The following is a 211,873-nucleotide window of genomic DNA, read 5'->3' as shown; positions in this document are numbered from 1 at the left end:
TGTGAAAAGTAATCTGTGGCTGAATAATTTTGTGTAAAAATATACTCGTTCGATGAAGAATAGGGTATCCGGCTCGCTGACTTGGTCGGTGCATGTCATCGAACCCATTTGAGTGGATTGATGCTCATGATGTCAATTACTGGATTGTCTGATCAAGACTCGATTATTAACAGACCGCCATCATATAACCGTAATTTACTGTTCAAGCGGTGTTAAAACCAACTCCCTCACTTTAATTACATATTTTTTTTCTGGAATATTTTCAAAATAATAAAAATATTTTTAAACAAATTATTATATTACCACGAAAATGCCAAACCTATTAACAGAAGTTTCAATACAACAAAACAACATGCATATTAAAGAGAAACCCATACTGGTATTATAAGCAAAAACTCCGAGGTCTTGATGATGCATTAAAAAATATGTTATAAAAAATCTTAATTAAGTAATAGTAAATAATTTCATATTCTGTAAGGTTTACATGGCAACGATGTTTAGAATCGGATCAGAATTCTGGTATCCACATTTGTAGAGACACCAGGGTTTTACCGGGGGCAAAATATTGCGCCCTGTACGCATAACAATTATGAATGGACGCAAATAATATCCATTGGACACACAGGGATGTGGAAGCTGGGATGGTGTTCGATCCTTATATGGAAACGGGCTAAAGGGACAGCACTCTCATCAAGACCCTGACCTGGTGCGGGAAGTCGTGATCTTTAAATAATTAAATATAATCATTATGATTCAGATTATTGAAACAAAAAGCCACAAAAATACATTGTTGCAACATGTGTACATTTTATTTAAAAAGACATCAGGTTTGGCTGGTTTGAAGCTGACAAAATATCCCGTCTCTATACAAAATCATGGGCCTCATATTTCACGTTTATATACACACATAAAAGGGGCGGTCGGGTAGCCGTGATATTGCTGGAATATTGCTAAAAGCGGTGTAAAACCATACTCACTCACTCACTACACACAAACACAATCTTTACAATACATTTATACAGACAATAAATCAAGTTACCATTTTTTATTTTGGGATAGTGAGATATAGATGACAAAAGTGTTAATCTTTCTATGTTGTATCTTTCAAATATGTAGTTTTGGGCCAAATCATTCCATACACTGATGCCCAGAAAGTACAGGACCCCAGAAGAGCCTCAGTCCATCATGGTGTGCAGCCGCTGTCCAATGTACACCAGAAGCATGGCACACCGTGCTTCACAGTATGAGGTACAAAGTAATATTTTGACAATAAATAATCACACGATGTAAATACTATATGCAAATAATTTCTGTATTGAACTATTTTGTAGATCTATTATACTCTATATTGTAGCAAGATTGCCTTTTGGTGTAAAAGTGTAGTGTGGATGACATGTGAAAGAATAGTGTGAATGACATATAAAAGTATAGATCTTATACAATTTGTACACAGTTAACTGATGACATTTGTATTTAGGCACCCAGTGAGGGCGAAAGTAAGCATGTCATGCCTTACACAGCTGATGACTATAACCACCTACTTATACAATCACTTATAGTCAGTGTACATATTATTTTGACAAATTCATTTTAAAAAAATGTTTTATTTTTCAGGTCCCTCAATGATAATATTGAAGAAAATAAAAGCGACAAAACCCTTTCCATATTCGTAAGAAATCTCTGACAAAAACAGAGTCGGTTGAACGATTCTGACTAAATCATGAGCATGTGTTAATGAATCGCTATCAAATAGTGATAATACCAGGTGTGAGAGTATCCTGTCCCACTGGTGTCAGAAGAAATTCCTGGTGTTGAGATCCATTTTCATTGTGTGCAAATTGTGTTAATTCTCATGCAGAGCTACAAGTCATAAAATATTAGTGTGTCTTGTGAGGTACAGTGTAGGGCTGCAACGATACAGGAAGGTCACGATACGATACGCATATCGATATTCTGGTCACGATACGATACGTTTCTCGATACGCAGTGATACAAAAACAAGACTTAAAGCATGTCAAGATTGAACCTTTCATGATTTTGGAACAGTCAACAATATTTTATAATAACAAAAGATGTTAAGCTTCAAAGTGGAACTTTCTCTAACTTTCCTTCAAAACAATTCAAAGTTCAAACACCAGAAAATAATTAATGTATTTCACCAGTGATACAACTTCAAAGAATTTTTATGCAATGGTCGAAGAAATTGTAAATGAAATTATTGTTTTATCAGGAATAATATATTCCAATATCGTGTTACTTTAGTTGCAGCTTTTACTATATATGTATTTAAAATTACAAAAAAAGCGTAGCATTTTGGTACTGGTGATTCCTGTTGCAGGATATTTTTTACGTATGGAACAATTTGACCAGTCACCGTAGGGACATCCCGCGCGACATGTATTTTGATTGCGAAAATGTTATGTTGACATATATAAGCCAAATTGCCACAAATATGACTTTTAACGCGTCAAAGTATGGCATTTTTAATATATGTATCCATTGTTTAGCAACTAAAGTTCGTTTCAATGCGTCAAAAGCGGTAATCTGACCGTGGTTGCTGTATCTCTTCACACACGAGGACACCTAACTTAATGAAAACAATATAAAATGACATTTTGAATAAAATTAATAAAACATATTACAAACACATGTCCAGATATACAATGAACACGTTTTAATAAGAAGATAGTATAATGATGGTATTGAATTGCGTACTTTAGTTCGGTTTTGTTGACTGGTATTTCTATTGTTGTGTGCTTGCGGTGATCAGCTGATAATGTTTTTGAGTTGGGGAAAAACATCTGTCAGTCTAAAACCTGAGCTTATTAAAAATGTAAGTACGTTTTGGGAGCCATGCGTTACCGCGTGCTATAACCAAGTTAGCGGTTTATTGAAAGGCACAATAGCGAGGAAACACTGTACTTGAGATTTGCGTTCCGTATCGTGGCATATCGATGAATGGGCCCACGTTTATCGTATATCGTATCGTGGGTCAAGAATCGCGATGCATCGGAATATCGGTGTATCGTTTCACTCTTAGTACACTACTGTAGACAACAAGAGAACTGTGCTTTTGAAATAGTCAACCAATGCACAAACAAGTTGCCACTAAGCATTTAGCCAGTGCTTGTACTATTTACTTGAGTCTTTTCCCCCGGCCTTCGCCCTTGCCCAACACTCCCTCATCCAGCATCAGCCACCCTGTATTACAGACACTTATAAAATGAAGCAGCAAAGGCTGATTGTTTTCAGAGACCATGAAACAAGATTTCAATGAAAAACGTTTATTTTAGTGAGCATAGATAAAAACAGTACAAACATCAGATAGAAATTGTTCACGAATCACCTCGACAACACAAGATTGAATAACTCTAATTCTTCAACTATTTCAGCAAATCCAAATGTTAACCTCTTTTTTATGAGGTGTAGACAGATTCTGAAATGAAAAAGTGTCTTTTATTAGTCGCACAGTACAAAACATTACAAAAATATCATACCGTTTGAATATCATATTTTTGTCTTTCAATCTGCAGGGAAGCCTATAGAAGAAGCAACTTATATTGATGATATATGCATAATTTTTATACCATGTTAATAATTCAATAATGGCCAAAACTGTTTATAGTCTTCTATCATATTGATATGATGTGTTTATTACTATTGGTTTGAAGATTTCTTGAATTTATGTGGCCATGTTTCAATATCACTGATGTAATTTAATAACCTTACAAGGTACATATGTTTTCATGACCGTCTCGCTTATAAACATTTATGGTACTGGAGATTTATTTTACATGTCAGATTTGTTTGTTTTGCATGATAGATCTTCAAATGCATAATAAAATAAATTGATGAAAGCAAATCATATTATATTTTTTCTAAACTTTAGTTCAAGTGTTCATATAAAACAGGGTGGTGGCGTAGCCTTGTGGTTAAAGCATTTGATCGTCACGCCGAAGACCCAAGTTCGATTCGGGTTCGATTCCCCACATGGGTACAATGTGTGGAGCCCATTTGTGGTGTCCCCCGCTGTTATATTAGTGGAATATTGCCAAAAGCGGCGTAAAACACTACTCACACACTCATATAAAAAAATGAATGCAGATTTCATAAATCTGAACTTATTGAAGACCCAAAACCAACTTAATCTGAAACTGTTCCAGATGATTGCTGAAGGGAATAACACTTAATAATTATCATTATGATTTACCCATTCCTTGATTGTGGGGTTCTAACGTCATTCCTTTGGTACAAATACATCTGTTACCACCTTTCTTTAGAGTCACTGCATTACATTCATTAAGCAAAGAATTAAATCAAAGATTTCAGGGCATATTTTCATATGAAATATGAGTTATGGTTCATCTCTTACTGGTCCACTGGTGTAAGCAACTCATTGCAATAAGCCAACATACTGTATTTTGTTATGTAATTGAATTTGGATTACCCCATGATATAAGGTATGTTATCATGCGGTATGGTACTGGGGACCTATTCTTCCCCCGTCCAGCATAGTCAATAGTACTGGGGACCTATTCTTCCCCCGTCCAGCATAGTCAATAGTACTGGGGACCTATACTTCCTCCATCCAGCATAGTCAATAGTACTGGGGACCTATACTTCCTCCATCCAGCATAGTCAATAGTACTGGGGACCTATACTTTCCCCGTCCAACATAGTCAGTAGTACTGGGGACCTATACTTTCCCCCGGCCAGCATAGTCAGTAGTACTGTGGATCTATACTTTCCCCCGTCCAGCATAGTCAGTAGTACTGTGGATCTATACTTTCCCTCATCCAGCATAGTCAGTAGTACTGTGGACCTATACTTTCCCCCGTCCAGCATAGTCAGTAGTACTGTGGACCTATACTTTCCCCCGTCCAGCATAGTCAGTAGTACTGGGGACCTATACTTTCCCCCGTCCAACATAGTCAGTAGTACAGGGGACCTATACTTTCCCCCGTCTAACATAGTCAGTAGTACAGGGGACCTATACTTTCCCCCGTCCAACATAGTCAGTAGTACTGGGGACCTATACTTTCCCCCGTCCAACATAGTCAGTAGTACTGGGGACCTATACTTTCCCCCGTCCAGCATAGTCAGTAGTACTGGGGACCTATACTTTCCCCCGTCCAACATAGTCAGTAGTACTGGGGACCTATTCTTCCCCCGTCCAACATAGTCAGTAGTACTGTGGACCTATTCTTCCCCCGTCCAGCATAGTCAGTAGTACTGGGGACCTATACTTTCCCCCGTCTAACATAGTCAGTAGTACAGGGGACCTATTCTTCCCCCGTCCAGCATAGTCAGTAGTACTGGGGACCTATACTTTCCCCTGTCCAGCATAGTCAGGGGACCTGAACTTTCCGTTCCATGGGGATGCCGTGGATCAGCCCGTGGTGTCGTCTCCTGCGGTGAAGTTGGTTGAATTGATACAGGGGACCTCTTCTATCCCGGAATCCCTACAGAGAGACGTGGGCAGATACAGGGGACCTCTTCTATCCCGGAATCCCCACAGAGAGACATGGGCAGATACAGGGGACCTCTTCTATCCCGGAATCCCGACAGAGAGACAAGAGCAGATACAGGGGACCTCTTCTATCCCGGAATCCCGACAGAGAGACAAGAGCAGATACAGGGGACCTCTTCTATCCCAGAATCCCCACAGAGAGACAAGAGCAGATACAGGGGACCTCTTCCATCCCAGAATCCCAACAGAGAGACAAGAGCAGATACACGGGACCTCTTCTATCCTGGAATCCCCACAGAGAGACAAGAGCAGATACAGGGAACCTATTCTATCCCGGAATCTCCACAGAGAGACAAGAGCAGATACAGGGGACCTCTTCTATCCCGGAATCTCTACAGAGAGACAAGAGCAGATACACGGGACCTCTTCTATCCCGGAATCCCCACAGAGAGACAAGAGCAGATACACGGGACCTCTTCTATCCCGGAATCTCCACAGAGAGACAAGAGCAGATACAGGGGACCTCTTCTATCCCAGAATCCCCACAGAGAGACAAGAGCAGATACAGGGGACCTCTTCCATCCCAGAATCCCCACAGAGAGACAAGAGCAGATACACGGGACCTCTTCTATCCTGGAATCCCCACAGAGAGACAAGAGCAGATACAGGGAACCTATTCTATCCCGGAATCTCCACAGAGAGACAAGAGCAGATACAGGGGACCTCTTCTATCCCGGAATCTCTACAGAGAGACAAGAGCAGATACACGGGACCTCTTCTATCCCGGAATCCCCACAGAGAGACAAGAGCAGATACACGGGACCTCTTCTATCCCGGAATCTCCACAGAGAGACAAGAGCAGATACAGGGGACCTCTTCTATCCCGGAATCCCGACAGAGAGACAAGAGCAGATACAGGGGACCTCTTCTATCCCGGAATCCCTACAGAGAGACATGGTCAGATACAGGGGACCTCTTCTATCCCGGAATCCCGACAGAGAGACAAGAGCAGATACAGGGGACCTCTTCTATCCCGGAATCCCTACAGAGAGACATGGTCAGATACAGGGGACCTCTTCTATCCCTGTATCGCCACAGAGAGACAAGAGCAGATACAGGGGACCTCGTCTATCCCAGAATCCCGACAGAGAAACAAGAGCAGATACAGGGGACCTCTTCTATCTCGGAATCCCGACAGAGAGACAAGAGCAGATACAGGGGACCTCTTCTATCCCGGAATCCCGACAGAGAGACAAGAGCAGATACAGGGGACCTCTTCTATCCCGGAATCCCGACAGAGAGACAAGAGCAGATACAGGGAACTTATTCAATTCTGGAATCTCCACAGGGAGACATGGGCAGATACAGGGGACCTATTCTATCCCGGAATCTCCACAGAGAGACAAGAGCAGATACAGGGGACCTCTTCTATCCCGGAATCTCCACAGGGAGACAAGAGCAGATACAGGGGACCTCTTCTATCCCGGAATCTCCACAGAGAGACAAGAGCAGATACAGGGAACTTATTCAATTCTGGAATCTCCACAGGGAGACATGGGCAGATACAGGGGACCTATTCTATCCCGGAATCCCGACAGAGAGACAAGAGCAGATACAGGGAACTTATTCAATTCTGGAATCCCCACAGAGCGATCATATTTTAGAATAAGGAAAATTTAAGAGACGGGCGGGACGCATAGTTCCGATATTTCAGTTAGTATCGAAACAAATGCGCCAGCCAATAGTTGCTGGGGACCTATTCTAACCCGGATCTTCACGGGTCGGCATATAGGTTGCTGGGGACCTATTCTAACCCGGATCTTCACGGGTCAGCATATAGGTTGCTGAGGTCCTATTCTTAACCCGGATCTTCACGGGTCAGCATATAGGTTGCTGGGGACCTATTCTAACCCGGATCTTCACAGGTCGGCATATAGGTTGCTGGGGACCTATTCTAACCCGGATCTTAACGGGTCAGCATATAGGTTGCTGGGGACCTATTCTAACCCGGATCTTAACGGGTCAGCATATAGATTACTGGGGACCTATTCTAACCCGGATCTTAACGGGTCAGCATATAGATTACTGGGGACCTAATCTAACCCGGATCTTCACGGGTCAGCATATAGGTTGCTGGGGACGGGTCAGCATATAGGTTTCCGGGGACCTATTCTAACCCGGAAACCCCACAGGGTCAGCAAATAGCTAGCTAGGAACCTATTCTAACCGAAACCGCACGTGACAGCATTTAGATTGCTCGGGACCTATTCTAACCCGGAAACCCGACGTGTCAACATTTTGATTGTTCGTGGTTTGCCACAGTGGTAAACATCTTTATCATACAGCGAATGTTGTTATCGATGAGGTAATACAACACCAACTTGGAACAACTTTCAAGCTCCATACATCATAAAATTATTGGCAAATGTTTCCAAATACGTTTAGAAACGGGTTTCCGAAGCGTAGAGTGAGTGAGTGAGTTGGGTTTAACGCCGCTTTTAACAGTATTCCAGTTATATCGCGGCGTGTCAGCTTAATGTGGGAGAAAAGGCCGAAGTGATGCAGGTCTCAGACGTTTACCACTTCGGTGAAACCCACGAGCACGGGTATGGTGCTGACAAACCTAGAAACATAATCGGGGCGAACCGGGATTCGAAGACACAATCATAGGTTTCTGGCATGCCCAGGCGACGCAACTCTGCACAGCGAATCGCGGCGCCTTAGACGACTGGGCCACCCGTAGATGTTTCTGTTGTCAAACATAGCCTGTACGTCATTTGAAATATATTACATAACATATGGTAAATGGTCCTGATGTTACTTCAGTGAGTGTAATTACTTATTGATTGTATTAAGACTGCCATTATATGATTAAAAAAAGCCTGAATAATCTGGTGCGGTTCGTATCTTTAATAACACAATTATATTACTATATTAGGATACCCGTCTTCAGCAACGCATGCTTGTCGTGAAAGGCGACTAACGGGATCGGATAGTCCTGCACCATGACCGTAGAATATATTTATTTTATGAAAAAATAATAATCTAGAAATGCATACAAAAGCAAGTCTAGCCAGCTCAAGCTAGCTCTATCAGCAAAGGGAATTTTTTTTATTTTTAGAGTCAAGAAGGATATTGTGTAATATAAGATTTCAGAGACTAAATGTTAGTCTAGGGATCGGGTAATGAGGCTCAGTTCTGACCCGGATCATCACGGGGAATTGGACCATGCTATTAATATATGAGGAGACGATGGGCTGGAGTCATTGACCAGTGAGTACGTGAGGTGACTGTGACGCCGCCTTTAACAGTATTTAGTTATGTCACGGCGTGTCATAATTCAGCGGGAGGAGTGCGGTTAGCCTGTGAGTGAGTGAGTGAGTGAGTATGGTTTTACGCCGCTTTTAGCAATATTCCAGCAATATCACGGCGGGGGACACCAGAAAGTTAGCCTGTGATGTACATGTCTTATTGAGGTTTACATGCTGTGTTTCCTTATGGCAAATAACTAATATAGTTTTGTTTGTTTGGTTGATGTTTAACACCGCACTCAGCAATATTCCAGCTATATGACGGCTGTCTGTAAATAATCGAGTCTGGACCAGACAATCCACTGATTGATATCATTAGCATTGATCCACACAATTGGGATCGATGACATGCTTCAACCAAGTCAGCGAGCCTGACCACCCGATCCCGTTAGTCGCCTTTTACGACAAGCATAGTCGCCTTTTACGGCAAGCATGGGTTGCTGAAGACCTATTCTACCCCGGATGTTCACGGGTAGTGACCGGAGGGACGGGATACAAGCTGAGATAGGGTCTCGAGGTGTAGCTTGTACCCAGGACAGATGACGTCAGATAGATGAATGAGGAACCCAAAATGTGTCATGAGTCGGGTCAGGAAAGCCCTGTCTTGAAGGAGCCGAGATCTATGCTGATTTGCTACTTGGCAGTCACCATGGTCACGGACCAGATGGAGACGGGGGAAACTGATGACTGGGGCGGTTACCCTGGTGAACAACCATGGAGCAATGGAGATTCTGAAAGGAAGTACCCGGAACTCGTAACTACGGCCATTGACTGCAACTCGGCACATGCAGATACGCACCCTGAAGGTCGATGCTGAAGAGCAATTCTCTTTGTCGTAGTATTGATCGTAATTTCCGGACAGATTCCATCTGGAATTTTGGAGGACATATCAGGAAGTACTGGCTCAGGACCTTGAGATCTGTGATCAGTCTCATTTTGGTAGAATTCTTTTGGGGAACCAAGAACACCGGGGAGTAAAATCCCAAGCTGGTGTCTGTGTGTAGGAGTTCCCGAATGGGCTGCTTCTCTAATAAGGCCTTGGCGGCTATGTCGGCTGTGGCTAACTTGGCCCCTTCCAGGGGGAATCTGTGACCGGAGCGTTTGTTTGTTTGTTTGTTTGTTTGCTTGTTGTTTATTGCCGCACTCAGCAATATTCCAGCTATACGACGGCGGTCTGTAAATAATCGAGTCTGGACCAGTCAATCCAGTGATTGATATCATGAGCATCGATTCACGCAATTGGGATCGATGACATCCTTCAACCAAGTCAGCGAGCCTGACCCCCCGATCCCGTTAGTGACAGATGACGTATTGGATCCAGCAGTCAGCGCAATGAGTCCTCTGTTGTCTGCGAATTGCAATAGACCACCTCAATGCAATTATTTATATTTTTCACACTCACATACATACAACCCTGAATCAATCATACTATAGGGGCACGGGTGGCCCAGTCGCCTAAGGCGCTGCGATTCGCTGTGCAGAGTTGCGTCCCTTGGGCACGCCAGAAACCTATGATTGTGGATTCAAATCCCGGTTCGTCCCAATTATGTTTCTAGGTTTGTCAGCACCATACCCGTGCTCGTTGGTTTCATCGAAGTGGTAAACGTCGGAAACCTGCATCACTTCGGGCTTTTCTCCCACATTAAGCTGACACGCCGCGATATAACTGGAATACTGTTAAAAGCGGCGTTAAACCCAACTCACTCACTCACTCGCTGCATCAGGGAATAACATACTCTGAACATTCCGCATACTGCTATCAGTGAACTCGCTATGTTGTGAAGGGAGATTACCGGTAGGGATGTCATATTAGAACACGTCAACATCAACATCGTTGTACATGTAGCAGGGCGTGGAGTCATCCCACAGATGACATCCTTACCTTGTCAGCTTGCTGACGGGCTTAACCTCTATGGTCATGTGAACAAGGCGTCCGACCTCGGATCAGGTCTGCGGTTCGAATCCCATCACGGGTCTCGGAAATTTTATGGCCGCTACATACACATTAGTCATTTTATTTGAACAAAGAAATAGTTACTCATCGTGTGGTGTGATGCATATTCTTCCTATAAGATGTTTTGAAGTTTGAAATATGTATTCAGTACATTTTGGATGACAATCATTCAGTGTCCTAGAAAAAGAACCGATGTTGTTATCAATATCGATAGCTGTGTGGGGCATTTTGATCGCTCACGGCTAAAATAAAGCTGCCAAATTTCGCGTCACTGAACTTTATCTATGTACGATCAAATGAGTTTTCATTCGCAAGCAAAACAGAAACTAGGACAACATTGAGCACTTTTTGCTTTTTCAAACCAGTCTTTAATTTTTCACCATGGGGTTCAATCATGTATTACTCCGTTAAATTGCAAAGTCAGAGGTAGGCCCGGCTCCGCGCGACCGTAATTCTCACAAAGCGTTGATTTTTCGAAAAGGTGGGTGCAAAAATTAACTCGGCAACAAGGATTCCAGCGGTAATGTTGTGAATCACAAGGTTTTGGACGCAAGGAGATCTCGCGAGATCCGAGTTGTATACAACTCGACGCCGTGTGAATACCGAGTTGTAAACAACTTCAGTCCGTACAACTAATTGCATGCAACAAGTTGTACCAACCAGTTGTACCGTGTGAATGCCCCTTTAGTGAACGATATCGATGACGACACTGCTCCCACTCCTCGCGGAGAATCCGTATTTGCAAGGTTGCTCAAATAATAGGCCCAGCGACCTGAATGGAGAATAGAGAGGTTATGTATGCATATAGTCACAGTGAATCCCACCAGAGAGCCATATCAGCGTTCCTGGACAGAGCGACCGTGAAAAAGCCCTTGAAGTTCCAGCGATACATCTGTAGCCTGCCATTTCAAATTTGGTGAGTTTTGTTATTGTTTCAAGACCTCTGAACGGATTGAACCATTCGCTGGTTCCCGTGTACTCTTGACTATGCTGTCAATAGCCACCACTGATCGCCCAGGTGCAGTTATCTGCAGGCCGCCATGACACAGCGGGGTATTGCCGATTGCAGTGGTGTTCACCCTAGACTTACTCTCAGTCTCTGAAATACATAATTTTGATAGAAACAAGCAACTACATGTATATATTGTATAGGAGCCGCAGTGAGGTGCGAGAACCAGAACCTGGGTAAAATCTAGACTTGCTTTTATCACTTTAATAGAACTATAGCATTACAGTAAGGGCTAGGCGACAGGGAAAATTACATGATTCAGGAACTGCGAGACAGGCTAAGTTAACCTGTGGACTGAGTTATTGTGAAAGAGACTGTCACAAGATGCGCCTGTGCATGCAGAGTAGTGCGGATGTGAGCAGGCCACGCGTCAGCGCTCCTCTGCAATACGGGGAGAGTGGCTTTGAATATTATATAATCACCTCCAGCTCCAGCGATATAATCTCGACAGTGCCATATCAAAGTTTGTGAGTGTTGACATTGAAGAAGGGAGCCGACTGAGACTTTCGTAGTCCTGCACCATGACCGTGAAATATATTTATTTTATGAAAAAATAATAATCTAGAAACGCAGACAAAAGCAAGTCTAGCCAGCTCAAGCTAGCTCTATTCTATTCCACAGTCCTGCACCATGACCGTGGAATATATTTATTTTATGAAAAAAAATATATCGAGAAACGCATACAAAAGCAAGTCTAGCCAGCTCAAGCTAGCTCTATTATATTCCACAGTCCTGCACCAAGACCGTGGAATATATTTAATTCATGAAAAAAAATACAAACTAGAAACGCATACAAAAGCAAATCTAGCCAGCTCAAGCTAGCTCTATTCTGAAATCAGCATAGGGATTTTTATTTTATTTTTAGAGTCAAGAAGGATATTGTGTAATATAAGATTTCAGAGACTAAATGTTAGTCTAAGACTTTCGCTGCTCCCCGCGGTCACTACAGTCTCGATACCGACAGTCGTGGGGGACAGGTGGAGTAATGTGTCAGTTCTCGGTAGAAACTGAAAAAATTGAGACAGATTATCTCTGCTCCCACACAAGCCTTCTCAACACTTCAAGGGCAGATAATTCTTATAATAACGCTAAGCTGTCGTTCTTGCTCACTAGGGGCGGTCGGGTAGCCTGGTGGTTAAAGCGTTCGCTCGTCACGCCGAAGACCCGGGTTCGATTCCCGACATGGGTACAATGTGTGAAGCCCATTTCTGGTGTCCCCCGCCGTGATGTTGCTGGAATATTGCTAAAAGCGGCGTAAAACCATACTCGCTCACTCACTCTTGCTCACTAAAAAATGAGGTAGGGTGAGAATACTAAAATGTTACCAGTTTGTTATGTGTATTATATAAAATAGGTCAGGAAGGTGTTTACTTCATTGAGACCTCATTACGACTGCTGACGTCTCCATTGTGGCTCGGGGGCACGAGTTGCCCAGTCGTCTAAGGCGCCGCGATTCGCTGTGCAGTGTTGCGTCACTTTAGTCACGCCAGAAACCTATGATTGTGGGTTCGAATCCCGGTTCGCCCCAATTATGTTTCTAGGTTTGTCAGCACCATACCCGTGCTCGTTGGTTTCATCGAAGTGGTAAACGTCGGAAACCTGCATCACTTCGGGCTTTTCTCCCACATTAAGCTGACACGCCGCGATATAACTGGAATACTGTTAAAAGCGGCGTTAAACCCAACTCACTCACTCACTCGCTGCATCAGGGAATAACATACTCTGAACATTCCGCATACTGCTATCAGTGAACTCGCTATGTTGTGAAGGGAGATTACCGGTAGGGATGTCATATTAGAACACGTCAACATCAACATCGTTGTACATGTAGCAGGGCGTGGAGTCATCCCACAGATGACATCCTTACCTTGTCAGCTTGCTGACGGGCTTAACCTCTATGGTCATGTGAACAAGGCGTCCGACCTCGGATCAGGTCTGCGGTTCGAATCCCATCACGGGTCTCGGAAATTTTATGGCCGCTACATACACATTAGTCATTTTATTTGAACAAAGAAATAGTTACTCATCGTGTGGTGTGATGCATATTCTTCCTATAAGATGTTTTGAAGTTTGAAATATGTATTCAGTACATTTTGGATGACAATCATTCAGTGTCCTAGAAAAAGAACCGATGTTGTTATCAATATCGATAGCTGTGTGGGGCATTTTGATCGCTCACGGCTAAAATAAAGCTGCCAAATTTCGCGTCACTGAACTTTATCTATGTACGATCAAATGAGTTTTCATTCGCAAGCAAAACAGAAACTAGGACAACATTGAGCACTTTTTGCTTTTTCAAACCAGTCTTTAATTTTTCACCATGGGGTTCAATCATGTATTACTCCGTTAAATTGCAAAGTCAGAGGTAGGCCCGGCTCCGCGCGACCGTAATTCTCACAAAGCGTTGATTTTTCGAAAAGGTGGGTGCAAAAATTAACTCGGCAACAAGGATTCCAGCGGTAATGTTGTGAATCACAAGGTTTTGGACGCAAGGAGATCTCGCGAGATCCGAGTTGTATACAACTCGACGCCGTGTGAATACCGAGTTGTAAACAACTTCAGTCCGTACAACTAATTGCATGCAACAAGTTGTACCAACCAGTTGTACCGTGTGAATGCCCCTTTAGTGAACGATATCGATGACGACACTGCTCCCACTCCTCGCGGAGAATCCGTATTTGCAAGGTTGCTCAAATAATAGGCCCAGCGACCTGAATGGAGAATAGAGAGGTTATGTATGCATATAGTCACAGTGAATCCCACCAGAGAGCCATATCAGCGTTCCTGGACAGAGCGACCGTGAAAAAGCCCTTGAAGTTCCAGCGATACATCTGTAGCCTGCCATTTCAAATTTGGTGAGTTTTGTTATTGTTTCAAGACCTCTGAACGGATTGAACCATTCGCTGGTTCCCGTGTACTCTTGACTATGCTGTCAATAGCCACCACTGATCGCCCAGGTGCAGTTATCTGCAGGCCGCCATGACACAGCGGGGTATTGCCGATTGCAGTGGTGTTCACCCTAGACTTACTCTCAGTCTCTGAAATACATAATTTTGATAGAAACAAGCAACTACATGTATATATTGTATAGGAGCCGCAGTGAGGTGCGAGAACCAGAACCTGGGTAAAATCTAGACTTGCTTTTATCACTTTAATAGAACTATAGCATTACAGTAAGGGCTAGGCGACAGGGAAAATTACATGATTCAGGAACTGCGAGACAGGCTAAGTTAACCTGTGGACTGAGTTATTGTGAAAGAGACTGTCACAAGATGCGCCTGTGCATGCAGAGTAGTGCGGATGTGAGCAGGCCACGCGTCAGCGCTCCTCTGCAATACGGGGAGAGTGGCTTTGAATATTATATAATCACCTCCAGCTCCAGCGATATAATCTCGACAGTGCCATATCAAAGTTTGTGAGTGTTGACATTGAAGAAGGGAGCCGACTGAGACTTTCGTAGTCCTGCACCATGACCGTGAAATATATTTATTTTATGAAAAAATAATAATCTAGAAACGCAGACAAAAGCAAGTCTAGCCAGCTCAAGCTAGCTCTATTCTATTCCACAGTCCTGCACCATGACCGTGGAATATATTTATTTTATGAAAAAAAATATATCGAGAAACGCATACAAAAGCAAGTCTAGCCAGCTCAAGCTAGCTCTATTATATTCCACAGTCCTGCACCAAGACCGTGGAATATATTTAATTCATGAAAAAAAATACAAACTAGAAACGCATACAAAAGCAAATCTAGCCAGCTCAAGCTAGCTCTATTCTGAAATCAGCATAGGGATTTTTATTTTATTTTTAGAGTCAAGAAGGATATTGTGTAATATAAGATTTCAGAGACTAAATGTTAGTCTAAGACTTTCGCTGCTCCCCGCGGTCACTACAGTCTCGATACCGACAGTCGTGGGGGACAGGTGGAGTAATGTGTCAGTTCTCGGTAGAAACTGAAAAAATTGAGACAGATTATCTCTGCTCCCACACAAGCCTTCTCAACACTTCAAGGGCAGATAATTCTTATAATAACGCTAAGCTGTCGTTCTTGCTCACTAGGGGCGGTCGGGTAGCCTGGTGGTTAAAGCGTTCGCTCGTCACGCCGAAGACCCGGGTTCGATTCCCGACATGGGTACAATGTGTGAAGCCCATTTCTGGTGTCCCCCGCCGTGATGTTGCTGGAATATTGCTAAAAGCGGCGTAAAACCATACTCGCTCACTCACTCTTGCTCACTAAAAAATGAGGTAGGGTGAGAATACTAAAATGTTACCAGTTTGTTATGTGTATTATATAAAATAGGTCAGGAAGGTGTTTACTTCATTGAGACCTCATTACGACTGCTGACGTCTCCATTGTGGCTCGGGGGCACGAGTTGCCCAGTCGTCTAAGGCGCCGCGATTCGCTGTGCAGTGTTGCGTCACTTTAGTCACGCCAGAAACCTATGATTGTGGGTTCGAATCCCGGTTCGCCCCAATTATGTTTCTAGGTTTGTCAGCACCATACCCGTGCTCGTTGGTTTCATCGAAGTGGTAAACGTCGGAAACCTGCATCACTTCGGGCTTTTCTCCCACATTAAGCTGACACGCCGCGATATAACTGGAATACTGTTAAAAGCGGCGTTAAACCCAACTCACTCACTCACTCGCTGCATCAGGGAATAACATACTCTGAACATTCCGCATACTGCTATCAGTGAACTCGCTATGTTGTGAAGGGAGATTACCGGTAGGGATGTCATATTAGAACACGTCAACATCAACATCGTTGTACATGTAGCAGGGCGTGGAGTCATCCCACAAATGACATCCTTACCTTGTCAGCTTGCTGACGGGCTTAACCTCTATGGTCATGTGAACAAGGCGTCCGACCTCGGATCAGGTCTGCGGTTCGAATCCCATCACGGGTCTCGGAAATTTTATGGCCGCTACATACACATTAGTCATTTTATTTGAACAAAGAAATAGTTACTCATCGTGTGGTGTGATGCATATTCTTCCTATAAGATGTTTTGAAGTTTGAAATATGTATTCAGTACATTTTGGATGACAATCATTCAGTGTCCTAGAAAAAGAACCGATGTTGTTATCAATATCGATAGCTGTGTGGGGCATTTTGATCGCTCACGGCTAAAATAAAGCTGCCAAATTTCGCGTCACTGAACTTTATCTATGTACGATCAAATGAGTTTTCATTCGCAAGCAAAACAGAAACTAGGACAACATTGAGCACTTTTTGCTTTTTCAAACCAGTCTTTAATTTTTCACCATGGGGTTCAATCATGTATTACTCCGTTAAATTGCAAAGTCAGAGGTAGGCCCGGCTTCGCGCGACCGTAATTCTCACAAAGCGTTGATTTTTCGAAAAGGTGGGTGCAAAAATTAACTCGGCAACAAGGATTCCAGCGGTAATGTTGTGAATCACAAGGTTTTGGACGCAAGGAGATCTCGCGAGATCCGAGTTGTATACAACTCGACGCCGTGTGAATACCGAGTTGTAAACAACTTCAGTCCGTACAACTAATTGCATGCAACAAGTTGTACCAACCAGTTGTACCGTGTGAATGCCCCTTTAGTGAACGATATCGATGACGACACTGCTCCCATTCCTCGCGGAGAATCCGTATTTGCAAGGTTGCTCAAATAATAGGCCCAGCGACCTGAATGGAGGAGAATAGAGAGGTTATGTATGCATATAGTCACAGTGAATCCCACCAGAGAGCCATATCAGCGTTCCTGGACAGAGCGACCGTGAAAAAGCCCTTGAAGTTCCAGCGATACATCTGTAGCCTGCCATTTCAAAGTTGGTGAGTTTTGTTATTGTTTCAAGACCTCTGAACGGATTGAACCATTCGCTGGTTCCCGTGTACTCTTGACTATGCTGTCAATAGCCACCACTGATCGCCCAGGTGCAATTATCTGCAGGCCGCCATGACACAGCGGGGTATTGCCGATTGCAGTGGTGTTCACCCTAGACTTACTCTCAGTCTCTGAAATACATAATTTTGATAGAAACAAGCAACTACATGTATATATTGTATAGGAGCCGCAGTGAGGTGCGAGAACCAGAACCTGGGTAAAATCTAGACTTGCTTTTATCACTTTAATAGAACTATAGCATTACAGTAAGGGCTAGGCGACAGGGAAAATTACATGATTCAGGAACTGCGAGACAGGCTAAGTTAACCTGTGGACTGAGTTATTGTGAAAGAGACTGTCACAAGATGCGCCTGTGCATGCAGAGTAGTGCGGATGTGAGCAGGCCACGCGTCAGCGCTCCTCTGCAATACGGGGAGAGTGGCTTTGAATATTATATAATCACCTCCAGCTCCAGCGATATAATCTCGACAGTGCCATATCAAAGTTTGTGAGTGTTGACATTGAAGAAGGGAGCCGACTGAGACTTTCGTAGTCCTGCACCATGACCGTGAAATATATTTATTTTATGAAAAAATAATAATCTAGAAACGCAGACAAAAGCAAGTCTAGCCAGCTCAAGCTAGCTCTATTCTATTCCACAGTCCTGCACCATGACCGTGGAATATATTTATTTTATGAAAAAAAATATATCGAGAAACGCATACAAAAGCAAGTCTAGCCAGCTCAAGCTAGCTCTATTATATTCCACAGTCCTGCACCAAGACCGTGGAATATATTTAATTCATGAAAAAAAATACAAACTAGAAACGCATACAAAAGCAAATCTAGCCAGCTCAAGCTAGCTCTATTCTGAAATCAGCATAGGGATTTTTATTTTATTTTTAGAGTCAAGAAGGATATTGTGTAATATAAGATTTCAGAGACTAAATGTTAGTCTAAGACTTTCGCTGCTCCCCGCGGTCACTACAGTCTCGATACCGACAGTCGTGGGGGACAGGTGGAGTAATGTGTCAGTTCTCGGTAGAAACTGAAAAAATTGAGACAGATTATCTCTGCTCCCACACAAGCCTTCTCAACACTTCAAGGGCAGATAATTCTTATAATAACGCTAAGCTGTCGTTCTTGCTCACTAGGGGCGGTCGGGTAGCCTAGTGGTTAAAGCGTTCGCTCGTCACGCCGAAGACCCGGGTTCGAATCCCGACATGGGTACAATGTGTGAAGCCCATTTCTGGTGTCCCCCGCCGTGATATTGCTGAAATATTGCTAAAAGCGGCGTAAAACCAAACTCACTCACTCACTCACTCATGAGAGGAAGACGGACAAAGAAGACATGGGCGGACACGAGAGGAAGACAGACAAAGAAGACATGGGTGGGCACGAGGGGAAGACTGACAAAGAAGACATGGGTGGGCACGAGGGGAAGACGGACAGACAAAGAAGACATGGGTGGGCACGAGGGGAAGACGGACAAAGAAGACATGGGCGGACACGAGAGGAAGACAGACAAAGAAGACATGGGTGGGCACGAGGAGAAGACAGACAAAGAAGACATTGGCGGACACGAGAGGAAGACGGACAAAGAACACATGGGCGGGCACGAGAGGAAGACGGACAAAGAAGACATGGGCGGACACGAGAGGAAGACGGACAAAGAACACATGGGCGGACACGAGAGGAAGACGGACAAAGAACACATGGGCGGACACGAGAGGAAGACGGACAAAGAACACATGGGCGGACACGAGGGGAAGACGGACAAAGAACACATGGGCAGACACGAGGGGAAGACAGACAAAGAAGACATTGGCGGACACGAGAGGAAGACAGACAGACAAAGAAGACATGGGCAGACACGAGAGGAAGACAGACAAAGAACACATGGGCGGACACGAGAGGAAGACGGACAAAGAACACATGGGCGGACACGAGAGGAAGACGGACAAAGAACACATGGGCGGACACGAGGGGAAGACGGACAAAGAAGACATGGGCGGACACGAGAGGAAGACAGACAGACAAAGAAGACATGGGCAGACACGAGAGGAAGACAGACAGACAAAGAAGACATGGGCAGACACGAGAGGAAGAGAGACAAAGAAGACATGGGCGAACACGAGAGGAAGACCGACAAAGAAGACATGGGCGGACACGAGAGGAAGACGGACAAAGAAGACATGGGCGGACACGAGAGGAAGACGGACAAAGAAGACATGGGCGGACACGAGAGGAAGACAGACAGACAAAGAAGACATGGGCAGACACGAGAGGAAGACAGACAGACAAAGAAGACATGGGCAGACACGAGAGGAAGAGAGACAAAGAAGACATGGGCGAACACGAGAGGAAGACCGACAAAGAAGACATGGGCGGACACGAGAGGAAGACGGACAAAGAAGATACGGACAGACATGTGAGGAAGACAGACAGACAAAGAAGACATGGGCGGACACGAGAGGAAGACAGACAGACAAAGAAGACATGGGCAGACACGAGAGGAAGACAGACAGACAAAGAAGACATGGGCAGACACGAGAGGAAGACAGACAAAGAAGACATGGGCAGACACGAGAGGAAGACAGACAGACAAAGAAGACATGGGCAGACACGAGATGAAGACAGACAGACAAAGAAGACATGGGCAGACACGAGAGGAAGACAGACAGACAAAGAAGACATGGGCAGACACGAGATGAAGACAGACAGACAAAGAAGACATGGGCAGACACGAGAGGAAGACAGACAGACAAAGAAGACATGGGCAGACACGAGATGAAGACAGACAGACAAAGAAGACATCGGCGGACACGAGAGGAAGACAGACAGACAAAGAAGACACGATAAGAAATCGGAGAAAGACGGACAAGACAAGACAGACAGATGGACAGACGGAAGGACGAACAGGAGGCACACAAGGCAGATAAGAAGTATGTTCTCTTTTCTCATTGGTAAAGCAGATTACTATTGATATATTTTTATCTTCCGCAGAAACCAGAAGATGTTCTCTGAACTGCCATCCAGCCTCCTTTCCATCATCTTCGTGATTCTGACACCTGTATACAAAGTTCTTCAGGGCCTTCTTTGGAGAATTACAGGGGTCCAGTCTGCACGAGCAGCTACCAACACGTCCTATGAACGTGCCGTCCACGTGCAACACGTGTTTTGGAAAAGAAAAGTGTCTCATATGAAGCCTTCCGACACAAACGAATTCTGGACCACACACGAAAGGTTTGACCATCCCCGAATCCTCTTGGACCCGTCAATATCTCTGTATAACATCACATCAACAGAGGCTATATTTCTGAAGACAGACAAAGATGTAGATATCTACAGCTCAGACACACACCCTTTCATGAAGTGGGCCCAGGTTCTCAATGCTGAGAAAGTATACACGATTCCTCTTGTGGCCTTTCACCGTCTGGCGGACGAGACTGGGGATCCTCAGCTCCCCGTCATATGGGTCTCTAGCACTGGGCGCTGTGGCTCTACTCTACTCAGTCAGGTCTTTGAGCAGGTCCCAGGGACCATCGCCCTCGGAGAACCAGATGCCCTTACTTATATAACAGTGTTAAATAAGAGCGAAGCCGCCCCGGAAGAGGTCGTTCGAGGGCTGCTGCGGAGTGTCATCAGGCTGCAGTGTAAGACACTGCCAGGAGCTCAAAGAATTGTTCTGAAGGTCGCTGCCTTTACCTTCGCAGAGGTCAAGGACATTTGTGAAATGTTTCCTAAAATCAAGCACATGTTTCTTTACAGAGACAGTTTACCATATGCTGTTTCTACCAAGGGACTAACACAGTCTGAAATTAAAGGTAAAATATTTAAAGCCTTAATCGATTGTGATTTATTCGGGAGGTTCTTTCCGGGAGTTCGAAGGGATGTGTACACAACGATGACACGCATAGATCGCAATGACCATGACCTTGAGGACATTGCATCCAACTTGACTTTTGTTGGCCTATGGATGATATTGAGTGCGGCCATAATGGCGAGATACAAGGAGTTTAGAGAGAGTGGGATCCCTATATTTGCTCTAAAGTACGAAGACCTCCTGAAGGAGAAGGAAGGCATGGTTAAAGCCTTGTTCCAGAAATTAGATATACCAGGGAAGCATGTCTCAAAAGCTCTGGCTGCATTTGAAGTAGACTCACAACGAGGCTCGTCGATTAGCCGGAAGTCAACAGGATCCCGTTCTCCCCTGACACCACGAGAGATGTCTGACGGTAACATAGTTCTGGAGAGATATGGCTTCCCGAGATTCGGCGAGAGGATAGACCTGCCTGGGCGTCTAGAGCCCGCTGTTTATTAATACAAAACATGTCATTTTCGTCACTAATATATGGACCTTTTCGCAGCAGTTAACGAAGCAAGTCACCACCACAATTGTGGATAAACCATTTAAGTGTGTTTTGAGGCAGCATCTTTGGATTTTGAGGGTTTTTTTGAGGTTTTGAGGTGCGTCTTATATATCTAATCGTTTACTATACGCCACGTTCCTTCTATGACCCGACGGGTCGACCGAGTAGCCTAATGGTTGAAGCGCTCGCTCGTCACGCTGAAGACCCGGTTTCGATTCCCTACATGGGTTCTATGTGTGAAGCCCATTTCTAGTCTCCCCCGCCATGATATTGCTTGAATATTGCTCAAAGCGGCGTAAAACCACACTCACTCACTATGACTAGACCGCCTCCGTGGTTTAGTTGTAGAGCGTCCGCCCGGAGAGCGGAAGGTCGGGGCTTCGATACAGGGCCGCGTCACACCGAAGACCAATATATGGTATTTGTTGTTGGCATTCCATCGTATTCCAATTGCGTGGATCGATGCTCATGATGTCAATCACTGGATTGTCTGGCCCAGACTCGATTATTCAGCTGGAATATTGCGGAGAGCGGCATTAAACAAACAAACAAACAAACAAACAAACATCATTCCGGGAGTCAAGGTCTGCGTGCTGAGCAAGAAGTGATTCCAGTGATCATGCTTGTGTAACTGATATTGGCGTTTATATTTCTTATCGATTTTTTCGAAGTATTTCTTACTGCTTGGCAATTCTGCTTACAGATTTCCTTCATTTGATTTGTACCATAACATTTTAACCATTTCCTCTCCTGGGCCCACTTGCAAAGCGATCTTAGCGCTAAGATGATCGTAACTCCGATACTTTAACATAGGCTTACGACAGTCTAAGCGCTAAGATGATCGTAACTCCCATACTTTAACATAGGCTTACGACAGTCTAAGCGCTAAGATGATCGTAACTCCGATACTTCAACATAGGCTTACAACAGTCTAAGCGCTAAGATGATCGTAACTCCCATACTTTAACATAGGCTTACGACAGTCTAAGCGCTAAGATGATCGTAACTCCCATACTTTAACATAGGCTTACGATAGTCTAAGCGCTAAGATGATCGTTACTCCCATACTTTAACATAGGCTTACGATAGTCTAAGCGCTAAGATGATCGTAACTCCCATACTTTAACATAGGCTTACGATAGTCTAAGCGCTAAGATGATCGTAACTGCCATACTTTAACATAGGCTTACGGCAGTCTAAGCGCTAAGATGATCGTAACTCCAATATTTTAACCTAGGCTTACGACAGACTAAGCGCTAAGATGATCGTAACTGCCATACTTTAACATAGGCTTACGGCAGTCTAAGCGCTAAGATGATCGTAACTCCAATATTTTAACCTAGGCTTACGACAGACTAAGCGCTAAGATGATCGTAACTCCCATACTTTAACATAGGCTTACGAAAGTCTTAGCGCTAAGATCGCTTTGTGCAAGTGGACCCTGGACTCTATTCCAATGATCCTGCAAATCTTCATTCCGATATGGCTTAGGTTCTCGGCAGATAGATTCTCAGTCTTGTCCATTGCTAACATTACTACAGCTTCAGTGCTGTTACTTATTAGAAAATCACTGGGAAAATGTTCAAGTTTAAAACCGGGTTTATACATTAAATCTCTGTTGTTCCCGTCGTCAATGTCTTAAGTATTATTTTTCTTATTTAAATCCACTATACCTGAAAATGAAAGTCAACCTTCGGGATGGTGTGACGTGGAGTGAGTGAGTGAGTTTGGTTTTACGCCCAGCTATATCACGGCGGGGGACACTAGAAATGGGCTTCACACATTGTACCCATGTCGGGATTCGAACCCGGGTCTTCGGCGTGACGAGCGAACGCTTTAACCACTAGGCTACCCGACCGCCCCGGTGTGACGTGGAACTGGTGTAGGTCCAGTAGTGTCATGGCTGTTGGTGATTTATCCTGAAAGTTGAAAGAAGGGACACTGAAAGTCAGCAACCCAGTTTGTTTTGTTTGTTGTTTGACGCCGCACTCAGCAATATTCCAAGAAAATCATCGAGTCTTGACCAGACAATCCAGTGATTGACAACATGAGCATCGATCCACGCAATTGAGATCAATGATATGTATCAACCAAGTCAGCAAGCCTGACCACCCGATCCCATTAGTCGCCTCTAAGGACAAGCATAGTCTCTTTTTGCGGCAAGCATGGGTTGTTGCTGAAGTGTGCGAGTTGGGTTTAACGCTGCTTTGAACTGTATTCCAGTTGAAGCACGGTGTCCGCTTGATGTCGGAGGAAAACCTGAAGTGATGCAGGTCTCTGGCGCGTAGCACTTTGATGAAAACCAAGAGCATGGTTATGGTGTTGACAAATCCAGAAAGATTCGGGGCGAATGGGCAGTCGAACCAACGAGCACAGGTTTCCGGCGTGTCCAAGGGACGCAACTCTGCACAGCGAATCGCGACGCCTTAGACGACTGGGCCACCCGTGCCCCCTTTCCCTGATGCAGGGATCGCATATGCATAAATGACCGTCATGTAAGTTAAGTAATCAGAATCAATCTGAATTCAACAGCTTCTATTTGTTTTTATGTTCCCCTACTGTCCTTGGAATGGCAGACCAATGTCGTCGTCAGTGTGCGAGAGTCTGCGTCAGTCATGGCGTCACATTGAACGATTTCTGTTGACTTTTCCAAATAAGTATCAAATCATTAATTCCTCAATTCTTGCGACGATATAATCGCAATAATCTGAGCTAATGTATGCAACAAATTTACGACTGAATCTCTCCGAATAGTAGAAAATGTAAAGCTAGAAGTTTGCTTTTTATATTTTCAAACGAGAAGGCCCACTGGAAGGTTTTAGAGCACAGGGTTTGGTTTCATACTTGATTTCATTTGGACCGTTTGTATTGGAGACTTAGACAATTTGTCAACTCATTTTTTTATGGTATGAGTGAGTGAGTGAGTGAGTTGAGTTTAACGCCGCTTTTAACAGTATTCGAGTCATATCACGGCGTGGCAGCTTAATGTGGGAGGAAAGCCCGAAGTGATGCAGGTCTCAGACGTTTACCACTTCGGCGAATTGCTTCGCCTTGGGCGACTGGGCCGCCCGTGCCCCCAATCGAGTCTTGGAACAGGTGATCGTGTGATTGATACTGGTGAGGTGAAATTGGGTTTAACACACATACAGCGACGAGCGTGCGTGTTTGTGGGTGCCCTTGTACGGACAATGCCGGTGTTATAGTACTCCGGTTACATGTAACAGCGGCTTAAAAATTATCGAGTCTTGGGGGATGTTTGTTTGTTTGTTTTGTAACGCCGCACTCAACAATATTGCTGCTATATGACGGCGGTCTGTAAATAATCGAGTCTTGACCAGACCATCCAGTGATTGACATCATCAGCATCGATCCACGCAATTGGGATACGATGACATGCATCAACCAAGTCAGCGAGCCTAACCACTCGATCCGGTTAGTCGCCTCCTACAGCAAGCATGGGTTGCTGAAGACCTATTCTAACACAGGTCTTCACGGGTACTGAGATACCATGCTGCAGTTTAACGTATACAAGGATTTTGTGCAGACCAGTCCTTGTTTCATCCCGTTGATACTGAATTCCAGGCATGGTAACACGTACCATAGTTTAGTATGATGCGGCCGGGGATCGAACCCCCGACCTGCCGCTCTCCTGGCAGGCGCTCTCGCCACAAGACCACTGAGGCGGTCACTGATTGATACAAGTGACATTCAGACACTATAGGATCAGCCTATAGGACATCATGCCCCCTTAATTTGAACACTGAGAAGTACATAACGCCCTTGTGAGTGAGTGGGTAATGTTTTACGCCACTTTTAGCAATATCACGGCTGGGGACACCGGAAAATGGGCTTCACCCATTGTACCCGTGTGGGAAATCGAACGGCGTGACAAGATGAGGTTTGATGGGGTTTAACGTCGCGTCCAAGAGTATTGCACTTATATAGCGACGTACATGCACGTGTGTCTGGGTGGCTGGTCCGAACTAATGCGGGTTATATAGTGCTAGCCCACTGAGATACCATGTCGCAGTTTAAGAAGAATACCCCACTCATACACAGTTTACTGTCTTTTGGTATGACGGCGATGCGGTTCGAACCCACGATCTTCTCCTCTCTGGGCGAACGCTCTACCACTAGACCACGGAGGCGGACGGGTTGACGAGTCAACGCTTTAACCACTAGGTTATTCCACCTCACCAAATCTCTTGTGAAACTTGGAATAAGCTATAGTCCAGCTATATGAGGGCGACCTGTAAATAATCGAGCCTGGACCAGACAAACCATTCTGTCGCCTCTTACGACCAGCACGGGTTACTGAGGACCAATTCCAACCACAAGGTGAGGTGAAATTGGGTTTAACGTCGCGTCAACCAGTATACTCCGAGCTGACCAGTCCTTGTTTTAGCCCCTTAATGCCGAGCGCCAGACAGGGTAACAACAAGTACCATCTTTTAACGTCTTTTGGTATGACGCGGCTGGGGATCGAACCCCGGACCTTCAGCTCTGCCGGCGGACGCTCTACCACAAGACCTCGGAGGCAATTCCAACCACTAGGCTGGTTATAGCAAAGTGTGTAAGGCTTAACAGAGGGCATTAATCTTAGTATCCATGTTTCGTTTGAGATAAGCTAAGTAAATATAAATACAACAACAAAGACAAATTGCAAGCGATGTAGCTTGTTTACTGCCAGACAGGTGACACTACAGACTCAGGATAGGAAACCATGGTCTAAGGGAGGTAACCCATGGTCAAAGGGAGATAACCTCGCAGACAGATGCTTCAGATAAGATGGCGGGGCCTGGCATAAGGCAATGAACTCAGAGTAAATATAAATTTATATCTTAAAATGATGGCTATTAACATGTACAGTGAGTGAGTGAGTTAAAAGTTAAGATATAAACATAATGATGGATAAAAGAAGGCTAATATCTCACAAATAGCTTTGTCTAAAAGTATTAAACAAGATTAAATACAGGCTCAACAATGTCCATTGTAAAATGATTAAAACCAAAAATATAAAGTCAGAAACAGGATACCCAGTACTTCATATTTTCCCTATCAATGCGTATTTCCTTAACACAATTTCAATTCTTCAAACATGATTACTTGTCAACTTCTTTTAACCATTTTATCAAAATGTCTCTGTTCAATTTCGTTCCACTAAATGACAAACAGTTCCTCTGAAACTATATTTAATTCTTTCACTTTCCAAATTACATCTCAGATTCTACGAAACATGATTCAGTCATACAATTTCAATGGTGAAAAACGCCAACTCCTAACCGGTCCAGAAAACACTTTGGGTTATACAAAATGTTCAATATTACCATGTAATCTTGAGTTGTAGAGAACTAACATTTACATTTAGTTTTCCAAATTTCAAAGACAATTCTTCTTTATTCCTTCCAAGATGGACTTCCAATTTAACAAATTCACACCTCTAGGGTCAGTAAGCTGACCTTTCAGAACATGGAAGTCTTAACACAAGAGTGAAGTCAAAATCCACTGCAAGGACACACTAATTATCAGATTTCCACTGAGGGAAGGTTCTTGAAAAATCCACAAATTTTAAACGGTAATGAAAACATTAATTGATCAAAATAGAACTACTGTCTGTTTTTCTTGACAGTGTTGAAACACTGATGCAATTCCGATCATCAGAACCCAGAGTAATCTTGGAATCTCTAAATCCAGTGTTGTCCTCACATCCTATAATGGATGCGAGCTACATTTACTAAAACACAACCCTGTGTTGCCATGGTGACAAGACATTTTCAACCTTATCTGAGATGTGATGACAGTCAACTGACGACCATCATTACTTTAATCTGTAAAATCAGTTTGTTTTTTTATCTCAGGTAAGTTTTAATGAGAATAAAATTATAAAATAATTAAAAACTTTCCAAATGGTTTTAAACAAAGACAGACAACCTCATTGAATAGGTACCTCTTGGCGTAAAGTGGTAGGCTCCGCATTTTCATAGTTCATCTTTAAAAACCTTTCCTCAACACACACGTCAATATTTGACTGAAACAAGTCACACAGCATGACTGGGTGTATTCCACCTTAAGTACAGATGAATCTATGTCTGATTATCGACTTCCTGGAAATATAATGCTTGTTCTCCAGGTGCTGCTTGTCATACAGAAATTGCAATACCATTTTGCTAATCAAAATATATTCATGATCACATTTTTAAAAATCTTCATTAGCACACAACTTTATTCTAAAATCTGTTCATTCTAAAAACTGGTTGCTTGATGGGAGTCATCCCCACATATCAGGGGAATTTTATCCCAGTGGTCCAATAACAACCTTGGGCAACATCAGTTACCTTTCATGACACATCACAAAGCAATACAGGAATTCTCAACAATTTTTGGAAATTAGTAACGCTTCTAGACAACTCAAATATTTCTTAAGTATCTGAATCCGTTCAAATTTATTTTTTTTCACACTGAAAAAGGCACATTAGGAAATCAAATACATTATTCTTAAAAATGAAAATTTGACTTTATCTTCAAAAAATTTCAATATTGCATTGTCATTTCATAATTCAAAATCTCTACAACTGGAAAGGGCAAGGGCAAACGAGGTATTAATTGATGGAATTGTGAACTTCAATTTCGAATCTTTGAAAAACATTTTCCAGGATTTCAATACACTTTTATGAGACTTGTGAAAACTGTCTTTAAAGACATTGGCCCCAAACCAGATGAGAACATGAGGACAACACAACTGTATTGAAGTGCCGCACATTAGAGAAACGAAATTACAAATGTCCTTTATTGCGAGGACAAACCTGTTGTTTTGTGATGATCGAATCGGAAGCTTAGTGTAGCTGAAACCAAGTAGAATAGATAGTCTGTGAATAAGGGGCACTATTGTCTTAACCCTTGGCACTTCACACAGCAAACACGTTTTTCTGGGAATTGTACGATATGAAACAAAGGCAGAGGAATCATTGAGAAACCAAGGATACCGGAGACATTGAAATGCCCTTTGAAATGTAGGACTCCAATCTATGGCATGTGTCTTATCTATGGCCAGTTTGTGGCAGACATTGCAGCACTCTCCCTTTGCTATCATATTAAGTCTTCAGTTAAGAATGAAGATGGCGACATGAAAACAAAGTCGAATGTGTCAATATTCTTTGCTGTTGTAGGTTTGCCATGGGAAGAATTACCAATTAAAAAAAATGGCCACAACTTGTTAATCGGTCTCTGATCAGAGTCCTGCCATAGATGCTTGTCTTACATATACACCGAGAATACAACGAAACGCATCCTTCGGGAATCTAAAAACAAAAAACTTTCACTGTTCCGACCTTCCAAAATGGTCACATAATTGTATTTGAATTTTGAAAAGAAAGAAATTCAGTAATTTTCTGTGAAATAAAAATTACTTGGTGTTTATTGTACTGGTAAGTTTTTGTTTTTTCTTAATGAACATAAAATATGTTTTATTTGTCCAAATGTGAGAAAGCATTTTGACTATTAGGAAGATTGACCCACCAAAGCATGCGAGAAGAAACGATCACATATGGTCATGCTTTTATTTCATCAGTATGTATGCCTTAAATTAGTCCACGTCATACAACATAATATATCACCCTAGCCAAGCCCCATTCTAGAGAAAAGATTCTGTCATCAAATTTTAAAGTCGCCCACCCAATTGGTGTGAGAAAGGACAGATTGGGGTCACAGGTCAAGGACAGATTGTGGTCACAGGTCAAGGACAGATTGAGGGCGAAGGTCAAGCTACAAGTAGTGAACAAGTAGCAGCAACTAGGTCACATGACAATGTGCTGGGCGCGGTACAATCCACACAAGTCTGGGACTGCATGCATACATTGGTCAATCACAATCGACGGCAACTCAATAGCAGCGCATTTTTGGAGGACTATTGAAATATAACATAGGATCCTCGGCATTGTTCGAAAGTAATCTTAGAGGCAATGTATGGAAGTTACGATTATCTTAGTGCTGAGGCCATCTTGAGACTCTTAATGTATGGAAGTTACGATCATCTTAGTGCTGAGGCCATCCTGAGACTCTTAATGTATGGAAGTTACGATCATCTTAGCGCTGAGGCCATCCTGAGACTCTTAATGTAAGGGAGTTACGATCATCTTAGAGCTACGGCCATCTTCGTTAGGGCAAGGGATCCAAGATAAACAGACAGAGCCATTATTTAACCTGATATGCCCTATAACGCACGGACAGTCTGTCAGCCAAGGGAGACAACTCTACAGGTAGAGTTACCTCCCTTGGAGCCTTGGGATCAATGTCAGGGACAATCACAATTTTGAAACTTCTTTTGAAACATCTTCATTACCTTTTGACAACAATGTTACAGTTTCATTTCCACAAACATATAGAAAGGATCCAATACAGAGTTGAACTTCGTTCACAAAATGGCAGATTGAGAAATGTGTAAGGATGTATGCATGCTGACCCAGCTTGTTATGCTGCCCGACCCTGGTCTTGGCGTAACGCGACAATGTTTATGCAAATATGCGTGCTGATGGTCATGTTTGTCTGTCAACGATGTTGCACGACCTTGACCTGCTGCGGAGTGGCTGTGTATAAGGCTACGTTCCTAGCTACGACATTGGGAGACTATATACAAGTAGTAGGCAAACATCATCAACCTCCGCTTCGCGGAACCCTTCAGCTCCAAGCTTGCACAAATTTATTACGATTTTTGAGATGAGACGTAAGATAGACATCTAATACTGCAAGAAAGAGCACATTGTTTGTTGATGATTAATGAAAGTTGTTTTTTTCTGATTAAGGCAGTGCAATGAAATGTTTAAGCTAGGTTGAACCATAATGTTGGTTAATGTGCAGGGATTTATCCAGTTTCATCGACTTGATGATAAAAATGTTTCTTTGCTCTAAATTCAAAGATGTGTCTTGTCTTTGAAAATTATGGAAATTGTTGAAGAGATGTCACTGTGAATTTTATCATATAAGCTGAGAAACGCAAAGAATGACATTTCAATTGGGATTTTTGAAAAAAACAAATGGGAAAATTTACCAGATTTTACGAAAAAACAGTATCTCTGAAACATGAAAGACAAATCCCTGATAATAGAGACAGGAAAAGTAGAGGGAGATTTCACATCAAGCTTGGAACTAAACGCTTAACGGGAGCACAGATCATCACAGCGATGTCTGCCTACTGTAACATATTGTTTGCCTGGCACCTACTTGGGCCCAACCTTTCAATCTTAAATAATAAATAGTCACATTATAGCATACTTCAGTACCAATTTACACATTCTGTTTGTATCAAGCATAATATACAAGCAGTAGAATGACGGTCTTCCACACACAGGGGGACTGAGACCGTCATTCTTCAAACCCACACTTGCTGTCGGAGCCCTTCCTCTTTCCCCGACGGGATGCTCCGGTCGCAGGATGCTCCGGTCCTTATGTACACTATGTACAATTATATTGGAGGAACCGACCCCAGTGGTGACTAGCATATAAACGCTGTTCGGGAGTTGTCGCACTCTGAAGGATTATCATGTGGGGAGGTGCTGCAGCAGTCCATACCCTGCCCACACGAGAATATATACAATGAATGTGTGTCCAGCTTATAAATGAATCAATTGATTTGGCATTGGTCCGACATGTTTCTGTAAGTCGGGAAGACCTTTGTCTTCTTTCACAGCCTTTCTCCGTTCGTGGGGATTGTCTTGCCGTGAGGACCTCACTGCTGAATAACACTACACTCGGAAAGGGTGATGCCGTTCTGCTGGAACAATTCTACAAAATTTTGGCTGACACGTTTGTTGCATATGGGCACACTAAATGTCAGTATTGCCCGTCTTGGTGCACGCTGGTAATGTAAGGAATTTTTTGTCAGACTAACAATGTCACAGAATCTTCTTTTTCTCTTGCTTTACTCATTCAAGGCCAGCACAAGCCCGATCTGTTTGAGAGTCTGTGTCGGATATCCAGTCAAACCTGAACTGTCTGTTGGAGAGTCTTCGTCGGATATCCAGTCAAGCTTGATCTGTCTTTTGGAGAGTCCATGTCAAATATCCAGTCAAGCTTGATCTGTCTGTCGGCGAGTCCGTGTCGGATATCCAGTCAAGCCCGATCTGTCTGTTGGAGAGTCTTCGTCGGATATCCAGTCAAGCTTGATCTGTCTGTTGGAGAGTCCGCGGCAGATGTCCAGTCAAGCCCGATCTGTCTGTTGGAGAGTATGTGTCAGATATCCAGTCAAGCTTGATCTGTCTGTTGGAGAGTCCGTGTCAGATATATCCAGTCAAACCTGAACGGTCTGCAATAGTACGTGTCTGATATCCAGTCAAGCTTGATCTGTCTGTTGGAGAGTCCGTGTCGGATATATCCAGTCAAACCTGAACTGTATGTTGGAGAGTCCGTGTCGGATATCCAGTCAAGCTTGATCTGTCTGCGATAGTACGTGTCGGATATCCTGTCAATCTTGATCTGTCTGTTGGAGAGTCCGTGTCGGATATCCAGTCAAGCTTGATCTGTCTGTTGGAGAGTCCGTGTCGGATATATCCAGTCAAACCTGAACTGTCTGTTGGAGAGTCTTCGTGTGATATCCTGTCAATCTTGATCTGTCTGTTGGAGAGTCCGTGTCGGATATCCAGTCAAGCTTGATCTGTCTGTTGGAGAGTCCGCGGCAGATGTCCAGTCAAGCCCGATCTGTCTGTTGGAGAGTCCGTGTCGGATATCCAGTCAAGCTTGATCTGTCTGCGATAGTACGTGTCGGATAACCTGTCAATCTTGATCTGTCTGTTGGAGAGTCCGTGTCGGATATCCAGTGAAGCCTTATCTATCTGTTGGTGACAGTTCATGGTCAGATATCCAGTTCAAGAGGCATAAGCTCATCAGGGAGAGCTTGCTAGTTCCTTGTCATCACAGCCTGGACAGCACTGTTCAAGAATTTCCTGTGTTGCCACGAAGACATACGCAGCTCTCATTCACCGCATCAGTCCATAGCTCTGGTTCATCGCGTCAGTCCACAGCACTCTGTATATATTCCAAGACATATGCACAAAGAGGATCCCTGTCACTCAACTTAGAGCTTCTACAACTGCAACGGTAGAATCTCCATTCCCCACCATCGTCATGTGGAGGCCGCTTTGAGGCGCGATCCCAGAGGGGAGTCAACCCCACCCCATCCCACCTACAGATGGCACACTATACAAACACACCTAGTCTCTTGCCTGACGTTAATGGCTGGCCACAGGGCTCTGTTGAACGCACACCCCTACCATGGGCGACTCCTCCCCCCTCTCCCCGGCACCGCCAGTCCGGTTGTGCTGACCCGTAGGGTCATGACTGGTCAGGGATGTGGGAGCAGCCGTGGATGTTAAAGCGTAGGGGAAGGCTGAGGGGGGCCATCCTGCTTGTTGACTGAACTGTCCATATTGTCCTGGCGATGAAGGGTACCCGGCCAACTGCATGTTCACCGAGCCTAGTTGGGTGGCCTCGAGGCTGTTTCCGCTCGGATGATGATGAAGTGCGTGTACACTGCCGAGTTCACCTGAACCGGCTATGTTTGTAGCGGAAGACAATTCCGGTGGGGGCACGCCGCTGGGGGCGAAATTCGTGCGGGCACTGAAGCTACTTCTTTCTGGGTCTGAATAGAGTGTTCCGAGCATTAGATTCTGCTGGGACGTTCCGGTCGTCCCGCTGTGGACTGAGTGGCCAGACTGATGTAATGACGTGGTTGATGCCGACGATGAGGGTGAATGGTGATGATGCCGTTGATGTGAGTGGGAATGTGAATGCGACCCATTGCTATGGCGACCGTGGAGTTGGGATACCTCCGCACTGGCCCAGCTTGGCTGCTGTGCAAGTGGGTGATGGTGTGCAGCGTGGTGCGCGGTTGTCGTGACGACGGTCGGGCGGTGGTGGGGACTCTCACAATCCATAGTGGTGTAGCCTCCTCCTCCTCCTCCAGCTCCAGTCGGCGCCCCCTGGTGGTGAGCCGCGGAGTGGGATGACTGCAAGTGTAGATGTGGGTGGTGTTGGTGGGTGGGGTCCGACCGCGCCCGACCACTTGACTGGCTCAAACTCACTAGAAAGGAAGGAAACACAACATGGTTTAGATAATGATGCTGAACACAAGACAAACAGTACAGGACAATGAGAAGAGTTCCTGATAAACAGTTTCACCTCTGAGAACATTAACCTATGCAATGAGATTTAAAATAAATGTTTTGAGTTTTTGTGATAATTTGGGCAAAGAAATACCACTCAAATTTTGAAATGTGCTTAATAAATGACCAAAACAATCAAATCAAAAAAGACTATATTCGATTTCCAATCCAAATAAAAATTTAGAAAAAGAGTTACCTCCCTGTGACCAATGATCCTATCTTTTGTTATTACTCCCATAAAAGCATGAAAGTATAAAAACGTATCAATTTATCAAAATTGTTGCATGAGCATTGCACAACCATGTTAAAAACGTTTGATGTACCTTGGCAGAACAGTTCACAATGAACATCGTTGGATATAAGGTCAAAATGGAGGCGATCACTGACAAAATTTCGAAAACATTTCAATGTGACGTTGTCTGTTTATCAGGAACTTGTATGAAGGAAAAGAGTGGACCGTGGCGGCAGCAGAACAAAAGCATGAAGCAAAAAGTAGGAGTCAGTGTAAATTCTCTAACTTGCTATAAACTCACCATAACTATATCAGATCATGAATGCCATTACTTTGTGATTTTCTTCTATTTTCCTGAAAGAATATTTTCAATAGTTTTCACCAGGCCAGATATATATACCAAACATATACCAAAAGTTAAGCTCGTCAAATTTGTTAGAATAAATTACGTTATCATTTTGTTATTGTCAGAGAATTTGGTTTAAATAGTTCTACGAAGGGATTAACGTAATATAAGACATCGGAATCCAACGTGTTAACAGAGAAGACTACAACTTAAAATAAAAACACAGAAATGATGAGGACGGATACTTGGACGTGTTGATGAAAGGAATAATGGAAAGAAATGGAACTGCAGACAGTTGGTGTGACAGACAAAAAGTCTCAACATGGCATCACAAACGCAGAGCAATATCCTCACTTCTTACTAGGGCCGTTACGATTTACTCGCGTATACGGTGAATCAAACCGTATCCATTCATGAATTGAATTCGTTATTCGTGGCCACTAGAATCGAATATTTATGAATATGCAATCATGTGCATTTACATACCCTGTACCTAAAACATCCATAAGAACATATGATATGCATAGATTTCTTTAAAGACAACACTCTTATAATATTTAATTTGACAGGAATTTGGTCACTGGTCATTGTAGCATTTGAGCAGATACTAAGACTAAGTACCCAGACAAGTGCAGTATTTAAATGTATAATATAGATAATTAACAAACCATGTCAAATAGTTTATGTTGTTGTTGCCTCACTGAACATGCTGAATATAACAAATAATACATCAACTGCTGACTTATTATTGTATTCGTGAATTAATATTCGCAGGGTATGAAACTCCAAAAAATTTCAGCCAGACCACAGGACTGGCTAGCTGAAATACTTGCCAGCCCTGACCAAAACCTGCCTGCCCACTATAATCATATGTTTCTCAGGATAATTTAATTAAAAATATGAAAACTGATTGCTTGTAGCATAAGCGCATCGCTAAATGTTAGGTTGTCTAAAAGCTAACAGGGTTTTCTTTTTGGTTACATTTTATCATTCATCTTTACATGTGAATTAATGCTTACAATCGGGAAACATTTAGAATATTTTCACCTATGAAATATAACCCGACCGTCGGGCAGGGGGATTTGAAAATCTGACAGCCCGAGTTGAAATCAACCCGTCTCGGACGGTCGGGCAGGCAGGTATTTCGAACGCTGATATTCGTATTCGCTACCCTATATTCGTGATACGAATCGTATTCGCCTCATAGTGTATTCGTTGCAGCCCTACTTCTTACTTCATCTTTTCTTAACATTTACCAGGGGGCAATTGCTTGTTTGATCCGAAGTCTGAAGCAAATGTAAGTAAAAAGGCCCAAATTGGAACTAAAACGTTGCCAAGGCATGTTCTAATACCAAATGTTTTGGCTTTTCCGAGACTTGTGTTTCAGTGATAACAGAACCACACAACAAGGCAAGGCTTCAATGTTTAGCTTTACAAATGTTTGCATTGAATGAAATATCCAAATACTTTGAATTAAGAAAAGATACTGTTGTATTGATTGACTTGTCCTGCACTTATTGATTTGTACTGTGTATATTGATTGGTGCTGCATTTACCGATAGGTACTTCAATTATTGATTTGTACTTTATTTATTGATTGGTACTGTCTTTATTGATTCATATTGATTGATTTGTGCTTTATTTGTTGACTTGTATTTTAAATCCCCTGAAAAGGTAATACTGACAGATGGTTAACCTGAAGACCCATTAACTCCCCCCAAACTTAAGGAATCAAAGACTTTTATCTGACATAAAACTGCTCCGTAATAATTGCTGCATCAATATTTGGGATAACACTTTCTTAGTAAAGTACAGATTCTCATACTTTTTGGGGTTGAGTCCCATCCGGGATTCGAACCCACACTGCCAGAGTGAGGCACCTAATCGCCAGAAGGGGGAAAAAAAAGTACGAGAATCTGTACTTAACAAAGAAAGTGTTGTCCAAATAAATAATTTATTAAACACAAGGCATGGCAAGTCAGCAAGAACATTGGTCAATCTCTCCAGGAAATGACGCAATGTGTGTTGGACATATTCTCGAGTTGATCAGATATTAAAACTGCATTTGTGACACCGGTCTTGGAAGTAATTGTTAATAATTGTTTTAGCTGAAAGAGAAATACATGCAGAAACTATAAATTCTAATCCTGCGATGAAAACAGGCTGGAATTTGAATTAAATTTGAATTTTCTCAAATAACCGACTAAAACACACAAGCTCTAAAATGAGCTTGACAACGTCTGTTCCTAGCTTACAGCCAACACCAACGTTCCTACACCACTACATATCTTTCTCAAACACCTTGGAAATCTTGGAACAAATAAACCCAAAAGATGAAATGAAAATTCTGCTATGTTTCATTCTATCATTGGAAGCATAAATGAAGCATAAATTAATTAAAACCATACACTTAGCGTGTTAGACAAAAATATATATATCTAAACCATAAATTGACATGTTCTCCATTGTTTGTTAAAATAGGGGCACGGGTGCTCCAGTCATCTAAGGCATCACAACTGGCTATATACAGTTGCATCCCTTGGACGCACCAGAAATATATGATTTAGGATCGAATCCCGGTTCATCCCAATCATGTTTGTCAGTTACCGTTTCCGTGAGTTTCACAGAAGTGGTAAACGTCTGAGACCTGCATCACTTCAGGCTTTCCTCCCACATCCATCTGACACACTGTGATACAACTGGAATACTGCTAAAAGCAGCTAAACCCAACTCACTCACCCACCTAATTTATATTTGAATGAACATTAAGCACAAACATCTTGTTATTTGATTGTCCTTTAACAAAGTTTTCCCCAATAGGAAGGTAAAAACATTATATAAGAGGAAACGGAGGTTTGTCAAAGAGAAAAGAAATAAGTCATTGAAGACAAGCTATTTGATAAATCGGGAACAGAATTGCTGTGATGGTGAACACTTTCCCATTTATCAACCTTGTACCATCTAGCCATCGAAATTCATGTGGTGTGACAATCAACCAGATTTCAAGAATATATATATTTTTTAAATTTTCATTAAATGGCATTAAAGGAAACTCATAAACTTGTAATTTCAAAGTAGGTTGTGTTAGCTGTTCAGCTTTGAACCAAACATTTTGCAATTTTGATATAAACAGAAAGAGCCAGAGCAAGATTTGTAGTCGTGGGCAAGCCAACCAGAATCACACAACACTGTCTGTGGTGGGCGTGCCCTGGCAGGGAGGGGAGGGGAGGGGAGGGGAGGGGAGGGGAGGTCAAAGTATAGGTGTTGTGATTGCTACACTGTAGGAAACTGTACTCACATAACTGTCAACTGTATTCACATAACTGTATTCATATAACTGTCGATTGTATTCACGTAACTGCCAACCATATTCACATAACTGTCCCCTGTATTCACATAACTGCCAACTGTATTCACATAACTATCAACTGTATTCACATAACTGCCAACTGTATTCACATGTCAACTGTATTCAAGTAACTGTCAACTGTATTCACATAACTGTATTCATGTAACTGTCAACTGTATTCACATAACTGTATTCACATAACTGCCAACTGTATTCACATAACTGTATTCACATAACTGCAAACTGTATTCACATAGCTGTCAACTGTATTCACATAACTGCAAACTGTATTCACATAACTGTCAACTGTATTCACATAACTGTATTCATGTAACTGTCAACTGTATTCACATAACTGTATTCACATAACTGCCAACTGTATTCACATAACTGCAAACTGTATTCACATAACTGTATTCACATAACTGCAAACTGTATTCACATAACTGTCAACTGTATTCACATAACTGCCAACTGGATTCACATAACTGCAAACTGTATTCACATAACTGTCAACTGTATTCACATAACTGCCAACTGTATTCACATAACTGTATTCACATAACTGCCAACTATATTCACATAACTGTATTCACATAACTGCCAACTATATTCACATAACTGTATTCACATAACTGCCAAATGTATTCACATAACTGTATTCACAGAACTGCCACCTGTATTTACATAACTGCCAAATGTATTCACATAACTGTATTCACATAACTGCCAAATGTATTCACATAACTGCCAAATGTATTCACATAACTGTCAACTGTATTCACATAACTGTCAACTGTATTCACATAACTGCCACCTGTATTCACATAACTGCCACCTGTATTCACATAACTGTCAACTGTATTCACATAACTGCCAACTGTATTCACATAACTGTCAACTGTATTCACATAACTGCCAACTGTATTCACATAACTGTCAACTGTATTCACATAACTGCCACCTGTATTCACATAACTGCCACCTGTATTCACATAACTGTCAACTGTATTCACATAACTGTCAACTGTATTCACATAACTGCCAACTGTATTCACATAACTGTCAACTATATTCACATAAAAGTCAACTGTATTCACACAACTGTCACCTGTATTCACATGTCAGTCACTACTGTATTCATGTAACTATCGACTGTACAGTACAGAACTCAACAAGAATTTGCCATCACGGCAGCATAAAGCACAAAGCACAAAGGGATGGATATGTACTTCTATGTCTTCCTGTACAATGTCCCGACCAAAGAGGCAGTTGTATGAGCAGCATTGATGCAGAGTAAGTGAGGGAGCACTGCCTTCTTTACAGCTATCAGCCATAGTCAAGCCAATCATGGCGTCCTGTATATATTTGAGGCTCGGCCATAAAGACTTCTGGTTGACTGTATAAGCACGGTGCTTGCTGTTAGAGGTACGATGACCCAACAGGGCTTGATTTAAGGAAACTTGATAATACTTGCATGTGCATGTTGATATGAAAACTTAGTTGCACCAGAAATAACCAGGTTGTTGTGGAGAAAAGAAACGCTTAGTCAGACACAAATTTGAAAAAAATTTAACATGCACTTGGTGCATGTAGAAATAAATATTAGCCTTTTACAGCGTTAGAAATTGGCACTAGTCCTGTAGTCCTTACCAAACTGCCCAATAGTAAAGGTATCCTAAGGACTCGTAGAAATTGGCCCATTTTAAGGGTTTTGCTATATGTTATCATTATAAGGACTAGTGGACAAAAACTGTTAGTTTCTAACCCTGATAGGTTGCATTTTTGAAGAATTGGTTGTACAGGTGCAAATTTTAGATGGTTAAATCGAGCCCTGCACACTATCAAACAGCCCACACAGCTTCCAGCTCATTCTGGGATGAATGCAAATTTATCTGAAACATTAACCAGCCCGAATGGTTTATCATTTTTAAAGACACACCCCCTTCTACCTGCCCTCACAATACCTTTGGTTTCACATTCGAGTGAGTGAGTGAGTTGGGTTTCGTGTCGCTTATGTTTTCAATGAACAGTGGCGTGACAGGTGTATCTATTTTGCGTTCTTAAAACCTGCTACAAGTGATTAGAAGGGTTGCGTATTGGCAAAATACTTTTGTTGCGATATATTGGGAGACATATTGGGAGCTTAAGTGTTTGACAGTGAGAGCACAAGAAATCTCACTGGGGAGACATGGGTGAGGTCCTGGGGACCAATTCAGGGAGACAAGCATGAGGTACTGGGGACCACTGCTGGGAGACAAGCATGAGGTCCTGGGGACCAATTCAGGGAGACAAGCATGAGGTACTGGGGACCACTGCTGGGAGACAAGCATGAGGTACTGGGGACCACTGCTGGGAGACAAGCATGAGGTACTGGGGACCAATTCAGGGAGACAAGCATGAGGTACTGGGGACCACTGCTTGGAGACAAGCATGAGGTACTGGGGACCACTGCTGGGAGACAAGCATGAGGTACTGGGGACCACTGCTGGGAGACAAGCATGAGGTACTGGGGACCACTGCTGGGAGACAAGCATGAGGTACTGGGGACCACTGCTGGGAGACAAGCATGAGGTCCTGGGGACCAATTCAGGGAGACAAGCATGAGGTACTGGGGACCACTGCTGGGAGACAAGCATGAGGTACTGGGGACCACTGCTGCCTGGAAATCACTCCAGACCCAACATCTGACTTGATATGAGCATTATTCACATACATAAAGCTCTAAGTATCCGTCGAGGTGGTATCTCCCCAGACAGAATACCCTGTTACTTTCCTAATTCTGTGACTGTTTTCTGACAACAAAACAACCAATGCTATCATAGCATTCTGTTCCAGAATAGCCTTGTCAACACCTACACCCTCTCACACAAACCCCCCAGATGTGGGGGAAAAAAAGGGAAAATGAGGGAAAATGAGAGAAAAAGACAAAACAGAACTTTCACCTTTAAAAAAATAATTAAATTCAACAGGAAGAAAAACCCAAAACCAAATGGACCAACTTCCTAGACAACCCCTCTTAGTGCATGAACAGAAATTAACGAAATTCTATCAGCTGATTTTTTGTGGGTGTGTGAATTTAACCCAAAGATCAGCTGTTGATTAAATGTAAGATGAAAAGATCATATCTGAAAAATGCAAAAGACAACCCAAAAAGAACGGCCAGAAAGTGCCAACCCCTGCATCTGCATGTACTCTATAAATAAACTGAAAAAATACAAAAACAGCCTGCCTCTTATTCTCTGCACGCATTCCATGGGCTGCCTTAATGTGCATCTATTTTTAGCTCATGTGCATAGCAAGGGTTGAAGCCAGCATGGTCTATTTATAGACTGCATGCATAACGGACTGTGCCTGTTGGGGGCTGAGTTTATTGATTGTAATAGAAAACGATGGAGATGGTGACGTAAGCTGCAGTTTCCAGGGAGAATCATGTACGTGCGTGTGTGCGAGTGTTTGTCACACCTCTGTTGCCAGGGGCAACCACACCTGCATCGCCAGGATGAGGAGCAGGGAGGGGAGAAAGAATGTATGGTGCACGGCCATGTTCTGCCCTGACTACAGATTAAATATTATGCTAAGTCCTGTTCTCATAGCTTATATTGTGGTTATTAGTTTAATATGAAACTGCTGCATTTTCAATATAGATTTTTTTTAAATGGAATAAAAATATAAAAAGAGCGAATTTTACATGATCAGTACTTGAAATTTAGACTGTTTCCTCTTACATAAGTAAGAATATGGTCTGTTTTTCCCAAAATGAGCATTAAAAATAAGGGATCTCCCAATGGGAAAGCATATTTCAGGGGGCCTTAGACGACATCACAATAGCTGTAACCTGAAGGATCTCCCTAATTTATTACACTGCTGTTGGGTGAGTTGCTCGTCAAGTTGTTTTGAAGTCAGGGGTGTTCCTACAGAAATAGCCTATTACTGGACAGGAGTGTTTCCAGACTGAAGGGAGAGGGTAGATGCAGGGACGCCGATGCATAGCTTAGTAGGAAATGGGAAGGGTTGAGGTCATAGTTCAGGGGTCAGGGGCTGTGAAACACTTTGTTGTGTTAAGAAGACAAGTTTAACTGCATGGGGTCAAATTGGCTTTAGTTGATGCTTGAGGGCTAAGAGGGCGGGGCAGGGCAGGGGGAGGATGGTGATAGCTTTGGTGGGGCAAGGCAGGGCAGGGGGAGGATGGTGATAGCTTTGGTGGGGCAGGGCAGGGCAGGGCAGGGCAGGGCAGGGCAGGGCAGGGCAGGGCAGTTCAGTTTACTCAGGGGGAGGATGGTGATAGATTGGGTGGGGCGGGGCGGGGCGGGGCAGGGCAGTTTACTCAGGGGGAGGATGGTGATAGATTGGGTGGGGCGGGGCGGGGCGGGGCAGGGCAGTTTACTCAGGGGGAGGATGGTGATAGATCGGGTGGGGCGGCAAGTCGGTGGTATGAGGAGTTTGGTTGAAGATTCATGTCGGCTCAGGGCGATGGATGGTGGGGAGGGGCAGAGTTGGGTGTGGAACAGGGCCAGGCAGGGAACAGAGCTAAGTGACGTGGGTTCCAGCAAGGAGTCAAGTGTGTGCTTGGAAGAGCAAGGGCCTAAGTGGGCGGGGAGGGAAAAAGCAAGGGCTTAAGTGTGTGCTTGGAAGAGCAAGGGCCTATGTGGGCGGGGAGGGGAAAAGCAAGGGCCTAAGTGTGTGCTTGGAAGAGAAAGGGCCTATGTGGGCGGGGAGGGGAAAAGCAAGGGCTTAAGTGTGAGCTTGGAAGAGCAAGGGCCTATGTGGGTGGGGAGGGGAAAAGCAAGGGCTTAAGTGTGTGCTTGGAAGAGCAAGGGCCTATGTGGGCGGGGAGGGGAAAAGCAAGGGCTTAAGTGTGTGCTTGGAAGAGCAAGGGCCTATGTGGTCGGGGAGGGAAAAAGCAAGGGCTTAAGTGTGTGCTTGGAAGAGCAAGGGCCTATGTGGGCATGGAGGGAAAAAGCAAGGGCTTAAGTGTGTGCTTGGAAGAGCAAGGGCCTATGTGGGCGGGGAGGGAAAAAGCAAGGGCCTAAGTGTGTGCTTGGAAGAGCAAGGGCCTATCTGAGCGGGGAGGGGAAAAGCAAGGGCTTAAGTGTGTGCTTGGAAGAGCAAGGGCCTAAGTGGGCGGGGAGGGGAAAAGCAAGGGCCTAAGTGTGTGCTTGGAAGAGCAAGGGCCTATGTGGGCGGGTAGGGGAAAAGCAAGGGCCTAAGTGTGTGCTTGGAAGAGCAAGGGCCTAAGTGGGCGGGGAGGGAAAAAGCAAGGGCCTAAGTGTGTGCTTGGAAGAGCAAGGGCCTATGTGGGCGGGGAGGGGAAAAGCAAGGGCCTAAGTGTGTGCTTGGAAGAGCAAGGGCCTAAGTGGGCGGGGAGGGAAAAAGCAAGGGCCTAAGTGTGTGCTTGGAAGAGCAAGGGCCTATGTGGGCGGGGAGGGGAAAAGCAAGGGCCTAAGTGTGTGCTTGGAAGAGCAAGGGCCTATGTGGGCGGGTAGGGGAAAAGCAAGGGCCTAAGTGTGTGCTTGGAAGAGCAAGGGCCTAAGTGGGCGGGGAGGGAAAAAGCAAGGGCCTAAGTGTGTGCTTGGAAGAGCAAGGGCCTATCTGGGCAGGGAGGGGAAACGCAAGGCCAAAATGTACTAGAGGGCTGAAATGGGAGGGGTGTGATTGTGACATAACCATTCTCTATATTAATGGCACTGCCCTTCAGCCGGCTCTCACAGTGTGCAAGCCAGGAGCGTCTGACAATTAGGAGGGTGTTGAAAGTAAAACTAGCCACAAAGATACTCAAGCAGAAGTATACGAGAACAGATGAAAAAAACAAACTGCCTTGGTAGATCATGTCAATTTAAGGCAACTGTAAAAGAAAATTTAAAAAATAAAATAAAAAGATTCAATATTGAAACAATAATTTCATTAAATTTTGGAATGATCCCAAAGCGACTTTGCGTTGGTGATTTAAGCAGAGAGTATGTTTGTGGTGTATGAACGTCATCCAGCTAAGGTCGGTTGTTGTGACTGTGGTTGGCGAAGGGCCCTAGGGTCTATATTACGTGACACGTAGCGTCTAAAGGACCGGTCTACCTGCAGGCCCACACTGCTGTTCCATCGCAGGGCTAGTTGAAGTGCTATTTGACGTGTTCGTACTTTCGTCTGTCGTCTTCTTGAAGAAGTTGTGCTGCAACCCGTAGTATGGTGTGATGCGAGTTTTCGGGTCATAGTCCAACATTCTTAGAATCAAGTCCTTGAACTTGAGGTAGTCTGCCACCGTGTGACCCGGCTCGCCCGCCCTTCGACCCCCTGGACCTCCTGTTTCGGCACCAATAATATCATGGAGTTTCCTGCTTCCTGCCTGCTTGTACTGGAACAGACAAGAGTGAGTGAGTGAGTGAGTGAGTGAGTGAGTGAGTGAGTGAGTGAGTGAGTGAGTGAGTGAGTGAGTGAGTGAGTGAGTGAGTGAGTGAGTGAGTGAGTGTTTTTGTTTCACGCCGCACTCAGCAATATTCCAGCTATATGACGGCAAGTCTGGACCAGACAATCCAGTGATTGATAACATGAGCATCGATCCACGCAATTGGGATCAATGACATGCATCAACCAAGTCACCGAGCCTGACCACCCACTCCAGTGAGTGAGTTAATGCTTTACGTCACATCGGCAATATTTCAGCCATATCGTGACGAACCACCCACTCCAGCATGGGTTGCTGGTGGCCAATTCAAATGAGGCATCCCCTCTGGTTTGTGTAATATTTGAGGGAGTAAGTGATATGTCTTATGCCACATCAGCACCAAGGATGATTGAGGAGTTAGTGAGTTTGTTTTATCACAGCTTTGTTTGTTTGTTGTTTAACGCCGCACTGAGCAATGTTCCAGCTATATGACGGCGGTCTGTAAATAAGCGAGTCTGGACCAGACAATCCAGTGATGGACATCGTGAGCATCCATCCACGCAATTGGGATATGATGACAGGCATCAACCAAGTCAGCGAGCCTGATCACACGACAAGCATGGGTTGCTGAAGACCTATTCTACCCCGGATCTTAACAGGTCTTATCACAGCTTTGAACAGTATTTCAGTTGTATCACACCTTGTCATCCTGATGTGGGTGGAAAGACTGCCTTTTCATCCAATATGTGGGGGACACCAGAAATGGCCTTCACACACTATACCCATGTTGGGAATCGAACCCGGGTCTTCGGAGTGACAAGCGAACGCTTTAACCACTAGGCTATCCAACCAACCCTCTATGAGAAGTGAGTGAGTGGTTTTACGCCGCTTTTAGCAATATTCCAGCAATATCACGCCAGGGGACGTCAGAAATGGGCTTCACACATTGTACCCATGTGGGAATCGAACCCGTGTTTTCAGCGTAACAAGCATCGCTTTAACCACGAGGCTACCCGACCGCCCCAGAGGGCTAGGAGGAAGAAGTGTCCGAGTGGCCATACCTTTTTGTTATCCTTCGGCCGCTTACAGGCATATGTACCATCAGGTTGCTGGTCAAAGTACTTGCGAGCTTTTGGTGCTTGGTCTAGGATGTGTTTGGGTGGCATCCCGAGCACCTCCACGATCTTCATCATCTGGTCAAACTGCAACAACACAACACAGGTGAATTTAGCTCGGATTTGAGTCAGGGAGAACTGGGATTCGAACTCACGACCATAGGTTTCTGGCGGCCCAAAAGTAACAGGGATAGAAACGTAACTTCTTTACAAATTCTAGGGGAACATATCTCAATACCTTGTCATGTTTGTTGTTTAACACTGCATTCAGCAATTTTCAAGCTATTTGACAGCGGCCTGTAAGTAATCTAATCTGGACCAGCAACTAACCAAGTCCACTGAGTCTGACCACCAAAACATCCTGAGCAATAAGACTGTCGTAAGTCTATGTCAAGGTATGGGACTTAGTGCTAAGATCGCTTTGCACAACGGCACCCTGATCTTTCGAGAAGGACCAATTGCAGGCTAGTAGGCTAGAGCGAATCCGAAGATTGCCATTGGTTTGTTGGTTGGTTGGTTGGTTGGTTGGTTTGTTGGTTGGTTGGTTGGTTGGTTGTTTAACGCCGCACTCAGCAATATTCCAGCTATATGACGGCGGTCTGCAAATAATCGAGTCTGGACCAGACAATCCAGTGATTAATATCATGATCATCAACCCACGCAATTGGGATCGAGGACATGCATCAACCAAGTCAGCGAGTCTGACCACCCGATCCCGTTAGTCGCCTTTTACGACAAGCATAGTCACCTTTTACGGCAAGTATGGGTTGCTGAAGACCTATTCTACCCCGGATCTTCACAGGTCAGTTATTGCGGACACTGGTTCCGACTCTGCTAGTTGGTAGGGAGGGGAACATACCTCATTTGAACCAGCAAAGAGAGGCTCTCCCGTGTGCATCTCGACCAGGATGCATCCTAAACTCCACATATCTATAGCCAAGTCATATGGGATCCCTAGCAACACCTCAGGAGACCTGTAGAACCGACTCTGGATGTACTGGTATATCTGAAAACAACAAACAACGTTTCAAATCGTACATCGTAAGAAAATTTCAAGAGTTCTAAGATAGCCATGGTCAAGTTTGATAGGCATTCTGCTGTATAATGCAGCAGATGGAAATATTCCAGATAAGGTTACCTGTGAATGATTAAGTCTGGAACAGGCAAACCTGTGATTGATATTATAACCGAGTCACTGAGCCTGACAACCTGATTCATTCAGTAACCTCATACAACAAGCATGATACGTAGCTTGGGTTGTATACTCCCCAGGGAGCTCAGAATGAAAAACCGAGTGCTCACTGATCGATAAAGTTGCACTTAGAGCTTCCATGAAGTATGGAGTCATGCACTTAACAAGCTGCTATTATTATTTACAGATTAAAATATTTAAAAAATGCAGCAAAGAGGGTTTGGGTGATCCTGGCACAGTCAGGCTGGTTAGGCTCATCATCAGCTCAGGGCCCTTGCCCCCTCTACGCGCAGCCCAGACAGCGAATGGGACTCCTGCTAGGAAGCGCTGTGTAGTCAAACCCACCCAGAACTTCATCGTTATCATAATTATTATTATTATTATTCCTCAAGGTTAGACACAGCTTCTAGTCATTCAGTCCAGTGATACTCTAGAGTGACTTGCCTTTTCCCTAACTCAAGTTGTAAGAATGGTGGACCAGATGGACATGACATTATTTAGAGTTATAGACCCTTGCTCTTCCAAGCACACACTTAGGCCCTTGCTTTTTCCATACCGTATTCAACGTAATAAGTGCCCAGGGCGCACTCAAAATTACAAATCGGGGGCTCTTATTAGAATATTATTTTGGTGAAAAAACAGAGTCAAAATATAAATTTTGTGGTTTATGCTGACATTCTGAAATGTTTATGTACGAAAGATATTTTTTTCAAGAATTTAACTGCCCATAATTAAGGGTGCATATAACACACAAGTGCGTATCGTACAAGAATAAGAAAGTCTTTTGAACATTGATCAATTGGAAGGGTGCTAATTGTGATTGTTCATGAGCCAATATCTTAGCAAATGTCGCAGTGGGCGCTTATTAGAGCGGGACGCTTATTACGTTGAATACGGTATTAACATCTGTCTGTGTGTTCAGGCGACAGCGGGAATTATTTCACAATACATGACAAGAAACTACTCACCCTCTGTCCTAGCTGACAGGAGCTCCCAAAATCCACTATTTTGATTGCACTCCTCTTGGGGTTACACAATAAAATATTCTCTGGCTTTAAGTCGCAGTGAATAATATTCAGCTCAGGAGTGGCCAAAAATAACAAGGCCGTGCACAGCTGCTGAGCAAATTTTCGAGTCAAATTTAACGACACACCTCTAAAGTTTGTGTTACGTAACAAGTCGTACAAATTGTACGATAATAGTTCAAACACCAAGCAGAGATGATTCCGAAACATGAAATGCCTCTTTAACCTCACTGAAACAGAAGAGAGAAACTGGAATTAGTCAACATTCAAGAACAGCTTCTAAATATTATGGAAATGGAGAGAGAGAAAAAATAAGGTTATGCAATGGATGATGTTTACATGTGTTTACACATTGGTTCAGATTAAATTTTACGAATACAAAACATAGGACTTCAAAACATACTTTCAAATTTTCGACTATTAAAAAATACCCATACTGAATAAAAATAAAACATAATTAAAGATTTCAAACATTCATTTTTCCTGTAAATAAACAATAGGATGTATATTCACAGTGAATATACAATAGGATGTATTGAACATTTTGTTTTAAATGAAACATAAAAACAAAAAATATCTCCCACCCCATTTAAAAAATAAAATAAGGATGACAATCTGATAATCACTAAATTGTTTCCTTATGTAAATGAGCCATTGCTGTGTTGATTTGCTGACCTCACTGACCTTGACCTTCAGGCCCTGTGTGGCCAGCCCCAAGATGGCCGTGTACATTTGATTATAACGACAGATTCTAATTCCATCAACTGCACACACACAGACACCGAGAGATATGTTCAAAAGTAAATTTTCTCCTATTTGTATTTCAGTTTTCCCTGGGAAAGAATGCCAGAATAAACACACACTGGATGCAAAAAAGCTGCGTGGAATTTCTCACGCACACAAAGACGTTGTCATGAAATTGCCAGGAGACTCTGATGGTTGCATTTGGACAGCCACTTCCCTGTGACCTGCTGTTTGATATTAGACAGCGTCAACAGGTTGCGTCACCACCGGCAAAGCCAGCAGACAAAACACCAACTGAAGACGGTTCGTGGACGATGTGCTGAGTTCAGTCCCATATTTAGATATGCCACACGGCGGTGGGAGGGTCATGCAGCCATAGAAACTAACAGTTTTAGTCCACTAGTCCTCATAAGGTTGCTGGACCTGGGGTTTATCATAAGGTTGCTGGACCTGGCGTTTATTATAAGGTTGCTGGACCTGGCGTTTATTGTAAGGTTGCTGGACATTGTGTTTATTACAAGGTTGCTGGACCTGGCGTTTATTGTATGGTTGCTGGACCTGGTGTTTATTATAAGGTTGCTGGACATGGCGTTTATTATAAGGTTGCTGGACCTGGCGTTTATTGTAAGGTTGCTGGATATGGCGTTTATTACAAGGTTGCTGGACCTGGCGTTTATTACAAGGTTGCTGGACCTGGCGTTTATTACAAGGTTGCTGGACCTGGCGTTTATTAAAAGGTTGCTGAACCTGGCGTTTATTATAAGGTTTTTGGACCTGGCGTTTATTGTAAGGTTGCTGGACCTGGCGTTTATTGTAAGGTTGCTGGACCTGGCGTTTATTACAAGGTTGCTGGACCTGGCGTTTATTAAAAGGTTGCTGGACCTGGCGTTTATTGTAAGGTTGCTGGACCTGGCGTTTATTACAAGGTTGCTGGACCTGGCGTTTATTGTAAGGTTGCTGGACCTGGCGTTTATTACAAGGTTGCTGGACCTGGCGTTTATTATAAGGTTGCTGGACCTGGCGTTTATTATAAGGTTTTTGGACCTGGCGTTTATTGTAAGGTTGCTGGACCGGGCGTTTATTGTAAGGTTGCTGGACCTGGCGTTTATTATAAGGTTGCTGGACCTGGCGTTTATTGTAAGGTTGCTTGACCGGGCGTTTATTGTAAGGTTGCTGGACCTGGCGTTTATTGTAAGGTTTTTGGACCTGGCGTTTATTATAAGGTTGCTCGACCTGGCGTTTATTGTAAGGTTTTTGGACCAGGCGTTTATTGTAAGGTTGCTGGACCGGGCGTTTATTGTAAGGTTGCTGGACCTGGCGTTTATTATAAGGTTGCTGGACCTGGCGTTTATTGTAAGGTTTTTGGACCTGGCGTTTATTATAAGGTTGCTGGACCTGGCGTTTATTGTAAGGTTTTTGGACCTGGCGTTTATTGTAAGGTTTTTGGACCTGGCGTTTATTGTAAGGTTGCTGGACCGGGCGTTTATTGTAAGGTTGCTGGACCGGGCGTTTATTGTAAGGTTGCTGGACCTGGCGTTTATTGTAAGGTTGCTGGACCTGGCGTTTATTGTAAGGTTTTTGGACCAGGCGTTTATTGTAAGGTTGCTGGACCGGGCGTTTATTGTAAGGTTGCTGGACCTGGCGTTTATTGTAAGGTTTTTGGACCTGGCGTTTATTATAAGGTTGCTGGACCTGGCGTTTATTGTAAGGTTGCTGGACCTGGCGTTTATTGTGAGGTTTTTGGACCTGGCGTTTATTATAAGGTTGCTGGACCTGGCGTTTATTTTAAGGTTTTTGGACCTGGTGTTTATTATAAGGTTGCTGGACCTGGTGCTTATTCAAGGCAAGCATATATTCTAGGATTTACATACCTCTTTCACTGTGCCCCATCAATACCAATGATTCACTTGTGAGTTACGCTTGTTTGTTGTTTAACACTGCACTTAGTAATGTTCCAGCCATATGATGGTGGTATGTAAGTAATCATTTGTTTGTTTATTGTTAAACACCATGCTCAGCAATATTCCAGCTATATGACTGCGGTTTGTAAATATCAAGTCAGGATCAGACAATCCAGTGACTTACATCATGAACCACGCAATTGGGATATGATGACATGCATCAACCAAGTCAGCGAGCCTGACCCCCCGATCCCTTACAAGCATAGTCGCCTGTTACGGCAAGCATGGGTTGCTGAAGACCTATTCTAGATAAGATCTTCATGGGCATCAACAACTTGTATAAATTACTTGCTTTCTTTTGGAATATACAAACTGCAAGTGGCATTTGATTGTCCGTTTATGGGTGTATACCGGTTTTAAAGTTTCTACATCCATAAACGCAAAAGTACTAAAGTCAATTCTTAATAAAATTCAGAATATATCTCTCTTGGTTATTGGAAACTGCTATAACTTTCTCTAATGATTTAGTCAAAACCATGCTTGCAATAATGACAAGGGGAGGTTCCAAAATCTGACTTTATTCCAGACGAATATTCCAGGTCTCTCCAACTAATTGCCTGACATTACGTGAGCCGTCATCATTATTTATCATCTCATAAGTAATATTGTTTGCCTGACCACTGATCTGCCTCTAATGATGACTGGCAGAGACGAATGTTGAGATGTAAGGTTAATGGGATATTAACATGAGTCGATAAGGTCAGGGCAGGGCAGGGCAGTGATCTAGGCCACCAGGTGCTTGGTATGATCAACCCTACAATAACTCGTACATTTTAAGAAAGCACCAAAAATGGCTGACCATGCAATATTTCAGTGGGAGTGTTTCATCAGAAAAGAGCAAAACAGATCTGATATAATTCTGTTCAAAATCAAACCAATGTTCCGCATTTAATAGTAAGCTTGTATGCTTACAAGAGGAAGAGAGAGGAAAGAGAGAGAAGGGAGAAAGAGGAGGGAGGAGGATTAATGCCGCACTTAGCAATATTCCAGCTTTATGACGGCGGCCTGTAAATAATCGAGTCTGGACCAGACAATCCAGTGATTAATGTCATGAGCATCGATCCACGCAATTGGGATCGATGACATGCATCAACCAAGTCAGCGAGCCTGACCACCGATCCCTTTAGTCGCCTTTTACGACAAACATAGTCGCCCTTTACGGCAAGCATGGGTTGCTGAAGACCTTTTCTACCCCGGATCTTCACGTGTTTGTTCCAGAAGAGCCACTGTGATCCTCGGAATACTGACCTATATAGTATTTGTTTTCAGCATCATGCTTGTTCATGAGCTCCAGGAGCTTCACTTCAATCTGGGCTTGGTTCAGGAACGGTTTCTTGTTCTTGATAATTTTTATGGCCACTGCCTCCTGATCCCCATGGTCGTACGCCTTTACCACCTGAAACAAGGGAGGTCACTCTTAGCCATGCTTCTGAAAAAGGGAGGTAAGTCTTAACTCAAAAACAAGGGAGGTCACTCTTAGCCATGCTTCTGAAAAAGGGAGGTAATTCTTAACTCAAAAACAAGGGAGGTTACTCTTAGTCATGTTACTCGGCAATAGAAACTAACATTTTTAGTGTAGTAGTCCTTTTAATGATAACATATAGCAAAACCTTAAAAAATGGTACATTTCTACTTGTCCTTATGATACGTTAACTATTTGGGCAGTTTGGCCAGGACTATAGGACTTGTGCCTATTTCTAACCCTGTTACTAGCAAGCTCCACACAGCGATAGCACATTTTCTGAGCTCCCCACTGTGATAGGCAGCCAGCAAACATCAATGGAGTTGAACTTGAGCTGCCTGACCAGCGTTGGAAAACTAACAGTTTTCGTCCACTAGTCCTTATAATGATAACATATAGCAAAACCCTTAAAAAGGGCAAATTTCTACTGGTCCTTATGATACCTTAACAATTGGGCAGTTTGGTAAGGACTACAGGACTAGCGCCCATTTCTAATGCTGCGATATAAATATTGATCACAGGCTACTAAATACTAAATACATTAAATACAAAAATATCGATTCTTACCTTCCAACTATTGCTTTAATAACTGTTATACCAAACACTAATTACTAGTTAAAAATTAATAGTGAATACGTATGTATTTTTATCGATTGCACCACACTTGACACTGGCAACTGTAAATCCTCAGTGTGCCAGGTATTTGGCCAGCCTGTCTATGAAAAAGATGGCTTACGCACCACCAATGAGAGCACATAGAAGTATCGTGATACGTATCGGCACGTACGGTATCGGTATCATGTCAGAGTCAGCTGTTACGTCCAGCACCCTACTCCAGTAGGATTGAGAGACAGAAATTGCATCATACACACCTCAGACTTAAGACACAAGTCCGATGCCTCAATCTACAGTGATGAGGTGAGGTGAGGTGAAATGGGGTTTAACGTCACGTCCAAGATTATTGCACTTACATAGCGACGTGTATGCACGTGTATGTGTGTGTGTGTGGCTGCTTGTACTTGTCCGGACTGATGCCGATTTATAGTGCTAGCACACTGAGATACCATGCCGCAGTTTAACATGAATACCCCACTCAGACAGTATGCTGACCCTGAGCCGACCAGTCCTGGTTTTTGCCCCTTAATGCCAAGCGCCAGACAGGGTAACAACAAGTACCATCTTTAAATGTCTTTTGGTATGACGCGGCTGGGGATGGAACCCCGGACCTTCTTCTCTATTTTCCTTTTAAGCTGAAACTTCTTTGCAATGGAGAGTGGGCAATAATTTGAGGGTGTCACAGATCTGGAGAAGATTCTCACCCCTAAATCTAGTAAAATGCATACCTGTCTTGTTAATTTGGCCAATAATAAAAAAACAAATAACACACAAAAATCTACTGAAACAATACTATAAAATAAAAAACAGTGGAAAAACCAAAAAACACTCAATTGAGAATGGTTTCCCCCCATACTTTTCTTATCCGTTAACCGATCAATAAAAAAGGACACGCCTATAGTAATGAAATGGTGTAGTGTGCTGTACTGTAAGATCTGATAATTACATTAATTACGGGACCCATATATTTATTCTCTGCGTCCATCATATACATTTGTGAAAATCCCTGCAACTTCAGCTCATAAATACCAGAAATAATTTGTCTATCTTACTGCGACATGCACACCCAGATAACCCTCCTCTCTACACTATCAAGATGATGGCTCCAGCACCGGGCTGACACCACAGTCTGTTGTTAGGGGATAAGTTATCAGTCCTCCAGTCTACACCAATGGCCACTGTTGGAAATAATTTTAAAACCCCAAAAGACAGTCGTTCAGGTGACCCATAGATGTTGCCTGGCCATCTTCAAGTTACCTGCCCGCATTCAGACATAATAAATATTGAAAAATCACAAAAAAAAACAAAAACAAAAAAAGACAACAAATCAACTCTGGATTCATTCGAAATAATGAAAACAATTACTTGAACAATTCAGGAACATTTGGACATTTTGAGGCCAGCAGGTAACTCAGTGTCTTATTTTTTCACAAGCCAGTGTTTCACCAAATTTGGGAGTTGCTGAAACAGGGTGATTATAACTGCCAACAGCATACACTGCATCGCCCACAATCATCCTAGCACCATGGTACACAACTCTTATCACAGCCAGATCAGCATTGCTGCATCATCAACCGACTCCAGCCCACTGATAGCTAAAGTGTTCAAGATTAGATTTCCGAGTTGATATTAATGTTTTTGTTTAACATATGAAATTGCACACATATTTATAATATTTTACAAGCAAATTCCAAAAGATGCTGATAACCTAGATCACAGACAATTTTAACAAAGCATCTCTGGTCTGTTGAAGTCAACAACATTCCTGTGATAATTGCTATGGCTGTTTTCTCTCTTAAGTACAATACACCTTCTACCTTTATTTCAAAAGTTTTTAAGACGAAAAACCCACAAACCATAAACATTTTTAAGAATACAAAACCAATCCACTCACTCTTCATTTCAAACATTACAATAGTGAGTGAGCTTGGTTTTATGCCGCTAGTATAAATATTCCAGCAATATCACGCCGGGGGACACCAGAAATGGGCTTGACACATTGTACCCCTGTCGGGAATCAAACCCAGGTCTTCGGCATGACGAGCGAACGCTTTAATCACTTGGCTACCTGACCGCCCCAAAAGACTAAAATGAAAATAATCATTTACCTCGGGTTCCATTATAGTGCACGTGAGGGGGCCTCATGAGGACACTAATCTGGATTGAGGGCAGCCCTGGACACATCCAGGGGTAGAAACTAACAGTTTTTGTCCACTAGTCCTTATAATAATAACATATAATAGCAAAACCCTTAAAATGGGCCAATTTCTACTAGTCCTGAGGATACCTCTACTATTGGGCAGTTTGGCAAGGACTACAGGAATAGTGCCAATTTCTAATGCTGTCATCTACACTATTCCTATTTTTTCAAAAGTGTTTTGGGGCATATTTCTTTCGTCTTTCCACGATACCACAAAAATGATACTCAATCTTATAATATGTCAAGTGTATATTCATACAGAATGAACTATCTGACTATTCCTATCACAAGTTGAGTAGTATGTTATGGTGAAAAACCTAGTAGCCCCGCTGAGTGTAGTGTTAAACAGCAAACAAACAAATACTTCACCGCTTTTTCTTCCAGCGAATAAAACTGAATATGAAGGCATTTAGAATGCTCTTTGGCCTTCTTTTCAATTTGGTTAACAGATCCTGACAAAAAATACAGAGAAAAAAAAAAAAATTAACCAACTTAAAGAGAAGAAGAAAAGTCCATGTTCACAAATAGCAGTTTACATGTGTCCCCCTGGGCAACCTCCCACGACCTAGAAACTGTTGCCACCTGGCTGATGCTATTTTAGTTCCCCTGGATGCATTCATCACCATTGCCTACAAACACCTACAAGCCCAAGTTGGTCTCCATGAAAACAGGAACAACTGAAGCAGGTTGTCATGACACTACTTTGCTTAAATGTGGAGAAGGCCGACTTAATAGTCATCAGCCAGCGGATACGCTTGTCATATCTCACAGGACGCCATGATATACGGCATTAATGCCACGCAATTTGAAAAAAGACAACGTGATGTAAGAAACCCCTCTGAAGCTCTTTCCCAATATCCAGTTGGTAATTACTTACATAACTAGTGGTTAGGGATACAGCTAGTTGTCTCCCTTGCCTTGTACCTCATTACCAGAAGGCAGGCTATCGGGGAGATTTAGTTGCCTTATTGCTTGCCGCTTATACTGGTCATGAAATTCTACTAGCCTGACTGGATTGACGGGCTGGTGACATGTTCGACACCAGTGTCCTGTAACTTGGTCTCGTCGCCATATGGCTGGAATTATGCCGCTGCAACGTTCAATTTGAACTCACTCACTGTAACCAACAGGTATCTCCTTCCTCACCAGTGTTTCCTCTATCCATGTCCCAGCCCTCCTCTCCTCATCCCACTGCCATCACATAAACCTGTTACCCAGCTCCAGAGACCCCCAGTCCAATTCCTCCAACCAGCCCCACCCTCCTTCCCAAGTTGACTCCGTCCCTTCTCTCCATGAACTACTACATACTGCCTGTTATAACATGATGCCTGTCACCGCACGCTTGGGCCTCCTACCCTACCCCACCAAAGCCTAAGCCTCAGCCTCAATCAGCAACCCAGCACACACCCATCTATAACCACACCAGCCAGCCCCGCTCTCCCCATCAACAAGTTGACTCGTCTCTACCCTCCTCCCATGACCCAGTAGCCTATTCCCGCCATCACACCCATCCCCCATCTATAACCACACCAGCCCCGCCCTCCCCATCCACAAGTTGACTGGTCTCTACCCTCCTCCCATGACCCAGTAGCCTATTCCCGCCATCACACCCATCCCCCATCTATAACCACACCAGCCCCGCCCTCCCCATCCACAAGTTGACTCGTCTCTACCCTCCTCCCATGACCCAGTAGCCTATGCCCGCCATCACACCCATCCCCCATCTATAACCACACCAGCCCCGCCCTCCCCATCCACAAGTTGACTCGTCTCTACCCTCCTCGCATGACCCAGTAGCCTATGCCCTGCCATCCCCCATCTATAACCACACCAGCCCCGCCCTCCCCATCTACAAGTTGACTCTTCTCTACCCTCCTCCCATGACCCAGTAGCCTATGCCCTGCCATCCCACCCATCCCCCATCTATAACCACACCAGCCCCGCCCTCCCCATCCACAAGTTGACTCGTCTCTACCCTCCTCCCATGACCCAGTAGCCTATTCCCGCCATCACACCCATCCCCCATCTATAACCACACCAGCCCCGCCCTCCCCATCCACAAGTTGACTGGTCTCTACCCTCCTCCCATGACCCAGTAGCCTATTCCCGCCATCACACCCATCCCCCATCTATAACCACACCAGCCCCGCCCTCCCCATCCACAAGTTGACTCGTCTCTACCCTCCTCGCATGACCCAGTAGCCTATGCCCTGCCATCCCCCATCTATAACCACACCAGCCCCGCCCTCCCCATCTACAAGTTGACTCTTCTCTACCCTCCTCCCATGACCCAGTAGCCTATGCCCTGCCATCCCACCCATCCCCCATCTATAACCACACCAGCCCCGCCCTCCCCATCCACAAGTTGACTCGTCTCTACCCTCCTCCCATGACCCAGTAGCCTATGCCCCGCCCTCCCACCCATCCCCCATCTATAACCACACTAGCCCTGCCCTCCCCATCCACAAGTTGACTCGTCTCCACCCTCCTCCCATGACCCAGTAGCCTATGCCCCGCCCTCCCCATCCACAAGTTGACTCGTCTCTACCCTCCTCCCATGACCCAGTAGCCTATTCCCGCCCTCCCACCCATCCCCCATCTATAACCACACCAGCCCTGCCCTCCCCATCCACAAGTTGACTCGTCTCCACCCTCCTCCCATGACCCAGTAGCCTATGCCCCGCCCTCCCACCCATCCCCCATCTATAACCACACCAGCCCTGCCCTCCCCATCCACAAGTTGACTCGTCTCCACCCTCCTCCCATGACCCAGTAGCCTACTCCTCTGCTATTGATCCTGGCTCAGGATGACCCACATCTGCTGCTGCTGCTGCTGCCTCACTCACAAGCACCTGCCTCATCGGCTCTTCGCCAGCGCCCTCCCACTCACTCCTGACTGCTGTCAGATCCCTGCCCTCCCGTCCTACTCAAACGAACAGTACACAGAGAGTACGGTGATGACTATGCTCCATGTATCCACTACTGGCATTACAACCAATACCCTATTCGACAAAATAAGCACCCAATAATACAGTATTCTTAATTTAAGTGGGTCCTGGGGATTGCTTCTATAGAACTTGAATCTCAGAGACTCCTAAATCTTTCATTTCTAACATCAGGTCTATGACTGCGACACTAGAATCATGTGCTAATTTCAACAAGAGGCTAAAATCATGTAAAATCTATTCACAGAGTGGAATATTGGTGTGAACATCACTGTTGGTTCGGGTTGGCTTTCTTCAGTGTTACAAACTAAGCGGGTTGTGGAGTCTTTGTAGTTTGGTGTTGTATTGAATCAAGGGACTCCGAAACGTTCAGTCCTCAACATTAGAGTTATGACAAGGACGCTCATGCTGAAATCTGTACACTGCCATTAGTCTAACAGTGGGCAACAGTCATAGACCAGTCCGTTTTTATGTCACTCGATCCAGTCCAGTGACTGTCTGAATCACAGAATAGTTAGTCATGGCGTGAATCAGAAACCACTGTCCTGCAATTCACAGCTTGTCATGTACCAGCCATTTTCACCAGTTTATCTTCACCTGCTCGGAGGCCCAGAGATAATTCTAGGGTGGGGCCACATTTTCAAATACAATGGGGCATTTTAACATTTTCCTGTATGGGCAAGTGTGGGTATGTCTCTGGAATATTTGAAATTTTCACATAAAGAGCCCATGTCAGAAAATTCCAAGAGTAAACTCTGGACGTCTGCAGCTTGTGGTAAACATACCCAAAATAGGAATTTAAAAAATCACAATTCATGATATTCAGAAGGTGGATATATTAATTGGGTTGTTACATTTTTCTTTGGGTAACCAATATTTTTTCACTCATCTGTTCATCATTCTATTGGGTTTTTCCCAAAATTACTGAACATTTTAATATTTTAAAAATTGAAATAATGTTTAGATGTACAGTGTATATAACTGTTCTAAATATATGTATGGGCTGGACTTGGAAAGTAAATTAGCTTGTAATTGTGTTTCAGAAATTAGCTCCTTTGTACTCATGTATTTTACGCAAACACGCTGCCCGTCTGTAGCTCTGTTGTTATTGTTAATCGCCTAGACGACAGATGATCCCCTTTCTATATTAGTCACACAAGATTTACAAGACAATGGCTGTCGGGCTTTCATAAAAGACACCAGTTGCAGCGTCAGTGAGTGAGTTGGGTTTAACACCGCTTTTAACAGTATGACAGTTATATTGCGGCGTGTCAGCTTAATGTGGGAGGAAAGCCCGAAGTGATGCACGTTTACCACTTCGGTGAAACCCAAGAGCATGGGTATGGTGCTGACAAAGCTAGAAACATAATCGGGGCAAACCGGGATTCGAACCCACCATCATAGGTTTCTGGCTTAGACGACTGGGCCACCCGTGCCCCCTGCAGTGTTAGAAATTGGCACTAGTCCTGTAGTCCTTGCCAAACTGCCCAATAGTTAAGGTATCATAAGGATTAGTAGAAATTTGCCATTTTTAAGTGTTTTGCTATATGTTATCATTATAAGGACTAGTTGACTACAAATGTTAGTTTCTACCGCAGCAGTTGGGTAATGGAGTCTTGTAAAATATTTTATCACCACCTAACGCTGAACGCACACAGATTGACTAGTTATGAACGCTGAACAATGACTCGAGATCCATCCTCCATGTGTCTTTGCAACGTGCAGTGTGCAGCGACACTGGTAATGATTTCTTCCTTTCAACATAACTGGCTGTTATTACACAAGAGGAACTTGTTGATTGGCTGGTGGTCACATGACTCACAACACAATGGCGCTACTTCATTCACACCGACCTGTGAATCAGGCTGTGGCCACACTACCCAGCATGCCTCACTGAATAATTCACGCAGTATGCTCTTGTAGGTTGCAGTGCCAGTGGTTGTTGCTTAGGAGAGGGAATTGGGTTTGTCGTCGTGTTCAAGATTATTGACTACATGGTGAGTGTGTGTGGTGTGTGTGCGGTGTGTGTGCGGTGTGTGTGAGAGTCTGCAGGCTTATAACTTAACTCTAGCCTGCTAGCCAAGGGCTAGTACATATTCCTGCGGTCTAGAACAAATTTCCCGTTTGTTTTAACATTACAAGGGCATTAATCTTCACTGGGGTTTGTAAAGCTTTTCAGGTTAGTTTTACCACTGGCATGTGTTAGTGTGTGTTTGTGTGTGAGTGTTAATGTGTGTGTGTGAGTGTTAATGTGTGAGTGTTAGTGTGTTAGTGTGTGTGTGTGTGCTAAGTGTTAATGTGAAGAAATCTCCCAAACCCAGTAATACGAATTCAAACACTGGCCCTATGGATCCTGGCATGTCAAAGGGAAGCAACTCCGCAGCTACTTTGTACCATGGTCTTTCATCTCCTATCACCCAACAATCAACTTTCATTTCTTTGTACTTATTGTTCTGGTCAACAAATTGAGTCTTTTCTACAATTAAAAGAATGAACAAACATATTTCACCCATCACAACAACTCACCTGACCAAATGAGCCCTTTCCTATTAAAGAATCTATTTCGTATCTGTCAAGCCACTTTTCGCCAGGGTTCACAATATAGTCGTGGTTTTGGTCATCGTATCCGTCGTTGTACACATGCGCATTGACCTTGCCCTTCTTGTTCCCACTCTCGTCGCCAGTGCCGGACATACCCTGTGCACGCCGCTTCTTTTTGGCATAGTAGACCTGTGAAGGGAGACAACTCAGTTAGCACACACAAAAACACTTTATTCTAAACCAGTTCTCGGGCAATTTCTTAGTCTGTCATACAGACCCTGATTCAAATGTACAATGTTTGGCAAGTCTAGATTACTGCAGTATCTGAAAATGAAGAGAGTCTCTTGGTTCCTTTTTATCATATTTGTATTAAGATAATTTAACAACTGTTTTTTTCTCTGTAAGATATGTACATTTCAGAGACTAGATGTTAGTCCAGCAATTTTTTTCATTAAACAGTGGTGTGGCAGGTGTTTTCTTGTGTGCGCGTTTTTAAAGTTTGAAAATGTGTGCTACAAGTGATTAGTAGGGCTGTGTATTGGCAAAATATTTGAATTCCAATATGTGATAAGGTATCTTTATTGCGCTCGCCAGTGTTCAACAGTCATTTGACACTTTTCTACAAAAATTGGGGTGATTTGGGTTTAACGTTGCTTTCAACAGTATTCCAGTGACATCACAGTGTGTCTGCTTACTGCTGGAGGAAAGCCCGAAGTGATGCAGGTCTCAGATGTTTACAAATTTGTTGAAACTCATGAGCACTGGAATGGTGCTGACAACCTTGAAACATTAACGAGCAAACCAGGATTCGAGCCCAAAGTCATAGGTTCCTGGCAGGCCTAAGGGACACCACTCTGCTCACCAAGAGCAATATTTCAGCAATATCCACACAGGGGACACCTGGAAAGGTCTTCATACATTTAACCTTTTTTTTTACATTTTTACAGCCCCTTCCAGTGATTAATATTATGAGCATCGATCCACGCAATTGGGATCGATGACATGTATCAAACAAGTCAGCAAGCCTGACCACCCAATCCCGTTAGTTGCCTTTTACGACAAGCATAGTCGCCTTTTACGGCAAGCATGGGTTGCTGAAGACCTATTTTACCCCAGATCTTCACGGGTCTGCAGTGATTGACATCATGAGCATTGATCAACGCAATTTGGATACGATGACACATCAACTAGGTCCTTGAGCCTGACCACCCGATCCCTTTAGTTGCCTCTTACGACAAGCAGGGGTAGTTGAAGACCAATTCTAACCCTGATCTTCACCAGGTACAATTATGTCAGGGTTAGAAATTGGCACTTGTCCTATATTCCTTGCCAAACTGCCCAATAGTTAAGGTATCATAAGGACTAGTAGATATTTGCCATTTTTAAGGGTTTTGCTATATGTTATCCTTGTAAGGACTAGTGGACCAAAACGTTAGTTTCTACCACTGTATGTGAGCTCAGGTGATCAACACGGGTTTGCCTGCATATTATAGTTGGGAGAACACAGCCAACCCGAATAGCCTCCCTTCCATTGTTTCAGTGACCGGGACGAAACAGCCCGACAAGAACCATAAACACTTGCCACGATCAACAACCAATCCCATCAGGACCCAGCTGATCAAACCCAAAACTAATTATGCTAATTGACGACATAATCATTATAATTAACCAAGGTCAAGGTCACAGCCAGCCAATCAGGACACAGCTGATTTCGGTTCTGCGGAATGAATGAGCCAACTCTAGCCACATAGCAACAGTGGAGAATTGCATGCATAAGCCTCCTTGCAGGCCTAGGAAGCTGCATCACTTCCTGAATGCGTTCTACCATTGAGGCAGATGGCCATTGAGACTGTCCGTCCCACATGTGAAAGCCCCATTCACAAGTAGTTGCCATTCACACATGGGGGACAGACAGCGTGCATTGCCAGAACGTCCGATGCCGCCAAAAATCAATATGCCAAACTACTGCACGAGTTTTATAATGAGTACCCTGTTATAGCGCCATGTTTTGGGTTACATAACTTAGTAATTACATGAAGACAATACGTTATAATGAGGAGTGTGGGGGTCATCGGAGTCTGAGTATTGGGTGAGACGGTGCTAGGTGCTCAGAGGGTTGTGAGGGGGTGGCACTTGAGGATGTTGTTTAACGATGCACTGAGTAATACTCCAGCTATACCATCGCTGCTTGTACATAATAATGTCTGGCCCCGACAAACCAGTCGTTGATATTATGGTTTGGTTTTGGTTTGGTTTGTTGTTTAACGCCGCACTCAGCAATATTCCAGCCATATGACGGCGGTCTGTAAATAATCGAGTCTGGACCAGACAATCCAGTGATTGATATCATGACCATCGATCCACGCAATTGGGATCGATGACATGCATCAAGTCAGCGAGCCTGACCACCTGATCCCATTAGTCGCCTGGTATGACAAGCAGAGTCACCTTTTACAGCAAGCATGGGTTGCTGAAGACCTATTCTACCCTGGAATCTTTACGGGTCCGTTTATATTATGAGTGAGCGAATATGGTTCTATATCACAACAGGGGACACCAGAAATGGGCTTCACACATTGTACCCATGTGGGGAATCGAACCCAGATCTTTAACCACACATTAACCACAAGGCTACACCACCGCCCCGTTGATATTATCAGCAGCATTCTTTACTATTGGGATACGATGGCACCCAATCAACCAAGCCTGATCCAGTTAGTTGCCTTGTACAGTATTTTAGTCAAAACATCAGTATAAAATCAGAATAAAAGGAGAGGAAGCCCACAGTGACAAAATGATTTGAAAACTCCATGATCCCTGGAATGTTATGTGCAGGTCAAAGATGAACTATCTGGGTTGGTTTGCTTGGTTTGTTGTTAAACGCCGCACTCAGCACTATTCCAGCTATATGACAGCGGTGTGTAAATAATATAGTCTGGACTAGACAATCCAGTGATTGACATCATGAGCATCAATGGACACAATTGGGATATGGCAAACATAGGTTGCTGAAGATCTTTCTAAAGCATTGATATTGCACAGTAAAGAGGCAAGAGTATACCGGTACTCAAAACATATATCTGGAAATTCTGTTCCTGAGAGTGCAATTTACAGAAAGTTGGTCAACAAAACAATAAAAAACATCTTAGAAAGGGCCTCAACGATTTGACCTTGCTTGTCCACAATGACACATAAATGTGACCTTGAGTGAAACGCCATACAGGAACGTTGAAAACAGTCTGCCTGTGTCAAATCTGCGTAGTCACTGAAGTTTGGAAAAGCAGGAACACAAATGTATTGTTGCTACCCCAGAATATCCTGTATAGCCTGGCTGGTATGATACGAGTCTGGCAAAATGCCTGGAATTCTGCTGGTGCCACTAGGCCAAGTGAGTGCAGCACTAGCAGCAGTAAGCTGAACACTGATACACCAGAACCAGCCACCAGCAGTCTGGCCTCCATGGCTGAAGTACTTCTCCGGCCCCACAACCTCCATGGCTGAGGTACTTCTCCGGCCCCACAACCTCCATGGCTGAAGTACTTCTCCGGCCCCACAACCTCCATGGTTCAAGTACTTCTCTGGCCCCACAACCTCCATGGCTGAAGTACTTCTCCGTGCCCCACAACCTCCATGGTTAAAGTACTTCTCCGGCCCCACAACCTCCATGGCTGAAGTACTTCTCCGGCCCCACAACCTCCATGGCTAAAGTACTTCTCCTGCTCCACAACCTCCATGGCTAAAGTTCTTCTCCTGCTCCACAACCTCCATGGCTGAAGTACTTCTCCGGCCCCACAACCTCCATGGCTTAAGTACTTCTCCGGCCCCACAACCTCCATGGCATAAGTACTTCTCCAGCCCCACAACCTCCATGGCTAAAGTACTTCTCCGGCCCCACAACCTCCATGGCTGAAGTACTTCTCCGGCCCCACAACCTCCATGGCTGAAGTACTTCTCCGGCCCCACAACCTCCATGGCTAAAGTACTTCTCCGGCCCCACAACCTCCATGGCTAAAGTACTTCTCCATGCCCCACAACCTCCATGGCTGAAGTACTTCTCCGGCCCCACAACCTCCATGGCTGAAGTACTTCTCCGGCCCCACAACCTCCATGGCTAAAGTACTTCTCCTGCTCCACAACCTCCATGGCTGAAGTACTTCTCCGGCCCCACAACCTCCATGGCTAAAGTACTTCTCCGGCCCCACAACCTCCATGGCTAAAGTACTTCTCCATGCCCCACAACCTCCATGGCTGAAGTACTTCTCCGGCCCCACAACCTCCATGGCTGAAGTACTTCTCCGGCCCCACAACCTCCATGGCTAAAGTACTTCTCCTGCTCCACAACCTCGATGGCTAAAGTACTTCTCCGGCCCCACAACCTCCATGGCTAAAGTACTTCTCCTGCTCCACAACCTCCATGGCTAAAGTACTTCTCCAGCCCCACAACCTCCATGGCTAAAGTAGTATTTTCAGAGTTTGATCATCCGTGTTCAGCATAAAAGTGGAAGGATCCCTGTCATACCATCATACTGTCATACCATCATACTGTCAAAAGGTACGAATATTGAGAGATTCAAATACCAGAACACTTGACCTTGCAGGGATTGATCTCGACCTGCACAGAGGCTGCAGTTAATACCAGCACAAATTTCCAAATTGGAACTTCCCAGTTCATGGTGTTATAGTTATAGCCAATGTTATCGCCTTGAACTTCCCAGTTCATGTTGTTTTAGTTATAGCCAATGTTATCGCCTTGTACAGGTGACTTGTATTTTACTAATATTTTGCATTGAAAGCAAAATTAAAATACCTCCAAATTGATGAAAATAGGAACTGTAAATCAGTCTACAAGCCCCAAATTGGCACTGGCATCAAGTACATTGCATGTTATATTTCACGAGCTGATCCTAGTAGAACAAAAAAAGGTTTAATAGACTCCTGCTTGGGACTAGTGGTGAAGGGTGCTGATTGCTTGGCATGGAACCCTAGATAGTCATGCCCAGTGTGCCACCCCTATGGCTCTGGCCGCAGCCTCTCCCCCGTCTACGGTTGAGTTGTGTGAAGGAGGAAGTGGGCCCACAGACTGGCTGGGCACATTCACCACTTTCTGCACGCAGAGATGGGCAGCAGCACCGTGGCTCTTCAGGACAGACACTTCCGGGAGCCTGGCCAGCTCATCAACACGATATTTTGGTCCACATTCTCGGATAAACATCAGACAAGGGGAGGCAACTGGGTATTGACGTCATTGAGGGATTCCCTACCTGGTGAGTCAGCAGTGTACATTGTGATGGGGAAAAGTTGGATAAGGGATGTGTGTGTGTGCCTGGTTGTATAAGGGATGTGTGTGTGTCTGTGTGTGCCTGGTTGTATAAGGGATGTCTGTGTGTGCCTGGTTGTATAAGGGATGTCTGTGTGTGTGCCTGGTTGTATAAGGGATGTATGTGTGTCTGTGTGTGCCTGGTTGTATAAGGGATGTCTGTGTGTGCCTGGTTGTATAAGGGATGTCTGTGTGTCTGTCTGTGTGTGTCTGGTTGTATAAGGGATGTCTGTGTGTGTGTGCCTGGTTGTATAAGGGATGTATGTGTGTGTGTGCCTGGTTGTATAAGGGATGTCTGTGTGTATGTGTGTGCCTGGTTGTATAAGGGATGTCTGTGTGTGCCTGGTTGTATAAGGGATGTCTGTCTGTGTGTGCCTGGTTGTATAAGGGATGTCTGTGTGTGTGCCTGGTTGTATAAGGGATGTCTGTGTGTGTGTGCCTGGTTGTATAAGGGATGTATGTGTGTGTGTGTGCCTGGTTGTATAAGGGATGTCTGTGTGTGTGTGCCTGGTTGTATAAGGGATGTCTGTGTGTGTGTGCCTGGTTGTATAAGGGATGTCTGTGTGTGTGTGCCTGGTTGTATAAGGGATGTTGAGATTGTGATAGGATGGGTTGTGTAAGATGAGGTTGTTGGGATTGCGTTGTGTCAGGGTTGTGAGGTGAGGTGAGGTGAGGTGAGGTGAGGTGAGGTGAGGTGAGGTGAGGTGAAATGGGGTTTAACGTCGCGTCCAAGATTATTACACTTATATAGCGACGTGCATGCACATGTATCTGTGTGTGTGGCTGCTTGTACTAGTCCAGACTGATGCCGATTTATAGTGCTAGCTCACTTAGATACCATGCCGCAGTTTAACATGAATACCCCACTCAGACACAGTATACTGACTCCGAGCCGAGCTCATTGTTTTAGCCCCTTAATGCCGAGCACCAGACAGGGTAACAATAGGTACCATCTCTTGGTATGACACGTCCAGGGATCGAACCCCGAGCCTTTCACTCTCGGGGCGGACGATCTACCACTAGACAACAGGGGCGGTCAGTGTAAGGGTTGTAACTGTGTGTGCCTAGTTGTGTAATGGGATGTTGGGTTTGGGACAGGCTTCACATGAGTGAGTGAGGTCTTACACAGCTTTTGGCAAATATTTCAGTAATAGTGGCCACAAGTTATGGGCAAGAAAGGAACCTAAACCCAGGCCTACGTGAGACAAGCAACGCATTAACCACCAGGCTACGACCACCACCCAAGAATGAACTTGGACTGGACTTCAGGTGGTGGAGGGTTGTCCCAGGCCAACTCCTCCTTCTTGTCTGGTCAAGTGGACGTACACGGTCAAGTGGACGGACACGAAGCACTAAAGCCAAACTTCATACACAGGTATGCTTTGATGCTGGCAAACTGACCTTTGCCACAGCTCGGACCCGATATGCTAGTGGCTCGAGTTTCCCTCACTGGGCGCAATGGAGATGGGAGCTATGTATGCAAGAGGTAGTCGGAATGTAGATGTTGGGGATACTTACAGAATCGTCTACAATAACCTTTACTTTAACCAAGACTGGCCTCCCACACAAAGTGTCATTTAGATTGACCTTTTACACAGCACATTTCGGTGGAGGCCAGCATACAACTAACTATGCCACCACTGCCCCTTTCCCAACTACCCATCCCCCTGGTGAATGTAGCTGGGGTCACAGTCTATAGCATGGCAGCCTGTGAATAATCAGTAGTGAGTATGAGTCAGTTACATATTAACGTCGCATTATTTAATAATCAGCAGTAAGTAAACAACCAGTCTAGGAACCGAACCTGACTTCTTAATCCCTATTTTAAGACGGTTCTTACAAAAAAACAAGGGGTACTGGGGACTTGTTCAGACCTGGAATCTTCACAGGGAGACAAGCAAGAGGTACTGGGGACCTATTCTGACCTGGAATCTCCACAGAGGACACACAAGAAATAGGTTTGTTTGTTTGTTTGTTGTTGTTAAACGCCGCGCTCAGCAATGTTCCAGCTATATGACGGCGGTCTGTAAGTAATCGAGTCTGGACAAGACAATCCAGTGGTTGACATCATGAGCATCGATCCATGCAATTGGGATCGATGACCAAGACAGCGAGCATGACCACCCAATCCCGTTAATCGCCTCTTACGACAAGCATAGTCGCCTTTTACGGCAAGCATGGGTTGCTGAAGACCTATTCTAACCCAGATCTTCACGGGCCAAGCAATAGGTACTGGGGAGGAGGGTTCAGTATGTTTAAAGGTCAATGTTCCGAAAAGCCAATCCAATTTTGATCAACCAAAAGAATGATAAAACATCTCACCTCATTTATTTTCTTGTAAGTTTTGATAAGGTCTACGCTTAGTTTGCGTAGCGGGGCTTCAGTGGGCTCCCGGAACGCGACAGGGATGCGGTTCTGCATGGCTGCAATATCCTCCTGCGCCTGCTGTTGCTGTTGATGATGTTGCTGCAGGGGATCGGCCATCATCAGCAAGTGGTTGCTGCCCGTCACTAGGCGCCCATAGGTCGTGGTCCCCCCTGCACTCACATGCCTGTTCTTGGACAGCTGTCCTGCAAGGGAGAGAATGTCATGAGTACAAGGAACTTAGGATGGGTAGTGCAGCGTTAGAAATTGGCACTAGTCATGTAGTCCTTGCCCAACTACCCAATAGTTAAGGTATCAGAAGGACAAGTAGAAATTTCCCATTTTTGAGGTTGGTTGGTTGGTTTGTTGTTTAACGCCCAACTCAGCAATATTCCAGCTATATGACGGCGGTCCATTTTTGAGGGGTTTGCTATATGCCATCATTTTAAGAACTAGAGGACTAAAAATGTTAGTTTCTACAGCTGATATTGGAGGTTAAATGTGCATTTTGCCATGCACAAGGCAATATTGCAATATGTATCATTCTAAATTCTAAATGGGTATGGTGCTGACAAACCTAGAAACATAATCGGGGTGAACCAGGATTCGAACCCACAATCCTAGGTTTCTGGCGTGTCCAGGGGACGGAACTCTGCACAGAGAATCGCAGTGCCTTAGACGACTGGGCCACCCGTGACCCGTGGCTCTACTAGCCTCAACATGGCTCAACATCATTTTCAGTAGATTACAGTGTTATTATGTGGACTTACTAGCTGAGCTTACAAGACCAAACAGAACGTAACTCGACACAGTGAGTGAGCAAGTATGGTTTAACACCGCTTTTAGCTATACTGCAGCAATATCATGGAGGGGGACAAAAGAAAATGGGCTTCACACGTCGAACCCATGTGGGGAATTGAACCCGGATCTTTGGCATGACGAGCGAACGCTTTAACCAATAGGCTACCCCACCATCCCTTGCCTAGACACAGGCTTCGGACTAGTGGCTTAAGTCGCTGACTTCTGAACCCTATTTTGTATGAACAGTAATAGGAAATACATATTTTTGTATTCCCTTAGCAAAAACAATGAAGTTCTACAACAAAAATAGTCTGAAATCAGTAACAGTCTTAACTTCCCTCCTTCATGTTGCCAATAGCAACATAAACAAAACGAGTTAATTACTGTTGTTATCCTCCACACCCTACTAATGTCTTGACAACTGTTGTAACTGTGGTAAGTCCTTATGTCAACATTGTTTTATGTAAGCATGTCACGATACGACCAGCATGGGTTGTGGAGGACCTATATTCCTACCCTGAATCAACCAAGTAAGTCTGACCACCCGATCCATTCCGTCGCCTCTTACGACCAGCATGGGTTGTGGAGGACAAAAATTCTACCCTGAATCAACCAAGTAAGTCTGACCACCTGATACATTCTGTCACCTCTTACGACCAGCATGGGTTGTGGAGGACAAAAATTCTACCCTGAATCAACCAAGTAAGTCTGACCACCTGATACATTCTGTCACCTCTTACGACCAGCATGGGTTGTGGAGGACAAAAATTCTACCCTGAATCAACCAAGTAAGTCTGACCACCCGATACATTCTGTCACCTCTTACAACCAGCATGGGTTGTGGAGGACCTATATTCCTACCCAGGATCCTCACGAGTTTGTGCAAACATGCCAAACTTGGGGACACGGTGACACATGACCTTGACCATGTCGGGCTGGTCACATCAGTGTCTTGGCACTGACCACTGGGCAAGGCGTAAACACAAGGAGCTGCCTCGTATTGATCTTAATGTTTAACACCTGGCCAGTATTGACCAAAACATGGCTGCCATTTTCAAACCTGACTGACACGGTAATCAGAGACACAAGGCTCGGAGCTCCAGATCAATTTGGGTATTTACTCACATGTTATCAATCATTTGGTATTGAGTGTTTTTTTAGGGTATTCGGAATACTTTTACTTCCTTTGAACAGTCTATTGGGTATCCTATTTTAATCCTTCAATGTAAGAAAAGAAAGAAGCTAGTTATGCTAAGTCTATAAATTTGAAATTTATCCTGCCAGAGAATCCAACATTGATTTCTGGTGAAATCAATTAATGTAAATCCAATATGTATATCCAATATTCTAGTTATATCATACAGTCTCCCAACCATACAGTCTGGGCAAAGAAACCAGTGGTTGATATCATGAGCAAAGATCACAACCACAGGGCACAGTGTCACAGAATGAGCTAGGTCACACATTGTTTCAACCGGTTACAGGGGCTGTCGGGTAGCCTAGTGGTTAAAGCGTTCGCTCGTCACGCCGAAGACACGGGTTCGATTCCCGACATGGGTACAATGTGTGAAGCCCATTTCCGGTGTCCTCGCCTTGATATTGCTGGAATATTGCTAAAAGCGACGTAAAACAATACTCACTCAACTGGTTACAAAAAGCACAGGGTACTAGGGTTAGAACCAAACTCAACAAGCTTGAACAAAAAGACAAAATGTCCTTGTATTGTGAAAACAATGGGCAAATGTTGAAACTTATACTAGCTCGCAGGAATCTGTTCTGGTCCCCGGCTAGCTGGTTATTGTTAAGTTCTACTCTAGGGTCCTTGGGACCTATAGTGCCCCTTCACGAAGGTGTCAAACACAAATAAAAGCAATCAGGAATATTTTGGACAATCATAAATTAGTAACTTTAAAAAAAACCCATTAGTTACTATGAATACATCTCTACAGAAAATGTCTATATGAACAGTGAATAAAATAAACAGTAGTCCTACATATGTCTGACCCTATCACAACTAGATATCACTGGAATAGAAATTATGTGAAAATGGTCAAAAGACAAATCCTTCATTTAAAATCGGAAACTACCAACCAGGAACACATAGCATAAGCAGAGAAGACTAACCGCATACCAGAAAGTCAGTTTTCTTTTTCTAAATACGACACATTAACCCAAAACAATCAATGAAAACACAGCAATATTCAAGCTAATATTCTTTACACCTCAAACCTACAGAAAATTAATTCCAGAAAATTGAAGAAATACAAAATATGAGTAACTAAAATTCTTTCCACATTTCAAAGAATTCGAAAAATGACAAACAGTTATAACATCAACAGTAAAGGTCTTGGTGACAAATAACATGAGTTAAAATAAAGGCTCTTTCATGACAGAGCTCCAGATAAGCTGCGTATCTGCGTATCTGCGTGAAATACGCATCAGAAATTCAGAAATACGCAGTAAAATATAACCCAAGCGTATCAAATACGCAACGAACATTACAGATACGCTACAAAAATAAAACATGTGCGTATCATCAAAATATTGTGAAGTAACCCTGCGTATTCAATAAGCAAATCAGCAACTTATTTTGAAATTATAAACGGCATTCCGTCAACCTTGCCAAACTCCACGATGACAGTTACATCATGATCATTTGCCATCACACTTTCTTGTGGAAGAATCGTGGTATTTTTTAGTCCTATAAAGCTCTCGAACCCACACGACACCAGTTTGCAGGGACTAGATGAATACTGTTTTTAAATATTGAACTTAAATACCCACATGTGTAAAAACTAGTGGGTAACAGAAATTTGAATACGCAGATAGAATTACTGATACCCAATGATTTTAAAATGCATGGGTAAAATACCCACAACACCAAAAGCTTATCTGGAGCTCTGGACGAGACCACATTCCCTACCCTGGTGGCAGTATAGACCCTCACAGGCATACATTCCAAAACAATGGTTGAATCAGAGATGCATAGCGATGGTTGATTGATGGAGCCATCATGGCATACAGTAAAATCATCGATCCAGACTACTGGGGCAGGTCACACAACACAAACATTGCTGCCGTCATGGACAGTCCCCGCATCCTCGTTGTCGCCACTACCCGCATCCTCATCAACAATAACAGTGCACACGTCTTCTTCAAAATTGGCCAGCAGACGCGTACAGCAGACGGTCATCCTGGCCAATTGGACAGGGAAGGCTCATCTTGGAGACAATTTGGACATATTGATCCGCAGACGGACACCGAGCAGACGTCATTTCTTGTCCTGTGGTCAGCGGGGTCGAGGGAAGCCTCGGTCATAACATGTCGGTCCGGTCACGGAAAAATCAATATGTCTGTCTTCGACTGTTCTTATTGCGTTTCGCGTATATCAGTAGACAGGCCGCCCAGTGAGCCAGTCCTTGCATCTTCTGGGGTCAATGTCCTGTAAATGATGACACAGACGCACGCGGGACGGTGCAGGAGATGGTGACGGCCAGAGGTGGGGCTAGGTGTGGCGGGCAGCGACAACCTCAGCGTGCCACCAGATGGTTTTGGGCATGTGACCTGCAGTAGGAGGACAGACTCCGTAATGTACCCACATAATTAGGTGCTTCATCTCGTCTGCCCCGTCACACCACACACACACCCACCACAGCGCCACACCTCGTCGCCATGACAACCTTCCACCTGCAGTGCACTCGCTCGCTCGCTCGCTGTGTGTGTCCCCTCCTGAACCCTGATTCGCCTCTAACGCAGCTGGCAGGGAATGCAAGAGTCAAAACACAGAAACCAGCCTGTGATGCAATAATTAGGCTTCTCCTGCTGTGGACCGCCAGAGGTATCGCTGGCATATTCAGACTCAATGCCACTGACTGCATCGCTTCAGATTGATTTCAGTACCTATGGGTCAAGTTTCCCAATATCAGTGAAAACCATGGGCCAGAAATCGGAAACAGAGAGACTCCCATGTCAAACTGGGTCATTTGGTCTTTTCCGATCAGTGGTGGGGTCAATGATCTAGCTCCCTGGATATCTGATGCACTGCCGCTTCAGATATAGACTGGGTCTGGCTGGTATTTCTGTTGATCAGAACTATGAACTATGGGGTCTCAAGTCATTGTTCAAATGCTTGACAAACAAGTCAGTGTTAGAAATTGGCACTAGTTCTGTAGTCCTTGCCAAACTGTCCAAAAGGAGAAAAATAAGGACAGGTAGAAATGTGCCATTTTTGTTTAAGGGCTTTGCTCTATGTTATCATCATAAGGATCAGTGGACTAAAAACATTAGTTTCTACTGCTGCAAGTTCCTCTAAACAAGCCGCTATATCACCTTCCCTTTTCACCTACATGACTAAAACATATTAATCGGTTTTCAAAATTAATCACGAAAGTCAAGGGGTTGTTACTGTCCTATTGTTCAAAGCTGAAGTTTCGTATTTTCAACTGCTCCAGAAGCAAACATGAAGCACCTCATCACTGCGGATGTGCTTGTAGATCCCACTTTTAGGAGTGAGCGAGTGTGTATAGTTTTACACCGCTTTAAGCAATATTCCAGCAATATCACGGCGGGGGACACCAGAAATGGGCTTCACACATTGTACCCATGTCGGGAATCAACCCGGGTCTTCGGCGTGACGAGCGAACGCTTTAACCACTGGGCTACCTGACCGGGTTATGTCAAGGACCCCAGACAGAAACTAACAGTTAGAGTGAGTGAGTGAGCTTTAAACAGTATTCCAGTTATATCACGGCGTGTCAGCTTAATGTGGGAGGAAAGCCCGAAGTGATGCAGGTCTCAGACGTTTACCACTTCGGTGAAACCCACGAGCACGGGTATGGTGCTGACAAACCTAGAAACATAATGGGGGCGAACTGTAGCGGCTATTTTTAGTGGGGACTTTGAAACACTAATTAGAACATATTTTGTGATATTGACTGACAAAAACACTGAGGTCATTAAACAAGTAGTAAGTAATTTCTTTTACAGCGATAGAAATTGGCTCTAGTCCTATAGTCCTTGCCAAACTGCCCAATGGTAAAGGTATCATAAGGACTAGTAGAAATTTTACCATTTTTAAGGGTTTGCTACATGTTATTATAAGGACTAGTGGACGAAAGCTGTTAGTTTCTAACCCTGTTTTAGCATGTGTATCATCTTGTATCGATACAGAAATAAAATAATTATGTAACATATCATCTCATGAAAACGCATAATACACCGGTGTATCATTTCACCCTAAGGAACTAGTGCCAATTTCTATTGCTGGGACCCCCTTAACGCTACAGCCGACACAGCCCATTACACCTATCACAAACACAAACACATGTCGGCAAAGCAACCCTATACCTTACGAATACACTTGAAAAGCATAATCATCTTGACCATCAATAAACTATTTTATTGTATTATAATTCAGTTCACTACACAAATATTTCAACAACACCAGTTAGGAGTTTTCTCCCACATTCCTGAAGGGTACAGCCCATTCTTGGCCCCACACAAACAATGGCATCTCATGTTACTGGCCAATCAGAAATAACCACAGATTTGGGATTCCAATATTCTCAAGATGTTCGTCGTATTGTTTATCACAGCCTAGAAACTTAGAGCAAGAAAGTGGCAGTTTGAGTCAATGAGGAGATTACCGACTGAAACAAAGAAATAAATCCATCTTGAAAGTATTCATGGCTACTGTTTCATGAATGATAGAAATATTACTGCAAGTAGCAGCTAGTTAGAAATGTTGACAAGAACAGAAATCAGAACTTAAGAAATAGGGGCTGGGCTATATTGAGAGTGAGTGAGTGAGTGAGTGAGTGAGTGAGTGAGTGAGTGAGTGAGTGAGTGAGTGAGTGAGTGAGTGAGTGAGTGAGTGAGTGAGTGAGTGAGTGAGTGAGTGAGTGCCATGTTTTTGAAACTATACAGATAACAGCCTTGATGTGGCAAGGGTAGAAACTAGGCTTTGATACAGGCTAGTGGACACGCTTGCCTCGGGAAGATGCTGACCACTTAATCCATTTGGGAGAGAGTGAGTATTGTTTTACGCCGCTTTTAGCCATATTCCAGTAATATCACGGCGGGGGACACCAGAAATGGGCTTCACACATTGTACTCATGTCGGGAATCGAACCCGGGTCTTCTTCTTTTTTCTGGATCAATACACGACAATACACTTGCTTAAATAAATTACTTACTACACTACACAGACACACACAATGTCACATGATGTAATTAGTGTTAAAGTTCACTGCAGAAAATATCTGCTACAAACGTGTCTACAGATAGCTTTTCCTTTGAAACCTGCTGAAATATTTATAGTCAAGACGTTTCTATGCAATTTGATGTAAATATGTGTATCCCGATATGTATTGTATTCTGACCTATTTATCATGATAAGTATTGTATCATGACCTTGCTGCATCGTTTCACCCCTGCAGCGTTAGAAGCTAACAGTTTTAGAACACTAGTCCTTATAATAATAGCATATAGCAAAATCCTTAAAAGGGCAAATTTCTACTAGTTCTTGTGATACCTTAACTATTGGGCAGTTTGGCAAGGACTAGTGCCAATTTAAAACGCTGCCCTAGCCTGAGAAGACACGGTTACCTGTGTTCCCTAAAAGTCTGGGAACAGACATGAAACGTAAGGGTTGTTTACAGCAGCAGGGACTTCCCTGAAGTTAGTTGGAACAATACGACCAAAGTGAGTTGCATCTGCATAAAACATACGACTTAACGAAGAGGGAAAAAATCCACAAAAACAACATCACACAGTTGTCACAAAAACGTCTTCCTCAAACAGTTTAGTTAAAAACAAACACGCAAAAACTAGTCCCCAAAGGAACTTGACTTGTCTTTACTCATCTTGTGATATGAGTAATAAAACTGGACACTTCAAGACTCATCGCATATCAAAGGGGACTGCCTACGCGGTCGGAGAGGGGATGGTTAGGGTTCGATCCCCTGGCGCTTCATACCAAAAGACGTTAAAGATGGTACTTGTTGTTACCCTGTCTGGCGCTTGGCATTAAAGGGCTAAAACAAGGACTGGTCGGCTCGGGGTCAGTATACTGTGTCTGAGTGGGGTATTCATGTTAAACAGTGGGCTAGCACTATCAATCGGCACCAGTCCGGACTAGAACAAGCAGCCACACAAACACACACACATACATGCACGTCGCTATATAAGTGCAATAATCTTTGACGCGACGTTAAACCCAATTTCACCTCATCTTATTCATCATATAAGGACTGGTCGGCTCGGAGTAATTGTATTGCGTGGGTATTCATGTTAACCTGCAGCATGGCATCTCAGTGGGCTAGCACTATAAAATTAGCATTAGTCCGTACTAGAACAAGCTTTCTCTCTCACACTCACTCACTCACACACCAGGCTTTGTTGGAGGGGAGGGGGACGTCCCAGCCGACTGACCCACTGACACAGGAACCTACAGCTACCTGATCAATACAACTCAAGCTTGGCTCTCTCTCTCTCCCCCACCAAGCATCCAGCACAACTTCAGCGAGAGGTAGACCCCGAAACTCCCCTATCAGCAATAATCCACAGTACAATGGTACATTCAGCGGTGTACACAACCCTCTCTTCGAGTTGCAGTCAGCCGTACGTACAAACACCACATTCAAACATGTACAAAACAGGTCTTGAAAATGGTTCACAGTTACATGGTTAGGCTGTAAAGTCAATGGGGACTTGACACAACCCTAAAAAGAAAATTCTATTTGCCTGATGTACAATGGGGTTTAATGTTACGTTCAAGATTATTTCACTCATATAGCAACATTCATGCACATGTCTGTGTGGCTGCTCGTATTAGTCCAGACTAGTCAGCTGTTAGTGCTCGCCTCTGAAATACCAAGCCTCAGTTTAACATGGGTAGTCCATCCAGGCGCAGTACAGAGACTCCGAACCGACCAGTCCTTGTACAATCTCTTAAAAGGCAAGTGAAAAAATCGATTGCGATTTAAAAAAAATTATGTTTTTCCAAGATACATCAATTTGAGAGAGAGAGAGAGAGAGAGAGAGAGAGAGAGAGAGAGAGAGAGAGAGAGAGAGAGAGAAGGAAGAGAGAGAGTTTACTTGTTATTTGATGCCAATCACAAAAAGTACCATCTTTTAACATTTGGTACGACACAGCCAGGGGATCAAACTGACCTTCCGCTCTCTCCTGCTCGAAATGTTAACCGTTAACACCAGTTAACTCAGCTGTTGTCTAACATGTCTGATATTCAGATATTTGGTGAAAAACGATGTCATCATTTATGCATCCTGACCCTATCAGAGTACTGAGACATGACACACAAAGTGTCCTGTCAATTTATATCCCACTGATCTAAAAACCTGGGGCTTTCCAAAATCAGTGTCACAAACAAGGAAAAAAAACATATTTCTAAAAATAGATCTGGGAAAATCCAATGTGTCACAATCAACACAATGGAAACCCCCTAAAATTTAACTGTTTTTGTTCATCCTCGAATCCTTTGCTCCTGAATCCTATGCTCTTGATATACTACTCAAAAGAAGTTAAGGAAAATGTGATTTTTCACGATGATCTGGGGCACTGGGGGACCCTCCGTGTCGAAACAGAGGGACCTTTCCTTGTTGAAAAGCACATTCATGAGCACATCCTGTTTCTAAAGAATTTTTTTTCTTTTAACCAAGCAAGGATACATTATCAAATATCACAGAGCACAAAGCTACCTCACTAGCATGCAGGGGGCACAGGTGGCCCAGTTGTCTCATGCGCCGGCCGCTATTCGCTGTGCATAGTTGCACCCCTTGGGTACCTATAAATGTGGGTTCGAATCCCGGTTCGCCCCGATTATGTTTCTAGGTTTGTCAGCACCATACCCGTGCTCGTGGGTTTCACCAAAGTGGTAAACGTCTGAGACCTGCATCACTTCGGGCTTTCCTCCCACATTAAGCTGACACGCCGTGATATAACTGGAATGCTGTTAAAAGCGGTGTTAAACCTAACTCGAACCCGGGTCTTCGGCGTGACAAGCGAACGCTTTAACCACTAGGCTACCCGACCGCCCCTCACTGTTTTAGGCCTGACACACTGGTGAACGTTCACTCCTCATTCAGGTCAGCTAGCATGGAGTACTAAAATCTCACGTGACCCAGATTCCAGGCTCGGAATTAACCTATAGACTGTAAAGCCTAAACACTGACATAAGGACACGAAGGACACTCCCCAAAAGTTGAGAATCTAAATCCACAAGTAGAAATTATCAGGAACATTTATTAGGCCCTATACTCCCAGTATACTCCAAAAAAATCAACTGCAAAGACTTAACTTCAGGGTTAGAAACTAACAGTTTTTGTCCACTAGTCCTTATAATGATAACATATAGCAAAACCCTTAAAATGGGCCACTTTCTACTAGTCCTTAGGATACCTTTACTATTGGGCAGTTTGGTAAGGACTACAGGACTAGTGCCAATTTCTAATGCTGAACTTTGTTTAGGTTTTCATGACATGAGTGAGTGAGTGAGTTAAAAATTAACGTCACATTGGCAATATTTCAGCCATATTGTGACCAGTTACATAATTACTACATATATTTTGACTGAATAAAACTGTATAACTAGATTATCACAAATTTGATTTAAAACCAGTTTAGAAAAAAAGAATAAGTTATTAGTCAACAACACAAATAAAAATGGGCAATAGAATATAAACACTATAATACTACACACTCACGTGTAGATGGTAACAAAGTTCTAAATTCAGCATGAAAGTCAAAGGGTCCTTGTAATAATCTTTATGTAAAAGACAATAGCAGGTATCCTCAAGCATTTAATTTCCAACAGTGAAGTACAGATAATAAATTCCCCCCCCCCCCCCGCCAAAAAAACAAACCCCAACAACAACAATAACTCCTAGACCAATCAGTAAGTAATCTTTATAAGCACGCCTAAGACCATCTTACTTGACACTATATTTTCTGCTGTATATCACAGGGTATGTTAGAAGTAGAAGGGCTATATATTTGCCTACTAACAATTATAAAGAAAAGTAATCATTTCATTGACGTATGTGTACTACCACTCGATCTCTACAGAAAAATTGAACTTCTTGTTATATGGTTTTAATAAGCATCCCCTTTGTCCATTTTCTAAGTGCCCAGGAAGCTATTACAGCAAATTATTTAACACTTTCTGGCACAGGGTCAGATGGCCAACATATTACAGGGGGTCGCAGTGTTCAATTATCATGAGAGCATAAACATTCCGTCATTAGCCTAATCCCCCATGACAGAGCGTTGTGGCGACACCAGTAAACACGGGGACAGTCAGCTTCAGCATTAGGTGAACTTTAAGCATACCGGACTCTGTCTGGGCAGGCACAACTAGGAAGTCCTCGGGACATAATCTCTCCAACCAGGTGAGGGATTTCTCCGTGGTCGCTATGCCAACAATCCTAATGATGTAAACTATTTAATGAGAGCACTGGCATGAAAGGAATTCTTGTCTGTGACCCAATACTGGTCTGAGTCCTGCGATAAGCTGTGGGACCTGGGGTGTATCACATCAGCTGACTTGCCGTTCATGAGAGAGCACTCACCTGTCCACTGTCCAATCCGAACCCGATCACAAACTACAGAAATCTCATCCCGCGTACCAGCCATTCCACAAGGTATATCCAGTTTGCAGGACAGGTATCCATTCTATGACAGCCGTACCTATTGCCAGTTGATAGGGACATGGAGTCAGTGCAAAAACACCTATTCAGTTTTCACCCAGATTTGCCTTACAAGCTGCAACATGCTCCTGATAGTTGTGAGAGTTTCTAGGTGAATACTTCGCACAGAGCCGATCCTTGTCTGGTCCCCCACCACACGGCAGACAGCCCCTCACGGATCCCTACCCCTACCTGCAGACAGACCTGACCCCCCACCTACAGACCCGACCCTACCGATGTCCCTCTGGCCACCATCTTCCCCCCAAAACATACCACTGCATTATGGGTAGGCAGGTTCACTCAGTGCAATGTGAGAGAGAGGTCAGGCAGGCAGGCAGGCAGGCGAGGCACAGGCATGGCTCTCGTAGCCAGCTTCCTACAATCCTGAATTATTGATTTTGCTACTGCATGTATATGCAAGCATGAGGGGAACGTGGGGGTAGTACATACAGACATGGGGGTCGACTTGGGAGAAGGTAGGGGTTGGTATGTGAAGATCCGGGTTAGAATCAGTTTTCAGCATAGTCACCTCTCTCGGCAAGCATGGGTTGCTGAAGACAGAGCTCCAGATAACTTTTTAAGCAATTGAGTTTTTACTTAGGTTTCTATGTTAATTGGGTTATTACATTTTTCATTGAGTAACCAATATTTTTTCACTCATCTATTCATCACTCTATTGGGTTTTTCCCAAAATAAGTCAACATTTGGAGATTTGAATAAAATAAAATAATATATTAGATGTATATAACGGTTTTAACTATAGGCTTGACTCAGAAAGTAAATTAGCTCATAACCATGTTTCAGAAATTAGCTGTTTTACGCATGCTGAAAAAGCTTCATTGGGTATTTACGCGAGCTGTTTTTATACATTTGAGTTTTTCATTTAATGCATGCGTTTCTGTACGTAAGTTAATTGAAAGTAATTGGGTTTTGAACATTTTTTAGGGTTGGTTTACTCAAAGACACAGCTTATCTGTAGTTCTGTGAAGACTTATTCTGACCCGGATCTTCACGGGTCCTAACTACAGTAGCAAATCTCAAGAAGAAGAAAACCATCTGAATTTTGTTATTATTTTGTTATTTTTATTACACAGGCCCACCACCCCTACTGAAAAGCAGAAGTCTAAGAAATAAATTAAACATAAAAATATTTATTTTGATTATGTCTCCCGCTAGTAAAATACACCCTCTTGTACAACATAAAATGTTATAAACTCAGTGTATACATCACCATCAGTGATTCAGGAGACCAGAGCAGAATGACTTTCATAAAAATGAATAAATATATAATTGACATTTCCTTTCTTTTTATTTCGACAGACCCAGGGTTAGAAATTGGCACTAGTCCCATAGTCTTTGCCAAACTGGCCAGTAGTAAATGTATCCTAAGGACTAGTAGAATTTTGACATTTTTAAAGGTTTTGCTATATGCCATCATTATAAGGACTAGTGGACTGAAACTGTTAGTTTCTACCGCTGCAGACCTCGTGTGGAAATGCTGGAATAAATCCTTGAAACATAGCATTAAAGAAAGAAAGAAAGAAAGAAAGAAAGAAAGAAAGAAAGAAAGAAAGAAAGAAAGAAAGAAAGAAAGAAAGAAAGAAATCTGTGAAACATAAAATGAAAAAAGTGTGGCCAAAGTCTATCAAACATTGACTTACTTGCACTGAGGCTAACACAGAACCTGTTTTACTCATTACCAAGGAAGTCCTGACTATAACAGAGACTCCAGACCATTTACACATGGAAACTTCCACTAAGCACATCTCAAGCTCCACCCAAATAGATATAGTGATACCGATAAAGCCTAAATATTTCACAAGCACTCATATAAACTGAGTTATGTTGATATGATATATTCGCAGTATAGATTCTGGGCCCTGCCCTAGACTGACATCTTGTCTCTGAAATGAACATAACGTACCGAAAAAACGGTTGTTCAATTATCTTAATGAAAATATTATAAAAAGGAGCCCAGAGAATTTCTTCATTAATCTAGACTTGCCAAACATTATAGACTTGCATGGGCTGTTTTGGATATATTTCTATCTGCAGGGTTCACTCGAGGACTTTTCTGACATGGGCCTTTTCTGTGAAAATCTCAAATATTCCAGAGGTACGCTAATACAGCCCAAAGTTAGAAAGCCCCAGAATGGCAGTAAAATATTTTTCTATCTTGCTTATACAGGCATATTCTTTTCTTTGAAAGCAAGAGCTGCAACATTACAGGACTTTTTATCAGGACTCAAGTGGACGATGATTTTGTGTGTGTTTAACAGGAGGCATACAGAGAAGAAGATCGAATATTCCTTTACAAAACTCCCTCCCCAACAAAAAGATAAATATGTGGTCGATCCTAAAAAGTTACAATAGGGAAAGAAACAGGCTTAACCTACCAGAGCTGTTATGGACACAGTTGTTGAGGACGAGCGTCATGTTTCCACTGACTCTCTGCGACACCCTCAGCTAATGAACCCCAACAATTCCAGACAATATTAGCATATCTCAACGACCCTCGACACTAATTACTGGTGTCATTACCTTTGGTATTGTCTACTTGTTAAACATGAAAGAGATCAATACTTTTAATTACAGGTTAATTGGCGTTTTACTGCCTTGTCTTAATCTCCCAGTGCAGATCACCAAGGTGAGACCAACTGTCACGGTCTGGTGATTGTATTGTGACTGGGTGGTATGTAAGTAGAGTTATTCACTATGTGATAATCTCTCTCCAAACAACAGGTTCCCTCCTTGGGTTGTTGAAACATTAGAATGATGCTGGGTGGAAAAAAACATTTATCATCCAAAACTGGCTCCCACAGGAGATATTGCTTTGATGAGATGAAGCGATATCTACAATGTAGATATCGCTGCAATGAAATTACAACACAATGCTTTGCAGATCATTGTGACATCACTGGTTACCATGACGTCACAATCAAATGACATCACTAATGGCTCTGCTACTGAAGCTGTTAGCAGTACTTTTTACACTGAAGACACTGCTAATTACTGTCTACAAATTGAAAAAGTTGGAAGAATGATGTTGGATGATAAATATAATCTCACCCTCGTGTCTTTTGATATCAAATATATCAACACTCGTTGATAAAAGTGGCAAACGTCCTCGGAATTTTTCCACTTTTATCAACTCGTGTTGATATATTTGATATTAAAAGACACTTGGTTGAGATTCTCTATTTCTTATATTTATTTAGTCTTTTAATGTTTGAAATTGGTGATGGGTGTCCTCAGGTCCTTGGGCTCTACCAGCGGTAGAAACTAACAGTTTTTGTCCACTAGTACTTATAATGATTACACATAGCAAACCCCTTAAAAATGGCAATTTTCTACTAGTCCTTATGATATCTTTACCATTGGGCAGGTTGGCAAGGACTATAGGAGAAGTGCCAATTTCTAACCCTGTCTACGGTATCTAAATCTAAGGACTTCTTACATTAAGATGATGACAAGATTCCATGACTCTCCTGCTTCACCGTACTGTTGCAGGAATATGTCCTCTCCTGTATGTAGGCGTCGCTATGTTATGTGGGCGATACCATGTGGAATATCAATTTAAAGAAGCACATTTTAATATCACTGAAACCTGATGAAACAGCTGCAAGGTACATCAGTCACTGGGTTCAATGAACGAATAGTGATCAATAATCGCGATGGAGCCACACACACACACACACACTTGGTTGATACAATGAGCAGTCTCATTTCAAGACCTTTCTGTTCTGAAAACATTATCACTGCACGCTGTCCATTGCTATTGCTTCCTTCATTCTTGTGTTTATAAAATGATCATGACACCATCTGCTGCTTTGAGTGAGTGAGTGAGTGAGTTGGGTTTAACGCCGCTTTTAACAGTATTCCAGTTATATCACGGCGTGTCAGCTTAATGTGGGAGGAAAGCCCGAAGTGATGCAGGTCTCAAACTTTTACCACTTCGGTGAAACCCACGAGCACTGGTATGGTGCTGACAAACCTAGAAACATAATCGGGGCGAATCGGGATTTGAACCCACAATCATAGGTTTCTGGCGTGCCCAAGGGACGCAACTCTGCACAGCGAATCGCGCGCCTTAGACGACTGGGCCACCCGTGCCCCCTCTGCTGCTTTGAGGAGAAACTAAGTGTCTGGAGGGTTTCAGTGCAAAATAAATACACTACCTATTATCATTATTATTATTATTGAGTTGTCAAAGGAGTGAGTGAGTTTCAATTGTCACATCAGCATTACTCCAGTCATGTAGTGACTTAACAGGACCCGTGAAGATTCCGGGGTAGATTAGGTCTTCAGCAACTCATGCTTGCCGTAAAAGGTGACTACGCTTGTTGTAAAAGGCGACTAACGGGATCGGGTGGTCAGGCTCGCTGACTTGGTTGATGCATGTCATTGATCCAAAGTGCGTTGATCGATGTTCATGACATTAATCGCTGGATTGTCTGGTCCAGACTCGATTATTATACAGACAGCTGTCATATAGCTGGAATATTGCTGAGTGCGGCGTTAAACAACAAACAAACAAACAACTTAACGGAAGAGACTGCCATCATTTGTCCTCATAAATAAAACATTCCTCGGGACCATTGGCTGTATTTGCAAAAGTTCCTGGACAAACATACACTCCGTGAAATCTGTTATTAAACCTTTCTTCCCTCGAATTTTTTTTTTTTTTTTTCCTATGCTGATTTCTCAAAGAAAAGAGTTGGTTACGTTTGTTTTTGTATAATCTTGATTTTGTCCTCAAATATATCAAATATGTATCCATCAGTCATGGTGCAGGACTGCCAATCACATTCATTCAAAGGCTAACAAATCAATGGTCACATGGAAAAGATAAAGGGAAACACTAAACGACACCCCTACCAGTTTGACAGTAAGTGTCTGTACAACACAGACAAGGATTAACAGCATACCCGTCAAGAGATAATCCCCTTGTTAGTTATTGCCAATTAAGAGAAAGAAGAAAAAACCCTAAATTACTGTTTGTCCGTTGATTAACTCCGAACTCAGCAATATTCTGTAAACAATTGAGTCTGGACCATACAATCCAGTGATTGCTATCACGAGCAATGATCCAAGCTGTTGAGGTATGATGACACACAATCAGGTAAATGATAAATTTACTTTGCATCATTAAAGAAAAAAAGTCATTTGAAGAAAAGAAAAATGGTTAAAAATTATTATTTTTAAATTTGACAAATCTAACTAACCTATTCTGGACTGACATGGGGAACAAAATAATAGTTTGTCCCAAACCGTAAATCTGTATGAAACAAGTTGCAGAATTTATATATTTGAAAGTAAGTATCAGGGTTAGAAACTAACAGTTTTCGTCCACTAGTCCTTATAATGATAATATATAGCAAAACCCCTAAAAAGGGCAAATTTCTACTAGACCTTATACCTTTTCCATTGAGCAGTTTGGCAAGGACTTAGGACTAGTGCCAATTTCTAACGCTGAGTATATGGCTGCAACGAATACACAATGAGGCGAATACGATTTGTATCACGAATTTAGGGTAATGAATACGAATATTAATTCACGAATACAATAACAAGTTGGCAGTTGATGTATTATTTGTCATATTCAGTGAAACAATAACAACATAAATTATTTGACATGGTTTGTTAATTATTAATATATTATACATTTATATACTGCACTTATCCAGGTACTAGTATCTGCTCAAATGCGACAATAACCAGTGACCACAATACTGTCAAATTAAATATTGTAAGAGTGTTGTTTTTGAAGAAATCTTTGAATATACTATGTTCTTATTGATAATTTTAGGTACAGGGCATGTAAATGCACTTGATTTCATATTCATAAATATTCGATTCTTGTGGCCACGAATAACGAATGCAATTCAAGAATGGATACGGTTTGACGGGGTTAGAAATTGGCACTGGTCCTATAGTCCTTGCCAAACTGCCCAATAGTAAAGGTATCCTAAGGACTAGTAGAATTTTGACATTTTTAAAGGTTTTGCTATATGCTATCATTATAAGGACTAGTGGACTGAAACTGTTTTGGTTTGATTCACCAAAATTCGAATACACGAGTGAATCGTAACAGCCCGTGTGAGTGAGTGAGTGAGTGAGTGAGTGAGTGAGTGAGTTTGAGTTTACGCCGCTTTTAGCAATATTCCAGCAATATCACGGCGGGGGGGGGGACACACCAGAAATGGGCTTCACACATTGTACCCATGTCAGGAATGGAACCCGGGTCTTCGGCGTGCCGAGCGAACGCTTTAACCACTAGGCTACCCGACCGCCCAACAGCCGGTGTATATACAGAAGCAATTATACAGTACTGTACACAGAAGCTGAGGGGCCTTGCTAGAGGTTCCCATAGGAAATGCCTCCCTCTTGACCTCCTAGCTCATTCACCTGGCACACAAGCCATCCTGAATACCACCATCTCAATACAACTATTACTCTTTCCGGAAGTCAAGTTCAGAGCTCCAGAAAACTTTTTGAGTTTTTACTCTAGGGTTTCTATTTTAATTGGGTTTTTACATTTTTCATTGGGTAACCAATATTTTTTCACTCATCTATTCATCAGTCTATTGGGTTTTTACCCCCAAAAAGTAAACAGTTGGAGATTTAAATAAAATAAAACAATTTTTTAGATGTATATAACGGTTTTAACTATAGGCTTGACTCAAAGTAAATTAGCTCCTAATTCTGTTCTGAAAATTAGTTGTTGTATGCATGATACAAAAGAAAAGTCTGTGCGTATTGTGAACGACAGATATATTTTTCAAGAATTTAAATGCCCATAATTAAGGGTGCATATTACAGTGCGTATTATACGCCAATAAATAAGTCTTGTGTACATGGATCAATCGGAAGGGTGCTAATTGGGATTGATCACTAGCCAATATATTAGCAAATACCAACATATCAGCGCCGTGGGAGCTTATTTAATCGAATACGGTATCTGGGATGCCAAATCAAGCCAGGTCTAGATGTTTGTTTGTTGTTGAACGCCGCACTCAGCAATATTCCAGTTATATGACGGCGGTCTGTAAATAATCGAGTCTGGACCAGACAATCCAGTGATTGAAATGAGCATCGATCTACACAATGTGCAATAAAGACAGAAGTGTCAGATAGGGTGTTCGGGTCCTTGAAGGTTTCTGGTCCCGAAATCACAAAATCTTAAATTAAGTACTAGTGAAACGTACCCTGAAAAAACACTGAAATGGTTGAACATTACATAGCTATCATGTATTCTATTTCTTGATAATTACCCAGGGTTCACTCTAGGTATTTTCTGACATTGTCCCTTTATGTGAAAATTTCAAAAAACCCAGAGGTAAACCCACACTTGCCCATAGAGCATAATGTTAAAAGGTCCTACTTTCTTTGAAAATGTGGGCCTTTTCTTCAAACTTAGGGGCTGAAAGCACAAGGCCCCTCCCTAGAATTATCCCTGCTCACCTAACACTCTGCATCCTTGGATTTATTATCACCAAGTGAGTTGCAAAAACAGCAAAGCAATCAGGTACATCTGTGCTAGAATGAAACACTCATGACAGTCCCCCATACCCAGTCTATCACAGCCAGTACAAGTTCAGCTGGTACGTCTGAGGGTAGTCAGTTACTCATACCCTTTAGCAGCGCTAGAATTTGGCACTAGTCCTGTAGTCCTTACCAAACTGCCCAATAGTAAAGGTATCATAAGGACTAGTAGAAATTGGCCCATTTTAAGGGTTTTGATATATGTTATCATTATAAGGACTTGTGGACAAAAACTGTTAGTTTCTAACCCTGTTTAGAGGGTGTTCCGGTCCTTGAAGGTTTCTGCCCCCAAAATCACAAAATCTTAAATTAAGTACTAGTGAAAAGTACCCTGAAAAAACACTGAAAACCCTGTTTAGAGGGTAGGATAGTGACTAATTGCTTCACAAACCATCTCAAAGATTGTTTTGAAAATTGGTGACAGAAGAATGTCCTCTCAAAAAACAAACAAAACTAAATAAATATTTTTTCCAGTATGTCCTGTGTTAATTGTCTCTAACAAAAATCTCTGTAAATAATTGTAACTAAAAAATGAGATAATGAAAGAAAATAATTGTAATTGTTTGTCATATTTTTGATATTGTAAACAAATGAATGAAAATAAAAATTAAAAATAATGAATGCATGAAAATAAATAAATGGACATCCTTAAAATAAATAAAAAATAAAACCATTTACTTGCTTTTGTATTCAAAATGCATACCAGAAAATTGGCACGTTTTATATAACAGCCAATTTAATGGAACACCACAGAAGCACTGACAACTGATTACAAAATCTGCAAAAACAAGTTATCAGTGTCATACATATTCAATCTATCTTTGTGCACTAGTATCACTGGTGACTTTGCACCTAATCAATTGATATTTGCCATGTAAATAGCCAATCAATAGAAAGGCTATCGTGATGATGTTGGCATCGCTCATTTATATTCATATAAACAGATCCAAACACTCTCAGTACATATTAGCTACACCCTGCCCCCAAACTGTTCAATTAAAGGAGAATGACCCACAATCATGTCCGAAAAATCTCATTAACCCACAGGTATGTTCAACAGATACGAAACTACCTGCCTTGTTCTATAAATAGCCCCCACTCATCCCTCCAACCATGTTTACATCACATGACAGGCTATCATGCAGCAAGGAGGTGATTCAGTCATACGGCCTTCACCTTGGCAATGGACCAATCACAGCCCAGAATGCTGTGACCTGTAGGTTGTTGCTGTGCTTTCATTCTAATTATAGCGCAGGTAGAAGCCAGTCACTGGCTATCAGCGAGTGTTGCCTTGGTCATGTGACTCTGCTACACCTAAGGTAAGCAGCCATGCCTCGCTTGCAGAAGGGAGAAATCATTATTTCGTTGTGACAAGTCCAGTGATGAAACTGCGGGGATGGAGGTGCTGCTGCTTCCGATTGTGCAATAGTGTGTTGACCATGCTAACATTCAAGGGACATAACTCTGATACTGCCCCAGCTGGAAGCTGTGCTTCATAATATTTAACTTGGGCAATATTGGAAAACAATTTAATCTGCTCATTGGGAGCTGATGCTGGTAATCATCATGAATAATAACAGATTTCAAATCTTTCTTTTTTAGGTGTTATGGGTTCAGTTTGTTTACGGTTTAGGAAAATGGGGTCAACGCAGAGAAAAATCAATATTCTCACAACAAAACCAGCTTGCATGAATATGTATAAAATCCTGGTTCCCTAGGAAATGCTCTTTCCAAGAAACATTGAAAAAATGGAAAAAAATACATTATAATTTTAGTCTGTGCCAAATTCTATGGAGTCTGCTATGCTGAACTTGGCACTAGGGATGCATTAAGATCAGGGGTAGAAAAGGTCTTCAGCAACCCATGCTTGTTGTAGAGGCGACTTACGGGATCGGGTGATCTGACTTGCTGACTTGGTTGATGCATGTCATCTAACACCAATTGATGCTTATGTCCTGACTTCATTTATCATTATTTACAGACCGCCATCATCAGGTGGAATATCGCTTAGTGGGGCGTTAAGCAACAAACAAACAAAAAAAACTTGGCTCTTAGCATCATGTTTGGATGACTCTTGTGTTGATCTTACGAGGTTGAACAGAATGTTACGAGACTTGGGCTTGAGACAAATGGTTCAAGTCACAGATTCATAACTTTCAATGGAATTATCTCATTCTAAAAGTTTCATCCAAAATTTCTCAAAATAATGTGAGGTATTTTGGGGGGAAGTAAAAAAAATTCAAACAAACTGTTGAAGGCATCAACATGACTTTACTCAACTCACACTTCTGACTGATGATAAGTCGTAGACTGGTCTGTCTTACAGACCCTGATACAAATATATATCAAATACAGCCCATGCAAGTCTATAATGTTTGGCAAGTCTAGATTACTGCAGTATCAGGCCTGAAAATGAAGAGAGTCACTGGGCCCCTTTTATCATATTTTTATTAAGATAACCGAACAACTGTTTTTTCTGTACGATTTATATTCATTTCAGAGACTAGATGATAGTCTAGTCGTAGACTTCAATATATATTTATTTACACATGGATGAGCATTAAGTCATGATAACAACTTCGTGAGTTTAGGTCCCAAAGTTTCAATTCAAGTGACACCCAAATGATATGGGTGGATCGTTAGATAGTTGATTTTTAATCATTATTTTTTTTATTGTTCAACACAGATGGCTTGTTTAGAACTGACACTAGGCAGCGGTAGAAACTAACATTTTTGGTCCACTAGTCCTTATAATGATAATATATAGCAAAACCCTTAAAAATGGCAAATATCTACTTGTCCTTATGATACCTTAACTATTGGGCAGATTGGCAAGGAATATATGACAAGTGCCAATTTCTCACCCTGCTAGGCAATGTTGATTTTGTTGGTCAAAATACCCACATCCACGTCAACATGTGAAAACATCCAATTATTCCATGTAAGGCCTGTTGTTGTTGACAGCTGTGATAAAAACATTTAGATCGCAAGTGAAACAGTGGGTTGGTGAGATAACAAGTGTTGTCAATCACCTCAGTATTCAGGGATTCCGTAATAGGTTGCAGAAATGGCCCCTTGGTGCAGAAAGTCTCATTCTGTGCAGAACTAGTCCAGAATTTTGCATTTATCTGCTGCAAAATTCGTCAAAAACACTGCAGAATTTTAACATGCAAGTTTAAAAAATTTAAATTTGGAAGTGAAGTTGACTTTTGGTGTGAGTATTAGTGCTTACTGAAAGTCTCAAAGTTTGCACAAGTGATCTCCAGATTCACTTCAATAAGCTATTCAAGCCGTTGACACATCTATCACCTGCCAAACGTCAAACAGATGCAAAAATATGAAATTCACAACAACTAAACTTAAAAAATTGCAGAATTATCAAAATGTGGTTGCAAAAATCACAAATATTGACCAGAGAGAGAGAGAGAGGAAGGAGGGTAGAAAGGGGTGAAAGTTGACTATTTACGTTATTACGTCCCTACTTTTCCTTCATCATGTTTCAAGTTTTAGGTGTCGTCCTTAAGACCACACATATCAGCAAGGCCGGTGAAGACCCGGGGTAGAATAGTCCTCAGCAACCCATGCTTGCCATAAAAGGTGACTATGCTTGTCGTAAAAGGTGACTAACGGGATCGGGTGGTCAGGCTCGCTGACTTGGTTGATGGACGTCATCGATCCCAATTGCGTGGATTGATGTTCATGATATCAATCACTGGATTGTCTGGTCCAGACTCGATTATTTACAGACAGCCGTCAAATAGCTGGAATATTGCTGAGTGCGGCGTTAAACAACAAACCAACTAACCAACATATCAGCAAACTTGCAGAGACATGTGACTGGTCTGAAGTTATCCGTGGAATGTCATGTGACTTCTTGTTATCTTTATCTCCTTTAGGAAGACTTAAAGTTTCGGGGCCATTAAATTAGACTTACTGCTTTCTCCAGTCAAATACATGTAGATGCAGTCACTATTAAGCATTTGGGTTCAAGATGCGTCAGTCAGCCTCTGAGACTACTTGACAACAGGCAACTGTAACATATACAACCAACTGAAGTAGGATCCTTGTCAGGCATGTACCGATATGAATGAACACACACAATCTCACTTGATGCTGTGCCCTTATCAATCTTCATAATCAAGTCATTACATATTCATACTTATTCAGACCGCCAAGTCCATTCATTCTTGGATTGTTTGTTCAATTCATCAAATATTTACATAGCCGATTTAATGCTCAGTACAACAAAACAGCAAACATTCAGGCGAGGCTATAGTTGTAAACGTTGTCCCACATTGCGTGGCGATGTAGTTTGCTGCGACACAGTTGCTGCTGCCATTGACATGACAAGGAAGTGACAAAAGCATGTTCTGTCATGTTGGGAATGAAATCCTACCCCACCGGCCTCCTGTGCTCACAGAGCACAATTATAGTTACCGTTAGCGACAGGCCCAGCCAATCAGGGCCTGGACTGGTAATCTCATTTGCATTTGTTTACAAACAAAGACACGTGGAGCAAGCAGCTCTGGGGCTTAATGAGGGTTAAAGGCCAGCTAGGTCTACCATGAAATTAATTCTGTGTAATACTTTTAGAAATGTCTGTGTTGTGGTGACAAGTGAATTATTAATAAGGAAATAAGTGGGTCAACGTATGACAAATAGTTTAAGGTTTGTTTGATGTTTAACGCTGCACTCAATATTGAAGTTATTTGACTGCGGTCTGTAAATAATCGAGTCTCGACCAGACAATCCAGTGATCGACATCATGAGCATCGATCCACGCAATTGGGACCGATGACATGAATCAACCAAGTCAGCGAGCCTGACCACCTGATCCTGTTAGTCGCCTATTACGACAAGCATAGTCGCCTTTTACGGCAAGCATGGGTTGCTGAAGATCTATTCTACCCTGGATCTTCACGGGCCTACAGTTTAAGGAATCAGCAGGACAGTGAAATGGTTCTGATCCTAATATTAACAATGAAAGACTTGTAAAATGGGATTCATGGACTGATGTCAGAAAACCCCCGGGTCAAAACAAGGAATAACATTTGGATGTGTTCATGACTAATCAATATCAACTTTGATGGGACATTTCCATGGTTTAACCTTGACTTACAAACCTGATAATTTCAAGGTTTCTTTCAGGAAATGTGAGGGTCCTTTCAAGTAATTATATAGTGTGGTGTACTGTACTGTAAATTTGATCATCATTTTTATTAGTATTCAGGGTTAGAAACTTAGTTTTTGGCCACTAGTCCTTATAATAATAACCCTTAAGCAAAACCCTTAAAATGGGCCAATTTCTACTAGTCCTTAGGATACCTTTACTATTGGGCAGTTTGGTAAGGACTACAGGACTAGCGCCAATTTCTAACGCTGGCATTTCTTGTCACAAATTTGGTAATGTTTGTTTCTGCCCTACAACATCTCCGAAATTTAAAAACATGAATCGGGGTTGTGATTCACCCGTGAAAAGAAAGCGAGTGAGTTTGATTTTATGCCGCATTTAGCAATATTCCAGCAATATCATGGCGAGGGGACACCAGAAATGGGCTTCACACATTGTACCCATGTCGAGGATCGAGCTCGGGTCTTCGGCGTGACGAAGAAAGAATATCAACTAAATAAATAAAAGCACTGTATTGGGATATGATCGTATCGCACACACACAGTATGGGGATATGCATCATATCTCACCCCCACCCTATCATCATACCTCTAGTGACCCTATATTTCTTTTACTGCAGCAACCTCAAGGGCCCTTCTTAATCAAAAGTGATTGGTAAAACTTTATTTTAAACAGATTCATCCTCCATTTAAACTAAACTGTGAGCTCATAAATCAACCTAAGGTAAACAGAATCATAAAAAGTGACAGAACTATGACAGTTGTTAGGGGAAGGCTATAGGTAAACATCCTGCTTGGTGATATTATATCTGGATAAGGTAAGTCCCAAGCAACCAAACTGGGAGATTTCTTCCTTGTTTCTCGAGAAACAAATAATGCAATATGGACTGTGATGATTCATAACATCGGGGTCCATAAGTTGTCCCAGTTATTATTCAGATTTCAGTAATCTCTCACCTGTTCTGTATCAGCAGCATTAGAAATTAAGCAGTCAAGCAGTCATGCAGTCATTATAATAGTGAGTGAGCTTGGTTTTATACCGCTAGTATCAATATTCCAGCAATATCACGGCGGGGGACACCAGAAATGGGTTTCACACATTGTACCCCTGTCGGGAATCAAACCCGGGTCTTCAGCATGATGAGCGAACGCTTTAACCACTAGGCTACCCGACCGCCCCAAAAGACTAAAATGAAAATAATCATTTACCTCAGATTCCATGATAGTGCAAAAGTGAAATTAGGAGTACATGTAAAGGGGCTTCATCAGGACACTATCTGGATTGAGGGCGGCCCTAGACTCATCTACACTATCAGTGTTCCCGCTGGCTTTTGAAACTTGTGGACAGGCAACTCTAAAACCTACCAGTCCCCCCTAACTTTTGCCAGTCCCAACTTTCAACAAATAAAAAAATGTATGAAAATTATTTAGTTTTAATCCTTTCAACATCATGCTCAGTGCAAAGATGTCATCTCAGAAGTAACTTAGTTAGATCTTTATGTCATTCACACAAACTTTAGTCACAATTTTCTCTCTCTTTTTTAATATTTTGAGACAAAGTCGCCACAAATGGACATTTAACCTAGAAATAGACCAGGGGAAACCCTGATGGTAACAGACAAGCTGACTTTGTTTGAAAAATGTACTTATATGAATATCACTGATGTTTTGTTCAACAACAAAGATTTATAAGATACTTTATTTGCCGGTCCACAGGGACTGGCAGTCACATGAATTACCGGTCCAAGCCTAAGTTTACCGGTAAAAAACTGGTAAACGGGAACGCTGCCAATGTTAAAAACCTAAATTTTAAGGCACCAAAAATTCATATGCTGTTGCTGCAAACCTCAGAACTCACATTAGTGAAGCCAGATTTGCATCCCATCCTTCCAGGTACCCATACACAACAGGGTGAACAGGCATATTTCAGATTACGGCGGTAAACCTCAGGGACCCCCCGCCCCCTTTAATTTTGAACACTGATTTGGTTGGTTTGTTGTTTAACCCCGCACTAAGGATTATTCCAGCTATATGACGACGGTCTCTAAATAATCAAGTGTGGACCAGACAATCCGGGGTAGAAATGTCTTCAGCAACCCATGCTTGCCGTAAAAGGCGACTATGCTTGTCGTAAAAGGTGACTAACAGGATCGGGTGGTCAGGCTCGCTGACTTGGTTGATGCATATCATCGATCCCAATTGCGTGGATCGATGTTCATGATGTCAATCACTGGATTGCCTGGTCTGGACTTGATTATGTACAGACCGCCGTCATATAGCTGGAATGTTGCTGAGTGTGGCGTTAAACAACAACAAACACCACTGTTTGACTTTTGCTTGTCCCAAGATGGTCCCTCCAACCAGAGCAGGGTTAAAAATTGGCACTTGTCCTATAGTCCTTGCCAAACTGCCCAATGGTAAAGGTATCCTAAGGACTAGTAGAAATTGGCCCATTTTAAGGGTTTTGCTTAAGGGTTATCATTATAAGGACTAGTAGACAAAAACTGTAAGTTTCTAACCCTGAATACTAATAAAAATGATGATCAAATTTTACAGTACAGTACATCACACTAAATAATTACTTGAAAGGACCCAGACATTTTTAAGGGTTTTGCTATATGTTAACATTATAAGGACTAGTGGACGAAAACTGTTAGTTTCTAACGCTGCAGAGGCAGTGGATTGTTATGCTGGACAGTTGTAAGTTGATTGGTTATGCTGATGAGTGGTTGTATCTCTCATGACAGCCCCAAGTGACCTGGAATGTCAAAGTGTCTTGCTTCTCAGACAACCTTGAGACAAGTGGCCTTGTTGGCTGTTCTCATTTACACTATACAAGGCAGCAACTAACAGACGTCACAGGAATTCACACAGTCATAGAAATTGCCACTAGTACTATAGTCCTGGGCAAACTGCCAATGGTTAGCACTAACAGAATTTTGACCTTTTTGAGGTGTTTGCTATACTTTGCCATTATAAGGACTAGTGGACTAAAACTGTTTGTTTCTAACAGTCACACATGGCCACAAGTCAGTCTGACAGACCAGTTGAATATCCCCAAATCTAGTTAGTCTACATTACAACTTGTCTGTCAGGGGTAATCAGGACTTGCTGTTCTCAGTCTGATGATGGGGGACATGGGTCATTGACCGCCGAAAAGATGACGCTCCTCTTTCTGTGTAGTTGTCAGTCTGCCTTCTTGCTACGAAAAAAACGTTAAGCTATATATATGACGGCGGTCTGTAAATAATCGAGTCTGGACCAGACAATCCAGTAAATGACATCATGAGCATCGATCCACACATGGGATACGATGACATGCATCAACCAGGTCAGCAAGCCTGACCGCCCGATCTAGTGTGTTGTAATTTTCAACTTCAAGATCATTCAGATACATTATACTCCAAGGAAGGATACCATGGTTGAACCAGGAGAGCCCGGGACTCCACGTAATCTCTAACACTGATCAGCTATCAATAATTAAAGAGGGTCCTTTATGCTTGTTGTTCAACGCCGCACTCAGCAATATTCCAGCTATATGACGGCTGTCTGCAAATAATCGAGTCTGGACCAGACAATCCAGTGATTGACATCATGAGCATCGATCCACGCAATTGGGACCGATGACATGCATCAACCAAGTCAGCGAGCCTGACCACCCGATCCCGTTAGTCGCCTTTTACGACAAGCATAGTCACCTTTTACGGCAAGCATGGGTTGCTGAAGACCTATTCTACCCTGGAATCTTCACGCGTCTAATAATTAAAGAGGGTCCTTTATGTTTGCTATTATACTTGAATATAGGGATCCCTTAAATCTTTAACTTTTAACAATTGTGCAATAATAAGGACACCTTGACTTAATTTTGACCACAGATATGGAACAAAACCATGGCAACCAGGGTCAAAACTCACACCAGTGAAGCCAGATTTGCTGGAAATCAGTTATCAAGGGCCTGGCTGTGCCTTGCCAATAGCTACTTCATGTTCACATAATAAACTGATTAGCTTCAGCCATTCCGGGAGGGTGAGATGCAGGGGCTGGTGATTATAGAATATATACCATGCCGCAGCCTGGGTAATTACAGGCTAATGACAGACAGCAAGTGGGTCAGTGCGTGGGAGCTATAATCAATGTTTGCCAATAACACATGCAGTCTTCTCACAGTTAACGGACAGCCACCATTCCAATTTTACAAGAACAGAAATAAGAGTAACTTGTTTTTATGCCTAGCTTTCACGATCTTTGTGCCATAAGATGAGGTGAATCAGTATTCAAAATTAAGCATGGAATCCTTTCCACAAATCGACGCTTAAGATTTAGGAAGTCACACCGTTCAAATAATACGGTAGAAAACCCATGGACCCCCTTAATCAACCCTCCTCTTATGTGATAACCACCTGAATATTCAAAATTAACCTGGGTTCCTTGTATCTTCAATGTTTGTTCCTGCAGAATTCGAATCAAGCTTGATGTCAATCACTGGATTGTCTGGTCCAGAATCGATTATTTACAGACGCCATCAAATAGCAGGAACAATGCTGAGTCCGTGTTAAATAGCAAACAAAAACAAAGAGATAATTCAAATCCTAACATTAATCCAAGGGGGCCAAATGTTGAAAGTTAAATGAAGGGGATTTCAATAAGTAAATACTATAGAGGGAACCTCAAGGACCCAGGACCGCTTCATTTCGAACACTACCACCCCAACCCGTAAATAGCACTGGTTGAATTAGACCCGACCCGCCACAGAAGTGCAGACATCCCAACTGCAACACAACAGGCCTGGATAAAGAGGTCAGCGAAGCCTGATAGGTTACCCAGTGTAGTAGCATCACTGCTGTTATTAACCCTGAAGGTGGGGAATACACCCAATAACCCCCTTGCTGCATCCTTACATCCACTCAGCAAATCTCTGTGGCGATATAATAGATATACATATAGACGATACATGCTGGTGAAATTATGCTCCCATTTCTCTAAGATCTTGATAGAACTAATGATTATTCATTTCATTCTATGCTAAATATTGACTTGTTTTAGGTGATGTTACTAGCATAAAAAACATTTTACTGGACTCCGGTTTTGTACCTACATAACCCTTTTCCCCAACAGATACCGTTTTTATCCGTTGGCTTTATTCTGCCAAGAAACCCATTACATGATAAATCATAAATATGTAGACGTGCCAGTGATATGTTTAGTCTCATGCCCTTGCTGTCAGTGAAACAGGAAACCACCAACAGTGTTGAAAATGACACAAACATTTTGGAATTTTAAATCTTATTTAGAATCAATGGAAATTGTGCTTGATATTGGCAACACGGGACCAGAATGGGCCTAATTTGTGTGTGACACTTGTCTGAAGTAATGAACACTAGCGGTTTTCTCACGGCGATCATGTTACATTGACATCTTGTCCGAATTTGATGGAATGCATGTTGAACTTGTTGAATAGAACTCTCAGAACTCTTACCGCTCAGGGTTAGAAATTAACCAAGAAAGTCAACTGGCCTGAATAGTGATAACATAGCAATACCCCCAAAAATGTTGGAAATACTCCTTGCACTTAGCACACCTAACGTCAACAAAACTTCCCATCCCTGCTACCATGTAACATTTACCCAATGAGAATTTTCCGTTTCTGGCGGGTTCCATTTTGAATTCATCAGACTCTCGGTTTTGACTAGCCGAACACATCCTCCTCCTCTGTCTGAGTCAGGCCAAGCCAACCTGCCCCATCCACAGCCCCCCCACTGCTCCAGTAGCACAATCACATGCACACTGAGCATGTGCCAACACCAAGCTAGATAAATCATATTGAAGAACTGCAGATACAACCCACCCGGCCGGGCAATAAAAGCCGTATCACCCCCTGCCAACTTGGCCTGTACCAATGGGAGAGAGGGGTTTCCCCAGACGAAAGACCTGAGTAGTTTTGTCCTGGGTCAGGCCATCATAACCCACTGAGGACGAACAGGCAGACGTAAACACGGCCTGTTACCTGCTTCCCTTCCTAGCATGCTCACACACCCTCCGACTGCCCTCCCCTCAGGCTGCTCTCCCCTCCGGCTGGTCTCCCCACTGCCTGGCTGGCATGTTTCACTGCAGGTTAAACCAGCAGCAGCAGCAGCCACTGGGTGATTACAAGACTTATCTCATGAGGTACCGCAGACGTCAGACAGGTGAGCGCAGGATTTTCAAAAACTGTTTTGTCGAACACCCGATAGAGGAGGAGGAGGAGGGGGGGATGTAATTTGTTGTCAGGCTTGCATCATCAGACGCGGTCGTCTAGGTAATTACAGGACTTATCAACAGAGAGGTATGATCGACGTCATACCAAGCTCCCAGAGACGGCGTCATGAACGGTTTGCGGAAGAGGGTTATCTGTTGCGGGATAGCATTACGTACTTTGAGGAACTCACAACTCAGTGGATGATGTGAAACGGAAACCACCTTGGCACTTGCAACACCGTCATCAACAACATGATGCTGCTACCTGCCCAGTTGGAAGGATTACTAACATGATTGTTTCCAGCAAGAGAGAAAACCTTTCTGAGAAACACAAGGAACATTTAACAGGGTTAGAACTTTACACTTGCCTGCTAGCCCGAGGCTAGTAAATATACCTGTGGGCTAGTGCAAATTCCTCAATTTCCCCATTGTTGTACCACAACATGGGCATTTTGTTTACCCAGGCTAGTAAAGTTTTTGAGTTTAGTTCTAACCCTGTAAATTTAGAATCTAGAACTGAAGATCCTTCAGAAACAGGCAAATCACAAACAGAATACCTTTAGACTACACAATACTGTTGTCCTTAGAAAGATTTTTGTCAAATATGTGAAAATGATTTCTTGTCAGAAATAGAATTGGAATCCCCATTATTCCATAGTAGGAACCGTGATCCCTCGCTACAACGCTACCTTGGGGGTCCAAATAATTGATGAGCATTAGAGACAATCAGTGGTTTAACCGAGGTGGTGTTGTAAGGGTTAGATGTAGGACATGTTTATGTATGGAACAATTTGACCAGTCACCGTAGGGACTTCCCACTCGCATTTCAATTGCAAAAATGTTATGTTGACACATTATAGTCAAACTGCCACAAATATGACTTTAACGCGTCTATAATGAAGGGCGCATTAGCGAGGGAACACTGCAGTTATATATAGCATTTGATATCTTTTATTACAAAATAAATTTCAACTTTTATTTTTTTCCCGATGCTGGGAATATAGCTTCCTAGACTTTAGCAGTCAGCACTTTTCAGTGTATTTCTAGATTGAAAATGATTTCATTTGATGATTACTTGTTCAAGATTCTGTCTATCCTCAACAAAACAAACCTAATATGTCACATCATTTAAAACAAAATTCACCTCCTCAAATATCATCACCTCTTCATTCATTTCTTCAAAATTCAGTGAAAATATTTGTCTTTAACATTTGCAAAACCAAGTCATAAATAAAAAACAAACGAAATACGTCACAACTAAATTGTTAAAAACAAAATTCATCAATTGAAATGTCATCAAATTTTTCATTTGATTCTTCCAAATACTGTGAATTATTCACCTTGACAATAATCTATCATGAAACAAATTCCCACATATATACTCCGCCTGGGGTGGCGACAGACACTGTAGAAGTTGGTTCCCCCTCCTCCTCCTCATCCTCCTCCTGTGTAGACTACTACATCATGTCTAGACTATGTAATTGTATGCAGTCCAACCATTCCCTAGACCCACATAGGCAGGTGCTTGCTGATCCGTTAGGTGCCTCTTGGCAGTAGCTGGGACCAAAATAACTGGAGTCTTATTGCAAAAAAAACCCACACCATTTTCTTAAAAAGAAAAAAAGAAAGAAAAAGGCCACATTATATCAATTATTCATTTGTCATTTCTTTAAACTTGTGAGGCAGGCGAATATTTTTCAATTTCGTAAAATTGTTCCATGCATGTAGACAGATTTTTTTGTCTGTAGTTACTTGGGTCCAGCAATTGAGGCAAGTAGTGAGTTGGGGGGAAGGATTCGAACCCACAATCATGTGGCTGGTGTGGCAAAGGGATACAGCTTCGAACAGTGAATTGTGGTGTCTCCGATGACTCGACTGCTTGTGCCCCGAGGCAAACAGAATAATGATATATATATATATATTCGACACATGAGTGCGTATCATACGCGAATAAATAAGTCTTGTGTACATTGATCAATCAGAAGGGGTGCTAATTGAGATTGTTCACAAGGCAATATATTAGCAAATATCACTGTGGGCGCTTATTAGAGCGGGGCGCTTATTACGTCGAATACAGTAATACTACTCAAAAGAAGTTAAAGATTCGGGTGTTGTTTAACTTAATATAAATGAGGACTAGCATGGTCTGTCCAAAACAAAGGACTAATAAAATAATGCAGTGTGTGTCCAAAACAAATCAAATTTTTGTGTGTGCAAATGATGACCTTTCAGGGTTCTGACATGGGCCCTTTATGTGAAAATTTCCATATTCCATACAGCACAATGTTAAAATACCCCATCGCCTTTGAAAACATGGACCTTTTTTTTTCAAATTTAGGGGCTAAAAGCACAAGGCCCCACCCTAGAATTATCCCTGACCTTTTAATATAAAAATTTCTGCTTTTCTTGTATTCCTTACTCAACAAAAAACAGCCACTCTAGTCATACAAGTTTGTTTGTTTACAGTTTTCCAGGAACAAGCTTATTGAATCAATTGGCGCACTGTATGTCTGCTGAGATTGAATCGACCGATGCTCATGTAATATTTAGCAGTGCCCATGCTAGGGTGTCAGTGTAGCTGGCGATGTGCTGGTGTTGTAGGAGGTCGACACTGCCGATGTGTGGAGGACATGATACTCAGCCCGGACTGCGATCCGTTACATACTTAGGATGGTCGCAGGTTGTCCTGAAAATATTGAGATCCCAACATCCATGTATTGTGCCACCTGACGCCCATCCAGGTGTCAAATCATTCGTTTTCGCTGACGCCCATCCAGGTGTCAAATCATTCGTTTTCTCTGACGCCCATCCAGGTGTCAAATCATTCGTTTTCGCTGACGCCCATCCAGGTGTCAAAGCGTTAGTTTTCTCTGACGCCCATCCAGGTGTCAAATCATTAGTTTTCTCTGACGCCCATCCAGGTGTCAAAGCATTAGTTTTTTCTGACGCCCATCCAGGTGTCAAATCATTAGTTTTTTCTGACACCCATCCAGGTGTCAAAGCGTTAGTTTTCTCTGACGCCCATCCAGGTGTCAAATCATTAGTTTTCTCTGACGCCCATCCAGGTGTCAAAGCGTTAGTTTTCTCTGACGCCCATCCAGGTGTCAAATCATTAGTTTTCTCTGACGCCCATCCAGGTGTCAAATCATTCGTTTTCGCTGACGCCCATCCAGGTGTCAAATCGTTAGTTTTCTCTGACGCCCATCCAGGTGTCAAATCATTAGTTTTCTCTGACGCCCATCCAGGTGTCAAAGCGTTAGTTTTCTCTGACGCCCATCCAGGTGTCAAAGCGTTAGTTTTCTCTGACGCCCATCCAGGTGTCAAATCATTAGTTTTCTCTGACGCCCATCCAGGTGTCAAATCATCAGTTTTCTCTGACGCCCATCCAGGTGTCAAATCATTAGTTTTCTCTGACGCCCATCCAGGTGTCAAATCATTAGTTTTCTCTGACGCCCATCCAGGTGTCAAATCATTAGTTTTCAATGACGCCCATCCAGGTGTCAAATCATTAGTTTTCTCTGACGCCCATCCAGGTGTCAAATCATTAGTTTTCTTTGACGCCCATCCAGGTGTCAAATCATTAGTTTTCAATGACGCCCATCCAGGTGTCAAATCATTAGTTTTCTCTGACGCCCATCCAGGTGTCAAAGGGTTAGTTTTCTCTGACGCTCACTGATTGTCATCCAAACTATTCTACACGTTTGTTTCAAATTTGGTAATGACACAGAAGAATATCCCATCAAAAATTGATACAACACATGGGATTAGAACATTCTGATGATTTCAATACCTGACACCCATGTAAGACATGTATTATAACACCTGGCTGACACCCATGTAAAATATGTATTATAACACCTGACACCCGTGTAAAATATGTATTATAACACCTGACACCCATGTAAAAATATAACACCTGACACCCATGTAAGACATATATTATAACACCTGACACCCATGTAAAATATGTATTATAACACCTGACACCCGTGTAAAATATGTATTATAACACCTGACACCCATGTAAAAATTTAACACCTGACACCTATGTAGGACATATATTATAACACCTGACACCCTTGTAAAATATGTATTATAACACCCGACACCCAAATTATATTAACACCTGACACCCTAACCCCCAACAACCATGTAATGTAACACCCACAACACAATATATGACAACCATGTATTCTAACACTCAATGCTGCAACACCTAAAATTCTTCGAACACAGAACCTTGTAGATTCACTCACTAAGACACTTTCAAAATTGTTATAAAAAATTGAAATACACAAATTCTTTGCCATTCTCCTGCCTTGCAAGAGTATAATCCCACTTTGAATTCTGTTGCCATGTCAACAAGGCAGCCGATAATCAGGATGGCCACTATCAGGAAGACATCATTAGACCTACATGCTGAAACTCACTATCAACAGCCCAGCAACAATCTCGCTCTCACAGACAAACCTTTCCAGGAATCTCTTAACTGTTTACATACCAATTAGGATTGCATTTAAATCAAACAACGCCATTTTTTAAATCTCTTTTAGACGGCACCAAAAAAAAGGAGCCAGAGACTCACAATACATTAATCATTGGTTTGTTAAATGTTTTGACAAAAAGTGAGTCAGGAAAGTCTCGTGATGTAAATCACACTACAACAGGTCGCACAAGATGTAGCATTTTAGTGGCCGGGAATAGACAGTTGCCCCCCTTTATGTAGCTCTCCTCGAGTGAAGACAAGAATTATTATTATTATTATTACTAGATTAAAATAAAAATTGCAGCAAAGACGGTTTGGGTGATCCTGGCACAGTCAGGCTGGTTAGGCTATTATTATTATCCTTGATATGATTATTATCATAATTATAATTAATATCATTATTAGTACTACAAGACCAAACATAACTGTACTAGACACAGGTTTGTTGTACTGGTGCTTAAGTCGCAGACTGACACTGGGATGACTGCAAACCATGGTATGATCTGGAGGCGTTAACGACAGCTGCTGCAGATAACGCATATTCTAACAACAGTACAGTCACTATGATCATGCCAGCCTGGGCTTAATAGTGCCTGAGTCTACTAGCCCGAATATGGCGCTGAACATCATTTTTAGTAGATTTTAGTGTTTTACTTGGACTATTAATCAGCTTACTGGACCAAACAGAATTTTACAAGACGTATCGTGGTATTTTCAGCGTTAGAAATTGGCACTAGTCCTGTAGTCCTTGCCAAACTGGCCAATAGTTAAGGTATCATAAGGACTAGTAGACATTTGCCATTTTTAAGGGTTTTGCTATATGTTATCATTATGAGGACTAGTGGACTAAATATGTTAGTTTCTAACCCTGATTTTTGAGTCATATGAAGCTCTCGAACCCACACAACACCAGTTTGCAGGGACTAGATAAATAGAGTTTTTAAATATTGAACTTAAATACCCACATGTGTAAAAACTAGTGGGTAACAGAAATTTGAATACCCAGATAGAATTACTGATACCCAATGATTTTAAAATGCATGGGTAAAATACCCACAACACCAAAAGCTTATCTGGAGCTCTGACTAGCAAAGGTTATAGAAGATCATGTTTGGCCTATTGGCAGTCAGAGACTTGAGCAACTAGTCCAACCCGGCTAATAAGAATCCATATATGATAATAATAAGTTCTACTGAAAAATATCTTGAGGACAATTTTCGGGGTAGTTGTCCCAAAGGTGAGTTTGAGAGTGAGTATGGTTTTATGCCACTTTTAGCACTATTCCAGCAATATCACTGCAGGGAACACCAGAAATGGGCTTCACACATGTGGGGAATCAAACCCAGGTCTTCAGCGTGACGAGCGAACACTTTAAACACTAGACAACCCCACCGCCCCATAATTTGAGAGGAAGGAACTGAATCGATGTCAATGAATCAAACCCACAAGAACAGACATGGTCTCAACACAGCAAGAATAATGCAGCGTTAGAAATTGGCACTAGTCCTGTAGTCCTTGCCAAACTGCCCAATGGTAAAGGTATCATAAGGACTAGAAGAAAATTGCCATTATTAAGGGTTTTGCTATATGTTATCATTATAAGGACTAGTGGACGAAAACTGTTAGTTTCTAGCCCTGTAATGTGTGGTCAAAATCCACAATTGGCAGATCCTGGCACCACAAAGGTAGGCAACTCTGCACCTCAAACTCCAGCATCTTATACAAGCGAACAGTAGGCCAGTAACAGTTGGAGCTGGCAATGACTCATACACCACAAACCAATGAACACGGTGGAACTATCAGATTACACCATTTATTAAACTTCTTTGGTCTTTGGGAATAACCAGATCAATATCCATTTATTATCAGAAGCGGTAAACATGACAGTCACCAGATAATACTGATGGAGTTGGTACAGAGAGGTGACAAGACATCTGGGATGAGTGAGTGAGTATGGTTTTACGCCGCTTTTAGCAATATTCCAGCAATATCACGGCGGGGGACACCAGGAATGGGCTTCACACATTGTACCCATGATATCCATAAAAATATTGTGTCTATCTTGTCATCCGTCAACTTCTAAGTAATGCCTATCAAACATTGTACCCATGTCGGGAATCGAACCCGGGTCTTCGGCGTGACGAGCGAATGCTTTAACCACTAGGCTACCCGACCGCCCCATTGATACAAGACCATACACTTGCTAAAAGAAATTACTTATGACTTGTTTTATGACACTCATTTTTGTCAGTAAAATATCGTGAAAAATATTTTAATTAGTGCTCCATGTTCACTACCAAAATAGCCGCTACAAACATGTCTACATCTAGCTTTACCTTTTGAGCGTGTTCTGAAATATTTGTAGGATTTTCCATGCAATTAAACGTAAACAGCGATAGAAACTAACATTTTTAGTCCAAGGTTTAATTCAACTCTCAAATCCATCTAAAATGATACACTGAAATTTATCGCAATAGTTGCTTGCAATATCAATAATTACCACAATAGTTTCTTTCAATATCAATAGTTATCGCAATAGTGATTTCCAGACCAATAGTCACCCCTTCTCCACACACTATAAACCTATCCACTAACTGATGACGCACATCACTTTCTCAAAATACTGTCAACTAAACTCGTCTCAAAATCCATAAGAAATATGACCCAAACTGTACAAAGGATACATTTTTAGAAATCTTGATTAATATTGTATGATGGCTTCGACTTCAAAAAACACTAAGCTATGCACCAGGATCGTCTTGATAGTTGGTGTGGGGGTGGTGGATCTGTGCTGGAGGCACGTCATCACTATCTCGCTAGTGAGATCTGATCTATTTGTGTCTTCAACGGAATAATGAGTATGATTACTATGAAACAATAAGTACTCTTTAGGCCAGGTGTTTTATATTTTTCAGATTACGGACCTGCCGACTCTAATTTTTGAGAAAATGTAAAAAAAATAATTATAAAATCAGATTTCCATTTTTTTCCCCCGGCCAATAGCCGCGTAGTTAGTTAAAGAAATACATAATTGATCTTTGTTGATCCCGAAGCTGAACATGAATAGCCTCCCTTGACAATTGTCCGTGTTGTAAGTGGTAGAATTTATATTATTACAAGGGACTTTATCGTCACAAATGGCGGTCTTTTGAGCACAGAATAAGTTCATAAAGTATGCCAGAGGCATTCTGCATTTTAAAAAAATGCCACTGGCTTTTTCTTTTTCTTCCCCCCCCCCCCCCCCCCCCCCCCCTCCTCCAAACCTGGACTTTGGGCTGAAAAATCCGTAGTCCTAAAATTAAAAAAAGCCTGGCCTTATACATATTCTAGATCTTACATCTTTAAGCAGGATTCATTCATGAATCTGATATAGTGGCAGCATTTAGGAGTTTGGAATCCACTCCTGACAAGTCTCTTTGACTTGACTTAGTAGCTGTATATGTTAGTTTTAATTTACTGTGTGTCACCTTCATTTGGAATAGGCAGTGATTTTGCTGGAGACAAATGGCCTTTTGTGATAACCAATTTCAATTTAGTTTCTCATACAACCTATAAATAAGTACTATGCAATGACTGAAATTTATAGCTTTTAATTTATTTTTTAATGAAAGCCTAAGCAAGTCTAGATAAAAAAAGAAGTCTACTTTCCTTGATCTCTAAAAAAACAGCAGAGGACAAAAGGCTCTTTTGACAAAAAATAAATGACAACTTTAAAAAAAAAAATGTTACATGGTTTATCTATGAATCAATGTGATAAGCTTCTTCAGAAAGTTGTAATTTTCAAAATGATATTACCTTTTCAAAGATAAGATTCCTTGTGAAATCTGTTATAACATATTTTCTTTACTTTTAATCTTTCTAAGAATGACATGAACTGAAATAAAGGTAAAAGAATTCCTAGCAAGCTAGACTAAAGGATTTGGACTGACCTACTCTTATCGTTTTACAAAGGTGTTCCACAAGATGGGCAGAATAGTGAGGAGAGTGACTAGGTAGAATTTACGCAATATTCCAGGATGTGAAATTAACTTTTATTTACAGTATACAGCGATAGAAACTAACTGTATTAGTCTACTAGTCCTTATAATGATATTGTAGAGCAAACCCTAAAAAATGGCAAAGTTCTACTTGTCCTTATGATACCTTAACAATTGGCCAGTATGAGTGAGTGAGTGAGTGAGTGAGTGAGTGAGTGAGTGAGTGAGTTTGGTTTTACGCCACTTTTAGCAATATTCCAGCAATTTCACGGCGGGGGACACCACAAATGGGCTTCACACATTGTACCCATGTCGGGAATCGAACCCGGGTCTTCAGCTTGACGAGCGAACGCTTTAACCACAAGGCTACCCGACAGCCCCTGGCCAGTTTGACAAGGACTATAGGACTAGTGCCAATATCTAACACTGGTGTACCGTTAACATTATACGCTACAGAGATGCCATCTACTTCTACCAACTGGCAGTACACAAGGAAATGTCACTAGTCCTTCTTAAAATTTACTAGTGTCGGACTGGCAGAATTATGTTAATTTCAAACCCTGTACCCAGCAATGTCTGGGCATGGGGACACCAGAGCTGGGCTTCAAACACTGTGTTGGGGTTCAATGTTTGGCAATGTTTGGTAACAAAATTCCAAATTGCCGCTAACACAAGACATATAAGAGAGGATTGAAGTGGCTTGAAACAAAATTGTCTGGTATAGGCAACTGACGCCTGGATATCGGAGTTGTTGAGTGACTCGAATGCTGCAACATTCTTGTGTCATGTTGATCACTCAATCTGTCATTGTGGTATTTACATTCCGGGGATGATGCAAGTACCAATGAATAAATATTCGTATCCCATCACTGTCACACTCCCAAACTTGCCATGTCATACCTGACTAGTGGTATATAGAATGTGTATCATGTCATACCTGACTAGTGGTATATAGAATGTGTATCATGTCATACCTGACTAGTGGTATATAGAATGTGTATCACGCTAGACCTGACTGGTGGTATATAGAATGTGTATCATGTCATACCTGACTAGTGGTATATAGAATGTGTATCACGCTAGACCTGACTGGTGGTATATAGAATGTGTATCACGTCATACCTGAATGGTAGTATATAGAATGTGTATCACGCTAGACCTGACTGGTGGTATATAGAATGTGTATCACGTCATACCTGACTGGTAGTATATAGAATGTGTATCACGTTAGACCTGACTGGTGGTATATAGAATGTGTATCACGTCATACCTGACTGGTAGTATATAGAATGTGTATCACGCTAGACCTGACTGGTGGTATATAGAATGTGTATCATGTCATACCTGACTGGTAGTATACAGAATGTGTATCACGTTAGACCTGACTGGTGGTATATAGAATGTGTATCACGTCATACCTGACTGGTAGTATATAGAATGTGTATCACGTTAGACCTGACTGGTGGTATATAGAATGTGTATCACGTCATACCTGACTGGTAGTATATAGAATGTGTATCACGCTAGACCTGACTGGTGGTATATAGAATGTGTATCACGTCATACCTGACTGGTAGTATATAGAATGTGTATCACGCTAGACCTCACTGATGGTATATAGAATGTGTATCACGCTAGACCTCACTGGTGGTATATAGAATGTGTATCACGTCATACCTGACTGATGGTATATAGAATGTGTTACACGTCATACCTCACTGATGGTATATAGAATGTGTATCACGTCATACCTGACTGGTGGTATATAGAATGTGTTACACGTCATACCTCACTGATGGTATATAGAATGTGTTACACGTCATACCTGACTGGTGGTATATAGAATGTGTATCACGTCATACCTGACTAGTGGTATATAGAATGTGTATCACGTCATACCTGACTGGTGGTATATAGAATGTGTTACACGTCATACCTCACTGATGGTATATAGAATGTGTATCACGTCATACCTGACTAGTGGTATATAGAATGTGTTACACGTCATACCTGACTAGTGGTATATAGAATGTGTACCACGTTACACCTGACTAGTGGTATATAGAATGTGTATCACGTCATACCTGACTAGTGGTATATAGAATGTGTTACACGTCATACCTGACTAGTGGTATATAGAATGTGTATCACGTCATACCTGACTAGTGGTATATAGAATGTGTACCACGTTACACCTGAATGGTGGTATATAGAATGTGCATCACAGTTCTTGAATTTCCTGTCTCGCCCAGTGGAATAGGATTACTTCCAGTTGAGCACTCTTTCAGGTCATTGAACCACACAAATATTTGAGAGAAAAACGTTCCCTCTATCCTTGTATGACACTTTAGTCCACTTCCATTCTGGTAAAATCAATGAAACTTCAACCTTGACATTTGGCAAAACAAATCACCACTGACAACGGAAAAGGTTGTTCAAATTGTTCCTGCATCTTCCACACCTTCCAAGTGATACCAACAATAACAGGGTGGTGGCTAAAGCAATGGTGCAACTTGAGAAAAAGTTCTAGTGTCAGGAAACAGTATCTACGAACACCATCTTGGGGCCTTAATCAGTTCTGTCCTGTACTGAAGGGATTTGGCCTGTCTTTCGTATTGCAATTTATTACAATATACCGTATTCGACGTAATAAGCGCCCAGGGCGCTCTCAAGATTAGAAGTAGGGGGCTCTTATTAGAATATTATTTTGGTGGACAAAACAGTTTAAAGATAAATTTCGCGGTTTTTTGATCAAGTTTTCATCTTCTTTTTTTAAGAGAGCGAGTTTGGTTTTACGTGGCTTTTAGCAATATTCCATAAATATCATGGCAGGGGACACCAGAAATGGGCTTCACACTTTGTACATGAGGAATCTATCTAATTATTGTCAATTATGTAAACTTTGCCAAAAAGATGAAAATATGCACGATTTTTAAATGCAGTATACTGGTATTTTCCAAACATGTTGTGATACGAATTCTCGAGCATTTCAAATCATGGGATACTGTTATCCAGGACTATCGCGCACCTCTACTGTCCGAGGCCAATTCTCGAGCATTTCAAATCATGGGATACCTGACATGTACTGTATGAATTACATGTTTGTTCCAAAACATACATCTACCCCAACTGTTTTGACAATAATTTGTCGGCATGGTAACTAATATATACCAGAGACAGGAAGGCCTCACAAGAATGAAATGAATGACCTCGGTCTCCTTCCTGCAGTCACTATGTTCACCTGATTAACTACAAAACATTACATTTCCACTTCTCCAGTGTGTATCTTTATGTTTTTTCATTGTAATGAATGTCTTCAGCAACCCATGCTTGCCATAACAGGCCACTATGCTTGTCGTAAGAGGCGACTAAAAGGATCGGGGGACTTAACTGGAGGTCATTATGCAAACTTATAGATAAACCATATGAACATGGTTAAAGTTGGAGAAATCACTTGAATCTGTTGATCTTGAAAGCAGAATCAACTCGACCCTTTGGGGCTTGCTTCTACTTCCAGGGTCAACCGTTTCTCAAAGATTTCTCCATTACATGATACCAATAGGCCTTTTTTTCAATTTTAATTTCAAGATACAAATCTTAATTTTGACTTGTCTTGATGAAGTTAAGTCAGTGATGAAATATAAGGATGAGAATGGATATTTTCCTTTTCAGCTGAAACTTCTTTGCAATGGAGCGTGGTCCAAAATTTGGGGGTGTTTCAGGGTTAGAAACTAACAGTTTTTGTCCACTAGTCCTTATAATGATAACATATAGCAAAACCCTCAAAACAGGCCAATTTCTTTTAGTCCTTAGGATGCCTTTACTATTGGGCAGTTTGGTAAGGACTACAGGACTAGTGCCAATTTCTAACGCTGTGTTTAGGGGGAAGCCATGAGAAAGTAACAAATTTGTGATCACTAAAATTCACTGATCTGCGGAAGATTCTCACCCATGCCTATGTATCATGATACTCATATCGTATCGTACTAGCCAAATCAAAAGTTATCATATCAACTGACATCAACACTAATTCTTCACACATGGTTTAACATTGGTTGAACAGGCCCCCTACACTTCATTCTGAATTTCAAACACTGAAAGGTATAGCTGTCATTTAAAATCAGGACCAGTTTCAGGTTATGATTGATAACTTGCATGTTTGAGTTGGAAGGAATTTTGGGTGTGGAGCCTCCCACTTCCTGGCAGCTTCACACAGCTAGTGATTGAGTAATCACACAGCAAGCAAGGACTTGTCATTACTACCCACACGGGCCTGGCAACAATACACTTCTTAGAAGCAAGGCACACAGGCACAAGTAACAACATGCAATGCCCTGTGGGTGGGGGCACCTGTTCACAGCATGGGACACACATATGGCTGCTTACATAGCAACAGGGATTCCAGTGGGGCTATGGTTGGGGGTCAGGGCTAGGGTTGAGGGTCAGAGCTATGAAGGAGCTGGATCTCAAGGGGTCAGAGTACATGTGACATAACTGGGATTCCAGGGGGGGGGGGGGGGGGGGGGAGGAGATAGATGATGGTAGCAGGAACTTGGTGAGTGAGTGAGTGAGTATGATTTTACGCCGTGTTTAGTAATATTCCAGCAATATCACGGCGGGTCACCAGAAATGGGCTTCACACATTGTACCCATGTCGGGAATAGCAGGAAGTTGGGGTGGAATGGGTTGAGGCAGAATCCTCAGGGTAATGGGAGAGGGTATGATGGTCTTGGGAAGTGGGAAGAATTTGGGGGAGAGGGTATGAAGGAGGATAAAAGCAGAGTAAAACCATACTCACTAACTCACTACCAAGGACCCATCTCACATATTGTCCCCCAACACCAACAAAGAAACCCACTGTATGAGAGAGAGAGAGAGAGAGAGAGAGAGAGAGAGGGGGGGAGAGAGAGAAAGAGAGAGAGAGAGAGAGAGATGGAGAGGGGGAGAGAGAGAGAGAGAGAGAGAGAGAGAGAGAGAGAGAGAGGGGGAGAGAGAGAAAGAGAGAGAGAGAGAGGGAGAGAGAGATGGAGAGGGGGGAGAGAGAGATGGAGAGGGGGAGAGAGAGAAAGAGAGAGAGAGAGAGAAAGAGAGAGAGAGAAAGAGAGAGAGAGAGAGAGAGAGGGGGAGAGAGAGATGGAGAGGGGGGAGAGAGAGATGGAGAGGGGGAGAGAGAGAAAGAGAGAGAGAGAGACTTTACTTGCCATTTAATGCAAAAATTACCATCTTTTAACATTTGGAAAGACACAGCTAGCGGATTGAACTGACAGTCGTAGAGTCGTAGGAGTGAAAGTAGATTACAGTAGACCTGTAGAGAGAGAGGGACAGAGAGAGATTGTCGTAGGAGTGAAAGTAGATTACAGTAGACCTGTTCTTTGTCTAGCACACATCTAATTCCCTGGGGCTTGAGGGGGATTAGGTGTAGGAGAGGCAGATTAACCACAGTATGGTTCGATTCGTTTATATATATACATTTGCCCCCAGGCCAGTAGTGTTTGGTTGACATCAAAGCTTTCTGGGCACTTTGCTCCAGTATAGCATGGGATGAAATGGCGGGTGTATTTCAACTACTCTCCAAGTTAGAGCATTTCCTTTTGTCTCATAGATTATTTACGATAAATGAAACCAATTACATTCTAAAACTAAAAAGAATGAACTACTAACTGAGAGAGAGAGAGAGAGAGAGAGAGAGAGAGAGAGAGAGAGAGAGAGGGCAGAAAAAAGGACGACAATTTTTATATTTTTATCTAATTGCTAATGAAAAAATTGTTTCCAATAAAAATAACAAGTGATTTCATGGTATTTCGCTAACCAAGTAATCATATTTGCATTTATGTTCCAATAAATCAAAAATAATATCAGACTACGCCCACTTGCAGGCTGCGGTTTCCTCGTTGTCTTATAAAAACGTGGGCAGGGCTTGTGTTGCATTATTGCCGGAATGATGTCACCGATTTAGTATCGTCTACAGCTTTTTGTGTTGATGATTTAATAAGCACTGCAGTCTGTCAAGTTATTATTGTTGACTTATTTATTTATTAGAACTGATTTAAATAGGCTTTAGCGGATTTACAAAGTGTGCACATGGTTTTTTTGTTTATAACTCCATAAACAAGTCGATTCTTAAACATTTTGTGCACATTTAGACTACAGCTTCCCAGTGTATTGTAAACAATATTGGCAAACTTGATGAATTCCTAAATCCACCCATAACATCCTTCAATGGCATGATTCACAGGGCAGCCTCAAAGTTCAAATTTTTACCAAGTAGCCATATGACTACAAGTATTTAGTTCCAGGTAGTCAGTGGTAAAATCAAGAAGTCAATGCCAAAAGCATTTGAAATTATCTTTTATTAAATAACTATTATAATATGAACAAGTCATTGCACAAGTTTTGGAATTGTATATTAGTGGAAACTGTTCTTGACTTTTCTTACTTACGACTCGAAACAATGATGCAATTTATGTTACTAGATTATGTAGGTATATCCTTGCTTATCCAATAAGCATTGTCAACTGAAATAAAATACTAATTACATTAATATTTTTGTATTTTCTGTTCACTGTCGACTTTAGAGGAATTATTTGCGAGTACAATTATCAGCAGATGTTTTTTTCCAAGATCAGCTGTTATTTATTTTTGTGTTTACAGATGTGAAGCAATAGAATTTAGTCGCCACAAGATATTTTTCAAGGTAGCCATTTGGCCACCTCTGAATTTTAGACGGTAGACAAATTGAGATTTAGGTCTCATTGGCTACCGTTTTAGTGGTAACTTTGAGGCCTGCTAAGTTGAAAATAACAAGTGGGCTGAGAACATCTGTTACACCACCAACTGCCCCAACAATGATTTATCCTGGACGGACAACCAGATAAATAGAATACACTTATCAGGGTTGTACGTGACGCACTAATGTGCTTTAGTGTGCACGAAGGTTGAGATTGGACGCAGAAAAAAAGAAACATTCTGCGTCCTGAGGGATGCACAATAATATTCGTTTTACCTACATTGCATAAGGTACAGTTTTGGGTGTCCAACATCTTATCTATCAATCATGTGAGTAAGTGAGTGAGTTGGGTTTAATGCCGCTTTTAACAGTTATCCAGTTATATCACGGCGTGTCAGCTTAATGTGGGAGGAAAGCCCGAAGTGATGCAGGTCTCAGACATTTACCAGTTCGGTGAAAGCCACGAGCATGGGTATGGTGCTGACAAACCTAGAAACATAACCTGGGCAAACTGGGATTCGAACACACAATCATAAGTTTCTAGCGTGCCCAAGGGACGCAACTCTGCACAGCGAATCGCAGCGCCTTAGACGACTGGGCCACCCGTGCCCCCCCTCCATCAATCATGACCACTGTCCACATGATCAAGGATTCATTCCGGTCAGTATCAAATATACACTCACTACACAATCAGCACTTTACAGGACTCATTTTGCAAGCAAGGACCCTTAAAATATATTATTGGGGGTCCCCTAGACCTTCAAGGTTAAGCCCTGTACCTATCCTAGCAAGGGAATAACTACCTGAGACGGGGTATATAACTATCCTAGCAAGGGAATAATAACTACCCTAGTCATGGAATATAACTATCCTAGCAAGGGAATAACTACCTGAAACAGGGTATATAACTATCCTAGCAAGGGAATAATAACTACCCTAGTCATGGAATATAACTATCCTAGCAAGGGAATAACTACCTGAGACAGGGTATATAACTATCCTGGCAAGGGAATAATAACTACCCTAGTCATGGAATATAACTATCCTAGCAAGGGAATAACTACCTGAAACAGGGTATATAACTATCCTGGCAAGGGAATAACTACCTGAGACGGGGTATATAACTATCCTAGCAAGGGAATAATAACTACCCTAGTCATTGAATATAACTATCCTAGCAAGGGAATAACTACCTGAGACAGGGTATATAACTATCCTAGCAAGGGAATAATAACTACCCTAGTCATGAAATATAACTATCCTAGCAAGGGAATAACTACCTGAGACAGGGTATATAACTATCCTAGCAAGGGAATAATAACTACCCTAGTCATGGAATATAACTATCCTAGCAAGGGAATAACTACCTGAGACAGGGTATATAACTATCTTAGCAAGGGAATAATAACTACCCTAGTCATGGAATATAACTATCCTAGCAAGGGAATAACTACCTGAGACAGGGTATATAACTATCCTGGCAAGGGAATAACTACCCTAGTCATGGAATATAACTATCCTAGCAAGGGAATAACTACCTGAAACAGGGTATATAACTATCCTGGCAAGGGAATAACTACCTGAGACGGGGTATATAACTACCCTAGTCATGGAATATAACTTACCTAACAGGGAAGTAACTATCCTAGCATGGAATATAGCTATCCAAAATAGTTCAAATATAATCATGGGTTCATATGACCTAGTAGACAAACTTGCAGACAGTTTGACCGTATTCCAATTAACGTGAAGACAATCTAGGTCACGTGTTCAACAGTTTTTGATCAAATAGGATTGGTCAGATCTGATTTCAGACCAATGTCAGGTACCATATAACGCAGGAATCAGAAGATATGACAAACGTCCTCAAGTGACATTACAGGGAGATGATTTATATGTGAAATTGAGTTATTGCTGATAAAATAGAACTGACAATTAGAGATTGACATCTGTCATCTTGGGGTACAAGGTGAGGTGAAATTGGGTTTAACGTCGCGTCCAAGATTATTGCACTTATATAGCGACGTGCATGCACGTGTATGTGTGTGTGTGGCTGCTTGTACTAGTCCGGACTGATGCCGATTTATAGTGCTAGCTCACTGAGATACCATGCCGCAGTTTAACATGAATACCCCACTCAGACACAGTATACTGACTCCGAGCCGACCAGTCCTTGTTTTAGCCCCTTAATGCCGAGCGCCAGACAGGGTAACAACAAGTACAATCTTTTAACGTCTTTTTGTATGACGCGGCCCGGGATCGAACCCTGGACCTTCCGCTCTCCGGGCGGACGCTCTACCACAAGACCACGGAGGCGGTCTCTTGGGGTACAAACTTACGGAGGATGCAGCAGTTTGCTAGCATCCTTCCATTAACTCTGCATCCTGAGAAGCTGGGTATGTCATTTTCTATTTACAACAAAAAATTAACACAGCAGAAAACTAAGATGTTTAGTCCACTGGTACTCATGATAACATAGCAAAACAACTCAAAATGGCAAATTTCTACTAGTCCTTATGACAATGTTAGAAATTGGCACTAGTCCTGTAGTCCTTACCAAACTGCCCAATAGTAAAGGTATCCTAAGGACTAGTAGAAATTGGCCCATTTTAAGGGTTTTGATATTTGTTATCATTATAAGGACTAGTGGACAAAAACTGTTAGTTTCTAACCCTGTTATGATACCTGTACTATTGGGCAGGTTGACAAGGACAAATGCCAGTTTCTTTTGTTGTTTACACGGTTAACACCCATGTTTTCAACTTCTGATGCATATTGTCCTGATGAAATCACTGGCTGTGAATCATCACTGTGTTGAAGAATGAAGCAGTCTGAGAAACTGTTGAAACTTGGATGGGAGGTCCAATGGCTTCACCTATCAACTAGATAGTATTCTACCAGTGTGTGATGTTTAAACCCAGCTTCCTCACAAGCACATCTGAGGCTGGGGGTTGTGCAGGTTTGAGGAAGGACCATGAGGCTGGGGGTTGTGCAGGTTTGAGGAAGGTACATGAGGCTAGGGGTTGTGCAGGTTTGAGGAAGGACCACGAGGCTAGGGGTTGTGCAGGTTTGAGGAAGGTACATGAGGCTAGGGGTTGTGCAGGTTTGAGGAAGGACCACGAGGCTAGGGGTTGTGCAGGTTTGAGGAAGGACCACGAGGCTGGGGGTTGTGCAGGTTTGAGGAAGAACCACGAGGCTAGGGGTTGTGCAGGTTTGAGGAAGAACCACGAGGCTGGGGGTTGTGCAGGTTTGAGGAAGGACCATGAGGCTAGGGGTTGTGCAGGTTTGAGGAAGGACCACGAGGCTAGGGGTTGTGAAAGGTTTGAGGAAGAACCACGAGGCTAGGGGTTGTGCAGGTTTGAGGAAGGTACACAAGGCTAGGGGTTGTGCAGGTTTGAGGAAGGTACATGAGGCTGGGGGTTGTGCAGGTTTGAGGAAGGACCATGAGGCTGGGGGTTGTGCAGGTTTGAGGAAGGTACATGAGGCTAGGGGTTGTGCAGGTTTGAGGAAGGTACATGAGGCTAGGGGTTGTGCAGGTTTGAGGAAGGACCATGAGGCTAGGGGTTGTGCAGGTTTGAGGAAGGACCACGAGGCTGGGGGTTGTGCAGGTTTGAGGAAGAACCATGAGGCTAGGGGTTGTGCAGGTTTGAGGAAGGACCACGAGGCTGGGGGTTGTGCAGGTTTGAGGAAGAACCATGAGGCTAGGGGTTGTGCAGGTTTGAGGAAGGACCACGAGGCTGGGGGTTGTGCAGGTTTGAGGAAGGACCATGAGGCTAGGGGTTGTGCAGGTTTGAGGAAGGACCATGAGGCTGGGGGTTGTGCAGGTTTGAGGAAGAACCATGAGGCTGGGGGTTGTGCAGGTTTGAGGAAGGACCACGAGGCTGGGGGTTGTGCAGGTTTGAGGAAGGACCATAAGGCTGGGGGTTGTGCAGGTTTGAGGAAGGTACATGAGGCTGGGGGTTGTGCAGGTTTGAGGAAGGTACATGAGGCTAGGGGTTGTGCAGGTTTGAGGAAGGTACATGAGGCTGGGGGTTGTGCAGGTTTGAGGAAGAACCATGAGGCTGGGGGTTGTGCAGGTTTGAGGAAGGACCACGAGGCTGGGGGTTGTGCAGGTTTGAGGAAGGACCATGAGGCTAGGGGTTGTGCAGGTTTGAGGAAGGTACATGAGGCTGGTGGTTGTGAAAGGTTTGAGGAAGGTACATGAGGCTAGGGGTTGTGCAGGTTTGAGGAAGGACCATGAGGCTAGGGGTTGTGAAAGGTTTGAGGAAGGACCACGAGGCTAGGGGTTGTGCAGGTTTGAGGAAGGTACATGAGGCTGGTGGTTGTGCAGGTTTGAGGAAGGTACATGAGGCTGGTGGTTGTGCAGGTTTGAGGAAGGTACATGAGGATGGTGGTTGTGCAGGTTTGAGGAAGGTACATGAGGCTGGTGGTTGTGCAGGTTTGAGGAAGGTACATGAGGATGGTGGTTGTGCAGGTTTGAGGAAGGTACATGAGGCTGGGGGTTGTGCAGGTTTGAGGAAGGACCATGAGGCTGGGGGTTGTGCAGGTTTGAGGAAGGTACATGAGGCTGGGGGTTGTGCAGGTTTGAGGAAGGTACATGAGGCTAGGGGTTGTGCAGGTTTGAGGAAGGTACATGAGGCTAGGGGTTGTGCAGGTTTGAGGAAGGACCACGAGGCTGGGGGTTGTGCAGGTTTGAGGAAGGACCATGAGGCTAGGGGTTGTGCAGGTTTGAGGAAGGACCACGAGGCTAGGGGTTGTGCAGGTTTGAGGAAGAACCATAAGGCTAGGGGTTGTGCAGGTTTGAGGAAGGTACATGAGGCTAGGGGTTGTGCAGGTTTGAGGAAGGTACATGAGGCTAGGGGTTGTGCAGGTTTGAGGAAGAACCATAAGGCTAGGGGTTGTGCAGGTTTGAGGAAGGACCATGAGGCTGGGGGTTGTGCAGGTTTGAGGAAGGTACATGAGGCTAGGGGTTGTGCAGGTTTGAGGAAGAACCATAAGGCTAGGGGTTGTGCAGGTTTGAGGAAGAACCATAAGGCTAGGGGTTGTGCAGGTTTGAGGAAGGACCATGAGGCTGGGGGTTGTGCAGGTTTGAGGAAGAACCATAAGGCTAGGGGTTGTGCAGGTTTGAGGAAGGTACATGAGGCTGGGGGTTGTGCAGGTTTGAGGAAGGACAATGAGGCTAGGGGTTGTGCAGGTTTGAGGAAGAACCACGAGGCTAGGGGTTGTGCAGGTTTGAGGAAGGACCATGAGGCTAGGGGTTGTGAAAGGTTTGAGGAAGGACCACGAGGCTAGGGGTTGTGAAAGGTTTGAGGAAGGACCATGAGGATGGTGGTTGTGCAGGTTTGAGGAAGAACCATGAGGCTAGGGGTTGTGCAGGTTTGAGGAAGGACCATGAGGCTGGGGGTTGTGCAGGTTTGAGGAAGAACCACGAGGCTAGGGGTTGTGCAGGTTTGAGGAAGGTACATGAGGCTAGGGGTTGTGAAAGGTTTGAGGAAGGACCACGAGGCTGGGGGTTGTGCAGGTTTGAGGAAGGACCATGAGGCTGGGGGTTGTGAAAGGTTTGAGGAAGGACCACGAGGCTAGGGGTTGTGAAAGGTTTGAGGAAGGACCATGAGGATGGTGGTTGTGCAGGTTTGAGGAAGAACCATGAGGCTAGGGGTTGTGCAGGTTTGAGGAAGGACCATGAGGCTGGGGGTTGTGCAGGTTTGAGGAAGAACCACGAGGCTAGGGGTTGTGCAGGTTTGAGGAAGGTACATGAGGCTAGGGGTTGTGCAGGTTTGAGGAAGGTACATGAGGCTAGGGGTTGTGCAGGTTTGAGGAAGGACCATGAGGCTGGTGGTTGTGCAGGTTTGAGGAAGGACCATTAGGCTAGGGGTTGTGCAGGTTTGAGGAAGGACCATGAGGCCATTTAAAGGTTTTAGTTAGGTAACAAGGCCTACTTAAAAACACCAAGTGAAATTAGAAAACAAATAAAATTACTTTTGTCAGTTACACTTTGGCAATGAGGTGAAATGAAATGAGGTTTTATCATCGCTGTTCGTAAGAAATGGAGTATAATGTGTATAGAGATCTTTAATGTAACAAAAAGGAAACCCAATCAATTATCTCTTGGTATCGTTTCGAAATCAAACTTCTATGATTGTGTAACCTACAACTTTGGTTTTCATTCCCTACTCAGCAATATTCCAGCTATATGACAGCGGTCTGTACATAATCAAGTCTGGACCAGACAATCCAGTGATTGATATAATGAGCATCGATCCTCGCAATGTAGGATCGATGACATGCATCAACCAAGTCAACGAGCCTGACCACCCGATCCTGTTAGTCGCCTTTGCTGGGTTGCTGAAGACCTATTCTGAGTTTTATGTGTAACACTAACAAAATCTTAATCAAAATAATATCTGTGAGAACTCCACACTAAGTTTCTGGACAATCTCAAAACCTGTTGTCTAGACAACCACTGTCACATTGGAATATTCCAAGATTCAACCACAACAGCCCAACAACAACAAAGTACCTGACTTTAACTAAACAATTTTACCAGAGTGAGTGAGTTGGGTATATAGCCGCTTTGAACAGTATTCCAGTTATATCACGGCGTGTTAGCGTCATGTGAGAGGAAAGCTTAAAGTTAAAGTCATGCAGGTCTCAGACGTTCACCACTTTGGTGAAACCCGTGAGCACTGCTATGGTGCTTACAGGCTTAGAAACATAATCGGGGGTAACCAGGATTTGAACCCACAATAATAGGTTCCTGGCATGACCAAGGGACGCAACTCCACACAGCGAATTGCGTCACTTTAGACAATTGGGCCTCCTTTGCCCATTATTTTACCATGTGTGAGTGAGTGAGTACGGTTTTACGCCGCTTTTAGCAATATTCCAGCAATATCACGGGGGGGACACCAGAAATGGGCTGCGCACATTGTACCCATGTTGGGAATCGAACCTTGGTCGAACTCGTGGCGAGCGAACGCTTTAACCACTAGGCTCCCCGAAATTTTAACATGAAATTGTGAGATGAAATGGTACTAACGTTTGAGTCGCATCGTCTGCTTATATGCCTCTTGCTCGTGTTGCAACCACAGCGTCTTGTTCACAAACTGAACGCAATCGTCCGCTAATCCGTTACTTTCCATATCCAACGAAACGAGTGCTGCTTCCTTCTCATGTACCATTCGGGAATATCCACAACCAAACTCCACAGAAATTCACGATTTGGAAATTCCAAAACCCAGTATATATCCACAGTGTATTCCACAGGTATATCAATATATCACAGCATATACCTCACTGTTATTCAACGTGTTGCTAGATATCACAAATACAAAATCCACTTTTCACCTTTTGAGACCTTCCCCCGAATTTCTCTACAACAGGTCATGAGAGTTTCCCCCTTCAAGTGATCTCACTGCTAAATGACATGCCATCAACTTTTTAAACACAATCACACACAAAAAACACCATACAGTTGCCTCAACAGAAACCAGACTCCGACCAGGCTGGATGAACACAAATCCTCAATGTGATATCTCCGAGTTCTTCACTGTGCTGAGTCTTTTTCCGAGTCAGGTGGATGACCCACTTGGGAGTACATGTATCGTGGCCTCGTCATGCTGCCCTCACTGATACAGCAGTAGGGATGGAGCCTCCTCCGTCCGTCACTTGCTCACATTCTCCTTGTCGGCCTATATTCCATAGGCCAGCTTTGACCACCACACACAAGATGGCCGTGTCATGGACATACCAGGCTGTCCTGTCTCCGAGGGAAGCTGCTAGGGGCTGCTAGGGTGCCCCATGTACACAGTATGTAGATATGTAGGTAGGAGAACACAGCCAGTAAGCCAGTCAGCCTCCACCTCAGTTCTCTCAGCTCAGGCTGACCTGATTACAGGGGCTGCTTCAACCACTCACAACCTCCGTCTCTCAGTAACTCTCACACACCATAATTGGCTCACAGATTCCTGCCCCTCCAGCCATATTAATAATTGACCAATCAGGGCGGATGTAACAAAGGCTCTTCGTCAGCTGTTATCTGTCTAGGGTGAATATAATGAAGCAAGGCTGAGAGCTATTTTGGGAAGCTGAGGACTCTGTGGTACTAGGGGCCTGTCCTCTCCCTCGTCTACCTGCTACACAGCTGGCATGAGACCGATGTACATCACAACGGTGGCTAGCATCTCCACCGCCACTGAATGCTGATGAGAAGGATGGTACTGCATCCACTCAACTTCAGATTCTGCTTATTTGCAACATGACACATGGCTGATTTTGAAGTTTGTTACATATGAATGAAAGTCTTCAGTTCATATTGCTTTCAGCAACTTTTTAAGTGATGATTCTGTGGTATCAGTTATTAAATTGAAGAAATGCACCAAAAATATTTTTTCCTTATATTTAGAGTAGATTTCAAAATCAGAGTGAGGTTTAATGCCGCTTTTAGCAATATTCCAGCAATATAACGATGGTTGAAATTAGAAGCAGATCCATTTAGAACATAAGAAATACAAAAAATAAAAAACAGAAGAATTCTCAGTATTTACATTCAATATATATTGATAAACAGAATGAAAGTTCTCATGAGAAAATCTCCATGAATGAAGGACCAAGGTCCATATCAAATTATCTGGATGGGCCTGTGTCTATTTTCGGCCACCTAGCCCAGAGACAGTCATGCTTCAGCGAGCCCTGACCAGCTGGTCACCTCCTGAGCTTCAGAAACATCACACATGGTTCAGTGGTCAGCTGAAGGCCTTATAGCGAGGTGGCCATGTATTCATTTTCTTCAGGACATCATAAAGGTGACACAAGGTTCAGTGAACAGCTGGTGTCCTTATACTGAGGCAGCCATGTAGTCATTAACAGAGCATTACTGAGGTGACACACAGGGCCAGTGATCAGCTGATGTCCTTATAGTGAGGAAGCCACGCAGCTGCTGTCAACCAATCCAAAGAAAATGCCACAGCACAGCTGATTGTCCTAGTAATGAAGACAGTCAATTTTGCCGGCGAAAGAAAGGCACCGAGATTACAATAAATACTTTGTGTACTTGAAAATGAACAATGTAGACACTAACTCAGGAACCCATCAAATCTCTATCTGCTTCCAGTATACACACACAACAATCCCGCGCTATAGTGAAACTGCCAGGGATACAACCATTGTTACATCACTGCTGGCTTGGACAATGGCAGCCTTGAATGGACAAGCAATTAACAAAGTCTGAACAGAAGGGCAGCCTGGTTTATTGAGCCCTTGCATCAGAACCTGGTCAACAATATCCTTGCCTGACCCAACACAGACCACACAGCCAGTGCCCTTTCATCAAACAAGTATGCCAGGAATTTCAGCTGTCCAGTCAAAGTCTATAGTAATGTGTTCTTTCATTACATCACGGGGCCACTACATAATTAGCATAGATCAGGTCAGGGGTCACTGGGGTATAAAACAAATACATCCCAAACAGGATATAACAGTACACTAGGAATTAACACAATCAGCGTGACCAGTCCACTGATTTCGGAGCAGCTGTCTGCCTGATTAAGGAAATATAAGAGGCTATTATCAATGTAGACTACTTTTTTAAAACTTTTTGGTTTTCAGATTCAGAAAATCATAAGGGCATATCCACAAAATATGTTTTCCAAAATTTATTTCTTAAAAATATTGTCATTCTGTAAAAACGAAACTTGAAAACAATCGAATCAGTTCATTTTACAGCAGTTAATTTGGAAAACTGACCTTGATCTCTTTAGAAATAACGCAGAAAATATTTTTAATCCACGAATTGTGATGATCGGAATGAAATAATGACTATTGTAAATATTTTCAACAGGGATGTCAACATGACACAATTCACCAACGCATAAGTGTATCAATTATATTTTTTGTTTGTTTGTTGTTTAACGCCGCACTTAGCAACATGCCATTTATATGATGGCGGTCTGTAAATAGTCAAGTCTGGACCAGACAACTGATATCATGAGCATCGATCCACGCAAATGGGATATGATGGCATGCATCAACCAAGTCAGCAAGCCTGACCACCCGATCCCGTTAGTCGCCTCTTACTACAAGCACAGTCTGTATCAACAATAGTATCTTATGATACAATAATAGTATCTTATGATACAATACAAGATACACACCAAGTCCAGAAAGACATGGAACACTAATTTTCCAACAAGGTTTATTTCCACAACCAACAAATAAAATAAATTAAGGCCGTCATGAATTCTTCATGGTCTTTGGCCCACAAAGCTATCACACTTTATAAACAAGTACACAAAGATGTCACTTTGTACATATTCAAGGCTTTTCAAGCTACTTTGGTTATTTTCACATTATTATTTTTATTTTGGTTATTTTCAAGGGGGACTTTACTATAAAATTCAAGGCCTTTTCAAGCCTGTACAAACCCCACCATTTTTCAAGTCCAAAATGAACCCTGCTATTGTGTCTCTCAAATTCTAAAATAGAATGAATACTGTATCAAATTAGTTTTGAGGGGAAATCCCAGTAAAATAACGGACAACTGGATATGGTCCCTTCCACGAAGGATTCACCAAATTTTGGCAAAAGAATAATACATGACAGCCTCAGAAAAAGTTAAGGATGTGTCGAAAATTTCCAGTTAAAACCAATGAGTTGGCAGCAGTTACCAAATCTACATCATTAAACATGAAGATTCCTATCTTCCTGTGCAAGTAAATAAATTATTTATCAAATATTAAGAGAATATGCCCAAGAAAACTAACTGTCATTTGACAACCAGCGTTTTCATTTTGTGGTGGTGCTGAAGACAGGAGGAGTTATTTCCCTTACTTTGTTGGCGCTGTGATGCCTTCAGCTGCATTATGTCCGAATACACCTTTCTTGTGGTTTAAAAAAAAGTTCAGAATGTGGCTCATATTACAAGAGTTAAGATCTTTGATGGTGTGCTGGTAAATAAATATGTAGATAAGACTTGTGTGAAAAGAAATATGAAAATAAGGATACCTTCAAACAAACATTCCTCACAAAATGAGAAACTTTAAAGACTAAAAAACATGTGGTTCAAATAATCAGACCAACCATAATTTAAGGTGCCGACCCTAACTTGTTTTGGTGACAAAAGAATGAATGAATGAGTGAGTGAGTGAATGGTTTCACGCCGCCTTTAGCAATATTCCAGCAATATCACGACAGGGGCTTCACACATTGGACCAGTGTTTGAAATAGGCGCTTGCCCGCAGGCCCTTGGCAGATAGATCTTGTGTCAGGCCCGCAGTGTTAAAAATTGGCACTAGTCCTGTAGTCCTTACCAAACTGCCCAATAGTAGTGGTGAGTGAGTATGGTTTAACGCCGTTATTAGCAATATTCCAGCAATATCACGGCGGGGGACACCAGAAATGGCAGAGTTAGAAATTCGCACTAGTCCTGTAGTCCTTACCAAACTGCCCAAAAGTAAAGGTATCCTAAGGACTAGTAGAAATTGGCCTGTTTTGAGGGTTTTACTATATGTTATCATTATAAGGATTAGTGGACAAAAACTGTTACTTTCTAACCCTGAATGGGCTTCACACATTGTACCCATGTCGGGAATTGAACCCGGGTCTTCGGCGTGACGAGCGAACGCTTTAACCAGTAGGCTACCCGACCGCCCCCTGCCCAAATAGTAAAGGTATCCTAAGGACTAGTAGAAATTGGACCATTTTAAGGGTTTTGCTTAAGGGTTATCATTATAAGGATTAGTGGACAAAAACTGTTAGTTTCTAACCCTGGCCGGTAGTTTCAAGTTTGTATGGGTGCTTATGGCCTGTTGTAAATTTATGTGTCGATTTATTTGTCACAATACACTGCAATTGTTTTTATTTTATTTCAAACGCTACATTGGACCCATGAGGGGAAAGGAACCCACCAGGCCTTCGGTGTCACAAGCGAACACATTAACCACATGGCTACCCGTAACGATCACAGTCCCACACTAAGTAAAAAATATCGAACCTGACCTTTAATAACTGTTCCACTGAACACTAATCAGTAGTGCAAGTTAAAAGTGAAAATATACGTGTTTTCATTTGTTGTGCCATACTTGACACTGCCAACTGTAAATCCTAAGTGTGCAGTGTGAAAAGAGTAACTTCACCGAAGATTTTCGGGTGAAGCAACATGTGTTTGATTTAATTTGTGCACAAAGTTTTGACTCCTTGAAACCAAAAGAAAACACCGTCCGGTCAACTCTGTATATACACATAAAAGTTGGCAACTGTTGACAATTTGTTTGGTGTTGGCAAAAGAACAGATATTAATTAGATCATCCTCTTACATTAACATAAACATTCACATTGCAACATATACACACAGTGCAAATTTACATTTACATTTGCACCTGCTCCAGACATGATGCAAATTTGCTCCTGGTGTAAATATACACGCATGAGTTTACGCGTTCACATGACAAGTATACTCACGTGTGTATTTCTACACACGGTGACACATATGCACATATGTATAGAAGTGCATGTGAACGAGGTATTAGAATTAAAAAAAACAAAACAATTACGGTACTTTAAAATCATAAAAAATAACAATTTTACCCAATTTGCCTGCCAGGGCTACTTAGATAAGAGTGAGTGAGTGAGTGAGTGAGTATGGTTTTACGCCGCTTTTAGCAATATTCCAGCAATATCACGGCGGGGGACACCAGAAATGGTCTTCACACATTGTACCCATGTCGGGAATCGAAACCGGGTCTTCGGCGTGACGAGCCAACGCTTTAACCACTAGGCTACCCGACCGCCCCTACTTAGATTAGAATCCAGGATATTCTCAGACTATCACTTATGGCAAACTCCTACTTTTACTAGATAGTAGATGGTTACTGTAGCTGATCATTTTGATGTACCAGTGAAAATATAACTTAATTTCTACCCCTGCCTTTGGCGGTTGCAGATTGCACATGACACACTTAGTGGGATGCTGTCATACATTTAAGGGTCATTGGTCGACAATGGTAGAATCTGTGTAATGATCCACCAAACAGTTTTAGCATTGCGATACTTGCACCATCGCTTTATCCACTTCAAAAAAGAGATTGATATGTCTATTGCTATTAAGGAATAACATGAGATGAGAAAGCTAGTTTCTCGTGCAACACTATCGCTTTCTCGTCTCTGATACACCACTGTTAAGTATTATATTTTAGACAGTGAGAGAGCTGAATGTAATGTAGATATACACCCACACACACACACACACACACACACACACACACACAAATGATCCTTGCAAAATCTTTGATTTAACAAAACCTGCACCAAGTCTGCAGCAAATTTTAGTACAAATTATCAAGTTTGAATTTTTTAAAAATCCAAATTCATGTTAATACCGTTGTAATTAATGAGATGGCTGTACAAGAGGTTTGTATTTTAATGACAATATGGCTATCAGACAGGAAGAGCCTTGAATGCTTAATTTAAAATTAATGTAATTTGTATTGGATACAATGTCACAATACCATGTTTAAATACCTCTGAAATAAGAACTTTAAAAAATCAAGACATCGAACAAAATAACAATAGGGTGCTTTGTTTGGAATCCCCTCACTAAATCTATCAATATGCATTACTGTAAAACAAAACCTGTATCAAACTGATATCAACAATAAAAGATCATAAAATTATCATATGCCCCTTTGAAATATATCAATCACTGTTGGCATAGTTGTACATCTGGTCTGAAACACTGGTCTACAGCTGTATCAAAATGCTACAATGACTGGTCCCTCTAACTGTGTACAGTTGAGGTCAGTGCACCTTTGTCTAGGAGGCTGTTCTCAGAACTGACCTCCCTCCCTCCACACTGGACAGGCAGGGCCCCCCACAGCCTGCGTTCACACGGGAATGTATGAATACAACCTGGACTACACATGACAAATCAACACATACTTTCCTGCTGGTGACAATGACCCAGAAAAGGGAACAACTGATAAATTTTATTAATATTTGATAACACTACATTCATGTGCATACAGCCATTTTCTAATTTCAAATTTCTTAAAACATAAAAGCTTAGAATAACATTACACTTTCTCACATTAAAATGAGCAGTTTATTAAGTTTTGTTTGAAATTCATAAGATTTTCTCTACTTAAATAACATACATTGGACAAGCTGTCATTTATAACAGAACATCAAATCTTTCATAAATTGGATTTCAGCTTGTAGCAAATAACTGAAACTTAAATTTCTTAATGCAGATTTTATTTGTTTTTCTACGCCAAGGAGAAAGATGTGATCATGATGATAACAGTCCAGTAATATTCATGATATACAATTTCTAGAAGTAACCATATTTATATCAAACCCCCTAACAGTAAGAAAATACTGCCTGCTGTTAATATAAAGGATGAGGTGAGGCGAGGTGAGGTAAAATTGGGTTTAACGTCGCGTCCAAGATTATTGCACTTATACAGCGCACGTGTGTGTGTGTGTGTGTGGCTGCTTGTACTAGTACGGACTGATGCCGAGTTATAGTGCTAGCTCACTGAGATACCATGCCGCAGTTTAACATGAATACCCCACTCAGACACAGTATACGGACTCCGAGCCGACCAGTCCTTGTTTTAGCCCCTTAATGCCGAGCGCAGGACAGGGTAATAACAAGTACCATCTTTTAACGTCTTTTGGTATGATGCGGCCGGGGATCGAACCCCTGACCTTCCGCTCTTCGGGTGGACGCTCTACCACGGAGGCGGTCAATATAAAGGATGAAAGTCTATGGGGTCTTATGATGACTTGTACTGTTAACAATCATAACATTGTACAGAGTCTAATAATTCATCTTATAGAGATAAGCTCGTGTCATTGGAAATTAAATGATCACAAATTTCATGACTGAATCCATGGTTGAAAACAAAACAAAACCAATCTATAATTTTTTTATCAATTTGAACAATGCTAATAATCAATGACATCAAAACAATATATTCTGAACACACAAAGTTCTTTTTTTCGGTTATCAGGTCTACTATATCAGTACATGCCATACAGAAATACTTCCCTGGGTATTGGCGAGTGAGTGAGAATAGTTTTACGCCGCCTTTAGCAATATCAGAGCTCCAGATAAGATTTTGGTGCTGCGGGTATTTTACCCATGCATTTTAAAAACATTGGGTATCAGTAATTCTATCTGGGTATTCAAATTTCTGTTACCCACTAGTTTTTACACATGTGGGTATTTAAGTTAAATATTTAAAAACACTATTCATTTAGTCCCTGCAAACCGGTGTCGTGTGGGTTCGAGAGCTTTATAGGACTCAAAAATACCACGATACTTCCACAAGAAAGTCAGTGTGATGGCAAATGATCATGATGTAACTGTCATCGTGGAGTTTGGCAAGGTTGAAGGAATGCCCCTTTATAATTTCAAAATAAGTTGCTGATTTGCTAATTGAATACACAGGGTTACTTCACAATATTTTGATGATACGCACAAGTTTTATTTTTGTAGCGTATCTGTAATGTTTGTTGCGTATTTGATACGCTTGGATTATATTTTACTGTGTATTTCTGCATTTCTGATGCGTATTTCACGCAGATACACAGCTTATCTGGAGCTCTGGCAATATTCCAGCAATATCATGGCAGGGATCACAAGAAATGGGCTTCACACATTGTACCAACGTAAGGAATCGAACCCGGGTCTTTGACGTGACGAGCCAACGCTTTAACCCCCAGTATGAGATCAGTGAATAAGGCAACCTATGCTTGTCGTAAGGAGCAGTTAGAAGCAGGGTTAGAAACTAACAGTTTTTGTCCACTAGTCCTCATAATAACATATAGCAAAACCCTTAAAAGGGGCAAATTTCTACTAGTCCTCATGATACCTTTACCATTGGGCAGTTTGGCAAGGACTATAGGACTAGTGGCAATTTCTAACGCTGTAGAAGGATCAAGAAACTTAGTGTGGAGTTCTCACAGATATTATTTTGATTAAGATTTTGTTAGTGTTACACATAAAACTCAGAATAGGTCTTCAGCAACCCAGCAAAGGCAACTAACGGGATCGGTTGGTCAGGCTCGTTTACTTGGTTGTTGCATGTCATCATATCCTTGTTGCATGGATTAATGCTCATGACATCAATCACTGGATTGTCTGGTCCCAACTCAATTATTTATAGACAGCCGTCATATAGCTGGAATACTATATTGCATAGTGCTATGTTAAACAACAAACTTATCTGGGAAACTTACCCGAAATTTCAGGCCAAACAAGTTGTATGATAAAAAAGGAGGTTGACGCCCTTTTCAGCCCACTGGCAATGTCAAATTTTGAAGTTGCAGAGAACATTGAAAAGCATCAAGCCTTCGTTCTTTCTGAAGTTTTGGGCTTCTAACACGGTCGACCCGTGAAGATCCTGGGTAGAATAGGTCTTCAGCAACCCATGCTTGCCGTAAAAGGCGACCTGCTTGTCCCAAGAGACGACTAACGGGATCGGGTGGTCAGGCTCGCTGACTTGGTTGATGCATGTCATCGTATCCCAATTGCGTGGATCGATGCTCATGATGTTAATCACTGGATTGTCTGGTTCAGACTCAATTATTTACAGACCGGCCTCAGAAAGCTGGAATATTGCCAAGTGCGGCGATAAACAACAAACCAACCAATGGTACAATTTTACTCTTTTTTTGTTTTTTAATGGGCCTCATTTTACAATTGTAAATATGTGTTCTTCAGCAATAACGAATTGACACTTTTTTTCTAAAAAATTAATTACCTTGTGAATGTTTGGTCAAAAGAAAAATTCATTAATTGTGCATCATATTGGCATTAATAAAGTTGATTGGGTCATTAGGTTTAGAGGAAAGACTTAATTCTAATTCTGTATACAGTGTAGGATGTTTAATATCTTTCCTGGAACGTGTACATGCATTATCAATTTCCCTGAGAAGACTCTATCCTCTTCATAAGCATGATTAAGTGTTTCTAGTTGCCAGACATAGTACACATGTACAATGCAGTTAACAGTTGTTGTTTTTAATCAACAAATAAATGTCACTGCAGAGCTCCAGATAAGCTGCGTATCTGTGTAAAATACGCATCAGAAATGCAGTAAAATAAAATCCAAGCGTATCAAATATGCAACGAACATTACAGATAAGCTACAAAAATAAAACTTGTGTGTATCATCAAAATATTGTGAAGTAACCCTGCGTATTCAATTAGCAAATCAGCAACTTATTTTGAAATTATAAACGGGCATTCCTTCAACCTTGCCAAACTCCACGATGACAGTTACATCATGATCATTTGCCATCACACTTTCTTGTGGAAGTATCGTGGTATTTTTGAGTCCTATAAAGCTCTCGAACCCACACGACACCGGTTTGCAGGGACTAAATGAATAGTGTTTTTAAATATTTAACTTAAATACCCACATGTGTAAAAACTAGTGGGTAACAGAAATTTGAATACCCAGATAGAATTACTGATACCCAATGATTTTAAAATGCATGGGTAAAATACCCACAGCACCAAAAGCTTATCTGGAGCTCTGCACTGGGATTCATCTAGAGGCCGATGTTCAGCACCAGGTCTGCAGCAAATGTCAGTAAATATTTCCCAATTCATGTTATACAGTAAGTGAGTGAGTGAGTGAGGTTTTACGCCGCTCTAAGCAATATTCCAGCAATATCACTTAACCACTAGGCTACCCGACTGCCCCGTTATACAGTAAGAACAAAAATTATGTCTCTGTACATGGTACAGGTGACTTGTATTTCACTCACAAATTTGAGAAAATTAACAGCCAAGGGCACTTAGATCGGAATCAAGTATAAATTCTTGTGTTAAAAGCATTGCCTAAATATCACCTGAATATGTCAGAAGTACTTATTAAGAACATCATCAGCACTGAGAAGTTGATAATGCCGCAGTCAGCAATATTGCGCAAATTCAGCAAAATAATTGTGTCCTTCCTGCATGTCATAAGTGGTTGACAGTGTGAACGTCCCACGTTGTTGGGCAAGACCACCTAATTCCCATTTAAAGGGCAAGTTCACACGGAAATGAACCAATTTTTCTTGTACTTTTTCCACATTAAAAGTGTTAAAATAGAAGTGTCATAGACAAAAATATAAAAACATCAAATGTAATTAACATATTTTTTGCATTAAAAGGATTTATATTTTTCACTTTTACCAAGTGTTCTATTTCCATAACAAAAACACCATGGCTTATGCCCCTTGCAATATGACGTCATTGGTGCCAATTGATAAACATTATGACGTCATCATGCTTTGTTAGAGCCGCTTCACGTGGTGTAGGTACAGTTTTGTGATTCTAGCGTCTCAGATGCCAGCCAGAATTGTGTTATGCTGAGTCACCACTGCGCCGGAGTGTGTCGTAGACCATGTTGTTTTACCGCAAACTGGTCGTTGATATCTTTTGCGTTGAGAATAGACAGGGACCCAGTTGAATTGGCACCAATTACGTCATAATCTAAGGGGGATAACTCAGGCCTATTTCGCTCGTAAAACGAAGGCTTCATAACGGCATATCATTTTCACACTATTGTGAGCTTCCTACTTTCACTGTGAAACAAAATGAGTGTATATTTACAAACACAGATACTAACTAATTCTAAAATTGCGTTTTGTTTAGAAAAAGAAAGAAAGTGATTTTTGCGTGTACACTTCCCCTTTAAGTCAAAAATTGCTCTGAAGATTGCAAGCTGGGGGCCTGTTCTTGCCATTACAAGCTACTGTCCAGTCAACATGCATTAAAGTTAACTGGTCACCATTACCAAATAATTTTGTTTGATGTGCCGATACTGACTGACCACATCACAATGGACTGTTTGGGATCCAGCAGTATCAGTGCGCTTGCACTGACTGACAACAGGACATACATAATTGCTCCACAGAAAATTCTGCTCAAACATAAATATGTGTAACTTGAAATAATGAAGTAGTAACATTTGCCAATATATACTTTGAGTACAGTAGACATTCATTCACACATACGTTCTGTGTTGTGCATGGACTAAAAATTCAGTATTAAACGACACATATGACCTTCCTGGTGAATAATAGGCAAAATACCAATACATTATCAACATTCAACAGTTTACCATGTTAACAGAGGGGCAGATGCCGATTGATGGAACAGCTCCAATGGTGTTGAACGTCCACAAACAAATATACACCAAAATTAATTTTATTGGAGAAGCATATTAAATTTGATGACTAGTACTGCGTTCTGTGCATCAAAATCCACCCATGGTCCTTAAAAGATATTGTCGAAACCATTGGCACCTCCCTCGTCTGAGGATGTCAGCTGACGGGGGAGGCCATTCATCCCCATCAAAACATAACCATGTGATTATCGAGACGAGCGTCAGAGCTTGAGCCTAGATTCGTGTTTTGTCGAACAAATATGCATCGTACATCAAAATGAAAGGTTTACGTTGACAAAACGTGCATGTCCCAATTTTCTAACGATTTAATGATTCCAAGCTCAATCAATAAACCACTGCAACGTTTCTAGGACGAAATACAGTCTGTACACATTCCCTAGGTTGCTAAGGTCGCACCAACGGCATTGATGTTTTGGGAAACTTTGACCATGTTAGAATTCATTTGTAAATTAACGCAAGGCATTACTTTCCGCTAACTCACGGTGAATGTATTTTGACTGATATAAATATATAAAGAACAATATTTTGGCTGAAATCGACGTTTAAGTGGTGAATACTGCGGAAGCGAAGACATGCATGTTTTGAGTTATGGCGCTCAATTCAATTTAGACGTTCAGAGATGAATGAATTATATCGTCAGCAACAAAGATTGAGACACGGGTAATCAAACGGCAAATTTATCCAATTATCATGTTTTCATCTGTTATATAAACGGAGGTGATACAAAACGATAAGCGATAATTTAGATCAATCATGTGTTTGTGACAAGTCCAGACTCGGTATCAAACAGCAACGAAACAGATTTTCTTCATGAAATCAACAAGACCATAGGTCCTAATTCTGAATAGTTTCACTAAATTAATTGTTCTTAAAATAAAATAAAGCATGTTATACATATCTGAAAATGTCAAATAACAATTTATTTCGACTATTATTTACAAAAACGTGGATCGCGCGATAGGGGGTGACATGAAAACACAAACAAGATGCGATAGCAAAGTCGTGTCTATCGTAGAACAGAATGAGAATTTAGGTCATCCACTGCGATCGCGTGTTTCATTCTTAATGAATATCCTCCATCTAAGTCGAAATAAACCACTCACCTTGAAATATGTGCCGTATTGTGTACAATCCAGTTAAAAATCCGTTCGTTGTACCCTTTCCCTAACAGGAGTCAACTTGACCTGGCCTCTGTGATCTAAAATGGCGCGCAAATGGCGGATTTGAATTGGCCATCACATTTACACTATCAGGCGACGTAGTAACCTTCTCTGGTGCGAAATAAACCTTTCACTATATCATGGTACACAGGAAATAGGCCAAAACAAAAAAATATAAAAATCAAGGACCGTTGCTACAGTATTTTCTCCATTCGGCAATTGTCGGATTTCAAAATGGCGGCTAATTCCACGAGCAGCGACGGCGTCGATTATCCAGTAGCACGATCAGCAGGTAGAGAAATGGTTAACCGAGGTTATATGACACGCACTGGCGACCTTTCTTACGGAATCCACTCTCCCGCGTAGGTTTGTTACTATAGTGACCGTGGTGTTAACAGCGTGGGAGATAATTTGCTATTCACAACCCTATAACGAATTAAGCATTTAGTTGCGACATTTCTTCAAGCTGTATCAAATAGAGTACGAGGCCTTATTTAATGTCAAGAACTCAATTATCTTTTTCAAATATAAACAGGTCCTCAATTATTTATTTTTTTAAATGAATACTTTGGACACTTATCTGCAAGAAAAGTGCCCTTTCCCCTGCAATGCAAAGCATATGTACTTTTTTTTTATTAAAACAAAGTCTTGACTATGTTTTAAGATAAAAACTCCCTCCTTAGACATATCACACAATCGCAGCACGCATAAAATATACGCCGAGACAGACGCTTGAGATGACCATTGCCTTATTCTTATGTATATATATAAGAATATATTTATTTATTTATTTATTTATTTATTTATTTATTTATTTATAAATGATGGAAAGGGAATGTATTATTATTAATTTGATTATTTGAAAGAACTGTTGATTATGTCCATTTAACCACCACTCATTCCTGCATTAGTTTGTAAAAGGAAATCTGTGGCTGGGTAATTTTGCGTAAAAATAAACTGGTTCACTGACCCCTACCGTATTTGAAATGTAAATTTGCGCCGAAAAAAAAGCAAATTTATTTTTTTGAATTTATTGAGATGTCTTAGGTACCATTCAGCAGTGTATTATGACAAATGTTTTGAATCTTTAAAAGGTTTAAATCAAATTACATGTTAAAAAATAAAACCATGTGGAAGTATTCTTTGAATGCTGACGAAGCGCCAGTGAAGTTCATTTTTTTAATATAATATCGATATTTGTAGATATTTTCAATTGAAAACAAACATATGATAAAATCAACTGAGAGGAATAGTGTCGTTTCCTCCTCCGTTAATTATCATCATCATCATCATCATTATCATCATCATCATCACCACCACCACCATCATCATCATCATCATTATCATCATCACCACCACCACCACCACCACCATCATCATCATCATCATCATCATCATCATTATTATTATTATTACTATTATTATTATTATAAATAAAATTGGAATTACGTATATGACACATCTCATGCATGGTGGGTATGTTGCACACACTTCTGTTGGTTTTTCGTTAAGGTGAGAATCAATTTTAATTAATATATTTGACCATGTCCGCATCATGACTAAATATACGGCCTTACATAAGTTGTTTTGTCCCCAAGTACCTATACAGACGAAAATAGCTATGTGTAGATTGGTAGGCGTAGCTCAACCAACGGAATCACGTCCGTCGTAAGTTCATGTACACAGAAGTGTACTTTGATGAATTATTTACTACTGCAAGCAAAGTATATTGTGTACAGATGTAAAGTAACTGAAACCGATTGCCTTTTTAGAATATTTAAAAGAGAACTAGAAATACAATACAAAGTACTACAGTATAACAATGTTAATCTTGCAGAAAAAAATAAATGTGTACTGAATATTTAGATGAGTATTATTGCTATAAGCAACTCAAACCCAAATATAAAAATATAAACCCTGATATGCCAGTCCACGTTCATGTACACAGATGGGAGTGTACGAGAAAATAAAATTAAAATGCTATCTCGCATATGTGTAAAAAATTGATTGAAATCTAATACATTTATTGTGGCCTTTGGGGTTATATGGAGAGAAAATTATGTAGACTGGAATATGATTAAAAAATAAATATCGATATTTGAAAATAGCAAACAGCTTATAAACAAAAACAGTTTTCTTAGTTTTCGGGGGTCGACCAATAGGGCACACTAAGAGTTTGTAAGTGGAATTTTTTCCATGAACAAAATATATAATGATACATTTTCGAAGTTCTACGTATAAGTGACGTCACGACCTTTACTTCGAGATCCTTATATGGAGATTAGAAATGTACACTTAATAATGTAGATAGGATTGTTATTATCGTAAGTGTTTTTCTTTAAACTTTTAATAAAAAAACTAGTATCTGTAAATCTATGCCACTTCTTTTGTTCTTTCGTTTTACGACCTCAAGTCAGGTCTGTACTGAATATTGAAAATTATCCCACATGCAAATGTTCTCTTTGTGAAACAAAAGCGAAAGGTCACAGTGTTTAGTTGCCCTGCATGTGTAAAATCTCCGCGGAAGGGGACAGACGGAAAAGCATGCACATCGTGCCGGGGTCAATCTTCGTTTAACATGTTTTGTTCAAAGTGGCGTCAAAGGGCCAGAGTTATAAAAATTATCCCCCGACGAAACGAAACTAAACATTATTCATAATACCTTTATGCCATTTTAAGTAATAATTAAAGCACGATCCATATACGAGAAACTGTTGTTGAAAAAAAAAAAAAATAAATAAAAAAAAAAAAAAAAAAAAAAAAAAAAAATAATAATAATAATAATGACGATAATGATGCTAACATTAATAATTAAGGATATTTAAAATGCGCTACACTCCATCCGTTGCAGCATGCTCAAAGCACTAACACCATTATTAATCCGGTCAAACTATGTTTCCAAATAGTACCAGTCAAGGATGTGAAGGAAAAGCTAAAAATGTCACAGTTATAAGAAAACAGGATCCCGTGACGTTCTAACAATTAAGTGTGATGACAGCCGTCTATCGCCATGTTGTCATTGCTAGTACCCGTGAAGATCTGGGGTAGAACAGGTCTTCAGCAACCCTTGCTTGCCGTGAAAAGCGACTATGCTTGTCGAAAGAGGCGACTAACGGGATAGGGTGGTCAGGCTCGCTGACTTGGTTGATGCATGTCATCGTATTCCAATTGCGGCATTAAGGGGCTAAAACAAGGACTGGTCGGCTCGGAGTCAGTATACTGTGTCTGAGTGGGGTATTCATGTTAAACTGCGGCATGGTATCTCAGTGAGCTAGCACTATAAATCGGCATCAGTCCGGACTAGTACAAGCAGCCACACACACACACACACACACGTACATGCACGTCGCTATATAAGTGCAATAATCTTGGACGCGACGTTAAACCCCATTTCACCTCACCCACCAGATTGAATGGCTTATGCATGCCATGTAGTCTTTCATGCAGACCCAGAAACAAATATATCCAATACAGACAAAGTAAGTCTATAATAATTGGCAAGTCTAAATTACTGAAAATAAAGTATCTGAAAATAAAGAAAGTCTTTGGGCTCTTTTTATCTTTTTGTAAACTATATTTTAACAACTGTTATCTGTCAAATAGTTAATTTCAGAGACTAGATGTTGGTCTACACGCCATGGTTTGATGTTAATTGTTGACTGAAACAAAGATGTCTGTTACCGCCGCTGCTTTTTAATATGTATAATCAATGATTTTATAACTGCAGTAGATGGAATGGCATTAGGGGTCCCAACAGATGATACTTCAGTGAGTTAAGTATATCATATGTGGATGATATTGTTATTTTAGCTGCATGAGACGGAGGCAGATCTCAAGGTGATGTTCGACTGACTCCGCTCCTGGTTTGTGTCAAACAAAATTACAGATAATAAATAAAAATTAGAAAAAATAAAATTTTTGAGCCCCTTCGCGTAAGAAGACTGATGTTGTATTTACGTGTGGTGATATTCTCCTAGAAGTGGTATCTAACTATATATAATTATGAGTAGGATATGGTCCGAAAAGTCACGATTAGTTTTGCACGTGGGGTTCGTTCTCGACCGAACGGCCTCCGACTAACCCCAAAACACATCGTGACTTTTCGGACCACAGCCAACTGAAAAGTCATCAGAAGTGCGCGGTTCTTCAAACATGATAAAGTGAGTGAGTGAATATGGTTTTACGCCGCTTTTAGCAATATTCCAGCAATATCACGGCGGGGGACACCAGAAATGGGCTTCACACATTGTACCCATGTCGGGAATCGAACCCGGGTCTTCGGCGCGACGAGCGAACGCTTTAACCACTAGGCTACCCGACCGCCCCAAACATGATAAAGAGAGGAACAGAAAGCCCAAACACAACAATGGCGGGCTGGTTGGTTGGTTTGTTGTTTTACGCCGCACTCGGCAATATTCCAGCTATATGACGGCGGTCTGTAAATAATCGAGTCTGGACCAAACAATCCGGTGATTGACATCATGAGCATCGATCGATGACATGCATCAACCAAGTCAGCGAGCCTGACAACCCGATCCCGTTAGTCGCCTCTTACGACAAGCATAGTCGCCTTTTACGGCAAGCATCGCAACAAAAGTGGGACAAAATCTAGTTAATCTGTTTGAAATTGATTGAGATGCACGTGCATTTTTCACTGTAAACGAAACATTCAAAAGATTAAGTGAAACTTGTCAATGCTGATTTTTCTTTTGAAGAAGCAAATTTTCCGATTTTATATTTAAGTAAGAGTGATCTATTGAACGTTTATTGTGATTCAGAACTTCTTGAGGCATCACAATGACTGGATGCATCTTTAAATAGAGAGACTTGAAACAACTCTCCTGAGGTATGTTGTCTGTATATCTGTCTTTCAATCTGTTTTTGTATCCATGGGGGCACCAGTGGCCCAGTCGTCTTAGGCGCCGCAATTCGCTGGGCACGCCAGAAACCTATGATCGTAGGTTCGAATTCTGTTTCGCCCCGATTGTGTTTCTAGGTTTGTCAGCACCATACCCGTGCTCGTGGGTTTCACCGAAGTGGTACACGTCTGAGACCTGCATCACTTCGGGCTTTCCTCCCACATTAAGCTGACACGCCGTGATATAACTGGAATACTGTTAAAAGCGGCGTTAAACCAAATTCACTGACGCGTGTATCTATCGATATGCCTGGCGCTCTGTCATCGGTGTATCTGCCTTGATATTGACATGTATGGAAATGAATATATCAGTTTATAACATTGAGTAATTATATGCGATAAAATGGACTATAGGCAATAAATATGCGATATAGAGATTTTTATACGAGCATGTATATATATCACACTGATTTTACGAAGCGGGTGGCAAAAGTCTTGTTTTTCCCGAGCGAGAGCGAGGGTAATACATGAATTCTTACACAAGTTTGATAAAATCAGTATGACACACATGCGAATTTTTTTTATGCCTTTATTACTCCCTATTTATTAATCCTTTTTTATAAAACCCTTTTGAAAAAATCCATGATCACGACACCCGTCTTAGAAAAAAACAACGGTCGAATTACCTCAACAATATTATTCATCTATGACGTCGTTTCTAGTATTGTGAGGTGAGGTGAGGTGAGGTGAGGTGAGGTGAGGTGAGGTGAGGTGAAATGGGGTTTAACGTCGCGTCCAAGATTATTGCACTTATATAGCCACGTGCATGTATGTGTGTGTGTTTGCGTGTCTACTTGTACTAGTCCGGACTGATGCCGATTTATAGTGCTAGCTCACTGAGATACCATGCCGCAGTTTAACATGAATACCCCACTCAGACACAGTATACTGACTCCGAGCCGACCAGTCCTTGTTTTAGCCCCTTAATGCCGAGCGCCAGACAGGGTAACAACAAGTACCATCTTTTAACGTCTTTTGGTATGACGCGGCTGGGGATCGAACCCCGGACCTTCCGCTCTCCGGGCGGACGCTCTACCATTAGACCACGGAGGCGGTCTTCTAGTGCTGTGACGCCATTCCGACCTAACGTTACAATAATATTCAAATGACGTTAATAATCCCCTCCGGATGACGTAAACAATGTACTTGGTGGGCGTGAAGTGATATTTGCATTATACGACTTTATGGACTCGATTATTTGTTTGTTTGTTTGTTGTTAAACGCCGCACTCAGCAATATTCCAACTGTATGACGGCGGTCTGTAAATAATCGAGTCATGAGCAATCTACGCAATTGGGATCGATGACATGCATCAACCAAGTCAGCGAGCCCGACCACCCGATCCCGTTAGTCACCTCTTACGACAAGCATGGGTTACTGAAAACCTATTCTAACACGGATCTTCAATGGCTCTGCTACTGAAGCTGTTAGCAGTACTTTTTACACTGAAGACACTGCTAATTATTGGCTACAAATTGAAAAAGTTGGAAGAAAGATGTTGGGTGATAAATATAATCTCACCCTCGAGTCTTTTGATATGAAATATATCAACACTCGCTGATAAAAGTGGCAAAAATCCTCGGCAAGCCTCGGAATGTTTCCACTTTTATCAACTCGTGTTGAAATATTTGATATCAAAAGACACTCGGTGAGATTCTCTATATCTCATGGCGCCCCTCATGGTTTATTCTCCCAGCATTGTCTTATTGTGCGATAAACGACCACGAGTCGTTTATTTCTTAAATATATTGAGACATCAGCGCAGTTATTGTGTTGTTGGAATAACATTACGGTAAGTCGTTTGTGACGTCATGAACAATGGATGACGTCACGTTGCTTCTGGCTGCTTCGCAAACAATGCGAACAATGGAACAATAGGGACGGGCAAGCCAACCACACTGAACAGAGAATTATAATGTGACAATGATATAAGGGTAACGTTATTTTTCAGGGTATTACCATTTGCAGAAGCCCGAGGTCTTCCATTAACTGCCCGACGAAGGAGGGCATTTGTAAAGACCGAGGGCTTCTGCAAATGATAATGCCCTGAAAAATAGCGTTACCGTTATTATAGCTAAAATGGATGGAATTTGCCATAAGATAAAAAGAAACAACAATATCGGTTTTGAAACATTCACTGCAATCAACACGAATGTCACTGACCCACTTTTACAAATATGGTGACGCCAGAGAACAAACCAGACGACGTCACTATTGACCGTAACGTCACCGTTCCCAATCCTATGACGTCGCCTAACAACGGGTGTGATAATGGCCCGTCGTCAAGCAATATGAGGGCATAATCAAGTTACAGTGGCCCGCTCATTTCTGATAACATGCGGGCTGTTTAATGATAATTCTATCCATTTTAGCTATAATATAAGGGTAACGCTATTTTTCAGGGCATTACCATTTGCAGAAACCTGAGGTCTTCCATTAGCTGCCCGACGAAGGAGGGCGGTTTCAGAAACATTTATTGTTTTAACCTGTTTCTTTTCAAAATTTATCTCCATCGAATGGGTACCCGGTAGGATGAGATGGTAATGATGCTGTTTATGAATGACGACATGTACTGGCTGTACAAGCAGAATCTTTTCAGCAAAGGTTTCAGAAACATTTATTGTTTTAACCTGTTTCTTTTCAAAATATATCTCCATCGAATGGGTACACGGTAGGATGAGGCGGCAATGATGCTGTTTTTGAATGGCGACATGTACTGGCTGAACAAGCAGAATCTTTGTTGAAAAGATTCTGCCTGTTCAGCCAGTTTTTGTTTTAACTTGTTTTTTTAAATCAACTTGGTGCATGACAGTTTCAGTATTCTTATTCGTATTTCATGTCAGTGTGCGTTAAAAGAATATCTTATGATTGAAGAAAACTTGTCAAACGTTTCATTGCAGCAACGACAAAAATAGGGATCCATCTTGCTTTACTTCCCTGCAAAAATAGAACACACCATGCTTATTGAAACCGTTCTTAAAAAGTTATTACACAAGTCAACTTGTGGAAAGGGCACGGACCGATGTTTGGGAAGTGTATTCCACCGCTAAACTTGCTGTTGTAGTAAGCGTACGCCTTTTTCTCAGGGGTATAGGCCCCGGGTAGGTATCTTTCAATGAAACGTTTGTAAAACCTACACTTCTCTTAAAAAGGATCTTCTCAAGATTTGAAGTTAAGTGATTAATGTTTACTGTATTTAATCATAACACATAATTGCAACTAATTTCAGGGAATATTAAATGCTGGAATTCCTACAGGGAGACCAGCATGGTACTAGGGATCTACTCGTCCTGGAATTCCTACAGTGAGACCAGCATGGTACTTGGGACCTACACATCCTGGAATTCCTACAGGGAGACCAGCATGGTACTTGGGACCTACAAATCCTGGAATTCCTACAGGGAGACCAGCATGGTACTTGGGACCTACTCGTCCTGGAATTCCTACAGGGGACCAGCATGGTACTGGGGACCTACTCGTCCTGGAATTCTTACAGGGAGACCAGCATGGTACTTGGGACCTACACATCCTGGAATTCCTACAGGGAGACCAGCATGGTACTTGGGACCTACTCGTCCTGGAATTCCTACAGGGAGACCAGCATGGTACTTGGGACCTACACATCCTGGAATTCCTACAGGGAGACCAGCATGGTACTTGGGACCTACTCGCCCTGGAATTCCTACAGGGAGACCAGCATGGTACTTGGAATCTACTCATCCTGGAATTCCTACAGGGAGACCAGCATGGTACTTGGGACCTACACATCCTGGAATTCCTACAGGGAGACCAGCATGGTACTTGGGATCTACTCATCCTGGAATTCCTACAGGGAGACCAGCATGGTACTTGGGACCTACTCGTCCTGGAATTCCTACAGGGAGACCAGCATGGTACTTGGGACCTACTCTTCCTGGAATTCCTACAGGGAGACCAGCATGGTACTTGGGACCTACTCGTCCTGGAATTCCTACAGGGAGACCAGCATGGTACTTGGAATCTACTCATCCTGGAATTCCTACAGGTAGACCAGCAAGGTACTTGGGACCTACTCGTCCTGGAATTCCGATAGGGAGACCAGCATGGTACTTGGGACCTACTCGTCCTGGAATTTCTACAGGGAGACCAGCATGGTACTTGGGACCTACTCGCCCTGGAATTCCTACAGGGGACCAGCATGGTACTAGGGATCTACTCGTCCTGGAATTCCTACAGGGAGACCAGCATGGTACTTGGGACCTACTCGTCCTGGAATTCCTACAGGGAGACCAGCATGGTACTTGGGACCTACTCGTCCTGGAATTCCTACAGGGAGACCAGCATGGTACTTGGAATCTACTCATCCTGGAATTCCTACAGGGAGACCAGCAAGGTACTTGGGACCTACTCGTCCTGGAATTCCTACAGGGAGACCAGCATGGTACTTGGGACCTACTCGTCCTGGAATTCCTACAGGGGACCAGCATGGTACTTGGGACCTACACGTCCTGGAATTCCTACAGGGGACCAGCATGGTACTTGGGACCTACTCGTCCTGGAATTCCTACAGGGAGACCAGCATGGTACTTGGAATCTACTCATCCTGGAATTCCTACAGGGAGACCAGCAAGGTACTTGGGACCTACTCGTCCTGGAATTCCTACAGGGATACCAGCATGGTACTTGGGACCTACTTGTCCTGGAATTCCTACAGTGAGACCAGCATGGTACTTGGGACCTACACATCCTGGAATTCCTGCAGGGAGACCAGCATGGTACTTGGAATCTACTCATCCTGGAATTCCTACAGGGAGACCAGCATGGTACTTGGAATCTACTCGTCCTGGAATTCCTACAGGGAGACCAGCATGGTACTTGGATTCTACTCGTCCTGGAATTCCTACAGGGAGACCAGCATGGTACTTGGGACCTACTCGCCCTGTTGTTCCTGTGACTTAGACCATCATAGTACTGGAGTACTGTCCGGCATCCCAATGGAGAGAATTCCTGGAATTCCAGCAGGGAGACCTTTATGGTACATGGGACCAACTCGTCCCGGAATACCAAGGAGACCAGTATGATACATGGGACCTATGGTGTCTGGACATTCCAGCAGGGAGACCAGTATTGTACTGGGGACCTATGGTGTCTGGACATTCCTGCAGGGAGACCAGTATTGTACTGGGGATCTATGGTGTCTGGACATTCCAGCAGGGAGACCAGTATTGTACTGGGGACCTATGGTGTCTGGACATTCCAGCAGGGAGACCAGTATTGTACTGGGGACCTATGGTGTCTGGACATTCCAGCAGGGAGACCAGTTTTGTACTGGGGACCAACATTTCATTGATAAAGTAGCTGGATGACTTCATTGATGGATAACTAGCTGGATGACTTCATTGAAGGATTACTGGATGACTTCATTGATAAACAAGTAGCTGGATCACTTCATAGATGCATAAATGGATCACTTCATAGATGGACAACTGGATCACTTCATTGAAGGGTAACTGGATCACTTCATAGATGGATAACTGGATCACTTCATAGATGGATAACTGGATCACTTCATAGATGGATAACTGGATCACTTCATTGAAGGGTAACTGGATCACTTCATAGATGGATAACTGGATCACTTCATAGATGGATAACTGGATCACTTCATTGAAGGGTAACTGGATCACTTCATTGAAGGACAACTGGATCACTTCATAGATGGATAACTGGATCACTTCACTGAAGGACAACTGGATCACTTCATAGATGGATAACTGGATCACTTCATTGAAGGACAACTGGATCACTTCATAGATGGATAAATGGAAATGGAAATAAGACGTGAGCTCTGAATTTCAGATTGTCTTTATTATAAATAATTACATGAAGATACATACATGGTTAACTATGCAACACAGTAGAAGCCGGTCTTAATGAGATCCAGTGTAATATCTCTTCCTCTTTACCAACAGAAATAATGGGTTCAAAGCATAAAAGATCTTGAATTAAGGGGTTTCGAGGACTTGTAATCTACAATCTTTCTGCTCATTCCAATACCATCCAACCACCTGCCAACACAGTCCTACCCCATCTATCTACCCACACAAGTCTCTCCCCAATGAATATTTCCCACACCATCCTACCCCATCCATCCAAACCTCTCCCATACCAATCCCATCCCGCTTTACCCACCCACCGACCCAGACAGTCCTGACCCATCAAAAAAAAGCCATCCAAACCTCTCCCCCGCCAATTCCATCCCACTCTACCCACACACCAACCCATCCACCCACACAGTCCTGACCCATCCATCTCGCCATCCAAACCTCTCCCCTACCATCTCCCCACTCCGTACCCCACACAATCTCCCCACTCAATCACGCCCAGCCCATCTCCCCACTCCGTCCCCCCGCCCCACCCGAACTCAATCACCTGCCCATTTTCCCCACTCAGTACCCCACCCAATCTCCCCACTCAGAAACAATCTCTTCCATCGTTGGATCTACATTATCAGAGCTCATCCACAACTTCAGGATCTGCAATAACATTCATCCCACATCACTGCAACCCAGTGTTTGAAATAAATCTTTTTGTCCGGCTGGTATTATGGACTATTTTGGCTGGACTAACCAGTCTATGCATAGTCCAATCAAAATCGTGCATCGAAATCGTTCGTAAACTGTCCTGAAGATTTCGGTCGATTGCAGGATTTGCAAAGCATGTGCACCGCCAACTCGTTGTCAACAGATATTTTCCAAATCTTTTCATGTTTTTAATCAAGGTGCTCACGCATTGCGCGATGTAAGACCCGTTTTATCACAACATAGACCTTGATTATCGATCAGATCGTCTTGACTGGGTGCCAGTGTTTTGTTTCAAGCAAATGCAAGTGATACGAGAGGTGGAATCTGATTGGTCTAAAGGAGAGGCTCAGAAGGGACATAACTCGTAATAACCACTGGTGGCGCTACGATAGAGCCCAGGAATTCCAGCCTAGTTCGGCAAGGGTGGAAACTGGACTTTTAAAGTCAGTTAACTCTCTTGCCTCGGGGAGATGCAGGCCACAAGGACCTACCAAATTTGAAACTATGGGCCAGACACAAGATCCACCTGCCACGGGCCTACGGGCAGGCGCCTATTTCGAACACTGCTCCAACCCACAACACAAACAGGTGGGCCCCATCCAGGTGTGGTGAGATCAGGACAACGGGGTGTACACTGCAGTATTCTCATCATCAGCCCAGAAAGGACTGATCACCATCAGCTCCAGTTTTACTGGCATACATCCCTGACATACCAAATATATCCGTGACAAAGTCTCCCGTTGCACTGTCACACCAATACAACACAATATCGATCTGCAAAATTTCAGAATGTTACACCAATTCTCTGGAACATGATAACCTCCAAGAGGAGATTAATCATTCTTCTTTGATCTGCAACGTTTCTTTCAACACCATTTCACCTCACCTCACCTCACATATCCGTTCAATGTGCAACTGTCCTGCAATAACAATCCAAACACATTTAGACATTCTGATCTGCAAGATCTGCAAATGTTACAATGGTCTTCAGTTCCACATAATCCATCAAAAACACATTTAGACATTCTGATCTGCAAGATCTGCAATGTTACAACGGTCTTCAGTTCGGCACAATCCATCCAAACACACTAAAGGGTGCAAGAATAAAAGAATCTCCTGTTCCAAGAACTTGTGGAGATGAGATCTGGAGAAGTGCCGCTCCTTGTTGCCTCATGAGCGCGACACGCTGAGCGAGTTGTTTTGAGCGGTGAGCGCCAGAATCCTCTTCCCAAGCTGTGAGTTGTGCTGCTTCAGGTAACGGATCATGTCAGCCTGCTTCTCCAACACCTGGTCCACATAGTTCTCGTCTCTGAAACAGTAACATGGAGTGAGTCTCTGTCTACAACAAAAACATGGAGTGAGTCACTGTCTACAACATAAACACCGAGTGAGTCACTGTCTACAACAAAAACATGGAGTGAGTCACTGTCTACAACATAAACATGGAAGTGAGTCACTGTCTACAACATAAACATGGAGTGAGTCTCTGTCTACAGTATAAACATGGAAGTGAGTCTCTGTCTACAACATAGACATGGAGTGAGTCACTGTCTACAACAAAAACATGGAGTTAGTCACTGTCTACAACATAAACACGGAGTGAGTCAATGTCTACAACATGAACATGGAGTGAGTCACTGTCTACAGCTTAAACATGGAGGTGAGTCACTATCTACAACATAAACATGGAGTGAGTCACTGTCTACAGCTTAAACATGGAGTGAGTCACTGTCTACAACATAAACATGGAGTGAGTCACTGTCTACAACATAAACAAGGGGTGAGTCTCTGTCTACAACATAAACATGGAGGTGAGTCACTGTCTACAACATAGACATGGAGTGAGACTGTCTACAACAAAAACATGGAGTGAGTCACTGTCTACAACATAAACATGGAGTGAGTCACTGTCTACAGCATAAACATGGAGTGAGTCACTGTCTACAACATAAAGAAGGGGTGAGTCTCTGTCTACAACATAAACATGGAGAGAATGTCTGTCTACAACATAAACATGGAGTGAGTCTCTGTCTACACCATAGACATGGAGTGAGTCACTGTCTACAACATACACAGGGAACCAGGAAGTGAGTCTCTGTCTACAACATAAACATGGAGTGAGTCTCTGTCTACACCATAGACATGGAGTGAGTCACTGTCTACAACATAAACATGGAGTGAGTCACTGTCTACAACATAAACAGGGAACCAGGAAGTGAGTCTCTGTCTACACCATAAACATGGAGTGAGTCACTGTCTACAACATAAACATGGAGTGAGTCACTGTCTACAACATAAACAGGGAACCAGGAAGTGAGTCTGTCTACATCACAAACATGGAACCAGGAAGCGAGTCTGTCTACATCAAAAACATGGAACCAGGAAGTGAGTCTGTCTACATCACAAACATGGAACCAGGAAGTGAGTCTGTCTACATCACAAACATGGAACCAGGAAGTGAGTCTGACTACAACACAAACATGGAACCAGGAAGTGAGTCTGTCTAGAACACAAACATGGAACCAGGAAGTGAGTCTGTCTACAACACAAACATGGAACCAGGAAGTGAGTCTGTCTACATCACAAACATGGAACAAGGAAGTGAGTCTGTCTACATCACAAACATGGAACCAGGAAGTGAGTCTGTCTAGAACACAAACATGGAACCAGGAAGTGAGTCTGTCACCAACACAAACATGGAACCAGGAAGTGAGTCTGTCTACAACATTATTAAACTTGGAAGAAACAGGTACCTGCAAGAACTGGTAATGATAATGACATAAAGATATTACCCTGTAGGAACTGTTCTTAATCACTCCTCAGGCAAACAGGTATATTTTCTGTAAGCACATATAACACATCCCTACCTGAAGCCGATGTCTGAAGACTGGGACTGAGATTGGATGAAACTGCTCAGCATCTCGTCCTGATTCACGTCGGGGTGTGCCTGGCGCCGGTTGAACTGGAAGGTCCTTGCTGCAGGAAACGATGAGTGAGTGGGTGAGAGAGTGAGAGTGTGTTTGTGGATGGATGGGTGAGAGTGAGTGAGTGAACATGTGAGTGTGTATTGAGTGAGTGAATGTGTTGGTGGATGGGAGAGAATGAGTGAGTGAGTGAACATGTGAGTGTGTTTTGAGTGAGTGAATGTGTTGGTGGATGGGAGAGAATGAGTGAGTGAGTGAACATGTGAGTGTGTATTGAGTGAGTGAATGTGTTGGTGGATGGGAGAGAATGAGTGAGTGAGTGAACATGTGAGTGTGTTTTGAGTGAGTGAATGTGTTGGTGGATGGGAGAGAATGAGTGAGTGAGTGAACATGTGAGTGTGTTTTGAGTGAGTGAATGTGTTGGTGGATGGGAGAGAATGAGTGAGTGAGTGAACATGTGAGTGTGTTTTGAGTGAGTGAATGTGTTGGTGGATGGGAGAGAATGAGTGAGTGAGTGAACATGTGAGTGTGTATTGAGTGAGTGAATGTGTTGGTGGATGGGAGAGAATGAGTGAGTGAGTGAACATGTGAGTGTGTATTGAGTGAGTGAATGTGTTGGTGGATGGGAGAGAATGAGTGAGTGAGTGAACATGTGAGTGTGTTTTGAGTGAGTGAATGTGTTGGTGGATGGGAGAGAATGAGTGAGTGAGTGAACATGTGAGTGTGTTTTGAGTGAGTGAATGTGTTGGTGGATGGGAGAGAATGAGTGAGTGAGTGAACATGTGAGTGTGTATTGAGTGAGTGAATGTGTTGGTGGATGGGAGAGAATGAGTGAGTGAGTGAACATGTGAGTGTGTTTTGAGTGAGTGAATGTGTTGGTGGATGGGAGAGAATGAGTGAGTGAGTGAACATGTGAGTGTGTATTGAGTGAGTGAATGTGTTGGTGGATGGGAGAGAATGAGTGAGTGAGTGAACATGTGAGTGTGTTTTGAGTGAGTGAATGTGTTGGTGGATGGGAGAGAATGAGTGAGTGAGTGAACATGTGAGTGTGTATTGAGTGAGTGAATGTGTTGGTGGATGGGAGAGAATGAGTGAGTGAGTGAACATGTGAGTGTGTTTTGAGTGAGTGAATGTGTTGGTGGATGGGAGAGAATGAGTGAGTGAGTGAACATGTGAGTGTGTATTGAGTGAGTGAATGTGTTGGTGGATGGGAGAGAATGAGTGAGTGAGTGAACATGTGAGTGTGTTTTGAGTGAGTGAATGTGTTGGTGGATGGGAGAGAATGGGTGAGTGAGTGAACATGTGAGTGTGTATTGAGTGAGTGAATGTGTTGCTTGATGGGTGAGTGAGTGAACATGTGAGTGTGTTTTGAGTGAGTGAATGTGTTGGTGGATGGGAGAGAATGAGTGAGTGAGTGAACATGTGAGTGTGTATTGAGTGAGTGAATGTGTTGGTGGATGGGAGAGAATGAGTGAGTGAGTGAACATGTGAGTGTGTTTTGAGTGAGTGAATGTGTTGGTGGATGGGAGAGAATGGGTGAGTGAGTGAACATGTGAGTGTGTATTGAGTGAGTGAATGTGTTGCTTGATGGGTGAGTGAGTGAACATGTGAGTGTGTTTTGAGTGAGTGAATGTGTTGGTGGATGGGAGAGAATGAGTGAGTGAGTGAACATGTGAGTGTGTATTGAGTGAGTGAATGTGTTGGTGGATGGGAGAGAATGAGTGAGTGAGTGAACATGTGAGTGTGTTTTGAGTGAGTGAATGTGTTGGTGGATGGGAGAGAATGAGTGAGTGAGTGAACATGTGAGTGTGTTTTGAGTGAGTGAATGTGTTGGTGGATGGGAGAGAATGAGTGAGTGAGTGAACATGTGAGTGTGTTTTGAGTGGGTGAATGTGTTGGTGGATGGGAGAGAATGGGTGAGTGAGTGAACATGTGAGTGTGTTTTGAGTGAGTGAATGTGTTGGTGGATGGGAGAGAATGAGTGAGTGAGTGAACATGTGAGTGTGTTTTGAGTGAGTGAATGTGTTGGTGGATGGGAGAGAATGAGTGAGTGAGTGAACATGTGAGTGTGTATTGAGTGAGTGAATGTGTTGCTTGATGGGTGAGTGAGTGAATGTGTGGATGGATGGGTGAGAGTGAGTGAGTGAACATGTGAGTGTGTTTTGAGTGAGTGAATGTGTTGGTGGATGGGAGAGAATGAGTGAGTGAGTGAACATGTGAGTGTGTATTGAGTGAGTGAATGTGTTGGTGGATGGGAGAGAATGAGTGAGTGAGTGAACATGTGAGTGTGTATTGAGTGAGTGAATGTGTTGGTGGATGGGAGAGAATGGGTGAGTGAGTGAACATGTGAGTGTGTTTTGAGTGAGTGAATGTGTTGGTGGATGGGAGAGAATGAGTGAGTGAGTGAACATGTGAGTGTGTATTGAGTGAGTGAATGTGTTGGTGGATGGGAGAGAATGAGTGAGTGAGTGAACATGTGAGTGTGTTTTGAGTGAGTGAATGTGTTGGTGGATGGGAGAGAATGGGTGAGTGAGTGAACATGTGAGTGTGTTTTGAGTGAGTGAATGTGTTGGTGGATGGGAGAGAATGAGTGAGTGAGTGAACATGTGAGTGTGTATTGAGTGAGTGAATGTGTTGGTGGATGGGAGAGAATGAGTGAGTGAGTGAACATGTGAGTGTGTTTTGAGTGAGTGAATGTGTTGGTGGATGGGAGAGAATGAGTGAGTGAGTGAACATGTGAGTGTGTTTTGAGTGAGTGAATGTGTTGGTGGATGGGAGAGAATGAGTGAGTGAGTGAACATGTGAGTGTGTTTTGAGTGAGTGAATGTGTTGGTGGATGGGAGAGAATGAGTGAGTGAGTGAACATGTGAGTGTGTTTTGAGTGGGTGAATGTGTTGGTGGATGGGAGAGAATGGGTGAGTGAGTGAACATGTGAGTGTGTTTTGAGTGAGTGAATGTGTTGGTGGATGGGAGAGAATGAGTGAGTGAGTGAACATGTGAGTGTGTTTTGAGTGAGTGAATGTGTTGGTGGATGGGAGAGAATGGGTGAGTGAGTGAACATGTGAGTGTGTTTTGAGTGAGTGAATGTGTTGGTGGATGGGAGAGAATGAGTGAGTGAGTGAACATGTGAGTGTGTTTTGAGTGAGTGAATGTGTTGGTGGATGGGAGAGAATGGGTGAGTGAGTGAACATGTGAGTGTGTTTTGAGTGAGTGAATGTGTTGGTGGATGGGAGAGAATGAGTGAGTGAGTGAACATGTGAGTGTGTTTTGAGTGAGTGAATGTGTTGGTGGATGGGAGAGAATGGGTGAGTGAGTGAACATGTGAGTGTGTTTTGAGTGAGTGAATGTGTTGCTTGATGGGTGAGTGAGTGAATGTGTGGGTGTTTTTGAGTGCATGGATGTGTGGGAAGGTTTTGGATGGGTGAGTGTGTATGTGTTTGATGAGTTAGTGAGTGAGTGAATGAAAGTGTGGGTGTGTTTGAGTGCATGGATGTGTGGGAAGGTTTTGGATGGGTGAGTGAGTGTGTATGTTTTTGATGAGTTAGTGAGTGAGTGAATGAAAGTGTGGGTGTTTTTGAGCGCATGGATGTGTGGGAAGCTTTTAGATGGGTGAGTGAGTGAAATCAGGCCACCCCATTTCCTGTCGGCTCTACCATGTGTGAGCTGGAGACTCTGTGTAAGTAGGTTGTCCAATAACTGTTAATTAAGTTACACATACATCCTTTAAAAGAGGAAGTTCACAAAACTGAAACAAATAATCTTTCACAATATTTGAGATTACAACAAATGACAAAATTCTGCAAATTAAATAAAACGGAAATCATTAATTTGATGAAACCTGAGAGACAGGAGTCTAATGAACAAAATAGTTATAATTTGTACATACCAATTAATAAATACTGTAAGATATACAATCTACAATATTTCTGCTTCTTTGTTCGACACGCTAGGTGCAAAAGCGTTTGGTAAAGTGAATGTCTCCAATATTAAGACAAGAAGAGTTATCTCCCTTGAAATCACTTTCTGCACACCTACCATCAATCGGGGATTTCAATGTCAGAGTGAAGAAAATCAACAATTCATGCTCTCAACTGAGTGTATTTCTTACTGGAATAGAAATGCCAGTTACATGTAAGGATCTTCAATTTTTACGAGTTTTAATGATTCAAACAGCAGAATGTCCATTCATAATTTGTGTGTGTATAGGACACGATACTTTGTCAAACTACAGCTTGGTGAAACTCCTTCTGGGTCAGTAAAACTAAATCTGGTTTGGCTCATTATGGATCGGAAATGTGACCATAATGCTCGCCATGGGTGGATACAGAGGGGGGGTGCGGGGGTGCGCCCCCCCCCCTTTTTATTTCGAAAAAAATCTTTATTTCTGTATAAATTACCACCAAAGACAATAAATAGATCTTAATTGTGCACCCCCCTTTTAAAAAAAGCTGTATCCGCCCATGCTCGCTACGGCTACACACATCTTTTAGATGGACTGACGAGTCTTTGCATAGTCAAATCAAAATTGTGTAATGAATCGAGATCCAGTTCATTAACAACATGGCGACTCGGGAGATATTGGTCAATTGCAGGGTTTGCAAAGCATGTGTACGGGAACTGGGCGTCGACAGATATTTTCCAAATCCTTTCATGTTTTAAATGAGGTGAGGTGAAATGGGGTTTAACGCTGCGTCCAAGATTATTGCACTTATATAGCGACGTGCATGTACATGTGTGTGTGTGTGTGACTGCTTGTACTAGTCCGGACTGATACCGATTTATAGTACTAGCTCACTTAGATACCATGCCGCAGTTTAACATGAATACCCCACTCAGACACAGTATACTGACTCCGAGCCAACCAGTCTTTGTTTTAGCCCCTTAATGCTGAGCGCCAGACAGGGTAACAACAAGTACCATTTTTAAACGTGTATTGGTTAGACGCGGCCGGGGATCAAACCCTGGACCTTCTGCTCTCCGGGGGACGCTCTACCACTAGACCACAGAGGCGGTCCTGTTTTAAATGAAGGTGCCTTGATGCACATATAGATCCTGATTATTGATCAGATTGGTCTTGACTGGGTGCCGCCATTTTGTATGATTGTTTGTTTGTTTGTTGTTTAACGCCGCACTCAGCAAAATATTCCAGCTATATGTCGGTGGTCAGTAAATAATCAAGTCTGGACCAGACAATCCAGTGATTGATATCATGAGCATCGATCCACGCAATTGGGATATGATGACATGCATCAACCAAGTCAGCGAGCCTGAACACCCGATCCCGTAAGTCGCCTTATACAACAAGCATGGGTTGTTGAAGACAAATGCAAGTGATATGAGAGGTGGAATCTGATTGGTCAATAGCGGGAACATAGAAGGGACATAACACGTAAGAGCCACAGTGGGTGCTATGATCGAGTCACAAAATTCCAGCCCAGTTCTGCAAGGGTAAAAACCGGACTTTGATCGTCAGTTATCTCCCTTTGCTTGGGAAGAGGCCCCAAACATTGATAAGAGGGCATCCCATTACAGGTCATATCAAACAACCTTTCGTCCAACCAATCAGAGCATTGCGTGCCAAACTCCCTAAAGTTACAAATTGGCACTAGTCCTATAGGCCTTGCCAAACTGCCCAAAATTAGAAATTGGCACTAGTCCTGTAGTCCTTGCCAAACTGCCCAATATTAGAAAATGGCACTAGTCCTATAGTTCTTACCAAACTGCCCAAAGTTAGACATTAGCACTAGTCCTGTAGTCCTTGCCAAACTGCCCAAAGTTAGAAATTGGCACTCGTCCTATAGTCCTTGCCAAACTGCCCAAAGTTAGAAATTGGCACTAGTCCTATAGTCCTTGCCAAACTGCCCAAAGTTAGAAATTGGCACTAGTCCTCCTTGCCCAACTGCCCAAAGTTAGAAATTGGCACTAGTCCTATAGTCCTTGCCAAACTGCCCAAAATTAGAAATTGGCACTCGTCCTGTAGTCCTTGCCAAACTGCCCAAAGTTAGAAATTGGCACTAGTCCTCCTTGCCCAACTGCCCAAAGTTAGAAATTGGCACTAGTCCTGTAGTCCTTACCAAACTGCCCAATATTAGAAATTGGCACTAGTCCTGTAGTCCTTGCCAAACTGCCCAATATTAGAAATTGGCACTAGTCCTGTAGTCCTTGCCAAACTGCCCAATATTAGAAATTAGCACTAGTCCTGTAGTCCTTGCCAAACTGCCCAAAGTTAGAAATTGGCACTCGTCCTATAGTCCTTGCCAAACTGCCCAAAGTTAGAAATTGGCACTCGTCCTATAGTCCTTGCCAAACTGCCCAAAGTTAGAAATTGGCACTCGTCCTATAGTCCTTGCCAAACTGCCCAAAGTTAGAAATTGGCACTCGTCCTATAGTCCTTGCCAAACTGCCCAAAATTAGAAATTGGCACTAGTCCTGTAGTCCTTGCCAAACTGCCCAATATTAGAAATTAGCACTAGTCGTGTAGTCCTTGCCAAACTGCCCAAAGTTAGAAATTGGCACTAGTCGTGTAGTCCTTGCCAAACTGCCCAAAGTTAGAAATTGGCACTAGTCCTATAGTCCTTGCCAAACTGCCCAAAGTTAGAAATTGGCACTCGTCCATTAGTCCTTGCCAAACTGCCCAAAATTAGAAATTGGCACTCGTCCATTAGTCCTTACCAAACTGCCCAATATTAGAAATTGGCACTAGTCGTGTAGTCCTTGCCAAACTGCCCAATATTAGAAATTAGCACTAGTCGTGTAGTCCTTGCCAAACTGCCCAAAGTTAGAAATTGGCACTCGTCCTATAGTCCTTGCCAAACTGCCCAAAATTAGAAATTGGCACTCGTCCATTAGTCCTTACCAAACTGCCCAATATTAGAAATTGGCACTAGACCTGTAGTCCTTACCAAACTGCCCAATATTAGAAATTGGCACTAGACCTGTAGTCCTTGCCAAAACTGCCCAAAATTAGAAATTGGCACTCGTCCATTAGTCCTTACCAAACTGCCCAATATTAGAATGGGCACTAGACCTGTAGTCCTTACCAAACTGCCCAAAATTAGAAATTGGCACTCGTCCTATAGTCCTTACCAAACTGCCCAATATTAGAAATTGGCACTAGTCCTATAGTCCTTGCCAAACGGCCCAAAGTTAGAAATTGGCACTCGTCCTATAGTCCTTGCCAAACTGCCCAAAGTTAGAAATTGGCACTAGTCCTATAGTCCTTGCCAAACTGCCCAAAGTTAGAAATTGGCACTCGTCCTATAGTCCTTGCCAAACTGCCCAAAGTTAGAAATTGGCACTCGTCCTATAGTCCTTGCCAAACTGCCCAAAGTTAGAAATTGGCACTAGTCCTATAGTCCTTGCCAAACTGCCAAATGTTAGAAATTGGCACTCGTCCTATAGTCCTTGCCAAACTGCCCAAAATTAGAAATTGGCACTCATCCTATAGTCCTTACCAAACTGCCCAATATTAGAAATTGGCACTAGTCCTGTAGTCCTTGCCAAACTGCCCAATATTAGAAATTGGCACTAGTCCTATAGTTCTTACCAAACTTCCCAAAGTTAGACATTAGCACTAGTCCTGTAGTTCTTGCCAAACTGCCCAAAGTTAGAAATTAGCACTAGTCCTATAGTTCTTGCCAAACTGCCCAAAATTAGACATTAGCACTAGTCCTGTAGTTCTTGCCAAACTGCCCAAAGTTAGACATTAGCACTAGTCCTGTAGTTCTTGCCAAACTGCCCAAAGTTAGACATTAGCACTAGTCCTGTAGTTCTTGCCAAACTGCCCAAAGTTAGACATTAGCACTAGTCCTGTAGTCTTTGCCAAACTGCCCAAATAGTTAAGGTATCAAAAGGACCAGAAGAAATTTGCACTTTTTGAGAGTTTTGCTCTATGTTATCATTAAAAGGACTAGTGGACAAAAGCTGTTACCGTATATCGCTGTGTATAAGGCGAGTTTTTCGGACCTAAAATGAGGGGGCTAAGAAGGGGGGTCGTCTTATACACGGAGTCGAAGATCTCACATTTTTTTCCACTGGCGATGTCAACCGGCGTCCGATAGCCAGCCCAGCATTTGACAATAAAACTTCGCATTTCGTCCTAAATAACTGTTCCAGTAACTATTTCCATACATAAACATGATTTGTATCTCTTTTCCTTGAATAAAGTTTAATAATTTCTGCAAATAAAGTTGAAATGACCCTCGCCTCGATGCAGATTGTCAAACCACCTGACACGGTAAAACAATCAACATCCGTGAGTAGAGAGCCGGAAGTACCGGTAAGCATTTGCATATTGCACATGTGACCTAACATGTGATAACCGGTGAAGTTGAAATCAATTCCCGCTGTTTTTACAGTTGTATTAACAAGTGTTGGAGACGGTGTGTACAAGTGATTGTGGAATAAACACGCTGAATGTGAAGCAAACATAAGCCTAGTTAGTTACAACATAGTTAATTGGCGATTAAATTACTCACCATTGTCTCTTATATGTTATTACTTCATAAATGAATTTTATTTTACGGGCACCAATTTGGTGTCGTACCGTGTAAACACAAAATGGCGATGTGTGCTGGAGTTACACACGCGACCTATCATTGTAGAAAAAAACCAACGCAAGATAAACATATTTTTATTGCATATATAAGGTTTGTGTGCGCACTTGTGATGTGTGCGAAATACGCATCAGTCGGAAAGCGCACGTTAAATCTCCAAAGTAACTAACTAACTAACTTGTGATGTCCGTGTGCGAAATATGCTACAGTCGGAAAGCGCACGTTAAATCTTCTTTATCAGTCAGACTTGTGATGTGTTTCATTCCCGGTCGCCTTGTACACGGAGTATAGGATTTTGGGTTGATTTTTAAGGCGTGTACAGGGGGGTCGTCTTATACGTGGGGTCGCCTTATACACAGCGATATACGGTAGTTTCTATTGCAGCTGATATGACCTGCTAGGATCTGTCCTTGTGCTGCCAGGGACACAGACACAGGTGGTGAGTGAGTGAGAAAGTATGGTTTTACGTTGCTTTTAGCAATATTCCAGCAATATCATGGCGGGGGACACCAGAAATGGGCTTCACACATTGTACCCATGTCAGTGATCGAATCGTGTGACGAGCGAACGCTTTAACCACTAGGCTACCCGACCGCCCCGCACAGGTGGTGAAGGAATCTTACCCAGGTACATTACGAGCGAACGCTTTAACCACTAGGCTACCCGACCGCCCCGCACAACGCTTTAACCACTAGGCTACACGACCGCCCCACACAGGTGGTGAAGAAATCTTACCCAGGTACATGACGAGCGAACGCTTTAACCACTAGGCTACCCGACCGCCCCGCACAGGTGGTGAAGGAATCTTACCCAGGTACATGATGAGCGAATGCTTTAACCACTAGGCTACCCGACCGCCCCACACAGGTGGTGAAGGAATCTTACCCAGGTACATGACGAGCGAACGCTTTAACCACTAGGCTACCCGACCGCCCCGCACAGGTGGTGAAGGAATCTTACCCAGGTACATGACGAGCGAACGCTTTAACCACTAGGCTACCCGACCGCCCCACACAGGTGGTGAAGGAATCTTACCCAGGTACATGACGAGCGAATGCTTTAATCACTAGGCTACCCGACCGCCCATAGGTGGTGAAGGAATCTTACCCAGGTACATGACGAGCGAACGCTTTAACCACTAGGCTACCCGACCGCCCCGCACAGGTGGTGAAGGAATCTTACCCAGGTACATGACGAGCAATCGCTTTAACCACTAGGCTACCCGACCGCCCCACACAGGTGGTGAAGGATTCTTACCCAGGTACATGACGAGCGAATGCTTTAACCACTAGGCTACCCGACCGCCCCACACAGGGGGTGAAGGAATCTTACCCAGGTACATGACGAGCGAAGGCTTTAACCACTAGGCTACCCGACCGCCCCACACAGGTGGTGAAGGAATCTTACCCAGGTACATGACGAGCGAACGCTTTAACCACTAGGCTACCCGACCGCCCCACACAGGTGGTGAAGGAATCTTACCCAGGTACATGACGAGCGAACGCTTTAACCACTAGGCTACCCGACCGCCCCACACAGGTGGTGAAGGAATCTTACCCAGGTACATGACGAGTGAACGCTTTAATCACTAGGCTACCCGACCGCCCATAGGTGGTGAAGGAATCTTACCTAGGTACATGACGAGCGAACGCTTTAACCACTAGGCTACCCGACCGCCCCGCACAGGTGGTGAAGGAATCTTACCCAGGTACATGACGAGCAAACGCTTTAACCACTAGGCTACCCGACCGCCCCACACAGGTGGTGAAGGATTCTTACCCAGGTACATGACGAGCGAATGCTTTAACCACTAGGCTACCCGACCGCCCCACACAGGGGGTGAAGGAATCTTACCCAGGTACATGACGAGCGAATGCTTTAACCACTAGGCTACCCGACCGCCTCGCACAGGTGGTGAAGGAATCTTACCCAGGTACATGACGAGCGAACGCTTTAACCACTAGGCTACCCGACCGCCCCGCACAGGTGGTGAAGGAATCTTACCCAGGTACATGACGAGCGAACGCTTTAACCACTAGGCTACCCGACCGCCCCACACAGGTGGTGAAGGAATCTTACCCAGGTCCATGACGAGCGAACGCTTTAACTACTAGGCTACCCGACCGCCCCACACAGGTGGTGAAGGAATCTTACCCAGGTACATGACGAGCAAACGCTTTAACCACTAGGCTACCCGACCGCCCCACACAGGTGGTGAAGGATTCTTACCCAGGTACATGACGAGCGAATGCTTTAACCACTAGGCTACCCGACCGCCCCACACAGGGGGTGAAGGAATCTTACCCAGGTACATGACGAGCGAATGCTTTAACCACTAGGCTACCCGACCGCCTCGCACAGGTGGTGAAGGAATCTTACCCAGGTACATGACGAGCGAACGCTTTAACCACTTGGCTACCCGACCGCCCCGCACAGGTGGTGAAGGAATCTTACCCAGGTACATGACGAGCGAACGCTTTAACCACTAGGCCACCCGACCGCCCCACACAGGTGGTGAAGGAATCTTACCCAGGTACATGACGAGCGAAGGCTTTAACCGCTAGGTTACCCGACCGCCCCACACAGGTGGTGAAGGAATCTTACCCAGGTACATGACGAGCGAATGCTTTAACCACTAGGCTACCCGACCGCCCCACATAGGTGGTGAAGGAATCTTACCCAGGTACATGACGAGCGAATGCTTTAACCACTAGGCTACCTGACCGCCCCGCACAGGTGGTGAAGGAATCTTACCCAGGTACATGACGAGCGAATGCTTTAACCACTAGGCTACCCGACCGCCCTGCACAGGTGGTGAAGGAATCTTACCCAGGTACATGACGAGCGAATGCTTTAACCACTAGGCTACCCGACCGCCCCGCACAGGTGGTGAAGGAATCTAACCCAGGTACATGACGAGCGAATGCTTTAACCACTAGGCTACCCGACCGCCCCACACAGGTGGTGAAGGATTCTTACCCAGGTACATGACGAGCGAATGCTTTAACCACTAGGCTACCCGACCGCCCCACACAGGGGGTGAAGGAATCTTACCCAGGTACATGACGAGCGAACGCTTTAACCACTAGGCTACCCGACCGCCCCGCACAGGTGGTGAAGGAATCTTACCCAGGTACATGACGAGCGAACGCTTTAACCACTAGGCTACCCGACCGCCCCGCACAGGTGGTGAAGGAATCTTACCCAGGTACATGACGAGCAAACGCTTTAACCACTAGGCTACCCGACCGCCCCACACAGGTGGTGAAGGATTCTTACCCAGGTACATGACGAGCGAAGGCTTTAACCACTAGGCTACCCGACCGCCCCACACAGGGGGTGAAGGAATCTTACCCAGGTACATGACGAGCGAACGCTTTAACCACTAGGCTACCCGACCGCCTCGCACAGGTGGTGAAGTAATCTTACCCAGGTACATGACGAGCGAAGGCTTTAACCACTAGGCTACCTGACCGCCCCGCACAGATGGTGAAGGAATCTTACCCAGGTACATGACGAGCGAATGCTTTAACCACTAGGCTACCCGACCGCCCCACATAGGTGGTGAAGGAATCTTACCCAGGTACATGACGAGCGAATGCTTTAACCACTAGGCTACCCGACCGCCCCACACAGGGGGTGAAGGAATCTTACCCAGGTACATGACGAGCGAACGCTTTAACCACTTGGCTACCCGACCGCCCCGCACAGGTGGTGAAGGAATCTTACCCAGGTACATGACGAGCGAATGCTTTAACCACTAGGCTACCCGACCGCCCCACACAGGGGGTGAAGGAATCTTACCCAGGTACATGACGAGCGAAGGCTTTAACCACTAGGCTACCCGACCGCCCCACACAGGTGGTGAAGGAATCTTACCCAGGTACATGACGAGCGAACGCTTTAACCACTAGGCTACCCGACCGCCCCACACAGGTGGTGAAGGATTCTTACCCAGGTACATGACGAGCGAAGGCTTTAACCACTAGGCTACCCGACCGCCCCACACAGGGGGTGAAGGAATCTTACCCAGGTACATGACGAGCGAACGCTTTAACCACTAGGCTACCCGACCGCCCCACACAGGTGGTGAAGGAATCTTACCCAGGTACATGACGAGCGAACGCTTTAACCACTAGGCTACCCGACTGCCCCACACAGGTGGTGAAGGAATCTTACCCAGGTACATGACAAGCGAAGGCTTTAACCACTAGGCTACCCGACCGCCCCGCACAGGTGGTGAAGGAATCTTACCCAGGTACATGACGAGCGAACGCTTTAACCACTAGGCTACCCGACCGCCCCGCACAGGTGGTGAAGGAATCTTACCCAGGTACATGACGAGCGAACGCTTTAACCACTAGGCTACCCGACCGCCCCGCACAGGTGGTGAAGGAATCTTACCCAGGTACATGACGAGGAAGAGCAGCATGACGGCTGTCTCCATGGCGATGACTATCTGGATATAGTTTTCTTTCTTCAGGAAGGAGCACTTGTCTGGCTTGTGACAGTACTCATCCAGGATCCTTGTGACTATCAGCAGCAAAGCATTGCCTGTGTACAGAGAATCTTACTTGTGGTTTGCATGTTAAAAATCATACATTCTGTCATATATCATTAGTGATTAGATGAAAAACAGTGATCACAAATATGTTATAAATTCAATTCTTTGGGTAAATATCAAATACTTAGATTTCTAAACACAAGAGTAAAATATGCCGTAAAATGGTGATTTAGTAATGTGTCAAAATGGAGAGATTTAAGATGTGGTGAGGGGCGGTCGGGTAGCCTTGTGGTTAAAGCGTTCGCTCGTCACGCCGAAGATCCGGGTTCGATTCCTGACATGAGAATGAATGCTGGCTGAGTAAAGTTTATATGAAATCATGAAGGACTTCCTTGATATACGTGGAGGTGTTTACAAAGCAATTTTCTTTGAAACTGTTGGGCAAAGTTTCTAACCACAGCTCACAGTCAAAGGGAGATAATTCAAGGTCTGGAGTAATCTCCCTTAGATTACATAACTTAAGGACATAATTTCAGCTTTTCTAAGGAAATCAAAACACAAAAGAATAAACTTGCAACCTAAACATATTTATTATTTATCACCACAATCAAGAAGCACACTTATAAAATATATTTCTGTTGGTAAGTGGTTTAGAAGCTTTGAATTAATATGCCAAGAATATTTTCTCACTGTTGAAATATTATCTGTGGTCTGCAACACTTACACACGCAAAAACTGATGTCAAGCAACATTTTCCCGCTAGTGGACTCAAAAAAAAGGTTGGAACAGACATCACTGAGAGAATGGGTGAGTTAGAAACTAGCAATATTCCTAACTAGTTATAACTTAAGTTACCCATAGGTGAGGTGATTTGGTTGGTTGGTTTGTTGTTTAACAGTACACTTAGCAATATTCCTAAATAGTTATAACTTAAGTTACCCATAGGTGAGGTGATTTGGTTGGTTGGTTTGTTGTTTAACAGTACACTTAGCAATATTCCTCAACAGTTATAACTTAAGTTACCCATAGGTGAGGTGATTTGGTTGGTTGGTTTGTTGTTTAACAGTACACTTAGCAATATTCCTAAATAGTTATAACTTAAGTTACCCACAGGTGAGGTGATTTGGTTGGTTGGTTTGTTGTTTAACAGTACACTTAGCAATATTCCTAACTAGTTATAACTTAAGTTACCCATAGGTGAGGTGATTTGGTTGGTTGGTTTGTTGTTTAACAGTACACTTAGCAATATTCCTAACTAGTTATAACTTAAGTTACCCATAGGTGAGGTGATTTGGTTGGTTGGTTTGTTGTTTAACAGTACACTCAGCAATATTCCTAAATAGTTATAACTTAAGTTACCCACAGGTGAGGTGATTTGGTTGGTTGGTTTGTTGTTTAACAGTACACTCAGCAATATTCTTCAACAGTTATAACTTAAGTTACCCATAGGTGAGGTGATTTGGTTGGTTGGTTTGTTGTTTAACAGTACACTCAGCAATATTCCTAAATAGTTATAACTTAAGTTACCCACAGGTGAGGTGATTTGGTTGGTTGGTTTGTTGTTTAACAGTACACTTAGCAATATTCCTAAATAGTTATAACTTAAGTTACCCACAGGTGAGGTGATTTGGTTGGTTGGTTTGTTGTTTAACAGTACACTTAGCAATATTCCTAAATAGTTATAACTTAAGTTACCCATAGGTGAGGTGATTTGGTTGGTTGGTTTGTTGTTTAACAGTACACTTAGCAATATTCCTAAATAGTTATAACTTAAGTTACCCATAGGTGAGGTGATTTGGTTGGTTGGTTTGTTGTTTAACAGTACACTTAGCAATATTCCTCAACAGTTATAACTTAAGTTACCCATAGGTGAGGTGATTTGGTTGGTTGGTTTGTTGTTTAACAGTACACTTAGCAATATTCCTAAATAGTTATAACTTAAGTTACCCACAGGTGAGGTGATTTGGTTGGTTGGTTTGTTGTTTAACAGTACACTTAGCAATATTCCTAACTAGTTATAACTTAAGTTACCCATAGGTGAGGTGATTTGGTTGGTTGGTTTGTTGTTTAACAGTACACTTAGCAATATTCCTAACTAGTTATAACTTAAGTTACCCATAGGTGAGGTGATTTGGTTGGTTGGTTTGTTGTTTAACAGTACACTCAGCAATATTCCTAAATAGTTATAACTTAAGTTACCCACAGGTGAGGTGATTTGGTTGGTTGGTTTGTTGTTTAACAGTACACTCAGCAATATTCTTCAACAGTTATAACTTAAGTTACCCATAGGTGAGGTGATTTGGTTGGTTGGTTTGTTGTTTAACAGTACACTCAGCAATATTCCTAAATAGTTATAACTTAAGTTACCCACAGGTGAGGTGATTTGGTTGGTTGGTTTGTTGTTTAACAGTACACTTAGCAATATTCCTAAATAGTTATAACTTAAGTTACCCACAGGTGAGGTGATTTGGTTGGTTGGTTTGTTGTTTAACAGTACACTTAGCAATATTCCTAACTAGTTATAACTTAAGTTACCCATAGGTGAGGTGATTTGGTTGGTTGGTTTGTTGTTTAACAGTACACTTAGCAATATTCCAGCGATATGACGGCAGTCTGTAAATTATCAGGTCTGGACCAGTGATTGATATCATGAGCATCGATCCACGCATTTGGGATCGATGGCATGCATCAACCAGGTCAGCGAGCCTGACCACCCGATCCCGTAGGTGAGGTGAGGTGAAATGAGGTTAAACATCGCATCCAAGATTATTGCACTTATATACAGTGACGTGCATGCACGTGTGTGTGTGTGTGGCTGCTTGTACTAGTCCGGACTGATGCCTATTTTATAGTGCTAGCCCACTGAGATACCATGCCGCAATTTAACATGAATACTCCACTCAGACATAGTATACTGTCTCTCTAGCCGAGCAGTCCTTGTTTTACGCGAATGCCAGGCAGGGTAACAACAAGTGCCATCTTTTAACGTCTTTTGGTATGACGCGGCTGGGGATCGATCCCCTGACCTTCTGCTCTACGGGCGGATGCTCTACCACACAACCACGGAGACAGTTAAGTTACCAAAAAACCAGCAGAAACTAATGAAACAATAAAGGACAAGGTACGATGAGGGCTTTTTTGGTGTACTTGAATTATCATATTTGAATTATCATATTTGGAAGTTAATGAATATTTTGAAATATTGTTACAAGTTTATTTTTTCCTCCCACTTGAAAGTTTTGGATTAAATTATCAAGTACAAAAGGATAATAAGAAATTATTGTAATTTTTGTAAGGCTAAAAAAAAATAGTCTTGGTTCTCAGGCACTGCCTGCAAAATCATAAAGTTCGCCGCACGTTTCATTTCTATTTCCATTTAAAAAACAAAACACAAGTAATCCTTAAATATTCCAAGCCCAACGGAAGTCCAATACTGTATTCCAGCATTTACTCATCAAGGAATACATTTATGTAGGGAGGGCCTTTCCCAGGTTGACGGTGCACAACTGTTCATTTGGTTGCACAACTGTTCATTTGGTTGCACAACTGTTCATTTGGTTGCACAACTGTTCATTTGGTTGCACAACTGTTCATTTGGTTGAACAACTGTTCATTTGGTTAAATACTAGTTTGGACAACCAAAAATAAAATAGAAGACACCAACTGCCCGCACTATATTTTCAAAAGCCATTGCCTGAGAACCAATTCTATAATTTTTTAAGCCTAAATTGCTGATTTTTTTAAACTTCAACAGAAACTGCAGGAACATAGTGGGGTATTCATGTTAAACTTTGGCATGGTATCTCAGTGAGCTAGCACTATAAATCGGCATCAGTCCGGACTAGTACAAGCAGCCACACACACACACACACATGCATGCACGTCGCTATATAAGTGCAATAATATTCCAAGCCCAACGGAAGTCCAATACTGTATTCCAGCATTTACTCATCAAGGAATACATTTATGTAGGGAGGGCCTTTCCCAGGTTGACGGTGCACAACTGTTCATTTGGTTGCACAACTGTTCATTTGGTTGCACAACTGTTCATTTGGTTGCACAACTGTTCATTTGGTTGAACAACTGTTCATTTGGTTAAATACTAGTTTGGACAACCAAAAATAAAATAGAAGACACCAACTGCCCGCACTATATTTTCAAAAGCCATTGCCTGAGCACCAATTCTATAATTTTTTAAGCCTAAATTGCTGATTTTTTTAAACTTCAACAGAAACTGCAGGAACATAGTGGGGTATTCATGTTAAACTTTGGCATGGTATCTCAGTGAGCTAGCACTATAAATCGGCATCAGTCCGGACTAGTACAAGCAGCCACACACACACACACACATGCATGCACGTCGCTATATAAGTGCAATAATTCTGGACGCGACGTTAAAACCAATTTCACCTCACCTCACCTCAATGGTTATAACTTAAGTTACCCACAGGTGAGGTGATTTGGTTGGTTGGTTTGTTGTTTAACAGTACACTCAGCTATATTTCAGCGATATGACGGCAGTCTGTAAATTATCAGGTCTGGACCAGTGATTGATATCATGATCATTGAGCATTGATCAACGCATTTGGGATCGATGGCATGCATCAACCAGGTCAGCGAGCCTGACCACCCGATCCCGTAGGTGAGGTGAGGTGAGGTGAGGTGAGGTGAGGTGAGGTGAAATGGGGTTTAATGCCGCATCCAAGATTATTGCACTTATATACAGTGACGTGCATGTAATACAGCCTTAAGAACAGACAAACAAATGTCATGTGAAAGTATTACCTCCGGATGTGATCAAGAACGGCATTCTACGAATATTTTTGGTCCTCCTATAGAACTCCAGGTAGCCATTGAGTCTGTTGACATAGTGTTGCTGTCGGTAGTATCTGTCGAACGCCAGGAAAATGAACCAGAAGCACCCATGGATGTAGATTACAAGCGCTATGTCGTCTGCTCCACATGCGCTCTGCAGGCAGAACACGGGGATGATGAACGAGCCAGTCAGCAGCGCAATCTGAAAGTGAGTGAGTGAGTGAGTGAGTTGAATCGCGGCGCCTTAGACGACTGGGCCACCCGTGCCCCCTGCAATCTGAAAGGGAGGATGCGACAAAATCATATTTTTGTTACAGAACTTAAGGATTATTTTGCAAAGTTAGGCATTTCCAATGTTTATTACTTGATCTAGCTATCAAATGGAAAAAGAAAAGGGTACTTTTCACTGTGATGCCAAAATCAAAAAAGGGAAGGGGATTCATTCGCTGTGTTCCCAGTTTTGCATCAATGTGTAGTCAATATTTATATATACATCAACCACACTTGGATAACAGAGCTCAACATAAGCTGTGTATTTTCGTAAAATATGCATTATATCAACTTAAATATGTAGACAAATCAAATCCTAGCGTATCAAATACACAAAAAAACCTATACATACGCTAATGAAATAAAATCAATGCGTATATTACTATGATTACAACTATTAGATAAAACAGTTGCGCATGTTACAACTGTTAGATAAAACAGTTGCACATTTTACAACTGTTAGATAAAACAGTTGCGCATGTTACAACAGTTAGATCAGAGACCATATAATAATATCATATGGTCTCTGGTTAGTTAAAACAGTTGTGCATGTTACAACTGTTAGATAAAACAGTCGCGCATGTTACAACTATTAGATAAAACAGTCGCGCATGTTACAACTATAAGATAAAACAGTTGCGCATGTTACAACTGGTAGATAAAACAGTTGCACATGTTACAACTGTTAGATAAAACAGTTGCGCATGTTACAACAGTTAGATCAGAGACCATATAATAATATCATATGGTCTCTGGTTAGTTAAAACAGCTGCGCATGTTACAACTGTTAGATAAAACAGTCGCGCATGTTACAACTATTAGATAAAACAGTCGCGTATGTTACAACTATAAGATAAAACAGTTGCACATGTTACAACTATAAGATAAAACAGTTGCACATGTTACAACTGTTAGATAAAACAGTTGTGCATGTTACAACTGTTAGATAAAATGATTGTGAATCAGCCGAACGTGAAGCACATCCTGCCTAGTCAATGTAAATGTTGCTGACTGGTAATTAAAACGATAGCACCTTTCTTACAATGCTAGCTTTTGCAAACAAAAATGATTTTCCAGAAAGGGAGCCGCAAGCAAATGCAGATGGGCCTACTACTATTCACATAGTTTTAAATGATTTACAGGGTTTATTACGAAACAGGTTTTCAAATTAAAATACCCAAATGTCAAGAAATAGGTGGTTAAACAAATTTGAATACCTGCTAAAAATGGATACCGAATCAAAATCAACCACCTGGACAAAATACCCCAATAACCAAAAGCTTATCTATTATCTTAGACAAACTATAAACCATTGGCGCCATGGGTGAAACTGACATAGTGAGCAGCCTATAGGTTTTCAATGCTACCAATACAAATTGCCAGGGCAACCTTTATGCCCTGGAAGTCCCCATGAGAGGGAAAGTAAAGTGAAAAAAATGATTGCGATTTTGTTGCATCCCAGATACATTTGTTTGTTTGTTTGTTATTTAACCCCTCACTCAGCAATCTTCCAGCTATGTGACGGCGGTCTGTAAATAATCGAGTCTGGGTCAGACAATCCAGTGATTGACATCATGAGCATCGATCCATGCAATTGGGATCGATGACATGCATCAATCAAGTCAGCGAGCCTGACCATCCGATCCTGTTAGTCGCCTTTCACGACAAGCATAGTCGCCTTTTACGGCAAGCATGGGTTGCTGAAGACCTATTCTACCCAGGATCTTCACGGGTCTAGATACATTTAGTCAGTTATCAAGGCAGACAGGGTACTCACAGACAGCAATATCTGACACACAGGATACCCACAGACAGCAGTATCTGACAGACAGGGTACTCACAGACAGCAGTATCTGACAGACAGGGTACTCACAGACAGCAGTATCTGACAGACAAGGTACTCACAGACAGCAGTATCTGACACACAGGGTACTCACAGACAGCAGTATCTGACAGACAGGGTACTCACAGACAGCAGTATCTGACAGACAGGGTACTCACAGACAGCAGTATCTGACAGACAAGATATTCACAGACAGCAGTATCTGACAGACAGGGTACTCACAGACAGCAGTATCTGAGAGACAGGGTACCCACAGACAGCAGTATCTGACAGACAGGGTACCCACAGACAGCAGTATCTGACACACAGGGTACTCACAGACAGCAGTATCTGACACACAGGGTACTCACAGACAGCAGTATCTGACACACAGGGTACTCACAGACAGCAGTATCTGACAGACAAGGTACTCACAGACAGCAGTATCTGACAGACAGGATACGCACAGACAGCAGTATCTGAAACACAGGATACTCACAGACAGCAGTATCTGACAGACAGGGTACTCACAGACAGCAGTATCTGACACACAGGGTACTCACAGACAGCAGTATCTGACAGACAGGGTACTCACAGACAGCAGTATCTGACAGACAGGGTACTCACAGACAGCAGTATCGGACAGACAGGGTACTCACAGACAGCAATATCTGACAGACAGGGTACTCACAGACAGCAGTATCTAACAGACAGGGTACTCACAGACAGCAATATCTGACACACAGGGTACTCACAGACAGCAGTATCTGACAGACAAGGTACTCACAGACAGCAGTATCTGACAGACAAGGTACTCACAGACAGCAGTATCTGACAGACAGGGTACTCACAGACAGCAGTATCTGGCAGACAGGGTACTCACAGACAGCAGTATCTGACAGACAAGGTACTCACAGACAGCAGTATCTGACAGACAGGGTACCCACAGACAGCAGTATCTGACAGACAGGGTACTCACAGACAGCAGTATCTGACAGACAAGGTACCCACAGACAGCAGTATCTGACACACAGGGTACTCACAGACAGCAGTATCTGACAGACAAGGTACCCACAGACAGCAGTATCTGACAGACAGGGTACTCACAGACAGCAGTATCTGACAGACAAGGTACCCACAGACAGCAGTATCTGACAGACAGTGTACTCACAGACAGCAGTATCTGACAGACAAGGTACCCACAGACAGCAATATCTGACAGACAAGGTACTCACAGACAGCAGTATCTGACAGACAGGGTACCCACAGACAGCAGTATCTGACAGACAGGGTACCCACAGACAGCAGTATCTAACTGACAGGGTACTCACAGACAGCAGCATCTGACAGACAGGGTACCCACAGACAGCAGTATCTGACAGACAGGGTACTCACAGACAGCAGTATCTGACAGACAGGGTACTCACAGACAGCAGTATCTGACAGACAGGGTACTCACAGACAGCAGTATCTGACAGACAGGGTACCCACAGACAGCAGTATCTGACACACAGGGTACTCACACTAGTCACAGACAGCAGTATCTGACACACAGGGTACTCACAGAGAGCAGTATTTGACAGACAGGATACACACAGACAGCAGTATCTGACAGACAGGGTACTCACAGAGAGCAGTATTTGACAGACAGGGTACTCACAGACAGCAGTATTTGACAGACAGGGTACTCACAGACAGCAGTATCTGACGGACAGGGTACTCACAGAGAGCAGTATTTGACAGACAGGATACTCACAGACAGCAGTATCTGACAGACAGGGTACTCACAGACAGCAGTATCTGACAGACAGGGTACTCACAGACAGCAGTATCTGACAGACAAGGTACTCACAGACAGCAGTATCTGACAGACAGGGTACTCACACACAGCAATATCTGACAGACAGGGTACCCACAGACAGCAGTATCTGACAGACAGGGTACTCACAGACAGCAGTATCTGACACACAGGGTACCCACAGACAGCAGTATCTGACACACAGGATACTCACAGACAGCAGTATCTGACAGACAGGGTACTCACAGACAGCAGTATCTGACAGACAGGGTACTCACAGACAGCAGTATCTGACAGACAGGGTACCCACAGACAGCAGTATCTGACAGACAGGGTACTCACAGACAGCAGTATCTGACAGACAGGGTACCCACAGACAGCAGTATCTGACAGACAGGGTACTCACAGACAGCAGTATCTGACAGACAGGGTACCCACAGACAGCAATATCTGACGGACAGGGTACTCACAGACAGCAGCATCTGACAGACAGGGTACCCACAGACAGCAGTATCTAACAGACAGGATACACACACACAGCAGTATCTGACAGACAGGGTACTCACAGACAGCAGTATCTGACAGACAGGGTACTCACAGACAGCAGTATCTGACACACAGGGTACCCACAGACAGCAGTATCTGACAGACAGGGTACTCACAGACAGCAGTATCTGACACACAGGGTACCCACAGACAGCAGTATCTGACAGACAGGGTACTCACAGACGGCAGTATCTGACAGACAGGGTACTCACAGACAGCAGTATCTGACAGACAGGGTACCCACAGACAGCAGTATCTGACAGACAGGGTACTCACAGACAGCAGTATCTGACACACAGGGTACTCACAGACAGCAGTATCTGACAGACAAGGTACTCACAGACAGCAGTATCTGACAGACAGGGTACCCACAGACAGCAATATCTGACGGGGTACTCACAGACAGCAGTATCTGACAGACAGGGTACTCACAGACAGCAGTATCTAACAGACAGGATACACACAGACAGCAGTATCTGACAGACAGGGTACTCACAGACAGCAGTATCTGACAGACAGGGTACTCACAGACAGCAGTATCTGACAGACAGGGTACTCACAGACAGCAGTATCTGACAGACAGGGTACTCACAGACAGCAATATCTGACAGACAGGGTACTCACAGACAGCAGTATCTGACAGACAAGGTTCTCACAGACAGCAGTATCTGACAGACAGGGTACTCACAGAAAGCAGTATCTGATAGACAGGGTACTCACAGACAGCAGTATCTGATAGACAGGGTACTCACAGACAGCAGTATCTGACAGACAAGGTACTCACAGACAGCAGTATCTGACAGACAAGGTACTCACAGACAGCAGTATCTGACAGACAGGGTACTCACACACAGCAGTATCTGGCAGACAGGGTACTCACAGACAGCAGTATCTGACAGACAAGGTACTCACAGACAGCAGTATCTGACAGACAGGGTACCCACAGACAGCAATATCTGACAGACAGGGTACTCACAGACAGCAGTATCTGACAGACAGGGTTCTCACAGACAGCAGTATCTGGCAGACAGGGTACTCACAGACAGCAGTATCTGACAGACAGGGTACTCACAGACAGCAGTATCTGACAGACAGGGTACTCACAGACAGCAGTATCTGACAGACAGGGTACTCACAGACAGCAGTATCTGACAGACAGGGTACTCACAGACAGCAGTATCTGACACACAGGGTACTGACAGACAGCAGTATCTGACAGACAGGGTACTCACAGACAGCAGTATCTGACACACAATGGCCCACGCAGTGTTGATCCTCCGGAACACGAGGTCGCCGTCCCCGGTCAGGGCCACATGGTCGCGCAGGAGTTCCTCCGTGTCCGATGTATTGATTGAGTTCTGCTCGTCATTGAAGAAATAACCCTTGAAAATAAACAATGAATTTCTCATTGGCCAACTTCAGAAATGACTGTTTGATTTTCGAGGTGGGTAGGGTGGAGTGTGAAAGTTCTCCTGAAGTATTGTTATTGTAAACACCAAACTAAGTCAATACCAAAATTATTATCTTCTCAAGTATACCACACTGTCTCAGGCCTATCTAGATTTTTAGATGAGGTGATGTGAAATGGGGTTTAACCCCGCAGCCAAGATTATTGCACTTATATAGCAACGAGAATGTGAATGTGTGTGTGGATGCTTGTACTAGTCCGGACTGATGCTGATCTTATAGTGCTAGTCCACTGAACATGAACACCCCACTCAGACACTCAGTGTACTGACTTCAAGCCAACCAGTCCTTTTTTTAGCCCCTTAATGCCGAGCTCCAGGCAAGGTAAAAACAAGTACCATCATTTAATGTCTTTTGGAATGACCCGGACCTTCCGCTCTCCAGGCGGACGCCCTACCACTACCTTGGAGGCTGTCTCTGGATTTTTGAGTGACAATGGTTTCTACAACTAAATGGGACAAAAAAATAGCGATTAATAAGGGCAAATGTGGGGAAGGGGTCTCATGTTTTTTGGTTTGGTTTTGGTTGTTGTTTTACGCTGCACTCAGCAATATTCCAGCTATATGATGGCGGTCTGTAAATAATCGTGTCTGGACCAGACAATCCAGTGATTAATATCATGAGCATCGATCCACGCCATTGAGATCATAGACATGTTTCAACCAAGTCAGCGCGCCTGACCAACCGATCCCCTTAGTATCCTTTTATGACAAGCATAGTCGCCTTTTACGGCAAGCATGGGTTGCTGAAGACCTATTCTACCCGGGAATCTGCACGGGTCGGGTCTCATGTAGAAATCGTATTTACAAATATAGTCTTGTTAGCTAAGTTTTATTTAGGATCCATTTTCTCTAGAATTCGGGGCCATTTTCACTAAAATCTGGGGTCATCTTCCCATAATTGTCTGGGGCCCTTTTCGCATGGGGCAATTTTCGATATCATTTCTCCTGCATCAACGAGCCATTATTTATTACCGCGACACCTGCGCTAACAACTGACCACCAAACTTTCCTGTCTTACCCCTGAATGTCTGGAGGTATCCGACAAACTGACCATTTTGATAAGTATTATTAGTTCAAAACTACTAGGTATGCTCCATTATATATTATTTTCCTCAGACAAATCTTGTGTGGGTCGACACAGACAGCACCGGTCACGAGTTGTTTTGGTCCTTATGTGAAAGTCATCCATGAAATAAAGTCCTTTCATTTCACTTCCATAGCGACCGAGATCAAAATCAAACAACAAAACCGATGAACAGGAAATTAATGTGAAGAGAACAGATGTCCTGTCGGACTGAGATGTGAAAGTACATGATGTCTTGCGAGGAAGTCAGTGGGCTAAACCGATTTTGTAGGGACATTTTACGATGGGGGTTTAAACATCTTCAACACCGCTTTCTTCTATTAATATCTCCACGACAGAAGATCGAGGTTAGTCTCCCTTCAATAACATGGGCAATGACGAAATACAGGCAGTAGGTGGTGAAGGCCGAACTGTTTTATACGATACATGTAGGATCTAACTTGTTTTTGGCGATACAGAAAAATATAAATTTGGAATAGATTCAAATTTCATAACAGACTGTTACTACTTTCAGCTATGATAGAAACCTCGACGTTATTAACTAGGGTGAGCAGTGGCGCAACTTGGCTAATTTTAACTGTGAGCCAAATTAATTTATGAGGGCCCCTTGAGGACATGCTCCTCAGAAATTTTTAAAAATTAGATGCTCTTAAACGCTATTTTCTGCATTTTTTGTACCGTTTTATGTTAGATTTTATTTGTAACAAATATTGGTACTTTATTAATTCTGATGTTTTATATATATGTGTGTTTGCCCCCCCCCCCCCCCCCCCCCACACACACACACACACACAACATGAATAGATATTATATTTGTGTGTTTTTACATGTTCATTCGTTAAGATTCCGATTTTTAAGTTGTACAATACACAATCGACCGTGTGGGGTTGAGTTTATAATTTACTGCTTAGATGATATATTGAGGTTTACTTATAAGAAAATGTGCTTTTTTAGGTGTAACAAAACGTGTCTTTTGTAGGTGTAAGCAACTGCTTTTCTGCTATAAGGGTAGTTTCGTTCCTGGTGAGTAAGTGAGTGAGTGAGTGATTATAGTTTTACGCGGCCTTCAGCACTTTTCCAGCAACATCACGGCTTTCACATATTGTACCTATCGAACCAGGTTCTTCGGCGTGGCGAGCCTAGCTTACGTGTTATAAGCACCAGCCACACAAACAAGTTTAGAAAAAGGTTCAATATAGAATATATAGAAAATATAGAATACTTTATGATTTGATGAATTATTGTGAGGAATATGAAATACCTGATCTTTTAGCTGCAACTAATGTGAGAAAGTCTTTGACACTGCAGAATGGAATTTTATTGACACGGCGCTCGAAGCCTTTAACTTTGGCCCTGTATTTAGAATTTGGGTAAAACTTTTCCAGATGGAAATTGTAGAGCTACTATCAATTCTGGTTCTTTGTGAGATATATTGGCACCGCGTCTCTTTGTTGTATGTGTGGAGATTTTACCTCTTGCAATAAAATAAAGTCTGTACTCCTACAAACTGATAATAATATTTTACCGGCATGTACTTTACATGCGATTATCGACCGTGAGGATCCGGGGTAGAATAGGTCTTCAGCAACCCATGCTTGCCGTAAAAGGCAACTATGCTTGTGGTAAGAGGCGACTAACGGGATCGGGTGGTCAGGCTCGCTGACTTGGTTGACGCATGTCATCGTATCCCAATTGCGAAGATCGATGTTCATGATATCAATCACTGGATTGTCTTGTCCAGACTCGATTATTTACAGACCGCCGTCATATCGCTGGAATATTGCTGAGTGCGGCGTTGAACAACAAACAAACAAAAACAAAAATAAAACATGCGAGTTCCCGGATGTTGTTCACTCAACAGAAGGGTCTTTGTTACGAGTGCTAATTTCGTTCTATATTTCTGTTCAGTCGCCCGTCTCCGTGGTCTAGTGGTATAGCGTCCGCCCGGAGAGCGGAAGGTCCGGGGTTCGATCCCCGCGTCATACCAAAAGACGTTAAAAGACTGTACTTGTTGTTACCCTGTCTGACGCTCGGCATTAAGGGGATAAAACAAGGACTGGTCGGCTCGGAGTCAGTATACTGTGTCTGAGTGGGGTATTCATGTTAAACTGCGGCATGGTATCTCTGTGGGCTAGCACTAAAAATCGGCATTAGTCCGGACTAGTACAAGCAGCCACACACACGCTATATAAGTGCAATAATATTGGATGCGACGTTAAACCCCATTTCATCTCACCTCTATTCGGCCCTACATGTGATGCTGTATGCTTAGATACATTATTATACACGTGGTTAATAGTATAAGGGGACAAGGTGACAGAGACTGGTGTAGTGCACTTGTTTCAAAGTATTGGTGTTATTCAAGATCAGTTTGATATGACTTTATTGGAAACAATATATCAATGGAATTGACGTTAAAGGTATAGACTGTCTTATATTCCAGGTCCCCGTAGGGACAGACAATTTGATATTCGGAGGTGGGATGATTTTGTCTGGAGAGTAGATTTCTTTTTCATTTACAGCTGCAAAACCATATATTGTTTTAATAGAAAAATCCCCTTCCAACAATGTAATTTTTATGGCAGACAAGTTCTTATTTTCTCAGCTGTCTGAAGGACATTAATGTTTTCGATGAAATCCCCAAAGAAAGTATACACTTCAGTATCGGATTTAAATTCCAAACGTTATCAAAACGTTACTAGGCTGAATGAAAACAGTCGCCGAAACACTGCGAATTAAAGTCCAAAACACGACTTTGATGCACGTATCTTATACATCACCATCTTATAACCATTTCTTGTTTGTTTCGACCGCCTCCGTGGTCTAGTGGTAGAGCGTCCGCCCGGAGAGCGGAAGGTCGGGGGTTCGATCCCCGACCGCGTCATACCAAAAGACGTTAAGAGATAATACTTGTTGTTACCCTGTCTGACGCTCGGCATTAAGGGGCTAAAACAAGAACTGCATGGTCGGCTCGGAGTCAGTATACTGTGTCTGAGTGGGGTATTCATGTTAAACTGCGGCATGGTATCTCAGTGAGCAAGCACTATAAATCGGCATCAGTCCGGACTAGTACAAGCAGCCACACACACGTACATGCACGTCGCTATATCAGTGCAATAATCTTGGACGCGACGTTAAACCCCATTTCACCTCACCTTATTTGTTTCACTTTTAGGTACCGTCAACCATGGGTGCATACTTTTATATGCCCGGCAGATTAGATTATTAGCTGAAGTGAAAATGGGGATACAGTTTACTGACTCCCAGCCGACCAGTCCTTGTTTTAGCCCCTTAATTCCGAGCGCCAGGCAGGGTAACAACAAGTACCATCTTTTGTCGTCTTTAGGTATGACGCGTCTGGGGATCAAACCCCGGACCGTCGCTTTCCGGGCGGACGCTGTACCCATGGACCACAGAGGCGGTGTGTTAGGTAATTAACATTGGGTAGAATCTCAGATATTCCCCCTTTTCATGCATCTTTTTATGGCTGGGGATCGAACCCCGGACCTTCCGCTTTCCGGGCAGACGATGTACCCACTGGACCACGGAGGCGGTGTGTTAGGTAATTAACATTGGGTAGAATCTCAGATATTCCCCCTTTTCACGCATCTTTTTATGGCTGGGGATCGAACCCCGGACCTTCCGCTTTCCGGGCAGACGATGTACCCACTGGACCACGGAGGCGGTGTGTTAGGTAATTAACATTGGGTAGAATCTCAGATATTCCCCCTTTTCATGCATCTTATTATGGCTGGGGATCGAACCCAGGACCTTCCGCTTTCCGGGCAGACGCTGTACCCACTGGACCACGGAGGCGGTGTGTTAGGTTATTAACATTGGGTAGAATCTCAGATATTCCCCCTTTTCACGCATCTTTTTATGACGTTTCCAAATCCAACCCCGGACCTTCCGCGTTCCGGGCAGACGCTGTACCCACTGGACCACGGAGGCGGTGTGTTAGGTAATTAACATTGGGTAGAATCTCAGATATTCCCCCTTTTCACGCATCTTTTTATAACGTTTCCAAATCCAACTACAAAGGTGTTTAAACGCTTGAACTCAATCCTTTTAAAAAATATTTGGGGAGGGAAGCGTGATTATGTTACGATTATCGAAAGGTGATTTGAAAAAGGCCAGGTGTAATATTATTTGGTAAATATATGAAAGTTAAATGAATAAAATCTGAGTCTGTAAATAATCGAGCCCTGCCAGGGCCTCACTCCACGAAGCGATCTTAATCCATAATCTAGCATACACTGTAAAACACGTGTTTAGATCCTAAACCTAAACCTAAACATTTTATTTGTCCCTAACTTTAAAAACAATTGACGCGTTTAAAACTAAACATGCAGTTACGATCTGAACATGTTCAGGGTCAAAATGTGTGAAAGACCCATATACCTCCCGTCATTATTAAATTTGTTGTCCGGTGCCATATGCGCCATGAAGTAACTGTAAATATGATTTGCACATCTAAATTCAAGATTAATTTTACAATTTATCCATATTTGACGTAATGCCCAATAATATACACATTATGTTGTTTTGTTGTTTAACGCCGCACTCTGCAATATTCCAGCTAGACGGCGGTCTGTAAATAATCAAATATGGACCAGACTATCCAGCAGGACTAAGGACCAGAAGACGAATAAGACGTCCACTCCTCTCACGCCAAAACACGCTGGACCGTTTAGCCTGGTGTCAGGCTCGAGAACATACTGGAACTTGAGGCCATACATTGAGACTCTGCCTTGGCCTTCTCGAAGCCCAGACCTGAATCTAATCGAGCATCTATGGGATCGGATATTGACTTACACTGTTGATCATTTAACTGTGACATGGCTACAAGGTTACTAAGACACGTACGTGTTGATCTGTCCATCTGATTCCTGACAGTTTCCATACTCATATTTTTCCCCTATTATAGTCCTTCTAGTCGCTGGCGATATAACGTTTTTTTCTTTGCAAATGCTCGTTTTCGTATTATTCATAAAAGTAACATCTTATTTGATATAAAGAAACACTTTTGATTGCTTTAGTTACTAAGTTGGTTTTTTTCTTTGCAAATGCTCATTTTCGTATTATTCATAAAAGTAACATCTTATTTGATATAAAGAAACACTTTTGATTGCTTTAGTTACTAAGTTGGTTTTTTTCTTTGCAAATGCTCATTTTTGTATTATTCATAAAAGTAACATCTTATTTGATATAAAGAAACACTTTTGATTGCTTTAGTTACTAAGTTGCTTTTTTTCTTTGCAAATGCTCATTTTTGTATTATTCATAAAAGTAACATTTTTTTGATATGAAGAAACACCTTTGATTGCTTTAGTTACTAAGTTGCTTTTTTTCTTTGCAAATGCTCGTTTTTCGTATTATTCATAAAAGTAACATTTTATTTGATATAAAGTAACACTTATGATTGCTTTAGTTATTAAGTTGCTTTTTTTCTTTGCAAATGCTCATTTTTCGTATTATTCATAAAAGTAACATCTTATTTGATATAAAGGAACACTTATGATTGCTTTAGTTATTAAGTTGCTTTTTTTCTTTGCAAATGCTCATTTTTCGTATTATTCATAAAAGTAACATCTTATTTGATAAAGTAACACTTTTGATTGCTTTAGTTACTTCGTTGCTTTTTTCTTTGCAAATCCTCGTTTTCGTATTATTCATAAAAGTAACATCTTATTTGATATAAAGTAACACTTTTGATTGCTTTACTTTCGCTTTCCAGCTTCCTTTTGCCCATCTCTTTTCTGATTACGAAAAACATCTTGTTGTTAGCGGTACTCTTTACGCCGCTTTTAGCAATAGTAGTTATGCCCGTCGCTCCTCCCGGAGCATAGGCCGCCGACAACAGTCCACCAGAGTCCTCGGTCCTGGGCTGCCCTCTCTAGTGGTTTCCAGGTGTGTCCCATCTTCTTGCTGTCTGCCTCGAGGTCCTGTCGCCAGGTGTTTCTTGGCCGTTCTCTTTTTCGTTTTCCCTGGGGGTTCCATGACAGCGCCTGTCTGGTGATGTTACTGACTGGCTTCCTCAGGGTGTGCCCAATCCATCCCCATGTTCTGCGCCGGATCTCATCTTCGGTTGGTTGGTACGCTGCCACAGGTCTGAGTTGCTGATGGTGTTGGGCGTGGATCTGGAGGATTCTTCTCAGGCAGCTGTTGATGAAAGTCTGCACTTTCCTGGTGGTGGTCTTTGTTGTCCTCCATGTCTCGGCTTTTAGCAATATTCCAGCAATATCACGGTGGGGGACACCGGGAATGGGCTTCACACATTGTGCCCATGTCGGGATTCGAACCCGGGTCTTCAGCAAGACGAGCGAACGCTTTTAACCACTAGGCTATCCGACCGCCCCTAGGGTACTGAGGACCTGCTCTGTGCGGGAATAAGGGGCGGTGGGGTAGCCTAGTGGTCAAAGCGTTCACTCGTTACGACGAAGACCCGGGTTCGAGTCCCGACATGGGTACAACGTGTGAAGCCCATTTCTGGTCGCCGCAGTGATATTGCTGGAATATTGCTCAAAGCGGCGTAAAACCATACTCACTCATTCACTGTGCGGGAATAGGGAGGGATAGATGTTTAATCCACTCCCCTACTCCATCAAAATGCAGCGGTTACATTCTGTACGTATACGCTGCATGTGCGACTGAAACAGCATCGGAAGACAACACGTCACAACAACAGAGCAACAGAAGACCATCGTCTGTCAAACGACTTTATTCAATTTTATTCTTAACAAATTCCAGTGTTTTGTAATAGGACGCGTTGAAGGTGGACTCCCCGAGAAACTCGTCCCTGGTCTGGTTGTAGTTCCACTCCTCCAGACAATCCAGCGCCAGATGCTGGAAGTCCCAGTAGAACTTGTTAGCAAACAGGTGTGGCCGAGTGGTCAGCATGGGCAGATCTCCAGCTCCAAACACACACACGGAGTGAACAAGCTTGCCCGTGCAAGACCAGTTGCCGATCTTCTGTCCATACCAATTCTTAAACCTGGCTAGAAATGGATTTTTTGGATTGTCCGGCGGTCCTGAAATACACACACATTTGTCATATTTGTTTTGTTTGCTTGTTTGTTTGTTTGTTTGTTTGTTGTTTAACGCCACACGCATCAAAGTCCAGCTATATGACGGCGGTCTGTAAATAATCAAGTCTGGATCAGAGAATCCAGTGATTGACATCATGAGCATCGATCTACGCAATTGGGACGCGATGACATGCACAGTTGTTATAAAAACAGGGTGTTCCTAGTTTGTACTTACTTTTGTTGTGGGATTGAGTTGGTTTACGTCATACAATTTCAAAATGTCTCCAAAATGCCATCTTTTTCTACAATTTATAGTGAAGAGTTCAGTAGCGATGTTGTCTTCGGTTTGTGATTATTTTCAGTAAACCCCGCGTTTCACATCTGTTGATTGTTGGATAGTGATATTACGAGCGCTTTTCTCAATTTTAATGAGTTTGGCTCACAAACTATACGCAAAGATGCAATCTAAAATTAGACCTCTTATTCCGATTCGCCAATTCGATTATCAAAAGCGGAATAACCTTATCGTTATAAGCTCCAGGCACTGCTAGGTGGAGGTTATTGTTGAAAGTAGAATAGTCCTACCGTTATAAGGTCCTGTCACCGCTAACTGGGGGTATGAATGGGAGTAGCAAGCCCCACTGTTATAAGCACCTGGCACCACTAGGTGGGTGTTATGGCTGAGAATAGAATAGCCCTACCGTTATAAGCACCTGGCACCGCTAGGTGGGTGTTATGGCTGAGAGTAGAATAGCCCTACCGTTATAAGCACCTGGCACCGCTAGGTGGGTGTTATGGCTGAGAATAGAATAGCCCTACCGTTATAAGCTCCTGGCACCGCTAGGTGGGTGTTATGGCTGAGAGTAGAATAGCCCTGCCGTTATAAGCTCCTGGCACCGCTAGGTGGGTGTTATGGCTGAGAGTAGAATAGCCCTACCGTTATAAGCACCAGGCACCTCTAGGTGGGTGTTATGGCTGAAAGTAGAATAGCCCTACCGTTATAAGCACCAGGCACCGCAAGGTGGGTGTTATTGTTGAAAGTAGAATAGCCCTACCGTTATAAGCTCCTGGCACCGCTAGGTGGGTGTTATGGCTGAGAGTAGAATAGCCCTACCGTTATAAGCACCAGGCACCTCTAGGTGGGTGTTATGGCTGAAAGTAGAATAGCCCTACCGTTATAAGCACCAGGCACCTCTAGGTGGGAGTTCTGGCTGAGAGTAGAATAGCCCCACTGTTATAAGCTCCTGACACTGCTAGATGGGTGTTATGGCTGGAAGTAGAATAGCCCTACCGTTATAAGCTCCTGGCACCGCTAGGTGGGTGTTATGGCTGGGAGTAGAATAGCCCTACCGTTATAAGCACCAGGCACCGCAAGGTGGGTGTTATTGTTGAAAGTAGAATAGCCCTACCGTTATAAGCTCCTGGCACCGCTAGGTGGGAGTTCTGGCTGAGAGTAGAATAGCCCTACTGTTATAAGCTCCTGGCACCGCTAGGTGGGTGTTATGGCTGAGAGTAGAATAGCCCTACTGTTATAAGCTCCTGGCACCGCTAGGTGGGTGTTATGGCTGAGAGTAGAATAGCCCTACTGTTATAAGCACCAGGCACCTCTAGGTGGAGGTTATTGTTGAAAGTAGAATAGCCCTACTGTTATAAGCACGAGGCACCTCTAGGTGGGTGTTATGGCTGAGAGTAGAATAGCCCTACCGTTATAAGCACCTGGCACCGCTAGGTGGGTGTTATGGCTGAGAGTAGAATAGCCCTACCGTTATAAGCACCTGGCACCGCTAGGTGGGTGTTATGGCTGAGAGTAGAATAGCCCTACCGTTATAAGCACGAGGCACCTCTAGGTGGGTGTTATGGCTGAGAGTAGAAAAGCCCCACTGTTATAAGCTCCTGACACTGCTAGATGGGTGTTATGGCTGGGAGTAGAATAGCCCTACCGTTATAAGCTCCTGGCACCGCTAGGTGGAGGTTATGGCTGAGAGTAGGATAGCCCCACTGTTATAAGCTCCTGGCACTGCTAGGTGGGTGTTATGGCTGGGAGTAGAATAGCCCTACCGTTATAAGCTCCTGGCACCGCTAGGTGGGGGTTATGGTTGAGGGTGGAGAAGAACGTCTCATCTGGAACACTTGTCTTCTTCACCCACGCCAACAGATCCTGAGCTGTGGAGTTGTGTAGGATGTAGTCCACAAAACCCCGACTGGCAACGATATGGACGGATCCCTTCACAGCGGTGATGCTGTGAGGCGGTGGTCCTGCGTGCCTCCATCTGTGTTTATTCGCTCTAAAAGAAATAATTGAAATTGAAACAAAACTAACTTTCCAAAAACAAATGGATTGGCATCTTCCCGAGGCAAGGGAGTTTGATTGTAAAAGTCCAGTTTCCACCTTTGCCGAACTAGGCTACAATTATGGAGTTATAGTTTGGCTGGACTAAGGAGTCTATGCATACTCCAATCAAAATCGCGAAACGAAATCGACATCCGGTTCGTAAACAACATGGATTTCAACGTGCAGATTTCGGTCGACTGCAGGATTTGCAAAAGATGTGTACCGTCAACTAGGCGTCGACAGATATTTTCCAAATCTTTTAACGTTTTCAATCAAGGTGCTCACGTAATTTGATGCACTTCGCGAAGCAAGGCCCGTTTTATTATAATATATATATCTTGATCATCGATCAGACCGGGCATCGATTATTGACTGGGCATCGCCATTTTGTTTGAAGCAAAGCAGGTGATATGAGAGGTGGATTTTGATTGGTCAATAGGAGGGACATAGAAAGGACATAACTCGTAATAGCCAGTGGTGGCGCTCCGATCGAGCCCAGAAATTCCAGCCTAGTTCAGCAAGGTTGGAAAGTGGACTTTTAGAGTAAGTTAACTCCCTTGTCTCGGGAAGATAATAGATTGGGAGCATAGAATATCTTCCATGGTTGGCTGGTGATCTCTGCTGCAGGTCAGGTCTACTGGGGAGCTACCTGATATATGGTTGTCAATAAGGGCACCTGTCTGATCGGTAAAGTTTGTTGCAGGATATTTGGGATCTACCTAGAATCTGATGTGGTTGTCAATAAGGTCACCTACCACGCCTGATCAGTGAAGTTTTTTGCAGGATTTTTACGATCTACCTAGAATCTGGAAGTCAATTAGGGCACCTGCCATGGCTGATCGGTGAAGTTTGTTGCATGATATTTGGGAGCTACCTAGAATCTGGAAGTCAATTAGGGCACCTGCAATGGTTGATCGGTGAAGTTTGTTGCATGATATTTGGGAGCTACCTAGAATCTGGAAGTCAATTAGGGCACCTGCCATGGTTGATCGGTAAAGTTTGTTGCAGGATATTTGGGATCTACCTAGAATCTGATGTGGTTGTCAATAAGGTCACCTACCACGCCTGATCGGTGAAGTTTGTTGCAGGATTTTTACGATCTACCTAGAATCTGGAAGTCAAGTAGGGCACCTGCCATGGCTGATCGGTGAAGTTTGTTGCATGATATTTGGGAGCTACCTAGAATCTGGAAGTCAATTAGGGCACCTGCAATGGTTGATCGGTGAAGTTTGTTGCATGATATTTTGGAGCTACCTAGAATCTGGTAGTCAATTAGGGCACCTGCAATGGTTGATCGGTAAAGTTTGTTGCATGCTATTTGGGAGCTACCTAGAATCTGGTTGTCAATAAGGTCACCTGCCACGCCTGATCGGTGAAGTTTGTTGCAGGATTTTTACGATCTACCTAGAATCTGGAAGTCAAGTAGGGCACCTGCCATGGCTGATCGGTGAAGTTTGTTGCAGGATATTGGGGAGCTACCTAGAATCTGGAAGTCAATTAAGGCACCTGCCATGGCGGATCGGTGAAGTTTGTTGCATGATATTTGGGAGCTACCTAGAATCTGGTAGTCAATTAGGGCACCTGCAATGGTTGATCGGTGAAGTTTGTTGCATGATATTTGGGAGCTACCTAGAATCTGGAAGTCAACTAGGGCACCTGCCATGGCTGATCGGTAAAGTTTGTTGCATGATATTTGGGAGCTACCTAGAATCTGGTAGTCAATTAAGGCACCTGCAATGGTTGATCGGTGAAGTTTGTTGCATGCTATTTAGGAGCTACCTAGAATCTGGTAGTCAATTAGGGCACCTACCATGGCTGATCGGTAAAGTTTGTTGCATGCTATTTGGGAGCTACCTAGAATCTGGTAGTCAATTAGGGCACCTACCATGGCTGATCGGTGAAGTTTGTTGCATGATATTTGGGAGCTACCTAGAATCTGGTAGTCAATTAGGGCACCTACCATGGCTGATCGGTAAAGTTTGTTGCATGCTATTTGGGAGCTACCTAGAATCTGGTAGTCAATTAGGGCACCTACCATGGCTGATCGGTAAAGTTTGTTGCATGCTTTTTGGGAGCTACCTGGAATCTGGTAGTCAATTAGGGCACCTACCATGGCTGATCGGTAAAGTTTGTTGCATGCTATATGGGAGCTACCTAGAATCTGGTAGTCAATTAGGGCACCTACCATGGCTGATCGGTAAAGTTTGTTGCATGCTATTTGGGAGCTACCTAGAATCTGGTAGTCAATTAGGGCACCTACCATGGCTGATCGGTAAAGTTTGTTGCATGCTATTTGGGAGCTACCTAGAATCTGGTAGTCAATTAGGGCACCTACCATGGCTGATCGGTAAAGTTTGTTGCATGCTATTTGGGAGCTACCTAGAATCTGGTAGTCAATTAGGGCACCTACCATGGCTGATCGGTAAAGTTTGTTGCATGCTATTTGGGAGCTACCTGGAATCTGGTAGTCAATTAGGGCACCTACCATGGCTGATCGGTAAAGTTTGTTGCATGCTATTTGGGAGCTACCTAGAATCTGGTAGTCAATTAGGGCACCTGCCATGGCTGTTCGGTGAAGTTTGCTGCAGGATATTTGGGAGCTACCTAGAATCTGGTAGTCAATTAGGGCACCTGCAATGGTTGATCGGTGAAGTTTGTTGCAGGATATTTGGAAGCTTCTTGGTCGTCAATAAGGGCACCTGCCAAGATTGATGATTAATGTTTGCTGCAGGATATTTGGGATCTACCCAGAATTTGATGTGGTTGTCAATAAGGGCAACTGCCATGGCTAATTGGTAAAGTATGTTGCAGGCTATTTGGAAACTTCCTGGTCGTCAATGAGGGCACCTGCCAGGGTTGATAATTAGTGTGTGCTGCAGGATATTTTGGAGCTTTTCTATCTACTCCGCCAGTCCACTGCTGTAAAACATACCTCTATCCCTATGCCCAGCAATCGCCACCACAACACACAGCACTAGCGGTCATAAATGAATTCCATACGGAGGTATCTAAGCGTACATGTACTCACGATTCCCCTCCACGATGGTCATATTACCTTTTCACGGTACCCTCCAAATCGTTGGCTCCATTGTAGGCAGTCAGAATCTTCACCAACTGGGCGTTAGTCTTTAAGGGGAATTCCTGTCCAGTGAGATTAATGAAATATTTCCACTTGTAATGCCACAAATCTTCCATACAGATCAGCTCGGGTTCCAGAACTGTGTATTCTCCCCAACGGACGCTTACGGAACGTGAGGATAGAAATACATTGTCAAAGCACCTTGCCAATGACGTCATCGCCTTCCTGACTTCCGGTTTTGTCTTCGTGTCCACGTGGACGCAGTAGAAATTCTGTGGCCTGTAGATCGCCCGGAGAAGACGTTCAACCTGATTGGCATCTTTGAACATCAAAATACTGAAAGCGACTGGAAACTCCCGTTCCTCTTCACTTAAAGAGTCTGTTATGTATCCTCTCCTTAATTTGAAAGCATCACATTTTTCAGTGGCAACACTTATATTTAGAGGAGGTCCAACTGTGCTCATTTTGGCTTTGGAGATATTTTCTTGATCCCCATTTACAAGTAATTTACAGTCAGCTGTGCGAACCTGCCTCGGCACATAGCGAAAATATGCTTTTGTTGCTATGGAAGGTTGGACCAGTTTCTTTAACAACTGGTCATCGATTTGTATGGCAACTTCATGCTCCGTCTCTGTTAAAGACTTTGACAACACTCCGTGTAGATGTACTGACGTATTTGTGACGTCAATGGACTTTAGAGTAAAATGGCGTGGGCGTGTGAGGTCAACCCAGCGCGTGTTCACCACGAGGCCATGGTAGAAGTATGTGCTGCCGATTAACCCCAAGACAATGATTCCAGCGCCCATGTACACCAGTATTACGTTTCTGGATACCATTGTGTGTGCCTTGACAAGGATCCGTCGAGCTCTGAAATGAAGGATGAATGAGTTATGACTAACTGGAATGCTGTTCGAAGAGTGAGTGAGTGAGTGAGTGAGTGGTTCATTGAGTGAGTGAGTGGTTGAGTGGTTAAGTGGTTAAGTGGTTGAGTGAGTGGGTGGGTGATTTGGTGAGTGAGTGAGTGGTTGAGTGAGTGGGTGGGTGATTGGGTGAGTGAGTGAGTGGTCCATTGAGTGGTTGAGTGGTTAAGTGGTTGAGTGAGTGGGTGGGTGATTGGGTGAGTGAGTGTGTGTTTCATTGAGTGAGTGGTTTGGTGAGTGCGTGAGTGAGTGTTTCATTGAGTGAGTGAGTGAGTGAGTGAGTGAGTGACCCAGGTGTGGACCCGTGAAGATCCGGGGTAGAATAGGTCTTCAGCAACCCATACTTGCCGTAAAAGACGACTATGTTGTCGTGAAAGGCGACTAACGGGATCGGGTGGTCAGGCTCGCTGACATTGTTGATTCATGTCATATTCACAGACCATATTCAACACAATGCACACAAAAGTGCTATATGCATATGTATTCAATCAACAACTAGTTAAGTATACGTTTTAACGTGTTGAACAATGATTTTTAAAATATTGTTTTGTTTATTTGTTTAACTCCGCACTCAGCAATAGTCCAGCTATATAACGGCGGTCTGTAAATCATCGAGTCTGGACTAGACAATCCAGTGATGGAAATCACGAGCATCGATCCACGAAATTGGAATACGATGACATGCATCAACCAAGTCAGCGAGCCTGACCACCCGATCCCGTTAGTCGCCTGTAACGGTAAGCATGAGTTGCTGAAGAGGGAGGAAAACCCGAAGTGATGCAGGTCGCAGACGTTTACCACTTCGGTGAAACCCACGAGCACGGGTATGGTGCTGACAAAGCTACAAACATAATCGGTGGGGGGGAACCAGAATTCGAACCAACGATCACAGGAATCTGGCGTGCCCAAGGGAGGCAACTCTGCACAGCGGAATCAACAACAAAAATACAAACGTAGGCAGGTGCCTTTGCAGAAAATCGCCCAAAGGAAGTATATACATCCATTAAATCTCAATTGATATACGTACGCGCCCTGCTAAGTAGGTCAGTCCTTGATTATCTTGTTTGACCTAATGATAAAGGCTTGACAATTTAAGACACGCGTTTCTCTTATCAGGTAAATGAGAGCATAAACATTACCTTGTATCAGATCGTTTCTTAACCGAAATCCCCGCAATTTGTCGAGTAGAATAGCGTCCCTTGAACACAACAGGATCATATGATCGTGGGCTCGAATTCATTTAGCATCCTAATTATGATCATTGGTTTGTGAGCACAATACTCGAGCTCGTGGAATTCACACAAGTGGTAAACGTCTTAGCTGCGCATCACTTCGGGCTTTCCTCTGACATGTTAGAACTAAAACAAACTAAGCTAAACTCTTTCATTTAACGATGGCTAAAGACGGTAATTATCAATATAGTATACCCCCCTCTCCACGCCCCCCCTACAAAAAAAATACAATAACAAAAAAAACAAAAATAATAATAAAAAAAAATAATAAGGAAAGAGTTTATACTACTTTTCTTGAAAAAAAAAAAAAAAAAAAAAAAATAATAATAAGGAAATAGTTTATACTACTTTTCTTGAAACAAATGTATTTACTTGAAAGGACAAGTATGACAAGTTTCACAAGGCAAATGTCAAAGGTGTTTATGTGACGACTGGCCGAGGTTCACATACACCGACCGATACATTGCGTGATTCGACGGCGCTTTATCAATATCTGGTGGCACCACCACTCGCCTGTATCACAGCTGTGCATCGCCTGGTCGTGGATTAATAGACCGTTGAATCTTGTGGTACTGTCGCCCATTCATCCTGTAGTGGCTGCCGATGTTGATAAAGATCCTGTAGCGTCCGAGGTGGCGGTTGAGGTTGTCGTTGACGCCTATCAAGGTCGTCCGTTATTATTGTTCGTTTGGGTTTAAATCTGGTGATCTGGACGACCACGGACACTCGGTAACCATGGTCACCGGTGTCCATGGTAACATTTGAAGTAACAGACTTGTCATGACGTTGCTGGAATAATCCTACGATGTGTCTGTCTGTCTGTCTGTCTGTCTGTCTGTCCACACACACACACACACACACACACACACACACACACACACACACACACACACACACACACACACACACACACACACACACTCTCTCTCTTTCTCTCTCTCTCTCTCTCACACACACACACACACACAATTCAACAAGGAGAGAATTGCTGGATGGGTTTAAATAATGACATGGTGGTTAGACGCTGGCTTTGTGTGCTGGCGATTAGGTGCCTCACTCCGAGAGAATGGTTTGAATCCCGGATGGCTCATCCCCAAATGGTACTAGACTTTGTATTATACTTAGAAAGTGTTATCCCAAATATAACATGTGTTATAAATGACATGATGGTTTTACAACAATTTTCTAATGGTCTAAATTTCCTCATCGCGGAGTATTGAAAAATCTATTTTCATATTATGAATATTCCTCTGTCTAACGACAAGCATGTTCATTGTGGGCCTATTCCTCTGTCTTACGACAAGCATGTTCATCGTGGGCCTATTTCTCTGTCTTACAACAAGCATGTTCATCGTGGGCCTATTTCTCTGTCTTATGACAAGCATGTTCATTGTGGGCCTATTCCTCTGTCTTACAACAAGCATGTTCATCGTGGACCTATTTCTCTGTCTTACAACAAGCATGTTCATCGTGGGCCTATTTCTCTGTCTTACGACAAGCATGTTCATCGTGGGCCTATTTCTCTGTCTTATGACAAGCATGTTCATTGTGGGCCTATTCCTCTGTCTTACAACAAGCATGTTCATCGTGGACCTATTTCTCTGTCTTACAACAAGCATGTTGATCGTGGGCCTATTTCTCTGTCTTACGACAAGCATGTTCATCGTGGGCCTATTTCTCTGTCTTACAACAAGCATGTTGATTGTGGCCCTATTTCTCTTTCTCACGACAAGCATGTTGATCGTGGGCCTATTTCTCTGTCTAACGACAAGCATGTTCATCGTGGGCCTACTCCTCTGTCTTACAACATGTATGTACATCGTGGCCCTATTTCTCTGTCTTACGACAAGCATGTTCATCGTGGGCCTATTACTCTGTCTTACGACAAGCATGTTCATCGTGGGCCTATTCCCCTGTCTTAGGGCAAGCTTGTTCATTGTGGGCCTATTCCTCTGTTTTCCGACAAGCATGTTCATCGTGGGCCTATTCCCCTGTCTTACGACAAGCATGTTCATCGTGGGCCTATTTCTCTTTCTTACAACAAGCATGTTCATCGTGGGCCTATTCCTCTGTCTTACGACAAGCATGTTCATCGTGGGCCTACTCCTCTGTCTTACGACAAGCATATTGATCGTGGGCCTACTCCTCTGTCTTACGACAAGCATGTTGATCGTGGGCCTACTCCTCTGTCTTACGACAAGCATGTTGATCGTGGGCCTACTCCTCTGTCTTACGACAAGCATGTTGATCGTGGGCCTATTCCTCTGTCTTACGACAAGCATGTTCATCGTGGGCCTATTCCTCTGTCTTACGACAAGCATGTTCATCGTGGGCCTATTCCTCTGTCTTACGACAAGCATGTTCATCGTGAGCCTATTCCTCTGTCTTACGACAAGCATGTTCATCGTGGGCCTATTCCCCTGTCTTACAACAAGCATGTTCATCGTGGGCCTGTCAGTTTGATGTTGGGGAAAAGCCCAAAGAGATAAAAGACAAACACTTTGGTATGGTGCCGTCAAGCAATGACTACAATCAAGTCGAATTCGAACCAACAACGACCACAGGATTCTGGCACGCACAAGGGACGTAACTGTGTGCGGCGCCGTAGAGGACTGGATCATCCTTGAACACATGTAACGCATACGAGTACCAGCAATATCACCATGCCTCCACGTAATCTGTGAGACTCGTTAAAGTCAACAGTTCAACTAGAATGAGCGAGTGAGTTGGGTTTTACGCCGCTTTTATCAACATTCCCGCAATATCATGTCGGGAACACAACAGTAATGTGCTTCTCACAATAAAATAGAACCCGGGCCTTCGGCGTGACGTGCGAACACTTTACCACTAAGCTATCCCAGGGCCCGAATTGAAACAGATATTTTTCGACCTACCTTTGCAATGTCGATCAACAAACGTGTAAGATCCACCAGCACATATTAGGGGAAAATCTATATGTCCTCTCTCACGCCAGGACATGCAATCACCCCCACCCCAAACAACAACGCTTACTGTAGCAACCCAGGCAGGTGCGATAAGACTACAGGGACCGTATCAAGAAAGTTTCTGTTATTTTGGATAGATGTACCTTCAGTGAGTGCATTATTGTGTAAGCCATACATAGTGACCTTTTCCCTTTTGTTCTTGTAGGAGTGTCGCTTGTGAAATAGTGGAGTTTGGGTCGGTATAACATAGAAAAAAATCCGAAAAGATGTTGTCTTGTACTAATTCATTTTCTTATCTCACGAATGAGTCCGCCCTTGCAATCAATCAACTTATCTGAAAGGAAGAATGCTTATTTCAAAGCTTGTCTTGTTGGGTTTGAGCTCTACCTATGTTTACGAAAATAAATATCTAGAAAATTGTTGAAAGGCAATTTCAAAATAGCCTCAGAGGCCATTATTGCACAAATGAATTGAACCCAGTTTATCACCTGTGTATTATCTCATGACGCACCTCACAACACCGAAGGAAAGCATTCCACCGTCGCCAGGTTTTTCTTGTCATAGAGGATCTTCGTGAGTTGGATGGTGAGTATGATTTTATGCCGCTTTTAGCAATATTACAGCAATATCACGGCGGGGGGACACAAGAAATGGGCTTCGCACATTGCTGCCATTTGTGGAATCCAACACGGGCATTCGGTGTGACGATCGAACGCTTTAACCACTATGCTTCCCTACTGCCTATGGAGGATGATAGCATAAGTCAGTAGGATAGGGTTGTCACCTTGAGTGAGTGAGTGAGTATGGTTTTACGCCGTTTTTAGCAACATTCCAGCAATATCACGGGACACCTGAAATGGGCTTCACACATTGCACCCATGTGGGGAATCGAACCCGGGTCTTCGGCGTGACGAGCGAAGCTTTAACCACTAAGCTACCCCACCACCCCTTGTCGCTTTGAACGCTGTTTCAGACGTCCTTTGAACACTGTTCTGTCAAATAACCAATTCCCTTGCACTGATTTACCCACCTGAACTAGAAATAAAGGAGACCAGTGAGACCACCCCATCTGTTCCATGTTTAGATCTATGCATATAGATTCAGACTGACACAAAAAACTCTCCACAAGACTGAGTGACAAAAGGAGGACTTCAACTTTCCAAAAGTCAACTGTCTCTTTGCGATTTTCCGGCAGCTGCAGTCTTCTTGAATAAAATAATTATGCTTCAGACAGTTGAAAAAAAAGAACGTGCCTAACACAAAGATTACATTGCAGCCCACCCAGGGAACCAGGTTGATTTCGTTGTTGCAAAGTGTTTTTTCTTAAAATATTCAGGCTCATCGTGTTAAATTAAAAATATTTATCTGGTTTTGTAGTTATCTTTGAAAAATATCTCATCTCGATACAAAATCCGGTACAAAAAGGAAGGTTGTTGTACGAAGCAGTGGTTGTATTAATATTTGACATATGAGTGAGTGAGTGAGTTGGGTTTGACGCCGCTTTTAACAGTATTCCAGTTATATCGCGCCGTGTCAGCTTAATGTGGGAGGAAAGCCAGAAGTGATGCAGGTCACAGACGTTTACCACTTCGGTGAAACCCTCGAGCACGGGCATGGTGCTGACAAACCTACAGACATAATCGGGGTGAACCGGGATTCGAACCAACAATTATAGGTTTCTGGCGTGCCCAAGGGGTGCAACTCAGCACAGTGAATCGCGGCATTTTAGACGACTGGGCCACCCGTGCCCTACAAAAGAAGAGGAGTAGTTCAATTTCTAAAGGAAGTGCACCCCAACGTAACTCAGCAGACACTCCGCTGAGATTTACACAGGAAAGTGCGTACATAGATTGAAGTTTCAATGGCACCTTTAACCAATATGTAAGTCTGCATCGTTCTTCAGTCCTTGGTCCATTTTCTCGTAATCAATAGAAGTAAGTCTACTTTAAATATTCTGGAAATCAAATTCTGAAACAAGATTAAGGCCATGGACTGGTAGCTGTAGATGATGAAACATTTCAAGGACAGGGTTTTCCTATGGTTTTTGGAAACACAATGACCAGGATCGGACAATACTTATAACTTTATTTTGCTTGAAACGTTCAGAGTTTTAAAAATCCTGATCATTTAAAGTCTGTGTTTAGTGAAGGGAGACAACCATGCCATTTCTTCCTGGTCGACACAATCAGGAGTTTTTATTCCTACACCAAGGAAGAAACCACATGCCTTTTTCTGGATAGCGTTGATACAATCAAATCCACGTTCCCCCCAGATAGCTGATGCATATGGTAATATATGATGAACTATGTTGTTATACAAAGTATTGAAAACAGCATATGGCATACCACCGAGAAATTTAAAATATTTAATATTACACCGAGAGCCCTCACAGACGGTTGAGCCATGTCTTTCGCCGTGGTATTTATGAGTTGAAACAAACTCGAGATTGCAACCACTACGCATGGTTCACTCAAGTTGGATACCACAGCGTAAATCGATCATTTCATGAACCAAATCATTGATAGATAGAGACAATAGTGTGGGTGATAAGACACAGTCTTGTTTGACACCACTACCGGTAGGGAAATTATCGGTGTAGCTTCCATTTATAGAAATACTTGACTGGTTATTCCCATGCAATGATTAAACTGCATGATAAATATTTCAATTCATGAAAAGCCTGGTGAGTTTATATCAGAGGCAAATTCGGTTAACTCAATGTAACATGCAAAGGTTGGACGTTTCTGCAATTTCCTGTCATAAACAACTGAATATAATGTATAAATATGTTTTACGCTGCTACATTTCCTTCGGAAACTAAAATATCAGAATCAAGCCATTTAAGAAAACGGAGGTTCTGAATATCAGCATAAATTTTAGAAGGTGTCAATATCAGTAAAATACCACGGTATCCTAAAGGGTCAGTGAACTACCACAGTATTCTAAGGGGTCAGTGAAATAGCACGGTACCCTAAGGGGTCAGTGAAATACCACGGTATCCTGAGGTGTCAGTGAAATACCTCGGTATCCTAAGGGGCCAGTGAAATACCACAGTATCCTAAGGGGTCAGTGAAATACCTCGGTATCCTAAGGGGCCAGTGAAATACCTCGGTATCCTAAGGGGCCAGTGAAATACCACAGTATCCTAAGGGGCCAGTGAAATACCAAGTTATCCTAAGGTGTCAGTGAAATACCACGGTATCCTAAGGGGCCAGTGAAATACCACAGTATCCTAAGGGGTCAGTGAAATACCAGGGTATCCTAAGGGTATCCTAAGGGGCCAGTGAAATACCAGGGTATCCTAAGGGGTAAGTGAAATACCACGGTATCCTAAGGGGTCAGTGAAATACCAGGGTATCCTAAGGGGTCAGTGAAATAGCACGGTACCCTAAGGGGTCAGTGAAATACCACAGTATCCTAGGGGGTCAGTGAAATACCACGGTATCCTAAGGGGTCAGTGAAATACCACGGTATCCTAAGGTGTCAGTGAAATACCTCGGTATCCTAAGGGGCCAGTGAAATACCACAGTATCCTAAGGGGTCAGTGAAATACCTCGGTATCCTAAGGGGCCAGTGAAATACCTCGGTATCCTAAGGGGCCAGTGAAATACCACAGTATCCTAAGGGGCCAGTGAAATACCAAGTTATCCTAAGGTGTCAGTGAAATACCACAGTATCCTAAGGGGCCAGTGAAATACCACAGTATCCTAAGGGGTCAGTGAAATACCACGGTATCCTAAGGGGTCAGTGAAATACCAGGGTATCCTAAGGGGCCAGTGAAATACCAGGGTATCCTAAGGGGCCAGTGAAATACCAGGGTATCCTAAGGGGTCAGTGAAATACCACGGTATCCTAAGGAGTCAGTGAAATACCACGGTATCCTAAGGGGTCAGTGAAATACCAGGGTATCCTAAGGGGTCAGTGAAATACCACGGTATCCTAAGGGGTCAGTGAAATACCACGGTATCCTAAGGGGCCAGTGAAATACCAGGGTATCCTAAGGGGTCAGTGAAATACCACGGTATCCTAAGGTGTCAGTGAAATACCTCGTTATCCTAAGGGGTCCGTGGAATACCACAGTATCCTAAGGGGTCAGTGAAATACCACGGTTTCCTAAGGGTCAGGGAAATACCACGGTATCCTAAGGGGTCAGTGAAATACCACAGTATCCTAAGGGGTCATGTCGGTCAAATCCTGACTTTCTGGTACGGGAAATAACACTCTGTCTCCAAATTTGAGGACAAACGTCATTTTCAAAACAGCTATCTACACACAAAAAATGTAAGTGCTTCGGTTGGGATAAAATCTTAGCACAAACAGCGCGCTTAATGGAGTACATTACTTCAGACTGAGTGTATCTAAGGGAAGAGATTCAACCATACCATTGTCCGCGTCAGCAGTTATCTTCTTATAACGAGATCGACCAAATTACCCCCTGGGTCAACATTGTATAAAACACAACAGCCGTCTTCATAATGTTAAGGCCAATCTATTCAATAGCGTCGACTTCTCCAAATGCCTTTTCAGGCAGTAGTTATGTCTTACTTGAAGAAGCATGACGCTTTGGCGCTCTTTGAAACTCTAAACGTCTATTGGTAATTAAAAAAAATCGTTGCAACTCTAGAGCATTGGCAGCTATATTCGTGGTCAATATTACCGATTAAGTATTGGTGAGTCACTTATTTCTATAGGACGTGATGAAACGTGTGGTTTAAATTGTTGTACTCTATTAAAGATGTTTTGTGTGTATGTGGGTTGTTAGAACTGAGTTACTTTGGTAATGAATAAACGTCTCCAATGAATATAAGTAACTTGACTGTGTATTTGAAAACATATGTGTATATTGGGAAAGAATACAGATGAGAATCGACTGTGTTTGTCAGCTTGCAAAATGTTTCTGTGGGAAGGTGGTGAGAGCTAAGGTATTGATGTTGAACGGGACGTTTGGAATGAAGCAGTTCATGTTCATAGCATTCTTTTGTGATATTTGTGTAGCTCTGACAAGAGCTTTTGGTCTGGATACTGAAGAGAAAGGAGATGTCAACTGATGGAGCGTTTAGTGTTCCATGGTGGCGTCGCTCTCGTAGTCTTCAGAGGCGGCCTCGGTGTCGACAGCGACATAATATCTCAGCTCAGCTATTTTCTCGGCCTTTTCACAAGCATACTCGTAGTATGCATTGCGAACGCCTTCCACACTGGCCATTCGGAGTCGGAGGTTGTAACGGAATGAACGGTGGTTTTCTTGACGGGCCTTGTCATATCGATGCTGCAGTCCTTCAAGCTTGTCATTCAACAAGACAACTTGCTCACATGCTTTCTTGAAACGGCTCTCGGCCTCGTATAGTTCAGCGTAAAGCGCAAACTTTTCCATAATGTTAATAGGAGGATGATTTCAGAAAAACTGATGTCTAATCCAGGGGACAAGGCTGTTTTATACGCTTGTGATGACACGACCATCTGCATATCCGTGTCACAAGCGGCTTCAATTTTCATGTCGATTAAAATGTTTTGAGAAGCAATGATAACTCATGCCAGCTGCCCTGTCAGAATTGCTGTGTTTAAGAATAGCTGTGCGTGTTTAGGCTGTTCGTTGTAGATCTTGTGAGTGGTACTGATTGAGTCGGTTATTGTTTGTTCAAAGCTATTGTTGTGCTGATGGATAGGCAGACACTGTGGTCTCAGTGTCTACCATCAATCTGGAATGTGAGACAGTACATGGTAGAACCATCTTCTGTTTTTACAAGAAACACATTCCCTTTCCTGTGCGACAAGGAACATTGTGTCTTTTTATATGTATCTACATTGTAACTAAATCCAACAGTTTGGTCAAGATACAAAGACTCTACCTTGAAAAGCAACTAAATGCATACCATTAGATTCAGTCTGAAGAAGAATAGTGCTTCTATTTTCAATTCGAACGGTTGATAATGCTAAGGAAAACGCGTCAGTGTTCTTTCTGCACAGCTACATTTTACAAGTAATTTGTTTCAGGCAGATGAACCCTCCAACAGCAAAACAAACATGACTTTCCCAATTTTCATAGCTGCAAAAGACCGAAGCCAGAGTCCAAAAGAAACCGCCCTCTCCGTCTTCCTAACTTTAAGCCAAATCTATTCAACACTGACGACTTTTCCAAATGCCTTTTCAGGCAGTAGTTGTGTCTTACTTGAAGAAGCATTACGCTTTGGCGCTCTTTGAAACTCTAAACGTCTCTTGGTAATTTAAAAAAATCGTTGCAACTCTAGAGCATTGGCAGCTATATTCGTGGTCAATATTACCGATTTAGTATTGGTGAGTCACTTATTTCTATAGGACGTGATGAAACGTGTGGTTTAAATTGTTGTACTCTATTAAAGATGTTTTGTGTGTATGTGGGTTGTTAGAACTGAGTTACTTTGGTAATGAATAAACGTCTCCAATGAATATAAGTAACTTGACTGTGTATTTGAAAACATATGTGTATATTGGGAAAGAATACAGATGAGAATCGACTGTGTTTGTCAGCTTGCAAAATGTTTCTGTGGGAAGGTGGTGAGAGCTAAGGTATTGATGTTGAACGGGACGTTTGGAATGAAGCAGTTCATGTTCATAGCATTCTTTTGTGATATTTGTGTAGCTCTGACAAGAGCTTTTGGTCTGGATACTGAAGAGAAAGGAGATGTCAACTGATGGGGCGTTTAGTGTTCCATGGTGGCGTCGCTCTCGTAGTCTTCAGAGGCGGCCTCGGTGTCGACAGCGACATAATATCTCAGCTCAGCTATTTTCTCGGCCTTTTCACAAGCATACTCCTAGTATGCATTGCGAACGCCTTCCACACTGGCCATTCGGAGTCGGAGGTTGTAACGGAATGAACGGTGGTTTTCTTGACGGGCCTTGTCATATCGATGCTGCAGTCCTTCAAGCTTGTCATTCAACAAGACAACTTGCTCACATGCTTTCTTGAAACGGCTCTCGGCCTCGTACAGTTCAGCGTAATGAGCAAACTTTTCCATAATGTTGATAGGAGGATGATTTCAGAAAAACTGATGTCTAATCCAGGGGACAAGGCTGTTTTATACGCTTGTGATGACACGATCATCTGCATATCCGTGTCACAAGCGGCTTCAATTTGCATGTCGATTAAAATGTTTTGAGAAGCAATGATAACTCATGTCAGCTGACCTGTCAGAATTGCTGTGTTTAAGAATAGTTTTCGTGTTTAGGCTGTTCGTTGTAGATCTTGTGAGTGGTACTGATTGAGTCGGTTATTGTTTGTTCAAAGCTATTGTTGTGCTGATGGATAGGCAGACACTATGTTCTCAGTGTCTACCATCAATCTGGAATGTGAGACAGTACAAGGTAGAACCATCTCCTGTTTTTACAAGAAACACATTCCCTTTCCTGTGCGACAAGGAACATTGTGTCTTTTTATATGTATCTACATTGTAACTAAATCCAACAGTTTGGTCAAGATACCAAGACTCTACCTTGAAAACCCACTAAATGCATACCATTGGATTCAGTCTGAAGAAGAATAGTGCTTCTATTTTCAATTCGAACGGTTGATAATGTTAAGGAAAACGCGTCAGTGTTCTTTCTGCACAGCTACATTTTTACAAGTAAATTGTTTCAGGCAGATGAACCCTCCAACAGCAAAACAAACATGACTTTCCCAATTTTCATAGCTGCAAAAGACCGAAGGCCGAGTCCAAAAGAAACCGCCCTCTCCGTCTTCCTAACTTTAAGCCAAATCTATTCAACACTGACGACTTTTCCAAATGCCTTTTGAGGCAATAGTTGTGTCTTACTTGAAGAAGCGTGAAGCTTTGGCGCTCTTTGAAACTCTAAACGTCTCTTGGTAATTTAAAAAAAGTCGTTGCAACTCTAGAGCATTGGCAGCTATATTCGTGGTCAATATTACCGATTTAGTATTGGTGAGTCACTTATTTCTATAGGACGTGATGAAACGTGTGGTTTAAATTGTTTTACTCTATTAAAGATGTTTTGTGTGTACATGGGTTGTTAGAACTGTGTTACTTTGGTAATGAATAAACGTCCCCAATGAATATAAGTAACTTGTGTATTTGAAAACATCTGTGTATATTGGGAAAGAATACAGATGAGAATCGACTGTGTTGTCAGCTTGCAAAATGCTTCTGTGGGAAGGTGGTGAGAGCTAAGAGATTTGATGTTGAACGGGACGTTTGGAATGAAGCAGTTCATGTTCATAGCATTCTTTTGTGATATTTGTGTAGCTCTGACAAGAGCTTTTGGTCTGGATACTGAAGAGAAAGGAGATGTCAACTGATGGAGCGTTTAGTGTTCCATGGTGGCGTCGCTCTCGTAGTCTTCAGAGGCGGCCTCGGTGTCGACAGCGACATAATATCTCAGCTCAGCTATTTTCTCGGCCTTTTCACAAGCATACTCGTAGTATGCATTGCGAACGCCTTCCACACTGGCCATTCGGAGTCGGAGGTTGTAACGGAATGAACGGTGGTTTTCTTGACGGGCCTTGTCATATCGATGCTGCAGTCCTTCAAGCTTGTCATTCAACAAGACAACTTGCTCACATGCATTCGTGAAACGGCTCTCGGCCTCGTATAGTTCAGCGTAAAGAGCAAACTTTTCCATAATGTTGATAGGAGGATGATTTCAGAAAAACTGATGTCTAATCCAGGGGACAAGGCTGTTTTATACTCTTGTGATGACACGACCATCTGCATATCCGTGTCACAAGCGGCTTCAATTTGCATGTCGATTAAAATGTTTTGAGAAGCAATGATAACTCATACCAGCTGACCTGTCAGAATTGCTGTGTTTAAGAATAGTTGTTCGTGTTTAGGCTGTTCGTTGTAGATCTTGTGAGTGGTACTGATTGAGTCGGTTATTGTTTGTTCAAAGCTATTGTTGTGCTGATGGATAGGCAGACACTATGTTCTCAGTGTCTACCATCAATCTGGAATGTGAGACAGTACAAGGTAGAACCATCTCCTGTTTTTACAAGAAACACATTCCCTTTCCTGTGCGACAAGGAACATTGTGTCTTTTTATATGTATCTACATTGTAACTAAATCCAACAGTTTGGTCAAGATACCAAGACTCTACCTTGAAAACCCACTAAATGCATACCATTGGATTCAGTCTGAAGAAGAATAGTGCTTCTATTTTCAATTCGAACGGTTGATAATGTTAAGGAAAACGCGTCAGTGTTCTTTCTGCACAGCTACATTTTTACAAGTAAATTGTTTCAGGCAGATGAACCCTCCAACAGCAAAACAAACATGACTTTCCCAATTTTCATAGCTGCAAAAGACCGAAGGCCGAGTCCAAAAGAAACCGCCCTCTCCGTCTTCCTAACTTTAAGCCAAATCTATTCAACACTGACGACTTTTCCAAATGCCTTTTGAGGCAATAGTTGTGTCTTACTTGAAGAAGCGTGAAGCTTTGGCGCTCTTTGAAACTCTAAACGTCTCTTGGTAATTTAAAAAAAGTCGTTGCAACTCTAGAGCATTGGCAGCTATATTCGTGGTCAATATTACCGATTTAGTATTGGTGAGTCACTTATTTCTATAGGACGTGATGAAACGTGTGGTTTAAATTGTTTTACTCTATTAAAGATGTTTTGTGTGTACATGGGTTGTTAGAACTGTGTTACTTTGGTAATGAATAAACGTCCCCAATGAATATAAGTAACTTGTGTATTTGAAAACATCTGTGTATATTGGGAAAGAATACAGATGAGAATCGACTGTGTTGTCAGCTTGCAAAATGCTTCTGTGGGAAGGTGGTGAGAGCTAAGAGATTTGATGTTGAACGGGACGTTTGGAATGAAGCAGTTCATGTTCATAGCATTCTTTTGTGATATTTGTGTAGCTCTGACAAGAGCTTTTGGTCTGGATACTGAAGAGAAAGGAGATGTCAACTGATGGAGCGTTTAGTGTTCCATGGTGGCGTCGCTCTCGTAGTCTTCAGAGGCGGCCTCGGTGTCGACAGCGACATAATATCTCAGCTCAGCTATTTTCTCGGCCTTTTCACAAGCATACTCGTAGTATGCATTGCGAACGCCTTCCACACTGGCCATTCGGAGTCGGAGGTTGTAACGGAATGAACGGTGGTTTTCTTGACGGGCCTTGTCATATCGATGCTGCAGTCCTTCAAGCTTGTCATTCAACAAGACAACTTGCTCACATGCATTCGTGAAACGGCTCTCGGCCTCGTATAGTTCAGCGTAAAGAGCAAACTTTTCCATAATGTTGATAGGAGGATGATTTCAGAAAAACTGATGTCTAATCCAGGGGACAAGGCTGTTTTATACTCTTGTGATGACACGACCATCTGCATATCCGTGTCACAAGCGGCTTCAATTTGCATGTCGATTAAAATGTTTTGAGAAGCAATGATAACTCATACCAGCTGACCTGTCAGAATTGCTGTGTTTAAGAATAGTTGTTCGTGTTTAGGCTGTTCGTTGTAGATCTTGTGAGTGGTACTGATTGAGTCGGTTATTGTTTGTTCAAAGCTATTGTTGTGCTGATGGATAGGCAGACACTATGTTCTCAGTGTCTACCATCAATCTGGAATGTGAGACAGTACAAGGTGGAATCATCTTCTGTTTTTACAAGAAACACATTCCCTTTCCTGTGCGACAAGGAACATTGTGTCTTTTTATATTTATCTACATTGTTACTAAATCCAACAGTTTGGTCAAGATACAAAGACTCTACCTTGAAAAGCAACTAAATGCATACCATTGGATTCAGCCTGAAGAAGAATAGTGCTTCTATTTTCAATTCGAACGGTTGATAATGCTAAGGAAAACGCGTCTGTGTTCTTTCTGCACAGCTACAGTTTTACAAGTAATTTGTTTCAGGCAGATGATCCCTCTAACAGCAAAACAAACATGACTTTCCCTATTTTCAAAGCTGCAAAAGACCGAAGCCAGAGTCCAAAAGAAACCGCCCTCTCCGTCTTCCTAATGTTAAGCCAAATCTATTCAACACTGACGACTTTTCCAAATGCCTTTTCAGGCAGTAGTTGTGTCTTACTTGAAGAAGCATTACGCTTTGGCGCTCTTTGAAACTCTAAACGTCTCTTGGTAATTTTAAAAATCGTTGCAACTCTAGAGCATTGGCAGCTATATTCGTAGTCAATATTACCGATTTTGTATTGGTGAGTCACTTATTTCTATAGGACGTGATGAAACGTGTGGTTTAAATTGTTTTACTCTATTAAAGATGTTTTGTGTGTACATGGGTTGTTAGAATTGAGTTACTTTGGTAATGAATAAACGTCCCCAATGAATATAAGTAACTTGTGTATTTGAAAACATCTGTGTATATTGGGAAAGAATACAGATGAGAATCGACTGTGTTGTCAGCTTGCAAAATGCTTCTGTGGGAAGGTGGTGAGAGCTAAGAGATTTGATGTTGAACGGGACGTTTGGAATGAAGCAGTTCATGTTCATAGCATTCTTTTGTGATATTTGTGTAGCTCTGACAAGAGCTTTTGGTCTGGATACTGAAGAGAAAGGAGATGTCAACTGATGGAGCGTTTAGTGTTCCATGGTGGCGTCGCTCTCGTAGTCTTCAGAGGCGGCCTCGGTGTCGACAGCGACATAATATCTCAGCTCAGCTATTTTCTCGGCCTTTTCACAAGCATACTCGTAGTATGCATTGCGAACGCCTTCCACACTGGCCATTCGGAGTCGGAGGTTGTAACGGAATGAACGGTGGTTTTCTTGACGGGCCTTGTCATATCGATGCTGCAGTCCTTCAAGCTTGTCATTCAACAAGACAACTTGCTCACATGCTTTCTTGAAACGGCTCTCGGCCTCATATAGCTCAGCGTAAAGAGCAAACTTTTCCATAATGTTGATAGGAGGATGATTTCAGAAAAACTGATGTCTAATCCAAGGGACAAGGCTGTTTTATACTCTTGTGATGACACGACCATCTGCATATCCGTGTCACAAGCGGCTTCAATTTGCATGTCGATTAAAATGTTTTGAGAAGCAATGATAACTCATGCCAGCTGACCTGTCAGAATTGCTGTGTTTAAGAATAGTTGTTCGTGTTTAGGCTGTTCGTTGTAGATCTTGTGAGTGGTACTGATTGAGTCGGTTATTGTTTGTTCAAAGCTATTGTTGTGCTGATGGATAGGCAGACACTATGTTCTCAGTGTCTACCATCAATCTGGAATGTGAGACAGTACAAGGTAGAACCATCTCCTGTTTTTACAAGAAACACATTCCCTTTCCTGTGCGACAAGGAACATTGTGTCTTTTTATATGTATCTACATTGTAACTAAATCCAACAGTTTGGTCAAGATACCAAGACTCTACCTTGAAAAGCAACTAAATGCATACCATTGGATTCAGTCTGAAGAAGAATAGTGCTTCTATTTTCAATTCGAACGGTTGATAATGTTAAGGAAAACGCGTCAGTGTTCTTTCTGCACAGCTACATTTTTACAAGTAAATTGTTTCAGGCAGATGAACCCTCCAACAGCAAAACAAACATGACTTTCCCAATTTTCATAGCTGCAAAAGACCGAAGGCCGAGTCCAAAAGAAACCGCCCTCTCCGTCTTCCTAACTTTAAGCCAAATCTATTCAACACTGACGACTTTTCCAAATGCCTTTTCAGGCAATAGTTGTGTCTTACTTGAAGAAGCGTGAAGCTTTGGCGCTCTTTGAAACTCTAAACGTCTCTTGGTAATTTAAAAAAAGTCGTTGCAACTCTAGAGCATTGGCAGCTATATTCGTGGTCAATATTACCGATTTAGTATTGGTGAGTCACTTATTTCTATAGGACGTGATGAAACGTGTGGTTTAAATTGTTTTACTCTATTAAAGATGTTTTGTGTGTACATGGGTTGTTAGAACTGTGTTACTTTGGTAATGAATAAACGTCTCCAATGAATATAAGTAACTTGTGTATTTGAAAACATATGTGTATATTGGGAAAGAATACAGATGAGAATCGACTGTGTTGTCAGCTTGCAAAATGCTTCTGTGGGAAGGTGGTGAGAGCTAAGAGATTTGATGTTGAACGGGACGTTTGGAATGAAGCAGTTCATGTTCATAGCATTCTTTTGTGATATTTGTGTAGCTCTGACAAGAGCTTTTGGTCTTGATACTGAAGAGAAAGGAGATGTCAACTGATGGAGCGTTTAGTGTTCCATGGTGGCGTCGCTCTCGTAGTCTTCAGAGGCGGCCTCGGTGTCGACAGCGACATAATATCTCAGCTCAGCTATTTTCTCGGCCTTTTCACAAGCATACTCGTAGTATGCATTGCGAACGCCTTCCACACTGGCCATTCGGAGTCGGAGGTTGTAACGGAATGAACGGTGGTTTTCTTGACGGGCCTTGTCATATCGATGCTGCAGTCCTTCAAGCTTGTCATTCAACAAGACAACTTGCTCACATGCTTTCTTGAAACGGCTCTCGGCCTCATATAGCTCAGCGTAAAGAGCAAACTTTTCCATAATGTTGATAGGAGGATGATTTCAGAAAAACTGATGTCTAATCCAGGGGACAAGGCTGTTTTATACTCTTGTGATGACACGACCATCTGCATATCCGTGTCACAAGCGGCTTCAATTTGCATGTCGATTAAAATGTTTTGAGAAGCAATGATAACTCATGCCAGCTGACCTGTCAGAATTGCTGTGTTTAAGAATAGTTGTTCGTGTTTAGGCTGTTCGTTGTAGATCTTGTGAATGGTACTGATTGAGTCGGTTATTGTTTGTTCAAAGCTATTGTTGTGCTGATGGATAGGCAGACACTATGTTCTCAGTGTCTACCATCAATCTGGAATGTGAGACAGTACAAGGTAGAACCATCTCCTGTTTTTACAAGAAACACATTCCCTTTCCTGTGCGACAAGGAACATTGTGTCTTTTTATATGTATCTACATTGTAACTAAATCCAACAGTTTGGTCAAGATACCAAGACTCTACCTTGAAAAGCAACTAAATGCATACCATTGGATTCAGTCTGAAGAAGAATAGTGCTTCTATTTTCAATTCGAACGGTTGATAATGTTAAGGAAAACGCGTCAGTGTTCTTTCTGCACAGCTACATTTTTACAAGTAAATTGTTTCAGGCAGATGAACCCTCCAACAGCAAAACAAACATGACTTTCCCAATTTTCATAGCTGCAAAAGACCGAAGGCCGAGTCCAAAAGAAACCGCCCTCTCCGTCTTCCTAACTTTAAGCCAAATCTATTCAACACTGACGACTTTTCCAAATGCCTTTTCAGGCAATAGTTGTGTCTTACTTGAAGAAGCGTGAAGCTTTGGCGCTCTTTGAAACTCTAAACGTCTCTTGGTAATTTAAAAAAAGTCGTTGCAACTCTAGAGCATTGGCAGCTATATTCGTGGTCAATATTACCGATTTAGTATTGGTGAGTCACTTATTTCTATAGGACGTGATGAAACGTGTGGTTTAAATTGTTTTACTCTATTAAAGATGTTTTGTGTGTACATGGGTTGTTAGAACTGTGTTACTTTGGTAATGAATAAACGTCTCCAATGAATATAAGTAACTTGTGTATTTGAAAACATATGTGTATATTGGGAAAGAATACAGATGAGAATCGACTGTGTTGTCAGCTTGCAAAATGCTTCTGTGGGAAGGTGGTGAGAGCTAAGAGATTTGATGTTGAACGGGACGTTTGGAATGAAGCAGTTCATGTTCATAGCATTCTTTTGTGATATTTGTGTAGCTCTGACAAGAGCTTTTGGTCTTGATACTGAAGAGAAAGGAGATGTCAACTGATGGAGCGTTTAGTGTTCCATGGTGGCGTCGCTCTCGTAGTCTTCAGAGGCGGCCTCGGTGTCGACAGCGACATAATATCTCAGCTCAGCTATTTTCTCGGCCTTTTCACAAGCATACTCGTAGTATGCATTGCGAACGCCTTCCACACTGGCCATTCGGAGTCGGAGGTTGTAACGGAATGAACGGTGGTTTTCTTGACGGGCCTTGTCATATCGATGCTGCAGTCCTTCAAGCTTGTCATTCAACAAGACAACTTGCTCACATGCTTTCTTGAAACGGCTCTCGGCCTCGTATAGTTCAGCGTAAAGAGCAAACTTTTCCATAATGTTGATAGGAGGATGATTTCAGAAAAACTGATGTCTAATCCAGGGGACAAGGCTGTTTTATACTCTTGTGATGACACGACCATCTGCATATCCGTGTCACAAGCGGCTTCAATTTGCATGTCGATTAAAATGTTTTGAGAAGCAATGATAACTCATACCAGCTGACCTGTCAGAATTGCTGTGTTTAAGAATAGTTGTTCGTGTTTAGGCTGTTCGTTGTAGATCTTGTGAGTGGTACTGATTGAGTCGGTTATTGTTTGTTCAAAGCTATTGTTGTGCTGATGGATAGGCAGACACTATGTTCTCAGTGTCTACCATCAATCTGGAATGTGAGACAGTACAAGGTGGAATCATCTTCTGTTTTTACAAGAAACACATTCCCTTTCCTGTGCGACAAGGAACATTGTGTCTTTTTATATTTATCTACATTGTTACTAAATCCAACAGTTTGGTCAAGATACAAAGACTCTACCTTGAAAAGCAACTAAATGCATACCATTGGATTCAGCCTGAAGAAGAATAGTGCTTCTATTTTCAATTCGAACGGTTGATAATGCTAAGGAAAACGCGTCTGTGTTTTTTCTGCACAGCTACAGTTTTACAAGTAATTTGTTTCAGGCAGATGAACCCTCTAACAGCAAACCAACATGACTTTCCCTATTTTCATAGCTGCAAAACACCGAAGCCAGAGTCCAAAAGAAACCGCCCTCTCCGTCTTCCTAATGTTAAGCCAAATCTATTCAACACTGACGACTTTTCCAAATGCCTTTTCAGACAGTAGTTGTGTCTTACTTGAAGAAGCATTACGCTTTGGCGCTCTTTGAAACTCTAAACGTCTCTTGGTAATTTGAAAAATCGTTGCAACTCTAGAGCATTGGCAGCTATATTCGTAGTCAATATTACCGATTTTGTATTGGTGAGTCACTTATTTCTATAGGACGTGATGAAACGTGTGGTTTAAATTGTTTTACTCTACTAAAGATGTTTTGCGTGTACATGGGTTGTTAGAATTGAGTTACTTTGGTAATGAATAAACGTCCCCAATGAATATAAGTAACTTGTGTATTTGAAAACATCTGTGTATATTGGGAAAGAATACAGATGAGAATCGACTGTGTTGTCAGCTTGCAAAATGCTTCTGTGGGAAGGTGGTGAGAGCTAAGAGATTTGAATTTGAACGGGACGTTTGGAATGAAGCAGTTCATGTTCATAGCATTCTTTTGTGATATTTGTGTAGCTCTGACAAGAGCTTTTGGTCTTGATACTGAAGAGAAAGGAGATGTCAACTGATGGAGCGTTTAGTGTTCCATGGTGGCGTCGCTCTCGTAGTCTTCAGAGGCGGCCTCGGTGTCGACAGCGACATAATATCTCAGCTCAGCTATTTTCTCGGCCTTTTCACAAGCATACTCGTAGTATGCATTGCGAACGCCTTCCACACTGGCCATTCGGAGTCGGAGGTTGTAACGGAATGAACGGTGGTTTTCTTGACGGGCCTTGTCATATCGATGCTGCAGTCCTTCAAGCTTGTCATTCAACAAGACAATTTGCTCACATGCTTTCTTGAAACGGCTCTCGGCCTCGTATAGTTCAGCGTAAAGAGCAAACTTTTCCATAATGTTGATAGGAGGATGATTTCAGAAAAACTGATGTCTAATCCAGGGGACAAGGCTGTTTTATACTCTTGTGATGACACGACCATCTGCATATCCGTGTCACAAGCGGCTTCAATTTGCATGTCGATTAAAATGTTTTGAGAAGCAATGATAACTCATACCAGCTGACCTGTCAGAATTGCTGTGTTTAAGAATAGTTGTTCGTGTTTAGGCTGTTCGTTGTAGATCTTGTGAGTGGTACTGATTGAGTCGGTTATTGTTTGTTCAAAGCTATTGTTGTGCTGATGGATAGGCAGACACTATGTTCTCAGTGTCTACCATCAATCTGGAATGTGAGACAGTACAAGGTGGAATCATCTTCTGTTTTTACAAGAAACACATTCCCTTTCCTGTGCGACAAGGAACATTGTGTCTTTTTATATTTATCTACATTGTTACTAAATCCAACAGTTTGGTCAAGATACAAAGACTCTACCTTGAAAAGCAACTAAATGCATACCATTGGATTCAGCCTGAAGAAGAATAGTGCTTCTATTTTCAATTCGAACGGTTGATAATGCTAAGGAAAACGCGTCTGTGTTTTTTCTGCACAGCTACAGTTTTACAAGTAATTTGTTTCAGGCAGATGAACCCTCTAACAGCAAACCAACATGACTTTCCCTATTTTCATAGCTGCAAAACACCGAAGCCAGAGTCCAAAAGAAACCGCCCTCTCCGTCTTCCTAATGTTAAGCCAAATCTATTCAACACTGACGACTTTTCCAAATGCCTTTTCAGACAGTAGTTGTGTCTTACTTGAAGAAGCATTACGCTTTGGCGCTCTTTGAAACTCTAAACGTCTCTTGGTAATTTGAAAAATCGTTGCAACTCTAGAGCATTGGCAGCTATATTCGTAGTCAATATTACCGATTTTGTATTGGTGAGTCACTTATTTCTATAGGACGTGATGAAACGTGTGGTTTAAATTGTTTTACTCTACTAAAGATGTTTTGCGTGTACATGGGTTGTTAGAATTGAGTTACTTTGGTAATGAATAAACGTCCCCAATGAATATAAGTAACTTGTGTATTTGAAAACATCTGTGTATATTGGGAAAGAATACAGATGAGAATCGACTGTGTTGTCAGCTTGCAAAATGCTTCTGTGGGAAGGTGGTGAGAGCTAAGAGATTTGAATTTGAACGGGACGTTTGGAATGAAGCAGTTCATGTTCATAGCATTCTTTTGTGATATTTGTGTAGCTCTGACAAGAGCTTTTGGTCTTGATACTGAAGAGAAAGGAGATGTCAACTGATGGAGCGTTTAGTGTTCCATGGTGGCGTCGCTCTCGTAGTCTTCAGAGGCGGCCTCGGTGTCGACAGCGACATAATATCTCAGCTCAGCTATTTTCTCGGCCTTTTCACAAGCATACTCGTAGTATGCATTGCGAACGCCTTCCACACTGGCCATTCGGAGTCGGAGGTTGTAACGGAATGAACGGTGGTTTTCTTGACGGGCCTTGTCATATCGATGCTGCAGTCCTTCAAGCTTGTCATTCAACAAGACAATTTGCTCACATGCTTTCTTGAAACGGCTCTCGGCCTCGTATAGTTCAGCGTAAAGAGCAAACTTTTCCATAATGTTGATAGGAGGATGATTTCAGAAAAACTGATGTCTAATCCAGGGGACAAGGCTGTTTTATACTCTTGTGATGACACGACCATCTGCATATCCGTGTCACAAGCGGCTTCAATTTGCATGTCGATTAAAATGTTTTGAGAAGCAATGATAACTCATACCAGCTGACCTGTCAGAATTGCTGTGTTTAAGAATAGTTGTTCGTGTTTAGGCTGTTCGTTGTAGATCTTGTGAGTGGTACTGATTGAGTCGGTTATTGTTTGTTCAAAGCTATTGTTGTGCTGATGGATAGGCAGACACTATGTTCTCAGTGTCTACCATCAATCTGGAATGTGAGACAGTACAAGGTGGAATCATCTTCTGTTTTTACAAGAAACACATTCCCTTTCCTGTGCGACAAGGAACATTGTGTCTTTTTATATTTATCTACATTGTTACTAAATCCAACAGTTTGGTCAAGATACAAAGACTCTACCTTGAAAAGCAACTAAATGCATACCATTGGATTCAGCCTGAAGAAGAATAGTGCTTCTATTTTCAATTCGAACGGTTGATAATGCTAAGGAAAACGCGTCTGTGTTCTTTCTGCACAGCTACAGTTTTACAAGTAATTTGTTTCAGGCAGATGATCCCTCTAACAGCAAAACAAACATGACTTTCCCTATTTTCAAAGCTGCAAAAGACCGAAGCCAGAGTCCAAAAGAAACCGCCCTCTCCGTCTTCCTAACTTTAAGCCAAATCTATTCAACACTGACGACTTTTCCAAATGCCTTTTCAGGCAGTAGTTGTGTCTTACTTGAAGAAGCATTACGCTTTGGCGCTCTTTGAAACTCTAAACGTCTCTTGGTAATTTGAAAAATCGTTGCAACTCTAGAGCATTGGCAGCTATATTCGTAGTCAATATTACCGATTTTGTATTGGTGAGTCACTTATTTCTATAGGACGTGATGAAACGTGTGGTTTAAATTGTTTTACTCTACTAAAGATGTTTTGCGTGTACATGGGTTGTTAGAATTGACTTACTTTGGTAATGAATAAACGTCCCCAATGAATATAAGTAACTTGTGTATTTGAAAACATCTGTGTATATTGGGAAAGAATACAGATGAGAATCGACTGTGTTGTCAGCTTGCAAAATGCTTCTGTGGGAAGGTGGTGAGAGCTAAGAGATTTGAATTTGAACGGGACGTTTGGAATGAAGCAGTTCATGTTCATAGCATTCTTTTGTGATATTTGTGTAGCTCTGACAAGAGCTTTTGGTCTGGATACTGAAGAGAAAGGAGATGTCAACTGATGGAGCGTTTAGTGTTCCATGGTGGCGTCGCTCTCGTAGTCTTCAGAGGCGGCCTCGGTGTCGACAGCGACATAATATCTCAGCTCAGCTATTTTCTCGGCCTTTTCACAAGCATACTCGTAGTATGCATTGCGAACGCCTTCCACACTGGCCATTCGGAGTCGGAGGTTGTAACGGAATGAACGGTGGTTTTCTTGACGGGCCTTGTCATATCGATGCTGCAGTCCTTCAAGCTTGTCATTCAACAAGACAATTTGCTCACATGCTTTCTTGAAACGGCTCTCGGCCTCGTATAGTTCAGCGTAAAGAGCAAACTTTTCCATAATGTTGATAGGAGGATGATTTCAGAAAAACTGATGTCTAATCCAGGGGACAAGGCTGTTTTATACTCTTGTGATGACACGACCATCTGCATATCCGTGTCACAAGCGGCTTCAATTTGCATGTCGATTAAAATGTTTTGAGAAGCAATGATAACTCATACCAGCTGACCTGTCAGAATTGCTGTGTTTAAGAATAGTTGTTCGTGTTTAGGCTGTTCGTTGTAGATCTTGTGAGTGGTACTGATTGAGTCGGTTATTGTTTGTTCAAAGCTATTGTTGTGCTGATGGATAGGCAGACACTATGTTCTCAGTGTCTACCATCAATCTGGAATGTGAGACAGTACAAGGTGGAATCATCTTCTGTTTTTACAAGAAACACATTCCCTTTCCTGTGCGACAAGGAACATTGTGTCTTTTTATATTTATCTACATTGTAACTAAATCCAACAGTTTGGTCAAGATACAAAGACTCTACCTTGAAAAGCAACTAAATGCATACCATTGGATTCAGCCTGAAGAAGAATAGTGCTTCTATTTTCAATTCGAACGGTTGATAATGCTAAGGAAAACGCGTCTGTGTTCTTTCTGCACAGCTACAGTTTTACAAGTAATTTGTTTCAGGCAGATGAACCCTCTAACAGCAAACCAACATGACTTTCCCTATTTTCATAGCTGCAAAACACCGAAGCCAGAGTCCAAAAGAAACCGCCCTCTCCGTCTTCCTAATGTTAAGCCAAATCTATTCAACACTGACGACTTTTCCAAATGCCTTTTCAGGCAGTAGTTGTGTCTTACTTGAAGAAGCATTACGCTTTGGCGCTCTTTGAAACTCTAAACGTCTCTTGGTAATTTTAAAAATCGTTGCAACTCTAGAGCATTGGCAGCTATATTCGTGGTCAATATTACCGATTTTGTATTGGTGAGTCACTTATTTCTATAGGACGTGATGAAACGTGTGGTTTAAATTGTTTTACTCTATTAAAGATGTTTTGTGTGTACATGGGTTGTTAGAATTGAGTTACTTTGGTAATGAATAAACGTCCCCAATGAATATAAGTAACTTGTGTATTTGAAAACATCTGTGTATATTGGGAAAGAATACAGATGAGAATCGACTGTGTTGTCAGCTTGCAAAATGCTTCTGTGGGAAGGTGGTGAGAGCTAAGAGATTTGAATTTGAACGGGACGTTTGGAATGAAGCAGTTCATGTTCATAGCATTCTTTTGTGATATTTGTGTAGCTCTGACAAGAGCTTTTGGTCTTGATACTGAAGA

At 42.7% G+C, this 211,873-nt stretch overlaps 5 protein-coding genes across 12 annotated transcripts; 2 read left to right on the top strand and 3 right to left on the bottom strand.

Annotated features, from left to right (window-relative positions):
* Positions 1 to 14,250: 14,250 nt before the first annotated feature.
* LOC124121801 lies at positions 14,251 to 22,024 on the top strand. 3 transcript variants are annotated; one of them, XM_048398173.1, is made up of 2 exons: positions 14,251 to 14,599; positions 20,609 to 22,024. In XM_048398173.1, exon 2 carries the CDS (start codon positions 20,619 to 20,621, stop codon positions 21,924 to 21,926), a length of 1,308 nt encoding a protein of 435 aa, XP_048254130.1. In that variant the 5' UTR covers positions 14,251 to 14,599; positions 20,609 to 20,618; the 3' UTR covers positions 21,927 to 22,024. The 3 variants fall into 3 exon arrangements, with proteins under 3 accessions (XP_048254130.1, XP_048254131.1, XP_046340831.2); XM_048398174.1 differs by lacking the exon at positions 14,251 to 14,599 and adding an exon at positions 17,211 to 17,546; XM_046484875.2 differs by lacking the exon at positions 14,251 to 14,599 and adding an exon at positions 17,211 to 17,550.
* On the top strand, positions 18,873 to 20,602 carry LOC124121796 (repetin-like). 2 transcript variants are annotated; one of them, XM_048398175.1, is made up of 3 exons: positions 18,882 to 19,706; positions 19,851 to 19,930; positions 20,039 to 20,602. In XM_048398175.1, the coding sequence occupies exons 1-3, from the start codon at positions 18,928 to 18,930 to the stop codon at positions 20,314 to 20,316; spliced, it is 1,137 nt and encodes a 378-aa protein (XP_048254132.1). In that variant the 5' UTR covers positions 18,882 to 18,927; the 3' UTR covers positions 20,317 to 20,602. The 2 variants fall into 2 exon arrangements, with proteins under 2 accessions (XP_048254133.1, XP_048254132.1); XM_048398176.1 differs by having other exon boundaries at positions 18,873 to 19,706; positions 19,851 to 20,602.
* Positions 22,025 to 26,635: 4,611 nt separating the features above from the next.
* Positions 26,636 to 134,090, bottom strand: LOC124121792 (dual specificity tyrosine-phosphorylation-regulated kinase 1A-like). Of its 5 annotated transcripts, XM_046484865.2 has the most exons (10): positions 120,558 to 121,408; positions 67,873 to 68,120; positions 60,219 to 60,422; positions 51,719 to 51,866; positions 47,709 to 47,995; positions 46,408 to 46,554; positions 45,495 to 45,635; positions 44,127 to 44,403; positions 34,661 to 34,713; positions 33,908 to 34,045 (listed from the first exon to the last, which is right to left on the bottom strand). In XM_046484865.2, exons 1-9 carry the CDS (start codon positions 120,697 to 120,699, stop codon positions 34,706 to 34,708), a joined length of 1,602 nt encoding a protein of 533 aa, XP_046340821.1. In that variant the 5' UTR covers positions 120,700 to 121,408; the 3' UTR covers positions 33,908 to 34,045; positions 34,661 to 34,705. The 5 variants fall into 5 exon arrangements, with proteins under 5 accessions (XP_046340820.2, XP_046340816.2, XP_046340817.2 ...); XM_046484864.2 differs by lacking the exons at positions 34,661 to 34,713; positions 120,558 to 121,408 and adding an exon at positions 133,806 to 134,090 and having other exon boundaries at positions 26,636 to 34,045; XM_046484860.2 differs by lacking the exon at positions 34,661 to 34,713 and having other exon boundaries at positions 26,636 to 34,045.
* An 11,600-nt stretch (positions 134,091 to 145,690) lies between these two features.
* LOC124121795 (transmembrane protein 192-like) lies at positions 145,691 to 173,322 on the bottom strand. Its single transcript, XM_048398171.1, has 6 exons — positions 173,065 to 173,322; positions 171,810 to 171,959; positions 166,112 to 166,343; positions 161,227 to 161,376; positions 148,211 to 148,319; positions 145,691 to 146,652 (listed from the first exon to the last, which is right to left on the bottom strand). Exons 1-6 carry the CDS (start codon positions 173,098 to 173,100, stop codon positions 146,514 to 146,516), a joined length of 816 nt encoding a protein of 271 aa, XP_048254128.1. The 5' UTR covers positions 173,101 to 173,322; the 3' UTR covers positions 145,691 to 146,513.
* Positions 173,323 to 179,838: 6,516 nt separating this feature from the next.
* LOC124121808 (beta-1,3-galactosyl-O-glycosyl-glycoprotein beta-1,6-N-acetylglucosaminyltransferase-like) lies at positions 179,839 to 190,744 on the bottom strand. The gene is made up of 4 exons (XM_048398170.1): positions 190,616 to 190,744; positions 185,546 to 186,436; positions 182,217 to 182,443; positions 179,839 to 180,161 (listed from the first exon to the last, which is right to left on the bottom strand). The coding sequence occupies exons 2-4, from the start codon at positions 186,403 to 186,405 to the stop codon at positions 179,851 to 179,853; spliced, it is 1,398 nt and encodes a 465-aa protein (XP_048254127.1). The 5' UTR covers positions 186,406 to 186,436; positions 190,616 to 190,744; the 3' UTR covers positions 179,839 to 179,850.
* Between the last annotated feature and the right edge of the window lie 21,129 nt (positions 190,745 to 211,873).

Source organism: Haliotis rufescens, unplaced genomic scaffold, assembly GCF_023055435.1.
Source record: "Haliotis rufescens isolate VD_foot unplaced genomic scaffold, xgHalRufe1.0.p SCAF_18, whole genome shotgun sequence".
NCBI lineage: Eukaryota > Metazoa > Mollusca > Gastropoda > Lepetellida > Haliotidae > Haliotis > Haliotis rufescens.
Note: the sequence above shows the minus strand (reverse complement) of the source record. Positions and strands in the feature narration are given on the sequence as shown.

Bases quoted from the DNA above. Each gene is read 5' to 3' on its own strand.
- LOC124121796 (XM_048398175.1), top strand. From the start codon at position 18,928: ATGAGAGGAAGACGGACAAAGAAGACATGGGCGGACACGAGAGGAAGA. The intron at 19,707-19,850 runs GAAGAGAGACAA...CGGACACGAGAG, and splicing joins GACATGGGCAGACACGAGAG to GAAGACAGACAGACAAAGAA. The intron at 19,931-20,038 runs GAAGAGAGACAA...CAGACATGTGAG, and splicing joins GACATGGGCAGACACGAGAG to GAAGACAGACAGACAAAGAA.
- LOC124121801 (XM_048398173.1), top strand. From the start codon at position 20,619: ATGTTCTCTGAACTGCCATCCAGCCTCCTTTCCATCATCTTCGTGATT.
- LOC124121792 (XM_046484860.2), bottom strand. From the start codon at position 120,699: ATGGTACATGAGAAGGAAGCAGCACTCGTTTCGTTGGATATGGAAAGT. The intron at 44,404-45,494 runs GTATGGCCACTC...TGTCTGTTCCAG, and splicing joins GGCCGAAGGATAACAAAAAG to TACAAGCAGGCAGGAAGCAG. The intron at 34,046-44,126 runs GTAGACCGGTCC...CTTCCTTTCTAG, and splicing joins ACAGCAGTGTGGGCCTGCAG to TGAGTTTGAGCCAGTCAAGT.
- LOC124121795 (XM_048398171.1), bottom strand. From the start codon at position 173,100: ATGGTCAGTTTGTCGGATACCTCCAGACATTCAGGG. The intron at 171,960-173,064 runs GTAAGACAGGAA...TTTATTTTCAAG, and splicing joins ATACCTCCAGACATTCAGGG to GGTTATTTCTTCAATGACGA. The intron at 146,653-148,210 runs GTAGGGATGTGT...TTACTGTTTCAG, and splicing joins TCTTCAGACATCGGCTTCAG to AGACGAGAACTATGTGGACC.
- LOC124121808 (XM_048398170.1), bottom strand. From the start codon at position 186,405: ATGGTATCCAGAAACGTAATACTGGTGTACATGGGCGCTGGAATCATT. The intron at 182,444-185,545 runs GTAATATGACCA...TATTTCTTTTAG, and splicing joins TTGGAGGGTACCGTGAAAAG to AGCGAATAAACACAGATGGA. The intron at 180,162-182,216 runs GTAGGGCTATTC...TGTGTATTTCAG, and splicing joins GGTGCCAGGAGCTTATAACG to GACCGCCGGACAATCCAAAA.